The following is a 221,669-nucleotide window of genomic DNA, read 5'->3' as shown; positions in this document are numbered from 1 at the left end:
AAAAAATATGATTAATCAAAATCAAGTACTAAAATTATGAGAGGACATAGGCCTAATAAAGAAGATTAAAGTGAGAATATATCTATGTATTAAAAATGTAGCCATCATTAGAACACTCAGGTTCTGAGTCGCCAGATACACTTATTCATTTCATATTTTCTTACATTCAAAACAATAGCGTTGAAAGTTAGTTTTTCCATCTAAAATCAACCAAGTACATATTTCTGTATTACGAGTGCCTTCTCAAGATAAAATATTTACCAAATTACTGTAAAATTCATTTCATTCCAAAAATGTTTGAAGAGTCATACCCTTAAAAATAATACGTAACATACAAAGCTAATAATGATAAAGCATCATGTTGATCTTTCAATGTTGATGGATAATAAGTTAAAAACTGACTAGATTTCAAGTTAGGTATATAATCAATTCAAAACATGTCCCAAAACTTTAGCCCAACTTCTTCGAACTTTGATGAAATGTAGCCTACTGAATATTGGATCTGAAAATACTTAGCAAATCTAAAAATCGTATATAAAATCAAATAAAATGTATAATAAAAAGCTAAACTAAACTTTTCCAACAAACATGTATTAGATTCTAGGCCTACACTGCGACGTTGCAATATTGTAGGCCGGGGCTTTGTATAAAAGGAAAAAGGAGCCTCCTTATACGCCAATATTAGAGTAAAAATCAGACTATAGAATTATTCATCATAAATCAGCTGACAAGTGATTACACAGATGTGTGGAAAAAGCCAGTATATTGCTGTATTTCCATAAGGTCTAGTTTCAATCAGGTAGGCTACTTGTGGATGAGAATACTGCGTCAGGTCTACTGTTTACAGAACTACTAGTTATATAGTGTTTACCATATTTTACAAGATAGGTTAACTTACTGAATCTATGAAATTGTAAATACTGAATGACTATTAGTTATTAAAATGACATTTAAAAAATGTAATAATAGATGAGACCACTAGTTCCACGATTAAACACGTGGGGTTCTACATAAACTAACTAAGAATGAGTTGAGATTCCCTGTTTTTACAACAAAACCAACATTTTAATTGCCAAGCAACTACAAATTATAAAGAACAAGTTAAATAATGAAACAAAGTTGTTTGATAACACTTTGGAAACACGGCAAGCCTACGATTTTTCAAGCCACGAGTTAAAGTTTAAAAATTATGATCACAAGTCTCAATTATCTGAAAAATACCGCCAACATTTCATGGTGATTTAAAAAAATAACTTAATGGAAAGTTAGGTAGCCTAATAAGGAAAAGATGATTCAATGTTTAACGAAAGACAAAGGTTTTTCAAGTTATAAATTGCAATAGAAACGATTTTGATTAGTTATAAACTTAGAATTTATTGCACAGATAATTATGGAATTTAATTAAGAGCTATGAATCTTATTGTCTAAGGCTACATATTGCATTGTGATGAGACGTAGAAGCACCTTATTTGAGCAAGTGATAAAATCAATCTAATTATATCATATAAATGTTGAGAGTGATATATTAATTAAACAAAATAATAATTTTTAATGTTTATAATAGCCAGAAACTATTAGTAGATAAAATAATCAAAAAATATAATATAAAGTCGCAACGTGGTGGCACCAAAAATGTTATGATTGCAAGAACAACTAAAATCTAGTTTGATAATATAAAATTATGAAAGTAAATACGCTTTGAATTAAGCATGATTAACTAAAAGTGTAAATAGAATAAAAATTACCTTTGCTCTCATAACTGAATGAGAGAATAAGATGAAAACTTAGTAAAGGATGTCCTGCTCTATCGGTTTCTGCTATGCAAATGGAATGAAACGAAAAGGAAATGCTGCAAGCAAGAATGTGGATTTCGTAGCGGATCTCATAGTACCAACCTTTTAATATTCACTCTTGCAGAATATTATAATTTGAATCATTTATCTCTTGAGATTCATTCTTTATCCATTATTAGAATTTAAATATCATTAGTTTATTATATATATTGATTTGGAGTGAATCGTTCAGAAATGAACCTTTTTACAAAATTTATGTTAGTCAGCCTCAAGACTCGACTCGACTCGACTTCTCGACAAAGCTGAAAGTCGATACTTGTTGACGGAAAAAGCAAAAACAAAACAAGAAAAGCAGAAAAAACAAAATAGTAAAGTAGGAAAGGAAGGAAACATGGCAGGCAAACAGATTTCTAACCTCTAAGTAAACATTTTCCAAGTGAAATTTGTCTTGATAATATAAAATTTAATATAGGTACTTATTACATAATCTCACTTCAGATAAGAGAAAGAATATGACTCCAGCAAAATGTTATTATGAGAATATTTATACATCATCTGCATGCAATGCTACTCCACATTGTGTTGATTGGAGTGATAATGGTCTCATAGCTTATGGTGCTAGTAATAATGTAATACTCTACAAGCATAATGTAAGTATTCTAATATATAACATTGATTCTATTCTAAAAACATTACCGCGACTTGCACTTGACAATTTTTTGTTGAATTGGCAAAGCCTATCAACTGCAGGCCAAAAGTTTATTTAGGAATATATAGTATATGAACAGTCTCTTGCTCTTTTGTCCTAGTTAAACTCATTCAGAAGCATAGATACTTAACCTTCCTCTCACCATTCTACTGAAGTCAGTTTACATTTTACGTCCGAGCAATAAGTAATTAATATTTTCGTGTCCAGTATTGTGCCACCGAAATACCATAGGCATTTCCCTACCACAGATCGTCGTTGGTGCATTTTGTTGGGCAGAGTGCACGCTCTATAATGTCAAGTATCCTGACGATCACCACACTCGCAGTACAAATCGCCGGGCTGTATTTAATACCATCTAGCCCTATTCACTCTTGTTGGTGCAACCCCAGTTCTAAGTTGGTTTAACATCGCCAGTTTAGGTCAAGCCCTGATGGTATTGGTGCTTGTTTTGGGAATCATAGAGGTGGATTGGCAGACGTAGAGGGTAGAGCCCATAACACCCGTCCTAGATTTTAACCATGAAGGCGGTGGTTGCTCTATTTAATACATTACATGTCGTCTATCAAACGTTTGTACCGCTCAATATATTCAGTTTTAGCACTACGTACTCCCGGTTTTTGCAATGCCTGCCGCTCGGTTTTTCATACACCCTGTTATTAGGTGATAATTTTCATTGAGTGCTGTGTCAACATTCTTAGTACGTGTAGACCTATTCCACATAGGACATGCATATTCGCCTGTTGAGTAGCTTAATGCTTGGGCTGTTGTTACTAATACTGCCGGCTTTGCAACCCATCCACTACTTCGAATTTTCCACCGGGGAATGTTTCTTGTGTTTCTTCGCGAGAATGTTTCAGCATTGCACTTTGACGATGAGCTTCATATGTCCAATATAACTCCAAGGTAATTTGGCGTCTCTCAGTGTTCCAGCATCTGGTTGTTCCATGTAACATTCAGACGTCTCTTTGCTTTTCTAGATTTCAGATGGTGGGACATACTATTGTTTTAGCTGGATTTGGTTTTAGGGAGTTTGCTTTATAGTACTCTGATAGACATTGTTGGGCATTGGTGAGTTTTTTCTCAACTCCAGGAAAAGTTTGATCCCAATGCAAGAAATGTTCTGTGTCTGTAAAGATAGATTGATCATTGGTGTAGAGATTGAGACAGATTGAAAAGTAATGGTGACAGCACACAACAGTGGGAACTCCCATTTATTTGATTTCTCCATAAGCTTTTACCTCCAAAGCTGACATGAAAGCGTCTGTTCTTCAGTAGTGATTCTAACATTTTTGCTAATTGGTGGTCTCCTGTTGTTGTGAGTATTTTTTTGTAGAAGCAGCCTATGGTTTACTATACATATGCAACCGATAGGTCCACATATGCAATACCTGTTATGAGTTTTTCCTGGAAGTCCTCTTCAATGTGCTCTGTCAGCTACAAAACTTGGCTTGTACAGTTCTTTCCTGGTCTAAATCCAGCTTGTTGGGGAATGAATGCGTTCCAAATATGTACCTTAATAATATGTACCTTTACTAAAATTCTGAAAATGAGTAGATTGGAATTTTAATCATTAGTTATTTATGGAGTAGGTTGAAAAACTTTAATGATGATTTGTTTGTTTAAGGATGATGGAGGTGGATCAGTGATAAGGACTCTTATTGGTCATAAAGAAAGAGTGAATACTGTTCGTTGGGTGAGAAATCCAGAGAAAATCTCTGTTACTGAAACTGTGGTTATTTCAGGCTCTTCTGATAAGAGCATTATTATCTGGACTATCGATAAAAAGGGAGAATGTTTGAAGAAGACTGTTCTTGAAGGTAAGTAATGTCCAAATTCTATCAAAATTCAATGCTCATAAACGGTCTTATTACATCATGTGAAAACCCTTTCTATCTTCCCAGACATTGTTTTGTTATGAGTATTTACAGCTCTAAAAGATTCACGAGCTTTGCTGTATAAAGTTATTAGGAAAATATTTATCATAAACTTTAATTTCTCCTTCAGGGAATATAATATAATTCTACCTCATTATCTTCAAATAAATGGTAGGTTAATGGTAGAGGTAAATCCTGAACAAAATAGACGCTAATTTTGAAAAATAAAATGCCTTATATGAAATAGAAAGATGACAAAAGAATTAGATTCTATAGTGCTGGATGATTCAGGTGTATACTGTATTTGTTGAATCTCTGACTTGTATTCCGTTATTTTAATTGTAATTTTTATTTTCAGGTCATTCGAATATTGTAACAGTTGTTGATGCAGTTTACCGTTCAAGTGATTTGGACAAGAAAGAGTTGTCAATATTCTCATCTTCTGTCGATTCCACCATCAAAATTTGGAAAGTTTCTAGAAATAAAAATGAAGGTTAGCTATCAGATCTTTATAACTGAATGTATAATTCCAGCTATTGTTAAAAAATTCATCTCAAAAATAAATTGAGAGTGATTCGAAGTAAATTGACAGTGAAAGTGAGATATGTTTAGTTAAGATCTAATTACCAAAGTGAGAGGAATAGTAACATCCAACCGCAAACGTTTCAATTCAGACGATGGTTTTAGAGCCAAGCCACATAATACGTTTTTTAGACGAGTCGGCAGGGCAGGCTCTCCGATTGGCTGATAGTGTTGGTGCTCGGGAATCAGCCAATCGCTGAGCTTTCTATCCTGCCGACTCGTCTTGAGACACTCAAGCACTGTGGCTTGGCACATAAACTCTATTGCGTTCTTCTGTCAGTCATTTGTTATAATAATATAGGAACTATATATTATCATAGAGAAAACAGGTTTCTCTACCTTATCCTATGCTTTTATTCACTAATGTACTCGTGCTTTGCAAGGAATAATTTGATTTCTTCAATATTTGATTGTTATAATAATATAAGAACTGTATATTATCATAGAGGAAACAGGTTTCTCTACCTTATCCTATGCTTTTATTCACCATTATGTACTCGTGCTTTGCAAGGAATAATTTCAATTTTTCAATATTTCTTACTCTTTATGTTTTTTTTTTCAACCAGACCATCTTAATGTTTCAGATGAGATACACTTGAATTCTATTGATATCCCTTCCAACGGACTTTGCTTGTCAGCTGCAATTACAACGTTCAATCATGGCAGTGACATTCTCGTAGCCTGTGGACTTGACAATTGCAAGATATCACTCTATTCCGAATCTGGAGATGACATTGAGGAATTGGGAAAACTGAAAGGTCATGATGATTGGGTGCGTGCTCTGGATTTCACACAGAATGGTGGGTACTCCTTCACTTTATGATTATAGAAGATTTCCAGGTGCTGATTTCTAAATCGTATCAAGACTTCTACACCCTCTTGCACAAAAGTATGTTAACTTTTAATCCCGATTAAATGTCACGAGAACCAATCAGAAAAGCTATCTTCTTAGAACTTGGAAAACCCTTCTCTGATTGGTTTTCGTGCAATTTAATCATGGTTAAAATTTAACAGGCTTTTGTGCAACTTGGCCTAAGACTATTTTTATTTCCTTCAGGCCCGGTTTCTATAATTCTTATCAAATCTAATGGACAATTAAACCTAGATTCAATTCAATATAAGTATCCTAGAAACAGGGTCTCTGTCTGTTATAACAATTATGGATTTTAAATCTATAAATGTTATACTACTTATATCTGGAATAGTAATGATGCTTAGTAATGATAGTGGTGATGCTTAGGGTACCGTAATAGATATAGTTTTAGATTTTTTGGAATTTTTGTATTATCTGTTGTAGCATAAATTAGTATTAATTTGATGATAACCTCGACACATATATTATATAGTGAGGTATCATTTTCTAAACCCTGAATATTGTTATATTAAAAAATATGTAATATAATGTAATGTATGTATGAATTTATAAATAAACTCATCTTGATGTGTCGTCCAACATCCAGAGGAATTATTAAAAAAAAAGTTATATGCTACTTATCCTGATCGCAATGATGTTTTTTTCAATAGGAGATGATGTCCTATTGGTCAGTGCCTCCCAGGATACGACCGTACGAATATGGCGTTTCTCTCCGTCTTCAAACGCAGTCATTGATCCTGAAGACCAAATCACTCAGAAAAAGCAAGTGATTGAATTGGGGAAGCGGCCTCTTGATGTGACTTTGGAAGCTGTGTTGTCTGGCCATGAAGGATGGGTGTATGGAATAGCTTGGCATCCTACCGCAATTGAAAGTAAGTCTTATCCAAGTGATACTTTTTACTGTGTTAGACTCTGTTAGTGTTCTTCTTCTTTCTTTAGGTATGTAGCCTAACTATAATTTAGAAGTGTATAAATACTGCTTGAATTAATATTGAAACTTTATATGTACCAGTGCCAGTGAAAAAAGTGAATATTCACAAGTGAAACCATACAAATAAATAAATAATTTTATTCATGGAGGCAACAGGTAAAAACCCCATTTTGCCTCCTTCACACATTATAATCATACACTATACAATCCAAAAATGTATTTTAAGAATTAAGTATGAAGAAATGTTGAAAAAACAAGAAATGTAATGTAAGTGAAATAATAAGAAATAGAAATTAAATGAATCAAAAGTATGTCAAATGAATGAGAATGAAATTAAATATAAGATTTTAACAATTTTAGAAAACTTGAAATCAATAATTACTGTATTCAATTAATCAATTATCAATAAACTACAATAAATTAATCAATAGGCCTGAAAAATAATTATTCAATCAATCAATAAATCACAACAAATAAATCAATATTTATAATGAGAAAATTAAAGTACATACAGTATGTTTATACAACATGTTATAGACACATTGTAAAAGAATGGAATGTTGATATAATTCTATTGAATATCATTGCAATGAATTATCGTTTCTCTATACATTTCTATTCATTCTACTATTTTTTTCTAATTATACAAAGAATAATACAGTATATTATTAATAATTGATAATTATTTAGATAAATTTTGGAATATTGTGTTTATAGAGATTGTGGTTCAGAATTTTCACTATCGATTTATAGGTGTACTAAGACCGGCCACTAACGATACTGCAGGCTTGTGAAGCACGTTTGTACAAGCTTTTGTGTATTCGGCGAAAAGCTTCAAGCGAAACAGCTGTTTGACAAAAGTTTCAAACCTAAAAATCTGGTGTGGCGCACTCACACAACTTTCCTTGCCGTTATGAAAATTGATCACCTGACGCTAGTATTCACTCGCATCTCAATCCTACTATTCAAAGATCTGAGCCAGCTGGTGACAGGACAATAACGCTGGATACACACGAGATCTGCTATCTCTTCATAGTGAATGATTTAATAGAATCAACAATTGCCAATAGTTTGCAATTTAATAATCACATTTTCTCAAATTTCAAGCTTATTTTCAATTTTAGGTGAAAATGTTACTGGACATAAATTGTAGAGATTTTCATGTTCAATCTTTTCCACTCAAAATTTTTCGTTTAAATTATATCTGAGACCTGATAATTGGAAATCTAAAATTAAACTTTGCATATATGGGGCGGAGCTCCTAAAATTTTTACAGATATGGGACTTGTGGCAGTTTATATAGCTTATCAATGACTGTTTTAGGTATAAATTTGATCAAAATCGTTGGAGCCGTTTTAAAGAAAATGGCGAAAAACCCTGTTTTTGACAACATTTTCGCCATTTTAGCCGCCATCTTGAATTGCATTCGATCGTAATTGTTAGTGTCGGATCCTTATAGTGTAAGGACCTTAAGTTCCAAATTACAAGTTATTCTGTTAATTGGGAGATGAGATACCGTGTACACAGACGCACATACACTCATACACACACACAAACACACACATGCACACACACACACACAACACACACACACACACACACACACACACAGACAAATACCCAAAAACACTTTTTTGGACTCGGGGGATCTTGAAACGTATAGAAATTATAAATTGGGGTACCTTAACTTTTTTCGGAAAGCAATACTTTCCTTACCTATGGTAATAGGGCAAGGAAAGTAAAAAGAAGCCACCCAAAAATATAATGATCATTATAAGTTAATGATACAAAAATAATTCAATCTCAAATAGAGCTGCGAAGAAAAAAACAAAGAATCGAAGACACAAAAACCTAACCTCAAATTTGAACAGATGGTTTCGCTTGAAGCCTTTCGCCATAGACACAAAAATCTTGTACAAGCGTGCTTGACAAGCCTGCAGTATCGTTTTTGGCCGGCCAAAGAGTTGTTTCAAGTTTGATGGTGGTCTGTCCATATTAAATTGTCTAGGGTTATTTATTTGTTGATGCAATTAAAGAATTATGTACCTGATAGCTATGTAAGGTCAGCTTATTTTGCATTTTTTTTTCAAAGTATTCTTTTATATGGCGTGTTGTTTTGGGGTAACTGTAGCCATGTTAGCAGTGTGCTTTCACTTCAGAAAAAAGCCATCAGGATATTAGCAGATGCTCGTTAATAGCACTGAACATTTTTTTCTTAAGTTGAGGATCTTGACAATCATAAATCTTTATATATACACTGTTCTTATTCATGTAAAAACAAAGGTAGAAAAAAAAATTCCAAGACATACCATACATTCTTATGCAACAAGGCCCCCTGTGGGTTGGGGGAGCTTTGAGTCGATCATCGTACTCAAGAATGTGTTGAAAACCAGAATTCACCCACAGTATCCATGCTTCTCGTAGGAGGCGACTAAAATGGACCTCCAGGCAACTCCAGAAGTTGCCTTGCCTTCAAACCCACGGGATCTGCCCCATCAGGGCAGTTTCGGAGGGGCAAAAAGAAAAACCCAAGAGATCAGAGATGGGTGAAACTACAGGCACAAATGTAGGTCAAGAGACTAAGTAGAGGGTGACCAGGTGCTCTAGACGCAATTTGGCGACCCCTCCTTCAGCGAAAGGACCTACAAAGAAGCCAGGAGTGGAACTCACGTAGGTCACGAGTTTGTGGGTGGAGACCAAAACTCACCACTGCTCAGAGAAGGTTGGCCATTCAGGCAAAAGTTCTTGAGAGAGGTGAGGCTTTTTGACCCTGCAGAGTTTCGGAGGGGCAAAAAGAAAACCCCAAGAGACCAGAGATGGGTGAAAAACCAGGCACAAATTTTTTAATGTAGGTCAAGAGACTAAGTCCAGGGTGGCCAGGTGCCCTAGAGGCAATTTGGCGACCCCTCCTTCAGCGGAAGGACCTACAAAGAAGCCAGGAGTGGAACTCACGTAGGTCACAAGTTTGTGGGTGGAGAGATCAAAACTCACCACTACTCAGAGAAGGGCGGCCATTCAGGCAAAACTTCTTGGGAGAGATGAGGCTTTTGAACCTGCCGAGTTTTGGAGGGGCAAAAAGAAAAACCCAAGAGACCAGAGGTGGGTGAAACTCCAGGCACAAATGTGGGTCAAGAGGCTGAGTCGAGGGTGGCCGAGCGCCCTAGAGGCAGTTTGGCGTCCCCTTCCTCAGCGGTAGGACCTTCAAAGAAGGCCAGGAGTGGACCGCAAGTAGGTCACGAGGATCAGTCTGAAGAGACTGCCAAGCATATCACACTGGATTGCAACAAGCAACCGGGTAATGAATGGGACGTTAGTATAGGGAAAAGCTCGTGGTTCTTATAAAGAACACAGGTATTTCCTAACTAACATACTACTTGGGAACACAATAAGCTTCGGTTGACGTGTGGGGTTCTTTGAACCTTTGGATCCTTGAATCCGTCCCTTCAAAACAATAAACAATATTCAACAAGAAATAAGAATATACTGAATATACCATTCCAAAGGCTTTCAAAGTCAATGAATAGCTACAATATTATAGGACTGAAACTGTACAATAAGTTACCTCTAAGCTTAATAAATGAGTCTTTAGATAGATTTGAAATGAAACTTTTCAACTGGTTAGTGAAAACACCAATGTATTCTATACAATAGTTCTTGGATTCCGATATGATTATTGATGTCTGATTCCTTGATTGCTTAAAGCTTTTCGTTATTGTCTTAACCATTTTGACTGGGCCTTGTTCAGTACTGTGTTTGTGTAGTGATGAATATTTGAATTCTGGGTTTACTTTAGATGTAGTTATGTTTGTATTTATATATGTATACTGTATATACTTTCAATTACAATAACTTATAACCGTCTGGCTTGTATAATGTCTAGTATTAGTTTTGACTTTGTCTATTGCCAATGTTGCTTGATGACAGTAAACATTTATTTTATTTACAATGAGTTGTATAATTCAGCAATAACGCCCAGTATATTTTCAAACTCCTGCATCATCAAAACAACAAAGCTGCATAAATAGTGAACTGCTAGCAAATATCATTTTATTCCATTGCATGCACATGTAATTCCTTTTTGAACATAAAAATACAATACAGTACTAACATTTCAAACTTCTACCTAGTCTAAGATCACAACCCGAGGATGACTATCCAGCCGAAATATCACGTCAAATTTCAATAACTTATAAACTTGATAGTTTCAAAAAATAGATTGCTGTCGTTAATTTATAAAAGTTTTAATTGGCTTCTAACATGTATCACTTATCCTGAACAATGTCCACTTTCCAATTTTAGTTGTTATTTTCATCCGTTGAACACAAACTAAGTTCATAAAAGAATAAAAAATTCAATGTATGGATAAACAAGAATACGTTTTAGGATAAAATGTGAACGATTCAATCAAATTTTCAAATTTCATCATGTAAGAATTTTTTTTTTGAAGATGGCACGATAAAACAGCCAATGCAATTGCTGACAGCATCACTTGACAAAACGTTGATAGTATGGGCACCAGACAAGGACTCTGGAGTGTGGCTTGAAACGTCTCGTATGGGTGAGATGGGAGGCAACGGACTTGGCTTCTATGGAGCATGTTACAGCCCTCATGGAAACTTCCTCCTTGTTCATGGCTTTCAAGGAGGAATTCATCTGTGGAAGAGAAAAGAGGTAACAAAGTTGATCCAGTTTAGTTTAGAATGCTTTGAAAATTTACTGTAAACAGAGTACACTTTTAATATAGCTTCTATAGTGAGGTCCACGTTCAATCAATCAATCAATCATATTTATTCATCAAATGTACAAGTACATTGAATATTGTCACATACACATGTTGTCACATAAAACAGAGAAAATTAAAAGAACAAAACATCACACAAATACAGTCAATGTCAAGATACCATAAAATTTACTCCTGAACAAATTCCTGAAAGTACAAAGACATTTCCACCAAATAGTCCTTCAGATGAGCTTTGAAACATCTTATATTTTCTATAGACTTCAAATTACTAGGCAGCATGCTAAACTATCTATCACCTATATAAGTTGTCCTCCTTTTAAAGATTTCCAAGACCTCTGTTCAATAATAATGATAATAATGAATTGACAAAAGTTATTATGACATTTGAAAGTAAATTCTCTTCTGGGCCAGATGATATTCCAGTGGCAGTTATAAAAATGTTTTACCAACAATAATTGAGCCATTGACTCATATAATAATTGACTCAATTCATATGGCAAAACTTGTGTGAACTTGAATCTCAAGGGGAAATAGCTATTATTTTTCAACGTTGTTCTCCTATCTTTCTCCACTGCTAATATAACGTGGACCTCACTATAGGATAGTGGCTTCTTAGTTAACTCTTGCCAGATCTGCATAAATAATCGAAGGAAGTGCACCTTTCACTTTTTCGTGAATCCTTTTGATTAGCTCTTGTCTCATATCTCAATGCTTTCGTTATCATATTGTATCCATTTACTCATCAATACAATATTACAAAACATAATATAGATTATGCTAATTCAGTATTGTTATAATTTAGTATTGTGCCAATCAGTTGATTAAACGCTAAACAATAATAAACTGAACCAGTAGCTTCAATAAATTAGTAGTTTCTTCTTTTGTCTTCATCCTACTTGAACTGTTGATATTAATTATAATAAATTGTGTTGTTAACTTGAACTTTTACAACAGTACTCACGGTTTTCTTGTTTGTCGGACGCGTTACAAGAAGTAGCTAGGTGTTCCTAGCTAGGTACTCCTAATGAAACGGGACACGAAATGCACCCGACAAACAAGAAAACCGTGGGTACTGTTGTAAAAGTGTAAGTTAACAACATAATTTATTATAATTAGTTGTTAGGCATGTTGTGACGTAGACCGCTGTATAGTCATGCTCTCTTTCATGGAAGTGCATTGTCCAAGCACTACAAAGCAATCTGGGAAAACACATTTTTCGAATATCTGCTTGTCAGTTCTCACTCAGACATGTTGATATTTCGATTCTCATCAATTGTTGATTTGTTTACCAACCAAGAGATCTTTCTGAAGTATCTAATATTTTGTAACATAATCAATTGTACTGTTTTTATTGAAAACCCGTTATAAATTAATTATTACCATGTAATCATATAGGTATATACTTTTTTCCATTAGGGCTACTTTTGAATAGAAATAAAAATAAAAAACTTACCCTTTTTAAAATTGTTTATTTACTTGATAATGGCACCATGGCCGAAACATGTCGTAAATAAACACTTTTTTAAAAAGGGTACTTAGATTTTCATTTTTATTTCTAGATAATATACTATTTTTTCATTCAGCTTTATACCGTCAAGGTGTCAACCAGCTACAATTTCATGAACTGAGCTCTAAAAAATGATTGTTTTAAGTTGAGATACTAAAAATAAATTTTCATTGCTTAGGAATTGTGGGAGCCAGAAATCAGTATTACGGGACATTTCTCTGGAGTTGTAGATTTGACATGGGAAGCAGTACATGGAAGGTACCTTCTATCTGTTTCGTTAGATCAAACTACCAGGCTACATGCTCCTTGGAAGACTAAGGTATACCACTATATTCTCGACTTTGTAATGAAAGCTCTACCAACTAATGATTAATTCATGCATTATACTTGTACTAAAAGTGGGCTACTTCTAATAATTCTGTTATTTATATCTAATCTTTATCTTCAATTTAGCATTCATCTTTTTATTCGCACTATTTAAAAGTATCATAATCCTTTAAAGTGCATCTAGTTTACATGTGGTAGATTCAAATTTGAAACTTGACATTTTTTCTAAAGATTCTTGTTTCTCATAGTGGGTGGAAGGTTGGTGAGGTGGAAAATTTTACCTGAAATTCATATTTCTCAGAGTTTATGTTTTTTATATTGTGTGCTATAGACTTTTATTTCAATAGAATATGTGTCTAAACTTGATCTATTTGATTTACTAGAATAATCAAACACCAAATATGATCCTTACTTATAACTGTAACAGATAATAATCTTTGACAATACTTAACCATTTGATGCATTTTCTTTAACAGAAAACTTGGCACGAAATGGGTAGACCTCAAATCCACGGACATGATATGGCCTGTATCGCAGCTCTTCCGGAATTTCAGTTTGTATCAGGCGCAGAAGAAAAAGTCATCAGAGCTTTCAAAGCCCCCAATAATTTTCTTCAAAATTTTGAACAACTTTGCCTGACTTCTTCTTCATATCAACTAGTATCAAGTAAGTTAGACTAAAGATTTTCTCATTTTCACTGTCTATTGTAGAAGAAGATATTCAACAATACCTAACTTATGTTTTAAAAAAATCTCATTTTCACTGTCTATTGTAAAAGAAGATATTCAACAATACTAATGTTACTGAGTAAATAAATAGCCTAATATTTAATTTTTCAGACATCAGCGAGTTCACTTGTAGGCTATGTAAAATTATGAGATTTTCTTAGCCGACCATTTTTCTTGGATATTCAATCAAATCAACAGATTTTACAGATTATTACTCGGGGTTCAAAAGTGGTAAGTGTTCTCTCTATGATATTGATTATTATTTCATTTTTCAAATGTTGTTCGTGCAGTTAGTCAAGTTCTATTATTAAGAATTGGAAAAATGTGAATAGCGCATCTACTAGTCTCAATTTTATCATTTCTCATTTTCGGGAAGAAATTAGTTTTCTTCTTCCTCAACTGAATGTTGTGATTTTGCTAGTATACATGTTACCTTACTGCTATACAAATCTAAAATGATATTTTTGTAGATCTACAGGAGACAGCCCTCGGTGCGGCCATACCTGCGCTTGGATTGTCCAACAGGGCTGTCTACTCTGCAGAGGAAAAAGACAACTCCGAAGACAAACTATCCAGAGAACAGTACAGCGAAGTATACTTTGTACCTCAGGATTTGAAAGGTTTGAATTAACTTTTTCTTGAATTACCTTCCCATTATTACTTTGTTTACTGATTTTTAAATGCTCTATAAGCATGTACGATTCAATTTTTGTGAATATCTCCGATACAAATACAACTCTTTAGGTCTATCCGATTATTGGAATTGGAATTTTGACATTGGGAATACCAAAAGTATTTTTCATGAGGCAATCTTTGAATCACACTATCTATATAGTCTGAAAATACAATTCAATTTATTAAATCGCTAGAATCAAACATACTATATTTCGTGAATATCTTCCTTCCCTGAATGGGGTATGATTTACTAGTGAATAAAAAAAGGACAACTATTCTCAATGATCGATATAAATAAGTTGCATTAAAAATCACAACTTTGCAGTATAACTAGTGTTACTGTATTAATCAACTGTTCACTCAAATTCCTGCATTCAACTTTTACAATCCAATAATTCATATTTTACTGATACTATAATCTTTAGATTGAAATTGAACATAGCTTCATTGTTTCATGTGTTTCACAATATTTTTGAAAAATTACAACAAATATGACTCGAATGTAGTCGTTATGTTGTATTATTTGCCAAAATTGTATAGTCTTTTTGTTAATAAATATAATATATATTATTAATTTTGTTTAATTATTGTTCCAGTCCCTCCAACAGAAGATAATTTGAGTCAAAACACTCTATGGCCTGAAGTAATGAAACTTTATGGTCATGGCTACGAATTGTACAGCTTGGCAACTTCGAATGATGGAAAGTTGGTTGCATCTGCTTGCAAAGCTACATCTGAAGAACATGCATCCATCCTATTATGGTGAATACTTGAAAGAATTTGCAATAACACCAACTCATATATCATTCATTTTTGCACATTACTATTATTCCACTTGTTTACTTGTCTTGTAACTTACTTACCAAATTATCGAAACTGAAGTTATTATAGTACTTCATTTTACTCTGTAAACTTGAAACTCTCATTCAAGTGGGAATCTTAACATTTTGAAATATTTTATTTTTCATGGCAGAAATATTGTGAGCGGCTTCAAAAATGGTTCATGTACTTATTAGAATTCGAAGATTAGAAGTATTTTTTAAATTTAAAAATAGTTTTTGTGTGATTTGAATTGTAAATTGAGTAATATTGAAGAATTTTGACGTGACACATAACCTAGCTACATTTAGACTGTTGTATAAATTAGAATTGGAACCGTTTTGGGCTTATAAGCCTGTGCTACTTTTCTGTAAGTTGTGTAATTCTCAATGATTGAATAAATAAATAAATAAGTTCTTATCAGAGTTTAGTTCATAATTTTAATGTAGAAGTGGACTACTGAATGATGCTCTGTGATTATTTTGTTGGCCTGTTTAAGTGTTGGAAGGAACCGACTGGCTTCAACCACAACCGAAGAAACAATCAGTCTCTAAAATTATTACATTTATTTGAAGATTTTGATAAGGTGATTCCTGTTCCTGATAAATCTCGTCGAAAATAAAGTGGGATTCACTTCATACTGTCACCACCATTGGTTGAATGGGAAGCATTGATATAATTTATTAGGAATTTTGGCATTTTAAAGTGAATCCTACTCTATATTATTCTGTATTTGATAACTTTCAGACTTCTTCTTTGATTCATACATTTGTTATTTATTTCGTTGCAGGGATACCAAAAAATGGCAGAAAATACAGAAGTTAACTTGCCATCAGTTGACAGTGACACAAATGGCGTTCTCTCCGGATGACTCATTGCTTCTAGCTGTCTCAAGAGACAGGAGTTGGTCCTTGCATAATCGATCAGGTCAGTAATATTTTTCCATCAATTCAACTGTTATCAAGGTTCTTATGTAATAATTTCCTTCATTATTTCGAAATTGAAGCTATATTGATGTTGAAACAGTTTATCGATTGTGCAAGTGCCCGCCATCAGTAAGGCAGAAATTTAAACTGGTTCTATTGATTATATCAATGATGAGTCTATTCTCATTACTGAAAGATAATGTAATGCTATTTGATGGCATTCTTATATAAATAATAAGGGTGTATCAATATTCAATTCAAATATCAAATACCATATTTCAAATATTCAACATGCAATACTTTATGATGGCATTATTATACAAAGAATAAAGGTGGATATTATTACTGGTAAGGTATTTTCAATATTCATTTCCCTGTAGAAAAATTACTCTGCTACCGATTTATGCAATATTAGTGATGGAATCACTCTAGCTATCATAAATTATCAAACGTGTAACACAACACCAACCTACAGCCACCTCTAATAGGTGTCCCGTTCTAAAGAGAATGACAACATCGCACAAGTATTTCCAGTCAACTTGTCAGCCCGATTTGATAGATTTAAATGCATTAATAATAGCTCAAGTTATAAATAGAAATAAAAATAAAAATCTCAGTACCCTTTTTCGAATTATTTTATCACAAAATGTTTCAACATTGATGCCATTTTCAAGTGATGTAAAATTATGAAGTAAAATATGAAACATGTTATGATAAAATAATTCAAAAAAGGATACTGAGATTTTTATTTCTATGTATATTACAAGATGCCCTATACAGAAAAGAAAGCTTAAGTTATGCATTGAATGTAGCTGCTGACATCTGATCTTGGACTTACGTTAAGGCTTGTTTCACACTTATACGGTTCTATTCAGTTCGGTTAGTTTCAGTCGCTGCCGAAAACGAATTGATACTTTCATACATACAATGTTCTCACACGGTTTTTATTAGGTTTTGTATTTTCTTCCTAAACACATGCGGTGTTTAGATTTTCACAAATTCTCATGAAACCTATTTGTGTCGACGGGGTGTTCGGTGCTGTGCGGTTTCTATTCGGTACCGAATTACCGTTTCACACTTGTCGTAATCGACCGAAAACAAACAGGAAACTATCCGAACCGAACGGAACCGTATGTATGTGAAACAAGCCTCACAGTGCTGTCAACTTATTAGAGTTTGCTGCGACAACTATATAACTTTTCCCTTAATAATGTTGATTCTTTACCTATCATTCATATCATTTGTTTATTATTCAATGTGAAATAATATTAATACTGATAATTTTGTTCTATTAATTTTTATTCTTGTATAACTCACATTTTGTTTTTGTGATTCAATCTCGTTAATTTTGTTTTATTCGACAGGTGAAATGCAGTACGACCTGTTGCACAAAAGTGACAAGAAGACAGGCCTGCACCAACGTATCATCTGGTGCTGTGCGTGGACCCATGACTCGCTGTACTTTGCGACTGGCTCGAGGGACGGAAAGGTGGTGCTATGGTCGGCCAGCAGTCACAAGCACGCCTCAGTCATCGATCTGCCCAAAGAGTCCATCACTGCCCTGGCCTTCGCCCCCGCTCACGCCCCTGCATCCAACCAGTATCTGGCTGCTGTTGGCTGTGAATCTGGAGAAATAGGCCTCTACACCTTCACTGTCAACCAAACTGAAGCCAGCTGGAAATTGTTCTTCACTATAGACAAAAAGTATCCTTTTTGAAGTTTGAAAGTTACTCTGCATATATGATAATTTCCAATGTACCTCGAATACATGGATATTTGCATTCTAGGTAGGCTACATTGATAATTTCAAAAACGCTTTTGACGAACAGAATTGAATTTACAGTACTAGGATCCACAAGAGTGCTATAGAGTCAACTTTGAAGATGTAATAGATTGATCTCTGGCACTGTCAACCGAAGTTTAATGTTTAGGGTCCATTCATTATGGTTCGGTTAGTTTCAGTCGCTGCCGAAAACGAATTGATACTTTCATACATACAATGTTCGCACACGGTTTTTATTAGGTTTTGTATTTTCTTCCTAAACACATGCGGTGTTTAGATTTTCACAAATTCTCATGAAACCTATTCGTGTCGACGGGGTGTTCGGTGCTGTGCGGTTTCTATTCGATACCGAATTTAAACCGAATTACCGTTTCACACTAGTTGTAATCGACCGAAAACGAACAGAAAACTAACCGAACCGAACGGAACCGTATTGTAATATTACATTTTTCTTCTCACATTTGAATCGAATCTTCAATTCGAGATCTATGGAACTTTATAGTAAATGTCAGAGTTATCAATAGACGGATAAACTTTTTGACGGAGAATTTATTATCGTAAATGTTTGTTGCATTGTTCCATGGTGTCACCGAGGCAGGGTTAACAAATTACTAAATAAATCGTTTATTTAAATCGAGATATATATAAAAATTTAAAATAACATTTTAAAATAAAGTTTTATTGAGAACAGATGTAGAATGTGAATTCTAAACTTGTAAATTATAATTTTGTGGTGACGTGTCTGTAGCGTGGACAATGAATTTTTGAGGTCTCTCTGTTCTGGCTTGTAGCTTTGCCTGTTCTGAGCTTCTTCTGAAAATGGCTTGCAACTGTAAACTAGATAAGTATTTTAGTTCGTAGTTACTTGAAATAATTAGGCTTGTAAGTTATTGTTCTTTGTATATTTCTGTGTTTTGCCAAAATTTCATCTGAAGATTATAAGTTAATTTGCTCTGAAAACTGGATTTCTCATTCATAGGCAATAGATCCATTCACAGTTTATCAAGAATCTATTTTATTGGAGCCGACAACTATTCTTAGGTTGATAGGTGTTAAATGCTATTCCAACCGTTTAAGGAAAAATTGGTAGCACGGCAAATGGTACCCCTGGTGGGACCGAATTACAAAATAATATGTCCCAAATGGTACACTATGAAATCCCTGGTTATAAAAAATTATTAGTAGGATAGATATCTTGATAGGTTGTGAGTGGTTTGTTGCTGAGTGGGAGATCGGTTCAAGAGAGATCAAGTTTTAATGAATCAGTGCATATTACAAAATGGCAAACATTAAAAATGATCTGAATCTTATAGCATTCTTAACACAAAAGTTTGATGAGCAAAATGCTAAATTTGATAAGCAAAATGCTAAGTTAGACCAAATGTTTAAAAATCAAAATGCTAGGTTTGATGATATGAAGCAAGAATGTACTAGCATTAGACTAGAGCAGGTTAGTATAAACCTTCTATTGAAAAATGCACATGAAACAGTGAAAGATAATCATGAAGATGAAAACAAATTGAAGCAGGATGATAGTAGTGTTAAGTTACAAGATCAACTCATTGAAGTTTCTGACAATGTAGGCCTAGTTACTGTTGTTGAAAAAATCAACCCTAATAAGATAGTAGAATTGAGTAAAGAAGTAGGTAGGGAGTTGTCTTCATTGAAAGTCACTATCAAGAAAGTACTATTGCTACATTGAAGGTTAGGAAAACAGTAAACAAATCAAATGTTTCTATGGATCAGATTACTACATCAAAAGTTAGGAAGATTGTAAACAAAATGAATGATTACATGAGACAGGTTTCTGTGGAGGTTAGGAACAATGTAAACAAAATGAATGTTGCTTTGAGTCAAGTTGATGAGTTTAACTTTCAACTGAGAATTGAAAAGGTGTATGTAATGCATTCTCAAGTGAACATGACTAACTTTTGTGAGCAAAATAGCTTTGTTGAAACAAATGAACCCATGGATAAAATTATGTTCTTGAAGAAAACAAAACGCAAAGTTTCCATTGATGTATTAGTATTCAAAGGTTGTTTCAAGTTGCTTACTTACAAGATGATGACTGTGAGTCACATGATGAAAGGGTATTCCCCAACACACAATGATTAGGAATCCTGTGTTATGCGGGATTCAGAATAGCATAATCGCTACACAGTGTATGGTAAGAGTCCATAATTGTGTCTTTTTTCTTTCCTATAGCATATTTTTCTTGGCCCTTGATCTTTTCAAATTTCAATTCTTTCCTGTCTTTGTGTAATATTCAGTAAATTTCTTCTATGATACATATCTTAACCAATCTTGTCCATAGTCATTTAAATTTGTATTTTTTCTGAAATAATATTAGAAGTTGAAATAGTAGCTTATTTTCCTAATCTTTAATTGTTGATAAAACTTAACTTTTCTAAAATATCCATTGTTGTGTAAATAATTGTTTGCTTGCGGTATATTTTTTCATCATGTATTACATATTTTAATCATGTCTATTTTTTTTAGGTATCATATTAGTAATTAGGTTTTTCAGAGTAATTATGTCCCATGTTCTCATCTTTCATTGCATATTGTGCCATAAGCCATATGTAATTAGGTTATAGTTTTCTTCTGGGCTTTTAACCCATTTTGCATTTTTTTTTTCTTTGCTGTCCAATACTTTGGATTTTTGGTAGACAAGTAGGTGTGATTTTCTTTTAGAGGTGTGGGCGTGAACCACATACGGCTGGACTCGATTATCTGACCTACTTGTTTGCGATATAAAAACCTTAGACTGCAACAATAATGTTTGTAAAACTTTTGCATACTTTTGTTTTTGTGGTCCGATACTAGTCTGCTATCACATTGCCTTACAGACATCTAGGAACTATCCACCCAGTCACAATAGTCAACATTTTTTTCCTTCACCAGTGTTTTGTGGGAGTGATAGCTCACAATTATAACAAATTAGAGTCATACTTGGAATTTACAAAATTCCATAGTAGTATATTTTATTAAATATACTTCCTCATGAAAGTTCAGTACTGACATGTAGGATAGGCTCTATTAATCTTTCTCTTCTTTGTATTGTTTTAGGGAATTTATTTACCCAGTTTTCTTTTTCTCTTGTTTGTATTTTTTAGGGAACTTATTTACCCAGTATTTCATCTTGATCATCTTGTATCATAATCTTGAAATGTTATACTTATTATACAGTCTTTAAATTTTAAATTATTTTAAAAAATAATTGGTTTAATTAAAACGTTGTGTTATATTATCAATTGAAATGAGTAAAGGCTAAAATTTTTCTAAAGTGTTTTGTAATTGATTTTTTCAAATTTTAAAACTGTTTGTTCTATAAATTTTGATATGATTGATTATCGTTTGAAATGGATGCTGGAGTGTATGTAGAATTTTTAGTGGGGTTGTTGATTAGAATTTTGCTGGTATGTGATTGTTTTTTTTTGAGATGGAAACCCATTATTGCCTAAAGAAGGAATAACAGAGGTTATGACTTAGAGAGGCAGTAATGAGATAATATTTTTTGTGTTGATTAATAATGTTGATTGCCATAGATGCAAAATAATGATTAATAATGTTGATTGCCATAGATGCAAAATGATGATTACTTATGAATATTGTTTGCCTTTGAAGCAAAATATTATTGATGTTTTGAATGGTTTCTTGTTTAATGATTGATAGTAAAGTTTTGTCATGAAATGTAGTTTGTGTTTAGAACATTGAAGAGTCGAAATAAACTATAGTATCCAACAAACGATGATTAATAATATTAAATAATTTGCTTTTTATACAATTTTTGAACAAAATTAAAACTAAATAATTTTGAAACCCTGAATGATAAATCATAAATGTGAAATGAACATGCTATAAATGAAATGTTATATTAAATAATAATGAAATGCAGATATATTATGAAATGATTGTGAATAGAAGACCAATTGTCTGAAATTATTGAAATATGTGTTGAAATTAAATTTTGTTGTGATAATCTGATGTTTTTTTTACAATTTTGATAATGATACAGGGTGTTATGAAATTATATTTCTATTTTGAAGAATGGATTAAATTTTGATATTTGAACAGTGAATAGATGAAAATGAATTTTTTTAAATTTATCATTGATATGTCCATATTTCACAATTATGTATTGCTGACTGTATAATAAGATGTAACAAATTTCAATTTCATATATATTAAAATTAATTTTATGTGTATTAGATTGTATGGATAGCCTAATCAAGTTTTTCTTCTTAGTTTATAAGCATTTTAAGACAACAGGTACAGCACAGACATTAACATGAAATAGTTATCATGTGAATCTCGAAATCAGTAACAAGTGAACGCCATGAAGAGTGTTAAGAACATTTGGTTGATTTTCAAACTAGTGTGACATAACTACGCCAATATCTACGCTGCGGCCTACACCAATAAATACGCCAATGTCAACACCAATAACTACGCCAAAATCTACGCCGATGCCTGTGCTGATGCCAACGCGAATATCTATGCCGATGCCTGCGCCGAAGCCAATATCTGCGCCAATGCTGATGCCAAAATCTGTGCCAATGCTGATGCCTACACTAATACCTACAACAAAATCAACACTAATAACTACGCCAAAATGCCAAAATCTATGCCGATGCCTGTGCTGATATCAATGCCTGCGCCAATGCCAATAGCTACGTCAATGCCTGCGCCAATGCCAAAATCTGCGCCAATGCTGCACCAATGCCAATAGCTACGCCAATGCCTGCGCCAATGCTGATGCCAACACCAAAATCAACGCCGATGCCTGTGCTGATATCAATGCCTGCGCCAATGCCAATAGCTACGTCAATGCCTGCGCCATGCCAAAATCTGCGCCAATGCTGCACCAATGCAATAGCTACGCCAATGCCTGCGCAATGCTGATGCCAACACCAAAATCAACGCCGATGCCTGTGCCAATGCCAATAGCTACGCCAATGCCAAAATCTGCGCCAATGCTAATGCCAATGCCTGCGCCAATGCCAATGCCTGCGCCAATGCCAATATCAACGCCGATGCCAAGCCGACACCAAAGCATACGCAAATAGCAATGCCAATGCTTATTGCTGACTCTGTATCTCAAACTTCAACACTACTGCATTACCTGGAGGTAATTGCCATCCATGTTCACATTCACAACTTTGAATTCAGAAGAACAGTCACAGTATCATGAAAGAATTGATTCAAAAAATCCTCTCCTAAATTATTCCTGTATGCAGAACTCTAACCTTGAAAGCTGAAAATATCAAAAAACCAAACCTTACCTAAATTAATCCTCACCTAAATTAATCCTGTATGCAGCGTCTATCTCTTTTCCAAAAAACGAATTACATTGTCATTTCAAGCCTGAAATGTACATTGTATAATTACAAATATGATACAAAATTTATGTGACTCTGTATTGAATTCGGAATGCAGCCGTCTACTACAAGCATGAGGCAATGCTAACTGAGATGTCACCTGTATCGAGTTTGGTATGCAGCAGTCGACTACAAGTATCAGCCCAACACTACGTGCATCCAGATCAGCCCAACACTTAACGTCATCACATTGGAGTCACACTTAACTGAAAATCATACTGAGTGCCTTAACGGACTGTTTTCCAAAATGTGCATCAATAAAATCAACCGCGTCAATAGTGAAAGAAATGAACATTTTTGATTTATTGAAATTTTATGTGAAAATTAAATGTAACAATTCATCATTCATTTAAAAAAAAAAAAAAATAATAATAATAATAATATAATAATAATAAATTTTTTCATTCAACATACTAATTTTTTTTATGCAATAAAAATTAAATTTTCTATCTATTAAATTGATGTGCAATTTCAAAAAACTATTCTTTACATATTAAACTTTCTGTTGAGATATTTTCTTTAAATTATAAAGCTAAATCAAAAGTAATATTGATATTCTATATTTTGAAATATTGTTTGGAAACATATAACAAACGCTATTGATGAATTTTTATAATAATTTTCAATATTTTTGGATGACATGTAATGTTTTTCTAGAAGAAATTGTTACTGTTCTCAAATTTAAATTTCAACAATTTTCATTAGGGTCAATGTAAATTTTTTCTTTAATTTTCAAACAGTAAAATTTTTTTATGTCAAGAGGGGGGTATTTGTAATATTACATTTTTCTTCTCACATTGAATCGAATCTTCAATTCGAGATCTATGGAACTTTATAGTAAATGTCAGAGTTATCAATAGACGGATAAACTTTTTGACGGAGAATTTATTATCGTAAATGTTTGTTGCATTGTTCCATGGTGTCACCGAGGCAGGGTTAACAAATTACTAAAATAAATCGTTTATTTAAATCGAGATATATATAAAAATTTAAAATAACATTTTAAATAAAGTTTTATTGAGAACAGATGTAGAATGTGAATTCTAACTTGTAAATTATAATTTTGTGGGACGTGTCTGTAGCGTGGACAATGAATTTTGAGGTCTCTCTGTTCTGGCTTGTAGCTTTGCTGTTCTGAGCTTCTTCTGAAAAATGGCTTGCTACAAATGTTGTCGTGGAGTTTTGCTCTAAATCATTTTCATTTATTAATGTTTTAGATTGAGTTTTATATAATTTTTGTGCAAAATTAGCTATTAGTGTAGTAAAGCCAATAGCCACTGTGTTTCAATCTGGAGAAATAGGTCTCTACACCTTCACTGTCAACCAAACTGAAGCCAGCTGGAAATTGTTCTTCACTATAGACAAAAAGTATCCTTTTTGAAGTTTGAAAGTTACTCTGCATATATGATAATTTCCAATGTACCTCGAATACATGGATATTTGCATTCTAGGTAGGCTACATTGATAATTTCAAAAACGCTTTTGACGAACAGAATTGAATTTACAGTACTAGGTTCCACAAGAGTGCTATAGAGTCAACTTTGAAGATGTAATAGATTGATCTCTGGCACTGTCAACCGAAGTTTAATGTTTAGGGTCCATTCATTATGTTTTGGTTATTATTCCCATAGAGAAAATGCTATACGCTATATTTTCTCTATGGTTTTACTCTGTTAATAGTGAATCTAGAGTTTGTAGTTCGATATAATTCCTCAACCGTTATGGCCTGATTGAGAATTTTAAACAGTCACTATTTCTCTTTAGCTTTAAGTTAGTTTTTAGTTTTTGACTTTTCCATGTACATTATCATGTATGTTTTGGAAAGAAATAAATAAATGACTGATTGAGCGCAGATTGTGCACTGAGATTGTAGGAAGGATTTTGTTATATTTTAAAAGATGTTAATACATATTTTTATTTTATTTGTTTTTTAAAATGCAAATGACACTAATGTAATAACATTGGAAGATAAAATAATAAGATAGTCCTTGTGCTATTTTCCTTCCAAATTTATAGTTGACAAAGTCCAAGATAAGGTTAGAATTTCACCTGTACAATTTTTATAAAATTTTAGTCCAAAATAAACATATTCTCTGATGAATCTTGTAGATATATTATGTACAATTGATAAAATATTTCTTAACCAGGGGCGTATTGGAAACAATTTCAGAAGTCCTGTAATCCAGGAAAAAGGTTCCACTCTCTATTCACTCTATTCTTGTAAAATTATCACATAGATCCACATCTAGTTTAAAACAGACTTTTTCCTCTATTTTGGGAATTGAAATTTTTAACAAACAGGCCTCTGATATGGGTAGAATATTCTGTTGACAATATTCAACTATATTATTTAATTAGCAAGAATCAAAATACGCATAATAATGTGGAAGTAAGTAAGCTGAATCGGTTATGACAACTATTTTTGAAAACATTCGAATTGTAAACACATCATAATAATTCTTTCCAATTTTATTTAAAAAATGAAAAATTTCGTTTCGCATTTGATATAAATATTTAGGCCTACCCTACAAATTCCACTCAAACTCTGTTAAAATTTGAACACTCTCTGATTACCTCGAAATTGTTTTGTCTCTAAATACGTTTCCTTGACTCTTATGTTGTATCAGCTCATCCCATTCGTTATCCATCAAAAGACTAGCGTTCAGGCCGAAGATGGGCAGAACCGAGAACGAAGACAGCGAATCAAAGGAGAAGGGCGTCTTTCAGTTAGCCAGCTGTGGATTGGATCATCTTGTCAGAGTTTATAACATTTTTACCGAAGTTGAGTAGTGTATACATTGTTATTTATCAATAAAAATTATTTGTAAATAAATTAAAGTTCTTATATTCAACCTTGATCATTGTAGTTGGTAAGGTATCAATATTTTAAGCACGTTTCATGAATCATAAATATATATTTCTCTTATTTGCTTTATTGAACAAATATACAAAATATTGATCATAACATTTGGAACAATATTACATTCTACAAAGAAATATCTGTGCGCGAAATATGATTTGTACTATTATAATCACTTGGATATATTTATAAACAAATTATAACCTACCGGTACTTGAAAAAAAAGTTTAATTTGGTTTATTCTTCGCCACAATCTATTGACTGGGGAATTTTCAGTGAAGAAACATAATGTTTTATTTCCACTTTAAAAGAAAGTGTGGTACATCAGTTATGACTTTGAGTTCCCTGATTCACTTGAATCCTGGAAGAATGTAGAATATGAAGAGATTTAGAGCTGTTAGCTCTTTCACCTTTATATCGAATAATTCAATTAATTTTCTTTCATTTTCATTTTAATATCAATTATTTTAATTCATTTTCATGTTCAAATTATCTGCGAAATACTGCTCCACAGGCGATTCAAGTGCAGAAAGCGTTTCATCAGTTTTTTTGCTTATGGACACAAAACTCCCAGATGAGAAACCACCCGAGTTGAAGGAATTGGCTCACGAATTGATCGAAACCATTGAAGACTCAAAAGTATTATTGCAAGATTTGAAGATATTTGAAAGTCCATGTATCGGTATCGGGTTTTCATGAGATTCTCAAAACTGTAAGTAAAATCAACTTGAATTACTACGTAATAAAAGGTGAATTTCTCTCTTAGTAGTATAATTTTTTAATTAATGAATCTATTTTCAAAATTTAAAAAAATGTATCGGTATTGGGTCTCCCGTAAATGAAACTTGAAATTTAGAAACCCCATTGCTATGTTGTGCTGTTGGATACAATTGAAAATTCATAATATTCTAACTTTGTTGTAGTTAAGACACTGTGTTACCGTACTTGTAAATATTTGAAAAAACACTTACTTTTCTTGGAGTATTGAGGAATGCATTTCACTCCTGAAGAGGAGGAGCTTCATCAGCCTCATGGAAAGCAACATCAATTTTATAATATTCTGTCTCAAAGTTGTTCATACTCAATGAATGGTAGTTATCACTTACATACATAATAAGCTTTTACTTAGCTTCCACAAACAATTCAGCCCACACTACTTATTTGTACATACAAAAATGCACATATTTCAGATAAGAATGCTGCGAAACAATTTATAAATACAACGATGAAGAATTATTCTCAACTTAGATTAGTTATTTTTTATTTATACTATTTATTCTTTGACACAACTTGTTAACAATTGCTTCAAATAATAAAATTTGAAAATATTATTCTCTTTTATAATTATTTTAACTCGCTGAGCAATCATCAGGTTGAGTTTTATTGTGAACTTCATAGTGTTTCTTTTTTTTCAACGGAATACACCAGGCATTTTGACTGTTCAATAAGTAGCAGAAAAAAACTCAAAATTGATTCCACATTAAATGAATTCTTGTCAATGACCGTTGAAAATTATTCATATCAATTGAATTAATTGAATAGCATATTTTCATATCGCAAAAGTACCTAATGCTTCATTTGTTTTTTCTGACTAATGTGCTTTTCAGCAAATAATGAACTATGACTTCTTGCTCTCATTACGTGTGTAATGGGTGAACGAAGATGTCGATTATGTGACGAGAGATTTATGGACTTTTAGGTCGTTTAAACCACCGTAAAGTTTTGTTTAAACACATGAATGGTGGGGGGGGGTTCAGGGTTACTGGCTATTGGAATTCTAAGCGCTCTCCACTTATCTGATACAGTTTACCCCTGATGTTTTTAGCCTGATAAAAACTTCCCGATCTAAACCATCCATATATTACAACGTAAATGTAATTAATTTTCTGATTTGTATTATATTATCAACAGGGCTTCTAGAATAAAACCTACTGGCCTGAGAATTTAATCATAATTCATAATTTCCTTACTATGAAGTAGAAGCTCTACATTCTACATTAAATTTTTGTAATTGGTATATTTCTTGATGCAAAGAAAGGCAGGAGCCGTTAATTTCTCCGCGTTAGTAGAATACAGTATTTACGCTTTGAGACAGTTATTAACTATGAAAACAACTGTGAACTTTTAGCGAGAAACTTGCCCTGACTAATATCAGAGAGATGCAGTATCTCTCATCATTTTAGAACAAGAGAGATCGCGCAAGGTCCAATGCAAGAGGATCGCTTGGAGAGTTGGCACCCTCCTACTTTTTCTCCTCCTCATCGTCCTCCGCCTCATCCTCCCTCCCCCTTGTCGACCTCCTCCTCTAACATCTTCCTTCTCCTCACCCCTTCATCCACCATCACCTTCCGCACTCAGAATAGAACAAGTTCTGCTCTCCCGGGACAAACAACTCACATATATTACAATTCTTCACCTGTACTAATATTCTGTATGAAACGCTTATAACTGCTGTAATAATATTTAATTTTAGTCGAAAACGTTTTCAATTCTGTATTTATTTATGCTTTAAAATTATTGGTTCTCAATCATTTTGGATTTTAATGGAGAAAAAGTAGAATGTAAAATTCAACTTTGCTTATTCTTGCATTCATTTATTTTACAAAACACTATAATAAATTATGACCATGGAGGAAAAACTAGGCTGAGCCTGTACCATTTCTCTTCAAAATTTTGATAAAAAGCTTATTTTGTCCAAATTATTATAAAGGTAATAAAATCAAACAAGCTTCGCCACTCAATTTTCGGTTCAGGAATAGTTGTTTGAACATTTTGAAGGTTGACGTACGTTTATAGAATAGATGAATGTAACAAAGAAAACAATCAACTGTAAGCTTGAGAAATATTGCTCTTATTTGAAAAATTTAAATTGCTTACCTACAGTATTGTAAATAATCTATTCTGACCAAATACAATTATCTTTTAAATCTATTTGATTCATAGGAAATGGTCAGCTTATTATACTTCTTCATCTAATAATATTTGTCTCTGTCTTCAGAAAAGCTACGAAAAACTAATCGTTCCTTGCTTTTTCATCCTTCACTTCCAGTGTGTTTTTTATAATATACTATTTGTTGTATTCAATTTATCCAATTTATTTCTTTTTCAATCCAATATGATTTTACTGGTTTTCAATTTTTATTTTTGATTTTCTTGCTTCTGAATTGATTCTCTCAATCACTTTCAGACCGTATAATCTTATTTATCAAAGCAGAGATATGTTTGTGAATCTATCCTCGTTTTAGTATAGTTCAATAATGAAAACCCTAGGAGAAATAATTCTCATCTGTGTCATATATCTGGAGATATGGGTTTCCAAAGTCAGCCATTAGAGATATAGCCCAACAATTCTGTAATTCACGAAAGTAAATCTTTTTTCATTTCCATATTAAGTTTTTCTGTGTTTATGAAGGAAGCCTACCTACCACCTTCCTTATCAGTTGAATGTGGTTAGCAGGAAATCAAGATGAGATACTTTCTCAATGGCCGCTCAAAAATTAAATGATAAAAACATAGATAATAATAATAATAATAATAATTCATAAAGATCACAAACATAAAAACTTGATCACATTTTCTACTCCTTTCCATTTGGGATCTAGGGAGCTTGGTGTCTTCTTTTATCATAACGAAAAACATTTAAAATAGAGATAGAGTATGGGGAATAAATCATTGAACGTTCAAAGACAAATGATTACTATAAATAATCACGGTATCTTTACTCTATGGTTCAATAGAATTCGAAAACAATGATAGAAAATCAAATTAAATCAAGCTTTATTGTTTACATCAGCATTAGAACAAAATTTTTGATAAAATCTTTCTATATATTTTGCTGAAGAAAGTTCAATTGTCTTTTGTAGAAAGCTCAATAGAAAAACTATTTTAATATCTTTCAATATGTTTTGCTGTAGACAGTTCAATTGTCTTTTGTAGAAAGCTCAATAGAAAAACTATTTTGAATAGGTGTGACAGTAATACATAGTTTATGATGTGAAATGAGAGTGGCATGCCATGTTTATAGTGTTGATTGTCGCTGCACCTTTCGTAAAGGTGCTTATTAGTGGTATGTACAGCAAGCACGGCACAGCACAGGTCGCCACCCCAGCAGATAGCACATAGCATCCGTGTAGCCATTAATTCAGCTAACTCCCGTCTCTAAATAGAACTCGAGCAAAACACGTCAGTACTTTGAGCCAAATTTTTCAGACTCGCCAGACATCGTTCAGAGGAAACAGAAATAATACTTTCATTTTTTAGACGAATCAGTTACGTAAGTAGTCAAGTTGTGAAGGGACTATTGTAACTGGAGATATTACATCACGTTTGATATTTTTCTGCTAGTTTTAATCGGATGGAAAATGAGTGAAGGAAGCATTAGTAGCTTGGTTCAAAACGTTGAGCACCAGCACTGAGAGTATTTTTACTTGCACTCATTTATATTATTGTTTTCACAAAAACTGTTCACAAAAGGCTACCAAATTTTAGGATGCAAGATGAAAGATTCGTAAAAAATCGTGAAAAATACATATTTTTCGGGTATACATATTTTTTGGGTATAAGAAATAATATACCTGAATTCTCACATGTCAGTGTCAGAGTCCATGTCTGGAAAATATTATTACCTATCATGAATTCGAATGAGATTATTCATTCTCGCTCGGCCGGGCTTGTTGGGAATAGTACCATTAGAAATCATTTGAATAATATTTTCACTGATACTGATATGTGGGAACCTAGCTTAAGGCTTCATGTAAAATCTGCAGATTGATCCGTTGATTAAGAAGTTAGTTAGGTTGTTGCAGATTGATCATCTGATGATTAAGAAGTTTTTTAGGTTTTTGGGTTATTGAGGTGTTTGGCGAGGGAATGTGACTTTTTACATGTTAAAATTATTTCAATTCGATTCTAATGTCGAGACTAGTTCTGATAGATTGAACCAGCGTATTTTATTCCAATGTTAGAATGTTTATTACCTTGGTAATTCGGAATACAATCTAAGCTCAGAAATCAAGATTGAAAAGAGTCAAAACTTACAAAGTAGTACATTTTAAAAATTTGGGAAGAATTCATTGCATTTTGGACAATGATAATTCGAAAACAAGCATATTTATTTTCAGAATATTGAATTTTCAACACATTCTATTAATTTCACATTTACATTTCTATTAGCAGATACATTTTTTTGGACTCAAAATAGTGTGTGAATTAAGTTATCATTTTTACATAACCTCTAGACTGTGTATTCCAAATTAAGGCTTAAAGCAGTTTTGGGCGAATGCCTGTTGTTTTTGTATATGATTAAATAAATGAATAAACGAAAGAATGAATTTCAACTGCTACTAAGTTTAACCTCCATAACATTGAAATCCCAACATTTTTTTTTTAATTTCGCCAAATAACTTCATCAATAAAACAACTTCATCCTATATCACTGTTATTAGAAACATTGAATGGTTTTATTTTAGTATTCATCAACCAAATCGACTTGTCAGAAAAAAATCCAAATCAATCCTTTTATATTGTAAATCTTTTGACACATCTGTTATCTCCATAATCATATTCTCGGTGCCGTAACAAATTATTTCTACATCTACCTACTTTGATGGAAACTTTTCTTTATTTCGGTTACATTTTTTTAAATACAGGCTGACAATAATAAATTTCATTCTTATTCACAAGTGTTCCATATCAAAATATTTTTCGTTTTAATAAAAATTGAAACTGCAGTACTCCATTTTAATAAATTTTCATATTCTGTGAAAAACATCACCACATTTTTTTAATTCTACACACATGACTTGTATTGCTCACTGCAAGAAACGAGAACAATCCCGGCGCATAGCCCAAAGCTAGGGATGAGGAGGGAGACGTGTTGACTTTTTGCAAATCACAATTCCCCGCTGCCACCTCACGTTTCTACTTGTTGAACCGAGCAGATGTGCCCGAATTGAGCGGAGAAATTGTTTGTGCCGCAGGGAAATTTGGACGGGTGGCTGAGAGTGGCGCTTGGCAGCCTGCGGCGAAGCATCCAGTCGGCCGCTGTCCGCGAACACGACTTGACCGTCCGCGAACACGACTTGACCGCTCGCTCGCCGCTCGCGATTTCAAAGTAAAACTTCGACCCGGTGCAGTGCGCCGGACCATGACTAGAGGCTAGTGATAGTTTCAAAGTTTATCAACATCGGCAGAAATGGCGGACAGTGAGGGTGGATCGGAGCAGGATGATGTCTCCTTCCTTCGAACGGTGAGTTTCAATAACTTGACAAACTTTTCATATTCAAAGTAACGATAGCACTTTGCCTGAACTAGTGAACTTGTTCAAACAACGGAAATAGACCAACTTGAAACTTATCTGCCGGAATATATTGCATCACGTAGTTCCCCAACATGTGGTCTGGCAAGTTTCGAGACAAACTTCCTCGAGTAGTGTTTTGAGTGGTTCACTAAATATATTTATGAACAGTATTTTACCCTTGAATGAGTTTCTCGAATCCAAATTCCGTCCTTACAGTTAAAATTGTTTTATCATTTTACCGTTGATTTAAAATCATTTAATTAACCCACCGTTACTGTGTTGAAAAAGAAAAATCCTGCTAATTATTTTTTGGTCTAATACATCCCACCCATGGATGAGTTTCTCGAATTAAAATTCCCTCATAATAGATGAAATTAATTTATGATTCACACTATTTTATCAACGTTTTTCAATAACAAAACATCCTACTAATAGTTAAACATTTGTCGTTATAATGTAGATATTGGAACTGCGATCGCCTCATTGCTTTGGGTCCAGCATGTCCTAATCATTTCCCAATTCAAAAACATTATGAGCCAAGAAAAATTGAAAATTTAATGGAGAGTCCCAATTTATCTGTATCGTACATAAAAATTAGTTCTATGATATGATTTGAATTTCCTAACTGAATCACATTGCATATTTATTATTCAATTGGAATTTCAAAAATTATCTTTCAAATAATTTCAGTTATTCAAAAAACTTAGTATCTAGTATTTCTTTCAATATGAGGAATATCATTGAAGTGAATATCATTTAATAACCTATTATGCTGCATGCTTTAAGACAGAGTATGAATTTATAGGTAATAGAACTACTGTACTTGATAACATCGTGAAATATCATTTAATTACCTATTATGCTGCATGCTTAAAGACAGAGTATGGATTTATAGGTAATAGAAATACTGTACTTGATAACATCGTGAAATATCATTTAATTACCTATTATGCTGCATGCTTTAAGACAGAGTATGGATTTATAGGTAATAGAACTACTGTACTTGATAACATCGGTCCGTAGGATCTAGTATGAGGACAATAGTTGTTTCCTACTCTTGAATTAATCAGTATTCTTCATATAAATTAATTAAACCAACTTGCATTAAACGACCCAGCACAATTACAAAATTTCATTGGAATAATGTATACAACTAATGACAATAAATTCTTTTTATTCCTGCCAAAGATACGCTACTTCACAATATTACGATTTTGCAGCTTTAATAAAATTAACTTGGGATAATTCAACTATAAAATTATTCAAGTTTGAAAGGAATGCCCATAAAACGGTGAAATGTTTTTGTTATTACCTCTGGATGCCTCGATTCGATTCATAATTGAATTTGCCCTTCGCATTCCGGATACAATTAAATCATTGGCAGTCAGATCTGATCAATAAATTCCGACCTTCCTGTGGGCATGTTAGATAAATATAACCCTAAAAATAACTTCACAGAAATTTATTAAAAAGGATAATCATTCTATATCATGTTATTTAGTTCATTCAAAAGCATCTTCTTGACCTATACAACATTGTTTGATGAAAAAAATGAACCTTTTCATTGTTTAAGAATACTTTTAACATTCGTATTTATATTAATTTATTCTATAATAGTGAACTTCTTAAAATTTATGAATTCAGGGCTACTTTTTAAAATTAATATAATAATTATAATAGTTATAATTTGTATTTTGAATCTATTATTTTATTAATTTCAAAAAGGGTACTTTAATTCTATTTTATAAATTAGTTCTCATAAGGGTAGAAATATTCTGTTTACATCTAATTTATGATGTTTTAGGATTTGGTAGTAGTGAAACAGTGAAATTATTGTGTATAGTGAGGTCCATGTTATAATGACAGTATTTGATCAACTTTGGTTTTGGTATCCTTGTCTATCTATCATTCGACAAAGCCGGTGGTACTATCCTTTTCTAGGTCCACAACGATGCCAATTATGTTTTTGACAGTGTAGAAATATAATTAATGCAGAGAATCGGCATCGCTATTCTTCTATCTTCATCCACTGTCATTATAACGTGGACCTCACTATAGGTCTGTAAACTGTACGGTTCTGAATCGAGCTACGACATCATCGTTATTATTCTATAACAGCGAAAATTATTCATTTCTTCCTCCATTAATCCATATAATTCTCGAACAATTGACCAAGTTTCAACTAGTAAATAGTTTTTTTTCACTGAAAATTTTACAATATAGCCTCATTGTTGGAATGAGTTCTTCATTTATTTTCTTGATTTAACTCCAGAAATTCTAAATTGATACAGCACTGCAGTAGTCCCCAATCCCAATTCCGATTCAGGATACTGAACACTAAACATAACTCAAATATTATTTATTCCAGCACTCAGTAGAGCAAAGTTGGGATCGAACTCGGTTGGTTTGGCTTTCTGCCTTGTGCAGTATCATACAAATGATTCATTCTGTTCTATTACATTTATTCTCGCTTTTCCACCCAGATTAGAATTATCAAAACTCTTACAGTATCTTAAGCAAAATGTGATACTCATGAACAATTTTTGGCACGTTCAACCTTGTAAACTTTTCTATTCAATACAGAAAGATTGTAGGTCGCTCACGCATGCTCGGCAAATACAAAGTTGTATTATACTGTAAATAAATTGGAAAATGTTATCAGATATCAATCAGGATTGATAAAATGATACAATTGATCATGATGAAATAAAACACAATAACACAATACTACTTTGTTGGTAAAATATTTTAAATACTTATTTTCAATAAATAACTGTAAATATAGTAATGTCTTGTCTTCCACGAGATAGTGTCATATTTTGCGGGTCTTAGAGAAACTGTCAGGAATGCAAACCTTTCAGGTGAATTTTGATATGATAATGTGCGGTGGAATTGGAAAAATGGATGAATGGCCAAATGGATAGTAGAAAGAATAAATGGCTGATGCCAGTGATCAACCAGCCCCCTCGTGACACTCCACCCCCTCACCTTTCGCGAGGCCAGTTGAAAATTATTTCAACGAGAAGCTTTGCAATTAACTGCTTGAGACCTGTGTTAACAAATTAACAAGTCGTTATCCTAAACAAACAAGTAAACTCTATTTCTTGTTATTGACTTCTAGATCACTCTCAACTACATGGAAACTTCTGTATACTTTCAGTTTTGTGGATATTTGGATTTCATGGCGGAATTACGTACCCTTTTTTATAGAGGTACCATAATATTCTATTCTCCTATAATATTTTACTTGATAAATTATTGAATCCATCATCCTCATTAATATATACTATTTGGAACAGTGTTTCTTCAAAAAGGTACTTCTCTTCAAATAACTGCTCTTCTCCAAGTGATAAGTAAAATATGTGACAATAAAAAACTGCCAACCACAACTGTGGGGCACCTTTACTTATAATAAATTCTGAATTATGAGTTTTCCTAATAACGCTGGAATTTGATCCAAAATTCGTCAAATCCTTTTACAAAATCTTGTACTAGCAATTCTCAATAACATGTTAAAGAACACTATAGTGAGGTACACCTTATAATGGCAGTGTTTGACTAGCAATGGTATTGCTATCCTTGTCTATCATTCAACAAAGCGGATATCGCTATCTCTTTCTCGCTTTGCTCTGTTGCCAGATCGTCTTTCAACAATGTCGAATTAATAATTAATTAACAAAATATTTCATCTTAATTATGAAAATTCATTATGAAATTATTGAAAAATATTATTCCTTGCTTAATAAAATATAATTGATTATTTTAAACTGGAATGAACAGTTAATATTACATCAATAAATCTATATCAGCTACCGTCTATAGAAGGCATTGACAAGTCGGAGGATCGGCAACGTTGTTCTCCTATCTTCCTCCACTGCCATTATTTATTTATTTACATTTAACAATAAACACATCAAATACATGATTAGAAAAGGACCAACAGGCCTAGCCCAAAACTGCTCCCTTTCCGAATTTTATAGTAGTAAGCCAATGTCTGCCTAAAAGGTAGGCTATGTTGCTTCACTTTGAATCAAATTCCGAGTCCAGAAATATACAAACCAAAATTTAGATTTTAATTAGATTGAAACCCGAAAAGAATACAAATATTGCACCAAACTGTAATTCAAAACTTTATAATTATAACGTGGACCTCACTATAGATGGCGTTTGCAGGGAAGTTGAGAATATTGGATACAACCTTTTCTCTCATTTGATGTTTTCGAAAAAGATTAATAATTATCAGTTCATGAAATTGTTCGTTCATTCAGTGATACACCAGTTCAAATATTTGTAACTCAATCCATTTGTACACGATATTATTGAAGTATACAACAGGAATAGTTTGGCTCAGGTAACACCAGGTTCGATTTCGACCCTTCACAATCCTATTATATTGAGCGAGCAATTTCTGTATGTCTGTTTATATTTTTATATCTGGTTATCTGATTATTTATGTTCAACGGATCTCGAAAACGGCTCTAACGATTTTCACGAAATTTGGAACATAGTAGGTTTATGATATAAAAATTCGATTGCACTAGGTCTCATCCTTGGGAAAACTCGCTGAACGTCATTAAAAGGATAATTCATCCTTGGCTGAAACAGCTGAGACTTTCGTTGTCAGTGGATAGTAAAAAGTGAGCGAGTGATTCTGTGGAAAATCAGAATATCGTATCCCCGAAATTCATAAGCTGACGTATAGCCAGCTGTAAAATATAAACACGATCATTTTAGAGAATTGTGTTCTGTTTATCAATAAATAAAAATAACGAGCGAAGCCCGGTGCCCCGATATTCACACATTAATTAGAGAAAAGTCTTTTTATTATTTATGCTCATGCTTCATGCTGGATTCTAGCAATGACCTATTTTATACTGAAATAAGTGAATAAAAATAGTGAAAGACCGAAAGAGTACGGTACAGCATAAACATCATTGACATCACCATCACTGGCCGCTTCCACCGCAAATACAAACGTGAGAGATCCTTTGAGCTAGGGTTGGGTACTAGCAACAGCTGAATCTGTTGTATACAGAGACAACATAAATTTCATGTGGTCAGACGCGAAGGGATTGTGAGTTATGAGGCTTTGTGGCTCCCCCCCCCAATTGTGCTACCCCTTTCCCTTTGTCACGAATATAGTAGGTAAGTGTGTAATACTGCCGCAGTGTCACAACTGCAATGATCAATGATCTGCATCTGCTGTACAAACACCTTTAGCACCTGTACTCGTTGCTATCAAACCATCTTAGCAACTAGAAGAGTTTCCGTAATTTGCAATATTTCTCTCTCTATTCTATGTTCTAACAACTCCAATCATAATAAACACAGAAAACAGCGGGAATAAATGGCTTGACTAAATAATATGAAGTTTTCAAATTATGGAAGTTTTATGCTTTACTTGTGGCTTCTGCATATTTATTCTGTTGCTGTTGAACCCGTTTATTAAGGCTGTGCAAAGGCTAAAAATAAACTTTTTACTGGCGATATTTTTCAAAGTTTTTCGATATATCAAGCTATCAAAATGAAAAAGTTTTCTCAGGAAAACATTTTTTCACCGATCATTACTTTTTGAGATAATTATAAGCGCCTAAATTTTTGGGACGGAACATTTCAAATTCGGTAGGAGATAAAAGCATGTTATTGTTGATAATGTTGGTAATAAAACAAAAAATTTCTAAAAATAACAATATTTGTGAAAGTTTACTAAAAATGACCAAAAATAACTTTTAGTTGAGTTATTTTTGGTGAATTGAACAACTTCCTCAAAAATTGATATTTTCAAAAAAAAAAATTGTTTTATTCAATCAAAAATACCATAGAATATTTATCCTCTAAATCTCATGGATTTATCTCCTACCGAATTTGAAATGTTCTGTCCCAAAAATGTAAACTTTAGGCGCTCATATCTCAAAAAGTAATCATCGTAAAAAAATGTTTTCCTGAGAAAACTTTTTCATTTTGATAGCTTGACGATATACAAATCGAAAAACTTTGAAAAATATCACCTGTCGAAAGTTCATTTTTAGCCTTTGCACAGCCTTGAATACCAGAAGCATGGATAGTGTAGGAGGTTGTCTCGGCTTTCAAGAAAGGAGATAGAAAGCCCTCAAGAAAGGTATCCTTTCAAGATCTCTTGAAGGTATATCCAGGAATAACCTTGCTTGTTACACTTGTTGCACTTACTTGCTCAATTCTACAAATCTCAAATCTGTAGATAAGCGATATTCGTTCTCTCTTTGTAAAATAAACAATTGTTAAAAGGAGTATATTATGTAGATCGAGTTTGTGATATGTGTTAGTACTCAATAACGATGAGAGTATTTGTTAAAATTACAAATCATAATGATTTTGTTTTAGTGTGATGGATAGTGTGATAATTATACAGTAATATTTTATTCTTATCAATTTTATGATGCTTGTGGCATCAACCACGTTTTGGGATTATGCCAAAATCACATTACACCTACTGCGTTTATGATGCGATTTGTTTTACATTTCAGTCATCTTTGTTGTAGTAGTAATACAGTAAATACGTCTTTTCACTTTGTCATCAAAAATTGGAATCAATTTAACCCGAAGAAAAGAAGACTCATTCGATTGTCTCCCTTAAAAAATAATTTCTACAATAATCAAAGAACACGAGAACAAATTTAAATCTTACTAAACATTTAATTTATTACACTGTATTTCTTTCAAAATAATGCTGTTTGTGGATATATTCATTTCGTCAGTCTATAGTACCAGTAAAATTAGCCCACTCTTATTTCATCCAATACTGTAATTCTAATGTTTAGAAAATTATACTAAAAAAACGGATTCATTGGGTCATAAAAGTTGTTCAGAATACGGTTCGCGAAATCGATGTTCACTAGTTTATAGGGGCAGAGGGGAAACTTCTGTAGAAGCTTTCTTCGGGAGTTTACGACTCGAGGGCAAGATAACTAGATCTCTTCTGGGACTAAACGAGCACGTAATGTTTCCTACCAACAACGCAAATGTATGTTGGAGTTGGTTCTATTAGTAATGAGAAAAATTATATGAAGTTTTTATAGACAAATCTTCCAAGAGATTTATGCAGATCCAAGCAGAATATAAAAATTCAGAGATGGTTCGTTTAGAACCAGTAAATCAGAATTCGTTTTATTGCAAGTAGGTGATTGTCGTTTGAAGATGTTAACTTTTGACTGGTATGGCAAAGAGTTTTTCCGCATAGAAAATGCAATATTCAAGTTTAAATCCACAGTTTTATTTTATGTAGCTTGGTTCAAGTTTATTGCTCATCCTTGTCTCCTATTTTTATCAGGAATACAATTATTTATTTTATCTGCATATTAATTTTCTTTCTGCATTTGACATGCAATTCGTCTGTGTTTCTCACTTCAGTAAACATTTATTATTTGCTTCTTATCGGGATAAATATGGACTATAAGAAGCATGTTATCACTTTCCACCATGATAAATTTGAAATACTGAAGTACTGAAGTATTGAAGTACTGAAATACTGAATACTAATTTGAAATTTGATCGAAGACTTCCGCTACTGCTAATATTTGCCTGCCCGGGAATCGAACCCAGTACCTCCTGATTGCCAGTTAGGTATGCTCACCCTTACTGACTAGTAATTCAGTAATTGGACTTAGAAACTGGACCAGTCAGTAAGGGTGAGCATACCTGACTGGCAATTAGAAGGTACCGGGTTCGATTCCCGGGCTGGCAAATATTTTTTGGTTAGTAGCTCTCATCGAATTTCCATCTAGATGTTAACCTGTTGTCAATATTTGAAATGGCAGAAGTCTTCGTGGTGGTTTACAGCATTTAATTTGGATTTTCGTTTAATAATACAAGTAATCAATCTTTCAAACGGTACCTTTATTATTTTTATAATCATTAAACGGTATCTTTACTCTTTGCTGTTATCGATATTTTGGCTGTATCCTTTTAACTTGTAATATCTCAAATAACTTTCAAGTTTTGAAATAGCTTGTCAAGAATATAACTTTATTAGTATTGCTTATGAAACTTGAGACTGCATGGTTATCTTAGTGAGCTTTGCGTGAGCTTTGTTCAATTAAACGGATTCTTTAAAAACATAACTTGGACTATCATATTTGAAAAGAACTCGAGACTATTTTATAACCATAATAATTGAGTTAATTTGATGTCACTATACAATGAATTATGTTCCTGCCAGATACTGTATTTTGAAAGTTAATCGCCCAGTTGAAGCCAAATTGAGCCTCAAAGGTAAAGTTTGTTATTACGACAAACAAAATAATATTAATTATTCGAGCCGATTAAAAGCCGTTCTTTTGTTCAGAGAGCACTTGATATTATAAAGATGTTTTGATTTGATTGTGTGAGAGCGCTCTCTCGAAATAAAAGTTGTTTGGGATGTGGGCTCGTGGCTCGAGGGACTGTGGGACAGTGTTCAGGTCCCGGAGGCGGCGGAGAGACAATACACCAGGCTTGAACTATTTGAAGCTTTGGCCGCTTGCCAGCCAACGCGTGCTCCTCTCTTTCCCATCCCGCCGCCACTCTTCATAGATTGAGTTAGGTGAACTCATCGATCCTATGCAAAAATGTTGCAATGGAAAAGAAGAGCATGGAATGCTCATCGATAGAAAATATAGATACAAAAGAAAGGATAGAAACTACGATAACTAGGAATTGAATAAGTCACTTTTGGCATTTTACATTAAAATCTAGGGTTTTAGTCTATTGCAGAATAGGTAGTTAAAATTGCTATGGATATTATATGCTATTAATGTAATTTTACTTAATTGTTCACGATGACCAGTGTTTAAACAGTGTTTTACATTAAATTAGTCTATTGCAGAATAGTTAGTTAAAATTGTTATGATATTGCTATTACTAGTCGTTTTGTGAACAGTAGATCTCGCGCTCAGTAAGTTACATTGACCTCCTGTTGTTATGTTTTCTCAAAAATTAATAAATAATTTATCAATTTAAAATGTCTTGAAGAAATCCTAAATAAACAAAGAGCTTTCTGTCCTATCGTACCGTGACGTGTCTTCCCGGAATGTGAGTGTGAGCGCTGTTATCAGGTCTGGTTGCCGTCGATACGCCAATCCAATCAACCCATCAGAGAGCATTCTGTGTTGTCGTTTTGGCGAAAAATCGGTGTGTTGAAATTAACAAAATAAACTACCATAATGCTGATTTCCTACAAACTTCATTTATCACTTTTCATGATTTTATAAATCAATTTCTTTTCAATAATATTTGTTGCAGTTTTAATCATTAGATTAAAAAAGAAACATGTAAAAAAATGTTTTCTATCAATAGCTCCAAACTAGAATCATGGCCTCAGCTTATGGAAAGACAAAGTTAGTAGACAACTGTCTACTTATGTTGTTGGAAAGATACAATTTCAAGATGATTGATGTTTTTGGACGAGTAGTATTATAGTCCACTAGATAGCTGATTTATGATGAATAATTCTATAGTCCGATTTTTACTCTAATATTGGCATATGAAGGATCCTTTTTCCTTTTATATTATCCTTGAAATGCAAAATTTCCAAAAACCTTGTATATACGTCGACGCGCAATTTAAAAAGGAACATACCTGTCAAATTTCATGAAAATCTATTACCGCGTTTCGCCGTAAATACGCAACATATAAACATTTAAATATAAATAGAAATAACAAACCGTCGACTTGAATCTTAGACCTCATTTCGCTCAGTTAATTATAATTTTACTTAATTGTTCACGATGACCAGTATTTAAACATAGAGTATACACTACTTGATTATTGAACAGAAAACTACAAGGAACACAACTTGAAAATAACTGAGAAAAGTTTATCCTTGAGATGCAAATACAAATACTCTACCTAACAGAGATAACATATAAGATTTATATATTTATTTATAAATAATATTATTATTTATAAATAATAAATATATTATCTGTTCTCTCTGATAGTAATTAACAGAACTTAGTTTGATCATCTTATTTCCATCACAGTTTACTAATTGCTATTGTTATTCAACTGACGAGTATGCCAGTAATTATTAGAGTTTGATACTTCCTAGCTTCGTAATATGAATTTTAAGCATCATGTTATTGTGTGGTGAAGAGAGAAAAGTAGGATATCTTACTATTGGGACAGTTTTCTAATATTGTGGGCCCAGATGATGCCCCAACCATATCCCTCACTGTTACACATGCTCCAAGTAACTAGCTACGGAACGTGATTAAATAACCTATGTAGCCCCCTGGAACTAAGTACAAATTTACGAGTTTTTTCTGGAGAGTTTGGGCGAGGCAACCTTGTTAGGAACCCTTCTTGATGCGGTGGAGTCTGATTAAATTATGAATATTTTATAGCGGTACTTCCTTGCTCATCTATTCGGTTGTCTCAGTTTAAAAGGATAGCTTACAGCCCACGAGCCCAGTATGGTTGAATTTGAAATTTCAACCATACTGGTTGAAATTTAAACTTCAACCAGTATGAAGTTTGAATTAAAACTTCATACTGGTTAGCAGTATGAAAAATGAAATTTTTAAAAAAGAAAAAAATGAAAAATGAAACTTTCATACTGAAAAATGTCGAATATAACATGGTTTTTAAGGCATCATATTATATTTTTCACTCTCACCATTTTAATGATTGTTCTATTAGTTGAAATCGCAAGCCTTATTCTGCATATTATTTTATCATTGATTAGTGCCCAAATCACTTGAGCTACATAATAATAAGTGACTAAATAAACTGTAAATAAATTAAATCCGCATTACCACTAAACTGACAACAAAGTCTCTGCCGAATGATACAATTGAATCTAGTAGAATTTTTCAACTTTCAACGCCGTCTTTCAGCTTTGACTTTCAATTTTGATACGATTATATCCGTGATTATTATTATCTGTGATCTCGGAATAGGATCGGCATCTGCCACTTGACTTGCAGTTATTTTATGCAGACTAGCTTCCTTTCATGCAGGTAACCTGTCGATTTTGCAACCTGCCAAGCATTTTGCGGTACTAACTAATGATGCGCCGACTCTGCCGTGCCTCGTGGGAATTTGACTCGAGTAAGCAATACTTCAAGAAAATATGGAAGTCTTTCAATCAAATATCATATCTTCATGACGATCAGTTGAATGTATAATGTAGTATAATATGCAATGGGTCTTGCAAGACCTGGTAATACATTATGTCATTTGTGATTGAATCAATAAAGTTAAAGGAAAAAACTTCGGTTCTGCAGAACACAATTAAAACCCCATCTTTCTAGTACTTGTGCTTGATCTCCATGTTAAGTCATGTAAGCAAATGAGTTGCAATGAATAATGCAGTATGTTGAACTTCCAAAACTGCATCTCATTTTTGTTTCGAATCAAGCTGTGATTTTTATTCCATCTCGTTTTCAACGTGATATTTTTATCGGAAACTCCAGTAAATTCTGAGACACTACTCTTGGTCGACATCCAATTGCAGTTTGGCAGCCTCTTCTGACTTTGGCATTCCAATTTTTCACAGTTGTCTTATCAGATTTTAGAAAAATATAATATTTATTCAAACAGATGCATAATTTGAAAAACATTATAGGCACTGAAATATGTTGGTTACTGAATATCGGCCTTATACCTGTAATCCATTCTATCCTCCTGTAGATTATGCCTTGTGCAAAATAACTGTGTCCTCTACAATGAACGGCTAAATATGAATATTACATGAGGGTGCGTGCGCGTATGCTAGCAGAATGATCAAGGGTGGAATTTGTTGTAGAATGGAGGGGGGGGGTGATGGCAAAAATGTTGCAGTATTTTGTCGAGCCAAAAGGAATCATCGGAATTTAATGAGAGCTCTCGCACTCGCAGCCAATATATCTTTCGTTATCACGACTATTCTATCACTTGGTGGTCTAAAAAACCACCGTTTATTTTGCATTCCAGTTTCCAAATCTAGAGCAACTGATCTGCATTCAGTTGTTAGCTTTCCGTACCGCAGATAGAAAGAGTTGGGTTTTGTCAACGAAACTCCATTACTTTATCCCAATTTAATTATCTTTGTACAGTATCAACAAAGCCCGTTAGTCGACCATTCCATATTTCGTCTCATTTGATTCATTTCACTCAATCTTTATAAAAGCTAGGACTTTCCAATTAACGTAATACATTTTCCACGTACTGTACTTACATTCAAAATAAATTGTTCTCTATGAAACCAACGGGAATACGTTAGATTTTTCCATTCAAAGAACTGATGCTATCAACAATGGAAAGTTCTTTTCAATATGGATACATATTACTTTAATTTCTGTAATTGCAAATATAACTATATCGTCAAGTTTTAATTGATAGGATTCCCTCAGAGATTCTTACAAAAAAGGATCTTTATGCTGCATTTAATATAATACAATTCATCTTCTGTAAATAAGATAATTGAGAAAAAATGGTTTACCTTCATTCCGTAATTTAAATTTAAATCAATCCGTCAAAGCACATAATAATTTTTACATAAATAATCTTATCTTTTCTAATCAATTCACTACATCGTAAATGATCTTATCAGTTTACCCTTTTGTCTACTCTCGATAATAATTGCTCAGCATTTGTAGAAAAATGATGGATTGATCTGAATTTTTCTTTCACAAAGAAAGGATTTTGAGAAGCTTGGCGCTCAATAGTATGGAGAAGTCTGACTAAAGAGGTCTCCGCCCCTGGGACTGGATGTAATTTATTAGTCGTTGGATTAGAAGCAATGGATGAGAAACCTTGCCTGGTGCTTTCTTCTGTGCAATTTCACGGTGAGAGATGGTGCAGTATTACAACATTTCTCGTTTGCTACGCGCTCTCAACAACATTATGTTCTTTTCACCTCTTCTAGAAAATATTTTTGCTTCGTGGATTTTAAAACGTATCCTTATCCACCCTAGAATTGGTTCTCATTTTTGAATTGATATGTCTTATCACAGTATAATATACCTCACTGTTATTGTCTGTATTACCAAACAAACATCAACTTCACAAAATGTATGTTGATAAGCTGTTCACATTCGATCTAGTAGCTCAATTAATTGATGATATTAGTTACTTCTCAACATACTCGCGCCTTTAGCTACTTGTCTAGACTATCTACTCTAGAAATCAATCCACATGTACTCTATTCACCTCTAGGTGATTTTTATTTGCTCTAAACTTTACGCTATTTCTTATTTAATTTCTTTAACCAAGAATAATAATGAGTACAGTACAATGATGAGTTTTTTCTTTGACTTGGAAAGAATAAGTAAAGGTTATCTTGAATATTAAAATTGAATTTCTAGAGTAAGTCCTATATTTATCACAGAATTGTCCAGTTTCACATCTAGCTCAAGCCAGCTTTTCTCTGATTCATTCAGATTGGGAGTCTATTGAAACAAAAAGTAGTTTAATATCACAGCAATATTCCCTTCTCATTTCACAAACTTCCTCAAAACTGTGATGCGGGCTCAACTCTGATGGTTGGTTGTTGGTTAACAGGAGAAATTTAAATTATTTTATTCGACTCTTCAAGAATATATTGAAACACCATATACAATCTACTAATTCCTTCTCACCAAATATCTATCACTCTTTCATCAACCTAAAAGCACATCATGTTTAAATATTATGAATTGAACAAATCTTATTAATTTTTTATTCTCAGTATTGTTCAAATTAGTCTTGAGTTGAACATGTTAATTGAAGCCTGTACCCGGTTGAAAACTTAGTTGATCATTTTCGGAATGAATAAGAACAGATATTTTGAACATAATATGGGTCAAACAATGAAATCTAGCCTGTATTGCACTTGATGTAACGACTTTGTCAATTTGATTAGTTCTTTGTGGATGGAAACGATTGCAATTTATTCATTCAAAATGCTGTTTGATGTCTACCTTGCAGACGGCATGCACCTTTTTCGTTGAAATACTAGTTTAGTTACGTTTTTATTTAGTAGAAACTGTGTAAGCAAGCAACGTTCAGTTATATATTGCATGTTAGGAATTTTTTGAAAATACAGTATAACTCTGAGTACAATATACTCAAAAGGTGAATAAAATAAGCAACTAGACTTGTTGCATGAAGTTGATAGAGAGATAGGTAGCCACATAGTTAATTATCAAGATTCACTCTATCCCTTTCTCTCATCATATTCTTCTGTTTCACAAATAAAAGAGTATTCTTCCCGGTTTCTATGAAGAGTCTAAGAAATGGAATTTTGGCATGGATTTCTGTCGGAGGATCTCTGCTCTTTGAACGTCTAAAAACGTTTGCCAACAACATGAGTAATATTCTTTGAATTTCGAAATGATGAGTACGTTATTCACTCTAGTATGTCAAAGGTGAGGGAAATACTATTTTGAAGAGAGGTAAAGCCTTTAGAATTGTATATGCTACCGTAGTTCCGATAGAAAACTTGTAGCCCATCATCATCTTCGTATTTTCTGCTGCCCCTCTTCCATTGGAGAACTGAACCGAATTTGTCGAAGCACTCGTTGCAAACCAATGATTCGCATTTTATAAAATTATTGGAATATTTCTAGAAATTCCAATAGCCAAGCCCTGAAAAATAAGACTGTGGATAGTTTTTTGTACAGACGTTCAGTAGTCTGTTATAAGCTCTTGTACTTGTCATGAGATGAACATCACTAATCTCATTACTTAATGTAGTTATAAGCGCATTACTTCGATATTTCGCGTCGCTACTAGACGCAGTATCCTATTAGACTATATCAAGCGAGCAATTTCTGTATATCTGTTTATATTTTTATATTTGGTTATTTATATTTATTTATATCTGGTTATTTATGTCCAACGGATCTCGAAAACGGCTCTAACGATTTTCACGAAATTTGGAAGGTTTATGTTATAAAAATTCGATTGCACTAGGTCTCATCCCTGGGAAAACTTGCTGAAGGGCATGAAAAGGATAATTCATCCTTTATTGGAAGGTTTATGATATAAAAATTCGATTGCACTAGGTCTCATCCCTGGGAAAACTTGCTGAAGGACATGAAAAGGATAATTCATCCTTGGAAAAACAGATGATAATTTCGTCGTCTGTCGATAACAGGAGATTCATGTGCTGTGTAATCAATCAGCTTACCGTATCTCGCGAGAAATCTAGAAATTTTAATAGACTCGATCAAAATAATCTGACTTGTTGACATGACATGGTATATCATAATATTCAAAGTTAATAATTATTTTTTTGTTTTAAGCGATTAGTGAGTGTTATTTTGTTATTCAATTTGGTTTGTAAAAAATATAAATTAGAACTTCTATGTTTTCACTATATTTGAACTGAAAAATTGGACCTGAATTCAAGTGTATGGAACATAACCTACTTTTTGGATGATTTATAGTGTATAAATCAAAATTCGGAGAAGAAACAGTTTTGGGCTGTGCCTGTTATTCCTTTCCCAATTATTTTGAAGAATTGTGTTCTGTTTATCAATAAATAAATATCGAGCGAAGCTCGGTGCCCCGATACTAGTAATTCAATGACTCGTGCATACGAGTGAGTCCTGGATATCATTAATATTTGTATTTGGTTCTAATTTGAGTTCTATTAAAAATCTTTTTAGTAATTGATAATCTCTGAAGTTTGCACTTACCCCTAAAATTTGCAATTGTTTATTCACGGGTAAAGGAGTTCAATCCTTCACACGTGCAATATTTCTCTATAATTCGATTTCATATTACTAATGAACTTTTACATGTTCGTAATTCATAAGTGCTGTTCGAGAATAACTTTCTGCTATAATATTTCCAGGAGATTTTTAGCTAGATTATTCATGGTAGAGAATTTTCCCTCATGCTATAGTCACTCCGCTCCCTTCAAGAGCATGAAGGATAGGATCATAAAATTTCATCTCAACATTATTTTTCAGGTGATGGAACTTTGGAATCCAAAGAATGTAAATTCCTTACTTCAATAACTACTCGTAGTTATACTTCCGCGACTAAACTGGATGCGAGGATGTGACTCAACAAAGACACGTCATACTAGATATGAAAAGATTCTTGATATGATTTAATATAATATTCAATAGTTGATATGTGTCGATGGGAAGAGCATAGCAATTCCTTGTCATCAAGCAGGTGTTTTAAGCAAGCATATTTGACATTCGTTGTTGTTCTTGCAGAGAGAAACTTTCTCTATGAAGACAACCCCAGTAATTGTTTTATATAGTTGATAGTAAATTATGTTGAAGTAAGTTGGCCAAGTTGTCAGGCTCACCGCAAACGTTTCTCGTCGCTTTTGTAAATACTTTACCTCGCTATAATTCAGCTTTCCGTGAGGCAAACTAGTCCTGGTCTTTTTGGTCACGCAACCTCCATTCCAAGCAGCAAACCCTTTCCAAACAGTCGACAGTTTAGTTGCAAAATGTATTGATACTTTCTTTTATGTTGGCTAAAACTTATCAAATTAGTTTCCTTGAACTAATAAACAGATACCCTGATTAAATGAATATTGTAAAGAACTTTTATTCTTGACAGTCTTTGTTTCTGTTGTAGGCTATGGAGTTTTGATGTGTTCGATAACTAAATATTATTGAAAATGAAGCTGAGTATGGATTTATGTCTTTGAAGTACAACTCTCCCATTCACATTGATAACTTTTGATCTCATACAGAGCCTTTCCAATGCCATTAACAGAATAGCTGACTTGATCCGGAATACGTCCAACTTTGAAATATGCATAAACGTGATGAACTATTTCCAATAAATTTGTCTTAAAAAATAAATTAATATTCATTCATTTCAATTTTAATTCGTCTTCTTGCTCAATTTGGATGAACAGTAAGAACCAAACTCAGCTTATTTTCCTCAAATTGTTCTTCAGGACTCTCTGAATTCAGCTTATCGAGCTCCTTTGAATTCCAGATTCTACTCATGAATATAAGCGGTGTCTCTCGAATGGAAAATGCGATTTAAACTTTTTGCTCTACATGAAAATTAGTTGCAAAGTTTGGGGAGAGACAGACAAAGGAAATGAAATCTGCAAATTTGTACTCCAAGAAGTATATCATTCGCTCTCAATATTTGAACACTTAAATGAAATGAAAGTTATTTAATTAAGCCAGGCTGATATTTTTGAATCAATCTTTAAAACCTTCTATCTGATATATTTCCAGAGTTGCCAGGATTCAATCTCCTTTATGTTTTAGTTCTCAGTTTCAGAACAGAATCAAGCAACTCACAAATAAATTATCAGGAGTCTTTTCTTTGCAGACTATGCCCTTTAGTTCAGTGAGTCCTGGACTCGTGCATGGATATTGGAAGAGATGATGGGTGAAATTATAATTTAAGATTGGTTCTGAGCTATTGATTTTGAAGCTTATAAATTATTATTGACGGAGCTGACCTTGATCGGTCACCAGTTCTACAGAAATACCGAGCACTCGTATCTTATCTAATTTGATAAGATGTCACGATAATGAATTTCTAGTAGCAATTCCATCAATCATCTATCTCGTAGAAATACTTCCACAAACAATATATCAAGCTTATTGTATCATGATAGAAGATATTTGAGATATCAAATAAAACATTTGAATAATTATATTCAAACATGGAATAGCTCACTTGGTGTACAGTATTCGTAAACTGAGAAATGGTTATGTGAGATTGCTTTGCATATTAGAATTACCAACCACGGAAAACGGCCTGGATTATTCAAATAAAAATTTGAATTTTAATTCAAAAATGATTTTTGTGTGTTTTGAGTTGTAAATTGCGTGTGTAATTCAAGAATTTGAGTGACACATAACCTAGCTACATTTGGACTGTTGTATAAATTCGAATTGAAACCGTTTTGGGCTTATAAGCCTGTGGTACTTTCCTGTAAGTTGTGTAATTCTGAATGATTAAATAAATAAATAAATGGAAAATTTTGAACGTAAGACTATCTCAACAATGCAAACATTTAAAACAACAGTATGATGATACAGTAGAAGAGAGAAGTAACAAATTGTGAGATGAGAAGCGTTGAAAGCAAAGTAAGCGAGTAGAAATTCGAGTTGAGGATGAGCTTGATTAGTAAGTACGACCTCATTTGCAGTTAATTGGTCGGGCAACACGTTGCTGGCTATTCTGTTCAAGGGGTAGTAAAAGCTTTTCCAGCTCCAAGTGAGACTTTCATTTCAAGGCCTGTAATCTCATTCCAGGGAACGTCTAAAATGTATTCGCTGTACTTCTTACCTAGTGCTTGAATTGTAGATGGTTGCGTACTGCGTATGTTCAAGACATCCTCTGTTCTCTCCAATCACAATTGCTGGATTCTGTACTGAATTCACCTGCGAATAAACTTATTTTACGTTTGTTTTAATGGGTTGTTTTCAGTTACATCAAATTCCAATGTAAGCAGCTCATTTATCCTATTATATTAAGCGAGCAATTTCTGTATATCTGTTTATATTTTTATATCTGGTTATTTTTATATTTTTCTATCTGGTTATTTATGTTAAAAGGATCTCGAAAACGGCTCTAACGATTTTCACGAAATTTGGAACATAGTAGGTTTATGATATAAAAATTCGATTGCACTAGGTCTCATCCTTGGGAAAACTCGCTGAACGACAGTAAAAGGATAATTCATCCTTGGCTGTAACAGCTGAGACTTTCGTCGTCTGTGGATAGTAAAAAGTGAGCAAGTGGTTTTGTGGAAAATCAAAATATCGCATTCCCGAAATTCATAAGCTGACGTATTGCCAGCTGTAAAATATAAACACGATCATTTTAGAGAATTGTGTTCTGTTTATCGATAAATAAAAATAACGAGCGAAGCTCGGTGCCCCGATATTATAGTTTATATCAACAATGATCCAATTAATTAAAATTAATGAATCAACTAATTAATAATTTGATTATAATCTCTCTGAATTCCCATGATTTTCACCCAGAGGAGTTCATTTATTAATACATAATTATAATATACATATAAAAGAAATTGCTTATAATAAATTTAGTTATCATTATGATATTCCAAGTCAAATTAATTCGTAATGCAAAAATCTGAGTTCTCAATACGGTCTGTAAGAAACGGTCTGTGACCCCTTCCCCTGAAACGGTAAAATTACGATACTTTTGATACAGGACGTAATTGTAATCAAGCTCTTTCCTACACCTTGAACGCCGTAGAGATAAATTGTGAGCAAATTAGGGATGCTGTCCATAGATGTTGTTATAATAAGCTCTAACAGAAGAATAGCTTTTCAACTTTTTTCAAATTACTAGGAGAGATACTTTCAACCAAGTCTAAAACATCTACTACTCTGCAATCTCTCGTAATCGAGCTATCGAAATAAAGAATTCCGCATTCAGATTTAGCAGTGAAACGACCCACAGCAAGTACTGCTTCTGCCTGGTGGGGGCTGAAACAACCTGAACCCTATTGCCGATAAAATACAGAATCGATGGGAAAGCAGCATCCTCACCCTCTCTGCTGTCATAGAAAAGTGTTCAGCTCAACGTAAACCTCGTACTCGTATTTTTGAATTATTGACAGCCGATAAATGAGTGTTAAATCTTCGAACATCAAAAACCAATATATTACAAATTCTCTCATGCTTACTTGACTCCAATCATGAATGTAGTAGCTATATGTATGATTGATTTATGGGAGGAGAAATTTGTAAACTTCTCCATTGAAGGAGAATTAGTGAAGCCTACATGTGAAAACTGTATGTAATTTACTGTAACATATACTTTTGAAGAATCTTAATATTCACATTTTTTTATGTTAATGTCATTCAAGCTATGCTAGACTGTAATTTATTTCTTTTCTCATTCTTGTAGATATGAACAGTATAGTAATGAAAAACACATTTTCATAAAACATTCAGTCACCAGACATTGCCTATTGAGAAAATGATTTTTTTTCAAATTGATTTATCATCCTATATGGAATGCACTGGCTAAGCTAGTTTGCGAGTAATAAGTCAAAAGCGTGAAGCTGGAAGTAACTGTTCATACCTACCTCACAGTACTCCGCGAGCATTGCTTGAATTAAACACTTCTGGGGGACTGCGCTTGCTATTACTTCCCTATCTCGTTCCCTACCCCGTGAAGTTTCTATTAACGAGCTCCTGGAGTAAATTACTTCCAGTTTTAATTAAACGTTAAATAATAATATCCTCCTCCAGCAACGTTTAGAATCGATACAGTAATGATTACTGGATTGAGCACGATTACACTAACCCGTTTTCCTAGATTGGAATAATTCCTAGTGGTATAATATTACTTCATTTGTTATTCATCTCAATATTCATTCTACTAAGCATGACTAACATCGATTTGTACTGATTTGATACATGAATCATGATCAATAGAGAAGCATTGATCATGTTTCAGATTAAGAGTGAAGTAAAAAAATCAAGCGCAGGAAATTGAGCTTGTGATAATTCTTATAATCCTTGCATTTAGATTTACAATTAATTTTTATGTTAGTGAAGCTATTCGTTTGAAAATGCTGTAAAGGCAAAAAAGAGTGATTTATTCATCTGAATACAACCCAACAAAGAAACAGAAATTTAATAGGAACGCTCAGTTGGACATCTTTAGATGGAAACTGAAAACAGATTTGAAAATCTCCTCAAACAGACGCCCGAAATCGATGTGTTTGTGCCTTCTCTCTACTGTAACAAGAGCCTTCCTTTGTTGGACCTCTTTCTGAGAGCCTTTTTATTTGTTTCTTACTTTATCCTCCGAACACATGATATTTGTCTATGCTTCCTATTCACAAACCAAGACAGGGAAATCTACAGGAATTTATATTCTTTGTCATCCTTACTATTCGGATTTATTATGAAATCAAATCATTCGAATCACATCCTATTCGTAATTGAATATTATCAAATTATCAGAAATTATAATTGAATATTATCAAATCATGGCAGATAAATCTATACACCGTAAATGTTTCTTAGTTCTAAAGGGTAGTCTTTTTGATAACAAAAATGAAGACCATTCCACAGCATGTGAAACATTTTAAAACACTGTGTTTTTCTCAGACTCTAGGATTTGGATCACAAATTATTCAAATCAAATCCTATTTATAATTGAGTATTATAACGTTAATTCAACACAGTAAATTTCCCTTAGTTCTAAAGGGTAGTCTTTTTGACAACAAAAATGAAGACACACAGCAAGTGAAACATTTCAAAACACTGCGTTTCTCTCAGACTTCAAGGACTGCTAGATACAGTAATCGTGAGTGTTGTAATGGTAATACAGAATTCAGTATCGAATATGTATGCTGACATACAAACCAGCTGCGAATGCTGAATGTATTGGAACTCTATACACGGAGTCACGCCGTGAATATTGCATGCTTCTTTGTAGCATTTGGTTGGTGCAATGTGTGTGTGGCTTGGAGCTAGAGGAGAGTTTTATTGCTGTGGTGGTGGGGTGAGACTTCAATGTGTGGCATACAACATTTTCAAAAGCACCCATCACAGCTCTCGGTAATGCAACTCACTTCCACATTGCTTCAGTCCAACAGATTGTAGCGATTTGACAAATGATCGAGGTCTGGTTCGAATGAACCAACCTTCAACCTTAAGCTACGACATCAAATTGCCGGACTGTTATTTTCTAATATGAAAATTCAGCTGGGAAATGAGTTGAGGATGCAGTTATGTCAGTTATCATGAATGCATTCCTCCAGAGACAACTTTTCCCAACTCTGTCCCCGTGTGGTGGTTCTATCCCGCAATATCACCTTACTCTGCTGCACTAAAGTCTACTTAAGTAGTCTACTGCGCACAGTATATTAGTGCACCCTCTTCCTCTGGGTTTGCCAGAAAAGCGGTTTCATGCACGAACTTTTCTGAACTCACTTAGTACCTCGTGTTTTCAAAATTTCTCTATCCAAACGTATTAAACTTCAAAAAGTGAGACTTCGTTAATGCTTATAACGAAAACACATTGCCCTACAGTAGTTCACTATTTCAGAATGTCTAGATCCAACACTTTTTTATGTGATGAAACAATAGTATAGTAAAAATTGTAAGTATAAATTTTGTATTATGCAATCTCTAATAATCTTTTTTTCTTTAGGGCTACTTTTGAATATAAATAAGAATAGAATAAAAATGTTTCTGAGATTTCTATTTTATTTATAATCTCCAATAGTTCTATTCAAATACCCTTTAAAATAATTCATTCAAATAATGAAATAGTTCTATTCAAATACTCCAATAGGTACTACTAAATTTAGAATACAAGCATATTCCACTGCAAGTCTTTTGATCAGACAGTTTGAATTTCCATTTGTAATCTCAACATCTATAATGTTCATTATGTTGCTTATCGGGATCAACAAACAACAATAATTGCATCTTCTTGCCAAGCATTTACTTTCGCCAATTGACAGTCACCGATTTTATTATTGATGGGTATCAGATGCACGTTTCTTGGCAGCCTCTTCTGAAAACAAAAATGAGATTTCATAAATGTTCCTAAGTTGTATTTGTTGATGTTTGATACCGTTATTATCGAACATCCAAAATTATTTTAGAATAAGTCATATGAAAACATAGGCATAACATAAACCATGATCCATAACATAAACCATAGCATAACATGGAAAACCATGAAAAACATAGGCATAAATATCATGAAAACCCTTATTTATTTGTTCAATTTGATTATTTTGTTTGTATAAGACTCATTTATAAATGCCCAAGGTCAGCTTTGAACATGATCCACTACACCAGTGTTGAATTGAAATACTGTTTTCTTCCATATTCCACTCTAATCTGTGTCTCGAACTAAAAGTGCTGAGTTTGAATATTGGATCTTCTCTATTGAATTCTTGGCTTCATGTTAGACAGTTAATCGAAGAAATTAATAATTCGAATTGATACAGCCTTATGTTGCGCAAGTCATTTTGAAACCTAATGGAAAATTCTCTTTCTTGATGGCAAGTTTTTATTCTGGAGTCTCATGTCGAATTCTGTCGAAATATGAGGGGGGATGCGACTTTTTTCAACAACATTTTGCTATTAGACTAGCACTCGCTTCGAGGAACACTCACATTTTTTCATCAGTGAACTGTTTTATTGTATTGTGTAAGAGGAAAGCTCATCCTTGTGGAAGTAATTCCGTTTCACCTGTTCGTGGTCCCTTGTGGTGGCATATCGTTAATCATGGTCGGGTGTTGTAGCAGTAGCAGCTAGTTAGTTAGTTGGGTGGTGTGAGGGTGTTATGGCCGCTTAGCGAATTCAGCCTGATATGAGTTGAACCGAACACGACAGATAATGTTGCAGCTTATACTTGCCTCGCGGCCTGCTATGCTATGCTAAACACAGGACACAGGCTATCGCTTTGTTCGCTTGCCACTTTTATCCCACTTGTACCGTTTTATTAGCTGGAACAAAATGGCTATCGTCTAAACTGATCATATTGCAATTCATGTGAACTACTCCAAAAATTAGACTATGCCCATGAATCTAGTCTGAATAACGACCTTTGAAAACGACTCATTGATTTGCATATTAGATTTGAGTGGTATAATGATGTTACCCATTTCAAAATTACATGCTATTTCTAATAGAAAATTGAATTCATCGAATTTATCGTGAAATGAACGAAATACATTATATTTTTCTATCATATACAAAATAACTGGTAATATTGCTGAAATTTTAGAATCAGACCAAACTAGTAACGTTGAATACAGTGTTGACTCCAATAATAATTGATAGAAAGTAACCAGCGACAATTTTCTATAGGAGAAAATAATCATTATCATAAATTAACATTACAATTACTGTACATAGTTATTTTAGCTTTTGATTGAAGACTATTCTGTTTAGATACTTTCCAACCTTCCTAATACCTACCAGGGAAGGAAGCACAAAGATGAATGTGCTCTAAATATTTTAGCTTTTGCCCAGTAGCAACATAAATTTGTTTTCTACATGGGAAACCTGTTGCTGGAAAGAATACATTTATACTGAGATTTCTGCATTCACTTTTTTACACAGCTAAAATAAAATTTATCGTATTTTAAAAGGTGTATAGAGGATAATCTCGTCTCGGCAATAATATACAGTCAAACTCTAACAACTGTACTAGCTTTATCTCAGTCTGAGTAGTCTCATACACAAAATAGATACTGACCTAGTCTAACACAAAAAAGAAAGTTCTGAAAGGAGCTTTCGATCAATGTGAAATCTTCCGGTGTGATTGATTGATTTATTGATATATGCCTTTATTAGGGCGGAGTTGGTACTCCAGGCCCTCTCTGCCACACAACCTTTAATTAGGTGTGAGAGTGAGATCTCGTTCACCTAATTTGCTTTCTTTATCGTAACAATGAAAAACTTGAAAAAAATTCTCAATAAAGGTACAGAATTTTTATAGTTTTATTCAATTTAATTTGAAGTTCCAGTCAATGGAAAGCTCAAATTCAGGCTTCTTCGGTCAATTTAATTTCTAACTGTCATCTATTTTATTTCCCATCTCCTTTACAACAACAAAAATATTTCTCGAAGTTATGCAGCAATTCGTGTCTACGCACTGGTTTCATACCGGTACCTATGTAGGCACATTTCCACGACATTTTAAATTATTTTTAGTTTGTTACACTGTAAATCATTGGGTATTATAGAATAGTAACAACTTAATAATTGCATTTTTAATTTTGTATATCTTTTATAGTTTAATTATTAAGCACTGTAACATTTAAAAACTTGGAAAGAGAATACAAAACATAATATAGGAATAGTAATGTCGTATCCCTCTATCCCTTATTTCCGTCTTACAAAGAAAGATGTAGAACGTGATATTGGCCGGGGTAATATCCTGGCACCGCATTGCAGCAATTGTGTGTCCTGTGTACTTAAGGAGAGGGAACCTGTTACAGTGGTGTTCTCTGTTTCAAGCAAAATCCGGCATTTTGGTGAGTCGGGCATGATTTGCTGTGTTTACATTGAACTAGGTGGTTGCTGGTGGCTGGTGGCGCTCTCCCATATTTGCTCACCTCATGCTATGGTAGGCAATGTATGTGAGCTCGATAAGCCACACGGGTGTGACCACTGTAAATAACAAACTCTCATATTAGACCTGTCGAGTCTCATATAAAAAAGAACATGACCTGCGAAAATAGGTATGAGTTGCTTGTGTGATTTGAGCTTATTCAGGAAAATCGGCATGATAAATCCGAATTCTAAACACTTCTGAACCTGTGCGCCTGTGCATACTTTATGAGGGATGAGAAACTGCAATTTTTCGTACTTCTTATGGTTTTTGAGAGTATTTCATCCATTGGATATTTTCACATAAGCTGTATAGTCAACATTTTGTACGAGTAGCTGTTCTATGACGAAACAAGATACAGAGATTCAATATGAAAGTTTTTTGTGAAAAATAGAAATTTTTTCTTTCTTTCATTTGGGAAAATGTGATATCAAAATTGTAGATCCTGAAACCCTGCATTCAACGAAAATGATAAGATGGTAATCGATTATATGTTAACTCTAGCCCTATCTACTTCTAGTGGAACTTTTTCTTTCTTGAATTCAAAACAAAGTAAAAAATTCGTCCAAATGAGGAGTTCACTGTCTCGATTGAGCATATTTCTAATAAGAAAATCATTAACCTTGACCTAAACATGGTGAGTGTAACTAAGGTGCTAATGTCTTCCAGTGTTGCAACAGTGAAAATCGTAGCAATATCTCTTAGCACTCAGCTCATTAGAATTGAGCACTCCGAGAATTCCAATGTTCTTTAAGTTTCAATTCCGTTCTTCGTTGAATTATTCAAGTATCTGATCTCTCGTCCTGGGAGAGCCCTGGGGGAATCATGTTGTAAATATTGTTTGTCGTGTTCTCAGCCCGAAAACTATTTGTAGCATTAATGTTGAATGTGTGTGAAAAGTTCGTAGAATCAGCGTCTATAATTCGTAGAATTGAAATAGTCCCATACTGTCGGAGTTGTGGACGGAAGGAATAATTCTCTAGATTGGAAATTGCAAAAGCCTAGGAAATTACAGTAACCCGTCTGTAATCCAAGTTCTATCCATTCTGATCTGCACCTTGCACCTTAATAAATAATTTCCAAAAAGGCATCAGTACTGATGTCAGAGGAAATAACTGGTGAGTGTTGCTCTCTGTTATTTATAAATGTTTTCTTTATTCATTTTCAACACTTGAATCAGTCAAAGTCAACTCATTATCAAACATTAGTACTTGAATATTTAATTATTATACAGTACATTCTGTGCTATCAGAGCTGTGTAGTCCATCTCTTTTCTGAAGATGGAATTCAAACTCTTTGCAAATGTTTCACTATTCTCATATACATCATCATCTGAATGGAATTATTTTGCCTGTACGAGTAGAAGCAGAGCAGAACTTTCCAAATCCCTTCCTGATATTCTGATATTGATGTATATTTCTCTTTTCCTCCTTACACAACTAAGCAACTCTAAACGTCTGATCCTTTTTTGGCAAGTCTATGTCTCCACATAATTCTTTACATTTTTAAAAATGAAAATCTAAGTAGGTACCTTTTTTATAATTGTCCATTTACGACATGTTTTGGCCATGATGTCTTTATCAAGTAATTGGATTGATTTCATTCAATTACTTGATAATGGCATCATGGCCGAAACATGTCGTTAATAGACAATTTTAAAAAAGAGTCCCTACTTGGATTTTCATTTTTTATTCTATAATGTAATGAATTATGTGGAGACATAGACTTGCCAAAAAAGGATCAGACGTTCAGAATTGCTTTCATTGATTTCATTTAATTACTTGATAATGGCATCATGGCCGAAACATGTCGTAAATAAACAATTTAAAAAAGGGGTACTTGGATTTTCATTTTCTATTTCTATTCAAGTATAGCCCTAACAAAAAATATAATTCTTTACATTATGTATAATGATAATTTTGCATAATATCATGGTAATCGAACTAGGATATAGTCAGGAATAATCCGATTTTTCAAGAATCGATGTTTGGCACAATTCTACGACCATCTCCACTCGAACAATCCATCATTCGGTTACGAAGTCGTCGTCTGTGTCCCAGAACTTGCGCGTGAGTGCGCGTGCTTGCAAGTTTCAATTAAGCTCAAGCTTTGTCCATGGACTTTCCGCGGTCTCATTCATCTACTGAAGCTCGATGAATCAGGCACGATGAAAACTTGTTCTTAGTGATAGTGTAACTAGCACCCGGTGTAGCGGTGTCCCTCCTCCTCCACCTCCTCCTTTTCCTCCTCCTCCACCTCCTCCTTCACCACCACCACCTCCTCCTCCTCACCTTCCTACTTCTGCTCCTTCTCCCCGCATCATCAGTTGCCTGTGCCACAGCATCCAATTAACAATTCATATCGTTTTGTCACCTTCAAAAAGCCGCCCCAACTTGGTAATGAATTTCCCTCGTGAGATATCAATATCATAGTAGTCGAAAAAAGTTGGCCTGTTCTTGCGAAACTGACATAAATTTAAGTTGGAAGATAAATTCTGTTGAAAGTCTGAAATTTAGGGACTTTTGAGAACAATTATGAATTTGATAAAATGTGTCAAGAATTTGATCTTAGAGTAGATTCACAGTTGTTACCAAAATTCCTTTTATTCGTGTGGATATCTTTTGTAAATTATACTATACACGTTTACACTATATTGAGCAGATTTATTACATTACTGTTATTGTTATTAAATAACTGTTGTTACATTAGATAATTATGAACATACGAAAGGATTTCTCTGCTATTAGAACTCTCAAGAATAAATGAATCGTGTACTAGAAGAAAACGTATTCACCGTTGGAAAAAATCATTCTATATCTAATATCTAAGTAATTCGATTTCCTCCGTTTACAAGGTTTGCAGTACAATCTACTTATTTGCATTTTTCAAGCTCAAAGCTATAGGCTATTGATGAAAACGCCTGCAAGTTGTAGTATAGGCAACCCGCCACTCAAGTAGTAGTGGCATCTCAGCATCTCACGGCATGTAGCCTACTAACAGAGACAAACAATCTTTTCTTCATAATACAGGTCCTCCAAGTTACTCACATTGGATCAATCTACGAAGAAAATATTTTATCAGATAATTCAAGTTAAATTATCAACTTGATAATAAATCAAAGATAATGAGTAGTGTTAATATTCTATTAATGTATTCGAGTGAAATTGAAATCCTAAGCTAAATACAACTATTTTGTTGAAACTGAGATTTGTTAAACTTCAATCTGCATTCGCCTCTGTGAGTTTTCAAATTTGTTGTAACTTTTCGAATGATATTTGTCTTATTACAGACATTCCAATATTGTTTATCAATGCTCTTTTCTGTATAATTCATGTGAGTTGTTACTTTTCATTCGAAAATATAAGTTTTTCCCGTTGAAATCGATCTCCATAATACGAGTACATTATTACTATAAGACACTATCGTCGAATACCGTAAACTTACTGTAAGCTGTTACCGGTAATTTAAAAGCGCTTATTGAAATAAATAAATATTAATTTTATTTTAAATAAATCAATTCAATGCCGAGCTCAATCTCAGTTTTAAGATGGTTTGAAATGACAGATTACAGTATTTTGTTCTTCCTAATTAGTCGTATATGCTAGCTGATATGGTTATTGAGACCATGAAGAGAGTAATTCGATATTTTATTATGAATGAATTTGCTATTAAAATACTTATCTGACACAATAAACTGAAAATCACGGAATTCTCACCCAGGTACTTGAACGAATCCATATGAAGGCTGCACTGGTTAGAAAAGCCAATTCATCACACACTTTGCGTGAGTCAACTTGCCATGTGCTTGATTGCAAATCACATACTGCACGACAACTAGGAACTTGGAACCTACAATAGCGTGACGGAGTGCGTAAATTAAAATCTAATTCCCCAGTGCATTGCATACCTCACATCGTTCTCCAATCAATTCGTTTCCCGACCGCGCGAATTCTTCGAATTCATGTGGACTGCATTTCGGATGTGATTTATATTACAGTATTGATTGAATTATGATTATTTCCTTGTAACAGTAAGTATATGAAACTTCAATGGTAACCTGTCTTATTCATATTTAATCCATGGAAAAGAGTATATTATGTTTAAGCTAAGTTCATGCTCGCATATACTTCTTTTTACAATATTTGAAATCATAATTTTTACTCATTTAGCACAACCTGTACGTCAAGTCATCTCTGTCAAGTCATCTAAAAATATATGAATTTCATATTGATGAGTTGACGTGTTTACATTATAAAGTATGTGCTTATGAGCAATTAAGTCTTGCGATTCGATATCGAATAAACATAGAAATAATGTTATGAGTATTATCAGTAGGGCCATACTCCAATAGTTCCACGTTTTCGCACGTGAGAAATCATATGTAAGAGTGAATACGTAGAGTAATACGTTCACGAAAGAGTGGAATTTTATTGGACTAGTGTAATGGCAAACTCTCCTAAAAAAATGGAACACAGTAAATTGATTGATGCTACAAATTGCACTGAAATTTAGCTTGCTTGTATCTCTAGATCCCTCTCTCTGTAACCAATCACATCTGCTAGTGAGAAAAAAATGTTGAATGAATAACATGCAATCTGAGTTCTTTGTATGTCAGGGACCTGGTATCGATTTTATGGAAAAAAGTACCTCCTACCTTCATTAGCAGTGCAGATCTTGACTACGAACTCTCAGTGCTCCTGTGGAAGGTTCAACTTTGACGTTGATAACAGGGAAATGAGGTCTTCATTACTTGAATTTATTTCCGTAGAAGGAAGAATATGATTCAGCTATAGTGTAATTTATGTTAGGCATACATAATTTTGATTATTCTGAACTTAATACTCGTAATAAATATGGCACCATCTGATGAGAAATTAGTGTCTGCTGTAATCACTGATTGTTATTTAAAAACTGGGAAAATATCTCAGTTTATTCAGCGAATGGAATTCTTAGCGAAAGGATGCCATTCATCTTTCTCGAATGCAATCTTTTTTCCAAGCCTGTTGTAGAACAACTCTTTTGTTGTGGTTGAAAATGAAAGCACATTCCGCTCATTGAATAGCGAGCTCTTGAAATTTCTCATGCGTTCATACTTCATTACTGAAGGAAGTCAGAACTCAGAATTTATTTTTGTCATTACAATCGCGAACCAAGAGACATGATTTTTGAAACTGGAGCTATCTTCTTCAAAACATCCATTATATTTTTTATGTTCCGAAATCTACCTTTCGATTCGAAGACCAGTGTTGTGAGAGTTTATTGATATTGTCGGATTTTATAAATCTTGAAGTCTATAGTTTTACAATGAATGAAAATGAAATAGTTCAAATCCGTTATAGTGGTGTTTAACAGTTGGTGGATCCGTTAGTTTATTCATTTTTTCTTAGTAAAGCTGATGAAAGGTTACAAGAAGTCACAGAGAAGCATAGTAGGATAGAAGGATCCTTTATACTTTGTGAAGAAGTGTTGAAATCCATCTCCGGAAAATGTAAAACTTTCTGAATTTCTGTTATATTTTTGAGACTGAAACCAATACAATAGCCTACTCTCATATCTTCCCGACAAGAGACTTCTGAACCTTTAAATTCCAAATGGCATTGTACTCCGGCCTGAATTTCTAATCCGAGTTGGAAATACAATTGAGCTAGACGCTTTTCGAACGACTTGTCTGCCTTTCTGATGGAAATTACTCCTGTGTAGTGTGTACGTGTGATAGGCTGCTGTTCCAACTGTATTACATTAGCAATGCAGTGCAGCTTTTGTAGCTCTAACAAAGTACAATTCAAAGCTCTCATACATCTTCTGATTTCGGAGAAAAACTTGGGTGTCTTAGCTAGGGGATTAAAGGCTTTAAATGGAAACAGAATGAGTCGAAATTGGATTCACCATTAAAATTCACCTATTTCAGCCCCCCAGATAATCTCAGAATGCGTCTAAAGAATTCGCCCATTGTGGATTGCTGGCCAATCTTCATGGTGAAATTTTACAAATGGAATATGGTTGAACCAATTAATTTAAGAGAGGTAGTAACTCGTTTTCACTGTTTGATGAATGCTGGTTTATTCCTGTTGTATTTAATCCGCCATCTCTCTGTAATTTGTATACTTTTAATGCAAACCTGATATTCTAATACAGACTGCTTGATTGCATATCACACTAAACACACTATTTGTGTATGTGCTCTAATAAATTACAGTAGTACCGGTATGTAGGCTACCTTATTACCTACTTACTACTGAAAAATATTTTTTCTGGCAAAGTATTGCTTATTAAAATTTAATTAACTTGGTAATTTACCTTAGTTCGGAAGACTTGAAAAAAACTTTAAAAAGTGCATCATTGTAAGGAAGTGAGAAGAGATAACTAATTTGAAAGTAGATTACTTGCATACTTGCAGTAGAGTCCACGTTATGAGAAAACATCTCTGACTCAATGCGTACGACAAAAGTGCCTTAAAAAATATCTTGGAAGAACTGCTCCAGGTACACTTCTTTCCCCTAAGTTCTTCAGAAAAATAATTTCTCTGGCACTAGTGAACTGTATTGATTATCACAGTTGTATTACTGTAATCCAGTGATTCTACGGGTTTACATTTACGGTGGTGGTGTATAAGTGTATTATTCACTTTGGATCTACGGTTTAAATTTAACTAATGAACCACTTATTTTCTACCATCACTACCAACTACTTATTTTCGAAGATAACGGGAGAGAACTACCTAACTCTCATTTAAAGTATCATTCCATTCATGAGATTGTGAAACAATTTAGCATTGGGTTAGGAGCATCCACAACAGTGGTAAATTTCCGGTGTAACAATCTGGCTGGGTGAGATACGATACTTGAATTTGCAAGTTTGCCTTTTGGCGGAGGAAAGAGCATCGGTGGAACGAGGTTAGTCTACAGGTGTTTGCGTGGGCGCGAGAGGGTGTTAGTCGTAAGCTAGTGTGAGGTTGACCGTGTCTTTGTGCGATTATTGGTGGTGGATTGGGTGGTGGGGAGAGGGGGTTATACCAGCCGCCCGGGCCGTGAGGCTGAAACTGCATTGCGTCAGGTGAGGGCCACGAAGGTTGAGGGTTGAGAGACTCATGCTATCCGTTACGTGCCCCTATCTCTTGACTCCCAACCTCCCCATCAACCCTCAAACGTCGAGCTACACTTCCGCAAGCTGGACAGAGTACCTGCCTTTCACTCTTTCTCTCTCTGACTACATGCCTGTTGTACAACTGCTACACAAATACGACCAGTCGGATTAGACTCCTCTTGATAAAGCGATTGTCGAAACTGAATGGCAACCCATTTATCTCCTCTGCAACATCACTATCAACAATACTCTCCTACTCTTACTACTATCACCTTTGTTGCTCTCACTATCTCTACCCTTCAAGACTAAACAGGAACCCAACTAAGTTTGATAAGAGTTACATCAAATTGACGATGACAACAAAAAAGGATAAAACTTTTCGTAACAGTTTCATTTGAGAGTATATTCCTAATGATCATAATATGCTAAGTTCTGGAACAAATTTAGAATAAGGTTGAGTGAATTTTAGGGATAAGGTCCCTATGACATCCTCTGTTATTTATGGATATTGGAAATTCATCAGAAATGATATTATTATGAAGTCGTGCATTCATAATTTCTTGAATTTACTGTTATAAACATCAGAACTTTATTTCATCTTATATATCACTAGCAAATATATTTAATAGCAAGGGATACCCAAGCAGGTACAGTAGATACAGTACTAGAAAAAAAGCAGAGGCTTATTCAATACAGAAAACTAGTCATAATTTATTATAATCATCAAGGTCGTCACTATACATTGAGAAAAGTTTAAGCAAACCTTGATCGTGGCTAGTTCTCGAAAAAGCTGGAACACGTAAATTTTGTGCGTTTCTTTGGAAATCTTTTCAAATCGGTTCTAGTGTGCGTCTAGGAGCCAAGCCACATAAGATGTTTTTCAGTCGAGTCGGCAGGGCAGGACGTTCTCCGATTGTCTAATTATCAACTGAGTCCCGAACACCAACCCTATCAGCCAATCGATGACCTTGCTGCCCAGCCGACTCGTCTGAAAAACACCTCATGTGGCCCTTTATGCACAACTCAACTTGCCTGTCAAATTTGAATTTTTTGGTTCATTAGATTTTCAGCGTTGCTGATGAATTATGTCTCTTTGTTCTTTTATATAATTTCTCTTTGATGTATGTATACTACTGTAGTCTGTAGTGACGTGTTAGCTGATACATTTTTTATTGTGTTTTTTTTTGCAGGAAGACATGGTCTGCCTGTCCTGCACGGCCACCGGCGAAAGAGTCTGCCTTGCCGCTGAAGGATTCGGTAACCGCCATTGTTTCCTCGAAAACATCGCTGACAAGGTAAAGTACGCATTTTTAGTACGATACATTTCAGTATCTGAGTGACCAGATTGCTTCTTGTCTCATCCATAGAATATGAACGACATCATTTCTCGATTAGTTCTCTAGATTAGTAGCGAAAAATATAAATTCTTATCCTCTTGGAAGTAGTCTAGATTACTATGGGTAGTAGGCACTATTTTTTTAATTTACCAATAATTATTTCTAAGAAGGAACTTTGTTATCATTATCATATCAATTGAAGAAGATTTCCAAATCAGAGATTCAATTGCAAAATCATTTTGGCGACGCACCAACGCACCTAGTATTCCAGTGCTGAACGGTAAAGTCCTATCTTATTCCTGAATCTTATTTTTGTATGAGAAAAACCAAATAGTCAATTGGATGAAGAAGCTAGAGGTGGAATTAATCTTTTTGATGAGCCATAAAATTTTGTTTTTGGGGTGAATGTGTGATATGTAGGCTACGCTCTCAATGAGTCGGGACAAATAATAGTTTAAAATTTTACCATAAAAGTGTTAGGCATTTTTTTATTGAGTGAATCAAGACCTGGAATGATTAGGAAATAAATCTAGGAGACTGAATAGGATTTTTTTTTTAAATTGTTTACCTATGGTATTGATAATTTTCTATTCAGACCGATTCCAAAAAACTTATCTCCAATTTAGACTGCCTAAATAGTACTTCCTATTTTCTACTATTATTTTCTGATAAAATAGTTTGTTTCTATTCGTTGCAACATAAACATAATTTTATTTGCAGAATATTCCACCGGATTTGTCTACCTGTGTTTTTGTCATCGAGCAAGCTTTGTCAGTACGAGCTCTTCAGGAATTGGTCACAGCAGCTGGATCAGAAGAGGTAAGGGTTATCGAACTGTCAATGTTATTTTGCACTAATCAACTGAAGGTTTTTATTTCTCCCATTTTGAGACCGTGGTGATTTCCAACCTCCATTTTTTGTTACGAACGTTTTTGAATTTTTTGAACTTTTTTCAACACATTTGTACAGTTATTTACAATTGAATTTTTACAAATTAATGAATACTTATTGCACTTGCTTTTGAAACATGTCACAACCTCTCTACACAACAGTTTTTTGGAAAAATAGACTACTGACTACTGAATTGTATTCTTGACTTGAATGTGAAATTTGACCATATTCTTCCAGTTGTCTGATTCGAATAAAATAATGTAACTGATCGTACCTGATCAACAAGATCTAGTTGGTGACATTCCATGTATGTATCCCCTGGAATCGGTTCAATATAGTATCTATAGGTACTGTGTCGTTGTGAGGTTTAAATTCAATCTATTGTGAGATTCTTTCCAAACTAGGATGATACTCATAAATACAGTACTCGCCATTCAACCAATGTTTAATGTTTGAAAATATTTTTTGAATTCATTACTTTTTTGTGACTAAAATTAGAGATATTACGTTTCAGTTGATTTTCTGGTACAGTATATTACAAACATAATTTAATTAATGTTATTATTTAGGGAATTCACTACATGAGAAAATGATCCAACATGAATATTATCATTTTCATAATCTATAAGCACCTAGTATATGTAATTTCTGAGTAAAGCTGATAAATAAATGAATTTATTTAACATAGAATGAAATTTTTTCGTTACGGTAACTTATTCAATAGTGATGAAAGCCTGATATTTGAAGGAATGCATACTTTTCACTTAACACTGAATTTATTTAAATGTAAGGCATATAATTTATGTTTGAATTGGCCACAGAGCAAAAATGTTTTTGAACGTCTGCAATAGACTGACTATTTATAAATTAATAAGCTCGCTTCATTAAATTACTTGGGTTTTGTAGTTCACATAAATTCACTAAATACTTCTTTAAATGAATATAAAATCGTTCTCGATGTTTTAATACTTGTAGAGTGATGATCACTCTGTTTACTGTAAATATGTCCAAAAATCTTGGTGATTTCTCCATCACTGCTAGTCACACAATACTCTAAAATAGAGTGCACAATACTCAGGCGACCAGCACTCCCCCAACGTTTGTCCGATTTTGAGTGCTTTTTGGATAGTATTGTTTAGGATAGATTTTTTATAACATGTTTGTTTTGTGTTCTCTCGTGGAATTTGATAAAGACATTGAAAAAATATTTTTCAGTTTGATAACTAATTCGTGAATTCTAATATTTTCAAATAAGCATTTTTATTGCATACTGGCAAAATTGACCTTGAGGTTTTTGTCACTTAAATTATCATCTATAAAAGGGTAATTGGTTTATTTTATCGATTTTTCAATAATCGTTATAAGGAGTATTATTATTATTTTGAAAAAAAGATCAGTTGAAAAAAATGAAATTTATTAGAGGCGGTCACATTGGCCGAGCGTTCTAAATATTTGTGTTCATCAAGTGCTGACTAAGATGTATCGGATTGGATCACAAAGAAATGACTCAGGGTATGATCACAATGGATACATGCGTGTATGTGCAAGTGCACGTCAGATCATGCATAAACCGAAAAACAAAATCTGGAAAGAACTATTGAAACATGTTGTGACTTGCTTGTAGCTTCTCACCCTGAATGCAACCAGCAAGTGCACGCGTTCAGTGTTAGTGTTCCTATTGCTCTTTCAATATTTTGTTTCTCATCTGCGCGTTTGGTCTTCGTGCTCTTACACATATACACATCCAATGTGACCACCCTTTTTTACCCACAAATTGGATTGGATCTGCCTCTGGAATTTATTTGCAATTCTATGCTGTACAAAATTATTTCTAAAAATTTACTCTTGTAAATATTTGTGGATATAAAAATGCCCATATGCTTTATTACTTTTCAGGAACAGGACTCACTTGTAAGTAAAGCATATTGTGCCAAAATCGAATAAACAATTTTTTGCTTATTATAATTCTCCAACTGGCTCTTATAATGCTTTTTCGTGTGATAACCAACATTCTATCATCAGCATCCTTTTCAAATTAATTTTGATTCCGTTTTGAATTTCACGCACTAAATGCTGGTATTTTATTTCATTAATGCTCTATGTTTGTTACAATGTTATCAAGTTCAACATCCTTGAAGACGTTCATCAAAGCTTTTCTTGTGAACATATTTGATCTGTAATGTAAATTTCAATTGAATTGTAATTTAAAATAAGATTAATCATGATCCATCATAGACTATCATAACTTATCTGAAACGGTCCAGTACTGAGAGACATTTTGCCATTGCTGGTGAAAATGGAATCGTTCATTAGCTCCTGTTTATTCATGTTGTTTGAACCAGATACATAAATTGTTACTTCGGGCACTACAAATCGATTGATCACGTGCCGCTCCCCGGATATTTGGGGATTGATGCTCTTTTTCTATTCCTCATTTGAATTATTCCGAAACAAATCATCAGGTGTGAAAAATTGAACCCATGCATCTCAAAACTCATTTAAAAATGAATGCTTCATCATACAGATGTTTTTCCTTGCATTCGAATGAACTTCTACATTTTTCTTCAAAAGCATACAAATTTTCAACAGATGGACCATAGAAACATCTTCAGAAATAAAACATCAATTATTTTAACACGATTTTATTTAACATTTCATGCTACGTTAAACATTAGTATTGTTCTGACAAACTCGTCAACACATTTATTTGTATTAGCGATTCAATTTTGTTATGTACTGTAATTATAATAGAACGTGTGGTGTGTAGTCTTACTTTATTTCATCACATTGCTTCATCTCTGGGTGATTGAAAACTCATTTGAATAAATAAATACATTTATTTACAAAACATTTAACGGTAAGCTGATAAAACGCTAAATTCTACACTCAAAACCTCAGATTCTCATCTAGATCTTTTATTATATGGCTCACGCAATAACATATCACAATTGATCATTTAGTGATTTTGTATTAACACATCTATGTCGATATTTTAATTTTTATTATTATTGTAAAAATCATCGCCATCTTGTATCAATTGCTCTGTAATATATGGTGCATAATGACTATGTGAAGTATATGATTCTCGTTATGTTTTAAAAGATTTTGTTTAAGATAAAACCTCTGTTAGGTTTCAAGTTTTTCAATACATTCATTAATTTCAACATGATTTTCCTATGTAAGCCTACGTTTTTGGAAACTGCAAATTATAAAATGAAAATTGTAAAAAAATGAAAAAATATTGCTACAAATACAAACATAAAAATCAAGTTACGTCATGCTACTCATCATTATTGATTATTCTCGAAGTGAATTCATTCCTCTCTTGAAATCTGTTCATTTTTACACTATTTGTTTTTTATTCAATAATCGTATCAAGTTTCATGAATATGAACGTATTCTTAGTTAAAACAATTTATTACATCGACATAAAAACGATCCAAGTTACTCATAAATTATTCCATTAACTTTATTGGAATCATAAACGTGATAATTTTTCAAATATAGGATTATGTTGGCTATACTCCCCAAAACATTCAAGCATTAAAACTAGATATATTTTGAAGTACCAGTTTCATAATCACACTTGGCTTCAACATTATTGTGTTTCGGATTTTCAGGGTAAAGGAACTGGTTCAGGACATAGAACTCTACTGTACGGCAATGCTATTCTACTGCGACATCAAAACAGTGATATGGTAAGGATAATACCATGTAATCATACTATAAGTATATTTCTCATTGAAACTGAAGGAAGCATAGTTATCTGGAAAGAAGAAAATTACAATTCAATAAAAATAGAGAATAACCACAAGATACAGTGAGTGTGAACATAAATTATAAATTGGGAAAAATGCATCATGATAATACTATAAAGATTTCAATTATTAAATTAATGTTTTTTAGGAGATAACACAATGTAGTATAGAATATAGAAAATCTATCAATAAAATTCTAATATTGAAACATAAGAAAGGTTATAAGAAAGTTTGAGTGAGTATCAAGATTAATTTTTCTTTTTCATTCCAGTACTTGGCTTGCCTATCAACAAGTTCATCCAATGATAAACTTTCATTCGATGTTGGTCTCCAAGAGCATTCGCAAGGTAAATTAGTTTAAATTTCATTCGAATCGTGGTATGCAAAATGAATTATTACATATTTATTTATGAATATTAGAATAAAGGTATTCATTCTCCAGTACATTTAAAAGTTCATAGTAAGACTCCCTCTACAATCAATAAAAACATAACTCGTAAAATAAGACCCATTTCCAAAAAAATAAGTTGATGTCCACTTTGGTCTTGTTGTCTGCATGAGCAATGGTTCTGAGTAGCCTATTCGTTAAAAACGCAATGAAAATGAAAATATTTTTTATGGCTGTTCGGTACACGTTTTTTATTCAAATTTGTCAATTTGATAATCTTTTTCAATAAAAATCGTGAAGTGTAAACATAACCTATTTTTGGACAATTTCTATCTAAATTTGTGAAAGGAACAACAGGCTTAAAGCCCAAAACTGTTCCTTTCCCAATCATTCATAGTTGAGAATGATATTGTAACTTATGTATGAATATATAATTGTTAAGATCATTATAAGAGTGAGAAAAAGTGGCAACTGAAATTTTTAAGTGGTCTAATAAGCGAGCTATGAGTTGTTGCTAATTTTCCAGATTCCGTTTTCTTTCCAGATCATAAACGGTTTCGACTATATTAATAGAACTGCTCTTAGAAATTGAGAAAATGTATCTTTCCAAACTAAAACATTTTATTCTCAATATCGTTTATAAATAAAAAAGTATCTTTTTTTGTAAATTCGATAACTTGTTTATTTTGGCATATATCGCGAAAAACGCATATTAGAACAAAGCCAATGATGTACTGAATGTATTGAAAAAAACTCCAATGAAAAATTCGAAACCGTTTATGATCTGGAAAGAAAACGGAGTTAGCACTTTCAACAACCCATAACTCGCTTATTAGACCACCTAAAATTTTCAGTTGCCACTTTTTCTCACTCTTATAATGATCTTAACAATTATATTGAAAACGATTATCAATTTAAAAAAAGGGTACCGAATAGCCTTAAATCAATTGGTAATTATTATTATATATTCTTCCAAACTAGACACAAAGATGTTGTGAAAACTCTCTATATCATTATAGAATAGGAACAGTATTTGTTGAAAATTCAACATTCAAGTAATCAAAGAATATTTCAGAGAAGATTGAAATTTCTAGTCATAAATCTAGAATATGGGAGCTGGATTGAATAACAAGCTTCAGTTGCATAAGAAAAACTTTCAAAACTAGAAAATTGTTCATTCCAGACCTGATCTATTACATTCCAGAGCGTATTGTATGTTAGACAACAAATTCAAATGAATTGAAAATATTACAGCTTAATTGAATAGTAAGCTCGAGTTGCATCAAGTATTTTATTTCGAAATTAATGAATTTTTCCCTCTAAACGTGATCTGTTACATTCCAAATCTCATTGTGTGTGATCCAACCATTCCATTTTAACTGTGTTTTTAGGTGAGGCCTGTTGGTGGACAGTGCACCCCGCCTCCAAACAGAGATCTGAGGGTGAGAAGGTGCGAGTCGGTGACGACCTCATCCTTGTCTCAGTTGCCACTGAACGATACTTGGTAATTATTATTATATATTCTTCCAAACTAGACACAAAGATGTTGTGAAAACTCTCTATATTATTATAGAATAGAATAGGAACAGTATTTGTTGAAAAACACAAACAATACAGTTTTAAATACAAACAAATTCTAAATAAAAATATAAAAAGAAAATAATTATAATGAAAATATAAATGTGAAATGAATAAGACATTATTAAGGTGAAATGAATAAAACATTGTGAGATATTGTTACATATTATGGAACGGACAATATCTTTCCATTTCACTCTAATATTATGTTTTCTCCAATGTTGAATCAAACACTATACCTAGCCAATCAGAAGAAGGTTCCCTATTTTCATTGTTGACAATGGTTTCGAATATTGCAGCCAGTCTTGGTCGATTAATACTTCATTAGTGCAAAAGTATGATTCAATCAACTTAGTATGTGAATAAACGAGTATATCCGAGAATCCGGCTTTATCCGACGACGCCCCTGGTCTTCTCGTAATCCGATTAGCGAGGTTATTCTGTAGATGAATACTCATTCATAGAGATGTCTATCCAAAATCCAAATTGCAGGGAATTCAATGATGTAATTAGAGTTTTGCGTTCTATTTCAGCACACAACAAAAGAGAACGACTTGTCCATCGTGAATGCCTCATTCCATGTGACTCACTGGTCTGTTCAGCCTTACGGCACCGGAATCAGTCGCATGAAATATGTCGGTAAGCTATTCAACGTCAACAAGTATTGTATCTCATTCTTAAACTATTTCACATACATTAAATTCACTATTTTCGAATATGTGAAGTTATCGAAATCGGTATTTGAAATACTGTTGCACTTCTACTGAAAATATTTACACGATCTAAGATTTGTACCAGGAATTGGATTTTCCAATCTATTATTCACTAGTTCACAGTGTGTTCATTAAACAATCCCATGACGTGAGAAGATGTAGCATAGACCGAATGCCATTTTCAGAACACCAGAGTTTGATGGTATTTGGGACCTAAGTTAGTCCCTGCACAGGTCAGGCTTTATATTGAGATACAGATAGATTTATCTATTTAAGAAGAAACCCCGTTTTACAAAACTAAGTAAAAAATCTTTTATGACTAGTTCTTGTTGTTCATTTTTATTTGTTATCATGTCTTGTCTCATGTGAGTTCATTGCTCAATAAGTTTGTTAGTGTATTGGTTTAATCTTCTAGTTATTCGAGGAACTACATCCCATTAATATTAATCACTCAATAATAGATAAGTATATATTCAAAGATATTGATGGTTATTTACAATAAAGTAAAGTAAACTCGTATGGCTTTTGTTGGTGGGGAGTCCCTTGCGGGAAGATCCCACCGCCTTAATATATAATTTAAGCCGTCAATGGGCCTTACGAGTGTCATACTTCAGCCGGGACCGACAATTTAACGTGCCCATCCGATAACACGGGAGTGATCTGGTTAAAAAACTTTTGGTTGTGAGAGGGTTCGAACCCGGGATCTCTATGCTGCTACGCAAGTACTCTATCCACTAGACCACGGATCACTCCGGTTATTTACAATGTATTGTGGTTAATCAGTATAGTAATATAGATGAATGCATTGTTTTTCAGGTTATGTGTTTGGTGGCGATGTGCTCAGGTTTTTTCATGGTGGTGACGAGTGCCTTACAATACCATCAACGTGGAGTGAAGCACCAGGACAGAAGTAACTATTGCTCTGTTATTCAGATTCTGATTATCTGAATTTACTTGTCCTTTCTACATATATTTAAAAATACTCTATTTGAAAGTAATCTGTTCTAATATGGTATAAAATTCCAACTTCACAACAGTAGACTTCGTAAATGTTTTGTTAGAGTGAAATTTGATGCTGCAAATTATTATTGACCAGCAGTTCAAGTTGGGATGAAAACTTTAAAAGTTAATTTATTACCTTCACTTCTGCGGATCACGTTGCTGTTGTATGAGTAAATTGCTTGAAATTGTAAAATGGTTTGTCAATTGTAATAATAATTGATATCAATCCAGTATAAGTTATTTATCAATTTGAAATAAGCTCTACCTCACTATAAAATATGAAGTGGATGGATCAAATTTTCTCTTCATTTCAAACATTTTTATACATTGTTATTAACTGTATTTATTGCATTGTATTCACAGTATAGTAGTATATGAGGGTGGCAGTGTGATGAGTCAAGCCCGTTCATTATGGAGACTGGAACTTGCTCGAACAAAGTGGGCGGGTGGCTTCATCAATTGGTATCATCCTATGAGAATACGCCACTTGACAACTGGACGTTACCTTGGAGTCAACGAGAATAATGAACTACATCTTATCGTGAGGTGAGTATCAATCTAATTCACTCTATCAATTGACTAATTAATTCAACTTTTTTATTTAGTTTTTCTGGCAATTTATTAATCGTATTCATTAAAAACATTACAGTTTGTTTCATTTTGAACATTTAAAGCGTAGTAGAATTCATATACGTTACTCTCCTAATATAGGTCACTTATGAAGGTTTGAAATGTAGTGGAATACAAATAAGTTACACTTCTGTAGATTTATAAACATTTGTAACATTTGTTGCTTTATTGCTTTATTCAATATTGATTAATACTCCAACGATATTAAACAGTAGCTATAAAATGTATTATTGCTAATATAGTTATAAAATGGCCATCTTAAATTTACCCTCTTATATTGTTAATATAGTTATAAAATGACCATCTTGAATTTAAATTTCTATCTATTTTCCAACTATTGGGAAAGTACAGTATAATATGAAAAAAGCAAATCTGATGTTTTAGAGGAGAATCAATTTAGACTTTCTTGAAGCTATTCCTATCTGTTCATATTGCGTGCCATACTGAGTGTTCAGTCTTAGAAACACAATGTCAGTCATCAAAAGTCACATTGTATTTTCAAATTGATGATTAACCATTCTTTTGCTATGGATGGATTGAGATTAAATTTAATTTGTAAACCTGATGAATAATTTCACAAAAAATATTTAATATTTGCATACAGAGATGAAGCTACAACAGCTCTGTCAGCATTCTGTCTGCGACAGGAGAAGGATGATCAGAAGGTCGTGCTTGAAGACAAAGATCTGGAAGTGATAGGCGCGCCAATCATCAAGTATGGTGACAGTACTGTTCTCGTTCAACACTCGGAGACTGGATTGTGGCTCACCTATAAAGTAAGTTCACTGTAAAGTAATAGTATCTCAATAGATTAAAATAGATATCAAATAATACGTCAATACATATAAAATATTCCATTAATAAACATTAGAGTCTACTTCTTTTCGATCTCTTCAGGATGAAATGTTTGTAACCTACTTACTATTCGTCATGAGATAAGAATTATGATTAATGTCTTTCAATCTTATTTTATTATTGAAATTGTTTTTTGGTAGGATTTATGCCTGCAAATTTCCTCAATGAGGCTAAGTTTTACATGAAAGCGGTCACACAGGATATTTAAAAACATGTTCTCATCAAGAATTTTTTTGTAAATAAAGGTAAAGCAAAACTATTAACTCAATTCCGCAGTAACATCCATCAAACAAGCCTGCGCTATCGTCCATCATTTGTTCTCCCTGGATGAGATTTGATATATTACATGGAAAAAACTGGAAAAGGATGTATAGGTAAAGCCAGAATGTATTAACCCAATTGAAAAAACACAGTTTTAATTTTGTCACATCCACATTTATTAGACTTGTACACAGGACTGCAGTTTCTTGTTGAAACCAACGCATCTTCAGCTGTAGTGATGAAGATGAAGATATATTGGTTTCAACACGAAACTGGAGTCCTGTGTAACAAGCCTAATAGATGTGGATGTGACAAAAGTAAAACTGTGTTTTTCAATTGTGGAGAAATTCCACAATATCAATTCTTATTCAACAAGTTGTACTAACCCAATTACCTCCACCCTTCCCTTCCTAAAAAGTATTATGACTTTGTAAATGACTACATAATTTTTCAAATATACAAATCAATGGTATTTCTTTGATAAAATTACAGAATGCTGAATCTTTAGACTTATTTGCAATTTATTTATTTTCGCAGTCATATGAAACAAAGAAGAAAGGAGTCGGAAAGGTTGAAGAAAAACAAGCCGTTCTCCATGAGGAAGGAAAGATGGACGATGGGTTGGATTTCTCTCGCAGTCAGGAAGAAGAGTCGAGAACTGCTCGGGTCATCAGGAAGTGCTCATCCTTGTTCACTCAATTCATCAGGCAAGTATTTTATAAAACACTAACACAATAAAACAATTTAATTAAATTTTTTTCAATTCAAAAATTAATTCATTTCGCACAAAATATCATTACAAAACATTGTAGCGGCCAAAAATAAAAAAAAAGAAAGTATTGTACCTATCCAATCATCATTTTTATAATTTTATCTGCAGTGCTAAATACACTTTAAATAATCTCTAAAAACATTTTCGTTTTGATAAAATATTATATAAATGTATACTATGAACAGAGATATCGTGGAATTTCTCCATATTAAGGTGAAATAAAGTGGAACTGACAATATCACTTTTATTTCGCTTTTAATATTATATAAATAGTTCTAATTAATACTGAGGTATGCGTATTTTTCTTCTAATTTTGTTTTTTAAATTATGATAACATCAACTGTTAGATTACGTAGAATAATTTTTCTCCTTAGCCATTCGAATACTATATAAAGAGGATTTTCATGCTGGATTTACATGGGAAGTATCTCAGAAAGTACAACGGGCTAACTCCTATTATGCCTATTACTTCGGTTCTACTATATATAACTATAGAGAAGCAATAGCGTAAGCAATAGCGATATCCCATGATTTTTCTGGCTTCAAATTTATCAAGTTTTTTAATATTTTTCAATTTATCAATTCATTTTCAAGTGTAATAATAATTTGTTTCATCTTTCTGATCAACCGAGATACAACATTTTTAGTATAATGTTTATTTGGACTGTAAATTTTTGTGATCTTTATAAAAGTGTTTTCATAACCTCATTTGGACTATTTTTATCAAAATTAGGGAGAGGAACAGTTTTGGGTTTATCCTGTTGATTCTCTCCCAATCATTAATTTGATGTTGTAATTAAGGAATGTAATAAATGTAAATGTAATGTAAATGTATAGGGCGTTAATGTCGCAACTTTTAGGGCCGGTTTCCGAGCTCGGGATTCAGCTAAGTCCTAGACTTTAAACAGCTCGAGTCAGAAAATTGGCTTTTCAAAACGGGGCGTAGTCGCAGCTTTTATAACAGTAGTTGTAGTTTTTATTTTCTAATTTCTATAATTGGAAACGTTTTTCCTTGACGAAATTAGACATTCCTAAATAATTCAAAATAGCTGAAACTTTACACTATTTTCTCTTTATTTTATTTACGCCCCGTTTTGGAAAACCAATTTTCTGACTCCAGCTGTTTAAAGTCTAGGACTTAGCAAAATCCCGAGCTCGGAAACCGGCCCTTACTGTTAACTCAAGCCGATAGTCCACGTATTTCTTTCCCTTGGAGCAGTGTGATGCTGGTAGTCGATCATACTGTGCCGTTCAAACCTCAACAAAAGTGTGAAAATAAACAAATAATCGACAGTAATCTGCTTGAGTTAACAGTAAAAGTTGTGATATAAACGCCCTATACCATGGGATATGTTCTTGGTTTACGCCATGGTTTCTCTATGGTATAACTGAACATATCAGCTTCACAGATCGTGGTTCCATCTCATTACCCACTAGAGACTATAGGGTTTCTTGATAACGTAATTACTTGAATGCATGTAGATAATAAAGAAAATTTACAATTTCGTAACAAAAAACTGTTATAAGATTGTACTTGTCATTTCATTAACTTTGATTTTTCCAAGCTCGGACATACTTATGTACACGTATTTACATTCGTTAAATTTAACAATTTTCCTGTATTCTATTTTGCAGGGGTCTAGAAACATTGCAGGTGAATAGAAGGCATTCGTTATTCTGCGCAACTGTTAATTTGAATGAAATGGTGATGTGCCTGGAAGATTTGATCAACTATTTTGCTCAGCCTGCTGATGATATGGGTGAGTTCCACAAGCATTTAAATGGATTAAATAATATTACATTAATTTCAGTTCACTCTGTAATCCATATCTTTGTATTTTAATGAATATAATCTATATCTATGGATCATCAACTCAATAAATCGAGATGATAAGTTACCAGCTTCTTACAACCCTAAATTTCATCAATTTTCAACAATTAATTACCAATCAAATTTATTTTCATCATCGCTTTTCTTGAATCAAACTTTCTATTTAACCATAATATTATTATTTTTCAGAACATGAAGAAAAACAAAATAGGTTCCGTGCGTTGAGAAATCGTCAAGATCTGTTCCAAGAAGAAGGCATACTGAATTTGATTCTGGAAGCAATCGATAAAATAAATGTGATAACATCGCAAGGTTTCCTTGTCAGCTTGGCTGGAGATGAATCAGGGCAAAGCTGGGACATTATTTCTGGCTACTTGTATCAACTTCTTGGTGAGTTATCTTTCGTTTTAAAAATATTTTTATTTATAATAATCATCTCCAAAGTACTTCTTATTTATGCATTCTTTGATGTATTATTATGTCATTCTCTATATATATTAATTTACTATATTTATACTCATACATATTATTTGATTCATTATGTAGGCCTACACATCAAAACAAGCTAAAATGCCCTCCTTCGTTTGTAATGGGAACCATTGATCTTTAAATATTGACATTTTTCACTTAATTTCATTGTCAAAGAGATTATTTTCTGTGTAAATAGAAGTTATAGTTTCATAAAGTTCTTTCAATTTTAAAGACTCATCTTAATTTAGTTACCATTGACCTCACCGTTAGCAATATGAAGAATAATTTTCAATGATTGACAATCTATTTAGTCATAAGTTTATAGATGTTGATTAGAAAAATCATTAGTCATAAGTTTGTAGGTGTTGATTGAGAAAACATTAGCCATAATTCTATAGATGTTGATTAGAAAAACCATTAGTCATATGTTTGTGGATGTTGATTAGAAAATCACTAACTTTGATTAAAAGTACATTTCAATTTCTGAATTGGAATAATTTCGATATTCATAATTATTGTTAAACTCAAGTATTCTATCCAATAATCTGAATTCACCTTCTCTCCACAGCTGCCATAATTAAAGGAAATCACACCAACTGCGCCCAGTTTGCCAATTCGAATCGTCTGAACTGGTTGTTCAGCAGACTGGGCTCACAGGCATCGAGTGAAGGCACTGGAATGCTGGATGTATTGCATTGTGTTCTCATTGATTCGCCTGAAGCTTTGAATATGATGAGGGTAAGTATTACGTCCTTTAAATTGATACTTGTTTTGCAATAAATAAAATATGAGCTTCATAAAAGATGGATGCTTTAATAGTTCATGAACTGCATTCGAGCATATCACAGTTGAAGATGCCACAACCTTAGGAAAAGAAAGTCTCCTGACACTATTATAATATTGAAAAATATATAAGAATGATGGGCCTAAATAATATGTTATTTACTTTTATTATTAGTTTGCCAATATTATTTCTCCACGGTAGGATAGGATCCAGAGGGACCTCCTGTTGAGTTGGGTATTTAGAGAGTTCATGTACAGCAGGTGACTCTGGAGTTGAATCCAAAGTTAATTCATAATTTATGTTCATTAAGTGGACACCTCACTATGACTCAATCTCTTAATCCTAGAAAAGTTGTCCAGCTTTGATGGTTGGTATAGTCATACAGCCTATAAATTCATCCACATGATTTGCTGAATGGATATTGAGTGAAGTAAAGCAAAGAGTATTGGCTGGAAATAGAGCATACGTTAGTAACATGAAACTTTTGACAAACAGGCTCATTTGTAGTAACACAAAACTTGAAATATATGAAAGCCTAATTCGACCAGTTGGAACGTACGGCTGTGAATCTTGGACGTTAACAAAAGAAAACAAAAACCATCTAGGCGTTTTTGAAAGGAAAATCTTTAGCAAGATGTATGGTCCAGTTAAAGAGGGAGAGGAGTGGAGGAGAAGTACCAACTCAGAGCTCGAGGCATTGATAAAAGGCCGAAATACTGTAAAATGTATAAAGGAGCAGCGGCCTAGGTGGTTTGGACATATCTGTAGAATCAATGAGAACAGAATACCTAAAAGGTATTCAAGGAGAGGCTGCATTCAAGAAGAAAGAGAGGAAGGCCGAGAAGAAGGTGGGAAGATGAAGTGAGAGACGATCTCCAAAAAATGGGATATAGAGGATTGAGACAATTAACAAAGGACCGAGAAGCGTGGAGAGCAGTAGTGGAGGCGGCCAAAGCTCATATTGAGCTGTAGTGCTATAAAAAATTTTGAGTAAAGTGTGTGGTTTGACCAAAAAGAACTATTCTATCGTTTTTTGGATCTGAAATTATATTAGTCCGATTTGAATAATAATAGGTGATAGTGTTTGTTGATGAAATACGTAGTTAAGTACCTTGTATTCCTGGTTCTAGAACTCCTTTTTAAAATTGATGAAGTGAATTGCCCTCCAGTTAGTGTGGCACCTAATATCAGATTAAATAAGTAACAAATGTTTGGTAATCTTGTTGCTTCAGTGATTGCTCAAGTCCAGCTATGCTTATTATCAGTTATTAACTTTTCAAATTTATTTTCTCAAAAACATACACAATTTATTATAATAATATAATATTATAACATCTAAAAATAATACAAGAAAAATACTATTAAAATACTTGAAAATACTCATAAAATTGCAGTATATTTTTTATGTCCATCTATGCTTAAGGAGTCAAAATAACTTTACAATGGTTCGGAACACACCTAAAACTATTAGTCAATAAAAATCTATGACACATGGAATTATCGTTTTTGAAGCAGAAATCTTTCAAATAATGTTTTACAGGATGAACATATCAAAGTTATCATTTCTCTTCTGGAGAAACATGGGAGGGATCCGAAAGTACTGGACGTGCTGTGCTCACTATGCGTGGGTAACGGTGTGGCGGTTCGCAGCTCACAAAACAATATCTGTGATTTCCTTCTTCCAGGCAAAAATCTTCTTCTTCAAACGCAGCTGGTCGATCATGTTGCTAGGTGAGTCATGGCGTACCAACCATACCTTCTTTTAATTGTATTGCAGTCAAATTGAATTGACATTTACACTGATCATTTAAGTGGGATTTTGATATTTGATTCAACCTTATAAAACAGTGGTCTAATCACTATAATGGCATTCATCTATTTGTGAATAGATGAAAAATAAATAAAAGAAGAATGAAGCATCAAGAAGAGAACTAATTAGAATTCGAAAAAATCTAGAAGCTTCCAGATTAATCTAAATAGAAAAAGAAGACTTCACTCAAATTATATTGTGCAGGAAGGCTCTTGAATGTGACTGACCATTCTTTCGGAAATCTGATATTAGCAAATTCCTGTCCAAACTGTATGGAATGTATTTGAGCTTCTTATAATAAGAAACTTAATTAGTCAATATAGGTACTTCTCAAATTTGTATCAGGTGCATCTGGGTTAATCTTCTCTTTGATATTATAATTGTATAAATGTCGCCACTGCAATGAACTCTCATAAAATTAAAATATATCCTGTAAAATTTGAGTTACTCTTTATTATAATCTCAACTGATATTTTTGAGATAATTCGAACTTGTCAATACAGATGACCTACATTATTGTTGCCCTACTGCTCTTATAGATTAATACAAATAATTTTCAATGGTGTTGCAGTGTCCGTCCGAATATATTTGTGGGTCGTGTTGTCGGCTCGGCAGTCTACCAGAAGTGGTACTTTGAGGTGACGATGGACCACATTGAGCAGACAACACACATGACGCCGCACTTGAGAATCGGCTGGGCCAACACTAGTGGGTGAGTTCTATCTGGGCTAATCTCATAGAAATGATAATCATTATCGATCCAATCTTCACTCAGGATGTTATTTAAAAAATTGAGAGTTTTCTATCCTCATTATTATGAATATAGGACTGTAAGTTTAATTTGATATCAAAGCGATAATTGAGCTATCACAATTTTATTCTTGCAATTGGATAGGAAAGAGCTTACATAGGCAACAAAGGTCTGTGCGTAAGCTCGAGTTATCATAAGAAAATGCGTTACCGTATATCTATACAATTATAGATATATTAAATAAAGAGAGATCTCAATTTTCATTAGAGATCTTAACTACATTAAAATTATTTTAAGAATGAATCTATAATTCTTATATAGAATAATAGTTGAGTTGATTGTTGATATGAGGTACTTAGAAGAGTGTTTCACCTGGAGATTTGACTCATATAACAATAAAATGTTTTCTCCTGCGGTCTAAACACATCAATATAACAATTATTTTTATTCAAGTGTTGCTTATAATATATAATATATATTCAATTTCAGATATGTGCCTTACCCTGGCGGTGGAGAAAAATGGGGTGGAAATGGAGTTGGTGATGATCTGTACTCTTATGGATTCGATGGTGCCAACTTATGGACAGGTAAAGTGAATAATTATTATGGTCATGGTATTGAATTGAATCACCAAAAACCATGGAAAAATAAAGAATTTACTGTTATATACTGGGTAAATTCAAAGCTTTTTAACGGGATTCAATCTATTTATTGAGTTTGTAAAATGTTCAACATTATAACCTTCAAATTTAAGATTTTAAAGATTTCAATTATTTAAATGATTTGAATCTTATCCTATTTTTCAAGCATTTTTTTCATCAATAGCAAAATCTAAAGGAGGTTGTAAAAGTTGAATTATTTTAGTTCCACTGTTTTTATGAATTCTATAGGATTGTACCATACGATTACTATTTAGAAAATGTCTTGCGTTTTGTCAAGGTGCCTTTTAGGTTGTGAGATGAATTCTGAGTTTTTATAATGTTTATATATAATTTTATTTTTTGAACGCTTTTTATTTATTTTGACATTTGTATGTACTTTATTGAACCCCTCATTTTTCTGGAAATTAATTCTATTTGTTCCAAAATGATGAAACAAAAATTTTACAAATAATTAACGTCATGTGATTAATTGAATATCCCAATTATTTATTTTACAGGAGGACGTAAAACCTGTGTTCTTCCGCATGCAACTGAGCCATTCATCAGGAAAGGCGATGTTATTGGAGTATCTCTAGACTTGACAGTGCCAATCATTACATTCTCATTCAATGGCTCGCCTATAAGAGGATGTTTTAGAGATTTCAATTATGATGGAATGTTCTTTCCAGTTCTAAGTTGCTCATCTAAGCTCAGGTGTGTATTAATGAATTGAAAAATTTTCTTATCTTGCTATACTAAAATCAAACAACATTAATTGATTCATAAATCCATTGCCATATTTTACTAGCAATCAATTTATGTCGTCCATGGAGTTTATGAATGATTATTTTTAGCTTTTCAACTCAAATCTACAGCAATCTTAATCTAAATTTGATCAAATCATAGATCTATCATCAACCTTAATGATTTATCTAATTCTGCTCAAATTAATTTGCTAATTCATAATTTTTCTGTCTTTTGCTTTAAAATAAAGTTTGATAGAAATATATTCATGACAATCGAACTATCCTTCTGTAAAACTCAGTCAATCTTTTAGTGACATAGTTTGTTCTTCAAATATAAATAAAAATATAAATATGAGTACCATTTTTAAATGAGTACTATTTCGTCACGACATGTTTCGGCTATATAATGCCATTATCCAGTCATATAATAATGGCATTATATAGCTCAGGTGTAGCATTATATAGCTTCAATATAATGCTATTATCCAGTCATATAATAATGGCATTATATAGCCGAAGCATGTCGTGACGAAATAATTTTAAAAAGGGTACTCTGATTTATATTTTTATTCCTATTCAAAGGTAGCCCTAAAGAAAAAAATACAATCTGTTCTTCAAATATTTAGATGTGTACTATTTTCCTCCGCAGTTGTCGTTTTCTCCTGGGTGGTGACCATGGACGTCTGAAGTATATCCCACCTGAAGAATTCTCTCCGCTTGTCGAAAGCTTGCTTCCTCAGCAAGTGCTATCCATAGATCCGTGCTTCTACTTCGGTAACTTGAATAAATGTGTGCTGGCCGGGCCATGGCCAGTTGAGGATGATATGGCCTTTGTGCCAACACCTGTAGATACAACGAAGGTGAAACAAAGTTTCATTATAAAATTGTACTATATTCTACTAAGAATATTTATTTTGAGTATAATACGATTATTATAATATTGTAAGGTACTAAATTTTTTGGAATTAATTTTGAGTATACTGGTTAGGGTTATGATAATCATGTTCCATCAATACTATTGGCATTTCATATCAGTGTCCCGTTCCAGCTAGTGCCGGGTCTGGGTATGAACAATGTCTCTCTTTATGAAAAAGCAGTAATCTTTCAAAAATTTAAATAACTTTAAAAATTCAAATATCTAGAATTATTTAGGAATTCCTCTTCAGATTTTTCATTCATCATTATAAGGAATCAGCTTCATCATCATCATCATCATCATCACATAATAATTCAAAATCGCATAGGTGTAATAACCATTTTCTCTGATAAGGCTTTATTATAGCTAGTCTTGGCAGTTCTGCAGTTTCAACTATTGATCTTACTGAGAAAGCACAATAAATTTTCTTAATTTCCTCAAAGAATTTTTTTACTGGTTTTGTATATCTTATTCTGATTCTCAATAGTTATTGATTAATTGCATCTGTACATCAGCTTCATTTTTCTCTACCGAGAATATAATTTCATTTATTAATTAAAATAAATATAATTTGAATGAATATTATTTCATATATATTATTAAAAAAAACTATGATTCTGATATGTTGTACCCTGTTCTAATTGTTTGCATTCCCTGTAGGTTACACTGCCGAATTATATTGAGAGTATACGTGATAAACTAGCAGAGAACATACATGAAATGTGGGCTATGAACAAGGTAGAAGCTGGCTGGATGTTCGGCGAGAAACGCGATGACATACGCAAAGTGCACCCATGCCTCATCCAGTTTGACCAACTGCCGCCTGCTGAAAAGCGCTACGATTCACAGCTTGCTGTACAGACTCTCAAGTAAGTTGATAACTCTTTAAGAATATTTCCTTCGTTGAATATCTATAGCGATTAATGGTCCTGGTAGATTGAGGGTATGACTTGATAGAAACTGAATAGAGTTCAGTCATGATGATGATTCTACCAAGAAAGTAAATTTTTAAAGTATTAACAGGAATAAAAATTTGTTGAGTTACAACTCATCAAGAACTTGTGCTTACTTTATTACCACCGATTCCCACCTATTTTTTGTTGAGAACTTCTCTCTGATATGAAATATAAGAGAAATCCATAGTTAGAAGAAAAAAAATCAAGATTATCATTGAAGAGATAAATTATATTTCTAATTTATTTAATGCAGAAATAATTGAAACCATATGATTGTTGGTATAGCGGAGTCAACGCTTCCAATGCCTCTAATCCGCAGTATAGTATCATATCTGTTTATACATTTATTTTTAGTTCTATATCGTATCTTTTGAATTAATAATATTTCTTCAGTGAATCGCAATAATTGCAATATTATAATGAAATTATAATCGAAGTATCTAGTTTGATGCATGCTCATTAAGTAGATTGCATGCAGGGATCAAAAGATTGAATTAAGCTCATGACAACTCCATACTTTGGCTTGTAATATTTATTTATTTCATTGACAATCACAAATCATAATAACAATATAATATGATTGGGAGAAGACAACAGGCAATCAGTGCCAAACATAGCAGTTTGTCTACAACCAATAAATATTCATTGCTTGATTCTTGATAATAATGAAGTATTTGCAATAATTTAAACAAGTTTAAAGATTTTGAAATTTGAGGAATTGTGCAGTTTGATTCAGTTTGAAATTGAATCAATTAAGCAAGCAAAATTCAATTTTCTATTTAATCAAATAAATGCTTGAAATAATTTAAATTAATTGATAGATATTATGTATATCAGTACAGTTACAGTGTTATTACATTTTTTGATCATCATCTCCATTTCTCATCTCATTACATTATAAATTATTGAACCATTGCAGAACCATCCTAGCGCTGGGCTACTACATAACCATGGACAAGCCTCCTTCGCGCATCAAAACGATTCGCCTTCCGAATGAGCCGTTCATGCAGTCGAATGGCTACAAGCCGGCGCCCCTCGACCTCACCGCCATATCGCTCACTCCGAAAATGGAGGAGCTAGTCGATCAGCTGGCCGAGAACACACACAACCTTTGGGCCAAGGAGCGAATCCAACAGGGCTGGACTTATGGACTCAACGAGGTACAGTAATTGGAAACATAACATTTTGAGACACCATATTCTAAATAAGTATTATTTCTAGTTTGTTTATCAAAAGAGATACACAAAAATAAGAGAAAGTTTGCGCTTGTGCGTTAAATGCGTGAATACCATTCACAATACCGTAATCTCATTCACATCATTTTAATCGTTGCTTTATAATTGTTGAATAAATATCAATTGAAATGTGACTGTTCAGTTCAGTATTCATTTCTTACTCTCTGATTTTTCTGAATCGGTCTTGCTGCTCCAAGATCCACTCTCACAAGTGCATGTTTGTTCACATCGTCTAGCGTTTCCCTGAACATACTGTAGTATTACAGTTGTGTTGTGAGTGATGTTGTGGTACTTTTCCATAATGAAAACACAAATTTAAATTGTCAACTTTTTTTATTATTAACATTTTGAGACCCCATAATGCATTCTAAATAAGTATTATTTCTAGTTTGTTCATCGAACGGAGAGAAACCAAAATAAAAGCCACAAAACCAGGTTCAGTATATATTATAATAATTTATAATAATAAAAAAAATGGTTGACAATTTAAATTTGTGTTTTCATACTATAGTATTTCAGACAAGTGAGTTAATCTTCGGTTGTAACATTCGGTAATAAAGTAACATTCTAGAATCACGTAAATTGAAATCAAAATCGTGATATTTTTTAGTTAGGGGTTTCCCGATTACAGTTTAATTATTAATACTGGTAGTGGTACATAGCAGTCTTATGAGAAATTCATGGAGTGGATTGACAGCCATCCACACAGCTACCAATGCTATCATCAATTAGCCGCTATATCAACCTTAAGAAATTATAGTTATTCAAAAATTATGGAATAATCTTTTAGTACTAAATGTGATCATTCTCTATTTAGGAATTACTTTCATTAATTTGTTAGGGATTACCATTATGTTGTTGAATTTATTTTGCACTCATTCTTTCATCTAGTGTTCCCCTAGATATGGGTTGATTCATCAAACTTTCGATTCTTAGAATTGTCGGTTAAATTGGCTTTCATTATTGTCTTTTTACACTCTTCAATTTGCATCAGGAAAATAATGTGACACAATCAGATAATTAGTCTTTCACAGTGTTTCTCGATGTCTTTCTTACTATTTGTATACGGATGTCAGTTTTTCCTTTATTGACTATTGTATCTGTACTCCATCTAAAAAGTTAATGAACTGATTTTTCCTTTTTACAGGACTCTGATATGCTAAGAAGCCCGCATCTGGTCCCTTACTGTAAAGTTGATGAAGCTATAAAGAAGGCCAACAGGTAGGTTCTGTGCATTATCATTAATTGAAAAATATAATCGGTTTGTTAAACACCATCGAATATTTCAAATATGTCTGTACAACTCAAGCAATCCAATTAAATTTTCAACTGTCATTCAATTTTCAAATACATCTTTAAAAAATTACTTTTTTCTATAAGGTTCTTTGAAACCCTTATTCTGAATGGATACATAATTTGATTGTCAATTCTACAATCAAAGTTGGATCATCAGGAATATTTCCAAAATCAGCAATTATATACAGATATTTATCTATTTATCAAGAATTCTCATTCGTCACACTTATTCAATAATAATCTATTCTGTGACGTGTGACCATTTCAGTATCCAACAGAACTTCAATGAGTTTCTCTCAATTACAGGGATACTGCAAGTGAAACGGTCAGAACTCTATTAGTTTATGGCTACAATCTTGATCCACCTACTGGTGAAGCCCATGAAGGTAATAGAATATTACTTTATCTCAATTAACCTGTAAATAAAATAACATAAACATAGTAATTTATAAACCAACTTCATTCCTTACAGATGGAATCTTTCGGTTGTAATTAATCACTTCCAGTGATACTTATTGATAATTTCTAATTTTTATTGGTTCTACAGATTTATTGTAAAATTTCTGACATACATCCACACTGGAACATAGATTATTGAACTTTTCGGCTGAAACTCGTTACTTCACAAGACCAAGACAATGCTTAAAAAAAATATTTTTTATCTAAAGCTATGCAGCTTTCAATCACAGTCTAAATTATACCATTCCCACAACTCATCTTAATCAAATAACTACTGTAGTTCAAAATGTTATCATCCTACGTTTATTTAAATATTACATTCAAATGAATTCTAATTCAAGTTCCAGACTACTTGATTATAATACTTGGTATAATGACAATATTAATGGAAACTAATTGTTTATTGAGGTTGAATTAATCTGAGTTTAGGCAATAATATGTTTATTTTTGAAATATTTTTCAGCTCTTCTTGCAGAGGCAAGTCGTCAAAGACAGACTCTCTTCCGAACCTACCGAGCTGAAAAGAACTATGCTGTATCAACAGGAAAATGGTGAGTGACAACATATAGAAATCATGTATTGAAACCCAATATGACTCACAGAGAAATATGTGATCATTTCAAATTGATAGTGTACAGATGGAAATGTGTATGAGAACGTTCAGATTGTAGTTTTTTATCGTTCATCAAGAAAGATTCATCAATGAAAGATTGAAACCCTGTAGTTGTATTTAAGAGTAAGGCTGGGATTAGACCAAATGAGCATGGAGCTAGAGCACGAATCCTGGAGCATAAAACACATAGAACCAGCCCGACATATGAGAATCATGTTAAATGATGTCTTCGAAAGTGTAAGAATCCAAATATTTTAGTGTAGTTCGGATGGCTTTAGAGCTTACAAACTTGCTTTATCCAGATTTTTATTAATCTTTGCTCATAACAAGCTTCCGCTCGTTTGTTTTAACACCAACCCATAGATTTGTGAAGTTCAGAAAGTACTTGATAGAATTGAGGAACTTTTAGAATTGTCGAGATTATTTTGTTATAGGTATTTTGAATTTGAGATTCTTACTGCCGGGCCAATGAGGGTGGGCTGGGCACGATCAGATTGTCCTCCGGGATCGCAGTTGGGAAACGATGAATATTCGTGGGCGTTCGATGGATTCAACGTAAGTGCAGCTATGTATTTGCTCGGTCTTGATGATTCCTCTTCTGGAATAGATATATCTGTATAGAAACTAATATTATAAAAATGTTCATATGACTTACCGTAATCCGTAATGTTATATGTTATATCTAGATATAGTGAGATGCACTTGAAACTGTCAGCATTCACTATAAATAGCAACATTGCTTCCTATTCAATCAATACTGACAGTTAAAGTGAATCTCACTGTAGCAGACTCACTTCTAGTTCGTTTTAAATTTTAGTAGACTAAGTGCCGGTTGCACAAAAGCTGGTTAAATTTTGAAACTTGGTTTTCAAAATATCCATCATTGTATGTATTGTAAGGCCTTTTAGAAAAGACGGCTTCTCTGATTGGTTCTCGTGAAATTAATCACGGTTAAAATTTGACTGGCTTTTGTGCAACCGGGCCTTACAATTCCAATGATTTATTTGTATCGGAAAATGTGTCAAAATTATTGATTCCACTTTTTCAACTGATTGGATGGATTCATCTCGATCAAAAATGTCGATGAATTTAAAGAAAATGTTATATGTTCTTCGCGGCTTTAGATTCTGTCACTCTTGACTTTAGTAGTGATTCTTTTAGGATTTTGATCCATTGATTGAGAAGCTTCTATGGATACCAATTGGAATTCAATTGAAGAACGATGAGAAATTTTATATATGGTGGTAGATCTATCACATTTTAACTTTGAGAGTTTCGTGAGTAATTGTTATAAATCAATTTGAGATATCTATCAAGGATAACTATATACGTTATTATTCTTTGTTAATTTTATTATTAAATGATTTATTGATAAATTTATACAGAAACTTGGTTTTCGAAATATCCATTATTGTATGTATTGTAAGAAGGGCTTTTATACTTTTCTATTGGCGAGATATATATTGTCATCTATTTCACTATCCATGACGAACTGCAAGTAATAATCTCGATTAGTATCTTAGTAGCCTATATTCTATTCAATGTATTCCTCCCACTCCATCCTAAAGCTTGATTTGATGACACCATGTTATTTATTGTGTTCTCCACTTGAATTCTCCCTCCCAATTAACTTGAATGCTTTCCCTATTTCAAGTTTTTGTTCTTCCTACACTCCTGACACTTTTGTATTTTGTTTTGACATGAACTACAGTACATCTCTTATAAATATACACGTTTGACTCGAATTTATTTGACAAATTTGGAGTCGATTGAAGATTCGTGAGGCTGTTTGTAACACTCTAATGGCTGGGTTCATTCAGGTGACAAAGCAGCATCATGGTACTATTGATTCTTTTGGAAGACGGTACCAAGTAGGAGATATGGTGGGCGTGTTCCTTGACTTATTTGATAGGACAATCAGTGAGTACAGAAGTTGGCACCTCTACTCGCTGTAGCTTCAACAAGTAAATTTCCTCTTCAAATGTTATCTACAAATACAAAACTTTCAAATTTATCTTCTTTTAAAAGTCTTCTCAGTAATTCTTGGTCTCTTGCTCAAATAGTGATTGTAAATAATTAATAGAATTTCAGCTTTTTCCATCAATATTCTACTCAATATTCAAATTACACTTATTTTTCTCGATCTCTCCTTATCTCTCATCTGTTATAATTGACTTTGAGAAGGCAGATTTCTCAGATTCCAAGTTCATTTCATAGACATTTTGATACCAAAATATTTGAGCTTCTGTATCAATAAATTAACCTGTTCCCTTTGATCAGAAATCTTATTTGCTTGAAGGGTTAATTAGTTTGCAAACTTCATCACAAATTATCAATTCTACACAACTTATTGCATTTTGATGTTGGAGAAAGTGTATTTTTTAAATACTTGACACTTTTGCTAAAAAAAGGTTTTGAGAATGTTCCAAGTTGATTGGTTTTAAAGAAACAAACGTTACATCAATATTCGCGCTGAATATTGTTGAAAATATAAATTTTTAGGACTATTCAGACATACAAACATATTTCATGGTAAACTTAAAGGGGTATTCCAATACCTAATAGAAACAAACCGTGATCTATCCGTTTCAAATTGTTTTTTTTTTGTAATGATTTATCCCAAAATTTTTTTCCCCAAGTTTTGATATATTGGAAACCCTTCTTTCAGTTCAGACCTATATGCTATTGCATGTATATAGTCTACTCCTCTCCTTGAAACAATATTTTAGTGCTTGAAACCAACCCAAATGTGCATGTGACAAAATGCTACAGGTGTCATATTAATTGAAGCCTGTTCAATGCTATTCAATGCCAGGGAAACTATTTCTCATTTGAGGGAGTTGATTGACTATCCCCAAGAAAATTCCTCTTTTGACGGTTTAGTCTAGTAACCCTGTACTGCAAGAATTTTAAACTGATTTTAATTCTTGCCAAATTCACTACTCTGGCGAATAATACAAGAGCAAGTCCAAATAATTTTAACTGGTGTTATCAATTCATTAGTCGCGTTACAGGAGTTTACTTGAACTAGTTTTTCATGTCTGAATACCCACCTTTAAACGTTTCAAGTGCAGTGTACTTGATGCATGGGTTTTATCTGAGATTCTCCTTTGTCATTGAAAATGTATTAATTCTTTATCTGCAAGAGAATTAAGATTATTAATATATTTTATTACTTCACCCCATGAATAAGAAAAAAATCTGAGAGTAGCTGTAAGGCCACCCGGAATGTAGCCTTAGTATTAAACTCTCTTATAACTGCTATGAGTATTCATTCATATGCTTCTCTTTTTGCCATTTATAGATGAAATTTCAGCCAAAAAAAATCAAAAATTTACTTTAAGCACTCCCAATATCTTTCTATAATAAGTTATAGATGAAGAGTCATAGCCGAAGAGAATAAGAATACGGTAGTACTGAAATATTCAACGAGTCTCGGAGTAGATGTTTCCAAATAGTGTGGTTCAAGCTGGATGGATTCTAGTATTCAAAGTACCATGCCCACTAATTATCTTTTATTGAGAAAAAACAGGATATTCGAATATTTTGTAAATTTGTTGTTGGTAATTGAAAATATTGTCTTTGCTACTATTGTCTCTATTGTCTCTGATTATTAATCATTTATATATCATATAAATTATATAATTATAATAATATATTATCATTTTTCTGATGGAATCCAAATACAATTGAAAACTTTTATTTATTTCTTAATTATACGAGTGAAAAATACGTGTGACTGAGTAAGTTACGGAAATGTGACTCATGGCTAAACAGTTAATGCAAGTCAAAAGTCGGGTGAATTAAATGTTTAATTGGTTTTATATTTTATATGATCGATCTTTATCCATTGGAAATTATTCAATTCTGAAAAAAAACATATTTATTCTGACAAATAGTAAACAGTAAGCGGAAATTTATTTGTTGAAGTGGAGTTTGGAGGTGTTTTGTTGCTTGGCAAAGTGTTGCTTGCACCTCATGGATGTGATCGACTGCATCATTTTTTCTGTCCAATCTAAAACGTTAATTGTGCTGTAAAATATAGTGTCCATTGTGAAAAGAAACTCAATTGTAATATATAGATCATAGATAGCTATAATATATTGTAGACAATTTTTAATAAAGAAGAATTCAATTTCATATGGTGATTTATCCTCTTGCAGTTAAGTATAAGGGAACTTATCTAATATGACTGACTGAAGTAAACATTTTAATCTCCACCTCACATTTAATACATTCTACATTTTTTATCTAATTCTTTAATACATTCAACTTAAGATATGAGCAACAGTGACGTTGGCACTAGCTCATTCAGGAATTTCTACATTTCTCACAACTTTTTATTCCGTATTTTCAAATTTCAGCAATCATGATTGTTGTAATTCGTTTTTTAATTCTAATTCTCATTTCAATATTGTTGAAGATTCTTTGAGTGCTTCACTTTTTTCATTAAACAAAACTTTTCTCGAGCATCAAGTGTCATCATATGACAACTTGTCTTCATTGTAAATAATTCGTGATACTTCTAAAAAAAATCTAGTAGGCCTACAGTTTCTAGAATCTTCCGATGTTTTTCAAATAATTTCATTCTCTTTTTAGTAAAACTTTTCTACGATAGTTTTTTAGTCGTCCTTGTGTAGTTAGTTGCATCTTGAGCACTCTCTTTAGTTGATGGCTCCACATGTCTAGTGCTTGTCAATAATTCACTACAAATCAATTAAAATTGAAGTAGGAATCCCATTAATGGAGATGCACTCATTTTGTCGTTTTGTGCGCTCACTGGATGTTTTTTATGGATGAATCGATGTCATATTCTGTAAGTCTTTTATATTAACTGTGTGATTTAATTAGTGTAATAATAGTGAATTCACGTTGAGAGGACTAGAAATGGTGTTGGTGTGTGAACATGTGTTTGTCAGCATTATTTTCATTTAGGAGGAAAAAGTGTACTTGGGCACAGGAGAGTCGTTTGGTCGCCAATGGCAGGTTGGTGATGTGGTCGGCGTATTTCTCGATCTATTGGACCATACCATCAGTAAGTCATCCTAATAGGTATCCCATTATAACGTCAACAGCTCAGTATTCCACACTAACATTCATTAGCCTATTCAACTCTTGTCATTTCATATCCTATATATCTTGATTTGCCCCATGCCCAGATCTGAAACTCAATTCAAAAGAGATATTTTGGAAAATACATCATAAATATTTACAATCTTGATTCGAATGCATATTGATATTGTGAAAATTTTCCAAGTTTCAAAAACACTTTTTTATTATATTTGAACATTTTACAATTTTATAAAAATGATCGATCTTTATTTATTAGAAGAATCATGCAAAACGAATCACATTCACTGTGACTATTTTATATTGGTCATTTCACATGCATTCTCAGCTAAAACGAAGGTTAGAGATTTTCAAATTTGGAGAAAATTATGTTGATTCGGTTCAAAAATTGAAAAACAGTTGGCGACGTTTCTCGGCATTTATTAACCTCTTGTTAATCAGTTTCAAATACAAAACTACATGCTGCCCACGCCCACGTTGAAGACTGCATGTTGCACTTTGCACGTAATCATATCTAATTCAAATTGTCCTCCTGTTAAAACTCTCCTTATTAGTTTAATAACTTAGTTTAAGGTTTAGATATGACAGTACCAATAATTGTTTGTTTTTGAAATTTTTTATTCAAACTTCTTTATATTCTATTCCAATATTAATCATTTTTTGATTTTTGATGATATAGGATCCTGAACAAGTCTTCCATTTTCTATTGACTCATATACAAGACAATAGTTTGGAAGTATACAGCTTGGTATTGAGCGTAAGTTATGGCGGATATTTTTAAAAATATTTTCAAACAATCTTAGACCTGACGAGTAGCTGGGAAGTACTCGAAACTACTGTTCAAACGACTTTTCATTCATATTCACAATTTTCCACACACCTTAGAAGTGAGATTTCAATAGTGATGCTGAATCTATGAATCAGCATGACTTTAGCATTAATCGTGTTTATCCTATTTTCATTCCGATGCATAAAATTTGCAAAGATATGAAAAATCCATGTTTTTTATATAGTAAGATCTTCAGGTGGTGCCGTTTTTTATATTTGTTGCTTTGTTTGCATTGGTGAAGTGTTTCATATAAGAGTATCCCGTCATAAATTCATATTTATGTACAATATTTAGAAATATTTTTATATTCATGCTTTTACTTCTACTTCGTTTTTTAGACTTTGTTGATGCACCTCATGGGAACGAATTTCCATAACTAGTTCATTGACATTAAGTTTTAGGACAATATAAATCTATCAAGTATTCAGTTCAATAAATTTCAATCCATTTTATCAAATCATAAACAGAATAAAAAAATATCTTAATTTCGTATTAGAGCGTGAGATCTTCATTTCGATAAAGAAAGTAATTTTGAATAATTTAAAACTTCTAATGCAGCTGATTATTATTTCTTTATTTGGAAAATGATTTGAAGTTACTCAACTATCTAAAATCAAGATATTCGACTACTCTAAATTTCTTATCCGAAGATTAATAATATTTTCAAATAATTTACTCATTCAATAACTGCTGAACACAATAAAAAATACATCAATGTGGAATAATAGGTACAAAGTGATAAATACAATTTGTGCTGATTTCAGGCTTCTCTTTGAATGGTGAACTGCTCATGGATGCTCTTGGAGGAGAAACTTCATTTGCCGACGTACAAGGTGAAAGCTTTGTTCCTGCTTTTACGCTTGGCGTGGGTCAGAAAGCCAAACTCACATTCGGGCAAGATGTCACAGTTTTGAAATTCTTCACAACATGCGGTCTTCAAGAAGGATATGAACCATTCTGTGTGTATGTATAACAGTTTATCTGTTGTTGCTTTGATACTTAATATAATCATATAAAAACCTTATAGAAAAATAACACAAGGATTGCCTTAGTAGATAGAAATAAAAATAAAAATCTCAGTACCCTTTTTTGAATTATTTTAAATAAAATGATATTCAATAAGGGGTACTGAGATTTTTATTTCTACTTATATTACAAGTAGCCTTATACAGAAAAGAGACAATTGTCTTAGTATCTTATTTCCCAATGTTTTCACCTCAGTGTTGTTTGTTACATAAATAGATAATGGAAGAATGAAATATATTTCCATGTTTTTTGAAAATTTCTCCATTTGTTATGAAGAGTCTGTAATATATTGGGAAGGAATAACAAATTATAAGTTTCTTAAATTCTACTCTAAAGTCATATAATATATGAATATTTTGACAAATATTTCAAAATTAATCATAAAAATATTTAAAAATAAATAATGATAAGATAGATATATGCTTCAAACTCCAAAATGTTTCATATATGCTATCCATTGACCTAAAGAGCTACTGCCTGAATATACACCATCATATCTGTCTATTCAATCAATCACGAACATTCTACTCTAGACAAGGCTTGTTCAATATCATTTTCAGGATAGTTTTTCTCATTATTTCGTGTCTTATGATTATTTTCTTTCGATTTTTCAGGAATATGAACAGAGCTGTAACATACTGGTACACGAAAGACCATCCAATCTTCGAGAATACTGAGGACTATGCTGACTCGCGGATTGATGTGACAAGGATTCCCGCTGGTTCAGACTCTCCACCCTGCCTTAAAATAAGCCACAACCTGTTCGAGTCTATGGAGAAGGCCAATTGGGAGTTCCTCAGACTTTCTCTCCCAGTCATTTGCCACTCATCATTCATCGAGTTAGTATTTCAAACATTCAATATCCTCAAATTTTCGACATTTCTTCTCAATGCAGCTTTTATTCTGATTTGGTGCCTGAAATTTTGTAATGAGATATATTTTTACTATACAGTACTACCATTTCTGCTCAAACTATAATGGAAATGGTTGTGGTTAGAGTATTTTGCACTGAAATTAAAGAACATCTCCGTATTGAAGACAATACATCGACAAGATAAGATTATAAACAATAATATAATTGTATTGTTCAATTATAAACATAATTGAATACCGTATATCAAGCAAATGAAATTTCCTAAAGTTTCATGCTCCAGATTTGTTTATAGGTACTTGAATTTCTATTACAAGATCAATCCAATAGTACAGTTTTTGTAAGTAATCTTTATCAGTTATTTTCTCATGAAATCTCGATTTCCTGTATAAATCTACCTCTACATGTAGTGAACCCTATATTTTGAATTATGGAGTGAATTAAATTACTTTTATTGCAGAGAAAGTGAAAAATTGAAACGATGGCAGGAGATTAGAATTCGCCAGCATAGGCTGTTAGTGGAAGCAGACCAAACAACGCCAGCACACATCGAGCAAATAATGAAATCTGGCTTTTCCATGAGTGATATCAAAGGTATGCTACATTCAAATCATTTCATAATTCAAATCAAGTATACTTTATATAGAACAATAGAAGTATGTGAATTTTAAACATTCCTGAATTCGGTTAACGTTATTATTCGGTCAAAACTCATAACTGTATCCAGTTACCAGTTTCACAAGGTTGAATATTCTTTGATAAACAGAGTAACTTTATACATTTTTTCAATGGAAACCGCACATTCTTGGATATTTTTTGGATGATATGTCATGACTTAATAGTTCAATAGTGATGTATAGTTCTCAATAATTATTGGACACGGGTAAATTTATACTTATTTTTTTCTCAGTTGGATGTTTATTTTATTAATTGATAATAATCATTTGAAAAATAAATCTTTAGTATAGATTGTATATGAAATGTCCCTGAATATTAACTCTCTTATAAACGACGGTATTCTTCATTATTGTTTTGATGTGAGAAATGTTATAATTTTGTGATAGGTCTACATAGAGGCTATTCAGAGGATGCCGTGGAGGCAGATGAGATGATGATGCCTCCACAGAGTACACCGACCCCGAAGGGTAAGATGGGTCGGCATCCGTCAAGACCCCCTAGGAAAGGATCACTGTCCAGAAATGAGGATATGCCCATGATTAATGGATCTTTAGAACAAAGTGAGTGAGTATTAATAATACTGTTTGAGTATAGTAAATTGTAAGTATCTCAGAACATTTTTCATGATGAATTTCAGTTTTCTAAAACTGGAAAATATGCTAACATTGAATAAAGTTTTAAATAAGCATAAATATTAAATGAGTAAAAAACCATTGACAAAACTTATAATTTTATGGAAAGAGTTATTACCTGCCAGCACAGTAGAGGAGGATGCATACATTTCATGCATCTACAGTTTAGATGAACTTTTGTTTTTCATTATTATAAATTCTCAATTTGGAAAATCAAAACCGGTGATCTTTTTGAATCCACCTTTTCTAATTCAACTTTCTCCGTATAATGGCTTACCCATTATAGTGTTGGGTACTTGCAATTATTACAAATCAGACGATTGAGTTAGATTTCAACTTGTTTTGTGTTGATATTGTTGGATAAATCACTTTTTATTCTCGATTCCCAGGTAAAATGAACAGGTCTACCAGTGAGCTGGATCTCAATAGATACAATGCTGATTTGCAAAATGATAAGGACGACAAGAAGAAAAGAGGGCGCTCTCCGTTCAGGTGAATCTTTGCTCATGTTGTAATTTCTAATGTGGATGCTTAATTTAAAAACAAACTATCATTGATAGTTGGGTAAAATTTTTCTTGAAACAGCTTCATTCCTGAAATTAATTGTTTCATCAAATTAATAAACTTCACCATGTGAAATACCAACTATATTCATCTGAAATGTTCTACTCAATGACCATGTAATCTGTCAATTGAAAGAGAAAGCATTGTTCAAAAGAGGAAGGTTCAAATTTTATCTATTTTCAATTAAATAGATATTGTCAATAGAATATTTTCTTCAAATTGCAAGAAATGCCACAACCAGTATGATAAAGCAACGTATCATGATTTTTTTCAAAGGCAAATAAATATTAAAATAATAATATTTATTGGATGGGTCTAATTGAAGTGTTTCTTAGCAAAGTATCATGATTTTTTTACTTACACATGTTAAAATAATAATGTTCAGTGGATGGGCCAAATTGAAGTGTTTCTTAAACTTTTGGGGTAATGCTTTGCAGTTTCAATTGATGATTCGATTTTTCAATAATTAACTAATCAATTCATTTATTTACATAGGTACAAATCATTTATTATACACATTGAACTAATTTATCGCTCTGCATTTCTAATGAAATGTATTTTTGTTGAAGGTTCTTCTCACGCAAACGTGAAGCCAGCAATGAAAGATCGAAGAAGGCAAAAAGTCCAGAACCGAATTCGATGATGGAAGCTGATCGAGGACAGATGGGCAGAATGCAACCTCAGCACATGATGAGGACACCCACTGTCAAAGTTACAGCGGTAAGTTCGCCTCCCCATCAATTAAACCGTGAAATTTCATCAACGAAATTTGTTTTCTCAATTAGATTCCTGATATCTGTTTCAGTGTTACACATCTCTCAAAGTCATGTTCTGAGCTCGAGGTCTCAACAGTAGTTGGACTAGCTCCAATTGCATTCTATTTTTTTATTTTTCAAGGTTACTTCCAAATAGAAATAAATTGATACAGTGATTCCCAATAATTTTCTGACAAATCCAAAATTATTATAGATACGGTATGGAATAAAAAAATATTGTTTAGAATCACTATAGTGATTATAGTACCCTTTCATTTTCTCTGATGACATGACCGGTTTCGCCCAATCACGCAACTATCAAGTGTCAAAATTTATGACAATATATTGTTTTGGATTCTATATAATTAAATTATCAAGTAGACCTGTATAAATGAATAATGAATATAAAATATTATATTCTCTTTCAAGGGATAGCAAATTAATAATATTCAATATCAGGCAGAATGATAGACCTCTTTTAATAGTTCAAATGCAAATTTCACTTTGAACACTTTTTTAACTTCATATCAGTTTAAATTAGGCGAAATTAATTAAGACTAAGTAAAAGTATTATGTAACAGCTCGTAATGGAACTTTACATTGAAGAATATGTAATATTTCATATGCATACATCAATCCAGTAAGTAGTATAATGATGGAGAATACAGAAAACTTTGTAATAGCTTGGATTTTGCTTCAAAAGCTTCCAATTTAAACGTAATAATCTTTCAGTAAAGATAACTCATTGAAATATCTAGTCATCACAATTAATTACAATATTTCTTAATTTACTCAAAAAACACATAAAATTGATTAGCTAGTATTCCAGTGTTTTATTTAATAATTTCTCTTGTTATTAGCAATTTTGTAGGAATAATTTCATCTGAAGAATGATATCACGTTTTACAGCCGGACATGAAGGTGATTCCTCCGACCATACCAGAGCGATCCAACATGCCGAAGCAGATGACTGGAGCGCCTCTCTCTGGCAGTGGAATAGAATCGGTTGGCAATGAAATATTCGATGGCGAATGCCTCAAGTTGATCAATGAATATTTCTATGGTGTGCGCATTTTCCCCGGTCAAGACCCCACTCATGTGTATGTCGGCTGGGTCACAACTCAGTACCACTTTTTCGCCAATGAGTTCAACCAGTCCAAAGTCAGAAAAGTCACGGTTCACACACTTGACGAGTTCAGTCGAGTCAATGAGAGGTAAGCTTCTTCAATTTTAATTGGTGGAAGCACTCCTATTATTCCTTTTCAATATTTTTCTGTTGGCGTTTCACACAAGACATTGAAACTAATGCACGAAACTCCCAAAATTGTTAGATGGATAAGAATTAATGTAACAATTTTTTTTTATGATTTTTTAAAATGATATCAGCGGGCTCGCTTCGCTCACCTGCATTTTCCATTTGAGCATGCTTCATTCCATCAGAAAGTCAAAGTACTGAGAAAAACGCAGAAAAGCTGAGAAAAACGTTGTAAAAACGCTGATTTTGGGCGTATCTTTGATCAAATATTAAAATCACCTCATCACAAAATTTTAAGACCCTAGCTAAACCTCTGTACCAAATTTGAACATTTTCTGTCTATTACTTGATGAAAGAACTGAGAAAACGCAAGAAACGCTAATTTTGGGCGTATCTTTGGTGTTTTTCAAATTCCTTATAACACAACATTATTACACACACCCTAGCTTAGCTTCTTTACTGAATTTGAACAATTTCTGTTCATTTGTTCTCGATAAATCTTATAAAAAGCAAAAAACGCTGGAAAAACGCTAATTTTGGGCGTATCTTTGACGTTATTGCGAATTCCTTCTAACAGAACATTATTACACCCTAGCTGAGCTTCTGTACTAAATTTGAACATTTTCTGTTCATTTGTTCTCGATAAAGCTGAGAAAACGCTGGAAAAACGCAGATTTTGGGCGTATCTTTGGAAATTTTTCCAAATCCGTTCTTAGTGTGCCTCTAAAGGGCCAACTGAACATATCTACCAAATTTGAACGTTTTTGGTCCGGTAGATTTTTAGTTCTGTGAGTGAGTGCCATTTCGATTTTATATATATAGATAACATAAGTCCATGTTTTCTCTCGTACAATTCTCAAATTATACTGTAAGATGAATTTTCAGTTTCAAGTTCGGATTCATTGCATGAGAACAGTACGAGGAACGACCTTACATTTATAACTTTGTAGATGTCACAGAAAAATAATTTGTAAACTGAGTACTTCTTACATTTATCTCATTCTTAATAGAATGAATAGAAAGTAAATTTAAATTTCCAGCCTACTTCTGAATGGCTTCTTCATGAACTAAATAATTGTATTTATTGATTTGCTCTGGAAAAAATAAATGAAATTTCAATTATACATATAATAAGATAATTAACATCATATATTATATCCGTGATTTCTCGTGGAATTTTAACTTTATTATGTTTACTTTACATACAGTATTCTGTGAACTAAACAATTGTCCTCGGATTTATTGCAGTGTTGATAGGCAGAGCTGTTACATGGTAAGATCTGATGAACTTTTCAATGAAGTTACAAATGATTCGTCGGGAAAAGGAGCTTCTCAGGGAATGTTCATTGGCTGTTTTGTGGATGCTGCCACCGGCTACATCACTTTCACTTGTGAAGGAAAAGAGACCAGCCACAGATTCAAGGTAAAGTGCTAGAGAAATGGCGATTTGATTCTTTTCCTGATTCTAGACTAGATAATTTGGTAGTTATTGATCTATCAAATAGCGATAATATGATATGATTTACAGTTTAAGATATAAAAACCTGATGCCTCACTATCAACTAAGATCTAACTCTAGATTTCCGTTTATACTGGCATGCCGGCGTAGCCTAGTAGTTGGAGCGTCGAAAATTTGGTCAGCTTGACTGTCGCTCGACTGATCTTTTGGGCTAGTTGGCCATTCCATCTGATATTTGTATCATCCGTCAGACCGTCACTTCATTACTATCGTACAATTAATCGACTGCATCATAACAAAAATCCAATTACTTGAAACCTTGAAGTATAAATACCATTATGAATCTTCGGTTACATAGGGTCTATAATGGAAGTGAGCTATATGAAAGATCCCGAATAAGTTTGAATGAAAATATCTATTTAATTTGAAATAGGTAGTCTTGAAATATCAAAATGTAACGACTTACTTTCAGCACATGATTGAAACTGTGAGCGTTTTTCATCCCAGTGATTCAATTTCAATTATGTTATCAGCTTCTCTGATTTCTCACCTAATAACTTACGATTATATTTCTAGATGGAGCCGGAAACAAAACTATTTCCAGCCATATTTGTGGAAGCAACAAGTAAAGAAATCCTCCAAATTGAACTGGGACGAACCTCAACTACTTTGCCTCTTTCTGCAGCAGTTTTGCAAAATTCTGAACGTCATGTCAATCCTCAGGTGAGTAGTCAACTTCCATAAACGTATTGAATGAAAAAGACTAAGAAATTGTCAAAAACCACAGATTTATTATATCAATAAGTATAAATAAATCTGTGGTTTTTGACAATTTCTTAGTCTTTTTCATTCAATATGAATAATTACCACAATATCAACTTCTCAACTACACAAAAAGTTCCATAAACGTATTCTCCAGTTTAAAAAATGTGCCTCTTTCAAAACACTGAACTTCAAAATATTTTTAACATAGAGGGATACTAACATAAACATTTCATAAACATTTATCTCTACTGATTTTCATTTTACATTAACCAATATCAACCAATATGATATTATAATAATGTTTTTACTATAGTCATTATGAAGTGTAAAAGTTCACTGAAAAAGTTTGGTAATATTACAAATCTTTGAACCTATCAAAGTCCTTCTACTGAATAGATAAGAAATATTTATATCGTATCTTATTTTCAAGTAAAAAGTGACCAGAATCGTGCTTCTGGCTTTAGCAAGTCAATGTTGACAATTGGGCCGAAGATGTTAGAAAAGAATGGCATGTAGGCTCATATAGATGGTTCAGTCACGAAAAAATGTTGCAATTGCAGCGGCGTAATGTCAGCCGAACTCTTTCTCCTAATTGAACCATATATATATAACTAATAAAACCCTCCAAATAATAATTATTATGACTCTGGTAATGAAGACTTTATAGATACCATATTTACAGAAATGTGGTTACTCTTGTATTATTTTGGAATCCAAAAATTGTTTTTACAATTTATCCATTGAATTTTATGTTAAAATTAACTCGTATATCGTAATAATGTTTTCCAGTTTCCACCACGTTTGAAAGTGCAGTGCCTGAAACCGCACCAATGGGCTAGAGTACCCAACGTGTCACTCCAAGTACATGCTTTGAAGCTATCTGATATTCGTGGCTGGAGTATGCTGTGTGAAGATCCAATGTCCATGTTGGCACTGCACATTCCCGAAGAAGACCGCAGCATTGATATTTTGGAATTGATTGAAATGGAAAAGTTGCTATCGTAAGTATCCTATTTCAAATTCACTATTTTCGTAGAACTTAACAATCTTGTTTTATATGGAAATCATTATTTAAATTCACTTATATCATTTGTTGTATTATAAAAATATAATAAACGGTTGTAGTCTAGACACTGTGCTTCCACGTCATAATGAAATATCATTATTGATCTGAATTCACTCATCTTATTTGTAGTATCTCTGTTAAATATGTAGAACTCCATAATAAAAGAAGTAGTACTTAGTATAGATTAAAGTACACTCAAGTTTCATAACCACACTTGACTTCTATTTCATCTTTCACTCAACATCATCTCTTCTCTCCATTCATGACATCATCATGAATGAAAACATTTGTATTATAATTCATCTCCTTATTGTTTTACGTTATTGTCGATTCCATTTAGATCCACCTGCTCCGTATGAGCATTACTATTACATTTTATCACATGAAAACAAAAGGTGATTGATAATTTTGTTGATAATTATTTAACACGATGATGCTAGTATTATTAATGATGTGACAATTTTTAATAATTTGAAGAATGTAATGAAATTGATTGATGTGTTTGCAGATTCCACGCACACACGCTAACTCTGTACGCAGCTCTGTGCTTCCAGTCGAACTACCGTGCTGCGCATACCCTTTGTGCGCACGTTGACGAGAAACAGCTGTTGTACGCCATTCGCTCCGACTACATGTCGGGTCCCTTGCGCCAGGGATTCTACGACCTCCTCATTGCACTGCATCTCGAGTCGCATGCCTACACGATGTGAGATATTTGCCACAGTACTACACTTATTAAAATACTGTTGGCTTTAATATTCCAGTTGTATACTATACTACTAATAATTTGAATCCAAGTCAAACCGCTGTAGTTTACATATAGAGTGTTTCAAAAAGATGTTTACAACTTTGATGATTCGTATTAAGTTATTGAAATAAGAAATACAGCTCTAATTAGCTGTCAGTAATTAGTCTTGTAAGGGAAAAACATCAAGTTTTTATTCGAAAAGTGTGTTTTTGCGAGAGAAAAAGATTGAATAAAGCTATGATAGCATTCATTATCATGTACTACAGTTGGATCAGCTGATGGTTTAAACTAGAAATGTGAGTAATATATCTGGTATTAAGCTCAGGGGCCTTAATACAGTGTATTAGATGTGGCTATGCTTACACCCACATGCACCATCTACGTTTGAATGGAGATTGATGAACTGTTTGTTTTAACCCAGAATGTAACAAATTCAAATTATAATATAATTTAATGCAACCATATCTTCTAGCAAACCTAGATCAGCATCAAATTTAATAAAAAAATCAACAAAATACACTACAACAACACTATTAGAATAAAATACGTGTTATAGAATACACTATTGGGCCTAGATTGATCAGTTGGTGTGAACCCGGAATGTAACACATTTTAATAAATAATGCAATCATATCCTCATGTAAACCCAGTTTAGTGAAACGTACATGGTACAAATGGGCCTCACGCGATATTCTTGATTGAAAGATTCAAACAATCCAAGTCCTTATTTGCTTTAAAACCTCTCTTAATTTTTATCATTAGTGAATTCAACTTGAAGAATTCAATTCTATATTAGGATCATTAACATTAATTTGATGCTCTGTTGTAATGTTTCAGGGAAGTATGCAAAAATGAATTTATTATACCGATTGGTCAAGAATTGAGAGATTTATATGAAGATCCAGAGATGTGTCACAGTCTAAGGTCCTTGAAAACAGAATCTGTGCTACCCACAATGAAGATGACTGATAAGGCGTAAGTAGAATGCTTTTTTACTCTAATCATCTCCTATGTTATTCGATATTATTCATCTTGAAGTACCGCGAACTCCAGTCTTTACCTATATAAATCCAAACCTCCGTTATCAGTAAGTAAAATTCGATTACACTGTCATACAATATTCGATATCATTTTTCATTGTTTTTTCATAGTAGACTTCATTCATTATTTTTAATATCATCACTAACAGTCATCCTTATACTTGTCAAAACGTCTCTTCTTAAAATGTTTTAGATTAGATCACGAATATTCAAAGAGGAATTTGACAATGGATCGAAATTACACCATAAACTCCTTGATGTACATCTCATAAAATTACTCTTGCTATTGACAATAGATATTTTTTATCTGTTTCAATACTCTTTCAAAACATGTTACATTTAATAATTATTGAACGAGCTTAGTGATTTCCTACTTTTGATTTGCGCTCGAGTCGCGCTATCTGACATAGATAGAATCAATAATCACGAGGAGAAATAATCATGCGAGTCATATAGAATATTGTAAATCAATTCTTAGTCAGCCAGTATAGCCGAGTTGACTAGGGCGTTGCACCCTTCAGTCCGCTAGTGCTACCTGGTCGCGGGTTCGAATCTCGCCGAATCCCATCGAATAGGCATGGACGTCTGATCATCTCATAATTATTCACCCTCGCACTTTCCATTACCCACGCACAAGCAAAAAGCTCAAGTGGGCATCATCCGCAATAAACAAAATCCAACTGGATATTTTAATAAAGCAGCTGACAGAATATTAATCGTATTTTGAGCGAGTCCTCATACCCCATGAGCTTACTAGTTTTTTGTTTGATTATTGAAATTGATTGGCTCGATTGACCTGATTAATACCATAGAATCCACCCGCAAATACCCATTTATCAAATTATATTCAAATTTTCCTCCTCTTGCCAATCCCATCGATTTTCTGTTATTCACATTTATTTTGTTGCTTTAGTCCATCATTTTTATCACTTTATTTTATTACATTTCTTTCATTGTATCGACATTTAAACGTTATAGTAATATAGCCTTGCATACTTAGTTTATTTTATGTGGGCTTATCATTCCTACATAATCCTAAACCTGCTATCCCATTACCATACCGAATCATGAATTGCTGGAGTAGTCGATTTTCTAATAACTAGTACTCTTCACAATTATTACTGTATACAGTGACTGCAGTACACTTGAGCGTACAATTCATACAAACACTGAGGTAGTTATTTTATATTCATTGCACCGCTTATTATCATTTTTTTGTAGTGAGGCTCAAGTTTGTTAGTTTTGTAGTGCTATTTTCTGGTATACATACATGCTTCAACATGAACATAGAATTGAGACTCTATTATAGTTTGAGATTTTGTTGTTGATTCAATCCATTTTGTTCACAGTGATGCACCGTCCCCTGGGTAAGTCTTTATGCTTTGAAGGATCGTGCTGAGTTTCTATCTCACAGATTTGTTACAGAGTAATAACTTTTCAATATCAATGAACATGGAATGCTTTTATTATTTTTTGAACTTATTTTTATGATTTGTTAGCGTAGGCTATGATTATATTTTAATATATGATTGATTCATATTTTTTGATCGATTGTATAATTAATTATATCTTAACCATCCAATTTCAAATTAAATCCGTTAATATCGCAAATGAAGATTTGTAAACATGAAAGAAATATGTCTAAATTACAAAATCGAAAGAGAGTGATATGGATACTATTCTACATCCTTCGATTCTCACTTTCCATAATATTTTTTTTCAAATTTTCGTTAACTTATAGCTTTTTCTATTCATATTGAAATAATATCTCTGAACTGAATGTAGAATATTAGAGTAACCTTATATGAAAATGTATATTCATTCAATATGAAATTCCATTTTAATAGTAAGAATGTTTGAATCATTACTACAGCGTAATTGTCCAATTATCTTATTTTTAAATGTATGTATATTATTGAATCATAAGCCTGTGTTGTACATTTTGTTAATTAGACACTCGTTTCATAGTTCATTGAATAACTTTTTAACAGTATGTACGGTAAATGAGTTGTTATACGTTTGTTGTGAACATGTTTTTTACATTATAAACTATTTGTATCGTTAACACTTGTCCATACAAAATACTCAGAAATAACTGTAACATTTTAGATAGTCATACATTTTAATAGAAATTTGAGAATTGTTCGTGACAGGTATACATATTATTCATCAGTCATAACTTTGTCGCATTTGTTTGTTTGTTTTATAAAGAGTATGCATCAGATTTGTAATCTGGTATTCAGTATAGTTGAAGTTTAACGGAATTTCTTACAATACTAACACATTTGGTAGCTTTCTGTATTTATACTACGTCTTGCAAAATTATAAGAGCAATAGATTCTATTGCACTCATACAATATTTACATTCAACCAGAAAAACTGATTAACCATACACTTAATTTTCAAAAAAATGTGCTTATTGAATGTCTACTATAACATGAAAATATAATGAGGTGGTACAGTTCTGTAAAGTTCACTCTATCATTGAGTACCATTTTCTCTCTCGACAAAAAATACTGTAGAATATTTCTTGGAATGGAATTTACTATTTGAAACGTATATGAAATTTCATCCATCACTCACACACATTCTGTATGTACTTTTAATCAATAGATAGATCTCCACTTTATGTACATATTTCGTATATTCTCAAGTATTTATGTAATATTGCATCATTTTTGTTGTATTTAGCGTATTGTCAATTTTGAATGATTGAGAGGACTTGAAAGTCCCTTTCCGCCTAATATATTCTATTGCATTCCATCATGTAGGCTCTACATCTACATAACCATGATTCTATCCTACATTAAAATCACCATAATATCTATATCACATTAAACTCACAGATTTAGTTCACATTTTATTGATTACAACAATACAAAAGTGGTCACCTTTCCACACATACCTACACAAGTTATCATCTATCGAGCTATCGATTAATACCTGATGCTTATCAAAAATCATATTAAATATGATGAGATGAGTAGGAATGGAAACACATAACCTCTTATTACCACAAACGAGTACCGTACTTTGCTCAATTGAGTTTTTTATTAGAAAAACGATTTTTTCAATGTCGACAGTTTTAGAGGAAATTCAAGTGTTTTTTTATATATTGACGAGTAAAAGAATTCACAATATCAAGTTATAAATATTCAAAACTAGTGTCGTTCAGTTTTTTGTTTCTGCTCTATCTTGTACGATTCCTTATTTACATGTAACTGATTTTCTCTCATTGTATGGATTTTCTGAGATCTTTCAAATAATTATGTTACTTGTTTTTTGTCGAATTCAGAGAAGTAGTGGACAACATCAGGAGCTTGTACAGTCCTCAGTTTCCGTTGGATGGTGTGAGGGACTTCGTAATGGCGGCTCTCGATGAAGCAGTTCAAATAAACCAGCTCCACAACCGAGACCCCGTTGGAGGCTCCAATGAAAACTACTTCCTGTAAGTTATATCTCTCAATCGTCAAAATATATTGGATGTCAAACTTATGTCCATATAGCGTCCTATTTGTTACCTGGACCGATTCTAGACTGGAATTTGTGTATTTTTGTGGTAAATGAATTCACGCCATCAATCATTTTTCAACTTGAAATAACTGGCATTAGTAAATAATCAACTGTAATGGCAAACAACGCTTTAGAAATATCAGGGCTTTGATTAATTGAATTGATCACTTTATATTCATTACCGTATTCTTAATATTATGAGAGCTTGTTTATTGTTTATTTTATTGTAGCCTACATCAAATTTACAGAACGACATAAACTAGTTATCTTTATCATAAAAATAAAATAATCAATTAGACCTATATCTTATTCGTCATGAAAAAATATTTTTCAAAGATTAAATAAGCTTGATATATTTTCATGACTGAGATTAAATATTTTTATTTGTTTCATTAGCTGTATTTGATTCGTTTGGCTTTAGCTGTACGCACCTGAAGCTAACTTTCAAAATAACGTTCTTCAGGCTTTTAATTCTAGATTTCATCAGCTCAATGTTAATATTAATAATATTAATAAAGTTCTATTATATTCCCATCATCTCTTTCTCTGTTCTGCAGGCCACTCTTGAAATTGGTTGATCGACTATTACTGGTTGGAATGCTGCGCGATGAAGATGTTATGAAGCTGCTTATAATGTTCAATCCAGAAACTTGGGATACATCCTTTGAGAAAGGTTAGTACTTTCGCCTATAAAATTCAACGAATTGTTCGTATGCATGTCAATGATGGAGAAAAAAATCACTTTAGTAGCTACTTAATCAACCATTAGTCTCAAAACGGAACCTTATCAATTAGTGGACTAGGTTCTTTTAAAGATCAACTTATAATTTATAATAATCACAAATTTGAGACTAACTGTCAAATTTAAATTGTAAATATAAATTCTTATTTTAGTTACCATTATAAAGTAGACATCAACCTCATTCCAATTCATTTCCCATAAGTTACAACTTTGAAAATTGTTGACATTATGAGTAACGTAGAAATTGTTTAGACATACTTCTGAGTTGATTCACTATAGAAGTTTTCAATTAATTAAATGGAAAATTTAATGGAATTCAATTAAAATGGAAAATATTAAGTCTCTTCAATTATTGAAAAGTTTCACAACATCAATATTCACTCTACAAACTTTATCAGTTTTCAATTGAATAGTAAGCTATCTTATTTCATAATATTTACATGAAGACATAGAAATTTATAATAATTCCACACAAAAATTTTTGAGAAGAATAATGTTTCGCACTGTTGTTTCTGAAACAAAAGTTACTTAATTCATTCAACTAAATCTGTAACAATAGTTAATTCTATATTAATATAGTTATGTCAAATATTGTACTCGTGAATGAGTTGGGATGATATTCAACAGTTCTTTGCATCTGTATTAAGTTTTATTTCTGCAGGATTATTTATTAAAACTATGTGTAGTGATGCTATTGCTAGAAGGTCTTATGTAGTAAGGAACTCTACAAAATATCTTTCTATTTTTAAGATGGAAAAGATGAGCACCGTAAAGGATTACTGAATATGAAGATGGCTGAAGGCGCTAAACTGCAGATGTGCTACCTGCTGCATCATCTTTGTGACATCCAGCTCCGTCACAGGGTCGAAGCCATCATTTCATTCAGTATTGAATTCGTTGGAGATCTGCAATCAGTAAGTTCAGCATCTTCTAAATATGTTTTAAAAACTTTCACGTTCAACAATCTTGTATTTTGTATTAGTCTAGTTGAAAATCGTAATTTTCATTCTATATGATTATACAGAAGAAATATGATTGAAACTACACAACATCTCAAAGAATTTGGAAATATACAGTGTATATCTAGGCATTTGAGACTCATGAGCTATATATTTGTTGTGCATCTGCCATACGCTAAATAAATACAGAATCATGAATATTGATTTATGAGCATATATTAGAAATTATATTCGCAAAACGACTATGGAATTCAAATACTGCCTGTTGTTTTCAGGACCAGCTTCGGAGATATGTTGAGATCAAACAGTCTGATTTACCATCAGCTATCGCTGCCAAGAAGACAAGAGAGTTTCGTTGTCCTCCCAGAGAACAGGTTTTGTACAACTTATTGATAACTATTTTTTCTATTATTTATCCATCTATAGTTATTATTATTTTAAAACTGATATGTGTTCCTGGTGTGGTCGACCTTCTGAATATGAAATTAGCAGGTTAGAAGTCTTTTTTTTTTTTCTTTTTTTCAAGATTACGTCCTAAAGACTCCAGTCATGGAGTATAAGACAAGTCATGGTATTACATAATAATTCTAACACTAAGTAGTTCAACCTAGTTTAGGTTTGAAAGGAATTCTTGTGCACTATAAAAAGCTCTATCAACTAAATATTTTTTAATTGTTTTTTGAAAATCTTCAAATCATCAATACTTTTCAAGATTTGAGGTAGCTTGTTATAAAATTTCCTACCAATATAATCTGGTTTTTGTTCAAATAACCTACTATTGTGACCCATTATATGATAATCTGCTCTGTTTCGCGTATTATACTCATGAACATCTGAATTCTGGATCACACCACTCGTTTTCACATGCATTACAACTTCATATACATACAAAGATGGCACCGTTAATAGACCAAGCTTTTTAAATAAAGGTCTACAAGAGTCTAACCTATTCACTTTCTCTATACATCTGAGTGCCTTCTTTTGAATCTTAAACACCCTGTCCATATTTTGTTGAGATGAATTACCCCATACTAAAATAGCATACCTAATATGAGATAGTATAAGTCCATGGTAAGCAGTTAACAGTAGTTTTTTATCATTCAGCCTAGCAAGCTGCCGCAGGACAAATACCCCAGATGATATCTTATTACATATCCTCTCAATGTAAGGATGCCATGTTAATTTCCTGTCCAATAAAATTCCGAAGAATGCTACTTTCTCTTCTTGGTCTAATTCATTTTCCTCTACAAACACATTTATTTCTCTATCCTCTACTGAATTATATTTACTTTTGAATTGTAGGAATTGACATTTCTTACTATTTATTGTTAATTGCCTTTGCTTCAAGAATTGGACAATTGACTGTACTCCAGTAAAAGCATTTATTTCTAGACTATCTAATAAATAATTGTTAAAGATAAGCGATGTGTCATCAGCAAACAACAGAGCTCTGTGATCTTTTAACTCTTTTGGTAATTGGTTCACATACAACAGAAACAGTAAGGGACCCAGAATTGAGCCTTGAGGTACTCCAGCCTGGACCTCCAGTTTTTGAGATTTAATTTTTACTATTTCATTCCCATCCACCTTGGTAAGCTCAACACACTGGTTTCTACCTATGAGATATGATTCAAACCATTTTAGTTCTATACCATTCACACCTACAGTTTTTAGTATTTCCAATAATATTCTATGGTTCACACAATCAAAAGCTTTGGATAAATCAAGAAATATTGCGGCTGCCTTCTCACCTGAATCTATTATATCTATTAGTCTTTCAACAAGGGATACTATTGCAGTCTTAGTAGATTTCCCTTTCTGGAACCCATGCTGTTCATCACATATGAAATTAATTTCTTCCAGGTGCATCAGTAGCCTATTTAAAACTACTCTTTCAAAAATTTTACTTATTACATTTAGAATACTAATGGGTCTATAATTTTCAACTCTTTCAGAATCACCGCTCTTGAAAATTGGCAAAATTTTTCCTTGTTTCAGATCATCAGGGAAAATACCCTGCTCTAGTGAAGTATTAAGGAGATGCAATAAAGGGTCCAGTAATTCATTTTCACATTCTTTTAAAATTTTGCTTGAGACCCCATCCAATCCTACTGTTTTTTTGTTATTCAAATTTTTTATTATTTTTGACAACTCATCTCTTGATAATGGATGAAATTTAAATACCTTTTCAATTGGCTCAGCATTTAATGTAGTTGTATTACAAGTATTAGTGTTCAGTGACTTTTGGAGATTATATGCACCTGTTGATAATACTTATTGAAAAAGTTACAATGTCTATACTATCATCCATATAATTTCCATGTTCATCGATTATCCTAGGAACATTAGTAACTGTATCTTTTTGAGCTGCTCTCCTATTTCTATTAATTACCTCCCAAACAGCAGAGTTAAAATTGGTACTAGTTGTTAATATTTCAGCTGTTTTCTTACACTTAGCTTTCCTCACTTCTTTTGCATAGTTTTTCTTTAGACATTTGTATTTGACTTCACTCGGAACATCCCTCACTAATTTAAATTCCTCATAAGCTTCCCTAACAATATTTCTTGAGTAAGATATCTTCAGTTATCCATTCATCTACTTTGTTCAATTTACTTTTTACTTTGACTTTTTTTATTGGACAGCATACACTAATGTGAAATCTTAGAGTATCAATGAATTGCTTATATTTGTAATTTAGGTTACAACTGTTATAAACACTACTCCAATTTTCTTGAAGCAGTTCCTGCTTCAAACAATTTATATTTCTTAGCTCATATTGCTGAATTTCTTTCACAAAAGTTTTTTTTCTGCTTGGATTCTGGCCTGCAACTTAACATCTAAAATTTGATAGTTATGATCTGATAGATCTGAGCTACCTAACCTGACATTACAACCTTCTATATTTGTGAGGATATTATCAATAATTGTCTGTGAAGTTCGAGTTACTCTTGTATATTCGTGGACCTTAATTTCTAAATTATTCATATTAATAATATCTCTAATATCCTCTGCCATGTATCCTCTGTCTAAATCTCCAGGTTTTTTCATCCTTTAGAATTTCCTTGTTGTGAAGATAATATTTATAATCTCTCCCTGATATTCTCAACAAATTGTTTATAGCCTAACTCACAATTCATTACCTCTTGAATTTCATTGAATTATCAATTCAAAATAAATTTTAGTATGCTTGAAATTTCTGGTGCCACAACTTCTAAAATTAATATTCTATGACAAATTGATCATTAATTTATTGTTACTGGTTAATTACTCATGTAATGAATAAATGAGACACAGATGTTGTTAATACCACTTTAATTTTGTTATTCATTATGGCGAAATACCACAATATCTGTTCAAAAACAATCAACTACTTATGTAATGATTTCAATTTGTTCTTAGATGAATGCTATTCTTGGCTTCAAAAACTTGGAAGAGGGCGATACCGAGAACTGTCCATGTGGAGATGAGCTCAGAGAACGACTGAATTCTTTCCACGAACAATTGATGCATAAAGTCTCTCTACTAGCGCTCCAGGAACCATCTGAAGAGGTGAATATATTGTATATATTGCTTGGATTGAATACATTTTTATTTTCATTTTTGATACAAAAGATTATTTTAATGCTTATTTGATAATAATACCTACCTAATTATCTATTGCAAAAATTTCGCCCATTATGGTGTATATTATACTCTGGACTCACTGTAATTCCTGATACTCCTTCTATCATATGAACATTTAAATGCCTGATAATCGCATGTAAGTGGAGTTACATTAGAATGAGTAGTGTCTAATAATAATATGTTGATCTTCTCATTTGGAATTGAATGCATATTCAATCATAGATCAATATTATTCTAGAGTATTATCATTTATTTATTTATTCATAGACAATAGATACAATGCAGGTAAAAACAATAGGCATTCGCCCAAAACTGCTTTGAACCTTAATTTGGAATACACAGTCTAGAGGTTATGTAAATGATAACTCAATTCACACACTATTTTGAGTCCCAAAAATGTATGTACTATCAACTACCTGATAGTACAGAACACAGCAGATTTTATAGAAGTTTTATTATAGAATATTATAGAAGTTTTCTCTGCTGATAGTCTGTTGGAGTGGAAAATTTTTCTAGTAATTGTGTTATGGAAGAACCTGAAAGGAATGCGTGTTTCGAACCTTATTTCGTCAACAATGCTCATACATAGAATGTTTATAATTTAATGATTTCCAGTCACCTCTTAATACCCTCTTCAATAACTTCATTTTTTGAGTTCCAACTCCAACAGCTCGGGGAATAGGTTTTTTTTTTAATTTTAGTGGTCTGAACTGACTTTTTTCTCATAGGCTATTTTAATATTTACTTGATGTTTGCATTTAGTTATCATTATCTGATCCTGTATTTTGGTTCTAGGAAGTGTCTGCTGACGATCTGAAGAAACCCAGTGCCCTTAACCGCCTTTATAATTTCATAAATGCTGTTAAAGAGCTAGAAGAGACACCTCAGATAGAAGAAGAACCGGAGAAGAAAACACCTGAAGGTAATTATTATTACATAGGAGTTGGAGTAATAAAGTGATGCTTCAAGCCTGAATTCTTTACTATTTAGCTTTAAGCCCTTATGAAAAATTATATTCATTGAGTAGAGAATGGTTGTAGCATGGGACTCATTGTAAACTTCTTCCTAAAAAGTTTTCATAGTTTCATTTCTTTTTCCCTGAAAATCTTTGTTCGTCATAATTTTTGTTCCCTCTCAAATTTGTAAGTCACAGATGTAGTATTTGTTTGAGATGATTTCATCATTTTCTAATTATAAAAAACCGTCTCAACGGTTATAATGCAAATTTACTAACTTAAGAAGTAACTGAGTTATAGTTCGTCCCCACCTAATTCATTGAATTTTATGTATTTTACAGAAATCTTCAGAAAAGTTCTGATAAGTACTATTGTCAAATGGGCAGAAGAAACTCAGATTGAATCTCCTAAACTTGTCAGAGAAATGTTCAGGTCAGTTGGCAGAAATATACAGGTTTTAACAAATTAAGTATATTTATCAATATTGCTTACAAGATCTCGTATGTTACACTTTCTCCATAGGTTGATTTCTTCATAGATTTTCCATAGGTTACTATTTATACTTACTCATGCATTATTTCAATTAATTGATAAAGTTGACACGTTGAATTAATGCTCAGTTTTTCGTCAACTGATTCCTCAATAGTTGTTCCTTGATTGGTCTATTGGTTTACAAAACAGCAGTCATCGCTGTGAATGAGAATAGATAAATAACTGCAGTATTGTTCAACACATTATCATACATTCTCTTTGAAATTAACTAAATGTACTTTCATGTTCTATAAATGCATAAACTTTTATTTATTATTCGAAATATCTTTATATAAGCAAGTTTAACAAAGTTGAAGAATCAAATGTTTTCAATAATAGCTTTGTTTTAGTTGAGACACTGTGTATCTTTGTAAACTACAAAGTGAATAGAATATAGAATAGAATAGAATAGCTTTTATTGTATTGAGCAAATATTATACAAGTAAATAAATTTATAATAAACAAATGCAAGCTGATAACCCTTGGTACTTGACCGTCAGGGTGAGTTGAGATGTATACATGACTTTTAAAGAGTTTTTTGTAAATCTTCCTTTAATACAAGAAATAAATTTTTCAATGAATAAAGTCTCTCACAATTTCGAATTAGGCACTAATAATTGAATTCAGTTGTCAGAAAATGTCTATATTTCCATGCATCCGCACAGTACCCACTCACTTTCAGCCAGTTCTCACCATTCAAAAGCGTTTTCATCTCTGACCAAGGAAGACACGATTTTCCCAGATGCTTTCGCCTGTAGAAACTAAGAATAGGGCACCTGCCAATGAAATGAACAATATCCTCTTCTTCCTTCATATTGCACAAAGAACAAAGTTTGCTGCTTCGCGTGTAGGAATATTTGTTCAATTGTATGAGTTCATTCCTAGCCTTGAAGAACCACTTAATTAATTTGAAGTCATACTCCTCGGACACGTATTCATTGCTATGACTGAGCTGGCTCCGAAAAGGGTAACGTTGACTAGCTACGACTTGCTGAACCTGTTGATCATACAGTTTTTCTCCTATTGTTGTTAAAACTTGGTCTGTATTCAAACTTCCATCTCTGATGCCATCCAATGAGATGCTGAATGATTCCTCCAGTCTCCGCCAATCCTCAAACATAAACGCTTCTTTACTGATCATCTCCTCCATTATACATTTTGAATATCTATCCTCTGATAACTTCAAGCATCTTTTGACAAATCCAAAGTGTAGCCTCAGAGTATGTAGAAAAATTGGCTGTAGTCCAGTCTCTAGAAGCATGGCAAGTTTGGGAGAATATGTTGGCAGACTAAACACTTTTCTTATGAAAACCCATTGTATACTCTCCACCAAGTCGAATATCCTGCTTCCCCACACCTGAGCACCATAGCACATTATGGATCGGACAACCGCTTCAAACACCTTCAGCTTGCTTCGAATGTAATAGCATTGTTCAACAACAGGTTATTAAACAGACTTAATGCCATTTTCGCCGAGGCCAATCTCTCTCTGAAATGCAGTGTCATTGAAAGTCTTGACGTCAGATTTATTCCTAGATACTTGTAAGAATTGACAACTTCGATTGGTTTTCCTTTGTACCACCATTTCTCATGCCTTCCTTGTTTTCCACCGTTTCTAAAAATCACTATCTTGGATTTATCAAGGTTGACAAGTAGGTTCCATCTTCTGCAATATTCCTCTAATGCTGTGATCATCTTTTTCAAATCTAATTTATTTGATGCAAGAAGTACAATGTCATCAGCATAGGCAAGTATTCTTATATTTGTGTCATTCAGCTTCACACCCCCCTCCATATTCTCCTCTAAATCGTTTAGGAACAATGCAAACAGTAGGGGGCTCAGCAGACAGCCTTGCTTCACGCCAGTATTAGTTTCAAATGCATCTGAAAGACCCTCTTGACTCCAGACTCTCGCTGTGGAGTTTGAATAAATAACTTGGAGGATTCTTAGCATTTTTGTGGAAATTCTCATTTCTGACAATTGAGAAACAACGAATGTCTGTCAATTCGATCGAATGCAGCTGAATAATCGACAAAGAAAGCATAGACTTTCTGCCTCTTGACTGCAAGCCTCATTCTGATAATTGCCATCAAATTGAAAATGTTATCTACCGTTGAATAACTCTCCCGAAAACCAGCCTGGAACTCTCTCAGTTTTCCATCACGATTGACCCATGCTTTCAGTCTATCAAGGAGAATTGCAGTGAACAGCTTTGCTCCAGCATTGCCAAATGAAATGCCTCTGTAGTTTGAAGCATCCCCAGGGTTGCCTTTCTTGAAGATAGGAAAAACTATTGATCTCTTGAAGCTGTCTGGGACACAGGAAGTGCTGTACATTCTATTGTAAAGATCCAACAGACTTTCCATGAAACAGGTGGGCGCATTTTTGAAAAATTCATATGGTACTCCATCCTCTCCAGGTGCTTTACCATCTTTCACGCGGGCCATGATCTTCCTCAACTCCTGCATCTGGAATGAAGCATCCAACAATTCATCCTCAATGTAGGGCTCCACATACAGCACTCTCTCAGCTGTCACTGCAGGGTTCAGCAGCTCTTGAAAGTGTCTTGAAAGAATCAAATGTTTTCAATAATAGCTTTGTTTTAGTTGAGACACTGTGTATCTTTGTAAACTACAAAGTGTTTTCAATAAATTTAATTCAGGATTACGCATCTTCAATTACTTTTTCCTGGAGTGGATGTTTTGATTTAACTGAGCATAAATTACTCTTTTTCTCTTACTATCCCGTTGTCACATTCTATTCCATACTTTTCTTTTCATGTCATTTACATAGAAAATTCCCATATGTTAGTGTTGGATACTTTTTCATTGTTCTTTGTAATTCCTGCAGTCTTCTGGTGCGCCAGTACGACACTGTTGGAGAGCTGATTCGTGCATTGGGAAAGACGTATGTGATCAACAGCAAAACGAAGGACGACGCTGCCCTCATGTGGGTCGGACTCAGTCAGATTCGTGCCTTGCTGCCGGTGCAGATGTCCCAAGAGGAAGAAGGCCTCATGCGTGAGCGCTTATGGTGAGAATCCATGTATCTTTTCTAGTACACTGTCTGATTATTCACATTCTCATTCAAATTCCATATCAACGGTCTCAAGCTGCCGTTAGCAATATATTCATTGAACCTTTCACATACAATTCTTCCCTGAAAAATACATAATACAGCTTCATTTCATACGTTATTCTATTGAATTTTTTCTGCCATAATAGGTCTGATGTCATGTCATACTGATGTCCCGCCATAAAGCTAGAATAATTAATCTCTCCATAACTATTAATGATTTCCAGGAGATCAAGTAATTTAATATTATACGTAGGAATTATGTAGTCATTATTATAAGAATCAGAGTGATGGTGAAATAATTCAGAAAACTTTGAAAAGAGAGTTTACTAAAACGTATCTCTACACAAGGAACGGTGAGACTATTGTGAATAACAAAGATTGTGTAAGTCTGCAACACTGATTTACAGCTTACTGTGGCCAACTCACAGCAAGATGATATAAACGTTCCACTGAAACTTTTGTCTCACACTCTCTCTCGAAAAACAAAAGCTCTGAGTCTCTTTCCAAGTCTGATTTTCTACTGCTACACATAGATATTAATTTATTGACTTCCAATTGAAACCAACGAACGAAAAGATCATGATATTAACGTTTCATTGAAACTTTTGTCTCAATCTCAAAGAAAGGATTTACGTCTGATTCAAGGTGTAATTTTCTACTGCTACACATAGCTACTAATTTTTTCACTTTCATTGCATTTGAAAATTTACGGAAAATATCAATTCTCTTTCTGTTGAATTACGTATTATTAGTTGCTATTGGTTGATGTAGTATCGTTGAAGTAGTTCTATTCTTTGAATATTCAATTTCAGATTGAAAAAAATATTTTCTTATAAAATATACAGTATTATTATTCTAAGCAAACTGCTTAAATCTTTAATGCAAATTGAGGAGAGCATGGCTTCATTCAACAATACAAATAACTGATGTTTGATGGTTTCAGGAAACTGGTCAACAATCACACGTTTTTCCAGCATCCAGATTTGATAAGAGTGCTGCGTGTGCATGAGAACGTGATGGCTGTGATGATGAACACATTGGGCAGGAGAGCGCAAGCGCAGTCAGATGCCCCCCAGGCTGGTCAAGAGGGAGAGCCATTCGCCAAAGAAAAGGTATCTGTATAGACCGTACGCTAATCTATCAGGAAAGCGAATTTAAAGCTCCTTACTAAAAGTGAATCACGCCATCATTCCCGATGGATGATGACTAGATTTCACCACTTTCAGTCGCATATTGAGGCGCGACGCAACGTGACATGACGTGACGTTGTGACCCAAGTCTGCTAGATGAGCTAATATCATATTATATTATTCACACGTGCTATCTTCGTCTCTATGTGAACATTATAATATTATATTAACTCATCTAGCAGACTTGGGTCACAACGTGTCGCGTCTCATTATGCGACTGCCTTACTGATGCATCTATTTTTCTAATATCAATAACCAAGATGAAAATAGTGGAAAAAGAGACTTCTTTTGCAGTTTTGTATTTTTTATATATTTTATACTACATATTTCTATATTGTTCTTTTGTACTTTATCTTTTTTGTCAACTTCATTTTTTATAGAATTTCAATATTATCAGAGTAAATAAGTAAATCTCAGTATTCAAATAGTCACTTTACCACAATAACTACTCCAGCTAATGTTTTCTTGAATGCTTATCTGTCTTTTTCCATACCTATATCTTGTAATTTAAATATTGAAATGAATGAATGAATAAATTATTTGTTATTTATTACTACCTGCTAACCTATTTTTTTCAAACAAAACACATAATCATTAAACATATAAAAAAAGTAAATTCGTATGGCTTTTGTTGGTGGGGAGTCCCTTACGGGAAGGTCCTACCGCCTGAATGTATAATTTAAGCCGTCAATGGGCCTTACGACTGTCATACTTCAGCATTCATACTTCTTTTTATGTTTATTGATTAAACATATAAATTTAACATAATTATTCGAAAAATACAAAAAATATTGAAATAATTGCAGAAGGCAACACAACTCCTAATTATTACAATAAAGAAAGTATTATGAATAAATTCCGATGAACCAGTTATTCATGTCTTTTTACAGGACACATCTCACGAAATGGTTGTAGCTTGCTGTAGATTCCTCTGCTACTTCTGTAGAACATCTAGACAGAATCAGAAAGCTATGTTCGACCACTTCGCATTTCTACTGGAGAACAGCAACATCCTCCTGTCTCGTCCTTCGTTGAGGGGCAGTACTCCTCTTGATGTCGCCTATTCGTCACTCATGGAGAACACTGAGCTTGCGCTTGCTCTCAGGTAGGCTAAATCTCTCTCGATTTTATATTTTTTGTGATGTGAAAGTCAGTAGGTTTTGCTCAGAAAGTTTAAAATGTACAGCTTTAATACCTTTTGAAATGTCGCTAACAGATTAGGATATTCTGGAATGTTGATTTGAAAACTGTTTCTAGAGAACTGTTGCAGTAGATTTCTCTATTAATTGTAATAGATTGTCGGTGTATTGGTTACTTCCTGATACCAAATGCAATCCACCGAAATGGGATTCTTCATAAGATTTGTATGATTTTCCAGGGAACACTACTTGGAGAAAATTGCCATCTACTTGTCCAGATGTGGTCTCCAGTCCAACTCGGAACTTGTTGAGAAAGGATATCCTGATCTTGGATGGGATCCCGTGGAGGGTGAACGATACCTCGATTTTCTACGCTTCTGTGTTTGGGTGAATGGTAAGCTTGAATCCAACATGTTTTACTTTTCAAATGAATGTACTGTGATGTGATCTTTGTGTTTTGTCTCTGATACAACTTGTAATGTGATAAAGCTTCAGGCTATTGCAATATCATCTCGAACTTCCTGAGTGAATGCTGTATGTCTAGTTACAGTCGACAATTGTATAAATTATAATCATAGTGGGAACGCGCCAACTAAGCTCCCCGTCAGTAAAGCTCCTTTTAAAACCACTTTTGAGGGGATCAACTGACGGCGTCAACTGAGCTCCTGAGAGAGGAGCTTAACTGACGGGGAGCTTGGTTGTTGTTAGCGTGCGAGGAGCTTAGTTGTAGGGTACGATCACGACAACCAGACCCCTCATATCCAGCAGGGGATCAACTGTCGGGGAGCTTGGTTGTCGTGAGCGTGTGAGGAGCTTAGTTGTCGCCGACAACCAAGCTCCTTCGTTCTAGTCGGGGAGACTAGTTGACGGCAATGGTATATTTTGCCAGGCGATATTACTGACGCCTGTGATCAAAATTGCGAGGAGCTTAGTTGTCGGGGAGACAGGTTGGCGGCGACCCATCATAGTAGGTCATTTTTTATGCTAACCTGAAATATGGCTCATAAGTTCTGTTGGAGTTTGTCAATGATGATGATGATGATAAATAATATTGTAGAATGAACGCAGTATCAATAATATTTTTATCAATTGCATTATTACATGTTTGAAAATCTATTTTAATTCTGTTTTTTTAATATGTACAACGTTTTTAAAATTAATAATGTTTCATGTAATTTAGTATTATTGTCTTGATGGTCGTGGGATTGGTGACTGCTAAATATATTTTCGAATAACTTTTTATTTGATTGCAGGTGAAAGTGTTGAAGAAAACGCTAACCTGGTTATCAGGCTACTGATTAGGAGACCTGAATGCCTTGGTCCAGCACTGAGAGGTGAAGGAGAGGGCTTGTTGAGAGCAATTGTTGATGCTAACAAGGTCAGTCAAAGTTTTGTTATTGTTTTCGATCGAGTAAATCATAAATAATATATAGTCCAATTTTTAATGCCATTTTAATGAATGTAGGAGTATAGGAAGCCCAAATGTGGTTTTAACGAATATTTTAGAAAGGATAAAATACTGTAATTTAAAGAATTAATGAAAATTTCAATTTTTGCTAGACATGTGAAAGTTTTAATGGATGTTAAATTTTATTTGATGATGAAGAATCTAAATTTACAGTTGAAAAATTATGAAAGGCTGGGAAATAAAAATATTCTAGCTATCAGTCATAGACAATGAACGAAGAAACCAATAAGTTATAAGACAGTATTTACCATCAAATATTATGCTTGAACAAACTTACAATAACGATCCTCCAGGATGTCCAATCACTTACAGGGATATTCGGTTTTGATCATCTACTGTACTTGGAACCGGGTCACCGACTGACATTACATTAGTAAATTTTGTCATGATTCCTCTTTTAGTTATAATTTAAATTTTTTATAAGATGAATCATTCTTATTATTCCCTGGCTGAATCTTCCTTACCATATCACAATCTATCTAAAAATGTCATCTAATAAAAAATGACGGATTTATGAGCCTGTGATGCCTGGTACATTTATGTTATAAACTACTGATTTATATGCCTGCTATGATGGCATTGCCTGAATCTTTCCCTGTCAATAGGGAAGATTATTATTCTAAATCTTCCTTCCAGAAACCGTATCCATCGAAAACATGCTGATGTGCTTTATTTTTTACTAATAAATTTACAGCAGCATTGGCATTTTCACAAATTTCACTTGTAAATTGAATTAATTTTAATAATCGTTTAAAAATGTTATGAATTTTCTATAGATGTCTGAGAGAATTGCGGATAGAAGGAAGGTGATGGATGAGCCAGAAGGCACAACAATGGTGATGCATTTCGAACACCCGCTTCCAGAATCCGATGACGATGAAGACTATATCGACACCGGAGCTGCTATTCTTGCCTTCTATTGTACTTTGGTCGACTTGCTCGGACGCTGTGCTCCTGATTCTTCTGTTATTGCTCAGGTAAACTAAACGTGGCAATTCCTTCATAAAAACATATTCTTTTATTCTAAATTTATCAATTTCCACTGACTTTACTGTTGTATATCTCATGTAAAATAAGGTTTTATGAATGAGAAGTAGTATCTTTAATACGATTCATCGAAGGATATTCTGAAGCCTAGCTTCAAAAAATGTCGTTCAATTCATCATTTATAGTATCGCAATACTAACAGAAAGTATGATTTTACTACTTTCACCAAGATTTACGATCTTTTCAAATGAAAGATTCTTAAAAATACCCTGTATGAATAATGTAATTGAGTAGTATGGAAAAAGATTTGTCCACCTCGAAAGCTCTATCGTTAATAATTATGTGATACTTTGATGGATACTATTAGCAGTGTTGAATTTCACCAAAACTAAATACAGTTACAAAAATCTCATACATTCAAGTCAGTGATATTCAGATTTTAATCTGGATGTAGAAAAAAACGAAAATTTGAGCTATAAAATCGGCGAAAAATGCAGCTAATTGTGCGACGGGAATCCCGACGTCTTTTATAAGGGCAATTCCATACATGGAATAAGAAGAAGATAATTAACATTCAGTTTAGATAAAAAATTATAGATACTCTCTTCAATATTCCAATTCAAGTTCATTCTATTCTTGTTCTCAGGGTAAGAATGAGTCATTGCGAGCTCGAGCCATCCTGCGATCGCTGGTGCCTCTGGAGGATCTTCAGGGTGTCCTCAGTCTCAAATTCACACTGCAGAACCCTGCAGCGGGCGAGGAGCGACCCAAGAGTGACATGCCCTCGGGACTCATTCCTGGCCACAAGCAGAGTGTCGTTCTATTCTTGGAGAGAGTGTACGGAATTGAAACTCAAGAGCTGTTCTTCAGGCTGCTGGAAGAAGCGTTCCTTCCCGACCTGAGAGCAGCCACCATGCTTGACAGGAACGACGGCTCCGAATCGGACATGGCTCTAGCCATGAATCGCTACATCGGCAACTCCATCCTGCCTCTCCTCATCACTCACTCCAAGTTCTACAACGAAGCAGACAACTACGCCAGCTTATTGGACGCCACTTTGCACACAGTCTACCGATTGTCCAAGAACAGAATGCTCACCAAGGGACAGCGAGAAGCGGTGTCTGACTTCCTTGTAGCTCTTACGTCCTCCATGCAACCGAGTATGCTGTTGAAATTGCTGAGAAAACTGACTGTTGATGTTTCCAAGCTGACCGAATACACAACAGTGGCGCTGAGATTGCTTACTCTGCATTATGATCGCTGCGCCAAATATTATGGATCTACTGGTGGCCAAGGTCTGTATGGATCGTCAAGTGATGAGGAGAAGCGCCTGACCATGATGCTCTTCAGCAACATTTTCGATTCCCTCTCCAAAATGGTAAGTACAGTATCATTTATTCATCTAGCGTTTTCTCATTTAAATAACATCACACATCTTTGATATTATTTTTGATTTGTAATATTGAGTTCAAAATGTTATTGTTTTTAAAAATAATGTGAAATGATGTTTTATAGTTTTCTGTGAAAGGAAGTAATCAGTGAATAATTCAATTTATGAAGATAACCTCTCGACTGTGTAGCTTGAAGTGAGAGATTGAGCAGTTTTGGACATAATTGTTGTATCATTTCATATTCGTAATGTATATTGTTAATAAATACAACATTATCTTCAGGGCATAGATAGATTTTCTACCTGCTATTATAGAGAAACAATAGCGTAAGTTTCTTATGCTATTGTTTCTCTATGCTTCTATGTTGTTTTGAGATTAATGAACGTTTAAACTTCATTGTTGCTACTTCATATTACACTCCACCGAAGATCTTTTCAAACCTAGCTTAGCGTAGTTAAGTCTACGCTACGCTGGTGTGAAATGATTGATCAACATTGGGAGATAGGACGGATACGCCTTCTGAATACTTATTTCTAGCTACGCTACGCTAGGTGTGAAAAGACCTTTACATCACTTATACTTCACTCGATATTACACTTTACTTTTATCATTAATCAAGAGTCTAGAAACCCTCTTCTTTCAACAAATTTTTTCATGAATTTTTCTCCAATCCATAATTATAACCAAACCTATTTGTGTAATGTTTTTAATCTGAAATACATTATTTCTTTCTCGCAGGATTATGATCCTGAACTGTTCGGCAAGGCTCTTCCATGCTTGACAGCTATTGGATGTGCTCTTCCGCCCGATTATTCTCTCTCAAAGAACTATGACGATGAGCTTTACGGTGCCAGAGACTCGCAAGCTGGTCCATCAGATGGTCCATACAATCCACAGCCCATCAATACTCAGGCGTGAGTGATTTCTAAACTATTTGGGTTTATTTTTTGCTGCGTTTCATGAATCATATTCTGTATATTTCTCCCAATAGAATAATCAGTAATCTCAGTAGTATTTCTCCAGATAAACTTCACCACCTACCATATCTATAAAAAGTTTTGAATTATTGTAATAAATTATCCTTCTCTAACTATTGATTGGAAAATGTTTCATTTGTTACTTTCTTTCAAACATCGCTAGCTAAGGGATGGATAATTTTGATTAGTATTATCACAATTACATCAGCGTTATTACTGCATAGAAACTGGTCACAGTGATATTCTTCACTTTACAGGCTTTTCAATAATAATTATTGAATACTGGCTGTAAAACATCCCGGAACTGATTTCAAGAAAAGAATTTAAGAAACTGAGTTTTAGCCCACTAAAAATATTCAAATGATTCATACCGATGTTTGGATGACTAGTTACATTTTGTTCTGTGTAGGCCTACAAGTACGAGAAAGTTCCAGCTCACATAAAATATACTATACGAAAAATAACTGTTATACAAAATAGATAGCCGATAGCCGAGTTGACTAAGGCGCTGCACCCTTCAGTCTGCTAGTGCTACCTGGTCGCGGGTTCGAATCCCGCCCAATCCCATGATTAGGCATGGACGTTTTGATCATCTCATAACTCACCCTCGCACTTCCCATTATTCACGAACAAACAAAAAGCTCATGTGGGTATCATCTAGCTGCAATAAAAACTAATTGGCAGTCTGACAAATTCCTCAAAGTAGTTTACAAATCTAAATTGAATTTTATTAAAAACATTTTATTTTATTTAGAGTTTTAGTATTTATATCCTTCATGTGCTATTATAATGTAATCTATGAAGACTCACATATTCTTATAAGATTCTCTCTCGTTTCTTATATTAGCGTTTATTTGTATCAATTTATTCTCATTCCAGGGTTGTCCTCAATAATGACTTGAACACAATAGTTCAGAAATTCTCAGAACATTACCACGATGCATGGGCAAGTAGAAAGCTTGAGAACGGTTGGACGTATGGCGAACAATGGAGTGACTCACAAAAAACTCACCCACGGCTCAAGCCATACAACATGCTCAATGATTATGTAAGTCAAACTAGCCTGAACTCCAAGTTTTATATCACTGTTAAATATTGTGTACGTCACTGAGCAATATACAGAATGACAAAGGTGTCTTCTATAGTCATAAATAAATGATGCGGCAATCATTGCTTCCTTATATGGAGACAATAAAGCACATCAATCTCCTTACAAATATGAGCCAAGGAAAAGCGATCATCTACTTTTGAAGACAGTATACTTCGAGAATTACAATTTGATTAGCCGTTAGCTCAACAATGAAGTTCAATTACTCATCTAGGGATAATAATTGCAATTTATGTCGCTGTCTTCATTGTTCATGAAGTATGAGGAAACATGTTTACTTTGTTAATATCACCAAGTGTTTTTATCTCAGTGTAATAAGCTGAAAGGTACGAACTTGGGCTTTTTTACTGGTCTACTTTTGAATAGTCTAGATTCTAGATAGATTTATTCCTTGTGAATAAACATATTTCATAAAAACTTCTTGATTCCAATTAGTATCATATGATGGCTAGTGGTATTTCCTATAATATTGACTTTTAACCATTAGAATAATATGGAACATAATTCAACTTATCATGAAAAAAAATAGTATGTTTAACAAGGATCTAATTCAATTGCTCTAATTTTCAATAGTTTTCTTTCTTTAAAATGTTTAGAAATTTCTCATTATAGATAATGGTTTCTTAATCCATTCTGAATTGCGATATATTAAACACTCTATTTTTGATGTTTTAAACAGCGACATGCATAAATTATACTTTAATTAATAGCTTGATATTTTTTATCAGGTTGAACCCACAATCGTAAGTAATTTTTTAGATTTACTTTCGATGTGATTGTCTTTTAACCGCGTAATAGTGTGTTTATACTTCAAGATCAGTTGTTCAGTCTCAGTTCAAGTCCAGACGTCATCCTAACAAAGCTATTGGATTTTTCTTGATTTTTTTTTCAACTGTAATTTGTGACGAACTCCAAAAAACTAATTAACTATTCCAATTTGAAAATATGGTTTTTTAAAAAGTAAGCATCATTGTTTGTACAGAATTACAATTGTCTTTGTGAACAAGCATCTGTACATATAAAAACATGCATTTCATTTTTCTATCAAAGTGATTGTTGGTTTTCAACAAATTAATCATATTTCTTACTAGACATATTAAGTTTATTTTTTCATTATACCATATATTTTTATTTTTGCTAATGTATTCCAGTTTGAGATTTTTTTGTCGCTTCGTTCCAAACTTTTTTTGCAATGAATTCAAGTGTAAGAAAATATGGAATTTTTTAAAATGTCATTTTAGCCTACTAAAACCTGAACTGAAAGTCAGTTGATGCAATAGACTGACTTATAAAGCGACTGATGATTGGTTGAAGTGTATTGCAGTTTGGGAATACCAAGGCTTCCTCCATCAGTGAGGCAATAATTTACAAACGGGGAAACAATTATCGTTCTCACGAGTAATCATGGTCTCAATTGTGCATTAGCTTTCAATTCTAAGACAATTATTTTTCTTCAATTGAGATTTTTACTACAATACAACTTTGAAAAGAAATATTTTTCTTGTTCTTGATCTTTTCATATTTCTTCTGAATTGATCAGTATTTTATCTGATGACGTCGATTTTCAATTGAATTGAATTTGGAACGATGGCTTTGTAGCATACAGATTATAAATGAAATTGTTTTAATTGCATTAGCATTCTACTTTATTCTGTTCTGAACGTGAGTGTGATTGAAATATTGCAGGAACGAGAACGTTACAAGGAGCCGGTGAGAGAGTCGATCAAAGCGTTGCTGGCGATTGGTTGGACCGTGGAGCACAGTGAGGCAGACGTGCCTCTCACCAGTCGTGGCTCCATTCGCCGGCAGTCCAAGCCCAATGCAATGGTAAGTAGATTTAGATGAACCCTCCCAGTTACTCAACTTTTATCAACTTTTCTCGAATAATCGTGACATTTCCTATCATTGTTCAGGAAAACTCATGTGATACATCCAATACAATTGATATTTTCCACCACATATTTTTGTAACAACATGAGCAAAATTCGTATGTGTTTTTGTAAACCTGAATGAAAGCCGTGATTGGCCCTTTTTATGAAAATATTTGATTATCTGAAGTATGTCTACATGAATGTGATTATGAATACAGTAAATAAATACGATGCCCAGCAAAAGGTTTAGACGAACAGTATTATTTATAAACGTTTTTTTTTCATTCGTACTGTGTATTTTAAGCTGTGAATAAACTGTTAATTGAAAATGGAAATAGATATGATTTTGCAGAGTATGAATTTGGATAGTAGCTCTCATAGGATATCCTTGCAGCTGTTTTCAATATTTGAAGAAATCTTCTGGGAAGTTAAGAGCAACTAATTTGGATTTCCGTTCATTAATAAATTATCTAACCCTTAATGAAAATGAATCTGGAGTTGTATATTTCTGTTCAACTTTGAAATGATAGTTTTGCAACTATATAAACTGTAAAGTATGTCACTATAAAAATGAATCTAATCGTTGAAATCATGAAATTATATTATATTGAGAGGAAGAATAATGTGAAGAAGAATTATTTTTTTTCTCATATTGATTCTTCATTGGGAGGGAGAATATACACCATAATCGAACATTGATTTTTTCTCAGGTTGATTCTTCAACGCCTTTCAATTATCATCCGAATCCGATTGACATGACAAACTTGACCTTGAGCAGAGAGATGCAGAACATGGCCGAACGCTTGGCTGAAAATGCACACGACATTTGGGCTAAGAAGAAAAAGGAAGAACTTATTACTTGTGGTGAGTGAAGTCGAACTAATGTTTTGATTTTCTTCTCCCTATAGGGAATTGACGTTGATGTAAATTCTACTTGAAAAGTTGATAGGTTCAAAATTCAATCCCCAGTTCAGGCAATAGCATTGGATGCATAATAGAATTGGAATTGAGGATTCTGATCTTTTTTAGTGTCAAATAATAAGTTACTGGACAGATACTGATACTTTCTTGACATTTTCTTCGATTTAAGGTGAAATAATATCTTCCACATAATATGATGTGGAATTGACAATATCCTTTTATTTCACCTTAATATAAAGAAATTCCACATATCTGTGCAGAGTGTTAATTCTCTTTGATATCTTACTTCGCAATATTACTTTGATATTTTACTTCGTAATATTAATCATTTTATTGATGTATTCCAAATTAATTTAGCGTTCTGTTATTACTAGGTGGTGGAATTCATCCGCAACTTGTTCCATACGACTTACTGACTGATAAGGAAAAGAAGAAAGACAGGGAGCGATCTCAGGAATTCTTGAAGTATCTTCAATATCAAGGATACAAGTTGCATAGGTGAGTTCTTTAAATAATCCATTGCGTAATATTTATTATTGCGTTTGATGCCTACAAGAGTTGTAGAGAATGAGACGTATTATGATAAGAAAAAGAGTGATGTACCTTGATTTTAATGTAGATTCCGAGCCACCAGGAAGTAGTCCTGAAAGCACAACATTTGTATTGACAACAAATAGTTAACAACCTGTAAAATTTCCCACTTATTATATTTAAGATACCTGGCCTATCCAGCGCTATCTATAATATAAGATAAGCTATACAAGAATCGATGTAGATACTAGGATGTGATTTCTTATCAGAGTAATTATTATTTATTATAGTATATACTGTGCTATGTATAATCTCAAGACTATAAAGTTGGAATTGTTCCTCGAAATTTTATCACCAATTGATCAACTATAAGATACTTAGCCTATAGTTTTCTAAACAGCCTCTTCTCTACTGTATCCACCTCATCATCAATACTGGGAAATGTAGTTAGACTGGATTTTCAATAATTTATATTGTTACTTTTACACTGTTAGATCTTATAATAAATCCTTATTTTCATTTTAAGTAAGAACAAACAAGTGTACAGATTATTCATAGTTGAAAAATGAATATGTTTCATATAAAACTATCAAGTACAACTTCAATACTGGCAATGTGGGTTTGCATTCTTCTGGATCTGATGAAAATTAAAATAACTAATGAGTATAATATCATAGCCAAGAATATATCAATGACATATTAGGGAAAAATCAATAGAATTGTAGATTTTCAATAAGAAGAGAATGCACGAGTACATTGTACGAGTAGAGCACGAGTAAAATGCCAAGCTTTCTAATGCATTTGTTTTGTTAGAATATTATTGAAATCAATGTACATTGTTGTGTGATCAAGCCATGGTTATAGCAAGATTTATGGTCAGCAACTTTTAATGTTCATCTTTGTTCTGTCTTGTGTTGAGTTGGATTCATCTCAGACTAAAACTCAAGGATAAACGTATTTGTTAATACTTATTAATTTAATTTTATCATTATAGTAATTCTATGATAAATATTTACTGAACCGAATAAATTTATTAATATCATAATGCTTATAAATGAAATAAAAATATAAATCTCATTACCCATTTTTATTTTATTTATATTAAAAGTAGCCCTAAAGAAAAAAGACAATCATAATACTTGTTTGTTTTCAGGTGGTTTTACCATTAGTGGAGAAATATTTCAGCACACATAGGAACTACTTCATTGCTGTAGCCACTGCCTCAAATAATGTCGGAGCAGCGTCCTTGAAGGAAAAAGAAATGGTAGCTAGGTGAGTTCATCATTGTGTAATTTGTATGTAATGTGTATGTAATTTGTATTCTTTGTAATTTGTAACAATGCATACGGTTAAAAAATATGAATTCAGAGCTACTTTCTTGTATTTATAAAATAAAATTATAGTACCCTTTGAAATTAAAAAAATAATAGAATAGGAATACAAATTATATAACTAGTCCAGGCAATGAATGCTCAAAAAAGGGTATAGAGGGAAAAGTTTGGAAGAAAAATTATTTTTGACCCCGCAGTTCTGTTTAGGGTAGTGAAGAGGTAAACATATCAAAAGTCCCCACCCCTACCCCCTGTGCTAAGGGGGTGGGGGTGGTTCAAAGGTACCATTTTTTGGTTTCTCGCATATAACTCGAAAACTATGGATTTTACAGACTTAACTATTCTATAGGAAATTAAAGCTTACATGATTTCCTACAACCTACGCTCTTAAATGTGTGAAATTGTTAAAATAACAGCTTTCAATCCTATTTTTTGATGTTTCAGGGCCTACAACTCTCCAACAATGCATCGTAAAAATGAATGCTCACCGTAGATTTGTAGAGCTTTGTTTTCTCTTCGATTGATGTATTATTTCACAATTTAATGTTTTCCTTCTATTGTTATAGCAGATTCTAGGTGGGGGTGGAATTTTAATTTCGTAACAATTGATCACTTGACAATGAAATTTAAGTCAGGAACATCTGGTACCCAATTTTTGACTTTGTAGCTTAATGAAAACTAGTTGGGAGGTAAACATAGTAAAAATACGCATCTCTAGACAGTCTATTGAAGGTGTGGAACTGCTAAGTTGACACTTGTTGCAGAGTTTAAAATTTCACCCCATCATTGAATCTGCTATAACAATAGAAGGAAATCATTAAGTAGTGAAATAATACATCAAATTGAAGAGAAAACAAAGCTCTACAAATCTGCGGTAAGCATTCATTTTTACGATGCGTAGTTGGAGAGTTCTAGGCCCTGAAATATCAAAAAGTGGGATTAAAAGCTGTTATTTCAACAATTTTACACATTTAAGAGCGTATAACACGAAAACTGTTGGAGATATCACAAATCACCACAGAGCAAATATCGTAGAAAATTTATCAAGCTTTATTTTTGAACAGTTAGTCATGTCGGTTGAACGCATTTTCCTCAAGATATGAGCGTGTAAGCAAAACATTCAAAAATGCAACTTTTAAACCACTCTCATCCCTTTAGCACAAGGGGTAGGAATGGGGAATTTTGATATGTTCACCCCCTAACTGGTCCCAACAAAGTTGCGAAGTCAAAAATTGTGTTCAAAACATTCTCTCCCAATTCCTTTGTCAATTGGTCTATTTTTGCATAACTGAAGATCTCACACTCAACACTGAAGCTGCTGCAACAGTCGTGGGGATGTGCATAAACTTGTGAAATTATACATCAAATGAAAGAGAATTTGATGCTCTAAAAGCTCATGATCGAAGGAAAATTTGTTTTTTTTTCAAAAATGTCACATCTTTTAGAGCGGATATCTCGAAAAATGAAAGAGATATTCAAAAAGTTGTTTGATGAATATTGTAGGAAATTAAAAGCTTTAATTTCCTATAGAATAGTTAAGTCTGTAAAATCCATAATTTTTTAGGTATATGCGAGAACCAAAAAATGGTACCTTTGAACCACACCCACCCCCTTAGCACAGGGGGTAGGGGTGGGGACTTTTGATATGTTCACCTCCTCACTACCCTAAACAGAACTGCGGGGTCAAAAATTGTCTTCCAAACTTTTTCTCTCTATAACACTTCGATGACTGGGCTAAACTATTCTTATTCTATTATTCTTTGAATTTCAAAGGGTACTATTATTCTATTTTATAAATTGCATACGGTATTTTCCATATCAATCAACAATTTTTAACTTTTATCCGTCTTGAAATATATGTCCGTCTTTTAACTTTCATTTACTCTAGTGAAATTTATTTATTTGTTATTATTTATCTTTAGTAATTTAAAGACACAGCTTCATGAAAGAGAAAATCTCCAGATGAATTTAAAACAAGAACTTTTCTACTTGTATGCATGGTTTATTGACAATTCAACATAAGAAACATATAAAAAACAAAGAAAATTGTAAGAAAATCTCTATTATTGGAGATTGAGAAAAACTATCAATGATAAATCATCTCTTCATTATTTGTTTCAATAGTGATTGTATTCATCTTTTGTAGCCACATTTTCTTTGAATTGCACATTCCATTGAATCAATTTTCAATTGAAAAATCATATATTGGTTTCTTTTCATTAAATGATTACAAATAATTAATTAAATGATAACTACAAATAATAATTATACAGTTATATTATGAGTGATTGGAAGTGAATCAGAACGAATTTCAATCAAATCTGTGATGTATCCGTCCTAAATAGGTATCCCTTCAGCTTTTCACCTGGTATTCTAAATGATTGAATAGATTTATCTTCTAATCTGTTTTTATAACATCTAAATGTCAAAAACGAAAACTATATTAAAATTTAAAAATGTCTATATTAATTTACTTGTTACAGCTTGTTCTGCAAACTAGCAAACCTGCTGAGATCTCGACTGGCTGCTTTTGGTGCTGATGTTCGAATTTCAGTGAAATGCTTGCAAGTGCTTGTCAAAGGAATTGATGCAAAGTGAGTACAAATCACAAATATTGCTCCTTCAATTAATAAGTAAGTGATGATAAGATGAATCCATTTCATACATAAGAACATTTTATTAACTTTGTTGAAGTTCTGATACTGTGTTACTTGTAAATATTTGAAAAAAACACTTACTTTTGTTGGAGTAATTACTCCAACAATATTACTCCAACAAAAGTAAGTGTTTTTTCAAATATTTACAAGTAACACAGTGTCAGAACTTCAACAAAGTCATGGAAAGCAACTTCAATCGCAACATTTTATTTGTCATTGTACAAGAAGTAATTTTTCCCTGGTACCTATCTAATTATTCATAAAATCAAGTTATGAAAAGTGGTTTTGATTTTTTGGTCTGGGAATTCTATAGTTACTTCAATGTTTGGACTTTTTTCATTTTTGAAGTATTTTTAATTCTAAAATATGTGTTTATTGCTTGTTTGGATTCTAAATTGAAGTGTTACTAGAAAATATAAAATACAACTTAGAAAATTTGGATTGTTCTATAAATTAGAATTGAAACCGTTTTAGGCTCCAACCTGTCGTACTTTTCTAGAAGTTGTATAATTCTAAATGTTTGAATAAATAAATAAATCACCCGAATACTGACAAAAATACATTATATGACAATCGATTTTTCAATAAATTAATTTGTATAATTTATAGACGCGTATTATCACACAATCAATATGTAATTCGTTATTGCTTTTTCTAGATCTCTGGTGAAGAACTGTCCGGAATTCATTAGAACATCGATGCTAACGTTCTTCAATAATACAGCTGATGATCTGGGGCACACAATTCAAAACTTACAGGAGGTAAGTTGACTCAATCTATCATTGATCTTTACAGACTTGATAAGTATCCCATCAAGGCTTCAAGTACTTGAATGCATATATTATTATCCTTTGCTACTCAAATGCCATGTGCAAAATCATAATCTTTGTTAAAAATTGTTGACTGTCATAAATATTGCTGCGCTGACAGTCAATACAAATTTGTCTTTCTTCCCTGGTAGAATTAAATATCGTCCTCATTTTTCAGGGCAAGTACAGTCATCTACGTGGAGCACATCTTAAGACCTCGACCTCTCTATTCTACATCAATGATGTCATTCTTCCAGTTTTGACCGCTATGTTCGATCATTTGGCGGCATGTGAATATGGCGGCGACTTGTTATGTGAGTATTCTTCAATATTGTATCATAATTCATGAAATTCAAAACAATAGCATTTTTTATTGAAATCATTCAACTGAAAAGAGAAAGACCTATAACTTTAAGAAAATTTACTCTCTGATTTATTTTCAATATTATACTCAAATATTGCTATTATTTGAGAGAGACTTTACTTTATAAAGTATCTTGGAAACCCATTTTTCTTTGTCAGTTTATTACCATAATCCATGGTACAGGATCAAGATGTCAATTGAAAAATATTTTTTCAATTTCAATAAAGATACGGTAATAAATCTAGAAGTATACTATTGTCATGGATGTCCTATTAAATCTATATTTTTGAGATGAAATGAACTGACTGTAAATGAAACATAATAGAATCTCAATTCAAAAAAAATATTCATCACATAAATCTAAAATATGATATAATTGCAATTCATTTGAAATGAAAGTTATAACTATTTAGTTCATTCTCATTTAAATATATCAAACCTTTTATTGCAGTGGATGAAATTCAAGTAGCCTCCTATAAAATGCTTGGCAGTTTGTACACATTAGGAATCGATGCCACGCTAACTCATGACAGGTAACGACAATCAGTTCAATTTCATCTAAAAAATACTTTGAAAAATGATCTAAAGGATAGTGAAATAAAATGAAAAAAATAAATGATATAAATAAGAATAATATAAAGATGCCTGAGACTTTTTTAAAAACATGTTGCTAACGTTTGATGGAACACCAACCCTAATCAATATTTGTTATTATACAAGTCTCTGAGGGAATCTTCCCAAGTCTCGGTTATTAAATAATTAATGTCACGCTAAACACATAATTATTTGTTTCTTATAAATATGTTATTTTAATAAAGTTTAATCTAATAAATTGATAATTAACCTTCTTTTCTACTGTTATGAAGAATTACTTGGGTTCCGGGGGTTTCTTTACAATAATGTCAATTTTTTTCATAGTAGGATATTATCTATAATAATTTAGTTCACTATGATACTAAGCTTCACTCATCTCATGTAATATATTTCAGGAAATACTTGAAGACTGAAATTGAAAGACATCGTCCTCAACTTGGAAGCTGTTTGGGAGCATTTGCTTCAACCTTCCCGGTTGCGTTCCTAGAGCCACATTTGAACAAACACAACCAATTTTCTCTCGTCAATCGTATTGCTGACCATTCTTTAGAAGCTCAAGGTAATTATATTCCTCATAGAAAATACTTACCAGATACCCCTATGGAAATGGATTCTTATTCATTTTTCCTGATTTGGGTTTCCAATACTTCCATGTTCTGTACTCACATGTTCTTACTAGAGGGTGATACAATATATTATACTCTTCACGCTTTCACGTGTGAAAGGGGAAGGATTATGACAAGACATTAAAGAACCTGCAGCTTTCGGTTGGTTCCGAACCCACGAGGTACCAATTTTAGAGCTGATCCATTATATTTATCAAAGCCAGATTACGGCGTGATCAATCATTCGACGTGAGTAGCAGACTCATGTTTCTTATCTACTCTGAGCGATAAGATCAAATCTCAATCACAGAGACAACCGCTTCCCTTATTTATTTTCAAACTTATCAGAAAAAATAGTTCTCATTCTATGGATTCAGAATTTACTTTGAATTATTCCAATTCAAATATGCTTTGAAATCTTTGATATGTATTCCACTTATATTCATTGTATATTGTTTTGGAAATGAATTAAAGTATCATACTCATTTGTTGGAATGATTTTTCTCCTTGTATTTTTCAAGATATTCTTTCTCGTATGGAAAGCACAATGCCAACTTTGGACAACATTTTGAGTGAGGTTGACCAGTTTGTGGAGTCTGATAAGACGCATAACGATGCACCCCATATCATTGATGTGATAATGCCAATGCTGTGCTCTTATCTACCTGTTTGGTGGAATCAAGGACCTGATAATGTTGCACTCACTGCCGGGTAAGTCTCTTTAATAGAATATATCTCAAATTTCCAGATTCATCTGTTTGTTTTATTTTAGTTGTGAATGACGGTTATGATTGTATTTTAATAAGTTGAAGCTGAGATTCGATCTCAGTTTAGCAGTGAAGATGCTGATTGATTGATTGATGAAATAAGTTAGCACAATTATTTGCAAGAGACTTGTGAGTTAATTCTCGTGACATTGGAAGTATGCCCACTTCATGACCAACTCTGTTGATAGTTATGTGTTGATATACAAGAAGAATATGCAGGAGGAATACTATACATGATGCTATACAGGAAAAATCAATTGAACTCCTTGGTTTTTCTTTCTTTATAGAAATGGGTGAAGAGGGTGATAGGATTGGAAAGAAGTTGTTTTTTCAGCGTTGCGCACTTCGATAGTGGAGGTGGAGGAATTCTAATTCAACCAGTTTCATGAGTCATTTTTCACAATATATTTTCCTGTACTCTTTTTTAATAGACAAGTTTTACAGGTTTCAAATAATTATCAATGTTTTAAAATTTGTGAATGCGGAGTTTCTTACTCTCACTTAATTTCACGCTCGATTTCTATTTCCTGTATTTTTCACCAGTTGCATTTCAGTAGAAGTAGATTTCATCCATTTTTATCTACTCTATTATCTATCTTATCTTACTCTACTCTTTTATCAGATCTATTATCATTATTTCATATTACCTAATAATTTATTTATTTTCTCAGAAATTACGTGACAATGGTAACCAGTGAACATATGAATCAACTTTTGAAGAATGTACTCAAAATGATCAAGAAAAATATTGGAAATGAGAGTGCTCCATGGATGACAAGGATAGCAGGTATTCAATAATAAAAACCACTCATTTTTCCTAGTACTTTATGCATTTAAAAATTTACATTTGCTGCAAAATGTTTCTCCTCGGATGTTTGGATTGAGCGTTGAGTTCAACTTAACTTCATCCAAATAATGTTATTAATGCTAGAAATCAACATAAAGTTTGAATTCACTTTTCAATCATTTTCTTGTCATAGAGTCTCTTCTCTCTTCTAATTTTTCATGTCATGGTGGCTTACTGATAAACACGCCCTACAAAATTTAGATCTGTGAATTGGTTATCTCTGAAGTCTTCTGCAATTATGCTGTTGATAATCCATCTACATCGTTGTTTGAATTAAAACACCCACATCTAAATGTGATTGGATTATTCTAGTTTGTATTGAACTATGAACTGTCACTTGTAGAAATTCTGTATAATTTATGTATCGTGCACTATTTTTCCTTTTACAGCTTATACGCAACAAATCATAATCAATTCCTCGGAAGAGTTGCTGAAAGATCCATTCCTGCCATTAGCTGAGCGCGTGAAGAAAAGGACTGACGCCATGTTCCATAAGGAGGAATCACTCAGAGGATTCATCAAATCGGCTTCTGATGACACCTCTCAGGTATATTTTATATCTGATACCAATGGATCAATGTTTATAAAGTTTGTTGTTTGTTTCTTGACAATAGAGTTGAATCAAAAAGTGATGAAAAACGAACATCCTGTCACTTGATAATCACCATTATTCTAATAAACGTAGATGAGTTATATGTTTATCTTATGTGTCAATCATTATTGACAGTTCTTTTGGAAAACAATGTGGGGTTTTTCACATAAGCACATTTAATTTTTAAAGCATAAGACGTTGATGTTGTCAATAACACTATATTCGTGTTATATAGTGACAACATCACCGTCTTATTCTTTCAGTTATGGAGAAATACCACAACATAGTTTTCAATATGATGAAATAAATTTGAAATTTGAATTTGAATCTCTTACCATACAATCAAACATTTAATTTCCATCTGAATCTTGAATTTCTTCTATCATTTCAGATTGAAGCACAAATTCAAGAAGACTGGCAACTTCTAGTGAGAGATATCTACTCATTCTATCCACTTCTCATCAAGTATGTAGATTTGCAAAGGAATCATTGGTTGAGAAATAATATTTCTGAAGCCGAAGACTTGTATAATCATGTAGCTGAGATCTTCAATACGTGGTCGAAGTCTCAGTACTTCCTGAAAGAGGAGCAGAACTTTATTTCAGCGAATGAGATTGACAACATGGTTCTGATAATGCCGACGGCTACAAGGAGGAATGCAGTCGTTAGCGACAGTGCCGCTCCTCCGGGAGGCAGTGGAAAGGTATCTCCACAATATTATTTATTTGTAGAGGAATATATTTATTTAAAGAATAATCAACTAGGGAGGGGTTTGACTCATAAGCTGATAAGCTATTACTTGGATAAGACAAAAATCATGCCCCTGGTACTCCCGTTGGAAGGATGACCGCTTGAGCAAACTCTTCTAAATCATAATGTATGAGTTGTAAAATCACTTCCCGGTGGTTCGGAACCCAATTAAAACTTTAGGTTCATTCATCTCTCATTATCATCCGCCTCATTACCCACGCTCAAGCCTAGACCTCATGTGGGCATCACCCTCAAAAAAATCTTGATTGACCTATAGCAGTGTTCAGATTCTGTCATGATGCAACTATGTCATAATCCACAATGTGTTTCAAGTGATTATTGGATACGAAAGAGGAATGTTGTGCTACAATAGATTATCCTTATTCAAATTCTATGAAGATCTTGAAAAGATACATAGCCATGCCTTGTTTTTGAATTTTACAATATAGTTTATCTTTGGGAAAAGTTTGAGATTATATTGAAAATAAGCTAAATTGTTGGTTAGTTTGGTATCAATCAATTAAACAATGTATGATGATTTTTATTCCAGAAAAAGAAGAAGAACAGGGAGAAAAAGAGAGACAAGGACAAGGAACTTCAAGCCAGTCTGATGGTTGCTTGTTTGAAAAGGCTTCTTCCGGTTGGCTTGAATCTGTTTGCTGGTCGGGAACAAGAACTGGTCCAGCATTGTAAAGATAGATTCCTAAAGGTAAGATTATTGATGGCTGTTCATTATCAATTCACGCTAGTTTCACTTTATGCCGTTGTTATATTTTGTGCTGTTAGCATTATTTTGCCCTGTTGATAATGTTGTAATATTTTTATTTTTTTTAGCACTACAGCCCAATATGAGCTTTGGCCGTCTCCACTACAGCTCTCCACTCTTCTCGGTTCTCTTTCATTTGTTTCCATCCTCTACGTCCCATTTTTTGGAGATCGTCTCTTACTTCATCCTCCCACCTCATTCTTGGTCTTCCTCTCTTCCTTCTTGAATGTAGCCTCTACTTGAATATTATTTTAGGCATTCTGTTCTCATTCATCCTACAGATATGACCAAAGCTGTTGCGCCTTTATAAATTTTACCATATTTCGGCCTTCTATCAATGCCTGTGCCGAGCTCTGAATTGGTTCTTCTCCTCCATTCCTCTCCTTCTCTAACTGGACCTTAAATCTTTCAGAATTTTCCTTTCAAAAACGCCTAGATGGTTCTTGTCTTCTTCAGTTAACGTCCAAGATTCACAGCCGTACGTTACAACAGGTCAAATCAGGCTTTCATATATTTTGAGTTTTGTATTTCTACATATGAGCCTGTTCTTCAAAAGTTTCAAGCTACTGAAGTATGCTATATTTCCAGCCAATAATCTTCACTATATGCTGTAAAATGTTGTAATATTATTATGTATAATTTTGACGAAAGAAAATTCAATTCAATCAATTGCAATAAATTAAAATTTCAGTAGAGGATGATCTCAGCAATATTAACTCATCAGTTTCCAATACAGTATCATTTTCATGACTTAATATTTATTAGGCCTATGTATTAATTGTTATTTGTTATTGTTATGCCTTAATATGTGTGACTGATGTCCTTTTTTTGATTTCTTCATCTTATTTCCAATCAATATACATTTTTCAAGTTATTTCTATTTTATCATTTCTTAATTTTCTTGGATTGTTAATTTTGTGAGATTTTCAACGAGCACATCTGATAGAAGAGTAATATTCTATTCACAGAAAATGCAAGAATACGAAATAGTGGAGTTCGCGAAGACTCAGCTGACCCTGCCTGACAAACTGGACCCGGGCGATGAGATGTCGTGGCAGCACTACCTCTACTCCACTCTGGGCAGCAAGAAGGAGATCACCGAAGGCGGCAAGCCGGAGCAGATAGACGCAGTCGTCGACCGTATCGTCGCTATGGCTAAAGTGCTCTTTGGTCTCCATATGGTATGGCCTGCTTCTTGTAGTTCAACATGCAATCTAGTTCGACTCGAATCTATCAGAATGCACGCTATCATTCGAACAATTCAAAGACTCAGCTTGATTCACTTATTGAATGAAATTGCTTCCTCCGCAAGACAATTTGATAGTTCAAGCTGCTTGACATGTACAAATTTCCGATAGTGCCTTTGTAGTTTTACAAATATTTGGAGTATGAAACTTTTATCAGTATTTTCAAGGTTGGGGCACTCATCCTTGTTGAATCACCAAGCCGATGATTTTAATAATCAGTTAAATTTATAGTGCAGCAGAAGCTGATTATGAATTCACATTATAATATGTGAGAAAAGCAGAAGTTTTGTATTAAGTCAGTCAACACTTCTGGTATTTCATTATTGAAATTAATTGACTTGGAAGTTTGGCATCATATTAGGCAATAAAATGTTTACTCAATGCTTTTACAGGAAATAAAACTGCTTTATTTAGTTATTGATTTGATTTATCATTCATGTGCAAAATCAAATCAATGATTTGAGGAGAAACAACTTTATTAATTAGTTACTTTTACTTTCATTACTTTTCGATTATTGTATCAAATAGACCTTGTCAAGATCCATATTGTATAATTCGAATATATTGCAATGTATTTAATTCCCCACTAGATCTACTCACTAATTTATTTCTGTTCAATTTACTCTAATCTATGGTATTGTTAGAAGAAAAAGGAAAATCGCACATTGAAAATCGAACTGGAATTAATGGTTGTGTATTTATTCATAGATTATGAATTATATCACCTCAACTATTAATTAAGTTCTATATTATTATGCCAACATTTCAAAAATTTATTGGAATAAGTCGCTAATCCGATTATAATTATTTTTGCATCAATTTCTATGTAAATCGAACCATCACTGGTCTATATAAATGTTACTAGGGCGAATCGTTGATTTCATTTGATTTACTTTTGAGCTTTTAGTTGAAGTTAGTTATTTTTCGCAAGCTATTTACAATAATAATTATTCTGCATCAGATTCACAATCAATGAATAAAAATACTACAAACCCTTAAAAAACAATCTGAAAAAATCAACAATAGTTTTCTAAGCTGGCGCCCTAGCATAATAATTCCTTTTGCTGTCTTACAACTACTGCATACTGAATACTACTACTGCATTATTTTTGTGTTTTAAAATCTCAATCAATACATCATCTTCGTCAGAAGAATTTTTCTTTTAGAAGCTTATACTTTCTTTGATATTCTTCTTTTGAAGTTGTATAGATCAGGCCTACTGATAAAATATACAATATGTTTTATAAAGGCTTCAAATTTACAGGTGCGAGGCACGATAGTTTGTAAGATGCATGAAATTCAAATTGTACATCAAAACTCATAGTAACTTACCACAGTATAATAATATAAAATCTAATCTTGCATTATAATTCATTGAATTTATGAATACTTATGTTTTGATACCTATGAATTGATTGAATTTATTATAGATAAGTTTTAGCCTAAGATTTATTGCTTTTATATGTCTCGTTGAGAATCATACAAGTTACTTGCAAAGTGCAGTTTACCTTCTAGGAACTTGCATGCTACTAGTTAGCCTACACTGTTGGTTAAATTTGAGTTTGCTCGTATGTTTTACTAGATTGACCACCCTCAGCTGCAAAGCAAGGCCAGTTATCGGTCGGTTGTATCAACCCAACGTAAGCGAGCAGTCATTGCTTGTTTCAGACAGCTATCACTACACGCTTTACCAAGGTCTGATTCTCTCATTTTTATTTGTGTTCTTGTTAAATACATTTCAATGTTTTGATTTGTCTATTATTGTTGTAGCAATATTAGACTCACAATGTGTTTTGGTGTTGTGTCACTAACCTATGTTTATGTTTTTGAACATTTCATTGATGTGATTCCCTCCTGAAACTGTTATTTCTTTTCTGCGTATTGTATGATTTTAATTAATATCCCGGAACTATTTTGAATATCTCACTTTTTGAACCGATCTTTCAACTACTGAGCTCATTGTTATTCATTTCCTCCCACCTCGAAATTTATACCTTTCAGATTTTATCTATCTGTCATCCAAGACTCATCCTTTTATTATATTTTTTTGTTTTTGAATGCTGTATTCATTGTTTTGAATCAAACTTCGTATAGCTACTACTGAGTAGCTACGACACCTGCTTATTCATTAACTTTATTTATATGTGTTGGTGTTATCTTATTATAAAAGAATACATGCAAGCCTCATATAAAAGAAAACCTTCAACCAAAAACGGTTATGAAATTTTCCATTGCATCCACATCTTTCAATATTGAAAGTAATGCTGCAATCATTTTTCATTCCCTTTAGTTCTTTGAACCACTGTGTCAAACTATTTGTAGAATTTTTTCTTTATATCGAGGAACTTCATTATGAATGAAAACACTAAAATATTGTCAATTTCACTTCTTATTTGATCACTATACTGCAGTTTCCTGGTTCTACTAGTCATATTTCAACAGTTCTTGACAGTATTTTCAAAGTACTGTTGAGAATGTGACTGGTAAAGTCACGAAACTGCATTCTTGTGATGGAATAAGAAGTGGAATAAATTGACACTACTCAACAGTGTTAGGCTATCATTTTTTGTGCTACGGATTTCGAAAACTTGAATGTAAATTGGTAATACACTAGGCCTATATTCACTTAACCATTCATGCTTGGGCATGAACACTGACTTATTATCACTTTTTCACGTTATACATTGTGAAAATATGATATTATTCCCAATTGCATCTTGCTCCAATTTAGTTCATAATATTCTATTGCTTCTTCGTATTAGAATATTTTTTACTGTTATCATACTTTTCACTCCTTGCATGATTGAGATGTAGTTGAAAATTAAGTCTCTTCTATTACAGAATTCCTAGTAATTTCCTCCCTTAACAAAATTAGTGATGAATCTGTTTCTGTTATTATTTCAATAATGATGTATTTTCTCTCTCGGATAAGGATTGTTTTATGTGTAAAAAATTGCGTTTTTATTCTCATCGGCATTTGATTGGGAACTCAAGTCTTGTATGATAAAACTTTCACTAAATACATTTCTCCTAGTAGGCTAGAAATTGACAAAATATCAAAATTCTATTTCATCAAGCGACAATTTCCACTTCAACTTTGTAAACAATGAGAATGGAAACAATCCGTGGTCGCGCTGATATCTTATCGATCAGATAAGTTAAAAGATCGCCCTCTTCTATTGAGTGTTTGACCACTTGAAGAACCGACTCCACTAAATTGAATTTTATGAGTTTAAAACAGCTTCCGGATAGTTCAGAATCCATCTTAGCTATTCAGTAGACATTTTCTTTCGATGATGGTTTGAGTTACTTTCAATGTTTTTGTAATAGGTTTAAGAATTTTACGGACATTCTCAACGAATTGAATAAGAATCACATATCTATTCAAACAAAATTATATAGAAATCATATTGAACTCAATGTTACTTACCTAATGTAAGGAAACCTGGAAAAAGTATACCTGCTCTGAAGTTTTGTTAACGATTGTGCAGTAGATATTTAGGATATTTTATGCATTCATCTAACGATATTAATACAATTTTTGCCTAGTGTTGTATCAGTTTTTGTATTGTAGTGTTACTTGTGTGGAGGGTTGTATTCAGTTTGATTGTTTTTTGCCTAGTGTTGTATCAGTTTTTGTATTGTAGTGTTACTTGTGTGGAGGGTTGTATTCAGTTTGATTGTTTTGATGACTAACAACAGCATGCTAACAAGCCAGCCGCCCACGAGTCGGGTTGGAGGCGTGTGTTGTCCGCCGCACGCAAGCGAGCCGCCATCGCCTGTCTGCGTACTCAGCCGCTCTACACGCTCAAAAGGTGACTATTCACTTTAGACTACCACCGTTGACTCGATGGGTAACTTTGATGTCATTCATAAGGAATGCTGACATTCCTTAGTAAAGTTCAGACTGTCATCAGCATTGATTCACAAGAAACTTTAAAATTTCGCAACAATGAAATAAAACTTGAATTTTATTTATAAGAAATGCAGACAGTTTTAAATGAAGTTTTCAAATTATGCAATATAATCTTATGTTTCATATGAAGTAGACTAAATGTTTGTGCAAATATATCAACATTGATTTTATTTACCAGGAATTCTGCTAGTTGAAATTAAAGTTTAAACTGATAGCATTGACTTAATGGGAAACTTTGATTTTATTTATAAGGAATGCTGGATGCTGATTTTGTACATGACGTTGACCATGCGTTTTTTGAAAGTGTCCCATGTCAATAAAGCAATTTCTATTGACAGTTTTGAGTGAATCTCACTATACGATTTTCAACTCTAATGAGAACGTTTAGATTTATTTATTTATACAATATGACAATTTCCACTGAGTCTAACAAGACCCATAGTGGTACAAAACATAATAGCACTGTACATGAATAAACTATAAGTATTAATGTAAAACTAAAAGTATAATAGATGAGCACAGTAAAAATTAATATAGATTACTATTGATTGATGATTCATTCCATGCGACAGCTTAAATTACTCTTAAATTGTAAATTTACCATGAAATCTCAGTCTTGTTTCATTTCTCTGTTGTGGATAAAATTTATCTAAATATTATAATAATCTCCTTACTTTTTTATCATCAATATTCAATATTTTCCACAGTTTGTCTATAATTTATTGTCACTGTATTGAGTAATCATGGTGACCTGGAGTTCTAGTATTTCAAAAACATAATAGAATCTTTTGTTTCATGTGGAAATATTTTTTGAAAGTAACATTTTCAACCTGGGGAGCAAGTCAGCTCTATGGGAGCCAGTACCAAGCCCAGACAAATTTTCATTAAGAGGGCTCAGAGGGTTTTCATTAGGAAGTGCTGTAGAAAAACAGTTGACAAAACCAGAGATAATGAATGCTCTATGTCGTTGTGAGACGGGAATTCCAAACCCATTTACAATGAAATAATTGTATTTTAGAATAGAAAGAATATACTGTAAAGATGAAGACATCATGTCAGTAATAGATTTGATAACATCAATTTTCTATTAAACCATTGCTAAATAAATCTCAATAAATCTAAATAGAACTCAATGTTCTTTTGTTTCAGGCATAAAGCTATTAACATATTCGCTCGATCGTACTACGAGTTATGGCTGACTGAAGAGAATGTTGGAACCGAAGTTCTAATTGAAGATTTGACAGTAAGTTACTTTTTTATAAAATCCTTAGTTTAAAATATACTCTCAACTTTCCCTGAAACAAATGAGTTTAAACCAAAGTCCACAAAATAACTCTTTTGTTACAGAGTAACTCATATTGATATGAATTTACAGTTAATGGACTCTTGAAAGCATTCTGGTCCAATATTTCAAATCAATCCTTCCATTGTTCATTGTCGTACCTTTCTCAGTGAAATGCAGTGCTATAAATTAAAATCGAATAAAACATCTTGCCAGCCTTTAACAGCATATTCATTGTTGATCAGACTCCCTAAACCAAACAGCACTACCTTCCAGAGATGCTTTTTATTTCTTGGACCTAAATTCTTTAATATTCTTCCAGATGACATCAGAAAGCTAAAAATCTTGAGAAATTTATAATATAAACGAAGAGTTGGCTATGACTTCATTCACCATTAGAAGTAGAACACTTATTCAAAGTAGTAAGCTGAGAAACACATGGTGCTAATATGAATCTAATCCATTATTGAATATGAATTTCAGTGTAGAATGGCCTTTTTACTGTAGTTACTTCTGTATCCTGTAAAGTTTAACATTTGCTTTGAGCTTTGATCTAAAAACATTGTTTTTCTTTATCACTGTTATGTCTCATCTTTTATTTTTTATTTTATTTTTTTCCTCCCTTGTCATGAATTATGCTGATGCAATAATTATACTGGTGATTCTTCCTCCCATTTTTTCGCAGTTTGAACTACAAATTAATAATATAAGTATATTTAAAGAGAGGAAATGCTTCAATCAATCAATAAAATTATTTGATGGTGGTGATTGAATGTGTGTGTGCGCGGGTGTGTGTGTGAGTGTATGTAGGCTTTTTTCTTCTCTTATATCGCTCCCCAATTGAACCTCAACTCATATTCACGGACAAGGGCTTCATGAAGCACTTTGTGAGCAGTAATTGTTTACATTATCATTTTTTATCATGCATGATGGTATATTCTCTCACTATTTTATTTTGTATTTTGCTATTTTCAATGTAGCCTATAATTATTTGATGTGTACCAATGTGAACAATAAAACTTTATTTGATTTGATCTTGTAAATCACTGTACATTGAATCCTGGAATTATGTCCACTTGACATTGATAAAGTGATGTTTGAACGTGTTTGCAGCAATCGTTTGAAGATGCTGAACTGAAGAAAACCGATGAAGAAGTGGATGAAGGCAAGTCGGACCCGCTGACGCAGCTGGTGACGACATTCTGCCGGGGAGCGATGACCGAGCGAGCCGGTGCACTCCAGGAAGATCCTCTCTACATGTCGTACGCCGAAATTGCTGCCAAGTATGCAACACTTACATCATTACTTACTTACTTACTTACTGCGGTGGCCACTCGTACCCCAGTCGGTACTTATCCTCATCAACTAAGCCTCTCCAAAAGTTTCGGTCACCCGCGTCCTCATCTTTTAGGCCCATCCTCCTCATATCTTTCCGGACCTGGTCCCACCATCTAGTTTTTGGCCTTCCAGCTGGTCTCCTTCACTACACTTACACTTGCATCATTACATCTTATAATGTGTATTGTAATTATTGTAGTGATGAATGAATGAATGAATGAATACATTGAGATTCATTTTCAACAGTCAGTATTGGTTGAATGGGAAGCTCTCTGATTGGTGTATATCAGTCTTGGTGCCAGTAGTTTTCCAAACGTCTTTTGATATTATATTTATATAAGGATTTGAGAATTAATATATTCTATCTTCGTTATTTATGTGCCTATTGGATAATAATATTTTATAGTTGAATAATTGGATGATAAATGTATTGGGAAATTGAATGTGAATAACGGAATGAAAAATTGACAATGCTCTATCTTGAATTGATCCAGATACGATACTGAAAATGAAAAAAAATTATATGCAGTTCTTTATAATTAATTTATTATTTATTCATATATTATTTTACAAAGGCGACTTTCAAGAAGTATTTTAAGCCTAGGTGATGATGATGGGATGAATGATAATACAATGAAGGTAGAATTATGAATGAATAAAAGTTATAGGTGATCTGTAGGTGACGAATGATGTTTTGGGCATGACACTGTACTATAATCAATAATCAATAATCTTTATTCTTGTCATCGAACATTACAAATGTTATAAACAAACGTCATGTGGAGATAAAACATAGCATTGCATATACTAACAATATATCGTACCGCTAACACATATATACATAACATTAAACATGTACACATATGTATACATATATACATATACAAATATAATATAAAACAGTCAGATGCTCACGTTATGACTTAGGTATTCGTCAATTGTATAAAAAGCCTGTTTTTTGAGCCATTGTGCTACTGTAGATATGAACTTTTTTGTGGTAAATTTTTTATTCTTGTCGGTAATTTATTGAATAATAAGTATTGTTGATACATATAGCTTTTGAATGTTTTTTGCAGTCTGATGTATGGGGTAATTAGGTTATTCCTATTTCTAGTTCTATGTTCATGCTGATGGCTATGTCTTGTTGATAGAGTTAGGTTTTTTTTAACATGGACCAGGTTACAATAAATGTACATTGAAGGGAGAGTCATGATTCCAAGCTCGATAAAACTATTTTTACAGCTTTCAACACTCCTTAGACCAACAATGCAGCGAATTGCTTTTTTTTGCCAAATAAATGCCTTCTTCATATCACTTGAGTTACCCCAAAGACGGAGCCCATAATTGAGATGGGAATGAAACAAACCATAGTAAGTCAGAATAAGTACCTCCCTACTGACACAACATTTTAGTTTTCTTAGTAGGTACATAACTCTGGACAGTTTCTTACACAGATACTCTATGTGGCTACTCCAACTCAATTTACTGTCTAGGACAAAACCCAGCAGTTTAATCGGCTTCAGGTACTCCTGGTGCTCCCTGCTTAAATTATTTCTAAGCGTGAATAGAATGTTTTCTGTTTTACTCTCATTGAGAGTCAAACAATTAGCAGCATACCACTCCCTGCAGCGTTCAACCGAGGAGTCAAGCCTATTAAGTACAGCCTCTACACTAGTATTAGAATCAAGTATGGTAGTGTCATCAGCATAGAGCACAGATAAACATGGAACATTAACACTAAAATCATTCACAAAAACTAAGAATAGAAAGGGTCCAAGGACTGATCCTTGTGGAACACCTGCCAATACTTTTTTTGGTTCTGAACATTTATTATTTTGCCTATTCAGTCGAACTATTTGTGTTCTGTCACTAAGGTAACTTCTGATCAATTTTAATTCCTTATCTCTAATGCCATAATGTTCAAGCTTGCTGCAGAGAACACTGTGAGAAACTGTATCGAAAGCTCTACTCAAATCCAGCATTTTTCCTCCAACTATCATATTTTTCTCGAATCCCTGAAGAATAGAATCTACAATCTTTTCTACAGCCATAGTGGTTGAGCAATTAGGTCTGAACCCAAATTGGTTTTCATGTAAAATAGAGTTGACTGTCATGTACTCATACATTTGTTGGAAAATACAGGTTTCATTGATTTTACTTATTATTGGTACAATCGCTATTGGCCTGTAGTTTTCGGGCAGGTCTCGATCCCCTTTTTTGAAAATTGGATTTATCAAGGACATCTTCAAGCAATCAGGAAACTGTCCTGTTATTAAAACAAAATTTATTATTAGAGTCAGAGGTATCAACATGGAATCAATTATATTTTTAATTATAAAATTAGACCGACCAAAACAGTCTTCACTTCGCGAGGAGCTTAAACGGCTTACAATCAATCTCACAGTTTCCACTTCCACCATTCTCCAAGATAGCCCCACTCTAGTACAATCAATCGTCTCTAAAAATTTGAAATTATTTAAAAGGTCAGTAAATGTTGTCGCAGAAGAAGATAGCTGATCTCGATTTTTTAGACTTGATATACTGATGAAGTAGTCATTAAGGGCATCGGGTGCAAGATTAATTTTAGAGGGTGCTGAGTCCTGGCCTGTTTCATTCCTTACTATTTTCCAGGCTGCTTTACATCTGTTGGTTGACTTGGAAATACATTTATTATTGGCTTCTATTTTTGCTTTATTTATTGCTGAATTATACATTTTTTTATAATTTTTATAGCTCACCTCAGCATTATCAGTATTATCAAGCTTCCAAGTATTATACAGGAGCATCAGCTGTTCCCTCATTCCCCTAAGTTCAGCGGTAAACCAATTATTATGACTAGACTTTGGCCCAGGTCTACAACTGATTATCGGACATGCAAGCTCCAGGTAAAAGGACAAGACATTGAGAAACATTGAGGTCATAACATTTACATCACCAGCATTGAATATATTTGTCCACTTGTAGTTTACGAGATATGCATTCAAGTGCATCAGTCGGTCGTTTGTGATGAGACGTTTTTTGTGGAGTTCAGGGTATATTTCCTTATTTACACTTTGGTTGATCGTTTTGAAATTTACAAATAATCCCGCGTGATCAGAGATCAGGTCCTTCTCATACAAGTGACATTCCAACCGTTCAGATTCAATAGATGTGAACACATTATCAAGACATGCTCTCCCTCTCGTCGGGAGGCAATGAACATGGTATAAATTAAACGACCTCATTACATTTAAGAATTGTGAAACATCTTGCTTATGTTGATCAAGAATATTCACATTGAAATCGCCAGCAATTGCAATGAATGAGTAAGGGTTTTTTGTTAAAAAAATTAAAACTTCTTCTAGTCGACTCAAAAAATCTTTGATATCAGAGTCAGGGGTCTTATATAAACTTACTATGATACAGTTATTACTAAGAAGCCTTATCGCTGACATTTCGAATACCTTATCAATACAGAACTGACTTATATTTAGGGCATTATATTCAATGGAGTTTCTGACAATTATAGACGATCCACCATGTGAGAGGGGAGGTGACCTGCAGTACGATGCTGCCAGTGTGAACCCTCTTGGAATGTACAGTGGTACCTCTTCTTGGTCTAGCCAGTGTTCATTTATACACAGAATATCAGTGGACTTCTCAGTAAGAATGATCTCATGTACTCAAGAGAGAAAGACAATTGAGAGTGAGAGAAAGAGAAAAAGAGTGAGAGGGATGCTTCAGACAGCTTTTTACTGATGAAACCGTTCAACTGCCATTATATTTGTCTGTCTGTATTTGTTTGGATACAAGGACCATAGCTGTCGCGGGAACACAGAATCAGAAATGCCATGTACATTTGAGCATTCAGAGTTACAAATCTAGAAAATAATTTTTTAAATAGATCAATGTGTAGGGTATGGAAATCTTGTTAATGAAAGTTGATGTTTTTTTAAGATCTTGTGGAGAAGAGGAAGAAGAAGGTGGTGATGAAGAGGAAGGAGGAGAAGGAGAAGAGCAGGGTGCCTCAATACACGTAAGTATCATTGCATTACTTGAAATTAACTAAGTTGAATTTCTGAGTAAATAGCTTTCATCTCTCCTGGAAGATCTGTTCACAGGAGCATTCGTTCGTGGCTCTATCAAATCGTACCACTTGGAATCATATAATGTCTCTTATTAATAAACCAAGCACTCTTGATAAAAATTGTTTTTCTTTATCATTGTAATTATCAATCCATATCAACTATAATTCAGTTCGAAACTTTTTCCAATGCTACTATTTTACTTCATAATAATAAAACTATCTATTGGTTTCTATATTCTTTGAATTGTAAATTGAAGAGTTCTTAAATTGCTTGAAAAACAAAACAATTCTATGATATGAAACATGGGTATTGTTAAAAAATAAGTGATTTATATAGTATCATAACAAAAATTATATTTTTATATAACACTGTTTTTTTCAATTCATACATTCTATGACTTTCAAATATTGTTAGCTTGATAATTTTGATACTAATTATATTTTCATTACCATTATGCCTTTCAACAAGAGGACTATGGATATTCTCATGGTAAGACGTTCTTCACATCTCAATATTCCTCAGGTTAAGAATAAAATATGTTAGGATAATGATTGTAACTTATTCTTCATTTCAAAAAGATTTCCATTCAAAACATTTGTTCCGAGCAAGTTAAAATAATCATCTTCAACTCTTAGAAACTTGCAATTTGATATGTCCAACAGGTAGAAGATTTTAATAATTTGATTGTATGGTATGAGATGTTGTGTTATTCTTTCAATTAGGTAAAAGATTATTTATTATGAATTCTATTGAATTGTTCAATTTTCTTTTGTATAATCATAATTCATTCTATTTCAATGCAAGTACGTCAAGCAATTTGGAATCTAGTTAAGTCGTGAAAATATTGGGTTTTCTTGCTGGTTGGATATTTAAGCTTTTCTGGAAAAGAGAATGCTGAATCGTCAATTCTTTTCCTACTAGAAATTATCCATATTATCAATTCTTTGTTTGAAGCATTAACTCATAATCTATTGGCCAATTATATAGTACAATTACAATACCACTACCTCCGTAAACAAAGCCATAGTGCATGACAGGTGGTTGATGGTAACGGTCAGGTAACGTCAGCACAGGTATGGCTCCTACACCAATCTCTAGCTGATATAGATCAGCTGAAATCAACAAATTTTCATTGGTGTAGGAGCCCTACCTGTAGGCTCCTACGTCACCAGAATGCACTATGGCTTTGTTTACGGAGGTTAGTGTCAATACTCACTTGGCCAGTTTAGCTAGTTGTTGATCTACTTCTCCTGAACTACTGAAATGTTGAACTTATCATACTTACTGTACAGCTGTATGGTAATTAGGCCTATATATAAAGTTTTTTGAATCAATAAAAGTATAAATTTCAATGTTTGATTTAGGAACAAGAAATGGAGAAGCAGAAGCTGCTCTTCCATCAATCAAGACTGGCCAACAGAGGAGTGGCGGAGATGGTGTTATTGCACATTTCCGCCTGCAATGGCGTTCCCAGTGACATGGTTGAGAAAACACTTCAACTTGGAATATCCATACTCCGAGGTGGTAACATCGATATTCAAATGGTAATCATTTTCAAAATGTATTTTAAATTCTCCCTCTACTTCATTCTATTACTTCTTTCTACTCTCAATGCGAAGTTTATAGTGCTCTATCTGATCTAACAAATATTTTGTCCAATATATAATTAAAGCGAATCAATTTTTTATTTGATATTTGAAGCATCCAGTGACCTCTTATTAAAGGGTTATAAGGACTTGTCATGTCAATTGTAAAGTTAAGGCAATAATGCAAATTTGCACATTTTGATTTTTCTTTCTGTATTCTCAGTGAAATCTAATTTGCTCTTTCTCACATGATATAAATTAGGAGAAAGAGAAAAGTTGAGCAGCATTTAGGGAAATAGCTATAGGATCAGTGCAAAATTGCATTGCTGCATCGAGATGAGCGAGCATTTTTACGAGACAAAGGTGATTGAAAATTTTTTTGTGCCACAAAATACTTCGCTCACAGATTGAAAAGTTAATGAAATAATTTTCCCGCTTTGGTAGTGAAACTGTTCATGAATTTCCTCTTTTTTTGGTAGAAAATCTTTTATTAACAGTGAAAATTATCCGGAAAAGGCGTAGAAAATATTATAACTTATTCTTATGAAATTACATTATTTTCAAAAACCTTCCTCCCGATTTCATAGTCTATGTAGCAATATGTCACTATCACTAAATTCTAGATAGTAGCCATCACGTCAATACTGTAATCATACCTCATTGACTCATACGTTCAACATTTTCAAGTTAATTTTAAAAATGATGCTGTAACATTCCTATACTCTGATATATCATCATACTGTTTCGTAGGGATTGCTTTCTTGTTTGTCCAATCAAATGATCTTTTCTCCGACTCAATTGGTTGTTCATTTCAGGGAATGCTGAATCATCTAAAGGAGAAGAAAGATGTAGGATTCTTCACATCGATTGCTGGATTGATGAACTCTTGCAGGTAAAACAATTTTTCACTCGATTCATTCATTGTTCAAGGTTACTATCCTTGTCGATCCTCCTCGATCTTTTCTGTTGGAAATAGGCTAGGCTAGCGTTATGTATTATTAAATATTGACACTATTCAAATGTGATTAATGTGAATATTTTGATGAATAAAGATTTATTCTCTTCTATTCTATCGTTACTTTGACTTGTAGAAAATAAATTGAACAGTATTATTTGAACTAAAATACAATCATCATACCAATATTTATCCTGTCAATTCAATATTTTTTTACTAATATTTTTAAATTGTTTGATGGTTTAAAGTTTTTTTTATAAAACGGTGATGATGGTTATTGTAGTGTACTGGACTTGGACGCGTTTGAGCGCAACACAAAGGCAGAGGGTCTGGGCGTCGGGTCAGATGGTGCGGCCGGAGAGAAGAACATGCATGATGCCGAGTTCACCTGCACACTCTTCCGGTTCATCCAGCTCACTTGTGAAGGGCACAATCTCGGTGAGCAATTAAATCTAAATTCATAGCAAGGATTGAAACCAGTCCTAGTTATACAAATTTCTGATTAAGTGGACTGATTTTATTCAATTTAGTATTTAATATTATGCTGGCACAACAAGGCTAACATTCATGATGCAATGAAAATCTCTATTGTTTAAACTTACCCCGGCTGATAGTAAAAGTAAATTCGTATGGCTTTTGTTGGTGGGGAGTCCCTTGTGGGAAGGACCCACTATCTGAATATATAGTTTAAGCCGTCAATGAACCTTACGACTGTCATACTTCAAGCCGGGACCGACAGTTTAACGTGCCCATCCGATAACACGGGACCCCGGCTGATGATCTGCTGCAAGTCAGAGTGATTTGTATGGTACCTATAGGTTTGGGTGGTATAAGGTAAAGGAAAGAATTAAGGAAGGAAAAAATTTAAATAAATCACTTGACCTCTGATGATTTATGATATAGCCAGGTACTGCATAGAGTTGTTGGACCATATATGGATTTCTGCTTCTAAGTTTTACTATTCATTCACTACTAATTTCAATAGAAAAATACTCAAATTCTCACATATACTTTAAAACAAATAGCTCTCTACAATCGGAGACACGAAATTACAATTAATAATTTCCATTGGAAATACAAACAAATAAACGACCGAGTCGAGCTGTATACTTCATGTTTGCGAAGGCAGCTTCGCGAACCGATTGACTTTTAGAAAAACTACTAGACAAAAAATTAAGGAATTACGCGCCAGTAAACGGAGCAGATTAAAAACCAATTACTCAGCGCCAAACTCCATAATATTCAAACGGCGTCAACAAGTCCCGTGTTATCTTTATTTTTATAGGTGAACTGTCATTGGCGGCTTGCCAATAAGAACTCTCGGACGCCGCCCCCTTCAAAGATTTGAAAAAGGTGCGCTCCCCTTCCCCCAGCATTTCACTCACGATCACTAGCCGCTACTGGGTGAGCAACTATCTAGTGTGGATGAAAGGACTGCTTAATCATACCTGCTGTCAATTTTTCTAATGTAAAAATATTTACGCCGTTTTCAAACTTTTCGCCTACTCTTTATACTATGCTTACAGCAATTCACAATTCACTTAAATGAAATTTTATAAGTTCGGCCATTTTTGTCCTAATATTTAACTTGAGCTGTTGGAAGTGACTTGAAACATTTTACTTATCAGAATTCGAAAGAAGAACAGTTCTGGCCTGAACCTAGTATTCTCTCTTGATCATTGAATGATTTGTTCTTCAGTTCTTGTGTAGATAAATCAGTTCTCTTATTATGGTTATTGATATCAATAACATCTAGATAAAATATGATACTGTGAATACATCGATATTTTTGGATAATGAAGTCCATTCATTTTGGTTTAATTAGATGAATCAATTGATAAAGAAACTTGGAGCGCAAGAAAACTAGTTGAAAATGCTGATACCGAAGGAAACGAGATTAAACTATTCGGATTTATGTGGATAATAATCTTAGGATACAAACAAGATAGGATAGGCTGTTGATCAAAGATATATAAATAAAGTATTACTATTAGTTGGGAATTGAACCTGTACTACTTAACTTTGTATACATTCATCAATTTGTGATCTGTTTCTAATTAGGTAGTTTTTGATAAAATTGAATTTTCAGTTGAGCTATACAACAATGATGTCAGTTTATAGTTAATTTGAGATAAAATTCCAAGCTTGAGAGAAGATGAATCTTATATCTTATGTTGTTAGTTATTGTATTCATATTATTTGCATGAATTTCCAAAGTATATTTCTCATATGTGCTCAATTTCAGAATGGCAAAACTATTTGAGGACACAGGCTGGAAATACTACAACCGTCAACGTTGTCATCTGTACAGTAGATTATCTTCTGAGGTTGCAGGTGAGCTTTCTTATTCAATTATCAATTATTACCATATATAAATTTAATAAAGTTGATATTCTGAGTAGATTTTTGCCCACACCGTTTTCTATCAGAATTCCCAGTGTCGCTCTGGGCCGGCTTGACTCAGTTGGCGTCTGGGGTGGGCCGCAACAGGGGACGGGATGCTTCGTGTGGTGTCCTTCAACCACTCTAGCTCGTGTCGGGGGTTGAAACAGCCTTGAGTGCCTTGTTGAGATGATTTCCTCTTTTAGGAAAGAGGGGCCGTGCTTTCGCACTGCCTAACAGGGTTGGGCGTGTTGAGAAGGGAGTAGGAACAGTTTAGCACCCCATGGGAACGCGATCTCCGGGACGGGAAAAGTGTTCCCAATCCCTATTGGAGGTCCTCTTGCTCTACAACTCCTCTTCGGAATAATCCCGGATCCCGTTAGATTTTGGTCCAAAATCTAACTTGTCGCTGCAGGTTAAAACAGGCTGGATAGCTGCCTCGAAGTGCGAATGATGTCGTTCAAGCCTCGCCTTCTCGCCGGCGCTGTATTCTCGATGCCTTACACGTTCTTCCTTAACTCCAGCTAAGGGAAGACGTATTTCGAAGTTGTTGAAAAAGTATGGAGGATGTCCGTGTCACGAGTTGCGCTTACTCCGGCCGTGTTCAGCTCCGTTCAACAGCTCTAGACCAACTAAACAAACTGGCTCTCTCTTCTACTCGGCGAGCCTCCCTTGGCAGCCGAGTGAGATGAGACAAGGGTGCGCGGCTTAGCTGAGCAGTAGCCCAGTGCCTGAGCCGCTCGTTGGACAACGAGATCTTGTGCAAATATAACCGAGCGTCGACAAAACTAGCTCTAAAAGCAATTTCCCTCTTTAGTCACGAAATACAACGTGACAATATGATCTCATATGAGGAAAGAAAATGTTAAATACTGTCGTTGGTTATCACTCGTTTTCTCATTGCTTCTTCCTTCTCACATATTGAAGTATTTTCAGTGTCTCAAACTATATCCTGAAACTCACCGTATTTTAATATGTGCAGTGGATCAATTTGTTCTTATGCCGCTTCCACACTCTTGCCAAATGTGTACAAATAACGACGAGCGTGAGAGTGTGGATACTGGTTACTGGTGTCATTCAAAATTATTCTTATTTGTAAAATTCAAAAGTATCAATTTTCAGATATGAAGCAGTAAGAACGTTTTTTACAATACTAATGTTGAAATTATTTTCATATTTCAGGAATCAATCATGGACTTCTATTGGCATTACTCGAGCAAAGAACTGATTGACCCAGCAGGAAAAGCCAATTTTTTCAAAGCTATAGGAGTTGCAAGTCAGGTTTTCAATACATTGTCTGAGGTTATTCAAGGTCCATGTACTCAGAACCAGCAAGCTTTGGCTCATTCCAGGTAACACATATTCATCTATAAATTACAGTAATCTTTTCCATTTGTTCAAGCATCAATTTATACTGACTATTGCATTCAATAAGTACTAATAAATAACGCATTCCCGTGTTAATAATAAAAATTACTGAAATACATTTTTCATTTATAGATTGTGGGATGCTGTTGGTGGTTTCCTATTCCTCTTCTCTCATATGCAAGATAAACTATCAAAGCATTCAAGTCAAGTTGACCTTCTCAAGGAACTACTCAATCTCCAAAAAGACATGATTACCATGATGTTGTCTATGCTTGAAGGTAATTTATGTATAATTCAATTGTCTTGTCTGCTCTTTTAAGATGAACAATAACTAGTATAATTACAATAATACTTTCATAATAACAATAGTATTGTACATGTGTATGTACTAAAACTTTGTGTGTAGTGTGTATCACCATTATACATTTAAAGTTTGCTTCTATAGTGAGGTCCACGTTATAATGACAGTGGATAAACATAGAAGAATAGCGATGCCGATTTTCTGCATTAATTAATCATATTTCTAAACTGTCAAAAACATAATTGACATCGTTGTGGACCTAAAGTGCGAGATAAATTAATTTTAATATGAAGAGGAGAAACCCATTTCTCCCTCCACAGTTTGTAGCATAGACACAGACGGACATCCTGCGCACAATTGGATGCGCCGTGTCATTTTGCTTCATGTTCTTGTGATGAAAACATCTCTGTAACATACAAAAACAAAAATATACCTGCTGACCAGTACACTACTTGGATCATTGCCAGCAATAGATGGAGAAGAGTGTTGCCGCGTCGCGTTACAAAGTTCTCTCACTCAGACACAAAAGAAGGAGAAGACCTTTCAGTCTTCGAGAAAGAGCCGTGTTAAAAGTAATTTATCTCGCACTTTAGAAAAGGATAGTACCACCGGCTTTGTCGAATGATAGACAAGGATAGCAAAACCAAAGTTGATCGAATACTGTCATTATAACGTGGACCTCACTATAGGTATAGATCATCTATTATACTGGACCCTCCATTTGAGAAGTTTCTAGAATTAGTATGCAGTATTTTCAAAATTCTAGTTTCAAGAATCATTAAAATTATCAATATCTAAGTGAATAGCAAAATACTTGGAACTTACCAGTTTCCGTTGCGTTGATATCACTCATTTGTTTTCTGCACGTATCCAGCCCAGTAGAATATTTTAAAAATTATAATAAAATTGACAATACGGACCGCCAAACTTTGTTTTGGCACATAACTCATTCAATTTGGCTCAGGATTAGTTCCAGTTATATAGTTACAGTATCTCTCATTGATGTTGCTAACTTATAAGAATAAAAAATATTGGTTTTTAGTAATGATTACTTATAGTCGTTATTGATGTGAGGAAAATAAAATATTAACTCACTCACTGTGGGCTGCTTTTGAATCGCTCAGGATTGATTCTCAACAGTTGAAAACATGATTGAATATCGCAATGTTCAATGATATGAGTAGCTCAGGAGTTGTAAACAGCAATCATTTTAAAAGTACCTAATTTTAGTTTTGTAATCTACTAAGCAGTCTGATGGTAATTTTTTTCAATTAATCCTTCTGATGGCCTTCAATTTTATATTTTCCTCCAGGTAATGTTGTGAATGGTACCATTGGAAAGCAGATGGTTGATACTCTGGTTGAATCGGCTTCAAATGTTGAGGTGCGTATATACTTTAATGTCTCACCCAATCTTATTCTGATATATTAGTTCAAAGAATCTATTAACATCATAAAAAAGTATAAATTTCCTGTTTTCTTTACATATAAATTTCCTGTTTTCTTTACAATTATTGTTCTCTAATAATAATCTACTCCAAATCAGCATACTTCTGACATTATTGTAAATTGTGTATCATGATAATTGGAACGAAGTATATTTTTAATTCATTGGGAGTTATGAGTTCTCACCTCTTTTTCTTGTAATTTGAGATTAAATTATTTCATATCAAAAAACATAGACATAGTAGTCAATACAGAAATTTTCTCAAATCTTTTATGATCTTCCAAATTTAAATTCAAATATATTCTTTATTCCAGAAAATGCATATATACAATAGTAAATACAATTACAATAATGGATGAATTATACATCATTACAAGTAATGTTAGCCTAATATTAACTGCTTCTTGAATGAATCATTCACTGCTTCTTGTACCCATTGTTGTATTGACTCTTCCTCTAAACATTGACCTGTTCCATATTAGAGCATTAATTTTCAGGGGAATGTATTGTAAAATGTACACTTTCTAGAAATAAAATGAATTTGAATCAAAATTGAATTGAATCACGAATCTTGCATGGTTTAATTGTATAATTGCTTGCCTTCCTCATTTACAGTTGATTTTGAAGTACTTCGATATGTTCCTGAAACTGAAAGACATGACAGAATCGCCGAGCTTCTTGGTAAGTTCATCTGGATAAATATTTACTAGTTTAACAAATTTCCCAACCTAATTCGAATTATAAAATGAATCAGCATTCTGTAACACCTCAATGAGAAACATATTTGATATTACAATGAATGCAGCAATTCAAAAGGAAAATTAAAAGAAGTTCATTATGCTCATTTATCATTTTCATAATCGTTCATATTATTACCACCTACTCCTGAAGTTGAGAACATTCTTTTCAATGTGTAAAGAGTTTGATATGTGGAAACATTAATGAAAAAATGAGGAGTTCAACATCAAACTTCGAACTTCACTTGATGCAGTTCAATGCGATTTCATCGTTCTTATGTGGCTTATCATTATGATGTATATAATAATAGTTCAATACGTACATTTTCATGTAAAATGTATGATTTGTGTTCTAGGAAATCGATCCGAATCACGATGGTTGGGTTTTGCCCAAAGATTTTAAAGAAAAAATGGAACAGCAGAAGAGTTATACACCGTAAGTGAACTTTTTATAGAATTAATTTCTATTAATTCATTGAATGAATTCAATTTAACTTCTATAAATTTAAATTATACATTTTATCTTCATCAAAAATATCAAATTTGTCAGCAAACCTATTTCATAACAAACTGAAATGTCACATATACTGCATCCATATTGCTTCTATAAAGCCTTACTCAAACGAAAGAAAAAATGTGTACATAAATATACAGAAACACATAGGTATAGTATCTGGAAAACAAAACTTGCTAGGGTGGTAAAAATCTACTGGGATTGTATATCGTGAATTACAGATCTACTTGAATTTATATGAAGTGGATACAATTTTCTCAACAGAAACATCCCAATCATCTAGAACTTTGTGAAAATCCCTTTGAAATTATCAATTTTTTTTAAAGTGTGTGTTTGTGTTGTTTCAATATTCAGGCATTTAATATTATTCATCCATCCTCATCAATCCATTTACAAGTGATTCTTTAGGGATAATAGTACAGGCTATCGCCTCAATCTGTTTTTGTTTCAATAAAAGCCCTGATTTACCTGTTAATAGTATAAACATTGTTCATTTATCTTGAACTGTTGCTTTTGATTGATTCTCTTCTTTGCAGAGAGGAAATAAGTTTCATGCTTCAGTGTTGTGAGACCAATCATGACGGCAAGTTGGATTACGTTGGTTTCGTTGACAGATTCCATGAACCATCCAAAGAAATCGGTTTCAATCTGGCTGTACTCCTAACAAACCTTTCCGAGCACATGCCCAACGAACCCAGGTAACTGAAACAAAAATTTCTTTGCTGGTTCTCCTAACTAACATTTTTCCTACGTGGAATTCCTCCCCAATCCTTTCTTTGTATAGGCCTAATTTGTGTACTGATAAAATGACTGACTGTCATTGACTGTCTCTATGTTTCCTAGAGAGCGAAGGTGGAGCGCAGTTAGCCCTCTCTTACACTCAACTCTCTGTTACATGATTATAGCATTTTTCTCTGATGTTACCATTAGTCTGTGATAATGGCTGTAACACCTGTAGTGAGGTGCGGGGTGGTGAGGGGGCTCTTCTTTAAAAACATTAGTTAGTTTCTCTGGCCGTCAGATAAAATCGCTGTCAGAAATTTTGTAGATGGCTAGTGAAGTTAGAGCCGCACGCACAGGTTAATGACACTGTACACTGTATGTGTATTCTTTATGTGTGAACAATTATTTTGTGGATCTTCAATTCTACTTATTGAGAAATATAATCCACAATTTTAATCGTATATTTTTGTGTTGAATTCAAATTTATAAAATTTCCATTTTTTGAATGAATTGAGCTTGTTAATATTATTTTCTTCTTCTATACTTGATTAACATTATTTCCTACATTTATCATTCGTGATTTGAGACATTACTGTAGTGTGGACATTACTGTGCAAGCTTCGCCACATCACCGAATAAAATCTTTTTATAGAATCTACCGAACCAGATTGAAAATTATACAAGCTCAATCCAACTATTTCCTCACTTTAAAAATGAAATCTAAAATCTAATAGAAAAAATCATAAAATCTAATTTCTTATTTAGATTCATCTCTTTTACAGGTTGGCAAGATTCTTGGAAACAGCAGGCAGTGTGTTGAATTACTTTGAACCATTCCTAGGACGTATAGAAATTATGGGCAGCAGTAAACGAATAGAAAGAGTCTATTTCGAAATCAAGGAGTCTAATATTGAGCAGTGGGAAAAGCCCCAAATTAAAGTGAGTGAATTAATTACCTATTTTGTCAACTTGTTAACTCATAGTAACTATATCAACTCACGTCAAACACAAAAAAAATCTAACCTATTCTTCATGTTTCAAAAGGAAAATTCCAGAAACTTAGAAAAGTTAGTTTCAAGCATCAATAAGAATGATCTGTATTCACCAGTTAGTTTGCCTTTCAATTTTCACTCTTTATAAATCTATAACTCTTTATAATTTAAAGCAATAATTGAACTTTCCCGAACCTACATTATTCATATAAACTTCTTTATTATGTCTATCAGTTCAATGAATGCGCTCAGTTAGTCCCGGTAACATTATTTCTCTAAGGCCCGGTTGCGGAAAGCCGGTTAAATTTTAATCGTGATTAACTCTACGAGAACCAATCAGAGAAGACCTTTTTGAAGAGACGGCTTTTCTGATTGGTTATTATGGAATTAAACACGGTTACAATTTAACCGGCTTTTGTGCAACCGGCACTAAGTATGACACTTTTTTATTTTGGATCTACTGCATTAATCTGTTAATAACTTTTCAGGAATCGAAGAGAGCGTTCTTCTACTCGATAGTGACTGAAGGTGGTGACAAAGAAAAGCTGGAGGCGTTCGTAAATTTCTGCGAGGACGCCATCTTTGAAATGACGCACGCCAGCGGCTTGATGTCCGTCGATGATGATTCGGGGGGTGGAGGGGGCAAAGCGCGCAAAGCTGCCTACACCTACATCTCCGAAGAAGACGAAGAAAAGTAAGAACAACTACAATTTTCAAGATTGAAAGTCTGTCAAATAAAAATTCAATATTATGCTATGAAAAATGAAAATGAAAAAAATCTTTATTAGGCGGAGTTGGGACTTTCAAATCCTCTCTACCACTCAACCTCGAAATGCTTTGTTGTTATAATAATTATAGGGTTCTGATATTGATCGATGTATTTTTGATTCAATTGTCTATAAAACCAGAAAAAACTATAGAATCACATTAATATAACACTCAGGAATGTCAATCCTGTTCTGAAGTTTGAAAAATTAAGCCTGTTCGTATAAATTAGAATTAGTATCGTTATGGACTTAAGCCAGTGGTACTTTTCCGAATGTTGTGTTATATTAAATGATTGAATAAATAATTTTTAATTCCGGGATTCAAGGATTGTCCAGACTGTCATTTTTGTGTATATCTATATTTTAACTATTCCATAGGATTGGATGGAAATTAAAGCATGGTTTGGATTTCGGAGAAGGGTTTAACGTTCAAATTCATTAATTCATACCTGAGTAGTAATATTGGATTTAATTCAAAATAACGTAATTCAGAAGTACATGGTGACTCTGAACTAATAATCATCCGATTAATCGAACTATTAGTATCGTCTATGGAAAAAAATCTAGTGTAGTACTACTATAAAAATCAGTGTAGTCAAATCACTGTCTGATACTGACAACAAATTAATGTAAAATGTTTTCATGTTAACCACAGGAATGCCAAGGATCCTATCAGGAGGACGGTTCAAGCTTTCAAGGATGCACTCTATTTCATTCTGACAATGCTGTCTCCGTCAAACATCAAGGCGAAAATAAATGAAATGCAGCAGATGAGCGTACCGGAATTAGTTGTCGGATTCTTCAAAATATTCTTCTATATGTTCTATTATTCGGGAGTTAGTGTTTCCGTTGTTCTTAGGTGAGTGAAGATCGCTAAGGTTCTATTTATTAATAATTTTGATTTTCAATCTTGAAGATTATGTTCACTCTTTCTCATAATTCAGTACAGATCTAGAGTAATTGTAATCTACAGTTATTGTAGACTGTTAAATATCCTTCACACGCTTACAGTGATCTCTAATATAGTTTGTAATATTGACGTGGCCGATACAAATTGTAAAGTGTTTGTCTGTGGCAATAAATTGATTTGTTTGTTTTGTTTGTTAGTGATTCTTGTACAGGTGCCTGTAGGTTGCCTACACTGAACTGCTGGATTTTTAATACTATTCACACTGAGCTACTTTACTTCGATATGACTTATTCATGTAAATATGATTTATTTTATGAACGAGCTCGTACATAAAATTCAATGTAAAGGTCACTACAAATTTTCTGTTTTACTTATTGTGAACTTTCTCTTTAAACACAGCAAATCCTGTATTCAAAATACGATCACAATTTCACAACCAAGAATCAGTTCAGCATTGATTATCAGAATCATAATGTTCCATTTATTTATTTATCGAATCATTACAATTAATTAGGGTCTTTCAATAGAAAATTACAGTTCTTGAGATTTCTAGCTAAGAAAGTTGTAGAAGAATTCACTAGAATATAGTGATCTATCATATTTATTGAATGTCAAACATTCATGTTAATTTGAAATGAAAATATCCGTTTTTAGGCAGAGCTAGGACTACTCTTATCTACCACTCAATCTTGAATTATTGACAAATTAACCTTGATTTGCAGTCTCAATAGGAATTACTCGAATGTTTTTCAGGTACTTTGGACGGATATTGATGACATTGATGAGAGGACCGCAGACTGAAGAGCCAGTGGAAGAAGTGAAGAAGGACGATGAGATGATGGGACCGATGAGAGCTCTGCCGCCGCCTCTGCCCAAAGAAGATGCAAAAGAAGCGTCTGCCTCTACTGAAGCCAAGGATGACAGTGGCCAGTACGTATTTCAAACTCACTCTCAATTTTCTTCAAGTCTATTCACCATTATCACAGGAATTTATCACCAGATCTTTGATACTTGACTAAATTATAACATTTGCTCAATTTTGAAATCAGAAATGAACAGAAAATGATGGTTTGAATATAAATGCTTGTTTATTAAAATGTTTCAGATACTTTTGCAGGACACAGTTATGTGTTGGAATCTCACACAATGAGATTCGAAAGATGATATTCCATTTTCAATGAAAGATACTATACGTTTCAAAGAAAATTCATTCAAACCGATGGCGGGAACACTATATTTGGTTTGTGACAGAAGAGAAACTTCCACTCAATGTGATTTCTACCTCAAATTTATTCAACGAAAATCCCAATTAAATGCTGTAAATCGCCCCGAAGACTTCTGCTACTGCAAAATATTGACAACAGGGTAAACAGCTAGATGGAAATTCGATGAGCGGTACTATACAAAAATTATTTGTCAGTCCGGGAATCGAACCCAGTACCTCCTAATTGCCGGTCAGGAATGCTTACCCTTACACCAAACTGACAACCTATAGATAGCAGCGCTATCATCTCTGTGATTTACAGCATTTAATTGGGATTTTCGTTTAAAAATAATTATTCATGAATTAGCATTTGAACAAATGCATCTTCCAACTTATTTCCATCTGTAGACTGGCTGGCCGCTATGGTTTTGTATAAAATGAGCGCTGCTATCCAGAGATTGTCAGTTTTGGTGTAAGGGTAAGCATTTCTGACCGGCAATTAGGAGGTACTGGGTTCGATTCCCGGGCTGACAAATACTTTTTGTGTAGCACCGTTCATCGAATTTCCATCTAGCTGTTTACCCTGTTGTCAATATTTGCAGTAGAAGAAGTCTTCGGGTTGATTTACAGCATTTAATTGGGATTTTCGTTTAATAATAATTATTCATCAATTAGCATTTGAGTAAATGCATCTTCCAATTTATTTCCATCTGTCAAATTTATTCTCTTCTATTAAATTAATTTGTTATATTATTCTATATATTTATGTTGACGTTCAATTTCCATCCACATTGGTCGTTTTCACAACATCGATTCGCGATGAAACGACAACGACTCAACACCCAGAATGTCCTCCGATTGGCTGATTAGATTAGAGGCAATCAGCCAATCAGAGGACATTATTGCATGGTGTCGTGACGTCAAAATCGTTTAGTTGTATGTGAAAATGGGCAATTATGATTTTTCCTTTGATTATGGTGAGGCCCACGTTATAATGGCAGTGGAGAAAGATAGGAGAACAACGTTACCGATTCTCTGTCTTGTTCTCCGTCTCCTTCTATAGACGGTAGCTCAACAGGTTTATTGATGTAATATGAACTGTTCATTCTCGTTTAAAATAATCAATTATATTTTATTAAGCAAGAAATTATCTTTTTCAATAATTTCATAATTAATTTTCATAATTAAGATGAAATATTTTGTTAATTATTAATTCTAGATTGTTAAAAGACGATCTGGCAACAGAGCAAAGCGAGAAAGAGATAGCGCTATCCGCTTTGTTGAATGATAAACAAGGATAGCAATACCATTGCTAATCTAACACTGCCATTATAACGTGGATCTCACTATATTACTGTAGATTGTTATTCACAATTAAATAATGATAGGTGTAAAATCATGTTTATTTTGAATTCCTACCAGTGATCATCTCCTCTTCTCCTTACGAGTAAATTACTCTTGGTATTTTGAAAAATATCGCTAATTCTAATCGAATTCGATGTTGTCTGATTTGTAGAGCGAAATCTGGCGACGGCGGTGCTACATTGGCACTGACTGCTGGCGGAGAGGCGCACAAGGAGGGAGGTTCGGCCGAGAAGGGAGCGGAGGACGGATCCAAGCCAGAGGGCGCCGAAGCTGAAGGCACGCACCCTAGCATCACTCTTGCTGATCTTTTGGGGTGAGGCACTTCACTAGTTTCCGTCTCATTCCAGGACAAGCTAGTTTGTCAATTTATTTGATTTTGAATTAAGGCTGTGCAAAGGCTATCATCAAGCTATCAAAATGAAAAAGTTTACCCTAAGAGTTATATTCCACAAATACTCTGCATTCAAGATTCAGATACTGATGAGGCATTATATGCTTTGTATTCAATACTTCGAATATTATGTTCAGAGGTGAAGCAGCTCGCAAAGAAGCAGTGGCCAGAGCCGAAGTAGCAGCTGAACAGCAAGCTGTGATGGCAGCTGTAGAAGCAGAAGCCAAACACGATGTCGTTGCAGAACCATCTGCCTTTTCACAGGTAAACTACTATCAAATATGAACCTAATTGCTATCTATCTGTAAGTGTAGCGATAAGTGAAAAGTTAAATAGTAGAGTAGAGCAAAGTAGCCTACATCGGGCTACTATTGTACAATCAACTCAAACTTCTGCTAATCTCATCTCTCAACACCATCAGATTCCAATAATTTGATTGTATGGTAATGAGGATATGTTGTGGTATTTCTCTATAATTGAAAGAATCAAAATCAATCAAAATCAAAAATCAATTTATTCCCAAAAAGTTTTTACAAATCAAATAACATTTTACATTAATTTGTACTTAGTATATAAGGAATCCCCCTACAAGACTGCACGTCTGTGTGTAGGGGGGAGTTCAGGAACAGTCTCTATTTACAATTATTCAATAGTTACCGTAATTACAATTATGTTCATTTCCATACATTTTAAAAAATAAAAAACAATAATACTACTAATAGTAATAATATTAATAAGAATGAAGACTTCCAACTGTGCATGGACTGCGGTGCTTGGGGTCCAGGAAAATCCAAGAAATGCATGAGAAAAGACAAGAGAAAGAGTATTTTTTTTAAAGGGAAGGTGGAAAAAAATGAAATATATATATATATATATATATATATATATATATATATATTAATAGTCAAAGGAGACTGAAAAAAAGACTTCATGTAATTGAAAATAAAGAATAGTAAATGAAAGTTTCAAACTAATGTTTAGGTTACGGATGGTTGATCACTGTGCATAACGGGATTGGAGCAATCGTTCGGCCATCTCCCAGCCAATACGGTATAGCCACCTATCCACCCTCTTCCTGTACACCAGCAAACTGAGTGTCTCCGCCTCCTTAATCTCCTCTGGGATATTCCTATATAAGACATGAGCCAGATATGAGGGATTTGTTAGTTCTGAGCCATGTGCCAGCTGTGGAATTTCATAGTTATAATTTGATCTAAAACGCGTGGGATAGTTGTAGTTGATAATTTCTCCTAGGATTTCTGTTTTGTATTTTTTTATATGAATTAATAAAGATTTAATGAAAAGCTGTCTTATATTTAATACTGGAAACTCTATGAATAAAAGAATAAGACGTTGATGTTGTCAATACCACTCAATTTATTCGAAAATTAATTCATCTTACAGAATCAGGTTTCATGTTAACACCTACCACATCTTCAGCTGAACTGAGTTCAGCTGAGATGAGTAGCTGAAGATGAAGAGCTGAAGTAGCTGAAGAGTTCAGCTGAAGATGTGGTAGGTGTTAACATGAAACCTGGTTCTGTAAGATGAATTAATTTTCGAATAAATTAAAGTGGTATTGACAACATCAACGTCTTACTCTTTCAACCATCAGATTCATCACCTACGCACAAGCCTGGAGCTCATGTGGGCATCATCCTCACAATAAAAAAACAATTTCTCTCAGTGTGGTTGAGGGACGAGGACAGGCCATAATAAAACTTAATCCGTATTTACTGAAGTGAGATTCACTAGAAACTATCACCATTGATTTATTGAGAAGCATATTTGTGTTATTTATAAGGATTGTTGACAGTGTGAAGTGTAAAGTAAATCTAAAAAAAATTTTTCTTCCAATTGAAAATATGAAGTGAGTTTTAGCTCATTTTAAAGTTTTTTTTTTCATTCCAATAAATGGTAGAATCAGTACAATGCATCCTTAGTTTGTCTATCCCGATCTGTGATTTTTTAAACATTGTTTGTTTTGTTTTATATCTTGGTTGATAATGAGATCATTAAAATCTATAACACTTCGAACTTTTCTTATCAAATAACTGTTTCATAAACTTCAAGGGAAGTTCGCCTCTTCCATTCTACCATGTAAAGTACAAGATGAATATTTTTTGTTTCAATGCTTATTCAAGTGGATAAATACGTGGAAGATTGGGAATTTCATTTCAATTGAGGTATGGGTGACATTTGATTTCCTCTACTATTTTGTGATAAAAATCGAGTAATCTTTCTATCTATTCAATGTTTTACATCCTATTGTATTAAAAAATGATAGTAACAATAAAAAGGTATTAGATAAATTATGAAAATATTTCACCTTTATAGAATCTTTTGAAATCACAACTTGGAAGAATGTTATTCCAGGTAAGAAGACTTTTTAATATATTAAATATTGAAATTTGAATATAACTGGTGGAATAGTGGCTTATTCCTAATTATTAATGGTTTCAATTATATGTCGATGTACGTTTTATTGACTGTTCCGAAATTCTACTACTGAAATGTGATCAAATGATAGATGCTCGATATTTACTCCCAAATACGAGTATTTCATTTGTGTTGTAATAAAACTTAATAAAATCAACTCAATCAATACTATCACTCAATCAATCACCTTAATTAAATAGAGATCCAATTGATAAATGTTACCTATGTAAAAATATGCCCACTTATTCTCTCTACTTTTTGTTCACATAATTTGGTAATTCAATGTTAAATAACTTGATGTTTCATGCCGACTCAAAGTTGAGAAAAATATGGAATTATGGAAAGAATGAAATTTTGAAGGTAGGCTGATTCGTACTTCCCCTCCCCTTACAGTAGATGTTTTCCTCCTTATGTTTTCAACTTTTTCCATTTTTATCTTCCTCCGAATTCCCAAGTTACCCCTGTATAGAATTGAATATCCAATCTGTGTCTATTTTTATGATCAATATGTATTTTTTGTGGTTCTTTCATTTTCGTTTGTATATAGCCTTCTCATATTCTAGAATTAATGGGGTTTTCCTCTATAAATCAATTGTAGAAGATGGACTTTGTTCCAAGTCAGTTATTAGAATGAATCATTTGGAGATTGTAAATATTTTTGAATTGTAAATATAGAAGCCTACAGCAAATTGTCATGAAAAATTGAGAAGTTTAATCGAGATCTCTGAGCTATCCTGTCAAAGAGGAATTGAACAAAGGAATGTGTTTAATCGTGATTTATTCCATCCAACTGCACAAATATTTCTAGCACATTAATTAATTAAATTTTATTTAATCGATTTTGTCCGTCTGACATGGCAATAAAAATAATGTAGAACATCCAAGTTTCAATCACTATTATCATTTTCTTGATATTTAATTTCTCAGATTGATTTCAATGGATACACACATCGGGCTGTGAGTTTTCTGGCCAGGAACTTCTACAACCTCAAGTACGTTGCGCTGGTTCTTGCTTTCTGTATCAACTTCATCCTGCTGTTCTATAAGGTAGGTGTTTTGGATAAGTTACAGTCGCTCACTTGCAGTTGATATGAGTATTTATATAGAATAATGCAAACAAATTTCGTATCGAAACAATGTTTTTTAGTGTATCAAGGATATAGTTCCTTCATCCTGAGAAAGAACATTTTCATTATTGAAAAGCATGAAAGAAAATAAAACATATAAAAAACTCTAGAATGAAACTATGTACTTGAAAATAGTTTATTATTTTTCCGTGATTGACTATTATTTATCAGCAACCCAATTTTTTATCAATGTATCCATAAATTTGTCTGTAAATTGAATGAAATTTGGTCATGTTTAGTGTTTATTTGGGAATTCATTACTAAATGTATTTCAGTATAGATAATATCACAATTAACTAACTTTCTGGCTTTTTTAAACACCTTCACAGAAATCATAAAGCTTTTTGATGAAGATCTTTCTCATGAGAAAGATACCTAAAGAAATACCAGAAAGTTGGTAAGTTGTCATATTATTTGCATTAATAAATATATTTCTTCATCGGCAATTGAATATATTTAGTTGTTCATTGAGTATCACTATTTATTTATACTTTGATAGATACAATATCATTCTCAACTATGAATGATTGGAAAAGGAACAACAGGCTTAAAGCCCAAAACTGTTCCTTTCCCAAATTTAGATAGAAATTGTCCAAAAATGGGTTATGGTTACACTTCATGATTTTTGTCCAATTTTGAGTCCAAAATATTTATAAACTAGGAATTTCGAATTTAGAAAAGTTGAAAACCAAATTAAATTAGAATACTTCACTAAATCACTACTGATAACTGAAAAATACTGTATTAATAATTTAAAATTTTAAAACTTGAAAAGAAACTCAAACTTATGTCATTGAATTGAATATTGAAGTTATTGAATATTAGATAAATACTGTAATAGGATATTGACATGAAATATTCTTATAAAATATTAACTTTCAAGTATGATGTGTATTGAGTACCTATATTATGTTTTATGTAAGAAAATCCTCTCACATTTTAAAAGCTCTTCAAACTAATTATATCAATCATCGTAGCACATTAAGCTGACATTATATAGTCTAGAAAATAAATAGTTCCTTCTATTCTATAATATAGCTTAGAATGATGGATTAGTGACAGCACACAATGATGATTGGTGACAGGTTACGACTCTGGGCGAAGATGAGGACGGCGGAGGTGGTAGTGGCGAACTGGGCGGGCTGGCCGACGACCTGATGGAGGAGCTTGGAGGCGGCGCATCCGGCGAGGAAGGCGGCGGGATGAGTGGCGGCCTGAGCGGGGGCGGCGACAGTGGTGAGGACGGGGGCAGTGGTGAAGAGGAGGACCCCATTGAGCTGGTGCATGTCAACGAGGACTTCTTCTACATGGCGCATGTCATGAAGATCGCAGCCATGCTCCACTCACTCGTGTCTCTAGCCATGCTCATCGCTTACTATCATCTCAAGGTCATTATCTCACCTCATTAACTTATCTTTTGTTTTTGGTTATCACCTAGTGGATATAATGTTAACTCGAAATTACTTCATATTTTTTCTCAATCATTGTATTATTTATTAGAATTACTATTAGTAGGCTACTTTTTATTTTCGTTTATTTTGTCTTCTTGTTGTTTTTTCATGTTCCAGTATTCCTTTACTTTGTACTGTTCTCTCAGCTAACGCACAAGTCTGACTTTGCTGGCTGTGTCAAAGATTTATTCTAATTTACATTTGTCTTATGTAACTTGTATTTTGGCGAAATAAAATCTTAAAGACTAGTCTTTCAACTAATGTTATATTTTCCCACTATTTCATGATTTACAAATCAAACTCAAGACTTGAATTGATTGATTTTTTCAATTTGAAACTTTTTTACTGATTCATAGATTTACATTAAAACAATTCAAAATTATATTCACATTCAGAACAATAAAGCCCAAAGGTATGTAACCTCAATTAATTTCACTTCTAATGCAATTGAAAATGATAAGGTTGAAGTCGAAGGTAAGGATTATAATTCAGAATAGATTGAGAAATTATACGATAAGATTTCATCTAATAGATGGTGAATTTATAATGGGGGTTTTGGTTGGCTCGAGAGATTTGATATAGATCTAACGTTGAACTCCTGAGAAAGTAACTAATTTTTAAATAATTGAAACAGGAATAACCTGTATTAGGCTACTATAAATTCTATCTAATTGAATAAAATGGAATAAGATAAGTAGGCTACAAGATTTACCTTATGATATTCATATTGATTAAATAATATTATTAGTACTTACTGATTAGAATGTCCTGTAAAATGGTGTCTAAAAGCGTGATTGAGCCGGGTCTTTCATCCTCAGTGTATAATATTAATTTTAAATGAATAAAATGTCTACAGATCCGGTCCCTGTAACCGACTGAGTATTATTTTACGAAGTTGATGTGAGTTGAACCAACGAATACTAGGGCTCATCTCGTCGAACTCTACCTATAATAGTGCTCAATGTCTTCAAGCAAATGTTCTTTGTAGCAATTCATGAATATTTCTTATAAATTGAAAATTCAATTGGTATTAATACAGTTTACTATAGTTCATACAGTTTAAAGTTTAACATAGTAAAATAATGTAATATCTGCTTTAGGTACCACTGGCCATATTCAAACGTGAGAAAGAAATAGCTAGACGTCTGGAGTTTGATGGACTGTACATAGCCGAGCAGCCTGAAGATGATGATATTAAATCACATTGGGATAAATTGGTCATATCAGCTAAGTAAGTATGGATTCGAAATCATTTAAATAACAAGCACACTGAATTATTAATGGAACTATTGAAAGTAATGCCACGCGAGAAACTTTCTCTGATTGGTTCTCGTGAAATTTAATCATGATTACAATTTAACAGGCTTTTGTGCATCCGGGCCCTGGTCTTTGATCAATCATTGGGAATACAACATAAAATTTTGATTTGATCAAACATTTTTATTTTAAAAATTATTCATTTGATAGATTCAGTGGTTATAATAGATTAAAACATTCCATAATAATTTAGTTTTGGTTTCCTAACTAATCATAATAAAGTTTTTCTTCAAAAGGAAAGGAGTGTGAAGTTGTTATTTATCTAATAAAACTTATCGAAGTCTTTTTCAGACTAATATATTGCAGTTATTGTAATATTTCTACATAATGGTTAAAAATTAAAGAACAACTTTGAAAGTTTGGCTTGAATTGATTTCTGTAATTAATTTTCTACTGCTGAGTACATCCAATAAGAGTAATTGCATTTTCAATACATATATTTGAATACCTATGAAATGAAAATGTCTAATTGCTTTAAAATAGATTACAAAACCTATGGAATTCGCTAATTCTGTTACATAATTTTCAGATCTTTCCCTGTCAATTATTGGGATAAATTTGTGAAGAAGAAGGTCAGGCAAAAGTATAGTGAAACGTACGACTTTGATTCAATAAGCACACTACTGGGTATGGAAAAGACATCGTTCAGCTCTCAAGAGACCGAAGAAGGAACTGGAATCATCAACTTGTGAGTATAACTTTGATAATCAGGATTAAAATCTTTGTATCATGTGTAATTCTGTATAGACACACTTTTCAGACACGTATGCACTCATTAAGAATTATAATTTTAATGTGAATTTTCTCCTATAGGTACTTCGTAATTTATTATCCAGATAAGTTCATATTGTGATGGAAAGTGAAATGTGAGAGTGTGGAGAGGAAATATAATATCATGATCTTGAAGCTTGAGAAAGTGATTCCAACAAATCTACCGTATTTCAGATTGGGTCTCCACCAATAAATTTGTATCAATATTCTTTTGGGCACGAGTTGCATTCACTCTGTAGAATCCAAAAAATCCTCAAAGTAAATCAGAATTATAAAAATATAAAAACTCATGGAATAGGTGCGAGCTTGAAAATCAGTATAATCGTAATCCAGTGCAATATATAAAATCTTGGATAAGAGTCTAAAGAATGAAAGGAGAAGGAAAAGCTTGCAAGAATTTAAATTTTTAATGTAAATAATGTTTTACGCTAGTTGAGGTTTTCCTATTTATTTATTTTCTCAGGAAGTTTCCATCCGATGTAGTATCATACTAACTTTTCTTGCACTTCTACTATAATTGATAGATATATTTCCTTCTAATGATAAATAATCGAACCATTTTTCATTCTAGTATATTGAATATCGATTGGCGCTATCAAGTCTGGAAAGCTGGCGTGACAATAACGGACAATGTAAGTTCTTAAATAATATTTATAAATAAAATTTTATATCCATTTTCAATACTATTCTGAAGAAGCCAATAAATTGATTTCTGGTATAGGAATCTTTTAAATCGATAGAGCCGTCTACAGTATACAACATCAATTTTTATTGTCACTTGCTTAGGAATCTAACAGAAACTGATTTTCTTATTGAAATTGAGATGGGAAACATTTTGATAAAATATTGACTGCAGTGATTGAATCTTTTTCGAAAAACACTATAATAATGAAAACTTATTAGGCCTGTATGAAAACTACTCTATAATATGAAAGCCTATGATAATTGACTACAAAACAATAATGGTTTTAAATCAATGAGGTTAGTTTCACGAATTCTTCTCGAAAAATTTAATTCATTATCAATTTGACTAGAAAGAACGTCAGTATTATTTTACAATATTCTTAAGACTCCATCAATTCGATATTAATATTTTATAATTTTGTTACAGGCATTCTTATACAGTTTATGGTATTTCATATTCTCTATCCTTGGAAACTTCAATAATTTCTTCTTCGCTGCCCATTTGCTGGATGTTGCTGTTGGATTTAAAACGTTGAGAACGATCTTGCAGTCTGTAACTCACAATGGAAAACAGGTAAAATATATTTCAAAGCAAGGAACTAGGTAAGAGTAGGTATATGGTACATCTAAATATTAAAACTCACGTGTTGTCAAGGATTGAATAACATTCGCATTGCATTGATAACCAATGTCAACTTTAACAAGTTGAACTAAGTATATATGAGTAAAAACTAATTTCAGGGAAATTTATTCGCAGCTTGCTAATTTGGTAGAAACTAACAACCAAGTATGTGTTTATGAGAAGAGAAATATCATTTAAATTGTCCTCAATTGAGTTCACTTCTCATACTGTGCACAAATGTTATAAAATATGAAAAAATTTCAATCTTGATGAATTTTAATCACACTCCAATAAACTATCATTCAGTTAAAAACTGGTAATGTCTTGGAAATAGGTATACGGTATAGAGGTTGAATAAATTGTAATATTCCTTTCAAATATAGTTTTTTACAGCTCTTAAGAAGAAAACTCAAATGAGAAAACTCAATTCTATTCATTTTTCTCGCTCTAACTGATGAGCAACATTTTGCAATGAAGCTCATTTTCTTGAATAGTCTATTTTATACTCATTCATTGTTTTTGCCTACAGTTGGTCTTGACAGTGATGCTTCTCACAATCATTGTGTACATCTACACGGTCATCGCCTTCAACTTCTTCCGCAAATTCTACGTCCAAGAAGAAGATGAAGAAGTTGATAAAAAGTGTCACGATATGTTAACAGTGAGTAGACAACTTTCTTATAAACTTTCAAAAATAATATATTTTAGTTGAATGTACTTTCTCGTCAATGATACAGATAAACGTGATCTATAATACAATATAGTTGATAGCAGAGATGAAAAACTGACGTCTCAGTTCGTCAGTTATTCAATGAATATTGCCGAAAAAGGTTAATCCATTATTTGTGAAATGTGGTTCCTTATACAGTACCTTATACAGTAAGTATCTCGTTACAACGAAATAATTAAATCTACAGATGGAAATAAATTGCAAGTTGCATTTGCTCAAATGTTGTTTACCCTGTTGTCAATATTTGCAGTAGCAGAAGTCTTCGGGGTGATTTATAGCATTTAATTGGGATTTTCGTTCAATAATAATTAAAGAATTAAATTTTGTTATCTTTAAGCCTGAGAAAACGAAATTATTGTTGGTTATCGAAATTTACATTATGGTTACAAATGACATGAAATATTTCATCTATCCATAAGTGTATTTCAATTTTTGGAGAATTAACTCTTCATGCTTTTTATAAGAGACGACACTGCAATTGAGTGATTTTTACCTCCTTGTACACCATATTGATGATTACATGTCTTTGTAGCCTAATGCTGTTTTGTTTGCAATTGCAGTGTTTCGTATTCCACTTGTACAAAGGAGTGAGAGCTGGTGGAGGCATTGGAGATGAAATCGAGCCACCCGATGGCGATGACTATGAAGTCTATCGCATCATGTTCGACATCACTTTCTTCTTCTTTGTCATTGTTATCCTGCTGGCCATCATTCAGGGTTAGTATCTTGTTCCTAAACCTATAACTTTGATCTCATAGACTGACTGTAGACAAGGGAATTGGATTATTTACCGATTTTCTGACAATTTCAAACATCGTCGAACATGGATCCTACTGTATCGACTATTCTTCCCAACAAATATAGATTTTCACTTCCACTCTTCAAATACTCAACTCAAAAACTCAAAATTTTCTAAACGTTTCTCAATTTCGAGGCCCTTATTTAAAAATAATAAATTTTTCTAATGGTCGATGTACTTTTAAATTGAGTTTTGACTTAACTGCTTGTAAACATTTCAATTATACGAGTATGGAATGAAAATGTTCATTCAGAAGAAATGTACACCTGGAAAATCAATATAATATTATCTTGGAATGTGTTAAGTAACACAATGAAACTATAGTATCAATGTAGTTATTTTATAATAGGAGCTCCGACATACGGACAAAACTTCAGATCCAATTTGAAAAGAAGTACTTAAAGCAAGCAAGTAATTTTGTTGTGCATATGGTTAATCTGGTAGGAGCAATAAACCTCCGTTATTTGAACTCATCTCGTTTGAAATTCTTAGTAATTGTGGTTTTTTGTCTGAGCCCTCCCTATATACAAATATTTAAACTAAATGATTCAACTTTTTAGCTGAAACATTTTCATGGCCGTGTGAGTTCTGAATTAGTGTAGTTTGTTTTCACTTTAAGGTTTGGTTGCATAAAAGCTTGTTGAATTGAAATATTGAATTGAAAATGCATCGAGAACCAATCAGAGAAGACTTTTTTGAAAAAATTAAAATTTAACATTTGGTTTTTGTGCAACCGGGCCTGGTCTTGAAGATTGTAGGTAAATAGTACCGTATATCATGTTTAGCTGAAAAATTGTCTTTTCAAAATATAATATTTTACGAGATCAGTCCTGCTTTTTAATATAAATGTATTTCATGTATGGTTTTGTCGATAATCAAACTTGAACGCCTATGTTTGGTCTTAGATTCCATTCTCTATGATTGCTTGATTGCTAAACTAATTATGTTGTGTGACTACAGGTTTGATCATTGACGCCTTTGGTGAGCTGAGAGATCAGTTGGAAAGCGTGAAGGAGGACATGGAGTCCAACTGCTTCATTTGCGGCATTGGCAAAGACTACTTTGATAAAGTGCCGCATGGCTTCGACACTCATGTACAGCAAGAGCATAATCTTGCTAATTACATGTAAGTACAGTAGCATTATTATACTTTATATGAATCGCGACGAGCTCTCTTACTTCTGAATAGTATTAGATAGCATTAGCGTTGATGTACCAAATTTCACTTTTAACTTTAGTCGGACTTTCTAAGTCCTTGTAGTTCTTTTTCGTGAAGCCGATAGATTTCCATGTTGTGCCGTTCTTACACTCTTACCCGGCCAGAAAAGATAGTGAATTGGCTTGAATTAATAGAAAGTCAGCTTGAAATTTGTAACATAAACGACCTATACCATCTTCTTATGCTACCGTATCTTTTCTCTATGATAGTATGCAATCCAGAGCTCGTCGTGATCCATCTATATATTATAGACGGTAGCCTACTTTTGTTTGTTATTGCCATGTCAAGTTGAGACATAGATGTTAGTGATTCTAATTTGTGTTTACCAGTTTCACAATCTCACTCCTATCGAATTCGAGATGAAACTTACTCTGGAAAATTAACATTATTAGGAGAACATAGTCTTCTCTCTCATGTGGATTGGATAATTTCGAAAAATATATTATTCAAAATTTAGACTAGGAACAGAAATGTAGAATTCCTCCATATTAAGTTGAAATGAAAGAGATGTTGTCAGTTCCACATAATTACGAATTATTTAAAATAAACATGATTTATGTGGAACTTGCATATCTTTCTTTTCAACTCAATATTATTTTAAAGTTCATAAATGCATCAATTATTGTATCATCAACAACTGTTGTGTCTTATTGTTCTCAGATACTGTTGTTTGTGAGATGTAGTGATATTTATCTATAATGAAACCCTGGAATGTTGTCTAGAAATATTACGAATTTATTGAATTCAATTTTCTCACTGGAGATAACGAAATTTGTGTTGATGAATTTTTCAATAAATTTGTGATATTTCTAGACAACATCAGTGTTTCATTATAATTATTGTTCTCTTATGTCTCAGAAATAATCATTATTTTTATATAAATCTATCTCAGAGAGAGCATGAAAAATACTATTCATGAAAATTTCCATCATATCGATGTAAATGTTGATTCTGATATGGAATTCGTTCTCAATTCACAGGTTTTTCCTCATGCATCTAATCAACAAGCCAGACACAGAGTACACTGGTCAAGAAACGTATGTGTGGAATATGTACCAACAGAGGTGCTGGGACTTCTTTCCAGTTGGTGACTGCTTCCGTAAACAATATGAAGACGAATTGGGTGGTGGCGGTGGCTAACGAGCAAGTCACCCGTCACCTTATCGAATTAACCAATTTCCTCTTGAAAACTACCACTCTAAATGGACCTAATTTGAATATTTTTCTAAAAAAATTGAATTGCAATTAATTATGAATTTCTTCATTCACTCAAATCTACGGTATTCAAAAAATAATGAAGTTCGTCATATTTACTATATCTGCGTGTTTTTGCAGTTCTTTGTAAAAGTAGAACTACTTTGAATCACATATCTTGAAACTGTATTGATTGCGAGCAGCGTTAACAATTCTGAATTTAAATCATTGGAAAATTAACAATAATAAAGATTGTATAAATCAAATTATGTTCGTACCAAATTTTATTAAAACTTTGACTGTAACTTGTCATTAATTTTTTTTGAGAAGAAAACTCGATTGGTTCAACATTATCGATGTTACAATATTTTATTGTTACCATGAAACAAAGGAAGTGAAATGGCAACCTGCAGGAGTCTAGGGTGCGGCCTAACAGAGAGCGATCTATAGGGAGATGGTTTCTAAATCTAGATCGCATATCTCGGAGATAAAAACCTACAGAATCGCAGATGGCTCTGTGTGGCCGCACCCTTATAAAAGTGAGACAAAAAGTAAGGCAAGGTAAACCTTATAAAAGTATAGACCCCGATCTATTTTTAAAGTTCAATCACTTTCAACTACTTTCCTGCCTCTCGGTCTGAACAGGTTACTGAACCTAGTTCTGTAACGTTGCCAATCTATTGAGGCCGAGACATCCTAAAGCGGCCATTCACTATCTGATTTCTTGTCCAATTTGACCCGACTCATCCAACTTCCCAATGTCAGCCACCTAGTCAGAGTCGAGTTGGAACGTGAGTGGGGATGTTGGACCAGCTCTTGGACAACCAGTCGGAGCGTGAGTAGTGTAAGATCCGACTAGTGGTCTTACTACTGGTCCAACATTGTTGGACAAGAAAGCGGATAGTGACTGGCCTGCTTGAGGGTAAATTACCTTGGTCAAGTAATTTAGTTGAGGCTATCTAGATGGAATCCAACTAGATGACTGTGTTGAAAGTAGTGAGATACTCGTAATCTGTTCCTGTACTATATGGAACTTCTGTATATTTCTATAAAGCAGCTCATAGTTGAATGAATCGAATGTGTGATCGATAAGATATTGTTTGAGGTGCTATTCCTTCGAGGCATCTAGAGACGCGCGGCTATAAGCAGGCGTCTCGAGAGTCGAGACGCGTGGTTAGAGCCATCACTGTTAGAGCACATAACCATAGAGAAACAATAGCATTACGCTATTGTTTCTCTATGATATAACCTATAGATACTACACCCAACAATAGATTTTCCATTTTTCGACCGGATTTGACTTATGATGCATGATTTTGAACCGCCTTGACGAGCTGAGAAGAAGGAAGTGTAGTGCGATGAGATCCGAGCATTGTGTCAAAAGTTATAAGTGTTTGAAAATTTTATACTTGAGATGTCATATGCGCTTCTCTCCACTAGGAAATATTAAAATGAAGTGCTTCTAACGGTTGATTCTCATTGAGCATAGTCTCATGAACTTATATCATCGTGCGAAATATCAATGTGAGGACAGTTTAGTTGGTGATGATTGTTGAAGCTAAAAATGAGGTGTTTTTCACAATACAAGGCGCATTGTTATCAGGTGTACCTGGAAATCTATATGATATAGATTTCTCTATATGATATAGAGCGCTCTACCTGGTCTCAGATTGAAGCAAGGTCTATAGATAAAGGTTTCTATAGACCTTGGATTGTAGAGCACAAAATTACGCCCAGAGGGATTTTGAATTATACATCTAAATAGTAACAATCGGAAGATATTGATCAAAAACTAAAATTAATCAAAGCTAATTTTTTTTTAAATCTTACTCCTATTTGAAAAATCATAACTCAGTACTTATTGGAGATAGACAGTTTCGAATGATCTCATTTTATTTAGAATTTTATAATCTATCAAAAACGGCCAGAGCAAATTTCCTGTTCGATCACTGGATTTGGCGAAAATAAATGAACCGAAAATACGAGGTTTTTGGTCCACCATTTTTGCATGAAAAAATTGGTTCTGAGCTTCTCTCATTGGTTCTGATCCAAATAATATATTAAAAAATAATAACTACAATCTAATTATATTGCAAGCACCAATGTATATAGTGGCTGGAGTATTTTGATTTGTATGTTGTATGAACGCTATGGCGGCAGATTAATTAGAAGTGTTGGCTACTACGATGCTTTTACCATTCATATTCAATGAATAATCTAATCTAATGAATTTATAGGTTTGTGCTCTAGCCGTAGGGGCTAACCATGCTATAGCCGCGCATCTCGATATGCCGCTAAGGAATTGCACTGTTACATATTATAATTGAATGTGAATAAGGTATTATCATCAAGTAAACACATTCTAAATACAAATTTATTCACTCCTCAACATTTTTATAATACAAAACAGAAGACTAAACTTCAATAATGAGATTAAATAGATACCATAAAATTACATATATACAATAGATGACAATACTAGTAGTTGATATTTACATATTGAAAACGAAACTTCTTAAGTAAATTCAAAATTTTGAGCTGCAATAAAAAATTAAAATAAAACCATGGATCTCTTATGATAGAATTATAATTTTATGATTTTTTAGCCTATAATAAATATTTTTTTGAAGTTAGAAATTAGCATACAACTATTCTAAATTCTAGATCACAATTTATAGTGTTACAAATGTAACCAAAGAAAAATAAGATGACAATATGAAAAATTATCTTGCCATCATTACATAGGAATTATTTACTTCCTACTGAAGGAATTAAAATTACTTTATGGCAATCTCCCAGCCAATTGCACTTGGAAAGAAATTGGATTTCATTACGATTATTAAAATATTGCATTGAGATACTTGAATGAGATTTTTGTTTTTGAAATAAACTAATAGCCTAAACAAATTACTATTGGCTTGAAAAATTCGCACCTTATTCCTGGTACGATAAGTAAAAAAAATATTGACTGATTCTCTTCAACATAATTTATTGAAGTGGAGTTGACTTTGAAATATTAAATAATTCACTTATTTGGATTTATATTATGGATTTTCATACGTTTTATGATATTTTTCAATAAATATATCGATTTCTATGACAAAAATTGTTTTCAATAAATATATCGATTTTCTATGACAAAAATTGATCTCGTAAATAAATGATAATTTCTGAAACCATTACTTTCTCCTCTGTGATGCCAAGTTCCAAGTGATCTCTAAATTATCACAAAGGGAGATAGATTGAAACATTTGAAAGTAGTTATGGGATAATATTAAGACCAATAGGTTTTATTTACGATAATTGCATTGTGAAGAGAATATTGATTCTTTATGTGATTGAAATTAGATAATTAAAAATTTACTGAAAACAAGTTTCAACAAACAGGAAAAGACACCAACTCATCATCTAAGGACAAGTCTAAAACGTATGTGGGCATCATCTCCGCCACAGACGAAATTCCATGGAATTCAATTATCATTCAATTCTTTATCGATAATTTGATAAATGTAATTTGGGGTTTACTAAAATGGAAAACATAAAATTTATTACAAATTATTGTATTAAAAATTCAAATAATATTACATCCATAATAATAGGAAATGCAAATCAGTCTGAAATTTATTGATCTAATTGCTTGTAAGATTCATTTCAATGTAGATTGTAGATTTCGGGGCGGCCATGATCATCAAACATATTATCAAAACTACTAACAGAATTTAAGAAGTGAATGGAAACAAATTTCCATGATTTGAAGTGCAATTAAAGCAAGCAATAAGTGTTACAAAATACATTAGTCACGTTAATATTATAGTACACTTCAATCTACTTACATTTACTCTTTGTATAACATTTCAAAAAATTAATCGTGAAAGTGATTATTTACACTATAATGTTGCACCACATTATTTTAATCCTAGAATAATGTGAATACTTAAATGTTCCAGAGAAAAACGACATAGTCATCACTATGCAAGTTCACTTACAATAGACTCAATCTATTTTAACTGCAGCATAAATTTTGGTCAAAAAGGCATATGCTGCGAAAAATCCAATTGTGCCCGTTAGTATCCAAAATGTGAAGACCATGATAGCAGTGTAGCCAAAGTAGAGAAGGGTGGGGATGAACTCGGTGATTTCAAGTTTCGTCATAAAGTAGAAAACAGAATAGCCCAGCACATAGAGAGCTGAGCCTCCAGACACAAGTAAGGAACGCCACCACCAATGATAATCCTGTAAATAAAAAATACAATCATTAAACTGATACATAATGTAATAAGATAATATTAATTCTGTTCAAGTATAAGGTATATATTGTAGCTTGCAACAAAGAATATGGATGGTTTTCTAGTTCTCATAATTTTTAATTAACCCAGTATTTAAATCTCACTGAATGCAGCTCATAAATGATTTTTGTATAACTTGGAAAAGTTCGATATTAGCAAGTATGGGAAAAAATGAAGGAGTTAATCTGAATTACATATTTGTGAAATGCAACTATCAAGCGTTGAGAAAAATGACCGTGTATGCTATATATTATGTTCACCAGTTCGATTACTGAGCAAATGATCTCGATGCGCCTTCAACCGACTCTGCTATATATATTTTTTGTTTAAATATGGAAAATAACTAGTTCTAGTACCATTGAAATATTCATTTAAAATTATAGGAAATATTTTAAGAGTACGAGTTATTTTCTATAACTAAACAATCAAGCAGTCCTATTAAAATACTAAATCAAAGAATTAAAGCTAAAGCACCATCTCTCAGAATCATTCTCTCTATTACTTACGTGCAAGCCTAGAGCTTATGTGAGCTTGACCCTCAGCAAAAAAAAAAAAAATAAACATTGCGCTTAAAAATTGATTGGATGTTACCAGGTGTCTAACTTATAAATATTTTTGGGAGTTTTTCTCAAAATACGGTGAAAGCTTATTAAAGCTTTCGGATGCTCAAGTTGAAATGGACTGATAGAATAACTAATGAGGAATCATTTCAAAGGGTTGAGGGGTAGCGATCTATTTTTCGTATTCTGAAGGACAGACGGCATTCTTGGCTTCGCCATGTAATTAGACACAACGAATTCGCGTTATGAATACTGAAAGGTATAATAATTGGACAAAGAGCTCGTTGAAGACCCCGGCTAGAATATCTGAAGCAAGTTACCAACGATCTGGGGATCGAGAGCTACATCCAACTGAAAAGTACAGCTCTGGACAGAAAACGATGGAAAGCTGCCTACCAATCGAATCATTGAAACTAAAGAAGGAGAATCATTTACTATTATTGAAAAAATAATAATTGAAAAAGTAACTTACCTCCCCACAAAGTTGGAAGTAGACCATTACTATTGATATTTGAGAAACAGATATGACCAAAATAATGAACACTAAGAAGAGGAAGCCGAACATGTAATAGAACTGATTCTGCCAAATTGCGGTGAAGATGAAGAACAATTCGATGAAGACAGCTCCAAACGGGAGCACTCCGGACATCAATACACTGAAAACATCAAACACATATTATTAGATACTTGATGTACATTGTACATCTCTAGTAGAACAATCAGCATATTAAAGAGTATTTTAGTATCTCACAATAAATTACTGACGTTTAGTAATTAGTTTTTTTACAAAAAACAATTAGTTTCTTACTCCAAGTTTATGCAACTTACTGAAAAACACTGTCAAATGAGTTTTGTAGGTAGCTCAAATAAAAATTATGAACGCTCTGATATAAATTCCAGTGTTAACTTCCTACAGTTTATAACAGTTCTTGGATAAAATTATACTGCAACAATATACCGAATAACCAAGCACTCAGGGCTCTTCAATTGAACTGTGAAGTTGAATTATTTAAACTTGAGGGAACAAATTGATTGAAAGACGAAACATAGTAAGATTTCTTTTCAAGTGCTTATTTCAAGGAAAATCAAGGTTTTAAAAGTTGGTGAATAGCCAAGTAGTTGTTGGCTATACACTTACCACAATGAAGGATTCATGTACCAAACTTGATCAGGTACTTGACGAGGAATTTGATTAGTCCTGACCGGATGTGGGAAAGGTTGCTTTCTGAATCCGAAATAGTAGCCCAAGTAAACAAGAGGCAGAGAAATTCCAAACCACAACAGGAGCAGCGACAGCATTGTTGAGAACGGAACGGCCCCACTCGAGCTCTTGCCCCATATGAAGAAGTTCAAAAAGAAGCAGATTCCGAAGACCAAAGCTGGGTAGAAAGTGGCTGTCTGTAAATATAAAAAGGTTTAATGAGAGAGAGTTTCTACTTGAAAGATTCTATAGGGAAAATACACACAATTTTTAATTGGAAATTGAGTAGCAATAAATAGATCAGTTAAATAAATGGAAGAGCTTGTTGAAAATGGATTGGAAGTAATACAGTTTCAAGTTTGAATAAAAAATTGTAAACACGTTAGCACTTTTGCACCGGAAAAATAAATAAAAGTTCTAATAATTATTAATTCAAATATCCAATGAAAGCTATAAAAATAGAATTATGGACTTCTGCTACTGCAAATATTAACCGAAGAAGTAGATAGCAGGAATAAATTCGTTGAGTGAAACTGTCCATATTTGGTCAATATTTACAGTAGCAGAAGTCCTTAGTTCTATTTATATATCTTTCACTGGATATTCGAACAACTGTAATTATTATTATACTATTTCCGCAGTTGGTTAATTACAATTTCTAATAAATCTACCATCTTGGAAAAAAGTTCAGTTCTTTTTCCTTGATAGGTAATGTAGGTAGAGATCAATGGTTTAAAAATGCGCAATAGTGAACGAAATGAGAATTACACATGATGTTTTGAAGAAACTTCAAATGTTGATCAACTCTCACTGATGATATATTTCCAGTTGCAGAACTAATCACCATGAAATCTAATAACAATAACAACTAAATCCGTTTTTCATGTGATGAGCAATCAATTATTCAATTTGTTAAAAGTTGACACAAGGGTATTTTTGAGTTTTACAATTATTCCAAATTTTAGATTCTTTATAAAAAGGATTCTGTTGTACCTCAACACAGTTTTTGGAAAACATACACTTTATTAAAATACAGTTTGTCCAAAAACCATTAATTGTTTATGCCATTCAAGTTTAATAAGTATTTGTCTAAAAAGTTACTGTTGGAGGAATCTTGAAAATATCTCACCAAAAATGCAGCTCTCTTCCATTCCCTGCCTTTGAGAGTTTTGTACAGTCTTGCTGAGATGAAGCCTGCAATGAGACCCATGAAGACATAAAGGAAAATGGCGGCCGTCATTAGGGCACCACGAGAAGCTGGAGAAAGCATTCCAAGCATCGCGAAAACTGTAACCAACAAACAGAAAATTGTATTCAAGTCATTTATTTATGTATTTGTACAAACACCCAATACAATTATTATAATCGGAAAAGGCAAAACTTTACTCGCAATATTTTTTTTAATTTATTCATGGATAATTGATAAAAATATATTATGTGTCGACTTCAAGAAATAAAGCCAAAATTTTTGTCAAAAATACAGAATCTAGTGATAGTGGGAGAAGACAATGAATAAGAATAATAAGACAATGAATAATAGGAGTTGAGTAGATAATTTTTATTTTAATTTAAATTGTTATTCATAAGAAATAGCACGTTTCAATTATCAAATCCCGTTTGAAAATCCGTTTCAAATCCCGTAAAAAATACTCGAAAAACTATAATCGCGACAAAACTGGAAATGTGTGAGATGAGAATATACGAAAATATTGAATAACGAGATTCATCACTAACCATTTTTTGGTCATACATGAATATAATTATCTGCAAAAACATTCTGGATGATGATAATCAAAACTATAGCATACATTATTATATATATATTATACTGTATATTAAGGTGCGTACAGACTTTTGCACCACGAACACGCGAATTTCGCGTTTCATCAGCTGATGCCATACTTATTATATCTCTATCTTACTGTTTCTGTACAAATACAGATATAGTAAGCATAGTCATACATTATGTAAGCATGGAGCAACAGTTTGGGGCAATTCTTCTGAAAGAAATGTAAGAAAAATATCTACTTTACAAAAAAAAGCCATTAGATGTATGTGTAAACTGACGAGATATCAGTCCTGCCGAGATTATTCTAAAATTAAAAGTATTCTCACATTTCCATCTTTGTTCATATACAAGACTATCCTTAGCACCGTTGATAATAATTTTCTACACACTAATAGCAATATCCACAGTCATAGAACAAGAACTGCTAATAACTATCATTTACCTAATGTTAATTTAGCGATAGCAAAGAAAAATCCATTTTATCAAGGAATATTTTTTTACAATAAGCTCCCAAATGAAATGAAATCTATTAAAACAAATAAAAATGTATTTAAAGCCCAATTAAAGAAATATTTATTGAATGGTGGATTCTATTCCGTAAAGGAATACATGGATAATTAGTGGATACATTTCAATAATATAGTGCACTTATCAATTAATAGCAGTGGTTCATAGCTTATTGTACTTTTGTGTTTTGTACTTTGTGACATTGATCATTTTCATGTATTTTATTTGTTTTTATAATTGACGTTTGCCATAATCTGTAATTGTACAGCTTTTTATGCAATAAAAATATTTATTATTATTAAAAGCGGAATACGTGTGTTCATATTTGTGCAGAAACAGTAAGATGACATGGCATCAGCTGATGGAAAGCTGAGTTCGTGGCGCCCAAGTCAGTATGCAGCTAAAGTTGTATTGAAGGAATATACAGTAAATATTATAAAAGTAAATAAATTATCAACAAAGCCACTTGACATTCAATAGTTTCATCTGTCACTGAATTATGTCAATGAATAAAAATAATTAATTAAATCAATCCTGACGACATGGTCTCTTACTACATGCAACCATAAACCAGATACATCCATAATGCCGAATCTACATGTTGGCCCAGTCGCTGACCCAGCCTGGTCAAACGTAGGTCGAACGCCAGTTAAGGCCAGCGGTGGCATATCACCTATCCACACACTGGCGCTGGCCGACATTGGACCAAAATTTACAGGGTTGGACAATGAAGTATGGAGGATTTTGAATTTCTATTACAAATTCATTTTTGAACAAAATCAAATTTCTCATCTGTAAGAGAGTAAAAAATAGTTAGTAGTAAAATTAATTATGTATGAAATGGCGTCCGTTTTTGTCGAAAAACTCCTGTAGACGTTGTGAGATGTTGGTGACAGAGTGCCGTGCAGGAAATAATCTTGCCATATATGCCGTAGAGGGAACCTTGGTGGTTTAAGATTGGGTGTTTATGTTTATAATTGCTGGTTGTGTAGCAATATCAAGTAATTAACGGTTTGATGGGACATTAATCGAAATTCCATGATGGGCCTTCGTCACTTGTCAAGAAAACGTCACTGCCAATTCAGATTGTTATCTAACAATGCTGTGTGATTTTTAATGCCGCAATTGAGAAAATTACTCCTAAATATTGAATGGTTCCAACATGTCAACCAGAGAAACTATAGAATTTCTAAGACAGATCTTCCCAGGACACCTCATCTCGTTCCATGGAAATGTGGAGTGGAATCTTGTTTCCGGATCTTGTGACTATTTTTTTTATTTGATACCTAAACACGTATACATTAAAAACACGTACACATGAAACCCTGAGTGGATAATAACACAAGAAATTGCATCGATAGCATGTGCAACGCTTCAGAAGAGTATGGACAACTTCTCACAATGTCTACAGAATTGTATGGATAAAAACTGACGCCATTTAACAGATTTTATAATATTTTCGAACATAATCTACTCTAATTATCAAAATGGCAACATCCAAAGTACATACTGGGTAAAAATAATTGGGGTTTCGTTTAAAAATTAGTATGTAGCAGCTATTTAGAATCCTCCTTACTTCATTGCCCAACCCTGTAGATGCGACATAACGGTTAATAGGAGAGATAGGTAGAGTGGTTGGCTCACACAGTGTGATGAGTGCCATGAAGTAGATCTGGATGCCGGAGCCGATGATGGCGGCGAAGAGACGGGGGTGGCGGGGTGGCCTGAACACGTCACCATGCACCAGCTTCCAGCCCGACTCCTCCAGTGCCTCCTCAATCCCATCGTCGGCGTTATAGCGCGCTATGTCCCGGCGCAGAGTCCGCACCATTATCATTGTCAGAATACCTGTGCAAACAAATGATAATCTATTTAATTGATTACATATTGGGTCAGTAACATCAATGAATGCAATGAATTTTTCAACAACTACAAACCGCACAATATAACTTCTAACTTCGATTCACTTACTATGCTAAGCAATATAAGTGAGAGAGAGTCCAGGGAAGAAGTTATGTGGACTCAAGCAGAGTAAATTTAGAAAATAAAAATAGAAACTCGTTAGGGTAAAACCATGGAGAAAAATAGCAAAAGAAGATATCCCAAGGTATATGTATATATTACGTTACAAAGTTCAAACAAATTTTTTGGCCGGATGAGTGTGAGAACGGCACAGTATGAGAGACTACCAGCGTCACACAGCTTCACGAAAAAGAACTATCAGCTTGAGTTAAACTGTAAACTTTGGAACATTGCATAGGATATTTTCTTATAGGCTACTATCTTTTCTCTGCAGTTTTACTCTGACGAGTTTCTACTCTCTGTGCTCTAGTCCACATAATTTCTACCCTGGACTCTCTCTCACTTACATTGCTTAGCCTAGTAATGGAAGTGAATCCAAGTTAGAAGTTATATTGTGTGGGTTGTAATTGATGAACAATTTATTAATGCCTACATTTTCCTCTATTGGCAGGATATTTCAGTTTTGTAATATTATACATTGTTTTTTAATTTCCAATATTGGTAAGTTCTTACTTGCCTGAAACACATTTTGGGATGAGAATTAATTACTTGAATTAATGCTATTATGAGAGCTTACCGATTGAATTTAGAATAAATGATCAACATTCTAATTTATATGATTACTTGCTGGTAGCCCGTGCTTTGCATCGGGGAAAATTTTGTGTTGTGAGCTCTTCAAGCTTGAGAGTGTTGGAACTAATAACCTATTTAAATGCATGCATTATTTTCAATACTCTAAGCTTGCAGCTATCTTCACAGCTCCACTATGCTTTAGCCCTTAGTCTCACCTGAGAGGAAGAACACGACGACAAGCGAATTGACGATGGAGAACCAATGTATTTGCACGTCGGACATGGCAAGGTAGATGTCCCACCGCGAGGCCCAGCTCACTGGCGACGACTTCCATTCAACGGAATAGGTGAAGTGCAGACCAATCGTGCTGGATCCACCACCAACCTGTTGCGGCTTCACTTTTTCCTTCGTTGGTGGAATAACGCATTTGCCGTCTTCAAATTTCAGCTCGCTCAAGTCAATACTCTGGGGTTCCACTTCGAATCCAACCACTCTATACGTTTCACTGCAACACAATCAATACTAGCATTAACTACTGGCATTACTTCCCAAAAATTCTAATGTAATAAAGAAATTGATTCTCATAGATGAACCAGTAAGTCAATCTTTTATATTATAATTTCATTAGTATTGAGAGAAGACTGTTCATCAGATTGGTGTTTATTAATAGTTCATTTTGTTCATTTGTAGCCGGTTAATAATCAATCATTAAACACTGTTATCTAACGATAAGTTAAATTAAATTGATAACTAGTATGTACTCGTGCTTCGCAAAGGATCTTAATGAAGCAGGAATACATAGCATTATTAACCCCTGGGATGTCAATGTCCAATAAACACTGTTATCCAACGATAAGTTAAATTGGATTGATAACTAGTATGTACTCGTGCTTCGCAAAGGATTTTTGTGAAGCAGAAATGCATAGCATTATTAACCCCTGGGATGTGTTTTCAAGTTGTCATACAAACATTTAGGATTAGTCCTGAAGTAATAGATATTAAGAAGCTTAAAACGAAAGATTTTACCCAAGATCTACAAAAATTGTCGATTGAAATTCTGATTTCGAAGAATATTATAATCTGGGAAGAAGCGTAGTTTAGTGTTTAAAATAATTCCGGTTCTCTACCTAGAAATTCGAGTCACACATTTCCGCGAATAATCACAAATATAAATGTTGTGCACTCACCCACTCCCATTAATAATACAGGAATGTGCATGGGTATGAGTTGATAGAAGAACACCTTCACATTTATGATTGAGTCAGATAGGTAGAAAAATGAATCAGTAAAACTAAAATGAATCGAGGAAATAAAAGTTTTCGGAATAATATTAAAGAGATGCAGAAGAAAGAGTCAAGTGTTATTCGAATGAACTTCAAACAAAATACATACTCATTTACAGTGTGGTAATGCAAAATCAATTTCAAATGGTTGTTGATGAAAGCTCCATTGTCGGTGAACCCTAATCGGTAGCCGTGTTCATACTGATCGTCCGAGGAGCCTTTGGTAGCACAAGGTAAATTGTCCACAAGCCTGAAAATAAATTAGAATTAGTCAAAGACAAATAATATATTACTAGATGAAGAAAAATTACAGACATACACACAAGTCATATTTGTCACATATCATACATTAATAGAGTAAAATTTTATAAGGTTTTGACAATTTATGAGTATAAAAATATTAAAAATACACAAGTCATTATTAATAGAGTGAAATTTTAAAAGTTTTGGACAATTTATGAGTATAAAAATTATGAATATTCAATCACGACTCGGAGTCATATTCAATCACGACAAGCGGAGTTATGAGTGATATTGCCTGTTTCAAATAAGGAAAACCAAAGAATAATTCTTCAAACTCCTACTCACAAGTCATTTATATTAGTAGTTCACTATTTTTTTATTTAGATAAGGAAAACCCAAGAATAATTCTTTAAAATCCTACTTACAAGTCATAAATGCACTATTTTTTCGTTTAAATACTGACATGGAGAATGAATGAATTAATGATACAGTCATTCGTTTAAGGGACGTTTGCACAGTGACAGTTTAAACTAAATTTCATTTTAAACTGGATTAAATTAGTTTGTTATGATTTGTTTCATTTTGAGTCTAAGCCACCAGCTGATTAAATCGAGTTTAAGCTTTGACTGTGCAAACGGCCCTATGTGACAGTTTGGAATGGATCAATAAATTATAATCCTCCTCTTATATTCGTTGAATTAAGAATAACTTTTAAAGATATCGTAATTGGATAAGTACGCACAAAGTATGATTATGAAATAAACTTTCGCAAATACATTATCAAGCATTCAATTGGAGAAGTGGAACTCACAAGTGAACGGAGTACTCATGATTTATTCTGTTGACGACTTTCTGCTGCTCTTCAGATGTCCAGTGGATCGGACTGTCGGGTGAGTGACACAGCAGTTTGCAGCTCACATCCTCAGCCATCCGAACTTCATATGGTGTGTTCACGATTCTATCACCTCGCAATACCTCACCTACAATCAACAACACAGTTATTGTCACTGGCGCATTCTCAAGGCTGGCTGCGAAGCCCAACTTTAATATATAGATAATTATTATTGTTGATGTAGGTTATTATTTGAGAAAGTAGAAAGTATGAAAACCATTTTTGAGGTCAAATTGAGAGTTTGCGATGTTGCGGGACAAGGCCGAATACGTGAAGCTAGCTCTTTCCGAGCGATAGTTCAGCCGCCTATAACGGCAATGTTATTCTCGAAGAAGGAGTGGCGGGTAGATAGTACATTCATTTTTTCATTGCAGTGAGTTGAAGCCAAAGCTTTCATGCCCAAACTTTGGCGATCACAGCGAAGCGAGTTGAGACGTTTCGTTTGGTTGGTGTGGTCGCGCAGGCTTGTAATTTTATTGTTTGAGGTTATATTTTTCTAATTTTGATTCGGTCTGTTCTGGTCCATTGTTTTTATAATTTTGTTTTATTTTTCATAACCATTTGGCAAAAAATTGAATTAATATGAATCAGACTATGAAGTTTTACGTTTATGACTCGTAAAATGAAGGTTTTTGACTTTTTAAATGGAATTTTTTGATTAGTGAGAGGGTTGGTTCATTTGCCAGGAGGGCTAGCTGTAGGTGAATTTTGAGACTACATCACTGGTTATTGAAGTAGTCTAATAAATAATAAGAAACACTAAGAAAAAAGTGTAGAAGACACGAGCAACTAAATTCAAATTAAATCATATTCATATGCTCAAAACTTGAATACTAAATCAAATATTACACTAACCAAGATTTTCCGATTTATAGATAGTTCGATTTTTTGGTCGACAGAAAGGAAGTGAGTAGTACTCGTATGGAAGTTGAGTTCGAGTACTGGTCATTTTAACAGCCTTCACTTCGATTGGAGCTCCAGCTTTGAATTCCACTGGAGCAACGCCAGGAATGTAAAATGCTATGGCCACTTCATTGCAAATTAGAAATGATACGATGCCGAGGAGTATTTGAATCCAAACCTGCAACATAAATGGAAAACGAATAAGACAACATTCATTCCAATAACATGATCAGAGGTAAATAATTATGACTGAAGTGAAGTACCTCTGGTACTTATAATAAATACTTATAAGTCAAATAATCTTTTTAATAAAGAAAGGTTCTGTCTTATACATGTACGGGATTGGAAATACATGATTGAAGCATCATCACTTATGATAAACTTGCAATTTTACATTAAGATTTTGAATTTACCAAGAATAGACAGAGGATTATTTTTATTCTTATTAATCAATAAATTTTAATTTAATGAAACAAATCAATTTAATTTGTGATTCAAAGTTTACACAACGATAAAAGCCCAACCAAACAGAGCTTTCACCAATTTAATCCGTGACGCTATGCGTTATTGATAGCACGAGTTACTCATGAATAGGAAGTTGGGGGTTTAAGACCAATTACATTATTTTTGTTTTCTATTTATATTTTTTGAGAGAGAATTTTCAACTGATGAAGATAATTCACGTAATTTTGTCATAATAATAAATTATTATAATAGGCTATTCTATTTTTCCATTGGCATAAGACAATTGCATTTTACACCACAACATTTTCCCCAGTGCAATGCACGGATCACCTGCTGTTTATTGCTGAAATGAAAATAATTATTATGTCTGCATTAATACACATTGCAACAGATCTTAGAAACTTGCAGGCAAGATGTGACTTTTTAATTGTCCAACAGAGAGTTTCATATATTTTTTCAAGTCATGATATATAGGAGCATTCTTCTCATTACAGTATTATTTTTCATAAATCTAAAAAAATACCAGTCTTCAGAGAACAAACCCTTTTTTATTTGTAAACTTATGAATATAAAACATTTGACATGTTATTTTGTATTAATTTCATTTTTTCATTAGAACTTGTGATATTCTAAATAACTTTGCGCATTTCAATTACTTATTCAACTATTTGAACAGCTAGACCTAATCAACTATTTTCTATTATATTTCGCCAAACTAGCAATTTTAGGGCTTTGTTCACTTACTGTACGATCATTATTCAACCGAGGTTAAGTGATGTCATCGCATAACGACTGACCAGTTTATTAGGCTTAGTTATAGTTAAATTTATTCAAATTAATAGCTTTATTAACCACTGTAAAATATAATAGGGCTGTGAAACCTACAAAGGTATATAATAATGTTGATTTGCTGTAGTTTACGGCCCACTAATTAAAGAGCTTTTAAGAAATTAGTTTGATGGAATTTTTAGTTTTAGCCTTTCAACTATCAATAAATTATAACTTGCATTAGCAATGTATAGAAAGTAACTTAATTAAAAAGTTGAAGATTGAATAAACTTTAATAACTAATCAAGAAAACACATTTTTTCAACAAGACAATAAAAAACAAAATTTAATAACCTATAAGTTTCATTTTAGAAGATGTATATCAACAGGTATTTACAATGCTGGCCAATAAAAACTATCAAATTGTTTAATTTGGAGTGAGTTGTTTACTGTAATTACATAAAAAGACAAATTTAAATAACAAAAATTTATAAGATAGGTAATCAATTGCGGCAAACCTCGAAACCCAACTTCACTTATAAATGCAATTGATATCAAACAGTAAAGCCTAAAACAAAATAAAGGAAATTATAGCAAAATTACTCACCATTCCTATAAGTAGTAATAAACAAACATAGAAAATAATTAAAAAATTCAAATTTCTAGAAATTTAGCTAATTCTCTGATTATGACACTGTCAATCACTGCCATTTTTCATCGCCACACGCCACACCAATTGCCACCATTGCTATTCGCATAGAGCCAAGAATAAATAGAGTGGTACAAGAGGCAAAGAGATGACGGAAATCTACAACCACCTTTGAGAAGATCACAAGCTGCGAAGAAGTTGCGCGATTAGGGAATGACTGAGTTTTTACTTCTTCGATAAGATTTAAATTCATTGCATTTGAGCAGAACAAGGATATTTTTGTTTGGAATGAATAAGAGAATTGAGGGGGCCTAGATGCAAAAGTCACACTCTCCACTTTTCCAATTTTTTGGGAAACCGCAAAAAACTGTTTCATGATGATAAAATAAGGATATTGTTGCAAGTATTTTTTCAAGCAAAGCTTGAAACTATACCAACTACTTGCACACAGCTTCAATAAGTTGTTGAACTAAATAAAACAGGAATTTAACTTCAAAATACACAAAGTGTGAGTTTTGTAGCAAAATTTGGTTAAATGTGAATTTTGAAGCAAACTTACATGGAGAATGTAAGTTTTGTACCAAAATAGATGGGAAACAACTAGAACCAAGAAAAATAAATCTCAAGTGATTTGTGATAACATTTTTACCAGGAGGAATAACCATGGAAAAATAAACAAGAGTATTTTCATACATGTTTAATACATAGTAAAAAAACTGTCCATAGCAGTAGAAATTAATAAGCATGAAATATTATTAGTCATTTCTGTTTGACATCAAACATTGCTGTAATTTATTTCTGGAAAAGGCTCTTAAGGCTCTTCTTCATCCTCATGAAAAAATAACAAGTATTTACATAATATTTCAAATACATTATGAAAAAAGACTGTTCATAGTAGTACAAATAAGAATGACATTAACAATAATGATTAATGTATGACATCAAACATTGATGTAATTTATTTCCTGAAACGGCTCACATGTTGGCTCTTCTTCATCTTTATCAGCAGCTCCATCAATAATTTTTCTATAGAAAATCAACTCTTTATTTTTCCTCCACTGATTACCATAGTGTTTTTCCAACAAATTATTCACATCGTCCTTTTTTGTTTGTTTAATGAGTTAGATTTTGGAATAATGAGTGGTTCCATATTGAATATCACCATGCTTTTTTGCAGCATTTCGCTTCCACTTATCAAGAGATATTTTCTTCTCTCTAGTCAGTCCAGTAAAAATCTTGACTTGTTCTTCCATTGAATTCCTTACTACTTGGATATTGAACTAATTCAAAATAATAATCTATCAAATTGAAGTGGACGATCAAAACAAATGAATCTAACCAACAAAAGTGCAGACCGAAACAGAGCACTGAGAGCAATGAACTGAGCACACCCATGATGCTTTGCAACCTTCAGATGCCCTGTGATTGGCTTAACTGGAGAGTGTGAGTTTTGCTGCAAAACATCGACTGGTAAATGTGACTTTTGATCCAAATCGTGATTTTCAATACTATTTTTAGGTCTGTAAAAGTGAGTTTTGCTACAAAACAACCAGACAGTCTGATTCCCCTTTAAAATACGAACACAGCCATATAAATAACTCAATTTCTCAAAAAAATGGAGAATGTGACTTTTGCATCTAGGCCCCTCAATTATAGTATTCGATATTCTCTCTGATATGAGCTTAATCTGAATTCCTTGTATAAATATCATTTTATGCTATTTAAATACAAACGAAACTCACGGCGCTAGCATTCTAGCTTAAAAAATGAATAAAATGGAAAAATAATATTTATGTAGGACAATAATAATTATTACTGATACACGAATGTAGATTGTGCAATAAGAGTATGGTTATGGTATTAATGAATCATTGAAATAAATGAATGATCTTTATTACCTTGTAAGCTAATTGTAACAATTGGTTCGTCATAAAACAAGCATACAAAACATATATATCAACAAAGGAGAAATTGATAAAGCCTATATTAAAAGCAAAAGTCTTTGGTGCAAAAAAGACAATATCACATGAAAAAAGAACAGTATCTTATAAAGTTCATGAATAAAATTTTTTGATGGCAGCATTTGGGATATCAAAAAACTCCCTTATTGAATACAGAGGGGTTTTCACAAGGAATGCATGGGTGCATTTGTTGAACTGCTGTGTTGTAAGAGTCCTCACTGATGCTGGCAGCCGGTTGAAAAGCCTCATGCTGAGGCTACCAGGGCTATTTTTCATCCTACTCAGTCTTGTGAAAGGCAGGTTGAGTAGGCTTCTGCCTCTTGTGTTGTGGTCATGAAAGTCACTCCTCAGGCTCAAACATTCCAGGCTGTCCTTGATTTTTTTAAGGGATATGAAGATGTAGAGGCAGATGATTGTCATGACCGATTCTGCACAAAACAGTGGACGACAATGATCAATTGTGCCAGACCCCGTGGTGATTCTGATGGCCCTCTTCTGCAGTAGGAGAACTCTATCAATGCCGCTGGCTGCACCCCAGTGTTCCATACCATACATCACTATTCCTTGGAAGAAAGAGATATATGCAGTCCTCACATAGCTTTTAGGTACACACAGCATCAGCTGCCTGAGTAGGTAGATTACTCTGGACAGCTTTGTACATATGAAGTTGATATGTGGGTTCCATGTCAATTTCGAATCCAGATGGAAACCCAGAGTCCAACACTTCTCGCCTGATCTGTGACATTTCTCAAGCCAAATATTATCCTTTGAGTCTTATCCTCATTTTTTAGTTTGAGATATTTGGACTCAAACCAAGCTGAGACGGTACTCAGAGACTGACTCATTTCTACATTCAGATTTTCCACTGATTTATTGACATCATACAATGTGGTGTCATCTGCATGCAATCAACCTGTTACCCAACACTGATGGAACATCATTCATCATGATAATGAAAAGTAGGGGTCCCAATATGGATCCTTGGGGAACCCCATGAAGAATTGCTTCCAACCCAGATAACCTTCCATTCACCTGAACTGCCTGGCTACGATCTGACAGATAAGACTTGATGAGCTTCAATGTCCCCTCTGTGACTCCATAGAAATCCAGCTTGAACAGAAGAGTTTGGTGGTCAACAGTGTCAAAAGCACGGTTCAGATCACACAATGTCAATCCGGTGAAAACACGGTTCTCAAAACCCTCCAGAATAGTGGTTACCTACCAGCCTTCCAACTGCCTGGGCTGTAGTTCTGCCAACTCTAAAACCAAACTGAGCATCTACAAACAAACCAGTGCTCTCGAAGTAGCAGCATAACTGCTTTTTAATAATAGATTCAAGGATTTTAGAGATGACTGGCAGGATAGAGATAGGCCTGAAATTACCAGGCATATCAAATGATCCCTTCTTATGCACTGGAATGGTCTTAGCGATCTTCAGAATAGTAGGGAAGACACCCTCTGTGATACATGCATTCAGGCAAGAGGTCAGGGGTATAAGGATTTTCAAAATGACACTCTTGATCAGATTTACTGACATGCCAAAAAAGTCTCTACTATTTGAACTCTTCAATTCACCAACAATTTCCAACACCTCCTCACATGAAACCGGTCGAAGTGAGAAAGCTGTCTCAGGCTTGGGCACAGCATTCAGAAACTGCAGGGCTGATACTTCTGGAGTGCCTATAGAATGACGAACTGCCTTAACTGAGTCCACAAAGTAGGAGTTGAAAACGTCTGGCTTGATCCTCGTAGTTCTTCCTGGAGTCCCTATTTCTCTTCTTATGACTCTCCATGCAGCTGAGCACTTTTTTTGTGAAGAGTTTATAAGCTGTGCATTTGCATTTTGTTTAGCTTTTAGAAGTATTTCTTTGTAATCTTTCTTGAGCATTAAATACATTTGCTTGGCATCATTTGTCTTGAGATTTCTTTACCGATCATAGGCCACAATGACCCAGTTCTTGAGAACAACCAATTCTTGGTTCATCCAACAGGGCTTATTTCTATGGTTTGGTTTTTGTATTTTGACAGGAAAAACCTTGTCAAAGAGATACTTGAATCGACTGAAAAATTTGTTGAAATTTTCCTCTGCAGGGCCAGGTGTTACTACCCATTTCGTTCCAGTTCACCAGTGACAAGAGGTGCGAGAAGTGGTTCAGCTGACTCTTTGCAATTGGGCGCACCATAATTTCCTCAGGAGGATCATTCCCAGAAAGATCAGAGCTCCTTTCATCCACAGAGAAACAGATAGACTCATGGTCACTCAAGGCATAACTCTCCACTGCAACTCTGTACAAACACTGTGGCAAGTTTGTTACCACATTATCTAGACAGGCTTCCTTTCTCGTGGGTTGTCTCACAGTGCAGTACAAATTCAGGGACCTCATTAGATTAACAAAAGTTGCAGTATTTGTGGATGCATCATCAAGAAAATTGAAATTAAAATCACCACCTATAACAATATGATGATTTGGCATTTTCTTCACTAGGTGGAAAATAACCTGTTCCAGATGTTCTATGAAATAATTTGGGTCAGCATTGGGTGAACGGTACACATTTACAATTATTATCTTGGGCTCCAACAATGTAATACAAGCAAACTCAAAATCAAGCTCCTTACAATGGTGATAGATATTCAAATCCACATTTCTTGCTTTATTTTGGCCAAGTACATCCTTGGATACAAAGATTGCTACTCCTCCATGTATATGGGTGATTCGACTGAATGAACTAACCAGTAAATAGTCATCAAAATTTACCATTTTCAGTTGATCAACACATAGCCAGTGCTCCACAAGGCATAATATGTTGTAATCAACCCCACATATTGCCAATTCAATATCAAGTTTCTTCGCCAAGTTGAGACACTGCACATTACTGAAGAGAATTTTGAAATTAATCTCAGATGCCACAGGGCCTTTACTGGTACTTGTCTTCCTAATTGGATCAGACGCTATGTGATTAGCTGCCCCAAGGTTCTCTTGAATAAAAAACGTTTAATTGTTACATTTCGAGGCCAAAGTTCACCACCCAGGAAAGATTTCTTCTTTTCAAAGTCAATACCATTCTTGAAGCTGTCACTTAAACCCTTTGTCTCCAGTTTTTCAACAACACAGTTTGTATCAGCAAAAGTGTTTTGCACAAATTCCTTGACTGCATCAACAGTTGTTCCACTCTGTATTTGTATTCCTGATGAAACCAGGCCCTCTTAGTCCCAGTCAAAATAGAACTGTCACTTCCAGCACCAATCACAACCTTACGAAGTCCCTTGTCGATATTTAGGCGCTTAGTTCTCGTTTCTCTGTCATCCTGCAACAATTTCGTCGGTTTAGCTGACGAACCAACCGCTTTCGCATAATTTTTCAGCTTACGTTTATTTATTACATCCTAAAACCATCACACGTATTGAGTTCAGTTTCATTCAGATTTTCCTCATTTGCAATAAAGTTAGGTAAAGCAGAAAGATTCCAAACAAAAAAATACATTTCATACCGTAGCTTATTTCATGGCTAATGAGATTGATTATGTAGCCTACCTACTAATGCAAGATTAACTCAATTGCAGAAATAAAACAAAAGCCTCACCAAACAATACTCTATCCCTAAAGCCTATCTATGCAGCACCTTCTCTTATCTAGCCAAAACCCCAAGTACTTGTTCATTGCATTTGAAAAAAACAAGTGAACATGACTATAGTGAGGTCCACGTTATAATGGCTGTATTTGATCAACTTTGGTTTTGCTATCCTTGTCTATCATTCAACAAAGCCGGTGGTACTATCCTTTTCCAGGTCCACAACGATGCCAATTACGTTTTTGACAGTGTAGAAATATAATTAATTAATGCAGAGAATCGGTATCGCTATTCTTCTATCTTTATCCACTGCCATTATAACGTGGACCTCACTATAGGAATTTAATTTTGAGTATAGAGTAGACGTGTATCACAAGAATTCAAGGTTTTCCATTACTAGTACATTATATCTTACGGTACGTCAACTATTTATTTCAATCCATTTTTGAAGTCATCTTACTATGTTGTTATGCCAATTTATTCAAGGAAGTCAGGTATAGGAGGTAGGATACAACTGTCATTTTGGGGGAACTTGTCCTGAATAATAATCGTAATCGATATATTAGCCAGAATAAAGAAATTAGAGCTTATTATTATATCGTTTGTTGTTAAATGCCATAGCTATCAACAAGGAAAGAAGACTACTGGGCATTGTCCAGTATTGCCATATAGTTGAACCTGTCTTCAATCTGCTACTAATTTTTAAATATCAGAGATGATTATTCCCAACACTGAGGTCAAATATAACATTGTTATTTAATCGACTCAATTGAAAAAAAAACATTCACAGAATCAAAAGAAGGTAAAACAAGTGAAATAATATTATGTTAAATGCACTTGGCCTTTATGATTGCACCGGACAGACAACACACTCTATAAAAATAATATACAATTTATCGCCAAAAACCTGACTTTTCATGGATTCGGCTTCTGCTGAATTTATCTAATAGCTCAAACACACTATTTCACAATAAATAGCATTCATTGAGACTCAGTTTAAAGGAACTTTATTCAAATCTACTCATAATTGCAAAATTCTATATTCATTGAAAAATCTAATATAAATCTATATCTTATGTGACGAAAGATATTTGATATAGGTCTATAGTTTTATAGGAATATGCACAAATGTTTTTTTTTGTTATACAATTATTTAATTTCTCAAGTTAGAGCAATTACAAAAATACAAATAGTCATGATAATTAATGAATTGATTGTATAGGTAACAATGATGAACGTACATCAACTTGGGCTAAAATGCTATATCATAATTCATCTTTCATAGTGTTTGTTTCAGGAAGCTCCTCATCGCAAAAGCAGTCTTGGTCATCATCGGTGGACGGTTGAGGCACTTGTTCCATTCCGTCATTCACCCTGATGGGGCTCACTATTTTTTTGCTCCATTCCTATTGAAATAAAAAGTTATTTTACTATGTTGTACTAGTGAATATGTTCACAGTAGGTAATACATACTTATAACAACTCAACTACTTATTTTTGTTTGTCAAACAAATAAGAGATTTAAGTATCTCTTATTAGACATAACCAACTAAATAAATTCATAACTTTTTAAATATGAATAAACAAACTTGAACATAATCTTGTAATTATATTATGTAAAAATAACTAAACATCACACTCAATTGGGAAGCGGTTTGACTCAGTGGTCGCGCTGATAAGCTATCGCTTGAATAAGTTAAGAATCATTCGCCTGCTACTCCTGTTAGCAGAGTGACCACTCGGGCCAACTGCTCTGAATATGATATGAGTTGAAAAATCGCTTCCCGGTGGATCGGAATCCACCTAAAATTGTATGTCCTTACCTATGTATCATTACCCATTCATAAGTCTAGAAATCTTGTGGACATCACCCTCAGCAAAAAAATAATAATAAAAATGAACATTATTTGATAGCGAATTGCCAACCTTGCAAGATCCCAAAAGTTTCTCATAATCAACAAAGCAGCACAACAACCTGTTTACCTTTATGTATAGAATATTGTCATTCATGGCATCAAAACCAATTCAATTTTATTGAAATATTATATTGTGAGTTGGAAATCTGGTCGCGGATTTAATTATTAAATGTAATTGATAAAGCGAGAAGATCTCCAATGTGCAAAGATGAAACGTGTGTTTTATCACGTTTCGTGAAGGCAATATTATGATTTTTAGCTCCATGCTATACAAACAAGAGTGAGTAGACTTTTGGTCTGTGAATCAAGGCTGCATGTTTTTTCACATAAATAGATTTTGAATTTTTCTTTCTATTCTTTAAACCGTTTGTGAAGTATAGTTGTTGAGTCAAGGCATTGCTCACCTGAAGGATTCTGTCTTGAGAATTCAATTATAGGCTGTCACAGTTCGGGCAGTTTAAACCTGCGTAATTGGGTTTTCGAGAATTTGAATCTTTATCAATTACATTTAATAATTGAATCCGCGACCAGATTTTCAACTCACAAAAATAAATAATACTTCAATAAAATTTAATGGGTTTTGATGTCATGTATGACAATATTTTATGCATTTAAGCCACAATCAGTTTAAGTTTATAGAAAAAAAATAATATGAATGTGTGACTGAAAGAAATATCAACCAGTACCTATGTAATGGATTTATAATAATTCAGAGACCCGGGTTCAAATTCCGGCCCGGGCCACTCTCGGATGATCACGTTAAGTCGTCGGTCCGGATGCCTAAAAACAGTTGTAAGGTCATGTCAGAGGCCCTGAAATTGATCAGGTGCGACCTGAAAACTCTGACACCAGACCTGAACCAGCCGATATTTATTATTATTACTACGTGTTACTAGACACTAGTACATAATTTTAAATAAATTGGAAATCTCTAATACAAACAAGTATTTATTGCTCTTGCAGCTGAAAATATAACAGTAATTGTATTGAACTCTTCGTTTTCAATTATTTTAATGTATGAGAGTAATACTGCCAGTTCTAAATGTTGCTTTCAATGTTTCAGTAGAACGTAAGGACTGATGAAATTATAATAGGACAATGTGAGTGTCACGCACAAGCATAGAGCTCATGTGAGCATCACTCTCAGCAAAATAGTGTGCAAATTATTGTATCACTCTTCTAACAAGAGTTCTTCAATTGAATAAAATGTTATAAGAATGAACGAAATATTATTCAAGCTTAGCCTGTTGGTTGAATAAATTTCAGCTAGCTAGAAAAATATAGTACTTACGTGGAATAAAACTGCATGATAGCAGAAAATATGCTGAGGTAAAAGATTATTCAGCGCAAATTGCTGACCATTTTTGGCTATCTTTTCAGCTTTCTCGTCATTCTCTCTGGCCCAGTCTATTTTCTTTATCAGATTGGACAAGTCTCTCTTCACAGCTACATAATGCTGCTTTGGCTTCAGATTCCGATAGAAATGCTCATAGTATTCCGAATCTTGTTTCAGAATTAATGATCCTCCAGATAGAAGATATGGAAATCTATACGCTGCTACAGTTCCATCCAAATTTATTTGATATTTATACTGTGAAAAGAAACCCAAAATAAATTGAAAATACTGTTTTCATTCCAAAATAATATAAAAGGTTCTAACTTTCAAGATTAATTTCTAAATATTAGTCACACTAAACTCCATAAACTTTGCAGTCACTATCATTAAATTACTAATAAATGAAGACTTGTATCAAAGTAAGCGAAACCAAAATCTTTTCACTCGGTATTTTGTGAAACTCATTCACTAGGATTTTTTCTTTTGCGAATAGGAGCCTTGTTTTCACGACTCTAATAGACGTTCTAGTTACTGTACTGGAGGCCGTTACAAGCATGTAGCTTCAACCGTGAGGTCATGTCCGTGTGGTAACTTTCATGTATCTGTAACCTGTTCAAATAAGTGTTCAAACAAGGCTCAAGGTCCATTCTTCCGTCAACCTACCTTGAGTAACTGAAACGTCAACTGGAGTCGAGAAAACCTGGCCTTGACATGGCATTCAGCGCAGGTCAAAACTGTTGAAAGCAGAAAAATGTAATTTAGGGGTTAAGGCTGTTGTTATTGAGGTACTGAGTTGTTATAAAATCTTGGTTCTATGAGGTAACCGAATTTGATTTCAAATGAGAGTTGAATGTTGGAACAGAATCTCCCAACACTGCTGTTCAAAGGTATGAGGCATGAGATAATAGAGTTTTGAAAACCATAAAACATTTTTTGATGAATTTTCAGTTTTTTCTTATTCAATAGAATGTTGATAACTACAAAAGTTTGCCACGAGATGCACTAGACATTTTTGGATAATTTTCGGGTAAGTCAACACTGATAAAAATGATAGTGGGAAACTTGTTCAATTATTCTAAATACTATAGCCTGAATATGAAATTGCAGATTACGAGAAAACTAAGCGAAAATTGGCAATTTGTAATAATGTAAGAGTGAATTACTATGTTAGGAGTTTGAGAGCACATTAGTTGAAATTTTAAAATGTATAATTTATTGAAAAGTTTGACAATTTTCGATTAAATCTCTATCTGGATAGAGATGAGCAATAAGTTTGTATTTGTCCCAAACATTGCAAGAAAATAGTAAAAAAGGAAAACGTGTTCGAGTTATTTAGATTGAGGATCAGTTGAAATAAAAAATACTGTTAGAAATAGATTATAAATCCTAATTACGATTTGGAAAATCAAGCATTTTTTAGTGTTTTTCAAGCAAATTCGTTTTTGAATTTCAGGTATACGTTAGTAATAGATTAGTACCTATATTTAGAATCCTAGTCGTGGGTTGGAAAATGAAGCATGCATAAACCAATTTCACATACATACATCGAAAAATTTGAAAAACGATATATGTTTTGTTTTTGGTCCGTACTGGTTTTCAAGATGATGAAAGAAGAAGAAATTAGTGAGAGAAGCATTGATGAGGTGTGGATGTTGACGCGAAATTTCGATCAATTTGAGACGCTCTTCGCTGGAGTCACGCCCTCTCCAGAACGCCTTCGCTTCTCGGTCATTCCAAACTTTATTTATATTTCCTTGAACAGACAGCATGTCCAAGCTCACTCTGCAACACAAATAATGAAGGCAATCATAATAAACATGAGTGTTAAGAGATTAATTTAATTGAACATTTTTACTGAATTAATCATTTTATTATCTGTCATCATTAAGACATATTTACACCAATAAATGCACAATGAATAATGTTCACTACACGGATTATGGAACATACCGTTCCACATAACTTCAAGTGATGCCGTCACAGCTCCTCAAATTATCCATACAGTCACATTGTGAGTTATTTTGGTCCGTTGTGGGAGGGCAAAAAGTGTGGAAGCTCTAATTTTTAGTAGAGCGAGTGCTTGAAAAAACATGGCTATTTCGCAAGGAGCCCCACGAGGACAATGGCTAGATGCGGAATGGCTAGAAGCATGACGTAATACCATAACGGAACTAAGTCACAAATTATGGTACAATTAAATTCCTATTAATATGTAAATTTGCTGATGAACAACATTATAAACAAATTAACAAGCAAACCTATTTTAGCGACGTTAACTTTGAACTTTTAGCATTGGTTAAATAGGAAGAAGCTTTGATGTTTAGAAGGAATGCTGACATATTGGAAAATAATCTCCAAGGACAACTAATGGCAGATAGTTGGCCTTCACACTGGCCTTATTCCCTGCAATTCATTGAGATCATCTTCTAAAATTTCTAGCCTCAATCACCCTACACACGGAAACAATAGTGGTGCCCACTAGTGGCCGCCATAAGTATCATACAGCCGCCATCATACAGGAACATTATCAGACGACCCCGTTCTCACAGGGACAATAGACGGAAGTTTAGTAGCCACCACTAATGGCGGCGAGTTATAATGGAAGCCACTATAGTTTCATTTCATTTCATAATTACTTTATTCATAAATGTGTACAGTGTATACAATGAATAGTGTCAAAAATATATATTTGATTAGATACAATTTAAAATAGAACAAAAAACAAATAAAACATCTACAGAATACAACAATACAAACATACAATATAATTCAACTCGTAGGAGCTGATCTCATTCATTAAGATATTCTTCGATATTATAAAGAGCTCTTTCAGTTAAATATATCTTCAATTCCAATTTGAATTTATTGGGATTCGGCTCTTGTTGGGTTTGCGTCGGTAGCTTGTTATAGAACTTGGCTCCTATGTATGTGGGCTTCTTCTTGTAGAGCTCAAGTCTATGGCTTTGCAAATGTAAAAGTTTATCTCTGTTTCTAGTGCTGTACCTATGATTAATTACTAACGTGTGCAGGCTGATGAAGCAGAATGACAGTCAAAAAGTATGTTAAAAATATAGTATGAGATAGCGTACTACCAGATATTTCGAATTAGGTAAATAATCTCATTACTCACCTTCCCATTGCTTGCAGTGAGGATTCAGTAATGTCATAAGTTGGCATTACAATATCGTGAGTGCTGTGGGAGCCACACCACGAGAATAAAGGGTAAATGGGTGTATCCCCTTTCTTCATCAATGGCCAATCTCCAAGATTAACAAAAATCTCAAAGTCAGGAAGTCGAACTTTTCTAGTCAGCGACAACAGAATTGCATCCATGAACATCTTGAAGCCAACATGTTGGCCGTAGCACTTCCTGTAAAGCTACAATTTTATTAGGACAAAAATTGTATTTCAACGCTATTATAGTGAGGTCCACGTTATATTGGCAGTAAAGAAAGATAGGGGAACAACGATGCCGATTCTCTGTCTTGTCAATACCTTCTACAGACGGTAGCTGATATAGGTTTATTGATGTAATATTAACTGTTCATTCTCGTTTAAAATCAATTATATTTTATTGAGCAAGAAATAATATTTTAAAATAATTTCATAATGAATTTTCATAATTAAGATGAAATATTTTGTTAATTATTAATTCTACATTGTTAAAAGACGATCTGGCAACAGAGCAAAGCGAGAAAGAGATAGCGCTATTCGCTTTGTTGAATGATAAACAAGGATAGCAATACCACTGCCATTATAACGTGGACCTCGCTATAGTGAGATTATCAAAATGGAATATTATTGTGTCTATAGTGAGATTCACCTCAAACTGTCAGCATTGGTTGAATGGGAAGCATTTAAATTATTCATAAGCAATGCTGACAGTATAAAGTGGATCTCACTGTAGAGTCGATCATTTTACAAGTATTGCTATCAAGAGGAGAAAAACTAAATAATGAGAATGGAGTAAACATAATTATGTTTGGAATAGAATCATTTTTAGCAACAGAGATAATACCTCTTTCGACAGTGATTAGTGTTAGTGAGATTGATTGCAATAATATTAGTAAATGTTTATTTCGAGGATCAGAGTTATGCTCCATTTGAATGATACTAGAAGATAGACTTGTTGACTAGCTGTTGAAAGAGGCTAATTCTGTACTTAAATTTATATAGTTTATATTAAGTGTGATGAAGCATTAGTAACCGGAGAATCATCTGCAATCAGTCAACAATAAACATTTAGGCTGATGTGAAGATATCAAATGAATAAAATGAATACCTGGGAAATCATATTGAACATTTTTTGTACAATTATTACAAAAAAATGATCTAACTGTTTTGAAGTGATTGGTAAATATCCTAAATTTAATGTAGTGAAGAGGATTATAAAATACGCTTACCTGATTGTTCAAGACGACATAATTACATACGCTCATGCTAGCTGGACGATCAAATTTCTTGACAAACTCAGGTCGAAAAGAATTGAAATCGATGTCTTTAAATGGCTTTAGATCCTCTTCAATTTGCGAATAGTTTGTCTCATTATTTAAACATCCATAATCCGTAAGCCAACTCTCAAAGTCGCGCTCCGGGCAATAACAATGTTCTGCCTGAATGGTTTCTAAAATAAAAAGGAAAGTCATCAGATAAATCGTGCATCTCAAGTGTTACAATGATCTATCCTCTGTAACTCCCATATAAAATATTGATGGGTAAAAAGAGTCTTCGTTGACCAACAAGCTTCACATCATAAATCATTAGAATTAAATTATTGAACGTATAATATAAAAGCTTGAAGATTGTCTCCAATCCAATTCCTCTCTAGCTCTATTTCCCACAAATCTACTATCCCGTATACCTGCTGTCATGATACTACAAAACTGTGAATTCTCCATGCCACACCAATCATGATGATCAGGGTCCGGTACAAGGAAAAGGAAAAACGTTTTAAGAAAACAGTGTCTACGAAACGCACTGTATAGTGCATTTCAAGTGAAAAATCTGGATAAATAAGTTTTATGAACTGCTGGAAGCCCTCATTTGAAGCAGCATAGTGTCTCTTCATAGTGTCATTAGTTGCACTAAAATTGCAAACGTATTTCAGGGGTTCCCAGGACTGTGACCTCGAAATTCTTTTTGCACAAAATCAAATCTTGGGGGGCAAACAAAGTTTCAAGCTTTTAAAATGACTGCCAAGTTTCCAATTCATGGGAAGTGGGGTAAGAGCTGATTTTTTCAAATTTAGTGTGGGTGCGTCCACGGATTTGGGGAGTGGTCAACCCTGCGTATTTTATATATGTGATGGATATAAACTAACCGTATACTATCCCTCTTCTTGGGAGGACCAAAGAAGTAAAAGTAAACCCCTCTTAAGTGATTCTATGCAATATGTACTCTAATTTGTTGCTATCAATCAATGATTCTTGGTGCACTTCGGTAGTTTTAAGCACATAGGAAGTCCATATTGAGATGTAAATGAAAATATTAATTGTCAGATAAATTCATGTTTCACCAAATAAAGTCAAGACATGAGATACATTGACTTTTTGGCGGTACGAAGTTCGCCGGGTAAGCTAGTAAATTATATTAACGGCCGGTTTTGAGCTCGGGATTTAGCTAAGTTCTAGACTTTAAAAAGCTAGAGTCAGAAAATTAGCTTTCCAAAACGGGGCCTAGTCGCAGTTTCTATAACAGTAGTCGCAGTTTTCATTTTCTCATTTCTATAATTGGAAACGTTATTTCTTGACGAAATTAAACATTTCTAAATAATTCAAAATAGCTGAAACTTTACACTATTTTTTTATATTTTATTTTCTATTCAATTTTCTAGTTTTTTGAACTTTAATTCAAACGTGACTATGATAATGACTAACACTACGCCCCGTTTAGGAAAACCAATTTTCTGACTCCAGCTGTTTAAAGTCTAGAACTTAGCCAAATCCCGAGCTCAGAAACCGGCTCTAAGTGTGATGAAGCATTAGTAACCGGAGAAGCATCTGCACTCAGTCAACAATAAACATTTTGGCTGTTGTGAAGATATCAAATGAATACCTGGAAAATCATATTGAACATTTTTTGTACAATTATTACAAAAAAATGATCTAACTGTTTTGAAGTGATTGGTAAATATCCTAAATTTAATGTAGTGAAGAGGATTATAAAATACGCTTACCTGATTGTTCAAGACGACATAATTACATACGCTCATGCTAGCTGGACGATCAAATTTCTTGACAAACTCAGGTCGAAAAGAATTGAAATCGATGTCTTTAAATGGCTTTAGATCCTCTTCAATTTGCGAATAGTTTGTCTCATTATTTGAACATCCATAATCCGTAAGCCAACTCTCAAAATCGCGCTCCGGGCAATAACAATGTTCTGCCTGAATGGTTTCTAAAATAAAAAGGAAAGTCATCAGATAAATCGTGCATCTGAAGTGTTACAATGATCTATCCTCTGTAACTCCCATATAAAAGATTGATGGGTAAAAAGAGCCTTCGTTGACCAACAAGCTTCACATCATAAATCATTAGAATGAAATTATTTAACGTACCGTATATAAAAGCTTGAAGATTGTCTCCAATCCGATTCCTCTCTAGCTCTATTTCCCACAAATCTACTATCCCGTATACCTGCAGTCATGATACTACAAAACTGTGAATTCTCCATTCCACACAAATCATGATGATCAGGGTCCGGTACAAGGAAAATGAAAAACGTTTTAAGAAAACAGTGTCTACGAAACGCACTGTATAATGCATTTCAAGTGAAAAATCTGGATAACTAAGTTTTATGAACTGCTGGAAGCCCTCATTTGAAGCAGCATAGTGTCTCTTCATAGTGTCATTAGTTGCACTAAAATTGCAAACATATTTCAGTGTTTCCCAGGACTGTCACCTCAAACTGTCAGCATTGGTTGAATGGGAAGCATTTAAATTATTCATAAGCAATGCTGACAGTATAAAGTGGATCTCACTGTAGAGTCGATCATTTTACAAGTATTGCTATCAAGAGGAGAAAAACTAAATAATGAGAATGGAGTAAACATAATTATGTTTGGAATAGAATCATTTTTAGCAACAGAGATAATACCTCTTTCGACAGTGATTAGTGTTAGTGAGATTGATTGCAATAATATTAGTAAATGTTTATTTCGAGGATCAGAGTTATGCTCCATTTGAATGATACTAGAAGATAGACTTGTTGACTAGCTGTTGAAAGAGGCTAATTCTGTACTAAATTTATATAGTTTATATTAAGTGTGATGAAGCATTAGTAACCGGAGAATCATCTGCAATCAGTCAACAATAAACATTTAGGCTGATGTGAAGATATCAAATGAATAAAATGAATACCTGGGAAATCATATTGAACATTTTTTGTACAATTATTACAAAAAAATGATCTAACTGTTTTGAAGTGATTGGTAAATATCCTAAATTTAATGTATTGAAGAGGATTATAAAATACGCTTACCTGATTGTTCAAGACGACATAATTACATACGCTCATGCTAGCTGGACGATCAAATTTCTTGACAAACTCAGGTCGAAAAGAATTGAAATCGATGTCTTTAAATGGCTTTAGATCCTCTTCAATTTGCGAATAGTTTGTCTCATTATTTAAACATCCATAATCCGTAAGCCAACTCTCAAAGTCGCGCTCCGGGCAATAACAATGTTCTGCCTGAATGGTTTCTAAAATAAAAAGGAAAGTCATCAGATAAATCGTGCATCTCAAGTGTTACAATGATCTATCCTCTGTAACTCCCATATAAAATATTGATGGGTAAAAAGAGTCTTCGTTGACCAACAAGCTTCACATCATAAATCATTAGAATTAAATTATTGAACGTATAATATAAAAGCTTGAAGATTGTCTCCAATCCAATTCCTCTCTAGCTCTATTTCCCACAAATCTACTATCCCGTATACCTGCTGTCATGATACTACAAAACTGTGAATTCTCCATGCCACACCAATCATGATGATCAGGGTCCGGTACAAGGAAAAGGAAAAACGTTTTAAGAAAACAGTGTCTACGAAACGCACTGTATAGTGCATTTCAAGTGAAAAATCTGGATAAATAAGTTTTATGAACTGCTGGAAGCCCTCATTTGAAGCAGCATAGTGTCTCTTCATAGTGTCATTAGTTGCACTAAAATAATTGCAAACGTATTTCAGGGGTTCCCAGGACTGTGATCTCGAAATTCTTTTTGCAAAAATCAAATCTTGGGGGGGCAAACAAAGTTTCAAGCTTTTAAAATGACTGCCAAGTTTCCAATTTATGGGAAGTGGGGTAAGAGCTGATTTTTTCAAATTTAGTGTGGGTGCGTCCACGGATTTGGGGAGTGGTCAACCCTGCGTATTTTATATATGTGATGGATATAAACTAACCGTATACTATCCCTCTTCTTGGGAGGACCAAAGAAGTAAAAGTAAACCTCCTCTTAAGTGATTCTATGCAATATGTACTCTAATTTGTTGCTATCAATCAATGATTCTTGGTGCACTTCTCTAGTTGTAGCTAACAATAATTAAAATTACAAAAAAGGATTATTTTATAAAAGTAAATTCGTATGGCTTTTGTTTGAGGGGAGTCCCTTGCGGGAAGGTCCCACCGCCTGGATATATAATTTAAGCCATCCGATAACACGGGAGTGATCTGGTTAAAAAACTTTTGCTAATGAGAGGGTTTGAACCCGGGATCTCTATGCTGCTACGCAAGCACTCTATCCACTAAACCACGGAACACTCCATTATTTTATAATTCTAACATAAAATTTTGTGTCAGCTATGTAGTCAGGTTAAATATAGCAAATTGAATAAAACCTGTTGAAGCCACTTAGGAATGTCAAATTTTTAAAGCCAGGGAGGGTGTTTTCCTCCCAAACACAAGAGAACTCATATACAATGCATAGAAAACAACTATCAACTCGAGTAGGCAATAAATTATAACCAATATCATACACCGAAATATTTTTCAAAATATTGGTCTTACCATTGAAAACAAAAGGCGAACCGTTTATATGTTTGTTGTTAAACTTGACAACGATCTGCAGATTTTTGCAAGTTTCATAAAGTTTGTATCTGACAACAAAAAGCCCATCATTGCGATTCAACACATTGACCCAGATGCGAGCAGAGCGACCCGATGTATGTTGGCCAAATACCTGGACAGATAGCTTCTTCTCAATTTCATCAATCGACCTACAGGCAAATAATCACAATAATAGTACACTATTAGACAACATACAAAAATCAAGCTTTAAAATACAATAGAACAATGTGTGTCTAAGATATAACATTTGCTTAACAAGTTACACAATAAGTTCACTTTGGTTCAACTATCATTCAACTAAATTTTAAAGGCTTGGCCCATATGCAGATGCGCTCTGTTCAAGCTACGTCTGGCCCATCAATTATTTAAACTCTAGTTTAAACCATGAATCCGTAAGCTAATTCCATCTTTAGCCAGTAAACGCCGTTTAAACTCACTCAAAAGTAAACGCTCAACTTTGCAATATGCGTAAACGATATGAGCAGTGAGCCAGTATTGATTAATAATAGCTCAAATTTTATTACTAATACTTTATACTAACCAAATCAAATGCTTTTATTGTCTTTCACAATTATATTGTATTGACAAAATCATGAAAATGGAGCATAGTCCTTAGTCTGAAGCTGAGGTGAATAAAAACAAATCATAATATGATCAATGCCAAAATTATCATGTTTACGTTTTGTTTCTGAATTCTGATTCAATGTATGAGAAATCAGGTCAAACAACTCATACCATTGTGCTTCAATAAAGCCGTTTAATCTGCATGTCTAATTCGTTTCTATTCAGCATCCGATTGGTGGTTCAAACGGCGTTTATTTTAAACGCGTTTACTCTAGACACAGTTTAAACCGAGCTTCTGCATACGCCCCCAAGTGTGTAATCACAATGGATGCGTATATGTGCAAGTGAACGCTTGGTTATGCATTTCCAAGCTTGCAGATGAGAAACTAAAGCTAGATAGAGCAATAGAAACACACAATGAACGCTTGCACTTGCTGATGCGTTCAGTGTGAGCAGCTACATGCAAGTCACAACGTTTTTCAATGGCACCTTACAAATTTTGTTTTTTGGCTCATGCATGATTCGACGTGCACTTGCAAATATACGCATATTCCCTCAGCATATAATATGGTCGTTCTGTCAAATATCTCTTCAGTGCGACAGCGAAGATTTTATTGTTCTCTAGAACCTCCACGTTTGATGGCAGCAAATTGAAGAGTCTTTAAATTGTTTCAGGCGGTGCTGTGGTAGATCCATGACCTTATTATTTCCTGTGTCATGTTGATGCTTGTCTCCTAAGTGCAGGGCATGCTCTCTTTCTTACTTCTTTTTTTTATTGTGCACAATACTACAATCATAATATAATTATGACATTGGAGGAAAAAATAGGCTGAGCCTTTGTCATGGTGATAGTCTCCAGGATATAAAGCGAGGTCACTGTAAGCAGCTTGTATCTCTGGAAGAGTGGCTTGCAGTTTGCAATGCTCAACCATGCTCAGCCCTAGGATGGTTCTTAGTGCCTTCTTCTGAATCACCAGTATGCTACTTGCGAGGCTGATCCCCAGGCCACGTTGCCATATCTCAGGTGGGAAGCGAACAGAGCGTGGTATGCAGTGAGAGCTGCCTTCTCTTCCGAAAAAAAAATTTCATTTTTTTTTCTTTTTCTAATCTATTGGACAGGTTCTTAGGACATAATCTATGCAATTGAAATATTTTTATCATCTTCTGTTAGCTAACAATAGGGCTTCAAAAGTCACTTTTTTGAGGCAGATAGCACACATACCCTACAAAAACTACTGATTAGAAAAATATGCAAGTCTCCTCTTCAATATAGCAAAAATTACGTCAACTTTGTTTTTGAAAATCTGAAAAAAATCAAATTTTTATGCATTTAAACTCCTTTTTCACATTCAATGTTCGTTCTAAAGACTTCAAATTCATAGCAACTTGTAGCGCTGTTCTTGATGAATAAACTTCTTTTATAGACACAATAATAGCCGCTGGTATGTGTACCTTTAAAGCACGGTTTTACGCCTGCTATGCTCGGGCAGCAAGTGAATAGTACAGCTGGAGCGATTTAGCAGAATTAGTTTGTCCCTAGAGCTAAGCGCTCGACGTTAATCAGTCTCTGAATCACGTACACTGCCGATGATAATTTCTTGCTGAGTTGTTCAATGTAAGGCTGCCATGTCAGGTTTGTGTTGATAATGATGACCAAGAATCTTGTGTCTGCCGCTGCTGTAATTTTACTATTGAGAGTTAGTTCTGCACTGTTGTTGATTGGTTGGAAAGTAACGTGTATGGTTTTCTGTTTATTGATAGATAGATGTGATCTATTGCATAAATGGATGGCTTCTTGCAGTGTTTTGTTGACAAGTGTGTTTGCTGAATCTAGATCATTATAAGGCACCAGTATTGTAGTGTCATCGGCAAAGAGTATGCAGTTGTTTCTGCTGTCTATTTCATTTGGAAAGTCATGAATGAATATCAGGAACAACAATGGTCCAAGTAAGGATCCTTGGGGTACACCTCTGTTTCTGCTGTCTATTTCAATTGGAAAGTCAAGAATGTATATCAGGAACAACAATGGTAAAAGTATGGATCCTTGGAGTACACCTCTGTTTACTGCTCGAAGTGTTGATTTGAAATGAACAATAATGTTCTGTTTGTGGTGGTATAGTTCTACATATTGTTTTTTATTTGAGAGGTAATCCTTCAGCCACTGTAGAGCTTTTCCAACTATTTTTTCAGATTTTTCTTCAGAGTGTCCCATTTTATTATGTCTTCTGTAGATCAATGAAGATTCCTGATACCGATTTTTTTCTCCTCCCAAAGTTTATTTAAGTTGTTGCAAAACTGTGATGTTGCTTTTGCAGTACTATGTCCTTTTCTGAATCCATGCTGATGCCGCGTTATTAGGTTATTGACTTCGAGGTGTTTAATCAATTGGTCATAAACTGCACGTTCCATTATTTCTGAAATTTGAGGCAGATTTGCTATTGGCCAGTTGTAAGACATTATATCTTTTTTTCGCCATTTTTGAATTTTGGGTAGAACTTAGAAATTTCAAGAGTTTGTGGTATAGTTGCCTGATTAATAGAGGCATTGACAGTATCTAGTACTGAATTATTCAATTCCTGTTCACAAAATTTCAGCATGTTCCCAGTGATATTTTTATCATCATGACCTGAGGAGTTGTTTGACTTTAGTCTCCCAACGAGTCTACTCAGTTCTCCACTTGTAATGGTATTGAACGCACCTTAAGGTGCTCCATTAGATTCATCTGAGCAATGTAGCATGGGAGTGATCGTTGACCTTATGGGGGGCTGAATAAAGGCAGCATTCAGCAGATCACAGACTAGTTGGGGGTCAGTTTTTATGCGATTGTTATGGATGAGGCTTGGGTTCTCTCTGTTCAACGTATTCATTATGCCTCTCTCCTCGTTGATTTTCCGTAACTCTTTTACCTTGTTCTTGGTCTGCCTTGAGACCTGCCGGCCTGTGGTGGAAAACTCATAGTATGCTCTCAGAGAGTTCGTCATGTTGAATAAATCGCTGGTAAGTTCTTATTTCCTATTCATTTTTGTTGTGATTAGCTTGTCAATAGCTCTTGTATTACATTTTCATTTTATTTTACTTTGACGTGGTTTTGTAATCACATTATGGACTTAAAATAACAAGTATTATATTGGAAATGGTCGTCAAGCCGAGCAACTAATAGATAAAGGCAGCTGAATTAGTCACAAGCATGCATTCAGTTGACTTATCTCAGTATTTTTTTATTCTTTATCGCTGTCTTACATTCATTTATGAGTTGAAAATAGACATAGTAGATTAATTATTGAATGGATTATTTAACCTATTCTGCCAGGATAGATGTGAATCAAACATTCTAATAGCAGTAAGTAAAGAAAAGTTGTTTCTCTTTCCTGTTCCTCTAGCAAAGCAGATAGTAGTTGTTTTTCTATAAGTTATCAATATTCATTTTTATCGTAGGGCCTTGAAAGACTTATTATTGGATGATAATCCAATATTGTACTCACACCGTAAGTTTTTCATGTTTTATAACAGCTTGGTAAGCACATATTTTTGACTACCTACTTTTGTTCTGTGATCTTTATTTTACTCTTTTCAACTCAAGTTTTGTTAGCAGGCCTAGGCTACTTGTTTTTGTGTAATCCTGAAATATCCCTGGGGGTCCAATGCCCACCTTATGGACTCAACATAACAACTAAATATGCTACATAACCTCATCCACGCTCTGAAACATATTTTTATGAAATAATATCTGGCAAGACACTAATTTTTAGGTACCTACTTTACATTTTTAGGTATTAACTTGATGCTTATTTGGTAATACTATTGTATAGTATAGCATAATATAGGCATTTGTCTACAGATGGAAATTACTAAGATATTGCATTTATTAAAATTCTAAATTAATGAATTAATAATTATTATCAAACAAAAATCCAATTCAAGTTAAATGCTGTAAATCACCCCGGAAATTAGGAGGTACCGGGTTCGATTCCAGGATCGACAAATAATTTTTGTAGCGCTTATCAAATTTCCATCTAGCTGTTTACTCTGTTGTCTATATTTGCAGTACGGTAGCACTGTAGTCTTTGGGGTGATTTACAGTATTTAATTTGGATTTTCGTTTAATGATGATAATTATCATTAGTGCATTTGTCATTAATTTGCGCATAATAAAATTTTGATGTGGGTATTATCTGTTCATTAAAATTGAAAAAAGATAAAATACTTACATTGACTTTTTAAAACTTTCTAAGTTTAAAAAAAAGTATCTCGCAGGCATCACGACTTTAGCAGGATTTAACCCAGGTCCAAATATGTTAATGTCTGATTCAGAAATACCAAGGCTTGAGCAGATAATGAGAACCAGAAATGTTTGTATCATTTTAAAATACTATATAAGTAACTTGAACTCACTAAGTTTATCTAACTCAAGGTAAGCTGCTAGCTAAAATTTTTTATTTAAATAGAACAACAGATGATAAAATATTTTTAGGATATTAAAAATATCATCATAGATAGATAAGTAATAGGTCTAATCAAGAGTTCAAGAGCATTCTAAAATTCAAAAAGTGCACAAGGAACAACAAAACACTTAGCTCAAATTTAAAGGTAAACATAACCTCCTACGTCTACTCCTACCAGGTCACCGTCTAGGTGTCACCCCGACAACCTGGTCATGTTGGCCATAGGCGACAACCAGTACCCTTGTAAAAATATATCATTGCCGTCAAATTGTCACCTACTAGACCAAAGGTATACCACAGGGTGGGGCTCAACCAACTGACCCAACTCCCATTTGACCCAACCTACCACTAGACCCAATTTTTTAAAATAGAGAGAAACCGCGAAACCATTTGACCCAATAGACATCTGACCCAATATACCATTTGTCCCAACTCTATAAATATCAAAAAACCAACTGACCCAATTGACATCTGACCCAACCTACCACTTGACCCAACTACTGTGCTGCACTCTGGCAAATTTTCTGCAATGTTCCAGGCTTGGTTACTCTCTACCTACGGTCTACTCTTCAGGTAAAAGTCTAGAAGGCCTTGAAACCAAGCACAACTGTTTTGACAGTTCTTGCTATCTTTGAGGTTAGATTTGTGTTATTTTGTGATTTTGAGGTTAGATCTGTATTATTAAATTTGGATGAGGTTATTAGATTTGGTAAAACCACCATAAAAGCATCTTATCAATCAGTAAATGATTGATGATTATTCAATTTGATATAGGTAACTTTTCACAACTAGATTTTACCTTACTCCAAGTATTGTAGTCTATTGTTGCTATCATAGTTTTTATTAAGTCAGAAAAAAGCTGTTGACAGGTATCCTACAGCCTACGATATAAGTTCTGTAAGACAATGGAATTGAGTTACTGTATTAGAAATAGAAATTGGAAATGAATATTTATGGACATTCCTTATAACCTAGGTTAAAACCTACAACATAAATAATTGTAGAGAATGACTTTGATGGAATCTGCCTTAAAAAATTTCCTCACAAGTTTCTTCCCTCAGTAAATTTGGATAAGTGTTTCTAGAATACATCGATTTAGAGTAGCCTACCTACATAGTTTTATGAATATTTCAGAAGCTATGTTTCTGGTTGTACTATTTATTTACTGAGAAATAAACAATTTGCACAACGAAATTTGTAAAAAAAATCGAATAATCTCCATGATATAGTACCCTACAATTCTCGGTTACCGGTACTTATGAGACTGCATTTCTCAGTTGAGTTATTTATTGAAGTTATCGAAGGAGTACCACTCATCAAGAAGGCATTGATGTTTTGTGCACCATAAACTATTCCACGAGAGCGCAGCACAGTAGTTGGGTCTAGTGGTAGGTTGGGTCAGATGTCAATTGGGTCAGATGGTTTTGTGAT

The 221,669-nt window shown here is 33.4% G+C and overlaps 4 protein-coding genes across 4 annotated transcripts; 2 read left to right on the top strand and 2 right to left on the bottom strand.

Moving 5' to 3' along the window:
* The first annotated feature begins 2,153 nt into the window (after positions 1–2,153).
* LOC111049313 (probable elongator complex protein 2) lies at positions 2,154–26,502 on the top strand. Its single transcript, XM_039423137.1, has 13 exons — positions 2,154–2,443; positions 4,127–4,319; positions 4,735–4,869; positions 5,543–5,758; positions 6,483–6,704; positions 11,211–11,434; positions 13,190–13,330; positions 13,815–14,004; positions 14,537–14,686; positions 15,338–15,503; positions 16,351–16,487; positions 17,851–18,190; positions 26,278–26,502. The coding sequence occupies exons 1-13, from the start codon at positions 2,306–2,308 to the stop codon at positions 26,438–26,440; spliced, it is 2,415 nt and encodes an 804-aa protein (XP_039279071.1). The 5' UTR covers positions 2,154–2,305; the 3' UTR covers positions 26,441–26,502.
* Positions 26,503–32,536: 6,034 nt separating this feature from the next.
* Positions 32,537–181,551, top strand: LOC111058307 (ryanodine receptor). The gene is made up of 101 exons (XM_039422722.1): positions 32,537–32,757; positions 66,072–66,176; positions 66,939–67,037; positions 69,006–69,020; positions 70,730–70,807; positions 71,139–71,214; positions 72,647–72,759; positions 73,367–73,472; positions 74,363–74,456; positions 74,912–75,094; positions 75,783–75,954; positions 76,832–77,001; positions 78,702–78,826; positions 79,087–79,287; positions 79,937–80,106; positions 81,693–81,883; positions 82,534–82,674; positions 83,203–83,300; positions 83,873–84,068; positions 84,750–84,960; positions 85,677–85,885; positions 86,892–87,132; positions 88,355–88,428; positions 88,810–88,889; positions 89,426–89,513; positions 90,010–90,130; positions 91,396–91,495; positions 96,239–96,437; positions 97,115–97,339; positions 97,832–97,965; positions 98,436–98,609; positions 99,071–99,173; positions 99,815–99,965; positions 100,910–101,214; positions 102,504–102,678; positions 103,291–103,437; positions 104,269–104,480; positions 105,054–105,251; positions 106,131–106,268; positions 107,683–107,700; positions 109,629–109,781; positions 110,404–110,519; positions 111,339–111,502; positions 111,823–111,921; positions 114,948–115,097; positions 115,968–116,094; positions 116,470–116,560; positions 119,510–119,692; positions 120,681–120,849; positions 121,818–122,032; positions 122,306–122,460; positions 123,320–123,444; positions 124,311–124,511; positions 125,168–125,899; positions 126,651–126,826; positions 127,769–127,937; positions 129,684–129,824; positions 130,579–130,732; positions 131,164–131,287; positions 132,437–132,592; positions 135,135–135,245; positions 135,967–136,069; positions 136,296–136,431; positions 136,933–137,014; positions 137,471–137,634; positions 138,202–138,391; positions 139,119–139,234; positions 139,684–139,841; positions 140,278–140,589; positions 141,187–141,345; positions 142,371–142,599; positions 146,368–146,464; positions 147,715–147,808; positions 148,961–149,130; positions 153,122–153,200; positions 154,617–154,796; positions 155,654–155,730; positions 156,077–156,231; positions 158,039–158,127; positions 159,358–159,527; positions 159,676–159,821; positions 161,157–161,227; positions 161,906–161,971; positions 162,384–162,463; positions 163,078–163,239; positions 164,047–164,203; positions 164,745–164,950; positions 165,679–165,882; positions 166,687–166,863; positions 168,654–168,815; positions 169,031–169,157; positions 172,260–172,379; positions 173,545–173,847; positions 175,011–175,141; positions 175,757–175,915; positions 176,570–176,630; positions 177,110–177,256; positions 177,834–177,965; positions 178,595–178,751; positions 179,794–179,959; positions 181,033–181,551. The coding sequence occupies exons 1-101, from the start codon at positions 32,704–32,706 to the stop codon at positions 181,190–181,192; spliced, it is 15,255 nt and encodes a 5,084-aa protein (XP_039278656.1). The 5' UTR covers positions 32,537–32,703; the 3' UTR covers positions 181,193–181,551.
* A 2,330-nt stretch (positions 181,552–183,881) lies between these two features.
* On the bottom strand, positions 183,882–197,480 carry LOC111049760 (transmembrane 9 superfamily member 4). The gene is made up of 10 exons (XM_039423138.1): positions 197,346–197,480; positions 195,458–195,683; positions 194,522–194,690; positions 193,577–193,717; positions 192,400–192,689; positions 191,234–191,437; positions 188,423–188,580; positions 187,231–187,490; positions 186,565–186,748; positions 183,882–185,479 (listed from the first exon to the last, which is right to left on the bottom strand). Exons 1-10 carry the CDS (start codon positions 197,346–197,348, stop codon positions 185,240–185,242), a joined length of 1,875 nt encoding a protein of 624 aa, XP_039279072.1. The 5' UTR covers positions 197,349–197,480; the 3' UTR covers positions 183,882–185,239.
* Positions 197,481–204,048: 6,568 nt separating this feature from the next.
* LOC111049755 (protein O-glucosyltransferase 2) lies at positions 204,049–220,399 on the bottom strand. Its single transcript, XM_039423132.1, has 7 exons — positions 220,005–220,399; positions 215,173–215,381; positions 213,649–213,869; positions 209,300–209,547; positions 207,714–207,951; positions 206,125–206,424; positions 204,049–204,323 (listed from the first exon to the last, which is right to left on the bottom strand). The coding sequence occupies exons 1-7, from the start codon at positions 220,154–220,156 to the stop codon at positions 204,183–204,185; spliced, it is 1,509 nt and encodes a 502-aa protein (XP_039279066.1). The 5' UTR covers positions 220,157–220,399; the 3' UTR covers positions 204,049–204,182.
* Between the last annotated feature and the right edge of the window lie 1,270 nt (positions 220,400–221,669).

Source organism: Nilaparvata lugens, chromosome 3 (genome assembly GCF_014356525.2).
Source record: "Nilaparvata lugens isolate BPH chromosome 3, ASM1435652v1, whole genome shotgun sequence".
NCBI classification, from domain to species: Eukaryota; Metazoa; Arthropoda; class Insecta; order Hemiptera; family Delphacidae; genus Nilaparvata; species Nilaparvata lugens.
The sequence above is the reverse complement of the archived record's forward strand: the minus strand, read 5'-3'. Positions and strand labels throughout refer to the sequence as shown.

Excerpts from the sequence above, each read along its gene's own strand:
- LOC111049755 (XM_039423132.1), bottom strand. The coding sequence starts at position 220,156 with ATGATACAAACATTTCTGGTTCTCATTATCTGCTCAAGCCTTGGTATT. Across the intron at positions 215,382-220,004 it reads GAAAGTTTTAAAAAGTCAAT|GTCGATTGATGAAATTGAGA; the intron begins GTAAGTATTTTA and ends ATTTGCCTGTAG. Across the intron at positions 204,324-206,124 it reads ATCATGCAGTTTTATTCCAC|GAATGGAGCAAAAAAATAGT; the intron begins GTAAGTACTATA and ends TTATTTCAATAG.
- LOC111049760 (XM_039423138.1), bottom strand. Across the intron at positions 193,718-194,521 it reads CATGAGTACTCCGTTCACTT|GCTTGTGGACAATTTACCTT; the intron begins GTGAGTTCCACT and ends ATTTATTTTCAG. Across the intron at positions 192,690-193,576 it reads CATTACCACACTGTAAATGA|TGAAACGTATAGAGTGGTTG; the intron begins GTATGTATTTTG and ends ATTGTGTTGCAG.
- LOC111049313 (XM_039423137.1), top strand. The coding sequence starts at position 2,306 with ATGACTCCAGCAAAATGTTATTATGAGAATATTTATACATCATCTGCA. Across the intron at positions 13,331-13,814 it reads ATGCTCCTTGGAAGACTAAG|AAAACTTGGCACGAAATGGG; the intron begins GTATACCACTAT and ends TTTCTTTAACAG. Across the intron at positions 14,005-14,536 it reads TTCATATCAACTAGTATCAA|ATCTACAGGAGACAGCCCTC; the intron begins GTAAGTTAGACT and ends ATATTTTTGTAG.
- LOC111058307 (XM_039422722.1), top strand. The coding sequence starts at position 32,704 with ATGGCGGACAGTGAGGGTGGATCGGAGCAGGATGATGTCTCCTTCCTT. Across the intron at positions 66,177-66,938 it reads TCGAAAACATCGCTGACAAG|AATATTCCACCGGATTTGTC; the intron begins GTAAAGTACGCA and ends TTTTATTTGCAG. Across the intron at positions 116,095-116,469 it reads GGAGAAGAAAACACCTGAAG|AAATCTTCAGAAAAGTTCTG; the intron begins GTAATTATTATT and ends TGTATTTTACAG.